The 243,793-nt window shown below is 43.0% G+C and overlaps 1 protein-coding gene across 1 annotated transcript; it reads left to right on the top strand.

The window, feature by feature from the left end:
• Positions 1 to 23,838: 23,838 nt before the first annotated feature.
• Positions 23,839 to 243,567, top strand: LOC126354749 (proton-coupled amino acid transporter-like protein pathetic). Its single transcript, XM_050004627.1, has 10 exons — positions 23,839 to 24,003; positions 134,778 to 134,861; positions 167,136 to 167,228; positions 193,203 to 193,353; positions 206,966 to 207,087; positions 209,895 to 209,979; positions 213,418 to 213,696; positions 219,476 to 219,651; positions 228,715 to 228,884; positions 241,443 to 243,567. Exons 2-10 carry the CDS (start codon positions 134,794 to 134,796, stop codon positions 241,670 to 241,672), a joined length of 1,374 nt encoding a protein of 457 aa, XP_049860584.1. The 5' UTR covers positions 23,839 to 24,003; positions 134,778 to 134,793; the 3' UTR covers positions 241,673 to 243,567.
• Positions 243,568 to 243,793: the final 226 nt, after the last annotated feature.

The raw sequence follows: 243,793 nt of genomic DNA on the forward strand, positions 1-243,793 counted from the left end.
CTCAGATGTGTTGATATTCAGAATGACCTTGGTTGGAAACTTTAATTATTAAGCAGTGCAAGCAACAAACAATTTAATGATCCTTGACTCGAATAAAATTAATGTCTACACTGAAGAGGGATTGATGACCTGGCTTGAAATGACGCAGCTGTAAACAGTTTCGACTTCAAGTCGTCGTTTTCTGATGAGAAATGCCTTTGTTGCTTCACGAACATTTTCGCGTTTTTAATGACATGAATCACAGTTTCATTAGAGAGAAACTGTTCTGTCTTTATCCCCAATGTCTTCAAAATATCTTTAGTTAAAATATAGCTTTGGAATTTCCACTAATTAACTGAGTAGTGGGAAACTAGTATCCTTAGCATAAACCGTTGTGCCAACGCACTGAGACAACTACATAAATTTCTGGCAATCGAAATAGCCTTTCATAGCACAGGAAGCAATTTTAATGTGTGTTACTGCAGGAGAACTGTTGGAAGGTAAGTCGAAAACTGGCTTAAACTTACGTAATACACTTTAATAATATTTATCGCTGGGAGTTCGTATTGACATCCCACAACTATGAAATGTCAGTTGACAGCCGACAGTGTGATCGCAGAGATGTGGATGCTGCAGCTTCTTACCTGAGACGACTGCTGTAAGATCTCTGGTACCGATGCTCCTTTGTCTCGTTGATAACTGGTCCGTCAAAATCATGGAAGTAAAAAAAGCAGGAGGCATTACGTCACAAACTTGAAGCATATATCAGCCATCTTAAATAGCCCAAAACATTAGGTTCCCCGCATTCACATTACCTCAATTGACCGCAGTGACACTTCCCTGTGACGTCACTTGGTCGTGTTACTAGAGCAATTACGAGTTCAAGAGCACAAAAACGTTCGAAACCGCCTTCCTGATACTATTTTATCCATGTAACCTCTATAATTCTCAATATTTAAAACACTTGTTGCCCGCACATGACAGAAATAATAATTAACAACTCGTAATTAATACTCGTAGTCAGTAGTCTGCTAATGTTTTATGCCACTCAAAATGGCGGCAGGTCCCGCCCACACTGGCTTCAAAACAGCGTACAGCATAAGTCTGTAGTGCCAACTCCCATTTTTACCGTAATAAACTTCCACTTTTTCTGTAAACTTAAAGGGACTAGTATGGCAAATCTGACACTGAGAACATAAACTTTCAGAATCGATAGTGGACGGTTGGTCGAATGTCAACCCTGATGTGCAGTCTTCCAATTTATTCGCACATCACTACAATTACACTATTCAAAAGCCCGGACCTCACATCGGTTCTGACACAGTGTTGGGCGTACCCAACCAGACAATACGCATCATAGTGTTCAACTCCACTCAGAGTTGCCACTCCACATGGGCCACCACTGCTCCTCATCTGTCCCTTCGTTTCATTATTGACAGATATTAATATTCCTAGCCGGCCAAAGCTTCTCAAATTAAACGAAGTTACGTACATGGAAGTAACATTACATAATCAATAAAAATATTGATTTTGCATAACACACTACATCGCGCTAGTACGCACATAGTCATTATAATCGAACATAAGCAACATTAATGATATCTTACAGAACTCAAAACTATTAGCAGTAGCAGATGTACTATAAAACAACAAATGTCAAATAGGTCTATTACGGTGTGACGAAGGGTATGATTATTATCACGAGGACTATACGTGTGTAGAAAAAGTCCATACCAATACTCGAAGAGATGGATTACGATTAAACAAGTGTAAAATTGTACACTGATGGAGGTGAAGGCGCTGCCAACATCTTTCTAATGTCAACAGCTACGGTAACGTGCTGAAGAACTGCTATACATGACTTAAGCCCAACTTAGTTTTGTAGGCCGGACATTTAGTACCCTCCTATACGTTATAATTGACGTATAATACCTCAACTGTACTTTATCTGTGTTTTTATCCCTATGTTTATTTATCTCGAACTGAACCTTTTCCCGTGTCCTGAATTATAAACAGAAATATGACCCATTATTAGTTCAGTATTTAATGACCTGATCAACTACTCAAAAGTCCTTTTAGAAAATAACTGGCTCATAATTATATAACGAAATATTTACTGCCACTATACTGGACTTTACTAGGTGGCATTGTCCAGATTATCTGTGATGATTGTAGCACGACTGCGAGCATATGTATGGTATGATATAAGAATGAATGTGTTTCTGGTCTTTTTCGTCTTACTGTTACATTTCATTTGCTGTGATGCTGTTGCGCCGTGAGTAAATCGACATTGCAGAAAGTTGTGATCACTTAAATTACATTTTGTAAAAAGTATTTTACAAATTTTTTTTGCATTGTTTTTATATATTTATCTGTATACAGTATTTTTGAGGGGATAATTTGATACGATTTATGGCGCCTTCTTGTGTAATTACATAACGGTGAAAGTCAGGGCCACAACCACTTCAGATACAAGCATAATTGCATTCTGTATTTTACACTTTGAGCGCCATGCCCTTGATATTTCGTTGACTTTAGTGTTCGAAAAAATGCTTGTACCTATTATTGCTTGCACAACATCTTAATGAGTAGTGCGTGCCCATAATATTACGGGCGTGGGATGTCTAAGTGGGATCTCAGTGGATACCCAAGGACAAGACGACAACTTAACAGTCAGGAGGAAGGTGCAGGCTGGATTTAAGGAAAGCCATTTGTTGCTTCACAATAATTGGTAGTCCTTTATTTAACAAGATAGACTTGCAATATCAATAACATACAAATTGATAGTAACTGTTTGAAACTGATTTCAGGCCGACAAACCAGAAATACAGAGCTTACAACAAAGTAGCCCTGACAGAGCGGAAGCTTAAGACAGGTTAACACAAGTTAAAAAAAGGTAGTTTAAATACTCATTTTAGCAGCTGCATTTTTTTTCACGGGACAAGATATGTCTCTTTAAAATAACAAGATCAACATTCGTAAACATAGAACTCGAGAGACCTTCAGGCACTCGTAAAATTTCAACCAGGAAAATGTGATTTGTCTACAGTTACAGGAACAGCATTACCATAAGAATCTGAGAACCGTCTATTAGACAGTAAACTTCAAACAAGGAAGGTGGCCCTTATTTAGAAAAACTTTTCAAGTTTAGGATTACGATTAAAAATAACTTGAGGGCGCTTTTGGCGCTAGCAGTTTAGGAACAGAAGGATAAACCCCTTTTTGTTAGTTTACACGTTCAGAGTTTCACAAAACTGGACGAGCTCTTTGACATTACAAACTTTTCTAATGGGAAGGTAACAATATTAAAAATTTTAAAAGTTCTACATTTGACAGTCTGAAGCCCCTTATACATTAAAAAAACTATTGTTAACAATTTACCGTTTTCCCTTCACACTACAAAATATTTATAACCAAAGACGTGTTTATAAGTATGTGTACTCAGGTTTTGACTTAAAAAAAAGGGGTAGTTTTCGGTTTTGTAGGATGCGGCATGTCACCCATAGCATAAAGGACGGACGCCGCAATGTAAAGATGTTCTCATACTCAAATATTATGTTTAAATGTTTAATTCAAAAAATTAAAAGTTCGATGTCATAGACAACTGGTACGTTTAGTTATACATAGTTCTTTTTTTTACTAAAAGTGCACCATGGGACTTCGCATAAGCGATTTTGAAAATGTGAGCAATCTGTCCCGAATCTACCCTTGTAATTTCGAACACACGGGTAGTGGTATTATCTAACGATACTTAATTTCGTAACGCCCCAGCTGTAACTTTCAATAGAAATTTTATAATTAATCCATATTTTATATACACACACCAGAAAAAGTTTTGCATTATCCCAATTCACAGAACTCCTGAAGACAGACGTTGACTGTGGATATTGTATCACAGATACAGTTCTTTTGACTTTTCATAGATGTCACTAAACCCGCACAAAGATGTAAAGAACCATGCTTGAGCAGCGCCTATTTGATGGAGGGGGTCCGACAGCCGATCAGTTTCAGTCATTCCACCAGGAAGGAGGTACACGGCTCGTGTTGTCTGTAGTTCAACCATGCCTAGACGGTCAATACCGCGGTTCGATCGCGTCCGCATTGTTACTTCGTGCCAGGAAAGGCTCTCAATAAGGGTAGTGTCGAGGCGTCTCGGAGTGAACCAAAGAGATGTTGCCCGGACATGGAGGAGATACAGAGAGACAGGATCTGTCTTTGACATGCTTCGCTCAGGCCGCCCAAGGGCTACTACTGCAGAGGATGGCCGCTACAATGCCTCCATGTTGAATAATGCTTTTCGTGCAGCCACAGGACGTCGTGTTACGACTCAAACTTTGCGCAATTGACTGCATGATGCGCATCTTCACTCCCGATGTCCATGACGAGGTCCATCTTTGGAACCACAACACTATGCAGCGCGGTACAGATGAGCCCAACAACATGCCGAATGGACCACTCAGGATTGGCATCACGTTCTCTTCACCAATGAGTGTCACATATGCCTTCAACCAGGCAATCGTCGGAGACGTGTTTGGACGCAACCCGGTCAGGCTGAATGCCTTATATACACTGTCCAGCAAGTGCAGCAAGGTGGAGATTTCCTGCTGTTTTCGGGTGGCATTATATGGGGCCGACGTACGCTGCTGGTGGTCATGGAAGGCGCCGTAACGGCTGTGCGATACATGAATGCCGTCTTCCGACCGATAGTGCAACCATATCGGCAGCATATTGGCAAGGAATTCGTCCTCATGGACTACAATTCACGCCCAAATCGTGCACATCTTGTGAATGGTTTCCTTCAGGATAATGACATCGCTCGACTAGAATGGCCAGAATGTTCTCCAGACATGAACCCTATCGAACATGCCTGGGATTTATTGAAAAGGGCTGTTAAAGGACGGCGTGACCCACCAACCACTCTGAGGGATCTACGCCGAATCTCCATTGAGGAATGGGACAATCTGGACCGACAGTGCCTTGATGAACTTGTGGATAGTATGTCATGACGAACACAGGCATGCATCAATGCAAGAGGACGTGCTGCTGGGTTGTAGAGGTACCGGTGTGTACAGCAGTCTGGACCACCACCTCTGAAGTCCTCGCTGTCTGGTGGTACAACGTGCAATGTGTGCTTTTCATGAGCAGTAAAAAGGGCGGAAATGATGTTTATGTTGATCTCTGTTCCAATTATGTTTACGGGTTCCGGAGCTCCCGGAACCAAGCTATTCCACGACAAGCTAATGGCAATAATTTATGAAACCACGACAATCGTTCGCAATATGCTAGCAATTTCAAGTGTGTGCAGCAATCACACCTTCGACGATATCAACTTTGTAGCTATGTTCAAAGCAGAAGCATTTCCTGTTCTTTTTTTTTTTTTTTTTTTTTAAAAAAAAAAAACATGATTTGATGAAAACGTGTTTAAAATTTAATTTCTATTTTCTCTTCCACTGTTGCCTTAATTAACATTTACTGAGCCGCTGTACTTATTAGAACAGAAGATCCTCTTTCTCTCTGTACACCAGGAAAAATTTAAACATGTGGGTTTCAGATTTCATTTTTAACAACATTGCCCCTTACAGTACCACATGTCAGCTATCTTACACGAGTGCCTTTCTACAGTACTGCTTATTATTTGAATAAATTAACGGCATTACTGTACTTTTAGCGTAGTTGATTCAGTTGTGAAACTATAACCACTAACCAGTCATGAACAGGACTTTAAACTTTGATTAGCTCTAACTGTTCAGCTGTATGCAATTAATTATCTTCAGACAATTTACCTAGTAACAGCGCTTTTTAGCATAACAGGCATTACCTGGGGCTAGTTAATGTAAATGCACAAACTTACGCGCCCTCGTTTTCGGTGTACTGTCGTTTATTCATAACAGAGACGACTAATTCGTTTCTTATAAGTTTGCTTGTACGTGAGGTCATATTTCATCACAATTTGGAAGTATATAACTGCGAGCATCCATGTCGCAGTGTAGAGCACCTTCTGTGGTGAAACACTTTGCGAAGTGCTGATGTCATCACAAAGCAGCATGTCGCCACTGTGCGAGGCAAAGTGCTGTCTAATCTCTAAGTGGCGGCGCTCTTTCTGTGATACACTTTGCTTATCATGCCTCGCAATCTGCGTGCGACCTTGTGCTCCCGGCGCAGCGTATCTCGGAATCCAGTGGTATTGTTGCGTGTGTTTGTGTGTGTGTGTGTGTGTATGGAAATAAAGGTGGCTAATTACAGCAACTACCTACGTCTGTGGCAGGACTGCTTCACTCTCTCGAATTCAATCTAAGCGAAAACGTGAAACGTTCCTTGTTCGGGGCTCGGAGATTCTAAAATGCCGATGGAAGACCCATTCACGACCGTGCCGAGAGTCCATGCACTGCTAGCGCCATTAGGTCCGTGAGACAAATGACGTGGAATATTGCTCCGTAGACTTTCTGGGAAAAGTCTGTTGGCGTAGTCGGGAAATTCTCTACACTGCTGAAAATATATAATGAGTCCAAAACTGAGTCGGCAAGAACGAATGATCAAATTAAAAAGGGTTGCATTTCAATTTATATGTTGAAGAATGAATGACGAAAATAAAAGAAAGGTTAGTATTATGTTGAGGGTGAAAGGATTTCAGCGTTAAGATTCGCTGATGACATTGTTATTCTTAGTGAAGATGAAGTAGAATTACAGGACGTGTTGAATGGTGTAAACAGTCTGTTGGCGTAGTCGGGAAATTCTCTACACTGCTGAAAATATATAATGAGTCCAAAACTGAGTCGGCAAGAACGAATGATCAAATTAAAAAGGGTTGCATTTCAATTTATATGTTGAAGAATGAATGACGAAAATAAAAGAAAGGTTAGTATTATGTTGAGGGTGAAAGGATTTCAGCGTTAAGATTCGCTGATGACATTGTTATTCTTAGTGAAGATGAAGTAGAATTACAGGACGTGTTGAATGGTGTAAACAGTTTGATGAGTACAGAATGCAGATGGGATGTTAATCAAAAAAGAAGAATATAATGAGGGTTATTAGAAATAGGATTAGCGATAGACTTAACGTCAAAATTGGGAAGCAGAAGAAGTTAAGGAATTCTACTGCCGTGGTAGCAGAATAACGCATTACTGACGAAACAAGGACATAAGAAGCAGTTTAGCAGAGAGAAGAGGGCATTCCTGACCTAGAGGAGTTAGTATCAGACTTCCCCTTAATTTGAGGGAGACATTTCTGAGAATGAATATTTGGAGCACAGCAGTGTATGGTAATGCATCATCGGGAAAATTGGAAAGGAATAGACTCGAAGCGTTTATGATGCCGAAAATTAAGTGGACTAAGTAGACGAGATTCTCCTCAGAATTGGCCAGGAAAGGAATATATGGAAAGCACTGACACAGAGAAGGGACAAGGTGGTAGGAGATGAATAAAGACATCAGCGAATAACTTCCACACTGCTATAGGGAGTCGTAACACCCATTAACCATGGACCTTCATTGTGTGCCTCAGCTATACAGATAGCCGTACGGTAGGTGCAACCACAACGGAGGGGTATCTGTTGAGATGCCAGACAAACGAGTGGTTCGTGAAGAGGGGCAGCAGTCTTTTCAGTAGTTGCAGGGGCAACAGTCTGGATGATTGACTGCTCTGGCCTTGTAACAATAACCAAAACGACCTGGCTGTGCTGGTACTGCAAACGGCTGAAAGCAAGGGCAAACTACAGCCGTAATTTTTCCCGAAGGCCTGCAGCTTTACTGGATAGTTAAATGATGATGGCACCCTCATGGGTAAAATATTCCGGAAGTAAAATAGTCCCCCATACGGATTTTTTTCTCAGGATAGTTTTTTTAAGTATCACAAAGTTTGCTCGTATACGATTACAAAAATTGCAGTTACAAAGTTACTGTGGTATGACTGCCATCACCATTACTTTACTGACTATCTGCAAGGTGACACTGATCCCATCTCGCGTCACACCTGATGTCATCCTAGCGTCTCCCATCCTGATTGGACGCGTCACTGCTGAAGTCCTCGATCCGAGTGGAAGTAACCACCTACCTGTACTCCTCAATATCTCCTACACCGAACCTAATCCCCGATGATACCATCTCAGTCTCCAGTCAAGAGCTATGCAAGACTACTCCCGCGACAACTGGAACGCCCACTGTGAATTCATAGATGACCAGATTGAAAGCCACCTGTTGTCCCACCAGTGACTGACGATGTCCCTCAGGCCACATCCTTTCTGCACCAGTCGTCCTCAGACGCTATATCAACCCACATTCTTACCAAGACCATACGTCGTCACCACCTTTCCTCCCCCCCCCCCCCCCCCCGCCCTTCCACAAGCCCTACGACTCCTGTCGTATGCACCACACATTTTTGCAAGTTCGCGACTGGGATACACTCACACCTCACACGCCACAGGCAAATACAGAGACATATCAGGAATTTATTAAATGCAAAAAACGCTTGGGCGTGCGCCAGACATGCACCAAACTCAATGCTATACCACTCATTAACTCTTCCAATTACTGAAAATCATTCCATCGACTCACCTGGCAATAAAACCCACACCTTACTAATCTTTTCTCCTTGATAAATAGCACTTATGTGACAACCTGACCAAAGCTAACCGTTTCGCATCACCTCTGTTTGTCATCTTCTCCATCCCTGATGACCCCACGTTTTGGTTACTCACTTTTTCCTACCATCTATGAACACACAAATACCACTGTGCCATCCCTGGCTCCTAGCTGCCGGTACTTGTACAACACACCACAAACAGATCAACAGTTACAGTGAAATAAAACAAGTGCTCCACAAAGAAACACAACGTTTACTCCGGTTACGACTGCATTTCTTTTTGACATCTCAAAGAATGACCTCTCCTTTATCATCACCCTTGCAACCCTTTACACCTCTACCTTTCCACAGGCTACTATCCTCAACAATGGAAATGGAAAACATTGAAAAGTCTCCTTTTCCCCAAACACCTCCTGCTGATGCCTGTTCCTACCACCCCATCTGCCTCACCTCAGTGTTTAGAAAGGTCTTCGAATCCATCCTCTCCCAACGCATCCATCAACACTTGAACCAACACCACCTTTATTCCGTTGACCAGTGTCGCTTCTGTCCAAATTTCTCCTCTTATGACCAGCTCCTGCACTTCACCCATCTCCTATCCTAGCAACTCCCATAAATCCGTCCCTTTCGCCTCTGTCGACTTAGAAAAAGCCTACGACTGTGTATGGCAATCTGGTTTCCTTTTCAAACTCCAGACGATGCCCTTCCAGCACTTCCAAATAACTAAGTCTGCCTTATTGCATGCTTCCCATCTAATTACCCATCTTTTGCCACTGTTAACAATACCAGTTCCCATACCTTCCAGCCAATGGTAGGAGTGTCCCAAGACTGTCCTCTCTCCTCTCCTTTACCTCCTCTACACTGCTGATATCCCCAAACTACCCCCAACTGTTGACCTCTTTCAGTATGCTGATGACATCGTTTTCCTCGCCTTCTATTATGCACTCCAGAAATCCTAACAATCCTTCCAAATCCGCCTCAATGATCAGTTTACTTTATGTTGTAACCAAAGGCTCCTCAAGATCAATCCCTACAAACAGTAGGCAATAATTATAGGACAAACTACCTGCACCTTTCGTCTCCATGACTTCCACTTTACCATTTACAACTGTCTTATCCAGTGAACTAACACAGTAAAATATCTTGGACTAACCATCAACCGGGAACCAACCTAGAAACCTTACCTACTAATCATCAAACAGATCCACTAAAACTACTAACATGTCAAATTTGGGGATCACACCTGTTCATTATACTGCACACCTACAAAACCCTGATTCGAACCATCCTCTGCTATAAAATGTGGCGTGGATCTCCACCCCATCAAAGTTTGTAAGTCCCTACAAATCCTCGAATTCGATGCACTCCGTCTCACTTTCTGCATCCATTTACCTCCCCCCAAATGGATATTATACCATTCAAAGAAATTCCCACCCCTTCTCTCTCGTAACGAACACCTCCATATCTTCTATACTATCCACACACTAAATTCCAATAACCCCATTGCCTCCCCTCTGATGTCGCTGCACCTTCACAAACACACTCTTCCGTCCCTACATCTACCACACATTCCACATCCTATTTCACCGCAACTTTAATAAACTTCCTCACCCAGATAATGAGGTCTGCCCTGGTATTTATCCTTCCTGCCAACTTTAACTCTTCCCCACCCATTCCACTCGACACCAGAGCTCCTCTCTCCTGACCCTCTCCATTCATCCCCACCCCTTTTCTCTTGCAACCACATCCGCAGGTCGTGGTCTAGTGCCTAGCGTTGCTGCCTATCAGTCATGGGAGAGTGGGTGTTTGTGGTGTCCTCATAATTTCATCATCATTCATGCAAGTGGCGAGACTGGACTGAATGAAGATTGAGAATTTGTACGGGCGCCGATAACCGCCCAGTTGAGCGCTCCAAAAATCAAACATCATCTTGCAACCACTGCTCTACCCACGCGAGACACTACTCCTCACCCTCTATTTTTCCCACCCACTATATTTCCAACCGTCCACCTCACTTCCTACCTCTGATCTCAATAGTTTTTCTATTTAACAGACCGCTATCTTTCTACCCACCAACCCTCAACTCTAGGGGACATTCTCCTCCGAAAATACCTCTCACGCCAGTGCAGGTCTTTCAGTTTTTAAGTGAAACTGCGCTGCTTCGGTGTTTTTATCAGAAGAATTTCACCTTCCTGCAATGTTTTTAAATGTATATATTTCCATTTTTTAATTGTCTGTGTTTGATTTTTACTTTGAAATAGAAAACGACCGCAAATTTTGTTTATATTTCTAATTACAAAGTTTTTTAATTCACCCTGACAGCCCACTCCCTGCAGTATGGGGCGAGGAGGATGAAATAACAATAAAGTGAGAAAAAAGACTGCCATCACTGTGGGAGAAACTCAGAAAAATGTCGTTGCACTGCTCTTTCATTGCATTCAGTGAATTCAAACATGAGGTACGTATCGGTCATCTTTTCATAAACATTGCTGTATATTACTGACAATGTACACATTAACTCCGGTATGATTGATGCAGGAGTAGGGCCGTAATGAGACAGAGTTTGTATTGCGCCCTCCAGATGGTGTCACGAGACAAAATGGAGACGAAGCAACAAAAGAGCTTTTGTGTGTTGGAATACGCGAGATGTTTACCTGTTACAACAGTGCAGTGTGCAATAAGAAGGAATGGCGGGAAAAACCGTCATGTAAGCACAGTATTGTTCTTTTGTATCGATTATTTAGGGATACTGGTTGTTTCTGAAAAGCGAAAAGTACCGATCGACCAATTGCACCAGTTGCAAATATGGGGAGGACGATGGAAAATTTGTTCGCAGTCCAAAAATATCAAAGGGCTGAACAAGCTACGAACCTGGAATAACAGGGAACTGTGCGGAAGATTTTACGACGGCGATGACTTTCACAACCATACTATCTGCAGCTAGTGCAGCAATTACAATCGAAGATTATCGAAAGCGCCTTCAATTTTGCATCACAACGCAGGAAACAATTCAGGTTTAGCATTTCGCCTCCAGCCTGACATTCAGCGACGATGAAACCTTTCATTTAACTGGAAAGATTTAACCGCCCCAATGTGACAGTGTGGGGACACTGAAAATCGTCCCGAAATTGTGGCGCATGGGCGAGATTCGCCGAAGGTTGATATTTTCTGCATTGTGCGGCAGACGAAGCTGTACACCCGGTTTCTCTTCCGTGAGAAGACTGCAGGGTGAGGAGTCAGTCAACTTTTTCTCCTTTAGTCATTTACTTTAAACATTGTCACTTTCTGTATCGTTTTTAAGTTTTTGTCGCCTTTTTCAATATTTTTGGTCTTTTAATAAGAACATGAGTTATTTATTTCTGTTTCCAATTTTCTGCGTTCATGTTGTTTCATTTAACTTTTTGTAAAGCTCCGTTAACGAATGCCGATAAAATTTAACCTGAGGAGTTCTGATCCTGGAGATAGATACTTACTTTTCGATTTTTTGAGTGCTTTTATGCTGTGTAACTATTATGTCAAATATTCCTCTATGACAACGGATTCTATTTTTGTTCAAGTTTGTAATTTTACTGTAGCAATAAACCTGCTGCTGTGATAATCTGTTCAATTTTGAAAACAAACTTTCTCACGGGAAAATGCAAATTTCGTAGTGACTGGCATGAAAAGACAGATGGTTTGAAGAGTGAAGTCTCATTATGGGTGAAAAATGTTAGAGTGAACTGATTTGCAAAGTGTGTTCCTGAGCTATTAATTTTGAAACAAAATGTTTTCAGGCATTCTTTCTACCACTCACTTTCAACAACACCTGAGTGTAACTTCTCTACGTGATAGCAATGGTAATACTATCGATGCCAGTGCTACCAAATCGGAGTCACTAAACACAGCATTACGAAATATCTTCACCAAAGAAGATCATATAAATACTCCGGAATTCTAATCATGAACAGCTGCCAACATGAGTAACTTAGAAGGTGATATCCTCGGAGTAGTGAAGCAACTTAAATAAATAAAAGCAAATCTTCTGGTCCAGGCTGTATACCAATTAGGTTCCTTTCGGAGTACCCACAGTTTTTTGCACGGGTCACACCAATATTCAAGAAAGGTAGTAGGAGAAATCCACTAAACTACAGGCCCATATCATTAACGTCGATACGCAGCGCGATTTTGGAACATATACTGTGTTCGAACATTATGAATTACCTCGAAGAAAACGGTATAATGACACACAGTCAACATGGATTTAGAAAACATCGTTCCTGTGAACCACAACTAGCTTTTTATTCACTTTAAGTGTTGAGTGCTATTGACAAGGGATTTCAGATCGATTCCGTATTTCTTGATTTCCGGAAGATACGGTACCACAGAAGCGGCTTGTAGTGTAATTGCGTGCTTATGGAATATCGTCTCATTTATGTACTGGATTTGTCATTTCCTGTCAGAGAGGTCACAGTTCGTAGTAATTGACGGAAAGTCATCGAGTAAAACAGAAGTGATTTCTGGCGTTCCTCAAGGTAGAGTTATAGTCCTTTGCTGTTCCTTATCTACGTATATAAACGATAGGGGACATAATCTGAGCAGTCGTCTTAAGTTGTCTGCAGATGATTCTGTCTTTTATCGTCAAGAAAATTAATCAGAAGGTCATAACAAATTGCAAAATGATTTATAAAAGATATCTGCATGGCGCAAAAATGGGCAGTTGACTCTAAACAATGAAAAGTGTGAGGTCATCCACGTGAGCACTAAAAGTCATCCGTTGAACTTAAGTTATACGATAAATATGTCAAATCTAATGGGTGTAAATTCAACCAAATACGTAGGAATTACAATTACGAACAACTTAAATTGGAAGGAACACATAGAAAATGTTGTGGGGAAGGCAAACCAAAGACTGCGTTTTATTGGCAGAATACTTAGGAAATGTAACAGATATGCTAAAGAGGCTGCCTACATTACGCTTGTTCGTCCTCTTTTGGAGTACTGCTGCGCGATCTGGGATCCTTACCAGATAGGATTAACAGTATACATCGGGAAAGTTCAAAGAAGGGCACCACGTTTCGTATTACCGTGAAACAGGAAAGAGAGTGTCACTGACATGATACAGAACGTGGGGTGCACACCATTAAAACAAAGGAGGTTTCGTTGCGGCGGAATATTCTCACGAAATTTCAACCACCAGTTTTCTCCCCCAAATGCGTAAATATTTTGCTGACGCCGACCTACATAGAGAAAAACTATCTCATAACAAAATAATAGAAATCAGAGCTCGCACGGAAAGATATAGGTGTACGTTTTTTCTGCGCGTTGTTGGAGATTAAAATAATAGAGAATTGTTGTGAAGGTGGTTCGATGAACCCTCTGCTAGGCACTTAAATATGATTTGCATACCATCCATGTAGACTTAGATGTAAATGCAATTAAATGTGGAGCACATCAATTACATTTAGAACCTTCGGATCAGACAGGGCATCCAAGCCTCTCTGAACTGATTTGGACAATGAATTTAGTGATTTTAAGTTACTCTATGGATTCGTCAAATGGCATTTATGAAGTTTTAAAGAAGATATTCCCTTATAATGTTCCTGAAGATCCTTCAATTTCATCTAAGAAATGAGATACCTAATAACTGATTGATTAGTACCATATTACCGGGAACGTACGTTAGAACAAGGATGTTCGTCATATTGCGCATTGACGTCCGATGAAACTGCCAATGTTACGTATAAAAATGAGTTACAAAGAACCATTTCATTTTGGTCAGAATGTAAGTCCTGCACAACAACGCGTCACCTAAGAACTTTCTTTATAGGCAAAGCAGATTGTGAAAAGTTGCATCAGAAACTGTGTGAAGCACTTTCTGAAGCCAACTTGTCCCTAAATAAATGCATTACACTGGGATCAGAGGGAACTAACGTCAATAAAAAAGTGTTTAGGTCTTTAGATAATGATGTCCAAACAACTTAGGTAGATAGCTTATAAACATTCAACTTGCAACATTCATACAATAATACAATACATAATGCCAATGCAGAGGCTTAGGAGAGTTTTAGTCGAAAACCGTACTAATTTTTGTTTAATATTTTGAGGTTCGCCGATGACATTGTAATTCTGTCAGAGACAGCAAAGGACTTGGAAGAGCAGTTGAACCGAATGGATAGTGCCTTGAAAGGAGGATATAAGATGAACATCAACAAAAGCGAAACGAGGATAATGGAATATAGTCGAATTAAGTCGGGTGATGCTGAGGAAATTAGATTAGAAAATGAGACACTCATAGTAGTAAAGGAGTTTTGCTATTTGGAGAGCAAAATAACTGATGACGGTCGAAGTAGAGAGGATATAAAATGTAGTCTGGCAATGGCAAGGAAAGCGTTTCTGAAGAAGAGAAATTTGTTAACATCGAGTATAGATTTAAGCGTCAGGAAGTCAGTTTTGAAAGTATTTGTATGGAGTGTAGCCATGTATGGAAGTGAAACATGGACGATAAATAGTTTGGACGAGAAGAGAATAGAAGCTTTCGAAATGTGGTGATACACAAGAATGCTGAAGATTAGATGGGTAGATCACATAACTAATGAGGAAGTCCTGAATAGGATTGGGGAGAAGTTTGTGGCACAACTTGACTAGAAGAAGGGATCGGTTGGTAGGACATGTTCTGAGGCATCAAGGGATCACCAATTTAGCAGTGGAGGGCAGCAGGGAGGGTAAAAATCGTAGAGGGAGACCAAGAGATGAATACGCTAAGCAGATTCAGAAGGATGTAGGTTGCGGTCGGTACTGGGAGATGAAGAAGCTTGCACAGGATCGAGTAGCATGGAGAGCTGCATCAAACCAGTCTCAGGACTGAAGACCACAACAACAACATTTATCATTGTTCTGGCGACTGTCCTGTTCGCTGGAAAGAATGTGAGTGAATTCAGTCTAAGTTTAACATTCTACATCACGAGTTTTTTGGGCATACAGCCACGAGGTGGCTTACTTTAGGACCTTGAGCCAATAGGATTCGGTGTCAGTGGGAGGGCATTCAGTAATTCTTTCTTAATCATAGAGCTCTAAAAAAGACTTCTGCTACCGTACTCTCCAAATCCTTCAATACCATTATGAATGTTTTAAAAAACGTTCAATGAAACCAGAATTTCATTTCATAATTTCATCTGCAGTACTATTCAGTAAGTTCAGACAACGTTCTCAGAGCCAAACACTTTGGGTTCACAAGTTTCGTACAGAAATAGGAAACAAGAGTTTTGGCTCGTGTTTTGGTTTTTCCTTTGAGAAAAATTAGGAGTGTTTCTAAAGTTCTTCTTCATGAACCCTTTACATAGGATAACTTTCTTCCTCTTGTACAACTGGTCGTTAGTGGGCAAGGAACAGAAGATCTCACTAATCTGGAATAATGTGAAAAATTGTGGTTCCTGAACAATGTCCCAAAACATGACATCGAGCTTGCTAACATGTCATGGAAGAAACGCGCTTTTCAAGTGCACCACTGAAACGTTTCCGGATTTTAGACCCCAAAGGAAGGATAACGAACAGAATCTGCAGTGACATATTAAACGTGCAAAAGTGATGCCGTTAGATGTCAGGCACGATTACCTATTAAACGAGTGGAATGTTCTAAAGTTTGAAAAAGATGACCTAGGTCTAGGTAACAGAGATACTGCCAGTTACTAGCAGCAGCACGTCACAAAAAGATACTCGTCCGTAGAGTTTAAGGGCCCAAATGTTACATATCTTGTTAAGGATTCTCTTACATTGTCATGTGGAAATAAGGGACATACAATGAAGATATTCCATTTCCGAGCACACATTAGCAGAAGACAAGGCAGCGATGACCGAAAGAATTTTATACAGTGTTTTGACTGTGAGGCACGCTTTGGCGCAGTACCCTCATTTTCTTTCTGTGCCAATTGACCAACAGCTCATTGAGTATAGACAGAAATCTCGTGCAAATTATACTGCTCATAAGGAAGAATGGGAACGGAAAAGAAAATCCGAATAAGAAGAAATGCAAAAGGAATAGCAAAACTAAAGCCACCTTTAAGAGGAGATTAAAAAGATAATAACGGTTAAAAAGTCGATTGGCTGTGAGACAGCTGTTCTGATAGAAAAGACGGACATCAACTATGTAAGGAGGCACGAGAAGAACTTCTCTCTCAAATGTTAATTTTAAAATTTTAAGGGCGAACAGAATGTTCATACAAATTTCGTGTTTGCACTCGGTCATCATTTAATTGATGCCACGGTATTCCGTCTGGGCACCTTCCAGCCACCTTCATGTGAGCTAGTCTTCGATGGTTCACCTGAATGCTGCTGGCAGGTGCCCAGTCGAAATATCGTGGCATGAATTAAAAGACGGGTGGCTGTAGGCACAACATTTGTTTGAACACTCACTCTCAGACTTCGGCTAAACTATAGAAAGCACTCAAAACAAAAATGATTTAAAGGGAGTTAAATTGGCCAGGGCTATGCCTGAGGGTGCACGTGTCTCGAAAGCAGAAGAAAGAGTGATAGAAAAGGAAATAGATACATTCAGAACAACCGCGAGATACGAAAATGTAGTATTTCAAGTATTACTCCATTTTTTGCAAATATTCCTGAGAAACAGTAATCTAAAAATACAGAGGGGTCCAAAAAATGTATCCATTGTTTAAAAGGTGCTGTGGAGTATCCACCAAGTTCCCCAGACCTAACTCCTCTGGATTTTAACCTGTGGAGAAGACTAAAGAACGTCGTTTATCGACAAAAGCCACGCACATTGGATGAACTTCGAGAATCCATCATACATTCATGTGCGAATATCCAACTGAACACGTTGGAGTCAGTAGTTAGTGCTGCAGTTCGGCGGCATCGTTTGTGGGTGGATGTTAATGGTGACCATTTCGAGCACTTACAGTGATATCTTTAAGTTGGACTTTAAGCTACACTTTCACCAAAAATAAGACAACTCCGTCAGTTAGTTTGCAAGTTATGGTCTTTTAAACAGTGGATACGGTTTTTTGGACCCCTCTGTATTTTGTTGATCTTTTCTCAGTATTGAAGCGAAGAATGTAATTACTAGTAAAAAATCTGATACAAAATTTGTTAGTGAATTAAGATTACTAATATCGAATTAAGAATTCCGATCTACCAGTGTACATGTATATATTAACAAAATTTGTATGAAGGAAAGCATGTGCACGACTTCATTCAGATCATGATAGAGAAACTTGTTATGGTCTTAACTGGTCTTTTTGGCAAGGGATTATCAAAAATGAAAACAATTTATTTGTGCCATATCTGTTTATTGAAATAATTTGTCAGCTTTTAACAATCTTTTGAATATATTTTATCACCTTTTACGAGTGCCTCAATGGCTCCACAATCTGAGACCATAGTATCTCTCAGCTTGTGGTTATTTCCACAACTGACTGCTAATTAGGAGAATTTCATTTTGAAACCAGACGGGGAGTCCTCTCATTGGATCATCGACGCTCGTCACGACGTAAACGAAGAAATTACACATCGCTGGATTGGGAGTAGTGACTCTGTTGCCTTGCGCCCCCAAAGTCGCCTGACCTAACGCTTTGTGCATGTATTCTGTGGCGTTATATTAAGGGCCATGTTTAACGCACTCGCCCTGACAAGAACACTGGAACAATGCAAAAAAACGCATAAGTGCTGCCCTGATGATCATTGACAGGATGATGGTATAGTTGCTATATAAGGCATGGAACAAAAGTGACTACTGTTTGAACCTGTGTCATGTGACCAGAGCAGCAATGTAGAGTGCAAGATGGTACTTGGCCAGTTTACGGCTCTATTCATGCATCAAATATATTTGTAGTTGTAATACTTTCAAAAATATACAACTTTGAAAAAGAATGAATTGTTTGTAGTAGCCCTGTACAAAACCGGGACAGAAACGAGCAGTACTGAGTGAAGGCTTAAGGGCGAAGCGGAAAGTGATTGCCACTACCGTCGTCAACAGCAAAAACAATGAATGAGTGGAACAAGTTTGTTCCCCAACAATAGACAGTGCGCACTGCACTGTTGCTCAGGTAGGTATTTTCAGTGCAGTACAGAAACGAAGAAAAATGAGTAAGAAATCAAACGAAATTCAACCAGTCAGTAACGAGCCACCAGACATCTCAGATCCCTCATACCATAAACTCAGAAATTATCGCTGAACCATCTCCGAGATACTGTTGCTGGAGTTCGAGTGCAGTCTTTATCCAAACGAGCAACAGATATCTCTGTGGGAGACACGAAGACGATTCAGACGCAATGCATTTAGCAACCTGCTTCTTTCCATAAACATTAAAAAATAACGGAGGAAAGAAGAGTAAGTAAACTAACATTCCAATATGCCAGCAACAAAAAGAACAGAAATAAGTATAGCTATGAAACTCAGAGAGACGTAGCAGAAACGAAATGTTTCGGAAAAAGATACATATTCCAAACAGAGAAACTTAAGAACGGAAGTTAAGATATCTGAGGGTTTTCGGAAGCAAGAAAGAAGCAAGCGCAGAAGAATTCTCAACGAGGAATACTGAAGAATGAAATAATGAAACTGTTTTTTGAAGAAAGTAGAGCACAGTGCTATAAATAAGAAATCATGAGACACTGTTCACCGAAGTCCAGACTCTAGAGGGGAAAAATTGAAAAGTGTACTCATTATGTCATCTAGACAACACTATTCGCAAAAATTCGTAATGCTCGTAGATTCATTCAAAGAGTGTATTGACTCTGCCAAAAAGATAATGGTTAATATTCTCAAATGATTTAGCAATTTTGGCAGACAATGTAGCGGTAGATTAAAAACATACAGAAATGCCTCAATAAACAAACGGAAAAACGGGATTACAAACTCTGTCGAAAAAGAGAGGTAATGGCGAACAACAAGGCTACATTATCAAAATTAAGCAAAAAGTGTGGAAACATCAGAAGTCCAGACAAATGTAAGTACTAGGAAAAATAATCGATCCTAACGCAGGGTTATAAAGGAGCCTTCACTCCAAGCTAACTTAAGATATACGAGGCTCACTTCACAAAAGATGTTTATAGTTACAAAATTATACTGAACAAAGATAAAAATTCGTCATTAGACGACAGTAACTAAATCAGAACGCATATGTGCATCAGAAACATTAGTTTTAGAATCAATGAAATGAACTGAAGAAATTACAAAACAGCAAGCAAAAAAAAAAAAAAAGGTTTTGAGGCAGGTATTAGGAAGTCGAACAACAGTAGAAACATTTAAATCAATAAGAAACACAGAAGTGAACAATCGTGTAGACGAAATACAAACGATGTTGTGGAAAGCAGACTAGTGTTCTATGCGTACATCCAAATGATAAGTCCTAACATACTAACCCAAACAATTTTTACGCCATTTTGAAAATTTAAGGGCCAAATCCATCATCTGTCTTAGAAAATTATGGGAAGAGCTAAAAGAAATTTGCATTAATAAGCAGGCAATTTAAGATATAGAGAGAAAATGATGAGGTAGCAAGCGTTCCATGACAAAACAGTTCCAAAAGGGCGGAAGAAAATGAACAGCAGTATTAAGAGAAAAGAAAATAAACAGATGAAGACGTACTGGAGAAAACGCAAAGCTAACTTAGTGGGTTAGCTGGCCTGTGAGAAAGAAGAAGATCATGATTGTTGTTTTAATGTAGCTGCTCAACTTATGCTTGTACTTAATTATTTTTACAATAATTTGCATTCCATAAGTTACGTAAATATTTTCTTTTAAGGTTCCGTTGGTCACATCACTACTTCATGGTTTTGCATGTTCCACACATATTTAAGTGAAAAATGGAAAAAAATCTGTATGAGGGAATAATGCTGCGCCGCTGAATGCAGTCTGAACCGCCACTACTCTGATACAGATCCACAACGTGTCCCCATGTCCTCGGAGTGTACTGCGGGTCTAAAGTGAATCGCATCGATAGGAAATCCTCTGAAACCATGTTGCGCAATATGTTTTGGGAAAGTTTAGTTCAGGCCTGTACGTAATTTCAGTGTTATTGTTGCCGTCTGACGTGATTGTATTTTATATTTTCCAATATGTGGATGGCTGAAACTGTTTTGAAACTAAATGAAGATCTTCAGTTGAACGTCTGCTTATGGGAATACAGAAAAACGAGGATAGAAATTAAAATATTTATCGATAGATTCTTGCGTTTCAGTAGCGAAAATGGGAAAAAATTCAGCCTTTGAAAAGTATGTTTCGGTGGGGACGCAAAAAATTAGAGGAAAGCAGGAGAATGGGGCTCCTCCTAAAAATGTTCATCACTGGGATATGTATGTAATCTCTATCCCAAACGTTTTTACTGCCTGACTGTCACTAAAAAGGAAGTTGTAACACTGTCTTAGAATAAATGAGGAAAGATAATATAAAAGTAACAATTTTTATTTCTCTTAGAGGTACAGAAGAATTAGGAAAAGGTAGATCATATACAAGAAACATTCAATGAGTAATAAAACACATTTTTTTTCTGAAAGCATGTTGGTTTTATTCAGGATTCCTGTACACCATACTATTACTCACTTTTTGGACTACAAAATCCTGTTTTTCAACGTAATCTTCGTTCAGTAAGATGGCCTTATACCACCTTATTTGGAGGGCTTGTATGCCGGTGTGGTACCACTCTACTGGTCGATGTGAGAGCGAACGTCATGCTGCATCAATAAACCCCCCCATCAGGTTGGTTGGTTGGTTTTTGGGGAAGGAGACCAGACAGTGAGTACATCGGTCTAATCGGATGGGGGAAGGACGGGGAAGGAAGACGGCCGTGCCCTTTTAAAGGAACCATCCCGGCATTTGCCTGGAGCGATTTAGGGAAATCACGGAAAACCTAAATCAGGATGGCCGGACGCGGGATTGAACCGTCGTCCTCCCCCATCGGGAACTTACTGCTTACCGCGGAGTGCATCCTTCATTGTGCCAACAGATGGAATTCGAAAAGTTCGAGGCTGGGGCTGTAGGATGGATGAATAAGTACAGTCCAATGATGACGGACGCGTCGCCCAACGACTCATCATGCTTTTGTTCACTGGCAGGTCTTCGTAGAAATTCTGCAAGCGCCTATGAATATCTGTGATGCTCTAGGTTTCCGCTACAAGAAACTCATTGACAGCTCTCTGCTTGGAAAGCAGCTCCATTACAGACGTCATTTTGCAGTCTACGTATGGCGCTGCCTCCTATCGGAAATTAATGAAACTGTACGTGCTGAAGCGGTAATGTCCGACAACAAATTCCGCATTCTTTCAACCGAAACTCCCCTCGTATATTTTTCCAATCATTTCACCCTGCCAAAGCACGAAACTTCAATTGTTTAAAAGTAATCTCTAAATTTATTTCTAATTTCTAACATTCGTATTTTTTTTACTGACCATTATAAAAGTACTGGGTATCATCCTTATTTTAGATTGATAATTCCACTATCATCTTTTAGTTTTAATGAGTCCAGAAGACATGGCATGGTTTACTGGTAGCACTAAATAGCTTCTGTATATACACTACTGGCCATTAAAATTGCTACACCAAGAAGAAATCCAGATGATAAACGGATATTCATTGGCCAAATATATTATGCTAGAACTGACATTTTCAAGCATTTTGGGTGAAATCAGTACCTAGAACAACCACCTCTGGCCGTAATAACTGCCTTGATAGAGTGGGCATCAAGTCAAACAGAGTTTGGATGGCGTGTACAGGTACAGCTGCCCATGCAGCTTCAACACGATACCACAGTTAATCAAGAGTAGTGACTGGTGTATTGTGACGCGCCAGTTGCTCGGCCACCACTGACCAGACGTTTTCAGTTGGTGAGAGATCTGGAAAATGTGCTGGCCAGGGCAGCAGTCCAACATTTTCTGTATCGAGAAAGGCCCTTACAGGACCTGCAATATGCGGTCGTGCATTATCCTGCTGAAATGAAGGGTTTCGCACGGATCGAATGAAGGGTAGAGCCACGGGTCCTAACACATCTGAAATGTAACGTCCTCTGTTAAAAGAGCCGTCAATGCGAACAAGAGGTGACCGAGACGTGTAATCAATGGCACCCCATACCATCACGCTGGGTGATACGTCAGTATGGCGATGACGAATACACGCTTCCAATGTGCGTTCACCGCGATGTCGCCAAACACGGATGGGACCATCATGGCGCTATAAGCAGAACCTCTATTCACCGAAAAAATGACGTTTTGCCATTCGTGCACCCAGGTTCGTGGTTGAGTACACCATCGCAGGCGCTCCTGCCTGTGATGCAGCGTCAAGGGTAACCGCAGCCATAATCTCCGAGCTGATAGTTCATGCTGCTGCAAACGTCATCGAACTGTTCGTGCAGATGGTTGTTGTCTTGCAAACGTCCCCATCTGTTGACTTAGGGATCGATACGTGGCTGCACGATCCGTTACAGCCATGCGGATAAGATGCCTGTCATCTCGACTGCTAGTGATACGAGGCCGTTGGAATCCAGCACTGCGTTTCGTATTATCCTCCTGAACCCACCGATTCCATATTCTGCTAACAGTCATTGGATCTCGACCGACGCGAGCAGCAATGACGCCATACGGTAAACCGCAATCGCGATAGGCTACAATCCGACCTTTATCAAAGTCGGAAACGCGATGGTACGTATTTCTCCTCCTTACACGAGGCATAACAACAACGTTTCACCAAGCAACGCCGGTCAACTGCTGTTTGTGTATGAGGGAAACTTCCCTCATGTCTACACATTGTAGGTGTCGGCCACCAGCGCCAACCTAGTGTGAATGCTCTGAAAAGCTGATCATTTGCATAACACAGCATCTTATTCCTGTCGATTAAATTTCGCGTCTGTAGCACGTCATCTTCGTGGTGTGGCAGTTTTAATGGCCAGTAGTGTAGCATGTTATCCGGTTGTGTAGACTTCGGTTTTTGGCTGGTTCAAATGGCTCCGAGCACTATGCGACTCAACTTCTGAGGTCATCAGTCTCCTAGAATTTAGAACTAATTAAACCTAACTAACCTAAGGACATCACACACATGCATGCCCGAGGCAGGATTCGAACCTGCGACCGTAGCGGTCGCTCGGCTCCAGACTGTAGCGCCTAGAACCGCACGGCCACTTCGGCCGGTACTTCGGTTTTTAATAAAAAGTGAAAGTGAAATTGAAAGATCAGAGTAGGCTAGTTCTTGAGCCATTTCGAGCAGAACTGTCCCTTGTAGTGTTGCTACACGTGACTTCGCTGCCCCTGAACGGAATCGGGGCAGCCCCGCAACTGGGCTGCGTGCCTCCTGGAGCCACAGGTGTCGGTGACGTCACGAGGGCAGCGGCGCGGCGCCTTGCGGAAGGCCACGGCGGGTCACGTGACTAGCAGGTGGGGGCGGCGCCGCAGACACAGGCAGCGGGCGTCGCGACGCTCGGCGCTCAGTCAGCTGGCAGCGGCGGCGGCGGCGGCACCACGGCGGCGCACCAGGTAGGACGCAAATACCCGGCCGCTGGCGCGTCGCCACACCTCCAGTGTTCCCATTACAACGCCGTCTCCCGGCATTCGCAACCCCGCGAGCCGCCAAACTTACGGCGAAGTGTGCGCCGCGCTGCACATGTTTGACTCACGCTTTAGCAAATTCCTGCTCGGCGGCTGGAATAACTTCTTACTGCTCGGGTTAACAGCTCGTATAATAGTTACTAAGCGATGTTATCTATCCTCTGTTAGGCTCCGTTGATGAAACAAAATTCTAACTCGATCAGACGGTTCCGGCCGCTGTTGTCATTACCAAATAATCAACATGTAAGATTAATAGAGATTATATGAAACGCAAACTGGTAGTAGCAAGAAATGCTGAGGAAAGAAATTTGTTAAGATTAAATTTAAGTTTCAGTTTTAGACAATATTTTGCGAGTGGATTTGTGTAAGGTGTAGCCTTGCACGGAGTTGAAATGTGGACTATATGCAGTACAGACAAGAAAGAGAACAGAAGATTATGAAATGTGGTGATACACACGAACGCTCAAGGCAACATGTGAACGTGGGATAGCAAACAAAAGGGGAACTGAATCGAATTGAGGAGGAAGAAAATTTATGGCACAAGTTAACTGAATGAAGGTCTAGGTTAATAGCACACAACCTGAAGTATCGGGAAACCGACAGTTTGGCAATGAAGAGAAGTGTGGGGAGTCGAAATTGAGAGAGAGAGAGAGAGAGAGAGAGAGAGAGAGAGAGAGAGAGAGAGAGAGAGAGGTTCGCTACTGTAAGCAGGTTCAAGTGGATGTAGGCTGCAGTTGTTATGCTGAGATGTAGAATACGGAGGACGTGGAGGACTGCATCAAACTGGTAATGGGACTAAAGACCACAACATCTCAGAAAAAGGTATGCTCGGACGATGAGTGAACGCTGTGAATTCGTAATTCTGCTTTAATTTCTATTTAAATGCGAAGATATATGTTTAAATTGTGACCGCATATCGTGTCAGCAACGTAGTTTTTTAGTCCCTAGCTGAGTGTACGCTATTTTGACACTTCAAGCAGATCCGTTTTACTGTGCATGGAAGTGTCAGAACACTGCGTACTCTGCAACAGAGGGAAACGAAGACGGGAACATACGCATTTCTCTACAGATGCAGTAGTGATTTGAATTGGAACAAATGGCGTGTCAAACTCACCAGTGTGGGGTATAATTTTATAATAAAGGTTTTATTTGGTTGAAAGTCATCAGGGTCATTAAGAAAAACATTTTAGTAATCTGAGAGAAAATTGTTGTCCGAATTTTCATAGTCAAACGTAGAGGGAAAACGGACAAATGGGATGTGAAATTGAAAAGCATGAGATCTAGTTTAGAAAAAATATGTATAAGTGTTTAAAAGTAATCAAGGTAATTAAGAAAAAGTTATTTATTGATTTGAGGGAAAATTGAAATATTTCGCAAACACCAACTGCTAACTATGTAAATGATGTGTCAACACGTTTATGTCGTCAAGGCTTTGTTATTATGCCCATAAAATGTTACATTGGCGCGATATGCGATATTTAACGGTCAAAAACGCTTCCTTACAATCGAGTACTACATTTAGAACATTTCGAGAGCAGAAGACGCTAGGAAGGCAAATGAGTTGTCAAAAAGTTCATCTCTTCAAGGCGTAGCTACTTTGCGTGAAAAAATATCAATTGGTGTGCTGTTTGATTTTTAAAATGGTTTTCTTCGAATCAAGTACTAAATTTAGGACATAACGATAACAGCAGACACTAGGAAGATAAACGAGGCATCAAAAACTCCATGTTTTCTAGGCCTTGCTATTAGACCCATAAAAAGTTACACAGAAGTGATTATTTAACAGTTAAAATGGTTTCATTCCAATCAGATACTAAATTCTGGTCATTTAGAGAGCATAAGATGCTACGAAAACAAATGCGGTGTCAATAAGCAATAAGATCGTACCTTCTGAACAAAAATAAAAAAAACTGCTGAAAAACAGCGGTGAAATTTTTTGTGACATTGTTTTTCTGAAAATAGAGAAACATTTCACACACATCTTTTGCTGCGCATGATTTAGAACATCATTCCAAATTGGTTCAAATGTTGGTCTAATTAATTGTATTTCTCACTACCAGACAAATCATGGATGACAAAACATTTGGTTGTTTATTTTTCAGACTCCTTTTTTCCTGCGTAAACATAGATTGTATTGTACATGTCGTCTCTGCTCGTGTTTGATAAGACAATATTACGAGGTAATAATATGAGCAGGAAGAAAACTGTTAAATGACACAAATTGACTAAAAGAGATAGGTTAGTAGCACACATCCTAAGCCAACAAACCATAATTTCTTTCGTAATGGTTGGAAGTAGGGAGGGATGAGGAAGGAGGGGAGGGGAGGTATGGATGATCTGAAGAGGGAAACAAAAACTTGAACAGAATAAGCTGGTTCAAATGGAAGTAGGTTTCTGTGGTTATGCGCAGATGAAATGACTTGCGCCGGATAGAGTATCGTTGACAAATCCATGCTAGCACTGATTGTTATTACAAAGGCAAATTCAACAATCGTCGATAGCCAAGTAAAAGCCAGAAACCAGTCGAAGAAAACGGAGCAGACAACATCACCTCTTCCCAGCCATCTGCTATACTTCTGCACCGGAACATAAACAACTTCAGTGACGTTAATACTGACGCCCGTAGGCTTTTACTGACTGCCAAATATCTCTTGGCAGAAGGCCAGTGGCAAGGTTTTATTTCTTTGCATTGTGAGTGCTAGCAAAATAAATGTTGTCTTTACAATTATATTCGTACTAGTGACTGTGCATGTGGAGCATTTGGAGAAAAACTGCTTTATCACAGATTCATTGCACGAACGCGATAACGTTTATAAACTGCAATCACAATCGTATGATTTTCAGGTTCCTCCTTCGAACAATCTCACGATTTCAAATCTATATGTTCACGCTGTTTGGCGGGAGAGTAGTCAAGATAGCACTTTCAATATCCATACGGGAACAGTACCGGTTAGCGTATCAGAAAAAGAAATGTCCAAATTTTTCTTCGCCATCTCTGATTTATCTCAGTATACCTCGATGGTAATTCCTTACTACGTTATATGAGAAGCAAAAAAAAGTCTTAACATTGGAAGATAAAGTTACAGACTGAAATTTCATTAAAATATTTCACCACAATTAAAAACGGCTTCCTTTAAATGATTATCGTTTCAATCGTTTATAATCTCCAGGACACACTTGCACGAATTTCCTGATAACATAACGAGATTCTCTTCCTTGAATTTTTTCGATGTTTCGTCTCAATCCTGTCAGGTAAGGATCCCATACTGCGCAGAACTGCTCTAGAAACGCGCGGAAAAGCGTAGTGTAGACAGTCTCTTTAGTAAATCTGTAGCATCTTCTTTGCCTTCTGCCAATAAAACACAGTCTTCGCTTCGCTTCAACTATAACTTTTTCAGTGTGATGTTCCAACTTAAGTCGATTCTAACTACAGTCACTGCATATTCAGCTGACTCGACAACCTCAAAAATGTTTGACATTTATTGTCAAAGGAATTTTTTTAGTACTCCTGTGGAGTACCTTTTTACAGTTCAGATAGAACTGCCACTTTTCGTAGCATTCAGATACCGTGTCTAATTTATTTTGTAATTCGTATTGATTTTCTTTTGAATTTACGGGACTGTAATTGACGGTATCATCCGCAAATAATCTAAGAAATCTGCTCACGTTATCTCTTAAATCATTTACAAAGATCAAGAACAGAAATAGGCCTATCATAGTTCCTGGGGAACACCAGATGTAACTTAGGTTTTACTGTATGCACTCCCGTCGATTAAACCGTACTGCTATCTTTCTTTCGGGAAATCATGATTGCAGTCGCTTTGCTAAGACTATATTTCGTAGGCATGCAATTTTGTTAGAATCTGCTTGCGAGTACGGTGTGAAAAGGCGTCTGTAAATCAAGGTGTGGTTATTCCATTTGAGATCCTTGGTCGATAAGACTCATTCCTTCGTGGTAATAGAGAGCCAGTTATGTTTCACGAGGACGATATTTTGTGAATCTGCGCTGATTGTGTGTCAACAGCCCGTTTTCTTATAAGAAAAAGGAAAGCAGGAACCGCTGATTATTTGCGCTGATATTGTCTCATATCTATCGAATCACATGTTCATTGAACTCATAACAAGAATTGGGACATATCATCTCATATAAAAAGCGAACTACCGTGGGAACTAATTGCGACGTTTGTTCGCTTTGTTTTATATGCAATGGTTTTAGTAGATAATAATCATTTGAATTACTTGTACGTCGAACCCGTAACAACGGAGATGCGTGGTCTCATATAGCGTGTAAAATTCCTTGAAAATCATTTCCCTGGATATACTGATACCATAATTTGGCTAATTTGGTATGTAGTGGCTTTAATAAGACAACTTAATTTCGTGGCGTTACTCACAGCTCAACTATGTAATATAACAGTACTAATTTTTAGAAGTATCTTTAGGCTGAGAAGTTTTTCGTGCATGTCTCACCTTATCCCGTTTACGTTTTAGCGATGTTTTGATGGCTATTTGTTGCGCAGTTTGTTTTACTGAGAACCATACCGTGTCGGTTTCATGTAAGGCTTTGAAAATTTACAGCGGAAGCTGTATAACAAACGTAGTAAACTTCCATTCCTACCACCGCTTAACCTTAGCCTTGGAGAACATACTGTGCCGCATTTTACTGCGTCAGACAGTGAAAGCACGGTGTGTTCAAAAGCCTATCTGTGATCATAAACTTTATACATTTTCGCCGTAAAGAAGTGAACGAGTTAATCCGATATCAGACTGTAGCCTCGATAGCGTGCACTACATCTAATCAGTGACAACGTCAGGGAACGTATTTGCAAATACTAGATGAATGATTGATTGAATTACTGTGTCTATCCCGTTTTTCAGTGTCTTAGTATCTAGTCTGGTATAGGGCTCTGCTGATTTTTTAAAAACTAATCCTCCATGAAAGATGACTAGTAGAGTTCCGTGAAAATATTGCGAAGTTGATGTAGGGACATCGCGACTGATTCATTATCTTGGAAAAACTCCGTCATTATAGGTACGAGCCGTGGGGATTCCAGTAGTGCACGGAATTCATTATCAGATTCCGTGGGACTATGTGAGGCAAGTTGACTGGTCGTGCAAAATTCTCAGACTACTGATAATGGAGTTTAAAAACGAAATTTGAAGACTAAAAGAAAATGAAAACTGGCAAAAATAACTGTAGAGTTGTATATACACTCTACGGAATTTGCTACTAGTAAGTTCTTCAACTTCTAATTCTAAATCTCGGGTTCATCACTAAAACATTTGAGTTCTGCCGGACAAAAGTGAAACCTTGTAAATATAAAGGTACCTTCACCCTTAGAAATCCGAATGCTGATCTCCTTGAGATTCACCTTCTACAAGATCATTGGGTCAGAAACAATGTAGGCTACCCCGCGTCTGATTGCAGTTGAGAGACATTCTGTGTAATGTGAGTCACGAGCGGATGTTACCCGTAAATCAATTTGATGATTGTTTTGCATTACTTTCCGTTCCTGTCATAGTGACATGATACTTGTTCCGTCTCCAAATAGAAAACGTTTGAATCACTTTCCATGTTTAGCGGCAGGTTTTCGATACATATTAAGAAGAGCTACGAATCCAGAACAGAGACCTGTGACAATTCCTACTTTACAGAAGCCCGTCATATTCGGATCTTTTGCTGTTTGTATACGCTGTAGGAAAACCATCTGCATTCAACTTCACACAGTCGAAATGAGCCATTTACATAGTTTCCCCTCTAATTCCGCGATGTTCAAACTTGTGGGAAGGTGTTGTACACAATCAAATGTTTCTAATCCGCTACATCATTGGAAAAACAAATTCTGAGTGACACTCATGTAGCTCAGGAGAGTTACAACGACTGCGTCTCGGAAAAATACACTGGAGACGTGATGGTATCTTCAGAGAAAATTTTACTCTTTTTGTAAGCTGAGTAATGTAGTTTGATTCTTGTAAAGTTGTTTATATGAAGATTATAACGCGTCCTCTAGAAACACAATGCTTCTTGTGTGAGTTATGTTGTTCACTGTAATATAAGTTATTAAGTTCTTTATAAAAGCAGTCTTATAATTCGCTACTAACGGATAAACTAAAACAAAAATTCATATACTCTTTCTGCCGGCCGCGGTGGCCGTGCGGTTCTAGGCGCTGCAGTCCAAAACCGCGGGACTGCTAAGGTCGCAGGTTCGAATCCTGCCTCAGGCATGGATGTGTGTGATGTCCTTAGGTTAGTAGGTTTCAGTAGTTCTAAGTTCTAGAGGACTGATGACCTAAGATATTAAGTTCCATAGTGCTCAGAGCCATTTGAACCATCTACTCTTACTGCTACTGATGATGTTACATGACACACGGAGGTTTTTCCAGATTTGTAAACGTAACTGATTCCCAACTTATTAGAACTGCCGTCATACAGCCAAGTCAGCGACAACCACAAATAGTTAGGTTTCGAATAATTTGACACCAGCTTCATGACTTCTCATAACTGCATGTTGTGGAAACATATCAACGAAATAACAAACGTATTTCTTATTTTCTTCTTCCTTCTTCAGGAAAGCTCACCATATTTATCCTCCCATGCTTGAACGGCAACTATATTTTGAAGCTTCTGCCTTGAGCAAAACACAGTTTCTTGTTCCCTTTTTACCCTCCGTAGCTTTATTTTGAGCGCGCCTGAATCCCACGCGGGGGACTCGGGTTCGATTTCCGGCGCCTCCAGGGACTTTTTCCTGTTGAGAGGACAGGGGCTGGGGGTACTGAGCCCCGTGAGGCCAACTGTGGAGCTATCTGAGCAGTTGTTCCAAGGTAAAGAAAGCCCACAACGACGGGCGATGTGTTGACCCTATAGCACTTCACATCGCATCCGATGACCCCACGGGCAGAAGATGACATGGCGGTCGGTCGCAGCTAGGGAAAGAACACGGAACTTAAAATATCTTTACCTGATGAGTAGAGCGAAAGAATAAGATATATTTTAGTCAAGGCAAAAAGCTTCGAAAGATATTTATTGGAACATATTTTACGTATTTCCACTTGTCCAGTACAGCGACATAGTTGTCCGGGATACCTCGCTACTGATGAAGAATGAGTTGATCAGTGAAGCAGTGAGAATAATATTTCGTGGTCACACACAGTAATCTTCCAGGTGCCTCTTAAGAAACTAGGTATCCTGATTCACAATATGTACGAATATATACAAAACCGTGATGAAAAGTAATGCTTCCGAGTTTTTTAAGTGATTGCTCCTAAGATATTTTTTTTTTAAAAAGAAACGTTATCATTATTCCACACCTTTATTGTTCATGTACGTATTTGCAGCCCTCTGCAGCTAGAAGGCTCCTAATTGGTGGTGTGTAACGTAACTATGCCGGTGCTTGAGAAACAGCGTGCTGTAGTCGAGTTTCGAATTTAAAGAGTTCGTCCACACGTGGAGCACCCTGTCCTTCAGCATGACACGAGCGCTGCGACGTCTGAAACAAACCAACGCCTTGGACGCGCTGTCATCGACTGTCCTCCCCACAGTGTCGACTTGACCCCATCCGATTTTCATGTGTTTCCAAAACTTAAAAGAAACCTTCGAGGACTTTGCTTTGATAGCGGTGAAGTGGTGGAAGCGCAGGCGAGGTTGCGGCTCCGTCGAGGAAATCAAACATTTTGCAGTGACGGTCTACACAAACCGATATCTCATTGGGAGAAATGTGTTCGTCGCCAGGGTGATTAAGTTGACATGAAGATGTAGAACGTTGATGAAGTTGTTTTGTTTAAGAGGGGTAGGACGTCAAACGGGACTGCTTGGAGCAGGAGAGACACCACAGGAATTTTCAATTTCCACTGTCTATACTTTTAAAAATAAATTCATAAAACTTTGTCACAATGACCAGAAAGGATTCAGGAGTTACCCTTATAATGGTAGAAGTTCAAAAATATAAAAAAATATCTTTTTTTACATTTGTATTTCCCTTTTGTTCACTTACCATTGGCTGCATTTTTTGCTGTAGGTACACTTTTCTTCATAAGTAATAGAGATACTTGTCCATGTACCCGTGGTCAAGGGGTAGCGTCTTTGATTCATGATCAAAACGCCTTCGGTCCCGGGTTCGATCCCCGCCACTGCCGAAGACTTCCGGCATAAGAAGTCAGCCTCATTCTGTCAACGGCCTTGTCAAAGAGGGCGGAGGAGCGGATAGAGGTACAGGGCACTCTGTTGTCCTAGAGGTGGGAAATTGCCCCTAAAGGCGGAAGAATCAGCAATGATGAACGACATGAGGATGCAGAAGGCAATGGAAACCACTGCATTAAAGACACGTAACGTGTATTCACAGGACATGTGGCCTGTAATTGAAGAAGTGTCATGTTGATCTGTCCATTGGCAAAAGATTCCGGAATAGTCCCCCATTAGGATCTCCGGGAAGAGACTGCCAAGGGGGAGGTTACCATGAGAAAAAGATTGAATAATCAACGAAAGGATAATGTCCTACGAGTCGGGGCTTGGAATGTTAGAAGCTTGAACGTGGTAGGGAAACTAGAAAATCTGAAAAGGGAAATGCAAAGGCTCAATATAGATATAGTAGGGGTCAGTGAAGTGAAGTGGAAGGAAGACAAGGATTTCTGGTCAGATTAGTATCGGGTAGTATTAACAGCAGCAGAAAATGGTATAACAGGTGCAGGATTCGTAATGAATAGGAAGGTAGGGCAGAGGGTGTGTTACTATGAACAGTTCAGTGACCGGGTTGTTCTAATCAGAATCGACAGCAGACCAACACCGACAACGATAGCTCAGGTATACATGCCGACGTCGCAAGCTGAAGATGAACAGATAGAGAAAGTGTATGCGGATATTGAAAGGGTAATGCAGTATGTAAAGGGGGACGAAAATCTAATAGTCATGGGCGACTGGAATGAAGTTGTAGGGGAAGGCGTAGAAGAAAAGGTTACAGGAGAATATGGGCTTGGGACAAGGAATGAAAGAGGAGAAACACTAATTGAGTTCTGTAACAAGTTTCAGCTAGTCATAGCGAATACCCTGTTCAAGAATCACAAGAGGAGGAGGTATACTGGGAAAAGGCCGGGAGATACGGGAAGATTTCAATTAGATTACATCATGGTCAGACAGAGATTCCGAAATCAGATACTGGATTGTAAGGCATACCCAGGAGTAGATATAGACTCAGATCACAATATAGTAGTGATGAAGAGTAGGCTGAAGTTCAAGACATTAGTCAGGAAGAATCAATACGCAAAAAAGTGGGATACGGAAGTTCTAAGGAATGACGAGATACGTTTGAAGTTCTCTAACGCAATAGATACAGCAATAAGGAATAGCGCAGTAGGCATTACAGTTGAAGAGGAATGGACATCTCTAAAAAGGGTCATCACAGAAGTTGGGAAGGAAAACATAGGTACAAAGAAGGTAGCTGCGAAGAAACCATGGGTAACAGAAGAAATACTTCAGTTGATTGATGAAAGGAGGAAGTACAAACATGTTCCGGGAAAATCAGGAATACAGAAATACAAGTCGCTGAGGAATGAAATAAATAGGAAGTGCAGGGAAGCTAAGACGAAATGGCTGCAGGAAAAATGCGAAGACATCGAAAAAGATATGATTGTCGGAAGGACAGACTCAGCATACAGGAAAGTCAAAACAACCTTTGGTGGCATTAAAAGCAACGGTTGTAACATTAAGAGTGCAACGGGGATTCCACTGTTAAATGCAGAGTAGAGAGCAGATAGGTGGAAAGAATACATTGAAAGCCTCTATGAGGGTGAAGATTTGTCTGATGTGATAGAAGAAGAAAGAGGAGTCGATTTAGAAGAGATAGGGGATCCAGTATTAGAATCGTAATTTCAAAGAGCTTTGGAGGACTTACGGTCAAATAAGGCAGAAGGGATAGATAACATTCCATCAGAATTTGTAAAATCATTGGGGGAAGTGGCAACAAAACGACTATTCACGTTGGTGTGTAGAATGTATGAGTCTGGCGACATATCATCTGACTTTCGGAAAAGCATCATCTACACAATTCCGAAGACGCCAAGAGCTGACAAGTGCGAGAATTATCGCACAGTCAGCTTAACAGCTCATGCATCGAAACTGCTTACAAGAATAATATACAGAAGAATGGAAAAGAAAATTGAGAATGCGCTAGGTGACGATCAGTTTGGCTTTAGGAAAAGTAAAGGGACGAGAGAGGCAATTCTGACGTTACGGCTAATAATGGAAGCAAGGCTCAAGAAAAATCAAGACACGTTCATAGGGTTTGTCGACCTGGAAGAAGCGTTCGACAATATAAATTCGTGCAAGTTGTTCGAGATTCTGAAAAAAGTAGGAGTAAGCTATAGGGAGAGACGGGTCATATACAATATGTACAACAACCAAGAGGGAATAATAAGAGTAGACGATCAAGAACGAAGTGCTCTTATTAAGAAGGGTGTAAGACAAGGCTGTAGCCTTTCGCCCCTACTCTTAAATCTGTACATCGAGGAAGCAATGATGGAAATAAAGGTTCAGGAGTGGAATTAAAATACAAGGTGAAAGGATGTCAATGATACGATTCGCTGATGACATTGCTATCCTGAGTGAAAGTGAAGAAGAATTAAATGATCTGCTGAACGGAATGAACAGTCTAATGAATACACAGTATGGTTTGAGAGTAAATCGGAGAAATACGAAGGTAATGAAAAGTAGTAGAAATGAGAACAGCGAGAAACTTAACATCAGGATTGACGGTCACGAAGTCAATGAAGTTAAGGAATTCTGCTACCTAGGGAGTAAAATAACCAATGACGGACGGAGGAAGGAGGACATCAAAAGCAGACTCGCTATGGCAAAAAAGGCATTTCTGGCCAATCAAATACCGGCCTTAATTTGAGGAAGAAATTTCTGAGGATGTACGTCTGGAGTACAGCATTGTATAGTAGTGCAACATGGACTGTGGGAAAACCGGAACAGAAGAGAATCGAAGCATTTGAGATGTGGTGCTATAGACGAATGTTGAAAATTAGGTGGACTGATAAGGTAAGGAATGAGGAGGTTCTACGCAGAATCGGAGAGGAAAGGAATATGTGGAAAACACTGATAAGGAGAAGGGACAGGGTGATAGGACATCTGCTAAGACATGAGGGAATGACTTCCATGGTACTAGAGGGAGCTGTAGAGGGCAAAAACTGCAGAGGAAGACAGAGATTGGAATACGTCAAGCAAATAATTGAGGACGTAGGTTGCAAGTGCTACTCTGAGATGAAGAGGTTAGCACAGGAAAGGAATTCGTGGCGGGCCGCATCAAACCAGTCAGTAGACTGATGAAAAAAAAAGGGAGATTCTTCGATGAATTTTGCACAGAATACAAACCATACGTACAGCTGTATGGAACTCTAGAATTTTCTAAATCTATTAAAAACCGAATAAAAATTGAGATAGTTAGCTATAAAAGTTTTTTGAACTTCCACTGCTATGACTGTGAATCCTGAATACTTTCTGGTCATGCTGACAAAGTTTTATGAACTTATTCGTAAAAGTATATACAGTGGAAATTAAAATGTCCAGTGACGTCTCTCCTACTCCAAGACGGCTCGCTTGATGTCCTATCCTCCTTAAAAACCTTTAAGCGTTTTCACATAAAAAAACTCGGAACATTACTTTTCAGGACGGCCTCATGTTAAGTCTATCAGTCGCAACCACAAAAAATCGTTGCTCATTTGACAAATAACGTCTGACAAGTACCAACGTAAATTGTAAATCTATTTGTCTGCCAAGTAACAATGTAAATGTTAAACCTAATTGTCCTAGGCACCTTATTCTACACTACAGACGAATCGTAAGTAGGCACTGTTATTATATATGCTATAGAAGACACAAATTATTTAATGTATTGTTAAGTTCAGTTTCAGTTGCAACATGAGTAGCAACAACTTTTATTAAAAATTAGGCCACTGTGCTATTTTTTATAATAGTCTTCACACAGAAGACATGTTAGTTGACGCTCTCCATGGTGGTCGAAGTCTTTTTATCTGTCTATGGCTACTATAGTCTAGAGTTACTTGAAATTGCTTACTGGATATAAACCTTGGTATCTGACGCCCCTGGCCATCATCAGACAAGCCGGCTGGTGTGGCCGAGCGGTTCTAGGCGCTTCAGTCTGGAACAGCGCGGCCGCTACGGTCACAGGTTCGAGTCCTGCCTCGGGCATGGATGTATGTGATGTCCTTAGGTTAGTTTGGTTTAAGTCGTTCTAAGTTCTAGGGGATTTATGACCTCAGCAGTTAAGTCCCATAGTGCTCAGAGCCATCATCAGACAGTTTAATACTAGGCAGACAGTGCATACATAATCAGAGACAGCTTCTATCTGGACAAAGATTGTTACTACCAAAAATATGTAACCATTTTACCGCTAGATATTCGGTAACACAAATTGCAGTGTTTCAGATTTATATGCCTACAAATAAAGAAATATTCTGTAATTATGCACCGAATGTTTTAAACCCTGAAGATATGAGCTTAAATTCCTAAACCCTGCTGACTCACTAACATAAAGATATTGCTACAAAAGTTATACAGATATAGCTTAAGGTCTGTCAACTATACACAAACTGATAAACTGTCATTAGGCATATTGATTGTCATATTGAAATAGACACAGAGAAGATATAAATAAATAAATTTCAAGTGTATATTCAAAGGTTGTAAGGCTAATACAGTACACCAAGTGGGTACTGACACACGCTACTGAAGGACTGGATGAAAATATGGAGAAACCGCCAGAAATGCACGCTTGATCATAAATGGACCTATAATCCAAGCCTCCAATTTGATCACCAACGAAACCTGTACAATATGCTCAATACGGTGCAACTATCAGTAAAGGGCAGAACAGTGTTTTGTGTAGTTGTGAGTTCACTATCACGGAGCTAAGTGAACTCAGACGTGAGCAAATTGCACTTGTTCGTATACTGCGTGCTTCTGTAACCAAGGGAGCCAAAGTGGTTCTTGTTTCAGGAGGCACACCATCGAAGGTTTACAGCCCATACACGCTAAGCGGAAAGATATTATCAGCTAAGTCACAACGCGGACGAAAATGTGTGTGGAGTGATCGTAGACAAACGGTCCGCTTGATAAAAAGCGACAAAGGGACAATGCAGACAATTTTAGACCTATTTCTATGGCGTCAGTGTTTGCTGAAGTTATTGAAAAGGTTGTGTATGTAATGATAATTTATCAATTTGTATCGCATATTTTGCTGTCAAATGTACAGTTCGGCTTTAGAAGTGGTTTAACAACTGAAAATGCTACATACTCTCTTCTCTTTGAGGTTCTGGATGGATTAAACAAAAGGGTTCGAACGCTAGGCATATTTTTTTATGCAACTAAGTCGCTTGATTGTGTTGATCACAAAATGTTGCTCCAGAAGTTGGACCTTTACAGAATACAGGGAGTAGCTCACAATTGATTCACCTCTTACTTTAATAAAAGACAGCCAAAGGTCTTTATTCACAATGTTGAGAATAGCTGTAATTTGGGGTCCGAGTGGGGCACAGTCAAATGGGGGTACCCCAGGGCTCAGTGCTGGGGCCACCCCTGTTTCTTAATTATATAAATGACATGCTGTCTAGTATTACAGGTAATTCTAAAATATTTCTGTTTGCTGATGACACTAGCTTCGTAGTGATGGATATTGTGTGCAACACTGACTGTGTTTCAAATAGTGCAGTTCATGACAGACATTGATGCATTGTAGAAAATAAACTAACTCTTAATTACAGTAAGACTCAGCTTTTACAGTTTCTAACATACAGTACAACAAAACCTGACATTTTAATTTCGCAGAATGGGCATATGGTTAGTGAAACTGAGTAATTCAAATTTCTAGGTGTTCAGATATATACTAAACTGTCGTAGGAAGCCCACGTTCAGGATCTTCTTCAAAGATTTAATGCTGTCATTTTCAGTATTCTAAAGGTATCTGAAGTAAGCGATAGTTCTACACGAAAATTAGTCTACTTTGGTTATTTTCTTTCGCTTATGTCATATGGAATTACATTTTGGGATGACTCTTCCCATTATGAAAGGATATTTTTGGCTCGGACACGGGCAGTTTGGGCAATAAGTGGAGTAAGTTCGTGAACCTCTTGTCGATCCCTGTTAACTAGTGTGGGTATTCTGACATTGGCCTCTCAATATATACATTCTTTACTATCGTTTCTTGTTAACAGTATCAGCTTATTCCTAAGAATTAGCAGCTACCACTCAGTTAATACTAAGCAGAAATCTAATCTGCATTTGGATCGGACGTCCTTAAATCTTGTGCAGGAAAGGTGTGCAGTATACTGTTGCGTCCATTTTCAATACGATATGACAGGAATTCAAAGATCTTAGCATTAATCCACAAGCTTTCAAATCGAAACTGAAGAATTTCCTTATGGGTCACTTCTCCTACTCTGTCGAGGAGCTCCTAGAAATATTAAGCTGATTCCTACATATTGTTGACTGCGTTTACTCAAACTTATCGCTTGACTTTTTTGGGTTCATAAACATTTTATTTTATCTGTTATTAGTTTCATGTTGTAATTTCATGTACTGACACGTTCCATGGCCCTGGAATTTTGTTCCTCAAGTCGGTCCTACGGAACTAGACGTGTAAATAAATACATAAATATTGAGTAGGATTGTGCCGAAAAATAAGAGGGTGACTGCTGGAAATGTCATCGCAGAATTGAAAGTGACCACTGCGAATCCTGTCAGCACGAAAACAATAAATACGAAGGGAGTTCCACAAGCAGGGAACTGCAGGGCGACCTGGAATTTCTAAATGGCTTATCACTTAGTGGTCATAGCAAGTAAACGTGGAGCTGAAGCCATAAATTCTGGAATATGGTGCAGTGGAAGATAGCTATTTGGTCGGATGAATCTCTCAACGAATAACCCTACTGGTGCCTTTGTATCCAATGACGATGGGCCACCAATAGTATCCACAAGAGTTTAGCCAGCAACGCCTTTTCTTCTACATCATTGCGGGAATATTAGCCTATGACGATTGCCCACCAATGGTAGCCATAAGAATTTTAACCAATACTTCCACTTCTCTAGCACGAACGCGGGAAAACTCCCCTTTATAAGACAACGCGACACTAGTCTCTGACAGTGTCCTAGCAGTAGTGGATACCGGAAGATCGTGAAGAAGATCCTAGCAGAGGGGTCGAAACGTCGATGTTTTTAGAGGAAATATGATGTGCCCAAATAGCCCAGAAGATTTTAACTTCTATGTTTGTGGTGTTTCCCTATTTTTGTCCATCTCCTGTGCGTTACACAGGGTGTTTCCGTAAGAGCGTGCAAAAGTGTACCAGGACATGGAGAATGCTCCACTGAACACTTTGAGGTAGGGAACCTGGGGTCGGAGAAGCAAGGTTTAATGAGGTATGGAAGCAAACTTGTCTTCCGCTTTGTCTAGCATTACTATTTTCTAGCTAATTTACAACTAACACAGTAAGAGTTTACACGTACTGTGCTGTTAATTTACGTGTACACTCTTTATTTCTTGCATGGAAGCTAGGAGGTGGAGCCTGATTAACAGGATGTATTTCCTTGTCGGTGGATTGGAAGAGGAGGCCCTATTCCATGGCCCACGGGGTCACCTGACCTGGATCCCCTTGATTATTTCCAACTTGTGTATGAAGCCCCAGTGCATACGGAGATTGAGCTGGTTGCCAGAATTGTAGCTGCCTGTGATGTGATTCGAAACACACCAACAATACTTGTCAGTGTTCGTCAGTATACTGTTCGCCGATGTCATGTTTGCACTGAGGTTGATGGCCGTCAGTTTCAGCACATTTTGTAGGATACAGTACAAATGGTACGTTCACTGTGTTAAAGACGTCATTTGCAATTAACTGTAAGTAATGTAAATAAAAAGGTACATGATACTGAGATTTTATTCCTTTTATCTCCTTAAGCTGGCTTCTCCAACCCGAGATTCCCTTCCTCAAATTGTTCAATGGAGCATCCTCTATGTCCTGTTAAATTTTTGCACGCTTTTACTGAAACACCCTGTATGAACCTTTATACAGACAGGAGCCGTCTTTGACGAAGCTAGGACTGGCTGTAAGTCTTACCTGATGCTGATCTAGGAAACTGGAAGTCGGTACAGAGTAAATAATGTAGAACGTTAATATTGTATATTTCAATTTTAATACGTCCATGTTCCTCCAACTGCCGAGGCAATATACCATAAATATGATGTACACATGGACTGTCGTATCACGTTTTCCACTTTCCATATAATTTAAACTGAAACCGTACAAACAGTCAATAACTACATTTCAACCAACAAATCATATCTGAGTCATAGCAGACGCGAAAAAAATTGCGAACATGACAACTCCCTATGGACAACTGGTAAATTTTTAGCCCAGCACCGTTGAGTATATCATGCGTTTGTCGAATATTTGCAAAAGTGACACCGCTGCATGACTTCCAGTTCCACTGAACTATAAAATGCGCAGAGTGAACGTGTAGAAAGACCGTATTGTTTTGAGCGACGTCAGCCGGTTTTGTTACCTCTTGACTGTCACGTGCGAACGGCACAGCAAAATTCTTCTCATTTGAAGTACTAACGGAATGCCAACATTGTGTGCCAGGTCTGAGAACCAAAATAGACCTGTGTTGCCGGCCTTCGCTTCTCTCACACCTCGAGGCCGGCAGAGAAATTTTGCAACAGGAAAACGCGAGGACGAATCATGTCCGCGGGATGATCCAAGTGGCAGTAACCACAGTGGGAGGTCTAGGAAGACGAGTTCGTGTTAAGAATGGTGTACGGTACGCTTGGAGTTTATCACCGCTGGTTTGCAGCCTGTGTGTCGAGAAAGCCAGGTAGGATATGGGAGAAAATTTCGGAAGAGGCATAAAAGCGGAACAAGCACCAGTGTTAAAGTTTACAGATGTCACAGCCATTTGGAAAGGATTTAAGGAAGAGTTGCGAGATATGTTGAAATAAATGAACAACATAGTGCGTCCAGAATATGGACAAGGACAAATAAAGGAAAGACGAAGGTGATGAAGATTAGCAGTAAGAAGAATAAACATCTTGCTATCTGATTCATTCGTCGCTTGTTGGTAGAAGAAAGCTCAACACGTTTTTTCTTTCATAACTTAAACAGCCAACATAACAAAATTCATTTCACAATGGAGACTGCCAACAAGCCTATAACTTTCAAAGATCTACACATTGACATCAGTACATAAAAACATTAATAGAAAAACTCAGAACTAAAGGCTCAGTAATAGCGTCTTGCTCAGAACACCCAGTAACACAAAAAATCCACCCTTTCACTCAATGGAGCAACGCCTTTCTTTCTGCTCCCAAGTGCAGAGACGATTTGAAACCGGAGTCAGACAATATAAAATTTATTGTGTTATTGGCTATAACCCAGTCCTAACTGACCACATCTTGCATGGGAAACAAAAATTGAAAATTATACTCATTAAATACGCTTCCTCTGATGTTCCTTCCAATGTTTGCACGTAACGGTATACAGTACCATACCGAGGACAGATTGTATGAAAAACAGTGAAATCTACAACTGTAGGATTTCTTACCATATGGGAAGCGCAACAGCCCAGTGTATTTTCAACATTAAGTATAAGATCCAATTACTAATCAACTATGGTGGTTTACAAAATTACTTGTCATGATTGTGATACATTTCATGCTGGTCACTGGAGCAGAGACATACCATCAGGGTTGGCTGAACATGGACGCAGCTAGACGTTGCAGATTTATGACTCCACATTTGCTGAGCACATACTGAGTGAGGGTCACAACTACCAGCCACTGTTGGAAGACCTGGAAATAATAATAATAATAACAATAATAATAATAATAAAAACATCGAGCCCACAGTCACAATTTAATACTGAATGACCAAGCACAGCTCAGTATTTCCTTTCTTCTAAATTTCACAGTTTTCCAGTGCTTCTCATGCAGTCTGTTGTGTGCCTCAAATTTTCCTGTATTTATTTGTTTTATTGCGATTTCCTATGTAGCCCATAAATTCTGTTGTTACTGTTATCAATTTTATGTTTTACTCTGTTCCTGTATCACCTTCCATACGTCACACATCTTCTAGCTATTCCGTACTACTTTTGTCACTTAATGATATTAATTAATTCGGATTGTAATTTAATTTAAACTAGCTGACAACCCGACATTGCCCAGGTATTCATGTTGACAATTTCCTATTAGAAATGAAAGCAAAAAAAAGAACTGTGTTTTCAGTGCGATATCCCCAACAGTTTCTGTACGCTGGGCGCTGACGTTTGACGTGTCTACAACGCAATTTTGAAAACGTCACTATGGCAACGCTTCTTCATCGCTCTACCGAGAGTTTCAGTTTTAGGATACGACCGTTTACACGACGCAGTCGTGTGCCTAGGGCCCTCGACTTGTGCGTCGATGGGGATGAAATGATGATGCTTAAGACAACACAACACCCAGTCCCTGAGCGAAGAAAATCTCCGATCCCGCCGGGAATCGAACCCGGACTCTTAGGATTGATATTCTCTCGCGCTGACCACTCAGCTACCGGGGCCGCGCAGACGACACAGTTAAAAGCGATCAACAGCTTCAGGGTTTTCTTTAAATTAACTCGACTGTTGGAGTGTCTTGTTAGTAAAAAATAAATATATCAAAGGTTCATGCATGATGTGGGACTTTTTCATGAGTGTCAGTGTTTATGATGTCATTCCTTCTGATCTGTCATACAATGATATGATATTGTAGGTACATTCAGCGGCTTATGTGGATACTGTCCGCAAAATGTATTGTGAATAGAGTTAGTAGCCAACAAACAACAAATTTAAAGGTCATACATGATGCGGCAGTTCGTCACGCATCTCAGTGTTTATGACATATCTTCTAAACTGTGATAGGTAGGTGGTTTAAGCCCACAGCGACTGTTGCATGACAGTATCGGATATGTATACCAAGTTTGGTTGAAATCGATTAAACGGATTAGTAGGAGATGTGGAAAACACAAACACACACACACACACACACACATCTTTTTATACTACGTACGGATTTTTATGAATATACTGTTTCTTCGACTTAAGTGTTAATATTTTTTCTGGTTTGTTATCTTTTATTTACTGTTTAATTTTATCATTTAAAATTGCGTAACTACTGTACTGAAAAAGGTGATATTTAAGGTGACATTTACTCTGTGCTATGTGTAACTTCTTTTTCAATACTTTTCACTAATATTATACCTTCTTTTTTAACCACTGTCAGTTAAAATCTAGTCATAGTCTTGTAAAGAAGAAAACCAGCTAACAAGATAAATTAATGCTGTAGAATATATACAAAATTATGGTTTTCATTTGTAATAACGATTTACTTAACATAGAAATTTGGAAGGACACGGTAAAGGAAAATGAGTGAGAATCATCTTAAGTAGGAAGCCAGATTACGCTGAATGGACAAAGAAAGAAGATATCACAAGCAGATCGGCACAGGTCGACAAATTATTCTTCAATGGATGTGTTCCGACTAGAGTCAAATATTGATACTGAAATGGAAATAGAAATGAGGAACGGAACATCGGAAATACAGAGAAAACGGAACTGGAAGCATTTAAAAAAATGATTATCGAAGAACTTAGAGATTGAAATGGACAGTGAAAGTTTACCACGTCTTGTAAAACTTTAATTGCAAGTTCAAACCAAATTTGAATAATATTTCCTGAACTGCATACCAAATCTTAAAATACAGAAAAATAGATAACGCAATCTGACAAATAAGATTCAAGTACTGTCGTGGTAGAATCTTGGGAAGCACAATGGGGTGTGTTGTGTAAATGATTTCTAACACAGCCAAAATATTACGTATCGAGCCTCCGTAAACGAAGACTACACATGCAATAAATGTGGCCATAAAGGATCGATTTGTGCAGGGCAAATGTACTTGCCATTTGTTACATGTATCACTTCAGTATTACTAAAGAGTGAGCTGTGATGTACCTGAAAGTCACCAAACTATAACTACAAGCTTCGTCTCAGGATTTGCGACACGATGCGTTACCTCACATGACTGTCCGCCCCAACAGCTCTGGTCAGAGTGACGGATTGCCGTCCTAAGGGGCCCGGATTCGATTCCCGGCTGTGTTGGGGTTTTTTGCTGTTTAGGGACTGGGTGTTGTGTTGTCTTCATCATCATTTCATCCCCATCCGACGCACAGGTCGCCCAATGTAGCGTCGAATGAAATAAGACCTGCACCAAGGCGGCCGGACCTTCCCCGTAAGGGGATGACTGGTGAAAAATCTTACGAAAGATAGCAGAGATGCACGCTTCAAAGCGAATAGGTGCGTTAGTCTTAAAACGAAAAACACAAGAAGACGGGGCTTGTTGGGGCCTTGAAGCCACCACGCATCAATATGAATGTACAAAGCCACGTGGCTATGTGGACAGATAAACGATATGGTCTACTGAAAGACGTATACGCAGGAAAAATCTGAGATAATCAATGTCACAATGTTCGAAACAGTGTTATGGGACTGTAGCTCCACATGGACAAGAGAGCTCACTAGTACAAAGGACGCATATGTTCACAAATCACGCAGTCGACAATAGAAATTCGAAATGAAAGCAACAAGAAGTTTTTAGTGCTCTTTACAAAAGAGAGAGAGAGAGAGAGAGAGAGAGAGAGAGAGAGAGAGAGAATAAGCCATTTCTATTCACGGATGGAAAAATTGGAACTGGACACCGCCACCCTAGTGTGCACGAGGATTCTAATACGAAGGAATAACGAAGCAAATTGTCAAATACGCAGAGCGAGAAGTTATTTTGAATAAACATTTTCTGAAAAAATAATTGAAATACGAGGATCATTAATGAAACTTTAATGAATGGCATGGCTATCGCCTACAACACCATCTTCCTCCAGACCGTCGAAACTGCACCGCGGCAGGGTCTAGAAACAAGCGTGTAACCTTCCCCCTTCAGAGCATGTTGGTGTCACCGAATTTGGCTGCCTTAGCTGCCATTGGTTAGCCCTGGTAAAAGTTCCTGAACTGGCTACATATGAGGGACATTCAACAAGTCATGCAACACTTTTTTATAGCAGGTTTGTTTTATTCAGGATTCGATTACACCATCTTACTCCCATCCTGTTTTTCAACATAAACTCCGTTCGATGCAGTGGCCTTAGGCGGCCTTGCTGGGAGGGCCTGTTTTGCCCTCATGGTACCACTCTACTTGTCGATGTCGGAGCCAATGTCTTGCTGCATCAGCAACCTCCCCATGATCCACTTTCTGACTCCGGCGGAGTGCATCGTTAATTGGGCCAAACAGATGGAAGTCGGAAGGTGCGAGATCTGGGCAGTAGGGTGGATGAGGAAGAATAGTCCAATGACGTTTTGTGAGCTGTTCTCGGGTACACAGAATTTTGTGAGGCTTTGCGATGTTATGGGGAAGGATTTCGTTTACATTATTGTGGCGACGATCACGCTGAAGTCGTTTCTTCAATTTACTGAGGGTGGCACAATACACTTCAGAGTTGATAGTTGCAACACGAGGGAATACAAACCTTCAGCGTCCCAGGAGATGGTCACCATGAGTCCAGCGGGTGAGTGTGGGACTTTAAACTTTTTCATCGGAGGAGAGGTGGTGTGGCGTCACTCCACGGATGCCGTCTTGCTTCTAGTTCGAAATGATGAAACCATCTATCATCGAGTAATGTGCAAGCAATTCCCCACGTATGGTCCTTCATAACTCTTTATGGTCTTTTGCTACTCAATGAAGAACCCGGCAGGCACACACCTTTGAATACCCCAATAGGTGGACGAGTGTGTTAGCACCAAATTCTGAGTAGGAATTAAAATCTATGGAGAAGAAATGAAAACTTTGAGGTTCGCCGATGACGTTGTAATTCTGTCAGAGACAGCAAGGGACTTGGAAGAGCAGTTGAATGGAATGGACAGTGTCTTGAAAGGAGGATATAAAATGAACATCAACAAAAGCAAAACGAGGATAATGGAATGTAGTCGAATTAAATCGGGCGATGCTGAGGGAATTAGATTAAGAAATGAGACGCCTAAAGCAGTATATGAGTTTTGCTATTTGGGGGGCAAAATAACTGATGATGGTCGAAGTAGAGAGGATATAAAATGCAGAGTGCCAACGGCAAGGAAAGCGATTCTGAAAAAGAGAAATTTGTTAACATCGAGAATAGACTTAAGTGTCAGGAAGTCGTTTATGATAGTATTTGTATGAAGTGTATCCATGTATGGAAGTGAAACGTGGACGATAAATAGTTTAGACAAGAAGAGAATAGAAGCTTTGGAAATGTGGTGCTACAGAAGAATGCTGATGATTAGATGGGTAGATCACACAACTAATGAGGAGATACTGAATAGAACTGGGGAGAAGAGAAATTTGTGGCACAACGACTAGAAGAAGGGATCGCTTGGTAGGATATATTCTGAGGCATCAAGGGATCACCAAGTTAGTATTGGAGGGCAGTGTGGAGGGTAAAAATCGTAGAGGGAGACCATGAGAAGACTAAACTAAGCAGATTCAGAAGGATGTGGGTTGCAGTAGGTACTGGGAGATGAAAAAGCTTGCACAGGATAGGGTGGCATGGAGAGCTGCATCAAACCGGTCTCTGGACTGAAGAACACAACAACAAAAACAACGTAGAACAACCGACAACTGCGTTATTGCTGTTCATGTTTAGTGTTTTTGCCTGGCCTGGTACGGTATAGAAAGGCAGATGTTAGTGATCATAGTGAAGGATACAGAGATGATATGTAGTCGTATGAGACAGCATTATCAGCACCTGACAAAGTTTGAAAAGGTCCTCGTTTTGGGTCTCTACTTCGCTAACTGGTCGACTCGTGCAAGATCTGACCCTGGACTGCGTGGGAATGTGAGGGCGGACCTACTCGTCGTCAAGGTTCTGGTAGATCACGCTGCCCTTGAGTCAGTACCAGTTTGAACTTTTCTGCAGCTGTTACACGAGTGTTCAGAACGTGTGAAATGAAACTGTCAAGAGTATTTCCAGTGTGGACCGCTGCTCTATCATATATTGTGGGACATGTGGCGAAGTCTTTAGTGTGACAAAAAGTTACAGAAGACATCTGTTCGCTAGTCATCGTGGCTCATTTCGAAGTGGGCCTCATCAGTGAAGGCACTTCTGCTTCGGTAATTGAGATTCCAGGCCACAGACGTGCCTGGAGTCTCCCCATACAGCATTGCCATACCAACCAGACTGTCGTCCGCCATACGGCCCGAGAACCAGGAGTGATGGTGTGGGATGACATTTCATTTCATAGGAGGACCACTTTGGTTGTCGTCCACGGCACCCTTCCAGCACAGCGGTACGTCAACGTTATTATATGCTCAGTTTTGTCGCCCTTCATGGAAAGCCATCTTGGGCTTACATTCCAGAAGGATAATTCCCACTCGCACACGGCGAGACCTCCAACTGCTTGTCTTCACACTTGCCAAACCCTAGTTTAGCCAACAAGGTCGCCGGGTTGTCTCTAATTGAGAATGAGATTTTGACGATTTAAAGCACCAGTTGGATAGAAATTGATACTATATCCCTCTGGAGGACATCCAAAAGCTCTATCAATCAGTGCTAAGGTAAGTAAATTCTTGCATAAGGGCTGAGTTCGACCAACGCGTTATTGACTTGCTAAATTTGCGAAACTCTTTCTCTTGAATAAATCACCTAATTCTCCTAAAACTGAAATCATTTGGTTGTATGTACGAGGTGTGATTCAGAAGTTTCAAGACTGATTCATTTCTGAGTAGGGGAGCGCGCGAACCGGTTCTGTCGGGTGGGGGAAGTAGTGGGCCGCGCGGCGGGGGGGGGGGGGGGGGGCAGTTGCCTCTGGAACCCCTGAGAGTGCGCATCGCTTGTTGCAGCGTGAGTGCGTGTCATTGACCTCGGTTAAAAAGTGGGAGAGGCGAAAATGGAGCAGTACTTGAGCAGCGTTATGCGATTAAATTTTGCGTGCGACTGAAACAAACCGCCACGGAGACGCTTGGTATGACTCAAGAGGCCTTTAGTGGAGAAGCCACGTCCCGTGCAATGGTTTTCATGTGGCACAAACGTTTCAACGACGGCCGCGGGAATGTTGAAGACGACGACCGCTCTTCGGGGGGTCTTCATCAAGCCGAATGGATCAAAATGTGAAGAGAGTGCGGGAACTTTTAAACAATGAGCGTCGAGTTGAGGGATGGAGTTCACCGCGTCTGCCCGGCGATCAAGGCCGATTGGATTCTTCACCACTACAACGCGCCCGCTCACTCACCGCGCGCCGCCGCCGAAGTTTTGGTCCAGTTCAACGTAACAACACTGCCGCAGCCACCCTACAGACCTGACTTGGATCCAAGTGACTTTTTCCTCTTCCCTCGAATCAAGACAGGCTTAAAAGGGAAGCGAATCGACCCCATCGACGCCATCCAGCAGGCTTCGACGAGAGCCATTGATAGCATGACGCCTGAGGCCTTCCAGAAGAGCTACGAACATTGGAAGACGCGCTGACAGCGCTGTTTTGACGCTGAAGGATCATATTTTCAAGAATTTTAGTCCGCTGTACTTAAATGTCCAATAAATTTCTAGTTCTGAGTTAAGTCTTGAAACTTTTGAGTCACACCCTGTATATGTACATCACATTTCTGTCCCATCCGGATAATTCCTTCATGGTGTGTCTTTTTTATTTGTCTCAGAGAGAGTTTCGAGAGTGAATTTGATTAGCTACTCTGAGCAACCGCTCAGTAAGTTTTCAGACACAAATTTGGGAAAACGGAGAACAAATACTTGGTAAGGCAAATATCTGAACAATTTCCCTTTTGCTGGTTCCATTACACAGCTCACCTCCGGCGCATATAAACTTCATCAATGAGTGGAAGACAATAGAAGATGTCATAAAATAAGTCTTAAAATTAATTATAAAACTATTAGAATTCATAACACTAGTACATAAAAAAGACAATAATTTAATTTAATTTTCCAGTCATAGAACAACTTGATGCGTTTTCTAAATCCTGTCATGTTGCTTTTAACTGTTAGGGGTTTTATTTTGTACTGCAATTTCCACATTTGTCCAGTTTTAAGGATAAAATTTCTGATGTGCGGGTTGACGTTGGACAAGAATGATGCAAATGACGAAATTGCAATAGTAAAATAAAACTAGTAACGTCCAAAAGAAACATATGAAAAGTTCATAGGTACTATGGACCTATATTACAGGAAAGTTAGTTAATGTTTATTATTTTTTTTGTATTTGGACCAGTCGAATGCAATGATTGTACATGAAGCACACGAAACAAACAGAAGAGCAAAAATGACCAGTAGTGTTCAGAAGCAAGCTTCCTATACATCTGAAATGGGAAATTTACAGTCATTTCCGATATGTGGGAGAGACACAGATTTTGTGAGGTAATTACCCTCTGGTTCATATCTGAATGTATATAAATGTGTCTTCAGAAACTTGCCCTAAGTAAAGGCCCGTGGTACCAATTATAACGAAGTCTGACTCTACTTTAAAAAAAAAAAAAAAAAAAAAAAAAAAAAAAAAAAAAAAAAAAAAACCTTAATTTGTGCAACGAAAAGGATAGTGGGATTAAAATGAATATTTTTCTGAATTTTATGATCACAACCGCTTCTAACAAGCTCATAATCTGATTTCAAAAACGGTTACATGAGGTACATTATAGGCGAGTTATGTAGCTACAATGGGGTCTGTTGACTACCACTTCCTACCTAGAAACGTGAAATCTAAAAGTGCCTAGCAGACACGTTACATTAGATATATACTACGACACGCGGACACCTCTCGCAGGATCTCCAAGCCGTCACTTATTCTCTGATCTGTAAGGCACACAAAGAGTGGGAAAAGCGTTGTGCTGACTACAGATTTAAAATGAGTGTACTGACTGCAGTAGTGGCTCACTTTTATTAGTATTCCTATTGCAGGCAGAGAAGATGTAATGATTAGTTAAAGGTAGATTCACTGTGCACATGTTGTGACGGAAGTATCAGAATTCTTAACCTTAAATTTATCAGTGGCAGTGGAGTATGAATAAATCGCAGAAGCTTCAGTTCAGTTGGTAATTATTTCGTCTGGAAGGTAATCATTGATATAACATTGCATAAAATCGCCCGTGTGAGAAACGTGCGGCGTACTGAACCGCCACAAAAGAAAGTATTTAACAACAAGAAATTCTCTGTTCATTAGAAAATGCTGGATACATTTCACTAAACGAGACTGTGGTGACTTCAACAAGTATATTATTCGGATAGACTAATGAAGACCCTATTCAGTACCATACAATGTGCCACAAAACTTGCCGTCTCACTAAATAACAGACATTAAGTTTGAACATAAACAAACGGAAGTTATAGAACTGAAAATGCTGCAAACAATTTTAAGCCATACATGTCTGAGAATGACGAATATAAAGCAAATTCAAAGCGAGTTAATGCATTGCTAATCCTCAGAAGAGCTGCTGTATGCAGATTAGTTGACACGAAATTAAAAAAGGACTAGAATATTTTGTGCGGTTACGGCGGCCCGCATACAGAAAAACACATTGCCTCAGCGGCTAGTCATCAAATACTTTGATACCTCCAGTAATTGATCGCTTGGTACTAAATTTCTTTTAGTACACATGTGATCCTACGTGGAAGAAATAACAGTTCCGAAAGTTTTTTTCTGTGACAAGCAACTTTCAGCTTCTAATACATAAACTATTTGAAAATGAGGATTGATCAGTGAGAACACGGGGGTTCATGTTGGGGTTTACTCGGAGACTCAGTAAGCAAATATGTCGACGAACGACCCACAGCGAAGGACGTAATTATGACTGTTAAGTAATGAAAAGCAGTTGGAGGTTGGTTGCACAGGTAGCCAGGATGATCGTCCAAAGAAACCACTTTGCCCGATTCCGAGAGAAAATAAAAGACCAAATAATCCAATGACAAAAAAAAAATTACAGTAAGGTTTTCCCTTCTGTATCACAATCTTACCTCACAATGTTTTGCATTGCCAGTTAAATCGAGGCTGTGTTGTACTTTATCCAGGGTGACAGGCAGCAAATGAAAACCACCAGAAAAGAAGCAGTGGGCGCACTAAGCAATTCAGGGTTCAGCGTCATGTAATTAATTCAATATACTATAATTTCAATCCAATTTTACAGATAAAATCATCTCAAAATATAAGAATGTAAACCCAATGTTCATCAATATTTTTTCCGAAAAGTATTTTTAACCAGGCAGTGCGTGATCGTCCATTTTCTCAAAAAATTCGACATTATTACGGATTTGATGTTTGAATGATAAGGAAAGCGTAAAACAAATTTTAACGAAGTATAAAGGCTTCTTAGCACAGAGTTCGAGATACGACGAGAAAATAAAGTGGAAGTGACAGAGCAGAAGAAACAAAAATAATGTATGACTCTTCAAGCTTCCCCATTCTTGTGGATCTTGAATAGGCCGTAGAGTCTAAGAGGATATGCAGGCTGTTGATGCAAACCCTTAGCGACTTGCGATGGAGTCGAGCTTTTCCTTATGAGTTCCAAGGTCTTTCTCTGGATCCTATCCGGGATCACTTTTTAATTTACTGTATGAAGGATCGTCTAGTAGTGTGTATACCTTGCTGTTATATTCTGTGCGTGAGAGAAGCACAGTAGCATATCCTTTGTCAGCAGGAAAGATGACGATGTCTTGGTCTCCTCTCAAATCTCGTAGAGCATTTCTTTCAGCTGAGGTGATGTTAAAGTTGGACTTCTTAGGCGAGCTTGACTCAAGATGCGGTCTGTGTCACACGTTCAGGTCCAAGCAAGTTCAATCTATGGAGAAGAATGAAGATACGAAGACACCCACCACATTGGTGTTTTTTCCACATTTTGGTGCCATGTCGTCAAGAATCGAAAGAGTCTCAAAAGATATGGCGTTGAGTGTGTTTTTCAGCCATCTGCGAATACTGTGAAACCTGTTGGATTCGGTTAAGGATGATCTTGGCCTGAGGAAATGTGGTGTGTACTAGATACCTTGTCAGTGTGGGGCAGCATATATAGGCCAGATAGGTCGCACTGTACAAGAACGCTGCGATGAACATCAGCGTCATACACGCCTTCGTCAACCGGAAAAGTCGGCAATTACGGAACACTGTCTGAATACAGGACATCGCAAGGTTTATGAAAAGACGGAAGTCTTATCTCCGGCATCATCTTTCTGGGATTGCGTCATTAATTAAGCAATACACATCCGTACAGGCGATAATTTCAATAGGGATGCGGGAATTCAACTGATCACATCCTGGAACCGTGCATTGGCTGCTAATAAACCACGACACGAAAATCAAGATTTTTCGATAACAGACCCGTCATAACATTGGTCTAGTACTGTCTTTAGTGAGTAACGTCTGGCTTAGCTGCTAGTAAACGCAGCGCACAGCGCATGCGCAGGAGAGCCGCTCTGCGTTTTTCGGCAGAAGGCGTGTGAGTAGGGCACCATCTGCCTACAAGTCATTGTGCATGCGTGATTTCTCGCCTGCCCATTCTTCGCGTGCGTGTTCTACAAACGTGGCGTCGACGTATGGATACCGTCACTCGAACCTAGCCGCCAGCAAGACTGAACCACCTGAAGATGTCAGACAATTGCTGCGAGGAAATATTGTGGAATTTGCACAACGTGATCCGGCGGCATACCTTTGAAAATTGTTTACAAAAATAATGATCAGTAAAAATTAAAATTGCAGAAGACCCCAAAAAATGTACTTGTGAATCAAGATGACAGAAGCAAGGAAGACATCAGAAACAGAATCAATGGAGGTGATGAAAAGTTTCCTCGGCGAATGAGTGTACACATGGACTAAGAAACAGTTAATTTGCTACTTGAAGTAACAGCAGGGGGGGGGGGGGGGGGAACTATAGTGACAGAGAGAAATTAAAATGTGCCATATGTGTTACTGAGAACATTGGGTGTGCAATACCTACGCAGGAATGAAATGATTAACAAAATGTGGTGAGCCGGCCGCGGTGGCCGTGTGGTTCTAGGCGCTACAGACCGGAACCGCGTGACCGCTACGGTCGGAGGTTCGAGTCCTGCCTCGGGCATGGTTGTTTGTTGATGTCTTTAGGTTAGTTAGGTTTAAGTAGTTCTAAGTTCTAGTGGACTGATGACCGCAGAAGTTAAGTCCCATAGTGCTCAGAGCCATTTGAACCAAAATGTGGTGAGCGATACAAGAAAGTATTCAAACTGTTTAAATAGTGATGGTTTCAGAATTAAGTTTTTGGTCCATAAGTGCCAAATAAGCAAGGGAATCTACTTAAATATTTCTCCGAATAGTTTGGATGTGCTAACTAGTGTTTTTGTAGTCGCTCCGCAAAAGCTCGGGTTTAGCCGTCACATGGTCTGCATACGTCAAATCGAAACAGCTCCTACAGGAGTATCGTGATATTACCGGATTAATTGTATTGCTGTATCACTGCCACGATATCACGATATTCAGAGGGCGTGGGTTTATCTGTATTGCTATTGTGTGCTTTAAATTATCTAAATAGTTCCGATTATTATCATCGAGTGATACGCCTCGGCACAATGCTTCGTCCATCATACAGATGCTGCTGTTGGTTCTTACGTTGTGGTACTCACGTGGACAAGGACTGAGCAAAGAGGCAGGTCTCTGCATGCAATTGGACACACGTCGCTGTTAATATTAATCGAATTTGGACCCCACAGGAAAATGTGAAATTGCTGATTTACGACATCACATTCTTTTTCTCTTGCCAACCAATACTTCTTCGTTCTTGTTGTCTGTTGCTTTCTTCATTATTCTGTCCATGTTCCTCCCCTATTATTTTGTGTTTTCTTTTGTAAATCTTTGATTCCTTCGTATCTCGTCCCTGAATTAATGTCTACGTCTATAGTCTCAGCTCCTTTCGATCATTCTCGTTTTTATATTTTTAGTCTGCCTCTTATTCATTCTTTTTAAGTTATCACAAATTGTAATCCTCTTCTCTCTCATTGTATCTATTGCTTTTTCAGTTTTTTTATGGACTCCTTTGTTGCTTCTCAACTTCCAAATCCCATTATTACACTTTTGGATCCAAAATTTTTCCAATTACTCCTCTTTCTATTTTTCTCCAAACCAATTGTTCGTCTCTTTGTATTTTGAGGCATAAAGACACACGGCTTCAATGATCACATTGTAATGCGTCAATTTTGTATTAATAAATAAGGAATTTTTATCATACTTCTTTGTTCAGTGGAATACAATTACCGTTTCTCTAGGTGCATTTATTTTAGCTGCTTTGATAAGAGCATTTGGCAGGGTTCTTTCTCTCGAGTATTTGGGTTCTGAACTTATTTTATTTCCCATACTTTGATTCCATATATTTTGGTGCATCTTTAACGTTGGAATCTTTAAACGAAATTTAATCCAGTTTTTTTCTGCGTCCTCTTGGTGAATGTTTATCAGTTTCATTGAAACTTGTACTTTATCTGCAAAGGTTGGTATATCATCAGCAAAAGGTAAGCAATGAATTTCAGTGCTGTCTCTTTCTTAGAAGTTGTACTTCACCTATTCCCTCTTTCTTTAACCTTTTTCTCCATTCTTGTACCAATTTCCCAAAACGAAATTGAATGATAATGGAGACTGTACATCTCCTTGCCTCACGCAAGTTTTAATTCCGAAAGGTTTTGATATTTCAACTAAAATTTGACTTTGGAAATTGTACCTGTTGAAGATTTCTTAAAGATTACCGTTACTACGAGATGTTTCACTGCATGACAGAATGGCGATGTACTTCCAACATGATGGATGTTCGGAGTGTATCAAGTGACGTGTGGTTGTGGCAAAGTATACAGGGTGTCCCATTTATCTTGACCACCCTAAATAACTGTCTGTCCAGACGCAAATTACAAAATATTTCAAGAAAATGTTCTTTAGCCGTCAGGGGGACATCAATCAGCATGAATGCCTTCGTTGTAGCTTTTTTTTTCAAATGTATGAACAGCGGTATGACTTTTTTAAATGGCACCCGGTATTTTTTATTCAGCAATTCATTTTTTCTCCTAAAGACCTATTCAAAAATGTATCACAGTGTACCATTCACTAAAACACAACGTTATTAATTACATAACACAACACTGACGTTGACGCTCCCAGCGCTTAATGCAGGTACTCGGGGTAATGGAACACATTCACGCGCTGACGTTGACAGAGGACAAATCTAAACGTAAGTAGAATGCACACCCGTCATTCCGTCAATCATCGTCAATTGAAAGTTGTGTGAGTAGAATGTACACCAACGAAGAGAAGGTAGAAATGCTACTCATCTATGGGGAATGTAATTTAGCAGAACAGTAATTGCAATACTGTTTTCTTATGCACGGTTTCATTTAGTACAGTAGTTTAGTCCTTTTAAATACTGTTGTGTAGGGTAGGCATACAGTAAAGGCTGTTCTTCCTACAAACTGCATCGACATAACGTTTCTTTTATTGTTGTTGTTGAAGGTAGGCGAAATACTCCACAGGCAGCGGAACTGTACAGAGAGCGATATCCTGACAAGAACCCACCTTCCCGACGGATGTTTTCTCGTCTTGTTACGATGATTCAGGAAACGGGATGTTTCAACCCACGACAACGCAGTCGTTGTAGCACTTACACAGACGAAGCTGCCGAAGTTACTGTTCTCGCTTCTGTTGCTAAGAGAAGCACACGAATGCTTGAACACGAGATTAGCATTCCCAAAACGAGCGTACATCGTATTCTTACATGTCACCGGTTCCATTCTCACCATGTACACCTACATCAAGAATTGTATGGGAATAATTTCCAGAATCATGTACAGTTCTGTCAGTGGGCATAACAGCAAATCCTCGCCAACCCGAACTTCTTCTCCAAAGTTCTATTTACCGATGAATGTTTCTTCTCAAACAAAGGACAGGTATATACAAGGAACATGCATTATTGGTCCAGCTACAACCCACGATGGCTTAGACAGGTGGAACATCAGCGTCAATGGAGAGTTAACGTCTGGTGTGGGACGCTTAGTACTACAATTATTGGCCCTTATTTCATCAATGGCAGTCTAAACGGCACATCGTATGCCAACTTCCTCAGACGATTTCTTCCTTTTCTTCTGGATGAAAGGCCGCTAAGAACATGAATGCTTATGTGGTATCAACACGATGGATGTCCAGCACATAATGTCTTGCGTGCACGCTGTGGTCTGAACCGCAGGTATACTGCCAGATGGACTTGTCGAGGGGGAACAGTTAATGCGCCTGCTAGGTCTCCTGATTTAAATGCTCTGGACTTTTTTCTTTGGGGATGCAGTCCAACAACTCGAGAGGACATGCAGGAACGTATCGTGCATTCTCGTAATTCTATTCAGCAGGCAACACTGGAAGCAGTAAATAATTCTTTCATTCAACGAGTGTACCAGTGTATCGGTGCTCAGGTTCACAACTTTGAGCACCTTTGAATGTTCTACTCCTGGGCAATGGTACAGGAGAGTCAAAGTCAATTTTGTGTTATGTTTTTACTTGGTTTTTATTTGTTTTCTGACAATTCCAGCAAGTGAACGAGTTTGTGATACCGGGGCTCAAAGTCAGTGTTGTGTAATGTAATTACGAACGTTGTGTTTCAGTGAATGGTACACTGTGATACATTTTTTGAATAGGCCTTTAGGAGAGGAAATGAATTACCGAATAAAAAATACAGGGCGCCATTTAAAAAAGTCATACCGCAGTTAATATCTTTGTAAAAAACAAAGCTACAACGTAGGCAATCATGCTGATTGATGTTAACGTGACGGCTAAAGAATATTTGCTTGAAACATTTTGTAATTTGCATCTGGACAAACAGTTATTTAGGGTGGTCGAGATAAGTGGGATACCCTGTATATGTGTGAAACTGGAAGGACAGGAAAAGAATGCTTCAGAGAACACGAATGCTACACACATTTAAGACCAAAAGTAAAACCATCAGTAGCGGAGTATCATGAATAATGTGACCATATGATGGGTTTTGAGAAAATACGTGTGTCAGCTAGAGTAAGTAATATTTAGAGACGTAAAATCAGTCAAGAAGACGAACCATCGAAGACTGAATACAATTTCAATCCAATAACGACCCCTGCCCTCCCAGTCCCCGGTCTCCGTCGATGGAGAGACGTAAACGCTCGATTGTCTCCCCTCTCCGCTTCCTTCCCTTATAAGGTACATTGAGCCTTAACACGTTCCTCCATTTTTCCTCTTTGATTTTGGCTAAACTTTATGTGTAAATGTCAATATCCTGATTGTCTGACACTTGAAATTTGGAGAATGTGTGGATCTTATATTGTAGGCGTCACTTAAGAAGAGATTTTTCGAAATGCCAACACTAAGGGGTGAAATAGGGGACGGAGTTTTTGTTGTTGGAGAAATGTCACATTCAAGGCAAGTTTAAAGCTAGACTCACTTAAATTAGTATTTGGTTCCTCGGTCAGAAATAAAAAGATAACGTTTTTCAGCATTTTTGCAAATTTAATCCTATGGGGGTGAAACAGGAAACTAAAGCTTTTTTTGAAAATGTATCCATATTAAAGAACTGCTAAAGTATTTTTATAACTGCATCTATGATCATTAGTATTTCACTTCTTGGTTACAAATAAAAAAACTGAACACTAAGGCATTGAAATAGGGGATGCAATTTTTTATGAAAATATTTTCGTAAAATATTTTCATAATATTTTACATTATATATGAATAAATATGGCTGCAAATTTGTTTGCACTGCAAACAATAACCTAAAACGAAAGTTAGCCCATTCTGTCAGATCACAAAAGGATCGTTTTACAAACTCTGGTGTTTATAAAATTACATGTTATGACTGCCCTAATGTTTCATAGGACAGACAGGGAGACCGTTTAAAGTAAGTTGAAAAGAGATCCTGCTAAGTTAATTTGGGGAGAATGTGCACAGTTCCACTTTTGTTGAACATCTGCTTCTTCTCGGACAGACACCACGGACATTAGAAGACTTACAAGTTTGGCACTGCAACAAAAATCCTTAGTCATTTTCCAAACAGCATTAAAAGTCTGACAGATAAGCCAACCAGCATTTAAAAACAAATTAAAAGAAGTTCTGAATGACAGCTATTTAGAGACAAGTTAGTAACTATAAGAAAAAAAATTATCGGGTACAGAAAGCTTACTTTAAACTGACACATTCCACATCATTACGAAATGTACTCATATCTATGAAACAAGCATTAATGTAATGTAACGTAATGTAATGCATAAACAAAGTAATGGTTGTAGGCTTGATCTGCTAGAAGAGCCGAGCGGGGTAGCCGTGCGGTCTGATTGAGCAGTATCACAGTCCGTGCGGCTCCCCCCGTCGGAGGTTCGAGACTTCCCTCGGGCCTGGGTGTATGTGTTGTCCTTAGCGTAGATTAGTTTAAGATAGCTTAAGTAGTGTGTAGGCTTAGGGAACGATGACCTCAGCAGTTTGGTCCCGTAAGACCTTACCACAAATTCCCAATTTTCTGCCAGAAGAATAAAAGATTTTTCAACATTTTACTCACAAAGATGGATCCATTTTAAATGAACAGGTGGAACTCAAAAACAGAAATTTCCAAGACAGTTTCAGACCCTCAGTTTCGCCAAAGTACCAGAGAAGTGGCTCCATACTCCATATGACTATAGGATATGTCACTTTCCTCGCCTGTTAATGCTAGCGGTACTTGTGATCTAGGGGCTTCATGTTCCACAACTTTTCAGATGTGCTATGTACATTATTTTTAACATCTTCCTTCACCCACTACTATCTCTCTCCATCCTTCCCTCTTTCCTTCCCTTTACCCCCATTCATCTCCCCATTCCCCCACTTACACGCACCCTTCTTCGCCCTGTTTCTTTTTGCTACTGTTTCTATTTGCACTATTCACAATTTTATGTAATGTGTTCTTACCACAATGAGTTTTTTGGGCGGCAACTTATTATTTGTTGCCGGTTTATTAATTTTAAATATGTATACAACTAAATATTATCTGTTGTTTAATGTGACAGTTTTAATTCCAACGTTTTAAGCAAGTTTAGGGTGATAAGGTTTCATTTACCATCCTTGCCCAAGCTACCAGTTCCCTGTCCTGCCAAAAGGTTTCCTTAGCCCGAGCAGTACGTACGTGACGTTAGTGCACTAGCTGTACATTGGTGAGGAAATATCGAATGACAACAGCCACGTTGTGCAGGCTCCAATTATCATGGTAGTGAAATTTTGTATGACGACTTTCGACTATATTTCAACGTACCTCTGCGACAACATTTAATCTAGTAAGTGAGAATAACGTCTTGTAGTCGTAACAAGATATTATTGCACCTGTGTATGTCTATATGTCTCAACATGTTTCACACTGTTAACTTCTTTAAGTTGTCAATATTTCCTTCTGAAGAAGACGTTTCTATAGACCTCCTATTTTGCAACTGATGGATGTTTACTGTTTCTATAAGAAGACGTCCCCGTCCCTCCTTCTCCACGAACTATGGACCTTCCCATTGGTGGGGAAGTTTACGTGCCTGAGCGATACAGGTAGCCGTACTGTAGGTGCAACCACAACGGAGGGGTATCTGTTGAGAGGCCTGACAAACGTTTGCTTCCTGAAGAGGGGCAGCAGCCTGGATGATTGACTGATCTGGTCTTGTAACATTAACCAAATCGGCCTTGCTGTGCTGGTACTACGAACGGATGAAAGCAAGGGGAAACTACAGCCGTAATTTTTGCGGAGGGCATCCACCTTTACTCCCCCATTCGGATCTCCGGCCGGAGACTGCTCAGGAGGACGTCGTTATCAGGAGAAACAAAACTGGCATTCTTCGGATTGTAGCGTGGAATGTTAGATCCCTTAATCGGGCAGGTAGGTTAGAAAATTTAAAAGGGAAATGAATAACTTAAAGTTAGATAAAGTGGGAATTAGTGAAGTTCGGTAGCAAGAGGAACAAGACTTCTGGTCAGGTCTATACAGGATTATAAACACAAAATCAAATAGAGGTAATGCAGGAGTAGGTTTAATAATGAATAAAAAAAAAATAAAAAAGGAGCGCGGGTAAGCTACTACGAACAGCATAGTGAACACATTATTGAAGCCAAGATAGACACTAAGCCCTACCATAGTAGAACAAGTTTATAAGCCAACTATCTCCGCAGATGACGAAGAGGTTGAAGAAATGTATGATGAGATTATTCAGATAGTGAAGTGAGACAAAAATTTAAGAGTCATTGAGGACTGAAATTCGATAGTAGGAAAAGGAAGAGAAGGAAAAGTAGTAGGTGAATATGGAATGGGGGCAAGGAATGAAATAGGAAGCCGCCTGTTAGAATTTTGCACAGAGAATAACTTAATCATAGCTAACACTTGGTTCAAGAATCAAGAAAGAAAGTTATATACACGGAAGAGGCCTGGAGACACTGGAAGGTTTCAGATAGATTGTATAATGGTAAACAGAGATCTGGGAACCTGGTTCCAAATTGTAAGACATTGTCGGGGGCAGATGTGGACCCTGACCACAATCTATTGGTTATGAACTGAAGATTAAGACTGAAGAAACGGCAAAAAGGTGGGAATCTAAGGAGATGGGAACTGGGTAAACTGAAAGAAGCAGAGGTTGTAGTGTTTCAGAATGAGAATTAGGGAACGATTGACAAGAACAGGGAAAAGGAATACAGTAGAAGCAGAATGAATAACTTCGAGAGAGGACGTAGAAATCCATGGGGCTCAGATGAGGTGATTTTGGAGGCCATGGTGCAGGTCCTCCAGGCCCAATCCATCTTTGGCCGCATCGGCGCGTTAGATGTCGTATCACCATAGGAGCCAAATGTTCCGGTGCTCCGTCATGCACGTAACACATTCGCTGGTTTTGCTCTAGCGAAACATCCTGAAGCACTCCACCAGGACGACGCAGCAGAAACCGAAGGTAACTCCGTCCACTGAGTTTCTTTGGTAACATGTACGGCCTGGCAACCATAACGAGACGTTCAACGATGAACGTTGCCCACTTGAAGATCCATGCATAGCATGCTTAGAGTCCACAGCCTAGCTGGCCTCAAACACACCATCACGAGTGAATCCTGTTGTATCTGTAAATAAAATGTTATTGTCAAGTGTGGGGCTGCCGGCAGCATGTTGCTGAATTTACTGACAGAACGTTAGCACCCCTCACTAAGACACTGAACTCGTTGGAGGTGCCACTAATACTCTCATGGAAATTGAAATAAGAACACCGTGAATTCATTGTCCCGGGAAGGGGAAACTTTTTGACACATTCCTGGGGTCAGATACATCACATGATCACACTGACAGAACCACAGGCACATAGACACAGGCAACAGAGCATGCACAATGTCGGCACTAGTACAGTGTATATCCACCTTTCGCAGCAATGCAGGCTACTATTCTCCCATGGAGACGATCGTAGAGATGCTGGATGTAGTCCTGTGGAACGGCTTGCCATGCCATTTCCACCTGGCGCCTCAGTTGGACCAGCGTTCGTGCTGGACGTGCAGACCGCGTGAGACGACGCTTCATCCAGTCCCAAACATGCTCAATGGGGGACAGATCCGGAGATCTTGCTGGCCAGGGTAACTGACTTACACCTTCTAGAGCACGTTGGGTGGCACGGGATACATGCGGACGTGCATTGTCCTGTTGGAACAGCAAGTTCCGTTGCCGGTCTAGGAATGGTAGAACGATGGGTTCGATGACGGTTTGGATGTACCGTGCACTATTCAGTGTCCCCTCGTCGATCACCAGAGGTGTACGGCCAGTGTAGGAGATCGCTCCCCACACCATGATGCCGGGTGTTGGCCCTGTGTGCCTCAGTCGTATGCAGTCCTGATTGTGGCGCTCACCTGCACGGCGCCAAACACGCATACGACCATCATTGGCACCGAGGCAGAAGCGACTCTCATCGCTGAAGACGACACGTCTCCATTCGTCCCTCCATTCACGCCTGTCGCGACACCACTGGAGGCGGGCTGCACGATGTTGGGGCGTGAGCGGAAGACGGCCTAACGGTGTGCGGGACCGTAGCCCAGCTTCATGGAGACGGTTGCGAATGGTCCTCGCCGATACCCCAGGAGCAACAGTGTCCCTAATTTGTGGGAAGTGGCGGTGCGGTCCCCTACGGCACTGCGTAGGATCCTACGGTCTTGGCGTGCATCCGTGCGTCGCTGCGGTCCGGTCCCAGGTCGACGGGCACGTGCACCTTCCGCCGACCACTGGCAATAACATCGATGTACTGTGGAGACCTCACGCCCCACGTGTTGAGCAATTCGGCGGTACGTCCACCCGGCCTCCCGCATGCCCACTATACGCCCTCGCTCAAAGTCCGTCAACTGCACATACGGTTCACGTCCACGCTGTCGCGGCATGCTACCAGTGTTAAAGACTGCGACGGAGCTCTGTATGTCACGGCAAACTGGCTGACACTGACGGCGGCGGTGCACAAATGCTGCGCAGCTTGCGCCAGTCGACGGCCAACACCCCGGTTCCAGGTGTGTCCGCTGTGCCGTGTTTGTGTTCATTGCTTGTACAGCTCTCTCGCAGTGTCCGGAGCAAGTATGGTGTGTCTGACACACCGGTGTCAATGTGTTCTTTTTTCCATTTCCAGGAGTGTACATTGCACTGCAACACTACTGTGGCTCATACCAAGAATTTGTGTGGCAGGTATGTTAGTCGAGATTCCTGGAGAGTGTTCGACTGTCTGCAGCATCCCGCCTTCAGGCACAGGCGTAATTCGTGCAGGCCCACCCGCTCCTGAAACACGTGCAAAACTCGCAGTTTCTAAGAGCATCCGTGCGCCCTTGTAAACGTTCGACTCACGGGATGCCTTCGGGCAAGGTATGCTTCCTGTTACAAGCATGCAGAATCCCGCGCATTGCTGTTAGCCCTACCAAACATGAGATGAATGTCCTCATACTCCTCGTTACTGTAATGTACCACATTGCCACCAACGTTCATAGAACACAACTGATGCTCCGCAAACACTGACGTGAGTGGCACTCTCACTGTGTTTTCTGCTGTCGTATCTGTTCTGTTTAGAATTGCACGTCTCGAAAACGTAAACAAAGACCACAACATTGACTATCATACATCACGACAGTGGTAACTTGGCATCCACATAATCGCAATTATCCCGCGAACCGTTTGTTTTAAGAGTTATGTTTATTGAACTTTTTTCCTTCTAGTACAGTTTTCTTTCAACTGTATACAAGTACGCCATTAATTACGGTATACTATAATCACTGGAAATCAACACAAGAAATAACTATCAAATTTTAGCTAAGTATTTCCACTCAATTCTCAGCTGCTAGCCTCCGATAGAACAACTAGATTTTGAGAAACCCCATCCAATCCTCATTCAAAATCACCATCTCTTAAAGAAGTAAAGGATATAAAGCAACTCTCTGAACAACGACAGGTCTTCCGGGGAATACGGAATTAAATGATAATAATCTCACACAAGAAACTTACAGAATTATGTAAAAAATTTGGGAAACTGAACAAATAGTGATTAAAGTTCAGAGGACAACCTTGACCACATCTTTGGCTTTTATTATTATTCTGCATAACATAATACACTTCCAGTTTAGGTTATAAATTTGTCGAACAATTTTGTAGTACGACGTGTATTACATTACCTTTCACTTATGTACATACACTATGTAGAGTGGAAATGTGCTTTAATTCATCCTCTCCACGAAAACCGATCCAAATAATGACAGGAGAATTTCACTGCTCCCTGTAGTATACAAAGTTCTCTTAACTAAACTTTGTGTTCTTGTCGTGTGGGAAGTCTCGTCAGAGAGGTCCACCGTATGAGCGTCGATGGGAGTGATTACACTGGTGGTTTCCTGTTGGCTTCCACTGATAATGATGAAATGATAATGAGGACACAACACGCAGTCCCGGAGCGGAGAAAATCTCCGATCCAGCCGGGAATCGAACCTGAGCCCTTTGGCGTGAGAGACCACCGCGCTGACCAGTCAGCTATTGGGGCGGACAATTCTCTGAAAAGCCCTGTTAAATGCATTAGAAAATCAGTCGGACCAATTAATAGGATAGCGTAACGCAGAGTTTCACAAAGGTCTGTCCTGCACAGAACAGATAGGGAATCTAAAGACAATGTTGCAAATGAGAAGGTGTAGGAATACTAAGGTACCTTTTGTCTACTTTAGAAAGGGTTATGATTCAATAGATAGGCAAACATTATTCCACACTTTAGAGGAATACAAGATTGACGGGAAAACAAGATCAGTTATCCAATAGACATAAACAGGTACAACCTCCAAAGTTGAATTCATGGGACAAACGCCAGAAGCATTTTATATTCATTCTGGAGTTCGCCAGAGAGATGCCCACTCTCCCGTTCTGTTTAACATGGTTCTGGAAAAAACTGTGAGGACATGGGAGAAGGAAATAGAAGGAATTCAACTCGGGATTAAAAAAGAGCAGAGAACCAATGTGAAATGTCTTGCTTTCGCGGAAGATCTTTCCATTCTAAGGAACACTAGACAAGAAGTCAAATTTGCACTGGACAAGCTTCACGAAATCTCACAGAAAACTGCCCTGCAAATCTCCTACGAGAAGACTCAATACATGAAAAGCAAGCCTGTAGATAATCTTTCCATTACAACTCACTACGAGAACGTGGCGCGGGTTGAGCACTTGAAATATCTAAGAGAGATAATCCAACCATCAGGACTGAACACCGTAGCCAATCAAAAAAGAATCTACAAATTACAGAAAGCATATAAGCTCACTTGGAATCAATACAATAAAAAATCTATTACTGTCAACTCAAAACTAAGAAATTACAACACAGTGGTCCTACCAGAAGCACTCTACGCTGCAGAAACTTCAGTGATTCATGGTCGTATCAAAATCAGAGACACTGAAAAGTGAGAAAGAAATATTCTGAGAAATATGCATGGACCAGTCTTTCGTGAAGAAATCTGGATAAAGAGGCCAACAAGAGAGATCTACAAAGAGATAGGAACAATAATGGATGAAATTTTATGGACATAACAACAACATGAACAAGAACAGTTTCACAAGACAAATCTTTTACATAGCAAACACTGGCAAGAACAAGACAAAGTGGATTACTGAAACAAAAGAAGGCATTAAGGAACTGGGAATCAGGAAACATCATAAAAAATACACTTAAATAAACACACACCATGAAAATAACAGGAAATAAATGATCAGAAGAACGAAAGAGAGAGCACAGCGAGGCTGTGAAGAGAACTTGGGAAGAACGAAGGAAGAAGAAGAAATAATGACTACACAAGTTCAATCGCTCTCTTGAAAGGGAATAATCGAAAACAATGTGTGTGTGTCTGTGTGTGTGAGTGTGTGTGTGTTTGTGTGTGTGTGTGTGTATGTGTGAGTAAAAGTATACGGGTAGGAATGAATGTGATACGAGGATAACTATTCTGGGAATATATAATGTAAACCACATTGATAGTTATCCACCTTGTAATATCAATATATAATTTGCAAGTCAGCTCCAAATAAGGTGAAGCGAACGAAAATCCACTGTCCGGTGAAATCTTTGAGGTGTGGTTCATTTAGTAAAGCAGTAGAATGTAAGTATATATGAATGTCTTCAGAGACCGTAGATAAAACCATTATAGACATAAGCGCTGAAACAAAATTAGCAAAGAAAATTTGTGGAAGTCTAACAAATGCGTGTCTAAAGTGAAATTTATGGGAGAAATGACTCAGCCATTTGAAATAAAAACTGGCTAAGGTAAGCGGAAGGCTTATCACTTTTACAGTTTAGTTCTATCTTAAAAATAAAAAGTACAAGCATCTGGAATTTGGAGCGAGAAAAATCACACACTTGAATTAATTATTCTGGGAAGGAAACTGGATGAAATTAAACTTCCTAGCTTTTGCAACAATTTTGCAATATTTTCATAAATTCTGATGGAAGCAGTTACTCAATTTAACTTTTTGGAAAGTTTAGCCGATAGAATCCTTCTCAGAATTTCAGCAGCAAAATCAAAATTCGTGACAAACACAGAAAATGCTAAAAAATGTGTAGAGGGTCAAAGAGGTAAAACAGAACGAGCTGGTAAATTAAAATGTACAGCAGAATGAACTAAAAATATTTTAAAAAATTTGAGAATTAGTAAAATGGAAACAATGTATGGTGTGACCAAAACTATCTCCAGCAAGAAATTTATCTCTACAAGTATTAAACTAGTGAACAAGACTGTACCAGAGTGATAAAACCGGACTGTTTATGCTCATGTGAATGCTGAACAAAGAACAATATACAGATGAGATATACCTGACAGACAGATTATTACAAAAATAATGGGTGAAACACAAACAACAACTGAGCGAGGTGGCGCAGTGGTTAGCACACTGGACTCCCATTCGGGAGGACGACGGTTCAATCCCGCGTCCGGCCATCCTGATTTAGGTTTTCCGTGATTTCCCTAAATCTCTCCAGGCAAATGCCGCGATGGTTCCTTTGAAAGGGCTCGGCCGACTTTGTTCCCAGTCCTTCCCTAATCCAATGAGGCCAATGACCTAGCTGTTTGGTCTCTCCCCCAAACAACCCAACCCCACAAACAACAGAAAGTTGGAAAAGGAGACGTTAGGGGAGATCTACCAAAATATAAGGAAAATAACGCTTGTAAAGCTAAAGCAAGAGTTAATCTCCCTTGGGCCCCCCATCGAAATGAATGAAAACGAGTTAACAAGACAAACATTCTACACTACTGGCCATTAAAATTGCTACACCAAAAAGAAATGCAGATGATAAAAGGGTATTCATTGCACAAATACATTATACTATAACTGACATAAGACTACATTTTCACTCAGTTTGGGTGCATAGAGCCTGTGAAATCAGTACCCAGTACAACCACCTCTGTCCGTAATAACGGCCTTGGTGCGCCTGAGCATTGCGTCAAACAGAGTCTGGATGGCGTGTACAGGTGCAGCTGCCCATGCAGCTTCTTGATCAAGAATAGTGACTGGCGTATTGTGACGAGCCAGTTGCTAGGCCACCATTGACCAGACGTTTTCAGTTGGTGAGAGATTTGGAGAATGTGCCGGCCAGGGCAGCAGTCGAGCATTTTCTGTATCCAGAAAGGCCCGTACAGGACCTGAAACATTCGGTCGTGCATTATCCTGCTGAAATGTAGGGTTTCACAGGGATCGAATGAAGGGTAGAGCCACGGCTCATAACACATCTGAAATGTAACGTCCACTGTTCAAATTGCCGTCAATGCGAACAAGAGGTGACCGGGACGTGTAACCAATGGCACTCCATACCATCATGCCGGTGATACGCCAGTATGACGATGACGAATATATGCTTCCAATGTGCGTTCACCGCGATGTCGCCAAACACGGATGCGACCATCATGATGCTGTAAACAGAACCTGGATTCATCCGAAAAAATGACAGTTTGCCACTCGTGCACCCAGGTTCGTCGTTGAGTACACCATCGCAGATGCTCCTGTCTGTGATGCAGCGTCAAGGGTAACCGCAGCCATGGTCTCCGAGCTGATAGTCCATGCAGCTGCAAACGTCGTCGAACTGTTCGTGCAGATGGTTGTTGTCTTGCAAACGTCCCCATCTGTTGACTCAGGGATCTAGACGTGGCTGCACGATCCGTTACAGCCATGCGGATAAGACGCCTGTCATCTCGACTGGTAGTGATACGAGGGCGTTGGGATCCAGCACGGCGTTCCGTATTACCCTCCTGAACCCAACGATTCCATATTCTGCTAACAGTCATTGGATCTCGACCGACGCGAGCAGCAATGACGCGATAAACCGCAATCGCGATAGGCTACAATCCGACTTTTATCAAAGTCTGAAACGTGATGGTACGCATTTCTCCTACTTACGGGGCATCACAACAACGTTTCACCAGGCAACGCCGGTCAACTGCTGTTTGTGTATGAGAAATCAGTTGGAAACGTTCCTCATGTCAGCACGTTGTAGGTGTCGCCACCGGCGCCAACCTTGTGTGAATGCTCTGAAAAGCTAATCACTCTTTTCCTCTGGCCACTGTTGCCCTTGGGTAGTGGTAATTGCGTCGAAGGTTTTTACTGAGTTTGCTCTGAATGTTATCTCCTACTGCTTCTGTATTACGTGAAGCCCGCCTTTAACTAGAAGGTTAGTATCACTTTAGCCTGTCTTAAGCTTCTCGTGACGCCTCATTACTGTTGTGCCATTATGAATTAGTGATATCACGGTACTGTTGTATTGTTTACGTGCATTTCCACTCAAACCTGCTTCTACTGCGACAAATAAAATAGACCACCTTGAATTCTTACCGCACGTATGTTGATTATCCAACAATGCTTTTGAGGCGTGAAAACCCGTTTACTATCTGGCTGACAAACACCAAAGTGGAATATAAAGGGTTTTATGCCAATGGGCCATCTCTCAGTGAAACGATGGCTACTCGGTACCTCAGTGGAACACTTCATAGCCGCGAATCTCGTTGCTGTAGAAGCTGTCAGCGTTTGACTGCTGGAGCGAAACTAGAGTTCCAAGCAACGGGAAGGCAAGCCATCTCTTAACGCCGTACACACTGTAAGAATAGTGTTTGTTCCTACAATTTTCTACATAATTTTCAATATAATGATGTTACATTTGCTTACCGTCAAACAGTGTGGACGAAAAGATCTGTGGCATTACCCCATCTGGCGTTGTTTGGCACAGTAGCTTATCTGCAATCTCATTTTCTGATTCATTATCAGGTCTACTTTTGCATTACCCCCTGTTTAATATTTTATTGATAACCGTGTACTGGCCGGACCTGAAGTCATGTTCTTCCCGCCATCACACTTTACTAATTTCGATTGTATCTACCTTCAGCCCATCAAACCGAACTAGGCAGCGCAGTGGTTAGCACACTGGACTCGTATTTGGGAAGACGACAGTTCAAACCCGCGTCCGGCCACCCTGATTTATGTTTTCCGTGATTTGCCACGACCGACTTCCTTCCCCATTCTTTCCTAATCTGATGGGACCGATGATCTTGCTGTTTGATCCCCTCCACCAAAATCAACCAACCAACCAGCCAACCGACCAACCAACCTATCCATTTCCTTTTTTAAATACCCTAACCTAACAGAACGATTAAAGGATCTAACACTCCACGCCCCGATCTGTAGAGCGCCCGTTTTGTTTCTTCTGATGACGACATTCTCCTTAGTACGCTCCACCCAGAGATCTGAACTGAGAATTATTTTGCTTCCGGAACCTTGTACGCAAGAAGATACCATCGCAGTTAAGCTCCAAAGTAGAACTGCATGCCCTCGCTAAGAAATAACAGCTTGTTATGAGCCGTTCGCAGTATCAGCAGGGCTAGGCCGTGTTGGCTGATGTTAAAGGGCCAGATCAATAAGTTGTTCAGACGGTTGCCCCTGCAACTACTGAAAAGGCTGCTGTCCCTCTTCGGGAACCATGGGTGGGTCTGGTTCTGGCCTTTCGACAGACAGCCCTCGGTTGTGGTTGTATCTAAGGTACGGCTATCTGTATCGTTGGGGTGTACCTCAGCGTCACACTGACCTTTCGAAGAGGTATGTAGCACCTAGCGACGAGTATTGTCTTGTCGAAAAGTGACACGACGATACTGTAGCCTGAGAGGTAACGCGAAGACACAAGATGTCCTCGATATACCGTTGTGCACTCAGAACCGCGTCAAGCACATATAGCCATGTCTTGAATTTATACCCGATATCTTCCGACATCATGACGACAGGAGTAAAACCGCTGAGTCTCTCCAAAACATTGGAAACATGGGACTTCTTCCCAAGTCGCCGTCTTATTCATCGGTAATGGTGTGTGTAGAATCGTGATTCATCGCTGAGCACAATGCGACGTCATACAACAGCAGTCCGTGCTTCCCGGCTACGACAATACTCCAAAAGCGGTCGTTCGTTTTGTAGTCTTGACTCCAGCCTGCTCATGGTACGGTATTTTCCTAGTACGGCTGCTGCTAGCCTGTGAGCAATGGCGCGGGATGAAAGAGAATACTGTAGGGAGACCATTACTTGTTGTCTACTGATGGATTTAGATGTGGAGTGGTTATGACGTGCCTTGTGCACAAGACGGCGATTTTTGTGTTGCTCATATGTGGTCGACTAGAATCTTGGCGATGAGTATGCCTGCCCTCACGGTCACATGGACAACATTGGGCCACTGTAGAACAGGAATGGACCAAAATTTGCATAATGTCAAAGGGAGAGGTCCCTTTCAAACTCTGTCATTTGCTGATAACGGCGTCTCACACGAGTATGAGGCATCTTCATGAACTTCACAGCGACCACTCAATATCTGGGGCTGTTCACCTCCCTGTAATACTTAAACCTAGCTGGGTAACAACAAGAAGCCCCAATAACACTAATGCGCTATGTTGGCCATTCTACTTGTCACAGAGACCTGCAGCCCTAATCGTTTACTCACCTACCGATGGTGTACGCGTATACGAAGTTACATTGCCGTACATCATGTCTTCTGGATACTTTGTACCTGTTTTGTTTCTAATTCTTTCCTTTCGTGTGTGTCTGTGCTGCATGAGAACCGGAACATTGAAAGTGGTGTGCTTACGTAAACTCTATGTGATAAAAAGAATCGTGAAACACATCTAAAAGTCTACAATAATGATGGAAGCTGAACAAATGAATTACAATTTGTGCTCCGGCTGGGAGAGGCAGGAATGCTAGCTATGACACCCCATTGCTGCACGGAGTACCCTAGCACAAATTTTAATTCATTTCTCCATCTTCCTTCACCAGTGTAGATAGAGATGAGACTCAAATGTCTCGAGGTAAATTTAACAGTAATATCTACAAATCACTACGTCTGAAAGTGTATAACTGTATTCCAAATAACTTTTACCACAAACAATTATAAAACTTAAACTATATACTAAAAAGTCTCTCCCGTGACATTCTGTGCGGTGCAGTGGAGTGACGAGTGCTACAGCGCCTGACATCACAGTTCTTGCCGTACAGTTCCAACATACAAACCTAAAGGAGTATAAATGTTACATAAAATTACAAATCGAACTTTGAAGGAATAACAATCCAAAACGTTTCTGTGAAAAATTCCTCATAAATCTATGTATGCAAACTGGCTAAATAAAATTCTGAACACTAAATAATATATACGCGAATGTAACACTGCTCTGTAAGAATAAGAATGCATGCATAAGAAATGAGACATGCACTGACCTTTACCTGAAATGACCTCGAAGAAAATTTTGAAATTCAATGCTTAACTGTGAGTGATCGTTCTGTGTGTTGACTGTGGTGTTAAATTGGCCCCAACAAATTTTCACGACTTACTTTGTGGCAACGGAAACTTTCTATTGCTCGAAATTGGTGAATATTAAAATACAGCACTGCAGCAAAACAGCTACAGAAATACTTTCCCAAGTGCAATGTAAGAAAAGACTGCTATACTTCTCGCATCACGCTTTGCTTTGAGTGAATATGTCCCGCTTAGTTCAATGGGGTGACACACAATTAGAAAAAAAAAAAGATCACAAGGAGATGCTGGAAGAAACTAAACGTAGTGAATGAGTGAAAATACAGTACCATTCAAAACAGAATTATGAACCTCATTCCTTAACAATTACAGCCATCTTCGCCAAAAATCACTTCTGATAAAAAATATTACTCTGCCATGAAATTAGTTAATGAAATGGTAAAGGAGTGGTGAATTTATAATCCTAATTCCAAGCTATGTGAGCAAATAACAGAGTCAAACTAACTCGATCGAACCAATAAAGAAAAATCGTGCTAAATATTTTCCTTTCTTACAGTAATGATAAATAATGTGCGACCAAGCAATATAGCGACAACATTACCTGAATATTTTCACACTTCTGAAATCAATCTTTACGAAATCGTATTTCTAAAAAAAATATACTGTGTGTTTACATCTCTGTGTTCTGCTAGTTATTTGCACACCTCTCAGAAGCGTGCCCAACAACCGACTCTCACTTGTTTCTCACAGAATGCTTCACTGGCAGCGACATAACTACTGACAACCAAAGATCACACTGCGTGTACTCATAACATGTGTGGCGTAACATATCGTTCACTGAAGTCTTCTGTTTGGAAAATATCCAGTGTAAAAATGTGAAGTATGACACATTGAATAAAAACAGAGCTCACATCACCTTCACTGAATACCAAGAATAAGCTAGAAACCTCAGGACTTAACCTTTTTTTTTATCAGGAACTGATTATTTAGTACTTTCAAAGGGCAGAGGAAAAGAAAGAGGGACCATCAGGGTTTATCCGTCAACGACGAGGTCATTAGAGACAGATATTTTTGTAGCATTGGGAAGGAAACCGGTTGTGCCTTTTCAAAGGAACCATCCCGGCATTCACCATAAGCAGTTTAGGGAAATCATGGGAAATTTGCGTGAGCTATCTGGGATTTGAACCTCGTCCTCTTGAATGCAAGTCTAATGCGTCACGTAGCTCTGTGAAGAAGGCAGGATGAAACAATGGGCAGGGGTGATTACAGGTAGGCTTTATATCTAACGTAAATGAAAAATTGTGTTGACTAATAGACGTAGCATACCACAGAATAATTTGTTTGTTTAGTGGGAGAGGATCACAGTGTTTGGCTTTGTGCGTAGTTTTGCTTCTCTTAGTATTAATGTTAGTTTTCTTTATGTGGCTAATCAGTTTATAAGTGTACCGCGCATGTTAACGCATAGTTGATTTGAGAGCTGCCTCACTGTTAACGCGACTTTGGCCATTGTTGTCGCAGGACATCATTTTGAGTATACAGTGCGAAGTGCGTGGTTGTACTTTAGGAGAAGTCCCTAAAGTTCTTTCATGGTGTACAGTAGATGTACGAGGGAAATTTGGAATAGGTCGCGAGAATTTTTAAAATGATTTAATCTCCAGTATCATTACAGATTCTAACTCTCATGTGAGAAACAGATTCGAGAGTGTGATTACTTCACAGATGAGTTAATGTTTTAAATATTTGACGTTAAGCATGAAATGGGTTACGAATAGAGTTAGTAGTTTTTATAAATTCACACTTCATGCTTGACGGTGAAGTGTTACCGTATTAAAAACAAATATTTAGTAACCGATTAACTATTTCCGTTCATTACTTTGTGGGGCTGGAAGCCAGAAGTAGTTAACAAAAGGTTTGAAATTACGTGTAAAATTTGTTGGAAATTTCTAAGTGCTCACATTACCGAAACGCTGGATGAGCATGTAAACGAAACTCCATACACTGGCGCTGGTAGGCGCATCGGTCGCGACCGACCGCTGTGTAATTCTCTGCCAATATCGTCATCGGATGCTGTATGGAGGCCATGTGGTCAGTTTCCCCTCTCCCCGTCGTTGTCGGGTTTCTTGACCGTGGAACCGCTGCTAACTGGTCAAGCAGCTCCTCAATTGGCATCATGAGGCTGACTGCACTCCTTTGCAGTCCTCCTACAGAGGAAAAACCAGTGGTAATGCCGAGACTCGAATCCGTAGTCTCCGCATTGCAGTCGAGTACAGTGTGAGTAATATTAAGATGGGCTTGTTTTTCATGCATCTCAATGCTTGTGACGTCGTATCTCCTGAACCATATCATGTAGAATAACGTAATTTTGCAGGTACATTCAGTGGTATGGGTGGATACTGTCTGAAAAATGTGTCGTGAACAGAGTTAGTAGTAATGAAGTAATTTAAAACTCATTTCCTGATAATGAAGTTTTACTGCGTCAGCAGCACAAGCAGTGTGCCATTAACTTGTTTGCGTTCATTATTTTGTGGAGAGTGTCAGCGATAAGAAATTTTCGAATTGATTCGACATTATGTGTAAACTTTAATGAATTCACTACTTGCTTTTGCGCTCCGTTTTAAGATAAGCTAGTCTTTTACGCATCTCCTGAACTATATCACGTACAATAACATAATTTTGCAGGTACATTTAGTGGTATAGGTGGATACTGTCTGAAAAACGTGTCGTGAACAGAGTTAGTATTAAAGAAGTAATAAATTAAAAATCGTTACCTGACGATGTTTTGCAGTATCAACAGTAAAAGCAGTATGCCATTAACTTTCTTTCTTTCATTATTTTGTGGAGAGTGTCAATGATAAGAAATTTTTGATCTGGTTTGATATTATGTGTAAATTTAATTGGTGTCACTATTTGCTGTCAATCTCAAATACTGGATGAGTACGAGGGTGGATTGATAAGGCTGGTAAATTTCCATGAAAAAAATGGAACATTTTTATTGCGCCTTCATGGTTGGTAAGCTTGATTATTACTAGGATCGTATACAGCCGGCCGCGGTGGTCTCCCGGTTCTAGGCGCGCAGTCCGAAACCGCGCGACTGCTACGGTCGCAGGTTCGAATCCTGCCTCGGCCATGGATGTGTGTGATTTCCTTAGGTTAGTTAGGTTTAACTGGTTCTAAGTTCTAGGGGACTGATGACCTAAGATGTTAAGTCCCATAGTGCTCAGAGCCATTTGAACCATTTTTTTATCGTATACAGAATTTCAACAATGTATAGCTTACAGTTCATTGTTGATGGCCGTCAGAATTAGTTAGTCTGTCGACTTAGAGTGAAAATCGAGAAGAACGAGTTTTGTGATGTTATTAAACATTTTCATCTGAAGTACTGGACTGAAGAACAAATCAAAACAGAACTGTATGAAGTTCACGCGGACTCTCTACAATCGCTGAATACTATTCACTTCTGGGCTAATGAATGTCAATGTGGTCAGACAAGCACCGAAGACGATGCGCGCTCAGTTGAGATCACCACAACGGGAACCATTGACAAAAACTATTATACGGTAATGCAAGAGCGCCAAATAAAGACCTGTGAGATTACTGAACCTGCAGGCATCTCAAATGAGCGAGTGCATAATATCCTGCACAGACAATTTGCTATGAAGAAACTGCGTGCGAGGTGGGTGCGGCAGTTACAGCCGACACAAAAGCACACCCCGCAAAACATTTCAACATCATGTCTGGCGATGTTTAATCACCGTCTGCAAGGCATCTTGCACCGCTGTGTGACTGTTGATGAAACCTGAATCCATCGTTACGCACCAGAGTGAAAACGGCAGTCAATCCAATGGACAAAGGCTGGCGAAAGTGGACAGAAGAAGGCAAAGACGATCGTTTCACTTGCTAAGATGACAATCACTGTATTTTGACATTCGCAAGGAATAATCCCCATGGTTTCCTTGTAAAAAGGCGGAACCGTAACTGGACGCTATTACGCTTCATTGTTGGATCGTTTGAAACGTACGTTGGCTGAAAAGACACCAAGGCTGGCCCGAAAATAAGTGCTCTTTCACCAGGATGATGCACCATTCCACACATCTGCGATAATAATGGCGAAAGTGCGTGAGCTGAGCTTTTAACTGGTTTCTGAACCGCCTTATTCACCAGACTAAGCCTCAAATGATTTATTTCGGTTCCTTAACTTCAAGTTTTGGTTTACTTGGAAGAAACATTCATCAAATAAGGAAGTGGTGGTTGATGTCAAGGAATATGTTTGCAAAGTTTGACAGAACATTTTTTTCTGATGGGATGAAAAGGTTGGAGGATAGCTCGACTAGTGTGTATCCCGCGAACGAGATTATGTCGACAAGTAAGGTGAGTTGTTTACGAAACAAATATTTTTTCTTGCTTTTTTACCAGAATTCTAGTCTGGGTAATTTGCAGTTACGCTGCCTCAAGATATAGACGCAGTTTCTAACATTAGTATTTTACATATTGTGTTCACCCTTTAACGTAAGATTATACCTCTTCCCGTGCATATATTGACACAAGTCTTCATTCGGCCAATAATACTTTAAAAACGAAAAAACAAACACCGTCAGAACAGGCCTTGAATATCCCACGGTATGACCGGCCGCCATGTCATCCTCAGCCCTTAGGCGTCCCCGGATGTTGATACGGAGGGGCATGTAGTCAGCACACCCCTCTCCCGGCCGTTCTCAGCTTTCGTGACGGGAGCCGCTACTTCTCAGTCAAGCAGCTCCTCAATTGGTCTCATAAAGAGCTGAGTGCACACCGCTTGCCTGCAGCACTCGGGAATACAGATAGTGACCCATCCAAGCGCTAGCCAAGCCAGACAGCGCTTAACTTCGGTGATCTGACGGGGACCAGTGTTACCGCTGCGGCAAGGTCGTTGGCTCACTTTTGCCTTGGAAAAAGGCAGAACCGAAGCTGGACCCTATTACGCTTCATTGTTGGATCGTTTAAAACGTGCCTTGGCTGAAAAGACACCAAAGCTGGCACTATGAAATATTGGTCCAAATGACTCTGAGCACTATGGGACTTAACTTCTGAGGTCATCAGTCCCCTAGAACTTAGAACTACTTAAAGCTAACTAACCTACAGACATCACACACATCCATGCCCGAGGCAGGATTTGAACCTGCGACCGTAGCGGTCGCGCGATTCCATACTGTAGCGCGTAGAACCGCTCAGCCACTCCAGCCGGCGCAGTATGAAATACATACACTATGAAGTACATTTTTGTTGCCCGTGGAGGTCGTTCGATACGCAACCTGCAACTTGGAAAGGTGCTCGTTTAGGCTTTTAGTAATACTGATGGACCGAGCATCTGTGAAATTATTTGAAATTTCTCGTCGATGGGTCCACACTAACAGTGGCCAGACAGTGCTTTTGCTTTGTATTTTATATTTTCATCTTTCGCCCCCTGACTCCTGAAAATAGTACAAGCTGTTGTATTACTTCACCCAACCTCATGAGCCTGGCAGAGAAGTGGATGGAGCGCCAATGAGGATTGTTTGTGAACGGTTTTGATAAAATTGCCTATGTAACGTATTTCGACTGCGAGTTTTGGAAACAGCAAATCGAAGTTACGCTAAATTAACTATGCTAGGTCTATTAACCTGATATCTCGATTAATGAACTATTCTGACAGCAAAATAGAATTGTGTTATATATGTCGGATTATGAAGAGATAGGTGTTAAATGACTATTTAAAAATAAACTCAAGCAGTAGTGAAACTGAATGTTAAAACTTCTCATTTGAAGAATTACCCTCCTTAATAATACATAATTTAAAACAAAAGATCTAACTGTGATCGCATTTGTCATAGAACGTGGTCATTGTTAGTAAGAAATGCCATCTAGGAAAGTGAGTCGTGGCCACTAGTCAACCAGTCTGATGCCTAAAGTTTAGCGAACTTTAATAGTAAAAAAACGAGTAGGGAACTCACAAGCTTCTCCCCACAATAATTTTTGCCACTGTTCCATATAAGGCTTCTCAAACCCAGTGACCTTTCAAGGTTCTTCGTACACCTAAAACTGGCGATAACGGCTTCTTATTGCTGTTACTACAGTTCAGTCCTTACATACTCCCATAAGTATTGTACACACTAATTTAAACAATAGGATCCTTATTTCACCATGTACCATAGTGAACGTTTAACGGCTTCTATTAGTTTTTTATATTTTTTGTTGTCTTTTTATTCAATTCAAATGAGTTGAGATTTTGATCTAATTTTTTTATGCTGTTAGAACTGTGCAGTTATTTTTATTTATGCAGTCTCCTAATGAGATTTTGTGAGTTAATCTACATGAAATATAAAATGGCGTAATTGTAATATATCCTCACTTTATCACAGTATTTAACAAGCTACTTAATGAAACAGTTACTACGGTTTAAAGGGTGTTTATTAGCAATTAGCTACTCAGTAGTGAGGCAACCGAATTTCGAAGCCACTATGGCAGGATGAGCAATTGTTCGTTCAACTTTTGTGGCAATGCGGTACACACAGATTAAGATCAGTGCCAGTACTTATAATTTAACAATCCATCTGAAAGTTTTACATTTTCGAAAATGCAATACAAACTTTATGCTGAAAAGTTAAAGCGATTTTCTCTGAACCTTGAGAAACACTCCATCTACTAATAGTGTAGATTGAAAGCTTTTATAATATATTTCGGGACTGATTGCTTTTATTTTATTCGATTCGAGAAAGACGTCAGAACAGTGCTTGGCTGACGACCCTTAATATTTTACTCAGTCAAGAAGAAGATGCAATGCACACTAAATTCATAGCTGTGTATCAGCAGTGGGCGTTTTGTATATCTCTGTACTATAAATGAGACAAATGCTTAATAAAATTTGTTGATATGCAATACGATACAAAGCATAACTTACACAACTGGGTGCTTTGCTGTCCATTAAAAAAGTTGAACTCACTACATGATGTATTATCAAATTCTACAAAAAACAGTAATCGTCATCTTGTTGTAAAAATAAACGGAAACAAATAACGTCTCTTGCCTTTTGTGGAAGGTGATTGTGAGATTTACGGTCAATCTTTTGTTGGTGTCAATACATGCTGTGTCATAATGTACAGCTGGCGTAACGTTCGAACGTGCTTCTCTTTTGCCGACATTATTACTCCAGAAGCAATATTTGACGCTGTCATCAACAGAATGCAACGCCACTTTTTACGTTCTTCTTGAATCGCTCGTAGCACTGAACAGTTTCTACGACCACACTCCACAACGTGCTCTTACGCACTGACGTGTATGTGTGCTCTCCGATATGCAGCACTCCGTTTCCTGAAAGGGGGTTCCCCGACTTGCTGTGTCCAGATACGTCCAAAGATATCCTTATCGCGGCAGTCTTATCTCTCTGACGGGGACGTAAATGTAAACATTAGCAGAGAATCAGGAAAGCTTGTGCGATTTTCCAACGAATTGCGATCGTCACGACAATTAGATTCTATAAGCATTTTCATTAAGCTTCCGCTGCACTCCTCTGTCAACTTACCGATAGCTATATACACAGGCGAGACCTGGAGTATGTCACTAAAATTAGCTCAGTGTTTTCCACCGTGTTTCAGATGATGAAGTGCTGAGAAGAACTGGTCTCAACAGCATGCACAAAATCATTGCTGAAAGAAGTCTGAAGCTTGCGGGCTATGTTCTTCGCATGAAAAACGGAACCATCCCCAAGTCAGCACTGTCGTGGAAAAAAACGGATGGATATATAAGTATAAGAAGACCTTGAAAGACATACATTGATCAGCCAGAACGATCTACTATCGATATAAATCCGTCCAGGCGATAGCAGCGTCACCTGGCGAGGAATGACTGCTAGTCAGACACACGCACAGTCCGTGTAGCATCAGTGACAGCGCTTTCCGTGTGTAGAATGGGGAAGGTCTATCTGAGTTTGACCGAGGGCAGATTTTGATGTCCCGGAAGCTCGGCACTAACATTTCGGGAACTGCGTGACTTGTCGGTTGCTCGAGTAGGGCTGTGATGAGAACCTTCAACACGGGGCGAAACCAAGATGAAATCACGTCGACACGTCATGAGAGTGGACGACCAGCCGTCATTACAGATGTTGGATATCGTAGTCTGGGCTGACCGGAAACGGGGCAGGCGGCGACTATGGCGGACTTAAATGCTGAGCAGAGTACAAGTGTGTCTGAACACACAGTACACTGTACACTCCTAAAGATGGCAGTCCATAGCCGACGTCCCATACATGTGCCGATGTTAACACCACGACATTGGCAGCTACGACTGAACTGGGCACGTCAACATCGCCACTGGACGTTGGTGCAATGGCAGAGCGTTGCATGGTCTGATGAACCCCGCAATAACCAAATGGTTCAAATGGCTCTGAGCAGTATGGGACTTTTCTTCTGAGGTCATCAGTCCCCTAGAACTACTTAAACCTAACTAACCTAAGGACATCACACACATCCATGCCCGAGGCAGGATTCGAACCTGCTACCGCAGCGGTCGCGCGATTCCAGAGTGTAGCGCCTAGAACCGTTCGGCCACTCCGGCCGGCTCGCTACAATCTATAGCTTGCCAATGGGAGGGCGCGAATCCGTCGTCTTGCAGGGGAACAGCAGTATTGCGGCGTGGAGACAAGTTGGCGGTGGCTTTCATCACACTCTGGGCGTCCATAATTCCAGTGGAACTTGTGCATGGCAGCAGACGGCGATGGAATGTCGTACACTTTTTGCAGACCACGTACACTGCTTCATGACGATCATGTTTCCCGACGGTAGCGGCATTTTTCAGCAAGATAATGCGCCATGTCACAAGGCCAGGACTGTAATGGAGTGGTTCAGGGGACACCGTGGCGAGTTCCAATTGATGTGCTGGCCCCGCACCTCGCCAGATCTGAACCCGAACGAACCCATCCGGCTATGTGATTGAACGCGGCGTCAGAGCTCGTCGCCATCCCTCCCCGGAATTTACAGGAATTAATGCGGCCTTGCCGTAGTGGTAACTCCGGTTCCCGTCAGATCACCGAAGTGTCGGTGTGCACTCAGCCCTTGTGAGGCAAACTGAGGAGCTACTTGATTGAGAAGTAGTGGCTCCGGTCTCGTAAACTGGCATACAGACGGGAGACCGGTGTGCTGACGACATTCCCTTCCATATCCGCATCCAGTGACGCTTGTGGTCTGAGGATGATACGGCGGCCGATCGGTACGTTTCGGTCTTCATGACCTGTTTTGTTTAGTTCAGGTGACATGTGTGTGCAGATGTGGTGCCAACTCCCTCCAGCGACCTACGAAGGCCTCATTGCTTTCATACCACGACTCGTCGCTGCTGTTATCCTTGCCAAACGTGGACGTACCGGCTATTACGTAGGTTGTCATATAGCTCTGGCTGATCAATGTATTGCCTGTTGGTTTCTGCCTTGGGTTCGTCGGCTGACATTTATTTAATAATTTTCCTGACGTTGTTTCGCCAGTAGGAGTGGCTAGGACTGTTAAAGCTGTGGTGCACTGGAGTCGAGCTCACGGCTGCAGTCTGTATATACCTGGCGCACCAATGCGCGTGGGCTTTTCCGTGATCGTTACCACTGTGGTTCTCCCCTTTCTACCAGCAGCGGTCGTTCACTGTAGCACGAAAATCCAGGACCTGTTGAGCTTGAGGCCCTTCTCTTTCTTGCTGAAGCTACTGTCATGTTTGTGGATTTCTGTGGGTTCAATGAAGAAGCGGGCGTGGTAGCTCTTCTCCACAGCGACAATTTGCGCGTTGCTGAACTTTATTACGGGTTCGATCTCACACATTCCGTGTTCGGCCACGGCCAATTTCTCCACCTGTCCCTATCTGCGATGCCGCTTATATTTGGTGGCCGTGATGTTTAGTGATACTCCACTCATTTCCACATGTACAGGGTATGCGGTGTAATTCGACATTGCGGTGGGCTCCTTTTTTCCGTTGCCGATCTGGGAGACTCTTTGATCTTCTTGGTCAGTTTGTAAATAGTCTTTATGTCGTATTTGTGCAAGATACGGCCGCCTGGGGATATAGGACAGAAAGGTCGTACCCTCACTTCAGCTTCTGACGTGCCACTTCGCCGAGACAGAAGTAGACACATCTTATGTTAACGAGTGCCCACCAACCCCTCAACAACTTTGAAACTGGACGAAGCTGACAATCTGCAAGCTGATCGACTTCGGCGGACGAAACTTGTCCGGAGGAGCTGTGTGAGTCTAATTACTACACATTTCTACTGATACATCCTGCGCAGAAAAATAATAATGCAATAAAGTTACAATAATCGATAAATACCGGAAACGGCATTTTACAAATAAAAAGGCATTGGATAAAGCCAATGTAGAGTAGTGTCGGATATGTGTAAGTTTGGAGTGTAGTTACGCCACAACCTGTTCCACGTGCTGGCGGAGGGCACGACGCTATCTTACTGGATAACGACAACCGGATACGTGCGAGCAGGACACGCGCTGTGAGTGTTCCGTACAACCTTAATTATGTATGCACGTACATAGTTCATCTGTAAGTTTTGATGAGCGAGTATTATAATATGTAACATAAATTGACTTATCTTTTCTGCATTGACTTAGATGTTGAAATGTTTTTACAAAACCAAGTGACCGTAGGCCATAGTAATTGACATAAATACAGCTTGATACTTTTACCTGTTCCTGAGAAAAGGGTGTCTTAACAGACGGAGAACAAATGACTCTACAACGGTTTCGTTCTTACTGACTAAGGTAAAGAAACCTAAAAACGGGGCAGAGCGGCCCGGCGTTCCGCAGCGTAGCACTTGCTGCTCGGTATTCCACGCTTCTGAAATCACCTGAAGTGAGACAGTCCCGCGAAAAGGCGTGAATTTCTGGAGACGTCGCTGCCGGCTCGTGTGTCACGCGATCTCACGCGGGTGACTGGGCGCGTTCTTGGACGTGTCTCGATATCACGCTGGTGTCAATCATCCTGGAATTTGCTTGACTTACAGAGACCAAGAAGACAGGACTCTCGACAAACTTACAGAGATATTCTTAGTGTCCCGTTCCGTATGGCACTCACGTGTGACATCATGTCTGGGAAAGTTCTAAAGTGCTATTTACGACCTGGACACCATAAACAAATGGCCGAGTCGCGTCGTGAAATTGCAAAGGGCGTAGATGATTTGTAGAATTGAGCTTGAAAATAATGTTCGGTGTTTCGAAATCTGTCATGATATAGAAACTGTGAACAAAATAGCTGTTACAATGAAAACAACTGTCGCATAGTCAAGATTTTGCACCTACCGACCCAGCACACGACCCTCAACGAAATCTTAGAAAAACAGCGAATATATTAAAAATGTCAAAGAGCAAATTAAAAAATGTTTGTATAAATACTGACAACCGTGATCAGTTACTTATGAAATATTTGTTTATTTCCATACGAGCCTTCCCGGCGAAGAATGTAGAATGGTCCATACAACAGATACACCGATTGTGCAGCAGACGCCAGATTCTAGCTATTTTTTGTGACACTCGGTGATTATATGAAACAGTGATTAATTCTGTGGCAGACAGGCAATGAAAATGGATGCTTCTAGACAGATATTAAGAGCAATACCGCCTAGACTGCCGCAAGAGCCAACTTGGAGAACCCACGCTACAAACACGAATATGTTACTTCTGTGTGCCTCATCTGAAGATGAATCTAAAAAGGGTCGAAGACTAATTAATGGCAATAAATAACTGCTGTATCTTGTAACTGTCTGGTCGCAGTTATCCCTATAATATAGTCTACACATTCATTGTTTCTGCAAAAAAATTATCTTCAAATACGTTTCGTCAATGTTTGACAATGTTTTCCTGCAGTTAAAACCTGTGTCGCATGAGTAGTGTAGTTCTGTGTTCTGAGCAAAGGGTTGGGTACGGTACTGCCCACGGGGATATTAACGTATGCTAGGAATGCAGACATGTTACAAAAAAATACTTATGTAACTTTATTTTTTCGAGGCGATAGTTACAATTTTATGGAAACCCTCATAAAGTAATTTGTGTACAATAGTTATTATTCTTTCTCAGAATTTTAGACACCTCCTATGTGCATAGAACATAAATGGTGGGCTAAAAGTCATATCTTCCATAGAAAAAAGGACTGTTGGATATCATTAAAGCTTGACACCGTAGTCCTGAAAGACTTCGTAATAGTTCAGAAAGTGATTTTGAAAATGTGAAAGAAAAGCAAATAAGTAAATTCTTGATGATTGTGCGCTTTGTTAGTTGCGTGTAAAAACACTGAAGTAATATCCAAGGTCACCAGTCCATTTTACTACATAACACAGCTACAGCAGCGGAGTTCAAATAATTCCGTTTTGTAAGAAACAGTATGAAGATCTAAACTTTATTTAAGACAGATGTAAGCTGATGAGCTGAAAAATTATGACCAACACTGAATATAGTCTGGTGGCGTCTCGGTGAATTTGGGACTAATTTAAGCGACTTTGAAGAAGTGTGGATTGTTACGACCCGGCGTTTGGTAACAAGCACTTGGAAACGATGAAGGTGGTCGGCGGATACTCTCTTCAGCAGCTGTGGAAAGTGGATGAAGGACAGTGAAACGACGACTAGGCGACAAAGGTGTTGGATGTGGTACTCGTAATTTGTTGTGAGTTCCTATGGGACCAAACTGCTGAGGTCATCGGTCCCTAGGCTTACACACTACCTATCTAACGTATACTAACTTAGAATAAGAACAACACACACACCCAAGCCCGAGAGAGAACTCGAACCTCCGACGGGGGCAGCTGCGCAAATCGTGGCAAGGCGCCTAAGACCACGCGGCTACACCGAGCGAGGTTTGGCAGCCCTGTAAGGCAGGTCAGATGGAGAACTGTGGCAGACGTGACAACAGAGTATTGCGTTACTGCAGGGGCAAGCGCTTTGAAGCACACCGATCAGCACGCGTTGTTGATCATGAGGGTCCGCAGCACAGGACCCCTACGTGTTCCCCTGTTGACCCAACGACAATGGGCCAAAGATCATTGAGATTACCGTGGATCGACGGAACTTGCTTGGATTAATCACATCTCTTTTTACACCAGGTCGATGGTCGTGTCTGGATACGCCGTTATCCAGGAGAAAGTCTAGTTGAAACGTGCACCACGCCACGGAAGCGTGGTAGAGGAGCTGTTATGCTATAAGTGATGTTCACGTGGCTCTCCACGGACTCTGCGGGAGTAATAGAATGTGCCATGATAGCTGTAGGTTACGTGAACACTAATGAAGACCACCGGCATCTCTTCATGGTTGATATCTTCGCCGACAGTGGTGGCATCTTTCAGCTGGGTAAGTGTCCTGTTACATGGCTAGAATCGTGCTATAGTGGGTTGAGGAGCATGATCGTGAGTTCACGTCGATGTCTTGGCAACAAAATTTGCTTGATGTGAAACCAATGGACCCAACTGAAGAAATTTGGGACACTACTGGGTGCCAGGTCTGCGTTCAGTACCACTAGGTCATAATTTACGAGAACTGCGTGACGTGTGCGTAGACATCTGCTGCCACTTACCTAAGGAAAACTTATCAAGGATTTGTCGAATCTATGTGACGCAGAAGCTGTGCTGCAATGCGTTCCGCATGTGGACCAACACACTGTTAACAAGGTGGTCGTAACCTTCACTTCAAACTTCGGGAATGATAACTTCCTCCTAATGTTTCATCTCCAACTGTGGGAGACATCTTCAGAGCTAAAGCGGTGAACTGCAACCAGAACACGTGGTAGTGCCGAATATGTAGGCCGTGTAGTGGGCACCACAGTCCATCACATGGCGTTGGTAACGAGATTATCTCTGGTAATGGCAACATTCTCAACTGATAGGTATCGGCCGTCATTCTTACGGTGCATCATTGGTAACAAAATTTTATCTAATTTAACACATTCCTCTTTTCTGTTAAAATTATTGCTGTGTTTATGAATTTCGGTAGCTTCTCTGTACATGCGCGCATAATAATGCTACGTCTTCGTTATGGCGCTCGCCTCACCGAAATTTATTTCATGTTCACCATCTTGATAAACATGATTAGCTACGGTCGAAATATACATATGTCCAGGCGGCAATTCCTCTCGTGTTCAACCAGACGGATGTTAACACTTATTTTCGTGGTATCACTATAAACCAGTCCACAACTACAAGGACATTCATATACACCTGGTGCAGCCAAAGAATGTCGTATACGTTTCGCCGACCTTCTTATGTCTTCCTGTTGGATATGACAATACTTTCCACACCATACTTGCTCAACACCTTCGCAATGTGATCTGTAATCTTACTAATGAACAAAAGTAGAACTTTTCCATTGGGCGGCCGTTGTTTCTTGTTGATGCTGAGTCTCTCAATAGGGCGATGTGCTGGAGTGTTCCATCTACCCCCTTGTAAGAATAATAATTTTTCTTGACTTAAGACCGTAGATGCTCAACCTCACCTTCTAAAGAAGTCTGTTCCCAAATTTTGTACGCCGTGTCTACCAAACTTAATCACAGCTCTTTTTTTGTTGTCTGAGGTGGTGGTTAGACTATTTATGAAGGTAACGGTCAGTATGAGTGGGTTTTCTATACACCCTATGCCTCAACGGCCTGTCCTCTCACTTGATAACAGACACATTCAGAAAATTCACATGGTATCATTCTCCAAAGGTTTAAATAAGCAAATTGGCCTCAGCCAGATTAAGAGGACCGCCTGTAACGGTATCACCACCTTAAACGGCAATAGATGCTAACGGGCTACCTGTGATAGGAATTTTTAAGTAATTGTGACCGCGAGATAACCTAATGGAAACAGAACAATCAAGCTGGGATTCGTTTCCGAAACACTCTATCAGAGTATAATTATCAGTAAACAGGTGGGTCAGGAACAGGCGTTCTCCAAGAACAAAAGCAATTTGTAACATTACACATTACAATCGGTCGCCAGCCTGTGTCAAGCAAAATGATAAAGCAGAAGGCAGTGCTAAGGCTAACCTAACCTTACTTGACACACATACTAACCTCTTTCCTTATATCTGTTCACACTATAACACAGTAATCTAACCTTGCAAATAAATGTGCTAATAACTAGTAAGTCAGATAAACAAGCCGGCCGCGGTGGTCTCGCGGTTCTAGGCGAGCAGTCCGGAACCGTGCGACTGCTACGGTTGCAGGTTCGAATCCTGCTTCGGGCATGGATGTGTCTGATGTCCTTAGGTTAGTTAGGTTTAAGTAGTTCTAAGTTCTAGTGGACAAATGACCACAGCAGTTGAGTCCCATAGTACTCAGAGCCATTTGAACCAGTTGAACCATTCAGATAAACAAATGGCCAATGTGATAATGAACAGCAACATATGCCTCTCAACAACACGTAACTTAAATGAACGAAGTGTAACAGTTTATAAAATCAATTACGGACGCATAAGAAACTAGTAGCAATCCTGAACGGGGAAAAGCTTGAAATGATTCTGAATTTAAAGTAGAGGGTCTGTTAATGATCACAATCTATACTTCCATTGCTTAGTACAAGGGTCCCTATGCCTGTGCATTAACCAATTTGGATTAGAATAGATAACTCAGTAATCTTTCTTAAGCTCGTATTGAAGCAACTAAACAAAAATCTAACTACATTGCAAATCTAATTACATTGGCTCTGAAGGAGCCTTTACATTGCTTCATTAACTAGTTAACTTAGTACATGAGGACCCTTAAACTTACATTGTTTGAAGAACCATGCTCTTTAACAAAACTACACCAGTTTGAATGAGAAATGGTAAGTATTCTTATAATTAATTATGTAAAGCACGACAAAATATAACTTTTTAAATATAAAATGTGCTTTCATAAGCAGTCTTTTGACCTACTCAAAAGTATAATTGGCTGTGCAAATGACAACACGACATTAAATTCAAGTTCAGCTACTTTCTCACAATAAATTAGCACACTCGGAATTAAATTCACTAGAACTTGCTTCTTGTCCAGGTTTGTGATTTGGTATAATCACGGGTATAAGATAGAGTTTTTAACAAAACCACAATTATTGTCATAAAGTCGACCAAATTTCACAAATACCTGGTCCATTTACTGAGTGCCAAATATTAGGCTGATGGTCCTGGTGGTATAATTTGCAGTGGTTATTAACCTGGCGGAGATACAGTCACAGCAGTACTGTTGGCCTCGCCTTCTTAGCGTCGGAATTATACTTTTATAGGGCCAAAAACCAAGCCATGATAATGGAATCACCAGATCCAGCATCCGAGGTACTTAAATATTGCCCTTAAGCTTTTCTGGCCAGGAATATGAGCCACAATGATGCGCTACTGCTAGCGAGGTGTTAACCACAGTACTGCTCAGCCCAGACTCCTCACCCTTCACAAAGGACGAGTTGCCACTTGCACACCAAACACACCTTTCCACTCCGCCAGGTTACTTCCGTAGCTCTGGGGCTTCCCCACATCTTTTACATTCAACTCTATGTTCCCTAACTATCATTTCAGTAGCTATTTAAATTCACAAGCATAATTTAAACAAAATCGTTCAAATGTTCACATAACGAATATGTACACAAATCAAAGAATTTCGTGACAGACACAACATTATACACAAGCAAAATCACAAATTGACTTAGAAATATCGATACAGATACAAAATAGGTTAAAAATAGGTGTTACACGCACACGGCTACCCCGTCAATCTGTTCAAAAATCATTAGTGTAATCAACATTAGTTGTGGTGAAATAGTGTATGAATAATATCACGATATCTGCTCGATAAATATGCGCTATGCATAACCTCCTTCACCGGTAAATAACGACACGACACCAAAACTAACAAGTGTATCATATGGACCCACATAAATTTCTTTTAATTTGTCAATGAAATGAGATGGATTTTTAATATGACTATGAGTTCTACCAACATAAGGTTGCAGCTGTGAGGCAAGATGTCCACCTAACTCGTGGATGGGAGACCTATAGAACTCACAATAGAACTCAAAGGAACCTGTGGTTTGTGCACCTTGTGTACTCTATAGAGCCTAGGGTAGAGTGTGAGAGGGGGGGGGGGGGAAGCTTCCGTTTTGCAGAGTAGCTTGTTATGATCAGAGAAGAATGAAGGCGCTTCAACAATCGACTGCTGGTTTTTAAAATCTTCGTAGCCGGATCCTTCTGAAGTTTTTTATGATTGATGGAATCCAAAATATTGTTCTTTACGTGATAAATCGGCCATAGCAGAACGTATTCACCTGGGGGGTGATCTTGAAATAAAACTCAGTGAGTGGATCCTTATATCGAAAACATCGCACTGCCATTCGCGCATGTATAGAGAGGCTATTAAGATCTATAAAACACCGTTACGTATTTAACATAAAAGAGGGAGATGTTAAAGTACAGAAAATTTGGATGTCAACGTTGCACCGTGGGAACGAAAATCGGTAACCTTCAATCCACAATGTTGGCATTATCATATACAATCCCGTAGCCGATATCATGTGATGGACTGTGGTGCCCTCTACAATGTCTATGCATTCAGCGCTCCTTCCAGTTCTGGTTGCAGTTCGTCGCTTTACCTCTGATCATGTACTATCAGCCCTGATGTTTCAATTGAAGTCAGTACCGGCCGCGAAAGCACACACTATTTGGACATGTTTGTCGGAATGTTTCAAAAATGGTTCAAATGGCTCTGAGCACTATGGGACTTAACATCTGAGGTCATAAGTCCCCTAGACTTAGAACTACTTAAACCTAACTATCCTAAGGACATCACACACATCCATGCCGGTGGCAGGATTCGAATCTGCGACCGTAGCAGCCGCGTGTTTCCGGACTTGAAGCGCCTAGAACCGCTCGGCCACAACGGCCGGCTCGGAATGTTTCGTCTCGTTAGTGTAAGTAGGTGTCGATGCAACATTAAACGGATTAAGAGATGAAGTAAAGTCCTTATTTACACAGCTTTGTAAGGCGTCGTCTGCAGAAAGCAAGAGAGTACACTACTACTGTGGTTATGTAAGCCAACAGTTAAGGTGTTTTAGAGGTGTGTATGAAGCTGAGAGATTAAGGCTGATATCAGAGAGATATTCTGCCTGAATCTCCTTCCAACAGCGTTGGAGCAAATTTCGGTATCTAGGTGTCGCTTGACGAGAAGATAATCGTTTTCAGCGCCTGTAGTGGAGCAATGTGTTTGTTATTCTAGCTGGCAACATCTCATGTCGTCCTGGCTTATACATTTAATTATTTTACAATGCTGTCGTGTGTAAAAGCATTTAATTCGACTGAAAAAGAGCACAAACCGGTTACGTGTACAAAACAACATAATTACGAAGTGGAACGTTTGATCTTACAGAGTATTTCACCATTCCTGTTAAAGGAACCGTTGCTTTAAACGCCTCGGCTATCCGGACACGATTAACGCCCGACCCAACTTCTCAACCAGTCACCATGTATCAATCAATATACGAGGGTCGTTCCGGAAGCAATACCTCCTATATTTATTCATGGAAACTACAGGAGATACATAAATCACAACAGCACAGCTAAACAGATCAATATTCCAGCTGCCGGCCGGTGTGGCCGAGTGGTTCTAGGCGTATCAGTCTGGAACCGCGAGACCGCTACAGTCGCAGCCTCGGGCATGGATGTGTGTGATGTCCTTAGGTTAGTTAGGTTTAAGTAGTTCTAAGTTCTTGGGCACTGATGACCTCAGCTGTTTAGTCCCATAGTGCTCAGAGCCAATATTCCAGCTATATACAGTCAGTTTTCCACATAGTCAACACCATTCGTTATGCACTTTTGCCAACGATCAACCAGAGCCTGCATGCCGCGCTTGTAAAAATAGGAACTAGTTGAGGCTAACCACTTCCTCACAGCTTTAAGACCAGCATCCGAGAACTGAAAATGTTAGCCACGTAGTGCGTCTTTCGGAAGCTCAAACAGACGGAAATCTAAAAGCGCTAAATCGGGACTGTACGGTGGATGTGGTAAGACAGCCCAGCCGAGTTTTCCAATGAGTTACGTGGTCGCAAAACTGGTTTGGGGCCTGGCGTTAACATGTTGCAGATGAGAGTTGGTCTTCCTTTTTGGCATTATCCTGCAAATTCGGGCTTTCAGCTTAGTCAGTATCTTCCTGTAGCGTGCTGAATTGAAGTTTGTTCAGGCTCCAGAACATCCAAAAGAAGTGTCTTGAATTTCTTCTTTGACAGGGATTTCGAATGCCGCCATTCCGTGGAATGTATTTTGGATTCCGGCTGGTGACACCACGTCTCATCTCCGGTGACGATGCCATTCAGAAAATTGTCACCTTCGGCTTCATATTGGACTAGAAGGTCCCGATAAATTTCCAGTCGATGAGATTTTTGTATCCGCAGGAACCATCTCGTACGGACTTTGCGATAACCGAGATGTTCCCACATTGTTTTCAAGGAATTACAGCCGACATTCAACTTTTCACACACTTCTCTGGTCGTCATCCGCTGATCAGCACAGATGAGTTAATCAAGACGCTCTTAATTGCAAGGCCTGACAGCTATGCGGGGTCGACCGGGCCCGTCCCATTGCTCACGTCCATCATATCGTCTCCATATACCTTCAGCAAGCCTCGATGGATTGAAATCGCCGCAGTTTTTCAGCAGTGGGAAATTCGATCACACATCGCTGTTGTTGATAATTCTTCCGGGTTATATGGCCGTGGTCCATGGAATACTTCTATTCCTAACGTTTCGTCCAATACTACGTTGGACATCCTCAGAGGTATGGCTGGTCCTGCTGACTCCTGGCGACTGACGAGTCGGGCGTCGGAGAGCGGCCTAAATACCGAGGAAAGTGGGCGTGGTCTAGCCTAAACATAGTAGCAGAGAGAAAACTAGTCAAAGATAAAATGTAACTATCGATAATAGTCCGTCATAGATAAAAATCACTTATCGATTCTGTAACGCCACTGTCCATATCTCTCTTAATTTCAAGGCCTCTGCTTTTATATTAAAATTATCTTCATGTTTATAAATTTTATATAAGAACTCCAATCATCACCCACAACAAAAAAGAGGTGTAATCAAAAGTTTAGTGGACAGGGCAAAACGGATTTGTACGGCGGAACATCTGGATACGGAACTGAATCATCTGAAACAGGCCTTCGAAAAGAATGGGTACTCAAACAAAGAAATTAATAGAGTTTTAAGACCTAATTACAGCAGGCCAAAGGACAAGGATGGTACACAACAATGGAAGAACACGGTGTCTTTACCTTTCATTAGTAAGGTTACAGATCGAAACGGTAAAATTTTGCTGAAACATAAAGTGAAACCGGTATTCAAACCTACCAGAAAAATAGGACAAGTACTTCGTTCTGTTAAAGGTAGAAGACCACCATTATCATCTAGCGGTGTGTATAAAATTCCGTATACCTGTGGCAAGATATGTATTGGTACTATGAAAAGAAGTGTGAATACGAGGGTAAAGGAGCATAAAAGTCTTTGCCGACTGGGTAAGCTAGATAAATCGGCCGTTGCAGAACATGCACTTCAATCCGATGACCATGTAGTTAAGTTTTCTGGTCCTGACAGCAAAAGTCACCACAAAAAAAGGAGGCATTACTTTCGGCATGACCCCCATATATCAGTGAGGACGCCTATAGGTACACATATCACTATATCTTCCGAGCCCTTGCGGGTCTACGAGCAATAGGACTAATGGAAGAGGCCGCTACATGCGCGTGAAAGGTTGAAAAACCGTGTCGGCTGTGTGGCGTATCTGGATGGCTGAGATCGTTAAGTCAACACCTCTAGAGAAGAGTAGCATTCTGGTTCGAGTTCCTGTGCGGCACAAATTTTCAGCTTTCACCACATAATTTTTCAGTGCCCATCAGGCGACTGAAATCCTGTTTCCCGCAATGTTGTACTTTCTAATCTTCCGGTTTATGGTGCGGTACGAAATGATGCAGCTGTACAACAGGTACATCGACAACTGTTCTCCGGTGGCCACAGTCCACCACAAATCATTTTCGTCTGACCACAACAATAGCTGCTGAAAACGACAAGTTCGCATTTAGGGGGACTGGCTGTGGTGCTCCACGTACACACATCAGGGTTTGTGGACTGTGTGTATGAAAGCATGCATTGCGGAATCTCCTTGTGCAACGAACGACAGGGTCGGCAGGTGGAGAAGCTCCTTTTAGAGCATACAGGTCAGAGCTCGCTGTCTGCTCTGTGTGTGCACGGCGAAGCGGAAGTTTTGAAAGGGATCCAATCTTTAGACTTATTTTCAATGAAAACTGAAGACTTATGGACACGGGTTTCTTGTCAGAATCTTGCCTAATAGGAATCGTGGAACAGCCTGTATAAAAACGCAACAAACATCGAAATCCGACACTTCTAAGAGCAGCAACTCATCTACTGCAGGATAAACGTGGTGGTATGAAAATGTCAGCGCTAGATTTTGAAAGCAGGGGTTGGATATGGAGTAGCGTCCAGGTGTAGGTTTTCGCAACCAGCATACACTATCTCATAAAAAATACACGGGCACCACGTTTATAATGCGGAACTAAGCAGTAGATGTTACAGTATAGGAGGATGCGGGGAGTATTCTGCTGCCAGGAGAAAGACTGTAGCAGCAGAATGCGTTGGAGAGGAGGGCTCAGTGACTTCCAACGTGGACTCGTCATTGGATGTCACCCGAAGAGCATATCCATTATGGAAATTTCAACACTTATAAAGCTGTCCAACTCGACTGTTGGTGATGTAAGTGTGAGGTGGAAACGCTAAGAAAAGACCAGGCAGTCCTCGTGTACTGTTGGACAGGCTGTGGAGGACTGCCGAGGGTGGTCGTCGGTGGAAGGAATCACTCCTGAGTTCCAAACTGATACCAGCAGTCTAGCAAGCACGGAGGTTGTGCGTGAGAGTTGAACTGATTGAGTACTATGATGGAGAAGGTCCTCGTAAACCACAAATTCCTGTGGACAACGCTAGACGCCGCTTGAGGAGGGGGGGGAGGGGTAAAGAGCGACGCCAGTGGACAGTGGTGACCAGAAACGAGTGATTTAACGTAACATAACACGCTGTACCCAGTGGCAATGTGATGAGGTTACGTGGCATCATGTGTAAGTGCCAACAAAGAAGTACGAAGGAGGTGGTGTCAAGGTGCGGCGGTGTTGTTCACGGTTAGAGTGTCGTCCACGTATTGAGCTTAAGAAAATAGTAACCGCGGAAGCACACGAACATACATTACAGCACTGTATATTGCTTACAGCAGAGGTTAAGTTCGAAGACAATGACTGTTTGTATCAGCATGACAGTGCAAGCTATCATAAAGCAACCTGTGTAAGAAAATGCACACATCAAAAAAAAGTTTGGCATCACCTCGGTTCCGAGAGTTTCGGAACCTGTACAGAGAATTGCAATAGAAATCAACATAAACATCATTTCCGCCCTTTTTATTGCTCATGAAAACCACACATTGCATGTTGTACCACCATACATGCATTGATGCCTGCCTGTATTCGTCGTGGCATACTATCCACAAGTTCATCACGGCACTGTTTGTCCAGACTGTTCCTCTCCTCAACGGCGATTCCGCGTAGATCCATCAGGGTGGTTGGTGCGTCACATCGTCAATAAGCAGCTCTTTTCAATCTATCCCAGGCATGTTCGATATCGTTCATGTCTGGAGAACATGTTGGTTGCTGACCACTACAGTCGAGCGATGTCGTTATCCTGAAGGAAGTCATTCACAATTCGTGTGCGATGGGAACGTGAATTGTCGTCCATGAAGTCGAATGCGTCGCCAGTATGCTGCCGATATGGTTGCACTATCGGTCGGAGGATGGCATACAAGTGTCCTAATTTCTTTGGCTTTTCAGTGCAGAATATCTTTCTTAATTAAATACTTTTCCAAATGAATTTGAGTTGGTTCTTTCAACGCCAAGTCACGAAAAGTATGAATTCGACACTAGAATTTCGAGAGTTTCAAACCGTGTAGAGTGACTGGTGTCGATGCAGTGATCTATCAAAGCTGATTTATTGGGTTGTAAGAGCTGGGTGAACCTTCCGTGTTACACGCATCTTTCCTGGATTGTACGATTCGTCTGCTGGATATACCAAAGTGCGCACTCATGGAGGATCTTGTAAACTCCAGCCTTGCGAATAACCTTTAATTCAAAATGCATGTTGCTAATGTTAAATAAAGTACGTAAAAAAGTACAGTCAAATGTAATAGCGAAATAATGCTACTGTCGCATTCACTGAAATATAAAATTGAAGATATTCTATATTAAGCACCGTTAAATAAGGCTCACAAATATTGAGAAATTTTAGTCAATGTATTTAAGGTAAACATACAATATACAGGATATTTGTTTTAACTTGAGACAACTAAATATCTCCAAAACGACGCATCGTGAGAAAAAAATGGTTTGAAGTGAAAAGTTAATTTAGTAAAGGGGTCATCTGTCTATGCTATAACTAGTCACCTCGAGGGTATGCAGAAGCGCTGTCGCGTGGTTTACCCCCACCCCACGTGTTGGTCTCACAAAATGCACTCTCGGGTCACCAGTCAAAGTGCTTCGTGATACTACTTGAATCTTCCGGTAGGAACGACAGGTGCTCTTCATACGTAGAGATACGTTGACTAATTTACATAAAGGAAAAAGCCCCCATGAACCATGGACCTTGCCGTCGGTGGGGAGGCTTGCGTGCCTCAGCGACACAGATAGCCGTACCGTAGGTGCAACCACAACAGAGGGGTATCTGTTGAGAGGCCAGACAAACGTGTGGTTCCTGAAGAGGGGCAGAAGCCTTTTCAGTAGTTGCAGGGGCAACAGTCTGGATGATTGACTGATCTGGCCTTGTAACAAAAACCAAAACGGCCTTGCTGTGGTGGTACTGCGAAAGGCTCAAAGCAAGGGGAAACTACGGCCGTAATTTTTTTCCGAGGACATGCAGCTTTGCTGTATGATTAAATGATGATGGCGTCCTTTCGGATAAAATATTCCGGAGGTAAAATAGTCCCCCATTCGGATCTCCGGGAGGGGACTACTCAAGAGGATGTAGTTATCAAGAGAAAGAAAACTGGTGTTCTATGGATCGGAGCGTGGAATGTCAGATCCCTTAATCGGGCAGGTAGCTTAGAAAATTTAAAAAGGGAAATGGATAGGTTAAAGTTAGATATAGTGGGAATTAGTGAAGTTCGGTGGCAGGAGGAACAAGACTTTTGGTCAGGTGACTACAGGGTTATAAACACAAAATCAAATAGGAGTAATGCAGGAGTGGGTTTAATAATGAATAGGAAAATAGGAATTCGGGTAAGCTACTACAAACGGCATAGTGAACGCATTATTGTGGCCAAGATAGATACAAAGCCCACACCTACTACAAAAGTACAAGTTTATATGCCAACTAGCTCTGCAGATGACGAAGAAATTGAAGAAATGTATGATCAAATAAAAGAAATTATTCAGATAGTGAAGGGTGACGAAAATTTAATAGTCATGGGTGACTGGAATTCAGTAGTAGGAAAAGGGAGAGAAGGAACCGTAAGAGGTGAATATGGACTGGGGCAAAGAAATGAAAGAGGAAGCCGCCTGGTAGAATTTTGCACAGAGCACAACTTAATCATAGCTAACACTTGGTTCAAGAACCATAAAAGAAGGCTGTATACATGGAAGAAGCCTGGAGATACTGACAGGTTTCAGATAGATTATATAATGGTAAGACACAGATTTAGGAACCAGGTTTTAAATTGTAAGTAATTTCCAGGCGCAGATGAGGACTCTGACCACAATCTATTGGTTATGAACTGTAGATTAAAACTGAAGAAACTGCAAAAAGGTGGGAATTTAAGGAGATGGGACCTGGATAAACTAAAAGAACCAGAGGTTGTACAGAGTTTCAGGGAGAGCATAAGGGAGGAATTGACAGGAATGGGGGAAAGAAATACGGTAGAAGAAGAATGGGTAGCTGTGAGGGATGAAGTAGTGAAGGCAGCAGAGGATCGAGTAGGTAAAAAGACGAAGGCCAGTACAAATCATTGGGTAACAGAAGAAATATTGAATATAATTGATGAGAGGAGAAAATATAAAAATGCACTAAATGAAGCAGGCAAAATGGAATATAGGCGTCTCAAAAATGAGATAGACAGGAAGTGCAAAATGGCTAAGCAAGGAAGGCTAGAGGACAAATGTAAGGATGTAGAGGCTTATCTCACCAGGGGTAAGATAGATACTGCCTACAGGAAAATTAAAGAGACCTTTGGAGAAAAGAGTACCACTTGTATTAATATCAAGGGCTCAGATGGAAACCCAGTTCTAAACAAAGAAGGGAAGGCAGAAAGGTGGAAGGAGTATATAGAGGGTCTATGCAAGGGCGATGTACTTGAGGACAATATTATGGAAATGGAAGAGGATGTAGATAAAGATGAAATGGGAGATACGATACTGCGTGAAGAGTTTGACAGAGCACTGAAAGACCTGAGTCGAAACAAGGCCCCCGGAGTAGACAACATTCCATAGGAACTACTGACGGCCTTGGGAGAGCCAGTCCTGTCAAAACTCTACCATCTGGTGAGCAAGATGTATAAGACAGGCGATATACCCTCAGACTTCAAGAAGAATATAATAGTACCAATCCCAAAGAAAGCAGGTGTTGACAAATGTGAAAATACCGAACTATCAGTTTAATAAGTCACAGCTGCAAAATACTAACGCGAATTATTTACAGACGAACGGAAAAACTAGTAGAAGCCGACTTCGGGGAAGATCAGTTTGGATTCCGTAGAAATGTTGGAACACGTGAGGCAATACTGTCCCTACGACTTATCTTAGAAGCTAGATTAAGGAAGGGCAAACCTACATTTCTAGCATTTGTAAACTTAGAGAAAGCTTTTGACAGTGTTGATTGGAATATTCTCTTTCAAATTCTGAAGGCAGCAGGAGTAAAATACAGGGAGCGAAAGGCTATTTACAATTTGTGCAGAAACCAGATGGCAGTTATACGAGTCGAGGGACATGAAAGGGAAGCAGTGGTTGGGAAGGGAGTTAGACAGGGTTGTAATCTCTCCCCGATGTTATTCAATCCGTATATTGAGCAAGCAGTGAAGGAAACAAAAGAGAAATTCGGAGTAGGTATTAAAATCCATGGAGAAGAAATAAAAGATGTTGAGGTTCGCCGATGACATCGTAATTCTGTCAGAGACAGCAAAGGACTTGGAAGAACAGTTGAACGGAATGGATAGTGTCTTGAAAGGAGGATATAAGATGAACATCAACAAAAGGAAAACGAGGATAACGGAATATAGTCGAATTAAGTCGGGTGATGCTGAGGGAATTAGATTAGGAAATGAGACATTTAAAGTAGTAAAGGAGTTTTGCTACTTGGGGAGCAAAATAACTGATGATGGTCGAAGTAGAGAGGATATAAAATGTAGACTGGCAATAGCAAGGAAATCGTTTCTGAAGAAGAGAAATTTGTTAACATCGAGTATATATTTAAGTGTCAGGAAGTCATTTCTGAAAGTATTTGTATGGAAATGAAACATGGACGATAACTAGTTTGGACAAGAAGAGAATAGAAGCTTTGGAAATGTGGTGCTACAGAAGAATGCTGAAGATTAGATGGGTAGATCACATAACTATTGAGGAAGTATTGAATAGGATTGGGGAGAAGTGACGTTTGTGGCACAACTTGACCAGAAGAAGGGATCGGTTGGTAGGACATATTCTGAGGCATCAAGGGATCACCAGTTTAGTATTGGAGGGCAGCGTGGAGGGTAAAAATCGTAGAGGGAGGCCAAGAGATGAATAAACTAAGCACATTCAGAAGTATGTAAGTTGCAGTAGGTACTGGGAGATGAAGAAGCTTGCACAAGATAGAGTAGCATGGAGAGCGGCATCAAACCAGTCTCAGGACTAAAGACCACAACAACAACAACAGGACATACCCGTCTATGGCTGAATGCAAACACACAATCTCATTTTCACTTCTTTTTTTACGAATCTGAGATATAGAAACTTATGTTATATCCGCTCTAAGTTGGTGTTCTTCGAGGTACGGCTTGATGGGTAAATGAGTGTCAAACTACAATTCTTAAGGGTCAGCTTCTAATACATGTTACGCTAAGACTATTTTGTTTACAGCTTCCGGGATTCCATCTGTGGAAACGGAACGCGTACGTCGAAAGCACCTAGTGTGATCGATACGATATTCTTGTAACACTGGAAGTCTATGTCACTTCACAGGTGGTGATTGGGGGGGGGGGGGGGGGGCGGTGGGAATGGGCGTATCATTTCTAAGAAACCAACGGATAGTCAACTGGCACGGGATCCAACCAAGTCTTCAGATTGATGGCAGCTACGCTTCAATATTTTTTGACGCTGCGACTTTTCTTGTATTTATCGCCAAATTTGTACGAAACTAGTGTTTGGTTAGTCTTGGAAGGCATATTGCGATCTAATGTCCCATCGACAGCTCGGGAAATTGGCCACGTCCTTTCGGAGGAATTATCCCGGCATTTGCTTGGAGCAGTTTAGGGAAATTATGAAAGACCTGAGTGTCTGAATTGTCGTACGCATACCTGAGCCGTCGTCCTCACCAGTGAGAGTCGAGCATGGAAACAACTGCACCGTCTCGCTCGGCGGAGAAAGTCACCAGATCGTACTCTAAGCGTTACTATATACCCACTGTCTCCAAATATGTGAACTGATCAGCGTAAATTGTCACTACGAGTATTACGCAATGCAGCAGCAAAGAAACACATTTCATTTAGAATGCGTAAATTTAGTTACTCTTCTATGAAAATGTCTGTAGCGGCAATAATCACGTTCCTTGCGAACTGCTTCGACGTGTACGTGATATCTCATGTGGCCTTGGGGTATTTCAAAGTTAAAACAAAGAATTTTGTCGACAAATCACTGACAGCTATGAATGTGTGAAGTATGTCTTTATCTTAAGAGAATTTGACTTGTAATATTATCGCTCGTCACAAATTTCACGTCAGTGTTATCTGTTGTGAATGCTTTTCATTGTACAATGAACACTCAAAAAAGTTTTCATTATCGCCTCGAAGAAATCAAGCTGCGACCATGAAACCTCATGACGGCGTCAATCCTCTACATATCCATCATTTAATGGTTATAAAGAACCCGCCTCGATGGCAAATAGAAACCGGATGTTGACCTAGGTTTCGGTGCGGATAACGACGCCTTCTTCGGAACACACTAAAACTACAAACTGCATAAAGAGGCATGGTCCAACATTAATACAGAACGCCCAAAAAGGGCAAAAGACTCGTATAAAAAGTAAAATAAACGGTACGCATGTACCATGTCAATAGCTGTACTTAGCTCAAAAGTCAGAAGCGTGCTTCCTCATCCCAGCCAACGTTCGGTGGGCCGCGGGCTCTCATCATTCATTGCGACACATTTCTCCCGACGATGCGGATTGGCTGATACCTTGGATGTAGAACAAGCTGTAGAAGTCTCTATTTTGGCTGTTAAGCAATCGTTTCACCTCCAAAATCACCTCGTCGTTGCTGCGGATATCCCTCCCACGAAAAGGTTTCTTCACCAGAGAAAAGAGGAAGAAGTCAGCGAGTGCCATGTCAGGAGAATATAGAGATGAAATGAAATGTGATCGCTCACAGAAGCAACTTGTGTAACAGTCTCCTCGTACGCATTGTTTTAGATTTGGCTCAAATTTTCCTACAACATTCCTTCGTAATCTCTGTTGGTCCATCGTGGCCAGGGGACATCGGATGGTTAAGTAATTGACAATGTCAATAAAATTCACCAACAGCCATGTGCTTTAAGATTTTATTTTATTTTGTTGTGAAGGCTACCAATTTCAACATATCATTATGCCATCTTCAGTCCCTATACGCATTTATACAAACAAAAGAACGTGTCGTATAGCGCCTTAAGTCAATGGATATCGTGAATTCAATCAAGCAATTGTATAACCATTGAATTCACGATATCCAGTGATTTAAGGCGCTATAAGACATATGAGGCCTGAAGATTGCATAATGAAATGCTTAAAATGATAGCCTTCACAATAAAATAAAATAATATATTAAAGTCCACGGCTCATGGTGAATTTTATTGACGCTGACAAAAAGCGTGACGCCCTGGGACGTTAAACCCACTCCTGATGAAGAAACATTTCTAGCCTAATACTTGAGCATCTGAAAAGGATCGTGCGATGGATGTTGCACTTGGGCGCGCGACAGAATTTTCTACAAAAATATTATGTCTGTACTGAATGTGGAGGTCACTATTTTGAAGACCTTCTGTGATGTAGAACATCGTTGGGTAAGCAATACGTTATCTTTGCTGAACTCAAGGTGACTCAAGGTGCGTGTACATTGTTTGTCCTCGTTATTCTTGAAATTCCAAAGCTTTCACTGGTTGATGATAACTTCCAAAACGATAATTTCCTATTCTTTTTTTTATTTTTATTTTTTTTTTGGTCATCAGTCTACTGACTGGTTTGATGTGGCCCGCCACGAATTCCTCTCCTGTGCTAGCCCCTTCATCTCAGAGTTTCACTTACAACCTACGTCCTCAATTATTTGCTTGACGTATTCCAATCTCTGTCTTTCTCTACAGTTTTTGCCCTCTACAACTCCCTCTAGTACCATGGAAGTCATTCCCTCATGTCTTAGCAGATGTCCGATCATCCTGTCCCTTCTCCTTATCAGTGTTTTCCACATATTCCTTTCCTCTCCGATTCTGCGTAGAACCTCCTCATTCCTTACCTTATCAGTCCACCTAATTTTCAACATTCGTCTATAGCACCACATCTCAAATACTTCGATTCTCTTCTGTTCCGGTTTTCCCACAGTCCATGTTTCACTACCAAACAATGCTGTACTACAGACGTACATCCTCAGAAATTTCTTCCTCAAATTAATGCCGGTATTTGATATTAGTAGACTTCTCTTGGCCAGAAATGCCTTTTTTGCCATAGCGAGTCTGCTTTTGATGTCCTCCTTGCTCTGTCCGTCATTGGTTATTTTACTGCCTAGGTAGCAGTATTCCTTAACTTCATTGACTTCGTGACCTATTCATAAGTGACTGTATTTCGACTACTATTTCAGCTCCTTCAAGTATTTGCGCAACGTTTGAATCACCTTTGCAGCGGTACCTAACGGTTACAGCTACAGTAGTTGCTCTTCCAAACAGCACCTCATAGGACTAAACCAGTTGCGTCTTTACCTGTGGTCACTCGAACTTTAGTTAGTTGGACTATGAACAACTCTGTTTAAGAAGAATAGCTCGATGTAGTCACAGGGTCGAGCTGGGCACATCTGCGTTCATGACCGGCATTTAACTTGCTGCAAATAATAATCTGTAGCTGTGATCTTGCAGTTAAAACGTTATGAAAAAAAAGGCTCTGAGCATTATGGGACTTAACATCTGAGGTCATCAGTCCCCTAGACTTAGAACTACTTAAACCTAAGTAACCTAAGGACATCACACACATCCATGCACGAAGCAGGATTCTAACCTGCGACAGTAGCAGCTGCATGGTTCCGGACTGAAGCGCCTAGAACCGCTCGGTCACAACTGCCGACGAGCGGCTGCTCATAAGCCACACATCACGCCGGTAAATGCCAAACGACGCCTCGCTTGGTGTAAGGAGCTTAAACAATGGACAATTGGAAAGTGGAAAAACGTTGTGTGGAGTGATGTTTTGGAACGCCGACTTCATGCAAGGGCTCACTGACCGACATCGATACCTCTCCTCAGGGCTGCACTCCGTGTAGAATGGGCTGCTATTCACCAAGAAACCTTCCAGCACCTGTCTGAACCTGTGCCTGCGAGAGTGGAAGCTGTCATCAAGGCTAAGGGTGGGCCAACACCATATTGAATTCTAACATTACCGATGGAGGGCGCCAGGAACTTGTAAGTCATTTTCAGTCAGGTTTCCGGATACTTTTGATCACATAGTGTACGTAGCTTTTAGAGATGATAGCTAACTGAAGGAGTGTCGGCATGTTCAAATCGAGTGAAGCATTTAAAGGTTGTTAATTGAGGGCTTCATTGTGAGAATGTTTATTCGCTGTTAAATACTATTTTCTGTAGGTTAAAAGACTTTGAAAATACTGTTGTGTCATTTGATGCGCTTTATTTTTCTGAGACTGCGAATGTACTCAGTTTTGATTTAATACTGGACTAAGTTATTACGGATTCTCAACGAGCTGTATGAAGTCATCTTTCTGCTCGTCTGACTCTCCGTCATTTTTGGTGCCTCTCCTACACAAAGGACACGCGAGCCAAAGCTGTCCAGACCCCCAGCTTTGGGATTTACCCACATCCGCCCACGGCTGGCCGGTACCGGACACAACGCATCCAGCTAGTTCTCAGCTGCACAAGCAAATTCGCCTTCCCTCATACCAGTATTGCGAGGCCAATTAGAACGCCTAGCTACGCGTAGCGCTACACCCTATATACAGGACTTTGGAAATGGAGAGAGGGTAGAGCCTTTTGACGTACTTGTACCTGTATCGAAACAAAAGATATGTCAGTTGCCCTATGTATGAATGATTTGACAAAAAGGAAGCTCATAGTTAAAGTGGAGGGGGTATATTAGAAATTCGAAGGAAGGACTGGTGTGTCATATACAGTCACTAGCGAAACAAAAAAAGACGTATTTTGAGTTATTGAGCTGTTGGAAGTGGAGACGGGGCACATGTGTAGGCCCAACAGAAGTTGTGACAGAAGACACAACAGTTAACGGGAAGGAGTAAGTGGTGGAACATATGGTGAGAAAGTATGGATATCAACGTATTGGTAGGCACCGAGGTAAGACTGAATCGGCAACAATACATTAGATCAAATGAAACAACAAGTTTACTGTTACTAGTCATTGGTTATTTATCTCCACAAAGCGTTTCAAAGGTTTAAGCCTCCACCAGGTGGATTTACATTTGTTATTATGACTTGTGTGTGTGTGTGTGTGTGTGTGTGTGTGTGTGTGTGTGTTGTGTTACGATTTTTTGGAGGAACTTATGGCAGTCTCCAATAGTCATAGTAACCTTTCATTGTGGTAGCACATCACATGTATACTATCATATTTTGTAAACAAATGTGACAGTATATATGGGATGTGTTACGACATTTAAAGGAACGTGTGACCACTGGATATAATAACATAGGTCCCTCAGAAAAAAAAAAATCGCAACAAATCACACACACACACACACACACACACACACACAGCGTTTGGGGCCCCACTCCAAATTATCTTTCAGGGTTTTCTCCCTTAGCCTTCATAGCTCCCGAGACCAGCCACAAGGGAGTGACATGTAAGATAATTAGATGAGGAAAGGAATGGTAACTGAGAAAAGGTAGGGTAAGGAATATTTAGGATATAAGAAAGGTCATAATAACAAATGCAAATCCACCTGATGATGGAGGTTTAAGCTTTTGAAACTCGTCTCGCCAGTAAACAGTGACTAGTAACAGTAAACTTGTTATTTAATCTGATGTCGGTAACAGTCACGGTAAAACCTAACCTAAAATGTTATCATTTAAAATGCATTAGATGGCATTTTGTAGGGGAAAGTGGCTAATTGGTGGCGCAGGAACGATGCGAAGTCTGTGAGTAGTGACTCTGGGGCGGAAATGAACGGCATACGACCTCAAAACTAGACACTCTGACATGCTATGTGTAGTCATTTTTACTTATCACCTCGAAAACGCCGGCCGCGATGGTCTCGCGGTTAAGGCGCTCAGTCCGGAACCGCGCGACTGCTACGGTCGCAGGTTCGAATCCTGCCTCGGGCATGGATGTGTGTGATGTCCTTAGGTTAGTTAGTTTTAAGTAGTTCTAAGTTCTAGGGGACTGATAACCACAGATGTTAAGTCCCATAGTGCTCAGAGCCATTTGAACCATTTTTGAACCTCGAAAACAGTCAGGCAGCGACCATGAGACTTGGTGATGCTTGTTTGCATTCCGGCTGTTTAGGAAGCATTCTGCTTCAAAAATCATCATGTCGTTCTGGAAATGCCTGCCACGCAATGGTTTCTTCACCCGAGGGCAGAGGAAGAAGTTACAAAGTGTCATGTCAGGAGATTAGGTGGTGAGGTGAAACTTGACAGCCCAAAGAAGAGATGACTGCATACTGCTCAGAAGGTGCTGGGGCAATGTCGTGGAGCAGAAATACTGTACCTCCAGGGACGGCCTCCGGCGGCGCGCCGCCTTGACATCTTCCCACAACACCGTCAAGTGATTTCGGTGATACTCTTCTGGAACGGTTTGCCCTTTACGATGGTAAACTGTTTGCACCACACCACGGCAGTCCCATAAAACATTGCATGTTTGTACGATGACGCTTATTGATGGTTATGTCTTCGCCATTTTCGGCGGTGACAAGTACACTTTGTCCACCGTTTGTTGTCCCCCCCTTTTTTTGCAGTGAGACACAAAACAATTAGCTGATTAGGCAGCTACAGATGTCGTCTGGATTGTCGTGATACAGTTGCCACATTTTCCGCTTCTGCTCCTGTTAGGAGCGCTTTTCGAATGTGTGTGAGCAGGCCCGGAACCTTGCAGGCGCCGTGCTCTGATATGTTAAAAATGTCGAGGAAGACTGTGAAACGTGATCCGTGACTGATTTTGTCGTTTTGCACAATCACCTCGATTGTGGACATGTCGGTCTGCAAGTGCAAGGACCATCAATTCCTTTGCAAATTTTGGCTTTGTGAAAAGAGATGGTCTCCCACTTCGCTCTTCGCCATTCAGGCTTGTTTAATGGAACTGGAAGCGTTGCCGCAACTAAGGTATACATTCCGATTATGATCGTTTTTGGACCTGTTATAGTGTAGACCAAAATAACACTTATGTTTTATACGTGCCCATATGGTCGTCAAGGAGATGAAACACAACACTGAAGAAAATTGAGTTTATTATTTCTGAATGAAAACATTGAAACGCTGACAGATACACAAAAAAGCTTGAAATAAAATCTATGATTTTTAAAGTACTTTAGAACGCTGCACCTAAATCTGTCGAAGAATTCATTTTTATCGAACTCTCCTTCCCCACAATCCGTTTTTCATGCCGACCTTTGACCACTAGCAAAATGTTTAGCATCGTTAATATCTTGTTCCTTCAGAATTTTTTGACACTAACAATTCTGCACTTGTTCATTATTGTTCAGAGTCACAATAGTGTTACAATAATAATGTACAAACAATTTCAGATATAACATGATTTAATCTGAAAAGGTTCTAAACTTGAAAAAAAAAAAAACACTAAATGTAAAAAGAAAACATAAAACTAAACAGAAGATATTTTATATTTCATGAAATTTAAAAAAAATTATATATACAGAGGAATATCTGTAGAATATACATTTCGAATATACGCCGAAGAGCCAAAGAAACTGGTACACCTGTTTAATATCGTGTAGGGCGACCGGAAACACGACGTTGCGTCGACTCGACTAACGTCTGAAGCAGTGCTCGAGGGAAATGACGCCATGATTCTTGCAGGGCTCTCCATACAGCCGTAAGAGCACGAGGGGGTGGAGATCTTTTCTGAACACCACGTTGCAAGGTATCCCAGATATGCTACGTAATGTTCGTGTCTATGGAGTATGGTGGCCAGCGGAACTCAGAAGAGCTGGAACCACTTCGTAGCATTTCTGGACGTGTAGGGTGTCGTATTGCCCTGCTGGAATTGCCCGAGTCCGTCGGAATGCACAATGGGCATGAATGGATGCAGATGTCGCCTGTCAGAGCCGTATCTAGACGTATCACGAGTCTCGTATCAATCCAACTGCACACGCCCCGCATCATTACAGAGCCTCTACCAATTCCCTGCTGACATGGATTCATAAGGTAGTCTCCATGCCCGTACACGTCCAGTCACTCGTTGCAATGAGAGACGAGACTCATCGGACCAAGCAACGTGTTTCCAGTCATCAACAGACCAATGTCGATGTTGACGGGCCCAGGCGAGGCGTAAAGCTTTGTGTCGTGCAGTCATCAAAGATACCCAAGTGGGCCTTCGGCTCCGAAAGCCCGTATCAATGATGTTTCGTTGAATGCTTCGCACGCTGGTACGTGTTGATGGCCCAGCATTGAAATCTGCACCAGTCTGCGGAGCCGACCGGAGTGGTCGTGCGGTTCTAGGCGCTACAGTCTGGAGCCGAGCGACCGCTACGGTCGCAGGTTCGAATCCTGCCCCGGGCGTGGATGTGTGTGATGTCCTTACGTTAGTTAGGTATAATTAGTTCTAAGTTGTAGGCGACTGATGACCTCTGAAGTTAAGTCGCATAGTGCTCAGAGCCATTTGAACCAGTCTGCGGAAGGGTTGCACTTCCGTCACGTTGAACGATTCTCTTTAGTCGTCGACGGAACTGGAAGTTCTTGCAGGTTCTTTGATATTTTACCGGGGTCCTGATATTCACGGTATACTCGTGAAATTGTCGTACGGGAAAATCCCCATTTCATCGTTACCTCCGAGATGCTGTGTCCCATCGCTCGTTCGCTGACTATTAACACCATGTTCAAAACTCAGAATCCTGATATCCTGTCATTGTAGCAGCAGTAACCGAGCTAAAATTTGCTCCAGACACTTGTCGTCTTATGTAGGCGTGGCCGACCGCAGCGCCGTGTTGTGCCTATTTACATATCTCTGTATTTGAATACGCATGCCTATACCAGTTTCTTTGGCACTTCAGTGTATTTATCTGAGAAAGACTTATGAAACAAGTAATTGAAGCGGACACGTGTCGATGACGCCTACAGCAATATAGAGGTATTTCTAGCATATTTCTGACAAATGCATACATCTTTGGAATACCATTTCATTTCATACGACTGAATTCCGTGTTAAAAATGCTTCATTGCGCCATTAGTCAAATTTCGTAATGAAAACTAAATATTGGAGTGTGGGGGCTTTCGAAAAAATGACTTTTTTGACAAATTTGGGTGCACCGTTGTAGCGTACCTTGTAAGGCTTAGATGTTTTGTTTCAAGATTTTTTGTATCTGTTACTGTATCAACGGTATTCATTCACAAATATTACACATTTTTTCAGTGGGTTGTTTCATCCCCTTAATGGCCGTATGAGCACGTAAAAAAATGTGTGTCTCTTATTTTGCTCTACACTGCAACATACTCAACGCCGATCAAAATCGAAGTCCATCCATTACGAAAGTTTATTTTTCATTAGAATTACATGGTAAATCCCTCGTATTTATACGGAAGTGCAAACTGCATCAATTATGAATAATATATGAAAAAGATATTTTCTGTTAACTTATTAATCATTATCAATGATAAGATCTGCTACAGCTGTAAAATTTTTCTTTCCTAAAGGGAAAGTACAGCCAGGTTTTCGGACCTGTGTCTCATCTTCAAGTGCACATAAAATTTGAATCCTTGAAAGTCGAATAACAGAACTTAAATTAGTCAAAACAGTGCACCCTGGCATAAAACAGGAGACCTAATGTAACCTCTGTTATTTTACTTTTATGGACTCATTTTTATATGGATCTGAAGATGAGACACAAGACTCGAAGTCGGGTTGTGTATCCCTTTTAGCAAATAAAATATTTTACAACTGTAGCGGTGAAAGTTAATCGTGTTTATCGAATAGCTATAAAGTTCGCATGTCCTATTTTCATATAACTGTAACAGCTGGTTTGTTATCGTTTCGTCAAGGCCACTTCTGACGTCCGAAGGACGTATAAATGTCAAGACGTGTGCTTACTCTCGATAGCTTACAATTTCGACCAGGCATCACGTGCCAGCAGGGTGCCGACGCGTGAATTGCATCTTCAAGTGGACGCGTCCGGCCCAGATAACAGCATTTACCGTCTATTGCCGCTATTCGCTGCGAAACTACGGCGCTATAATCGCACTCGAGATAACGACACCTGCCGGTGGATCACTGCCCGAGAGAAGGAGTGGGGGAGAATTCGAGTGGGTGCGTGCATGGCCCAAATAAAGTGGTCAGCCCGAAAATAGGAGGGATCTGGTTCAAGCCTTCGACGCTACCAGCCTCCATACTATCGTAGAGCACATTAACTGTCTGTGAAGCCGTATTAGTATGACTATTTCCTGGACGAGACGTTTGTAAGCTGTTGTTCATGAAATGCTGTAAATTCGTGAAAGTCACCATTATCACCTGCCACCTGTTATTCGATGTTTACTTCTCGATGAAATCCTACTCTGCACTTCCATTCACCACAGCCTTTAGTTAGACGCCTCCATATTTCTTCTACATGTGTTGTCACGTCATCTACCAGCATCTATCCGCCATCCATCAGGTCCGCCACACTACCTTTCCTTATCATTTGGGATCTACCAAAGAACTTTCTTCCTCCATCTATCCATCGTTATGTGAGAAACCATCAGTTTCTGAATGGCTCTCTCACCACAGACTATCTTCTGGTGTCTTAATAACAGCTACGAGCGTCACTGTTACGGCAAAAATATCGATCATGTGAAACAGAACTGGCTCTTTATTCACCTACATTTACACCTACACTCCGCAAGCCACCCAACGGTGTGTGGCGGAGGGCACTTTACGTGCCACTGTCATTACCTCTCTTTCCTGTTCCAGTCTCGTATAGTTCGCGAGAAGAACGACTGTCTGAAAGCCTCCGTGCGCGCTCGAATCTCTCTGATTTTACATTCGTGATCTCCTAGGGAGGTATATGTAGGGGGAAGCAATATATTCGATACCTTATCCAGAAACGCACCTTCTTGAAACCTGGACAGCAAGCTACATCGCGATGCAGAGCGCCTCTCTTGCAGAGTCTGCCACTTGAGTTTGTTAAATATCTCCGTAACGCTATCACGCTTGCCAAATAACCATGTCACGAAACGCGCCGCTCTTCTTTGGATCTTCTCTACCTGGTACGGATCCCACAATGATGAGCAATACTCATGTATAAGTCGAACGAATGTTTTGTAAGCCACCTCCTTTGTTGATGGACTACATTTTCTGAGGACACTCCCAATGAATCTCAACCTGGCACCCGCCTTACCAACAATTAATTTTATATGATCACTCCACTTCAAATCGTTCCGTACGCATACTCCCAGATATTTTACAGAAGTAACTGCTACCAGTGTTTGTTCCGCTAACATATAATCGTACAATAAAGGATCCTTCTTTCTATGTATTCGCAATACATTACATTTGTCTATGTTAAAGGTCACTTGCCACTCCCTGCACCAAGTGCCTATCGGCTGCAGATCTTCCTGCATTTCGCTGCAATTTTCTAATGCTGCAACTTCTCTGTATGCTACAGCAATACACGACGTAATCAGTGCTACTGACACGGCATCTCAAATTGATTCCATATTTCTAGATTAACGGAAAGCTTTTGACGCCGTTCGCACAAACGGCCTCTAATCGAATTGCTTGCCTATGGAATATCGTGTCAGTTGTGTAGATGGATTCGTGGTTTCCTGCTAGAATGGAAATATTTCATAGTGACTGAAGTGACCGACTGAAACATACTTGAACTTACCCAAGAAACTGTTATAGGCCCTTTGCTACTTCTGATCGGTATAAACAACTTCGGAGACAATGTGAGTAGCCCTGTTAGACTGTTTGCAGCTGATGTCGTCGTTTATCGTCTAGTAAAGTCATCAGTAGATAAGTACAATTTGGAAAATGACTTAGACGAGATATTCGTATGGTACAAAAAGTGACAATCGACACTAAACAATAAGAAGTATGAGGTCCTCCTCATGGATCCCAAAAAGAATCCATTAAATTTCGGCTACACAGTAAATCAAACAAACGAAAAATCTGTCAGAGGATTACAGTTTGTAAACAGCGTACATTGGAAACACCACCTAGAGAACGTTGTGGGGATAGCGAGCCAAAGATGGCGTTTTTTGTCAGAAACTTAGAAGATGCAACAAATCTGCTAAAGAGACTGCCTGCACTATGCTCGTCCGTCCTCTGGTAGAGTGCTGCTGTGTGTAATGGGATCCTTACCAGAAAGGTCTGAGGGAGAATATCGAAAAAGTTCACAGAAGGGCAGCTCGTTTCGTATTTTCACGAAACAGAGGAGACAGGGTCATGGAGATATTACGCAAGCTGGTGTGGCATTCAGTAAAAGCGAAGGTGTTTTTCGTTGCGGTGTGAACATTTAACGAAATTTCAGTCGCCAACATTCTCCTCAGTATGCGATAGTATTGTGCCTTTGTATTCGAGAGTCGAACGGTCGAGAAGATAAGACAGATTGGGGCTCGTACGGAGGCATATAGGCAGTCATTTTTCCCTCGTTCTGTTTGGGAGTGGAACAGGGAGAGAAGATGATAGTTGTGGTATGAGGTACCCTCCGCCACGCACCGTATGGCGGTATGGTGGATTGCGGAGTATGTATGTAGATGTAGAAGTTGTTTGAAAGTCATTCTGTGAAGCCTCTGGAAATTTGTGGTAAGGTCTTTTGGGACCAAACTGCTGAGGTCATCGGTCGCTAGCCTACACATACTTAATCTAACTTAAACTTACTTTCGCTTTGGACACACTCATGCCCGAGGGAGGACTCGAACCTCCGACGGGGGGGGGGGGGGGGGGGGGGGGGGCGACCCGCACGGACCGCGACAAGACGCCCTAGACCGCGCGGCTTATGCGTCTGACAAGCATGTAAGTGTGAAGTGCGGAGTAGTGATGTAAATGTAGATGAATCTGTGACCATGCAGAAAAAAGGACAAAAGAACTTTGATGATCTGGATGATGATTGCTAAAGGTCTCTATTTGACTGGTGAACACAATATTAGCCTAGTCATGTCGCTTTATTAAACTATAAGCTTTGCATACAAAAACGAGGGAGTGAGTCTGTACTACAACTGAAGAGTGTAAATGTTCTAAGCCCTAGATCCCACATTTGTCAACATTATCAAAATACAATGTATGACTATGTACATAACTTATTTGTATTAAAAAATTGATAAGCTTCTCATACCACAGAATTATGCTACTCATCTCTCCACTGCAAAGTATGATGAGACAATTTAGATAATAAACAACTTATTAAGAACGTTCTAGGTGACATACAAGGGAAATGATTGTTTCTAAGTTCCAATAAGGAAGGTTTTTTTTTTTCAAGTTACTGAGACGCTATGTTTTGTTTGTGTTCAGTGCAGAAATACAGTGGTAAAATTTTAACTGGTGGAACTATAGACAGCAAAAACCACTTGTATTTCTCCAATTTTTGCGAGAGAATAACAATACGAAATTCAAGAAAAAACCTCTATCATTACAAGGTGGAAACGCTGCGACAAATATATCTGAAAAGGAGGCGCGGAAGTCGCGTTTTGGAGAGGGGGTGGGTGTCTTGGTGTTCTGGTGTTCGTTTGCTATCACAGCTAGGAGTATGGGATAAAAAGTTTTTGTTTGAACCCGAATCAGTGGCTATTCGTATAGCCATTCGAACACCCGTCTAACTGCAGCTACGTTACCGTAAGGCAAGCAAGATTTGAACGACGAACCGGATCTGCCGCCCAGGCAAATTGTGGGACTACACTGATTCCTTTCGCAAATGGTTTTGATTGGGTTGAATTTAATGTTCAGCTAATGGCACATTTGTATGTGCACTGTTCGGATTTTACCTGTATAAAAATGTAAGAAAACTCGTTTGTGTGAGTTTTCTACAAGCGTCATTTTTGTGTTTCGAACTTCAAATTTTGTAAGAACATAGACAAATATACTTCATTAATGAAAGCTTTATCCGTTACCTCGACACAAGCAACGAGGTTTGAAAGACATTAAGAAAACGTACCCCGGTTCAGTCGTCGCCAGAGTCAACGAAAATCTACATCGGCTGCCGAGCTATGGCGATATAGTCTCAAAATTATGGTAGAGTAAAAGTTGCAAACCAGAATGAAAATGCTCCTATCACACCACAAAAAAGGCTAGTACGTCTTGGGCAGAGTTAGGGATGTAAAAGAAGGGAACTAACATTTCGTCTTATCTGGAAACTTCAATGACATTTAAATCAAAACATCTTAACATATTCGCGCATTTTTACGAGTTAGCCCTACTTCCCCTGCGCAGTGACCTTCTGTTAACTGTAAGGTGTTGGCACACCTTCATCTTGTAAGTTATAGACTGAAGTCCCTGATCGTGTCCCCAAAAGATTCGGCAGCCATAGTAAACAATATATGTCATTTGGCAGAAGAGCATACACGTAATAGCTTAAAAAAAATAATCTGTGGGTATGAAATTTCTGGGGGTGGATTTGTTCTCGTCGGGACGTTAACACCATTTTTTTATTTATGAGTGAATAGGGGAGGGGGCTATTGCTTTTCCCCCAAGAGGACCAATCCTACCCCAACCCACCTTCTGTTACATGTTAACGTAGTAAGAACATGATGATGATGATGACGATCATCATCATCATCATTTAAGACAGATTATGCCTTTCAGCGTTCAGTCTGTAGCATAGCTCCCTTATCAAATTCCTCCATGATCCCCTATTCAGTGCTAACATTGGTGCCTCTTCTGGTATTAAACCTGTTACTTGAAAATCATTCTTAACCGAATCCAGGTACCTTCTCCTTGGTCTGCCCCGACTCCTCCTACCCTCTACTGCTGAACCCATGAGTCTCTTGGGTAACCTTGCTTCTCCCATGCGTGTAACATGACCCCACCATCTAAGCCTGTTCGCCCTGACTGCTACATCTATAGAGTTCATTCCCAGTTTTTATTTGATTTCCTCATTGTGGATACCCTCCTGCCATTGTTCCCATCTACTAGTACCTGCAATCATCCTAGCTACTTTCATATCCGTAACCTCAGCCTAGTTGATAAGGTAACCTGAATCCACCCAGCTTTCGCTCCCATACAACAAAGTTGGTCGAAAGACTGAGCGGTGCACAGATAACTTAGTCTTGGTACTGACTTCCTTCTTGCAGAAGAGAGTGGGTCGCAGATGAGCGCTCACTGCATTAGCTTTGCTACACCTCGCTTCCAGTTCTTTCACTATGTTGCCATCCTGTGAGAATATGCATCCTAAGTACTTGAAACCGTCCACCTGTTCTAACCTTGTTCCTCCTATTTGGCACTCAATCCGTTTATATTTCTTTCCCACTGACATTACTATCGTTTTGGAGATGCTAATCTTCATACCATAGTCCTTACATTTCTGATCTAGCGCTGAAATATTACTTTGCAAAATTTCAACCGAATCTGCCATCACAACTAAGTCATCCGCATATGCAAGACTGTTTATTTTGTGTTCACATATCTTGATCTCACCCAGCCAGTCTTTTGTTTTCAACATATGATCCATAAATAATATGAACAACAGTGGAGACAGGTTGCAGGCTTATCTTACCCCTGAAACTACTCTGAACTATGAACTCAAGTTACCGTCAACTCTAACTGCTGCCTGACTATCCATGTAAAGACCTTTAATTGCTTGCAAAAGTTTGCCTCCTATTCCATAATCTCGTAGAAGAGACAATAACTTCCTCCTAGGAACCCGGTCATATGCCTTTTCTAGATCTATAAAGCATAGATACAATTCCCTGTTCCACTCATAACACTTCTCCATTATTTGCCGTAAGCTAAAGATCTGGTCCTGACAACCTCTAAGAGGCCTAAAACCACACTGATTTTCATCCAATTGGTCCTCAACTAATACTCGCACTTTCTTTCAACAATATCTGAGGAGATTTTACCCACAATTCTGATTAAAGAGATACCTCTGTAGTTGTTACAATCTTTTCTGTTTCCATGTTTAAAGATTGGTGTGATTACTGCTTTTGTGCAGTCTGATGGAACCTGTCGCGACTCCCACGCCATTTCAATTGTCCTGTGTAGCCATTTAAGACCTGACATTCAACTGTATGTGATGAGTTCCGACTTACTTGCATCCACCCCAGCTGCTTTATTGCACTGCAATCGACTGACCATTTTCTGCACTTCCTCAAATGTGATCCTATTTCCATCATCATTCCTATCCCATTCTACCTCGAAATCTGAAACATTGCTGATCGTATTTTCACCTAGATTCAGCAACTCTTCAAAATATTCCCTCCATCTGCCCAAGGCATCCACAGGATTCACCAGCAGTTTTCCTGACCAGTCCAAAATACTTGTCATTTCCTTCTTACCTCCCTTTCGAAGACTGCTAATCACATTCCAGAATGGTTTTCCTGCAGCTTGACCCATAGTCTCCAACCTGTTTCCAAAGTCTTCCCAAGATTTCTTCTTGGATGCTGCAATTATCTGTTTGGCTTTGTTTCTTTCATCAACATAACTTTCTCTGTCTACCTGAGTTCTAGTATGTAGCCATTTTTGATACGCCTTCTTTTTCGTTTTACAGGCTGCCTTGGCTGTGTCATTCCACCAAGCTCTTTGCTTCATCCTACTTTTACACACTACTGTTCCAAGACATTCTTTAGCCACTTCTAGTACTGTGTCCCTGTACCTTGGCCATTCCTTTTCCAATGACTGTAATTGACTGCATTCAACTAACTGGTGCCTTTCTGAGATCGCTGTTATTTACTTGTGCCTGATTTCCTTATCCTGAAGTTTCTCCACTCTTATCCTCCTACATGTAGACCTGACCTCCTGCACTTTCGGCCTCACAATCCCAATTTCACTGCAGATTGAATAATGATCAGTGTCATCAAAGAATCCGCTGAATACACGTGTGTCTCTCACAGCGTTCCTGAATTTCTGATCTGTTATTGTATAGTCAATGACAGGTCTGGTTCCCCTGCCTTCCCAAGTATACCGGTGAATGTTCTTATGTTTAAAAAAGGAGTTTGTGATTACTAAGCCCATACTGGCACAGAAATCCAAGAGTTGCTTCCCGTTCCTGTTGGCCTCCATATCCTCTCCAAATTTACCCATAACCTTTTCATACCCTTCTGTTCGATTTCCAATCCTGAGCAGAACACTGTCCTTGTCCTTTACTCTAACAACTACATCACTGAGTGTCTCATAGAAACTATCCATCTTATCTTGATCTGTCCCTTCACAATGCGAATATACTGACACAGTCCTAATTTTCTTGCTAGACACTGTCAAATCTGTCCACATCAGTCGTTCGTTTACATACCTTACTGCAAATACGCTGGGTTCCATTTCTTTCCTGATGTAAAGCCCTACACCCCATTGTGCTATTCCTGCTTTGACTCCTGACAGGTAGACCTTGTATTCTCCCACTTCCTCTTCTTTCTCACCCCTTACCCGAATGTCACTAACAGCTAAAACGTCCAGCCCCATCTTACTTGCAGCCTCTGCCAGCTCTACCTTCTTCCCAGAGTAGCCCCCATTGATATTAATAGCTCCCCATCTCGTTACCATTTAATTGCCAAGTCGTATCTTAGGAGTCCCTAGTTTGTCAGTTAGAGGTGGGACTCCGTCACCTCCAAAGGTCCGAGGCATTTTGCTCTGTTTGTTGCCAGCATTATATTTAGAGTACCAGGGAAGCAGGTTAACAAAGAGACAAAAATTTATGACGTTCTAGAAAGTGTGATGCGTCTACAATAGGAAGTACCCGAGAGTTGGGGTGCGTCTATAATAGGAAGTACCACAGAGAGATGATGAATGCGTCCTAAACTTCAATGACATGTTGCACTATATTGCATGACAAATATCATGTTGGGTGACATGATGGTATCTACATCTACATCTACATGACTACTCTGCTATTCACATTTAAGTGCTTGGCAGAGGGTTCATCGAACCACAATCATACTATCTCTCTACTATTCCACTCCCGAACAGCGAGCGGGAAAAACGAACACCTAAACCTTTCTGTTCGAGCTCTGATTTCTCTTATTTTATTTTGATGATCATTCCTACCTATGTAGGTTGGGCTCAACAAAATAATTTCGCATTCGGAAGAGAAAGTTGGTGACTGAAATTTCGTAAATAGATCTCGCCGCGACGAAAAACGTCTATGCTGTAATGACTTCCATCCCAGCTCGTGTATCACATCTGCCACACTCTCTCCCCTATTACGTGATAATACAAAACGACCTGCTCTTTTTTGCACCCTTTCGATGTCCTCCGTCAATCACACCTGGTAAGGATCCCACACTGCGCAGCAATATTCTAACACAGGACGAACGAGTGTAGTGTAAGCTGCATCTTAAGTGGACTTGTTGCATCTTCTAAGTGTCCTGCCAATGAAGCGCAACCTTTGGCTCGCCTTCCCCACAATATTATCTATGTGGTCTTTCCAAATGAAGTTGTTCGTAATTTTGATACCCAGGTGCTTAGTTGAATTGACAGCCTTGAGAATTGTACTATTTATCGAGTAATCGAATTCCAACGGATTTCTTTTGGAACTCATGTGGATCATCTCACACTTTTCGTTATTTAGCGTCAACTGCCACCTGCCACACCATACAGCAATCTTTTCTAAATCGCTTTGCAACTGATACTGGTCTTCGGATGACCTTACTAGACGGTAAATTACAGCATCATCTGCGAACAATCTAAGAGAACTGCTCAGATTGTCACCCAGGTCATTTATATAGATCAGGAACAGCAGAGGTCCCAGGATGCTTCCCTGGGGAACACCTGATATCACTTCAGTTTTACTCGATGATTTGCCGTCTATTACTACGAACTGCGATCTTCCTGACAGGAAATCACGAATCCAGTCGCACAACTGAGACGATACCCCATAGGCCCGCAGCTTGATTAGAAGTCGCTTGTGAGGAACGGTGTCAAAAGCTTTCCGGAAAACTAGAAATACGGAATCAACTTGAGATCTCCTATGGATAGCGCCCATTACTTCGTGCGAATAAAGAGCTAGCTGCGTTGCACAAGAGCGATGTTTTCTGAAGCCATGCTGATTACGTGTCAATAGATCGTTCCCTTCGAGGTGGTTCATAATGTTTGAATACAGCATATGCTCAAAAACCCTACTGCAAACCGACGTCAATGATATAGGTCTGTAGTTAAATGGATTATTCCTACTACCCTTCTTGAACACTGGCGCGACCTGCGCAGTTTTCCAATCTGTAGGTACAGATCTATCGGTGAGCGAGCGGTTGTATATGAGTGCTAAGTAGGGAGCTATAGTATCAGCGTAACCTGAAAGGAACCTAATCGGTATACAATCTGGACCTGAAGACTTGCCCGTATCAAGCGATTTGAGTTGCTTCGCAACCCCTAAGGTATCTACTTCTAAGAAACTCATGCTAGCAGATGTTCGTGTTTCAAATTCTGGAATATTCCATTCGTCTTCCCTGGTGAAGGAATTTCGGAAAACTGCGTTCAATAACTCCGCTTTAGCGGCACAGTCGTCGATAACAGTACCATCGGCACTGCGCAGCGAAGGTATTGACTGCGTCTTGCCGCTTGTGTATGTGTCATGTTGTAGGACATGAACCATTTACCTTACTACTTTACTTGATACAACGTGTAGTTTGTAATACTAAAAAGTAAAAAAGCGTGAATATGTCAAGATGTTTTGATTTAAATGTCTTTGAAGCCAAGCACTGAGCGCAGTTCGTGCAACAATTAAAACGGAAAGATTATGGCCAGTGACCTCAATTTTGCATCACAATGGAGAAACAACTTGAGGGTGAACATTCCGCCTCCAAGGTGATATTCAGCGACGGAGCAACATTCCATTTATCTGGGAAGATTGAATCCCCACATTAGGAGAGAATGGGGCACCGAAAATGCTTATGACAGTGTGGCGCATGAGAGAGATTCGTCGAAGGTTAATGTCCTGTGTGCAACGTAACAGACGAATCTGTGTGAGCCGCTTTTTTTCCTGTAAGAATACTTCAAAATGGCTCAAATGCCTCTGAGCACTATGGGACTTAACATCTTAGGTCATCAGTCCCCTAGAACTTAGAACTACTTAAACCTAACTAACCTAAGGACATCACATACAACCATGCCCGAGGCAGGATTCGATCCTGCGACCGTAGCAGTCCCGCGGTTCCGCACTGCAGCGCCTAGAACCGCACGGCCACCCCGTCCGGCTGTAACAAGACTGTGACGGTTACCTCTTACTTTGATATGTCGCAGTTGTGGTTGTTTCCACGACTGACGGCTGATTCAGAGAATTTCATCTTCCAACACGACAAGGCACCGCATCATTGTAGCATCGATGTACGTCGCTACATAAACGACGAAGTTAACGCATCGCCGTATTGGGCGTAGTGGCAGAGGTGGCTTGACCACCACCACCACCACCACCACCCTCTCCCTAGGCAGCGTGACCTCGCGTCTTGTGATTTTTTTCCTTTGTGTATACAATAAGGACCGTGTTTACACACACCCACAGCCAAGAACTCTGGAACGTCTCAGGGAACGCATCAATGCTGCTGTGTGACCATTGACAGGATGTTGCTACATAGGATATGGAACGAAATGAGGGCACTGATAAAACATTTGTAGAGCGTGACGTGCAAACTTGGTGAGTCCACGGTTCTATTCGTGCACCAGTCATATTTGTAAAGGAATACTTTAAAAAATAAAGAGCTTTGAAAATGAATTAATCATTTTTAGCAGCTCTGTATTTATTGCTACTACCTTCGCAATATCAAATGGTGTTTTCCGGCAAAAATTCCCAAGAGTGCTCTCTAAATCTATTGCCAATTTAGGGTTACCATTATTGAGTCTGTCTGCTAAGAAGTCGTAGGATCAGTATTGCTTTTCAGCTTCCAGTCGGCTTCTGCAAGAAGTTTCATTCTTCTGTAAAAAAATTTTTGTCAGTATTTGCCGAAGAGTATTCTTCGGAACTGTAATTATTACATTCTTAAAGTCTGACTGTGTTTTGCCTATCATGACTTGCTCACCACATAGGATAGTTTTGTCGAAGTTCATTTTCCTGAAGATCTTAATTAGGAAGGACTGTTGTCTGCTATAGGTACATTGTTTCAATTTCTCTCTTCCAGTGAATTCCAAAATACTCCTCACAGTATCACATTTTCCATCTCAACATCATTACTTCCACTTCCCTTTCCATAGCACTGCGATCAAGTTTCTTTCCTTAATGTAGACTTTCTATATGTGCCTTCCACATTGGCTTTCGTTTCTTTGATTACTATCGATTTTCTATCTGACCTCATGAAACTCTTCAAATGTTTCATTGCTTTCTCTATCAACTCCCTCTGTCTTTCTTCTTAACATTTTTTAGTAGACTACATTTCCTTTTTCTTGCTTCAATTGCTACTTTTTTTGTATATTTTCCTTTCGTTTGTTAAATTCAATACCTCGTGTGTTATTTGAGGATTTCTTCTTGGCTGTGTCTTTTTGCCCAATGGTTCTTCTGCTGCCTTCACTGTTTCATCTCTCAAAATTTTCTGTTCGTCTTCTACTGTATTTCTTTCTCTTGTTTTAGTCAACTCCCTTTGACCCCGTCAGCAACATCTGGGTCTTTCAACGTGCTGAGGTCCCGTCTCCTTATTTCATACCTTTATGGAAAATCTTCAGATTTAATGCTTAGTTATTCAGTTGATAGCCAATGAATTATAGCCTATATCAGCTCCTCTAAAGGTTTTTAAATATGAAATTGGGTTTCTAGATACCCGTCCTACCATTATGTAATCTATTTGAAACTTAACGGTTTCTCAGTGTCACTTGTATGTATCAAAGTTTCGTTCACGATTTTTGAATCATGTGTTAGCAGTAATTAATTTCGCTGTGTGCGAAATTGTATAGGACGGTTTGTCCTTTCATATTTCCCTCTAATCCGTGTTCTCATACAATTATTACTTATCGTCCTGTTCCTACTACTTTTATCCCAGCATGCAGTCTTATAATCTCTTCATCATCGGGATAGTTAAGAGGTATGCTACGATGGCGGATGTCTGCTTTGTGTCCATTTTGGCTACGGTAAAATGTTCACTATGCCGTTCAAAGCAGTTTCCCCGACTTACTGTTTTCTTATTCATTATTAAACCTAGTCTTGTGTAACCGATATTTGATACTGTACCGATAGTCCACTACTCATCTGACTAGAAATTCTATTCTTGCTGCTAGGCGTTCGATATTCACAGTCAGAACAGCAAAATATGATATAACCGGAGACGTCGCTGACAAAGAAAACGCCTTCTTTGTGTGCGGCATACGGCTGCGTCATTCTTCGTAGTACTCTTCCCCACAAATGCAAGGCTATGCAAATATCCTGAACTTACAAACGATACACGTGGCTGTATGTGTTCACCAGCACAGAAGAAAGGTTGTGTAATGCCCAGGCGTTGCGTTACACTGTATGTGGAAAACAATGTAAGGTAACATGACGCAACAGAGACTGATCAACAGTATTTACGTTTCCATTCACTGAACGTACTACTACAATACAAATTTAATTTTATCGTTATGTTTTCTTTGTCAGCAGTCAAACATTTGAAAGCATATTTCGATTAATAAGTTCTGAGACTGTTAAATTATAGCTTATTGTATTGTTTAGAGGTGTTTCTCTCTGTGTTGTTGTATCTGTTGTAACTACCGTAGCTACATCCAGTCAAAAAATAGAGCGACATGGCACAGTTACACACACGGGACTCGCGTTCGGGAGATTGTTGTTGTTGTTTTTGTTGTTGCGGTATTGAGTCAGAAGACTGATGTGATACATTTCCCGATGCTAGACTATCCAGTACTCTTCTCTTCATCTCTGCATTACTACTGGAACCTACATCAACTTGAGCCTGCCTACTGTACTAGTCAAGCTTTGGTCTTCGTCTATTCTTACCCACCACACTTCCCTGCAAATACCAAACAGCCAATTCGTTGGTGTCTCAGGATGTGTCCTGAAACCGATGCGTCCTTTTAGACCAGTTATGCTGTAAAGCTCTCTTCTCCTGAAGTCGATGCACCATCACCTCATTAGCTGTTCCGTCTACCCATCTAATCTTCAGAATTATTCTGTAGCACCACATTGTGAAAGCTTCTTTTCTTATTTTGCCTGAGGCGTTCTTCGTTATCGTTCATTTCCAGATGGGTTCACACAATGGACTAGATTTCCTCAGAGTTGTATTTATACTTGAGATTAAAAACTATATCTTCTCAGAAACTCATTTCTTGCTGTTTCCAATCCGCATTTTAAAGCCATTTTACTTTGTCATCAGTTGTTTTGTTTTTAGTGTCTCAATTCCTACACCAAATGTCTTAGCATCACATTACGCAAGTGAACTACACTTCAGCATTAGCATTTTATTTTGGTTGTTGTTCATCTTATACTCTCTTCTCAAGACAGTATGTATTCCATTTAACTAATCATTCCAATTCTGATACATTTCTGACACAACTAATTCTTCTCACTGAACATTAATTTCTTTCCCAACTATCTGATTTGTTTCCCTCACTGCTTGCACTGTGAACAAACTGAATAATATAGCGGCAAATGAAATCTTCCTTAAATTGAGCTCCAGAGCCTCGACAGAGTGCGTTAAATATTTCTTTGTATACCATCAAACGCTGCTATTAAATAAAACTTTATTATTCAGTGACTGGTAAGTGGTTTCGACAGAGTCTAGGACAGACTAAAGTTTCATTCAGTAGCTGTTATATAATAAAGCCTTTCGTACAACATGAAGCATAGCCTACAACCGTAATTCACTACCTTTTAAATTGATGTCACCTTTTCATGTCCTTCGACTCTGATGAATCAGTGCCGGCCGCGGTGGTCTCGCGGTTCTAGGCGCGCAGTCCGGAACCGTACGACTGCTACGGTCGCAGGTTCGAATCCTGCCTCGGGCATGGATGTGTGTGATGTCCTTAGGTTAGTTAGGTTTAAGTAGTTCTAGGTGACTAATTACCACAGCAGTTGATTCCCATAGTGCTGAGAGCCATTTGAACCATTTTTTTGATGAATGAGTCCTGAGCTCAGATTTTGTCGACGAAAATTTATATTGGTGGTCAATACATTTCTCTGGAACAAGCTAAGATCAAAATAGTAAAAATAAAAAATTGGTGTCACTCAACAAAATTTTATAAAGTGGTCAACGTGAATACTATTTATATTAGAAAACAACTGAAATATTTTTTTCAGTACTCAGAACATCCAATACTAAACACCTAGAAATTACGGAGACAAGGCCGTTGGAATTTGAAAGTTAAGGTCGCTGAAAAAGATAGTTCCAGTACTACCACGAAAAAAATAAAAATCGCTGAATTGTTGTGATGAAACAAACAATGAGTTATTCAATAACTTAGAGTATATTAGCATATTACAGCATGTTATAAACACATTCTAGTCCAACATTACCAAAAACATTTACCAATTATCTTTATTTCTCAAAGATATGGCAACAGTGCGATAAACGGATTTCTTTAAGCAGATGCTGCCACTTACTGGGAACATGTAGAAACAGAAACAAGCGATGTACTGCAAGGTCATGGTGCGAAATATATGCCAGGCATAGGAAGTTTAGTTTATATCTTGTGCACGAAAAACATAAAATTCGCACGTAGCATGAATTTCTTGGACAGTTATTCAAATCCCTGTCTAGCGATCCAGATTCAGTTTTTCCGGGCTTTTCCTAAATCGTTGAAGCCAAATGATTTCGTTGAAACCGCTCAATTAATTTCTTCCCCCATTCTTCGCCAATCTGAGCTCGTACGGCGTGTCTCTGACCACCCCATCGTCGACGAGATGTCAAACGCATATCTTCTATCCTTTTTTCAGTCAGATCCCGTTTCTAACACAGAGCATCCAACACTGCGCTAGTCGCATTGAAGAGTTTGCTTAAAGGGCCAATGACTCTCGCAGTCCGTTAATCATGTCAGTACTCAAATGGTATAGGCCAGTGGACTCTTTGCACGTTATCGCTTACTGGGTACAGGCGTAAGCATCGATTTCACAGCTACAGAGGTCGGAGTTTCCGACATTCAACTATATGGCAGCGCAATATGACGATAGTTCTAGATGTTACCAGTAAAACCTGTCATAAAGTCTACTTCCGCTGGGCGTTATGATCTAGTATGTCTGTCCACCCTATACTTTCGCTACTTTCTGGCACGACAACAAGGCGAGAAAATTGACCAGGAGTGACTGGTGTTAGGCACCAGGTCTCTGGCAACGGCCTTGCCGCAGTGGATACACCGGTTCCCGTGAGATCACCGAAATTAAGCGCTGTCGGGCGTGTTCGGCACTTGGATGGGTGACCATCCGAACCGCAATGCGCTGTTGCCATTTTTCGGGGTGCACTCAGCCTCGTGATGCCAATTGAGGAGCTACTCGACCGAATAGTAGCGGCTTCGGTCAAGAATACCTTCATAACGACCGGGAGAGCGGTGTGCTGACCCCACGCCCCTCCTATCCGCATCGTCCACTGAGGATGACACGGCAGTCGGATGGTCCCGGTAGTCCACTCGTGGCCAGAAGATGGAGTGTGTTACCAGCTGTCTCCACCGCTGTGAGTACATCTACGTCACTCCTCCACAAGTCACCTTGCAGTTTGTGGTGGAGGGTAATTTACCTACCACTCTCAATTACGCTCTTGCTGTTCCGGTCGCGAATGGTTCGCAGGAAGAGCGACTGTTGGTAACCTTCCATGTGGGCTCGAATGTAACTAATTTTATCTTCATGGCCTTTTTGCGAGATTTATGTAAGATGAATCAATACATTTTTCTCTCTTCTAGGAACGTAAGCTCTCGGAATTCTGACAGTAAACCGGACCGCGACACTCCGCCTCTTTTGCAGCGTCTGCCACCGGAGATGGTTGACCATCTCCCTGACGTTTTCGAGCTTACGAAACAGACCTGCAATGAAACACACTGCTCTTCTGTGGACTATCTCATTTCCTCTAACACTCCTATCTGGGATGGATCCCAGACTGACGAGTCGAACGAGTGTTTTGTAAGCTACCTCCATTGTGGGTGGACTACACTTCCTAAGGACTCTTCCAATGAATTTCAGTCTGACAACCGCACTACCCGCGATAAATCCCGTGTGGTCGTTCTGCTTCAAATCGCTCCGTGAGCATACTGCCAGATATTTAATCTAGTGACTGTTCCGCAATCGTGTGATCATACAATAATAGGTTTTTCCCCAATGTTATCGTTCAATTGTCAATCCGTGCACCAAGCGTCGACCCTCCGCAGGTTTTCTTGCATTTCCTTACAATTTTGTAGCCTTGTGGCTTTTCTGTATGCATCAGAAACATCAGCGAAATGCCACATGCAACGTCAGCCGCTACGACTGTTGTTGTTGTTGTGGTCTTCAGTTCTGAGACTGGTTTGATGCAGCTCTCCATGCTACTCTATCCTGTGCAAGCTTCTTCATCTCCCAGTACTTACTGCAACCTACATTCTTCTGAATCTGCTTAGTGTATTCATCTCTTGGTCTCCCTCTACGATTTTTACCCTCCACGCTGCCCTCCAATGCTAAATTTATGATCCCTTGAAGCCTCAGGACATGTCCACCCAACCGATACCTTCTTCTAGTCAAGTTGTGCCACAAGCTCCTCATCTCCCCAATCCTATTCAATACCTCCTCATTAGTTACGTTATCTACCCACTTCATCTTCAACATTCTTCTGTAGCACCACATTGCGAAAGCTTCTATTCTCTTCTTGTCCAAACTATTTATCGTCCATGTTTCACTTCCATACATGGCTACGCTCCATACAAATACTCTCAGAAACGACTTCCTGACACTTAAATCTATACACGATGTTAACAAATTTCTCTTCTTCAGAAACGCTTTCCTTGCTATTGCCAGTCTACATTATATAACCTCTCTACTTCGACCATCATGAGTTATTTTGCTCCTCAAATAGCAAAACTCCTTTACTACTTTAAGTGTCTCATTTCCTAATCTAATTCCCTCAGCATCACCCGACTTAATTCGACTACATTTCATTATCCTCATTTTGTTTTTGTTGATGTTCAACTTATATCCTCCTTTCAAGACACTGTCCATTCCGCTCAACTGCTCCAAGTCATTTGTTGTCTCTGACAGAATTACAATGTGTTCGGCGAACCACAAAATTTTTATTTCTTTTGTTTCCTTCACTGCTTGCTCAATATACAGAATGAATAACATCAGGGAGAGGCTACAACCCTGTCTCACTCCCTTCCCAACCACTGCTTCCCTTTCATGCCCCTCAACTCTTATAATTGCCATCTAGTTTCTGTACAAATTGTAAATAGCCTTTCGCTCCCTGTATTTTACCCCTGTCACCTTTAGAATTTGAAAGAGAGTATTCCAGTCAACATTGTCAAAAGCTGTCTCTAAGTCTACAAATGCTAGAAACGTAGGTTTGCCTTTCCTTAATCTTTCTTCTAAGATAAGTCGTAAGGTCAGTATTGCCTCACGTGTTCCAACATTTCTACGGAATCCATACTGATCTTCCTCCACGTCGGCTTCTACCAGTTTTTCCATTCGTCTGTAAATAATTCGCGTTGGTATTTTGCAGCTGTGGCTTATTGAACTGATAGTTCGGTAATTTTCACATCAGTCAACACCTGCTTTCTTTGGGATTGGAATTATTATATTTTTCTTGAAATCTGAGGGTATTTCGCCTGTCTCGTACATCTTGCTCACCAAATGGTAGAGTTGTGTCAAGACTGGCTCTCCCAAGGCCGTCAGTTGTTCTAATGGAATGTTGTCTACTCCTGGGGCCTTGTTTCGACTCAGGTCTTTCAATGTTCTGTCAAACTCTTCACACAGTATCGTATCTCCCATTTCATCTTCATCTATATCTTCTTCCATTTCCATAAGATTGTCCTCAAGTACATCGCTCTTGTATAGACCCTCTGTATACTCCTTCCACCTTTCTGCTTTCCCCTTTTTGCGTAGAACTGGGTTTCCATCTGAGCTCTTGATATTCATACAAGTGGCCCTCTTTTCTCCAAAGGTCTTTTTAATTTTCCTGTAGGCGGTATCTATCTTACCCCTCGTGAGTTAACCCTCTACATCCTTACATTTGCCCTCTTGCCATGCCTGCGTAGCAATTCTGTACTTCCTGTCGATCTCATTTTTGAGTAGTTTGTATTCCTTTTTGCCTGCTTCATTTTATGCATTTTTCTATTTTCTCCTTTCATCGATTAAATTCAATATTTCTTCTGTTACCCAACGATTTCTACTAGACCTCGTGTTTTTACCTACTTGCTCCTCTGCTGCCTTCACTGCTTCATGCCTCAGAGCTAGCCATTCTTCTTCTACTGTATTTTTTCCCCCCATTCCGGGCAATTGTTCCCTTATGCTGTCCCTGAAACTCTGTACAACCTCTGGTTTAGTCAGTTTATCCAGGTCCCATCTCCTAAAATTCCCACTTTTTGCAATTTCTTCAGTTTTAATCTACAGTTGATAACCAATAGATTGTGGTCAGAGTCCACATCTGCCCCTGGAAATGTCCTACAATTTAAAACCTGGTTCCTAAATCTCTGTCTTATCACTATGTAATCTATTTGATACCTTTTAGTATCTCGAGGATTCTTCCATGTATACAACCTTCTTTTATTATTCTTGAATCAAGTGTCAGCTATGCTTAAGTTATAGTCTGTGCAAAATTCTACCAGACGGCTTCCTCTTTCATTTCTTAGCCCCAATCCATATTCACCCACTATGTTTCCTTCTCTCGCATTTCCTACTGTCGAATTCCAGTCACCCATAGCTATTAAATTTTCATCTCCCTTCACTACCTGAATAATTTCTTTTATCTCATCATACATTTCATCATTTTCTTCGTCATCTGCAGAGCTAGTTGGCTTATAAACTTGTACTACTGTAGTGGGCATGGGCTTCGTGTCTATCTTGGCCACTATAATACGTTCACTGTGTTGTTTGAAGTAGCTTACCCGCATTCCCATTTTTTATTCATTATTAAACCTACTCCTGCATTACCCCTATTTGATTTTGTATTTATAACCCTGTAGTCACCTGACCAGAAGTCTTGTTCCTCCTGCCACCAAACTTCAATAATTCCCAGTATAACTAACTTTAACCTATCCATTTCCCTTTTTAAATTTTCTAACCTACCTGTCCGATTAAGAGATCTGACATTCCATGCTCCGATCCGTAGAACGCCAGTTTTCTTCCTCCTGATAACGACGTCCTCTTGAGTAGTCCCCACCCGGAGATCCGAATGGGGGACTATTTTACCTCCGGAATATTTTACCCACGAGGACGCCATCACCATTTAACCATAAGTAAAGCTGCATGCCCTCGGGAAAAATTACGACTGTAGTTTCCGCCTTGCTTTCAGCCGTCCGCAGTGCCACAACAGCAGGGCCGTTTTGGTTAGTGTTAAAGGCCAGATCAGTCAATCATCCAGACTGTTGCCCCTGCAACTACTGAAAAGGCTGCTGCCCCTCTTCAGGAACCACACGTTTGTCTGGCCTCTGGACAGATACCCCTCCGTTATGGTTGCACCTACGGTACGGCCATCTGTATCGTTGAGGCACGCAAGCCTCCCCACCAACGGCAAGGTCCATGGTTCATGGGGGGAGGTCCGCTACCACTAGTCCGCTACCACTGTGTCATTCATTTATATTGTGGTTGTTACTGCTCCTATAACACTCCCTTGGGGTACTTTCGAAATTAGTTTTACGTCTCAAGAGAACAACATGTCGTGTTCTCTTCCCTAGAAACTCTTCAGTCCAGTGACAAAGCTGGTCTGATATCCCGTACGCTTGTGGTTTGTTCATTATGCGGCAGAGCGGAATTGTATCCGATGCATTACGGAAGTAAAAATAACGAGATAACTACCCGTTCGGCGGTATCTGCGCCTTTCTGGGTCTGGTGGGCGAACATGGTTACCTGGTTTCACTCGTCTGTTGCTTTTCGGGACGCATGTTGCTTCCTACAGAGGATATTTCTGTCTCCAGAACTGTCATAATACGCCAGCATAAAACTTGTTCAAAAATTCTATAACAGACCGATGTCATAGATATAGACCTATAATTTTACACGTCTTTTCGACAGCCTTTCTTGAGAACGGAAATGACCTGCGCTGTTATCCAATTGCTACGAATGCTTCGTTCCTCCAGCGGCCTTCGGTGCACTGCTGCTGGAAGAAGACCTGGTGCTTTCGCATACTGCGTCTAGCTCAGTATTTGGTATCCCCTCGGATCCAGTGCCCTTTCCTGTGCAGAGCAATTTCAGTTGCGTCCACCGAAAAGAGACGGACTTTTACAAGTTCCAAAAGAGTCACACGTACGCTTTGGAGCTAGTCAGGCAACACTAACTGATGGGCCATACTGCTGTAGAAGAACCAAAAGCGATGGCAGAGCCAAAAAGGGACGATTACTTTCGTTATACACAAGTACAGCTAATGGAAAGTAATCGACAACGGCATGACTTTTTTTTTTTTTAGAAAAATAGACGTGTAACTACAACAAGGATGATCCACGCCACTGTTCTGCTGTCAGCAACTACAGAGCGGCGAAGCATCGCGAAAAGGAGTCGCCGAGGCAGAACTCGGTGGAATTTCTTACCGGCGATTCCGGAGGTCACGCAACGGCGACCGCTACTCTCTCTCTTCTCTCCGGAGAAATTCGGCTGCTGATCTTCCGTTTCGATGAGAGGCCAGCTTGCGCACTCTGTTCTAAAACGAAAGGGTTAATGCGGCCGTCGTAACCATCCCACAAGTTTCAGAGATATTATGTGGAGCGTCCCATGCAAACAACCATTGTAGCTACATCATAAATGTAGTTGGAATTTGAACGCTATGTCTCTCCATTTACGTCAGTGTCTGTAAAAACTGTTGCATCAAGAATGATGTCTGAGAGTGACATGAACTTCACACTGATGATTGGGCAGCGCGCGATTAACCCAGCTGTCTAAGGCGTTGCAATCATGGGCTGTGCGGCTGGTCCTGGCGGAGGTTCGAGTCCTCCTTCGGGCATCAGCGTGTGTGTTTGCCCTTAGGATAATTTAGGTTAAGTAGTGTGTAAGCGTAGGGACTGATGACCTTAGCAGTTAAGTCCCATAAGATTTCACACACATTTTTTATGAACTGATGATTGGGCGAAACATCAACACGGACATTGGGTCAGTTTCCCGACAAAGTAATACTAAATTGCGGAATATGAGCGTGATGCCTAACTAGCTCATGGGCTCTCTCACTTTACAGGCTTGTTACAACGAAAACATGAGTATTGCCTCTGTTCATCCACCTTAAGTTACGCTGCTGAATGGCTCTTCTTCCTTTCACAATCACTGCTGTTCAGCCGCTTTGGAATACAATCTCAAAAACGATAGGCTAGCATAGCGTTTTCACTGATGTTTTGTTGTTGTGGTCTTCAGTCCTGAGACTGGTTTGATGCAGTTCTCCATGCTACTCTATCCTGTGCAAGCTTCTTCATCTCCCAGTACCTACTGCAACCTACATACTTCTGAATCTGCAAAGTGTATTCATCTCTTGGTCTCCCTCTACGATTTTTACCCTCCACGCTGCCCTCCAATACTAAATTGGTGATCACTTTATGCCTCAGAACATGTCCTACCAACCGATCCCTTCTTCTGGTCAAGTTGTGCCACAAACTTCTCTTCTCCCCAATCATATTCAATACTTCCTCATTGGTTATGTGATCTACCCATCTAATCTTCAGCATTCTTCTGTAGCACCACATTTCGAAAGCTTCTATTCTATCAGTTTATCCAGGTCCCATCTCCTTAAATTCCCACCTTTTTGCAGTTTCTTCAGTTTTAATCTACAGGTCATAACCAATAGATTGTGGTCAGAGTCCACATCTGCCCCTGGAAATGTCTTACAATTTAAAACCTGGTTCCTAAATCTCTGTCTTACCATTATATAATCTATCTGATACCTTTAAGTATCTCCAGGGTTCTTCCATGTATACAACCATCTATCATGATTCTTAAACGAAGTGTTAGCTATGATTAAGTTGTGCTCTGTGCAAAATTCTACCAGACGTCTTCCTCTTTCATTTCTTAGCCCCAATCCATATTCACCTACTATGTTTCCTTCTCTCCCTTTTCCTACACTCGAATTCCAGTCACCCATGACTATTAAATTTTCGTCTCCCTTCACTATCTGAATAATTTCTTTTATTTCATCATACATTTCTTCAATTTCTTCATCATCTGCAGAGCTAGTTGGCATATAAACTTGTACCACTGTAGTAGGTGTGGGCTTCGTATGTTTCGTGGCCACAATAATGCGTTCACTATGCCGTTCGTAGTAGCTTACCCGCGTTCCTATTTTCCTATTCGTTATTAAACCTACTCCTGCATTACCCCTATTTGATTTTGTGTTTATAACCCTGTATTCACCTGACCAGAAGTCTTGTTCCTCCTGCCACCGAACTTCACTAATTCCCACTATATCTAACTTTAACGTATCCATTTCCCTTTTTAAATTTTCTAACCTACCTGCCCGATTAAGGGATCTGACATTCCACGCTCTGATCCGTAGAACGCCAGTTTTCTTTCTCCTGATAACGACGTTTTCACTATCTCTTCAAAAATAAAGAAGTAAATGAATAAATAAGTAAACAAAAAATCAAGCTATGCCCATGGTACTTGGTAATTGTGTTCAAACTTCTCTTCAGATTCACCCTTCAATGCACCACGATTTTTTTAATCGTAGAAGATTTTGTGTATATCTTGGTAACGTTTATGGAGGAAGACAGACATACAAAAACTGAAATATTGAGTACTGCTGTTCCACAATAATATTTATTTAATATTGTGCTATAAACCAACACTCGATTTTTTGGCCAGCGTCTGACATATCTGACGATGGTGTAGAAAGCTGAAAGCTGGTTTCCAATAAAATGTAAAATACATATTATTGTAGAACATAAATACTGTGAACAGGGCATATAGTCTTCCGCTGAATACAAAAATTTATTTCTAGTGAACTTTGCCACATACAGCTGTGCAGTTTGTTGTAAATGGTAGCTTAAGTGAAAGTATTTTTGCGTACATTTCGACACGTGCTCTGTTTGTTGCGCACAGAACATGCAGGCGATATTAAACCCATAAAAAATGGTCAAGAGGGGTTATGTCCGGTGGACTTGGTGGCCATGATGTTTGGACCGTCTCTACTGGTCCATCTACCCGGAAAGGCTTCGTCTAATAACTGGCGAACAAATAACCCCCAACGTGGACAGGCGCAATCTTCCTGAAACACTACCGACGGTTAAAGTTCTGGCAAGTGAGGTGCAACATGAAGTCTAAGTATACTTATGAAACGTCCCCTTAGAAAAATTATACAAGACTGTGCTTAAACTGCGAAACAGTATTTTTTAGCGCAACGCAATCTGACTTTTAATAATCGCTACAAAAGAATGGCCCTGACTAACATTAACCTATACCCTTCACAAATCACTTACCTCACAAAAATCTTCGTTACTCGAACTACTGCAATACAGCGAGCGCCACTAGTGCCAGCTAACTAAAAGATTCAAATTACGGCAGTCACTAACTACTGATAGGCACAGTTAGCAAATGAAAGATTTTAATAGAGAACAAACAATGTATTTACCTTAATAGTCATAATATGTATATCAGTTCATGACATCAATTCTTACAAATTTCAAAACTCCGCCACCTCTCTCCCCACGTCCACCACTGCTGGCGGCTCACCTCCAACTGCGCAACGCAACGCGCTGTTAACATCCAGCTGCCCAACACTACAATGGCGAGTATTACAACAATGCTACCAGCCACTGACTGCACACAGCACAGACAGTGATTTTTCATACAGAGCGCTATGTGGCGTTACCAATAAAAAAACCTAAACAGCCTACTTACATTCTGTTCCTGTAACTACAGGCTCACAGAAAATGATGGGTTCAGTGAATTGTATTGCACATTAAGTTGCAGCACGCATTCACTTTCGGCTGTCCCTTATCTTCTGTACCACGACATGTATATATTACGACCACAAGATCTAGAAATTATGCTAGTTTAGTTTCCGACATGTGTAGAAAGCCCTTAATCGGAAAAACAAATTTTATTAAGAGAGTCATTGCCTCCATCGATTCATTCCCACATGTACCTAGCAAACTCAGGACGTCTGGCAGTATCATGTATGCGAAGCTTACAGTAGTTACACTTCGTAAGTATGAAGATACAGGCGTTTGTGTAAAATCTGCACCACAGTGCCCTGAGGCACCCCTGCATGTCTGAAAAACGACGCGTCTGTTTCCACGGACTACTCTGGAATTCTGTCCGCACGGTATCAACTGTGTCGTCACTCATTCCAGGTGTACCGCTTCTTACTTTGCCACCAACACTGCCAGTGTATCTAAACTTTTCATACCATTATTTGTTACTGTTACTGATTAGTAAATAGGTGACCGTGTTTCATGGATCCACAAAACACACTGCGCTTTCTCCTGGATCGACGCCAATGCGGCAGCAGCACTCCTAAACTACGCCACTTGCAACAAGATGGGAGACAGAAAAGAAATCAGATGATGTGAGAGAACATGTAGAGTGGCATGCATAAAATTTTCGTGAATTTACCTACCATTTACAAAAAAAAGCATATACATGAGAAAACGTATAAAAATTTATGAGCTAAGTTACCATTTGTACTGGAGCGCACACACTATCTCACTTAAAGTATCAGGACACTCCCAAAAACATACGTTTTTCATATGAGGTGCATTGTGGTGCCACCTACTGCTAGGTACTCCATATCAGCGACCTCAGTAGTCATTAGACATGGTGAGATAGCAGAATGGGGCGCTCCGCGGAACTAACGGACTTCGAACGTTGTCAGGTGATTGGGTGTCACGTGTGTCATACGTCTGCACACTAATTTCCATCCCAAGTTTCCGAAGCGATTGTGAACTGGAAACCTGAAGGGATACGTGCAGCACAAAAGCGTATAGGCCGACCTCGTCTGTTGACTGACAGAGACCGCTGACAGTTGAAGACCGTCGTAATGTGTGATAGGCAGACATCTATCCAGACCGTCACGCACGAATTCCAGACTGCGTCAGGATCCACTGCAAGTACTACGACAGTTAGGAGGGATGTGAGAAAACTTGGAATTCATGGTCGGGCGGCTGTTCACAAGCCACACATGACGCCGGTAAATGCCAAACGACTCCTCGCTTGATGTAACGAGCGTAAACATTTGACGACTGAACGGTGGAAAAACGTTGTTGGGAGTGACGAATCACGGTACAGAATGTGGCGATCGGATCGGAAGGTGTGGGTTTGGCGAATTACCGTTGAACATCCTCTGCCAGTGTGTGCAGTGCCAACAGTAAAATTCGGAGGCGGTGGTGTTACGGTACGATCGTGTATTTCATGGAGGGAGCTTGCACCCCTTATTGTTTTGCGTGGCACTATCACAGCACAGGCCTACATTGATGGTTTAAGCACCGTCTTGCTCCCCACTGTTGAGGAGCAATTTGGGGGTCGTGATTCCATATTTCAACACGATCGAGCACCTGTTCATAATGCACGGCCTGTTGCTGAGTGGTTAAACGACAATAACATCCCTGTCATGGACTGGCCGGCACAGAGTCCTTACCTGACTCCTATATAACACCTTTGACATGTTTTGAAACGCCGACTTCGTGCCAGGGCTCACCGACCGACATCGATACCTCTCCTCAGTGCAGCACTTCGTGAAGAATGGGGTGCCATTCCCCAAGAACCCTTCCAGCACTTGACTAAACGTATGCGTGCGAGAGTGGAAGCTGTCATCAAGGCTAAGGGTGGTCCAACACCATATTGAATTCCAGCATTACCGATGGAGGGCGCCACGAACTTGTAGATCATTTTCAGCCAGGTGCCTGGATACGTTTGATCACATGTCGTAATTACTAATTGCAAAAGCGAAATTACAAAGATCTGCCTAACCATTATTCAAAAGGTGCTTGATGACTCTTGGAGCGTCACACTATATATAAGCTGACAAAAACAGATTACTTTCATTTATTTGCTCCTGGACTAGTGTCAGGCGCACCTTATGTACGAGTTTCTCAGCACATGCCAGACACATTTGCCAATAACAATCATACAATTATACTGCAGTTTTCATCACCATATTAATTTTGATTTTTATGTAATATGTAAATAGTAATAATAGCCAAAGATATTAATTAAATATCTCAACAGCTGATCTGACAAATTTTGTTGAAGCAATGTTATGTCGTATATTACCTCTGGCAGTTAATACGGTAAACACAGTGTCGTCTCAGATAATATTCAATTTCAGTATTTTTAATGCTTATAGAGGCAACCTGTAACGCGTTTACTCATGCATCGTACCCTTCACAGGATATTCGATAGGTGTACCACGCCAGAGGCGACCTTTTATCATACTTACGTTGTTGCATTCAGGAACAGGTTAAGGAACGGTAAGTGCTGGTGGTAGGCGCCCCTTATCATGTACTGAGCCGTTTCTAGCAGGACGTAGATAAAGAATCAGCTGCAGATAGTCAACCCGCGCCTCCAGAGCTCGCTACACTTGCCTGTTCCTGTTTCCCTGCCCTGCTCGCTTGCTTCTAGTTGTTTAATAACACATTCGTTGTTTTTTTGGTGTTCCAGGTGTGGTACTACAGAGATGGGAGCGGACCACGAAAAAGGCGCGGACAGCGGGCCGCCAATCCCCATGGAGAACTTCTCCTCGACGTGAGTACAGCTCTGCGCTCAACGGGCGATAACAAAACTGACGACTCGTTAAGTGCCATCACAAAACGCCAGGCATAGCGAGACAGCGATGCGCTATTAAATATCTATAGTACCTATATCGAATTTCAGTGTTGGCCTAGGGTTTCGTCGGCGACACGACGGACAACCTGTACAAATTATACAAAGTGGCCGCAGCAACCGGCAAAAGTTCTCCGATAGCAGCAGGCTGTGCTCGTTTGAAGTATAATCGGGCTAAACTGGACTACTACCTAACCACCGTGTCGGTGAACGACATTGAAGACAGGCAATTAAATGATCAAAATCCGCAAAAAATTCATCTTCAAATTATAAGTAAAGTGTAGAAGCAGTACTACGCACTATTAATAATAAATGCCTTTCCCTTGTACACACACACACACACACACACACACACACACACGCATTGTTAAAAACAATAGCAATAGCTACCGCAGATTTCAGACAACAGACTTCAAAAGACACGAGAACAAAAGAGAAGTTGACTCACATTCGCGTAACACACTGAAACGGCAAAGAAACTGGTATTGCCATGCGTATTCAAATACAGAGATAATATAAACAGGTAGAATACGACGCTGCGGTCGGTAACGCAAATATAAGACAACAAATGTCTGGCGCGGTCGTCAGATCTGTTACTGCTGCTACAATGGGAGGTTATCAAGATTTAATTGAATTTGAACTTGGTGTTATAGTTGGCGCACGAGCGATGGGGCACAGCATATCCGAGGTAGCGATGAAGTGGGGATTTTCCTGTACGACCATTTAATGAGTGTACTGTGAATATCAGGAGTCCAGTAAAACCATTAAATCTCTGACATCGCTGCGGTCAGAAAAAGATCCTGCAACAACGAGACCATCGACGACTCAAGAGAATCGTTCAACGGGACAGAAGTACAACCCTTCTCCAAATTGCTGCAGATTTCAATGCTGGGACACCAAGTGTCAGCGAACATAACATTCAACGAAACATCAGCGATATGGGCTTTCGGAGCCAAAGGCCCTCTCGTGTACCCTTGGTGCCTGTACGACACAAAGCTTTACGCCTCGCCAGCGCCCATTAACACCGGTTGGTCTGTTGATGACTGGAAACATGTTGCTTGATCGGACGAGTCTCGTTTCAAATTGCATCGAGTGGATGGACGTGTACGGGTATGAAGACAACCTCATGAATCAATGGACCGTGCATGTCAGCACGGGACTGTTCAAGCTGGTGGAGGCTCTGCAGTGGTGTGGGGCGTGTGGAGTGATATGGGATCCCTGATACGTATAGGTACGGCTGTGACAGGTGACACTTACGTAAGCATATTGTCAGACCACCTGCATCCATTCATGTCCATTGTTCTTTCCAATGGACTTGGGCAATTCCAACAGGACAATGCGACACACCACACGTCCAGAATTGCTACAGAGTGGCTCCAGGGACACTCTTCTGAGCTGAAACACTTCCACTGGCCACCAAACTCTCCAGACATGAACATCGTTGAGCCTTTCTGGGATCCCTTGCAACTTGATATTCAGAACAGATCTCCATCCCGTCGTAGTCTGCAAGATTCGTGGTCTCAATTTCCTGCAGCACTAATTCAGACATTAGTCGAGTTGATGTCACGGCTTGTTGCGGCACTTCTGTGTGCTTACTGGGGCTCTACACAATATTAGGCAGGTGTATCAGTTTCTTTGACTATTCAGTGTAGTTTCCCATGTCATTCAAGTACGCAGTCACATAACGTTTAAAAATAAACAGACTCGTAAGTGAAATGAGCCACGTTTCACTTATTGTGAGATTCAGTAGTAGAATCAGAGGCGTCCGAACAGGTTAAAATACCAGTTATGAATCTACAATTCCTTGTTAGAGTGTCAAGCACCTAGCAGTAAATGCAGTGATTGAATTAAATATTGCAGTTGCAGTTGGCGAGTTAGAAAATGGCTGTTTATTCTCCTAGATCTCAAAAATTACTACGGACAATTAGGTACGGAATCATGAAAAAGAAAAAAAAATCGTACGTGACAATCTTTTACTTGATTCAGTTTACGAAGAAGAATTTTAAAAATAGCAACATTCTTTTGAGTACATAATCGCAGTAAGCCATGCCTAAGGTTTTCGGAATCTAAGCTGACTACTACATTATCGCCTCGGAATTACGTAGTGAGTCGTCCAGGCACTTCATCTGATCATCTGTGTAGTAGTAATTAGGAATCCCTCTTTCCTTCATGCCCTCATCACGGATGGGGGGCAGAGCACTAAAAGCACCTCAGTCACGGTCGTTTACGATGTGTTATGGAACTGCTCCGTCGAGAGAACAGTGGTACCACACAGACTCTTAAATATAGCCCCCGCGGCTTGTCTGTTTAGATATACTCCCACGAATAATCGCAGAATAGCCGAACAGACCGGTCTCCAAAATCTGCCTTACAACCAGGTAGTGCGAACCGTTGTCGCTTATCCTAAACAGATAGTTTGGCCGATAACAGTCACCGTCACTGCCTGCCCATGTAAAAACAAATGCGCATTACAACGAAATTTCTTCTTGAACTGTTTCATCACTTATTCGCATTGGTGTACCCAACGTAACTACTCCCCTATATATGCATTGTCCTGACAATTCAACCTCATCATCATCGACTTGCAAGTTACCGAAGTGGTGTCAAGCAGAAAGACTTGTACTGGGTGACTGAAAAACCCCAGATCGGGTCTCCCAGCCATGTCATACCATCAGCTGATTTCAATAATAGGATCTAAAGTCAAGACTCTCCATATGGTATAAGATTTTAATAAAAATATTTGGAATAGCTTTCTCGTTGTGGGACAATATACTAGCTTTGAGTGATGCACCTTCGTGGTGTTAATAAAGTACGAAAAGGACTACTTAATTTTATAAATCGTACCAAAGGATTACAATTTACTCTTAAATTAGTTTAAATAAAAACTGTAAGTATGGTTTGTCCGTGCGCGCCACTATATCTTCATAACCCGAGCCGCAGTTCCATGCGGCTTATATTGTATGATAGTCCTCCATCTCGAATCCATGAAGAAGATTTCGGTTTGCAGCTTATGGCGAAATGGATAAAAACAAACGTTCTTCTTTGCTGACTCTTGTTGGCCCCGAGCGACACCAACGGATAACGACTAAACGGATAGCGAATAAACGGATATATGATTAACGAATTGAGAAGCTAAAAAAAAAAAAAAAATGGTTCAAATGGCTCTGAGCACTATGGGACTTAACATCTGAGGTCATCAGTCCCCTAGAACTTAGAACTACTTAAACCTAACTAACCTAATGACATCACACACATCTATGCCCGAGGCAGGATTCGAACCTGCTACCGTTGCGGTCTCGCGGTTCCAGACTGTAGCACCTAGAACCGCTCGGCCACCCTGGCCGGCTGAGTTTATTTAGGAAAAATAAAGTAATACTTATCACAATTAATAATCGTTCATTACTTAAATAATGACGTTCTGAACGAAGGCTTAATTTAAATGAAACCTCCGAAAATTCATCTACAATAAATAATTAAAGTTACTGTAGCATAAGTTGCAAGCCAAAGTTCCAGAACTGAGAACTAATTAAACTTTCAATCCAGGCTACTATCAAAATTAACCATAGAGAAGGTATTGAAGTTCTATCACCAACGCGAAATATTCAAAATTCACATGTTGAAAATATTTTAGCAAATGTCGTAAGTCCGCAACACAGACGGTTCACCTGACATGAAATCTTCAAAATGCCCAAGTTAATAATATTGCATAGTATTCACTACTGACACACTTGAAAAATCGCCAGTCCACCAGTAAATACTTAGAAATGTACTTATTCATTCGCTCGTAAACCTTTTGCCACACACACATACTGACTGTTCCAGATTTCAACCCTGACTAATGTACGAATGCAAAAATCCAAAAGTGAAAGTGACCACCACTATTTAAATGCTCTCATTGACGTGAGTCAAATATCAGCCTTTGCGACATCTGAAACATACTTAAAAAAAAAATTAGTTTTAAATACAAGTATGACATATGAATTTGCATGTAAATTTAACTACTTTATTCACAAATAATCGTTCTGTCTATGTAAACGTTACTTTGAAATGTTATGTTACTAATAAATATAATAAAAGCTTAGTACACTCATATGTCTCTAATAATGTTTACTTAATAATGCTGCCGTTACTTTTAATCTTTCACATCTTATTTATAATTCAAGCTTTTATGCGCAGAATATACATTCCGGCCTGTAACTCAAAATAAGTTATATTTATAAAGAACCTACTACAAGAGTCCGATAGTGATCACTAAGACCTGCCCGGTGACGCTTATTTTGTAAAAATAGCTTAATGCACTTTTTTTCATTTATTGAGTTTCGATTCCGCCCGCAGGGGGCGGGCTGGCAGCAACTTAGTACGCCGCTCTACAGACTACAGAATTTTAAAACAGAAGAAAAAGAGAATAAACAATAAAAGAAGACGATAAAAACGGTGATGGTGGAGGGTTGGTCAAGCTAATAAAATACACAGGAAGGAGACAGGGAAAATAGGAGACAGACAATTTAAAAAAAAACATGGCGACAGTCCGGTTTCTGTTCGCAAGAGACATAAAAACCACACCCAGCGACAGTATGATTTCCGTTCGTAACACTTCGGAAAAGACACACAACACTTGAATAAACCCTCACTTAAAACACTGCACTAAATAGTTGACAGACACACCACAGCCAAGGGCAGATGATGGGGACCTGGACAGATGAGGGTAAAAAAAGGGGGGAAGGAGAGGAAAAACGAAGTAGAGGTGGTTGGAGCTGACGGAGGGAGAGGACGCATGGGTGGGGGGGGGGGGGGGCAGGGCAGACGTGAGATGTAATGGGAAAGGCAGAGGAGGGGAATGCAAAACGGGGAGAGAAGAGAGGCAGAGACAGGGTAGGTGGGGAAGAAAACATGATGGAAGGGGGGGTGGAGGGAGCCTGGGAAAGGGACAGAGGTAGGGAGGGGGAGGTGGGGATCAGAGTTAATAGGAGGGATAAATAGACTACACAAAGGAAGCGGCTACTCGGGTAGCAGAGTATTTGTGGCGTGCACATGGTTTTTTTTTTTAAGTTAGGCAGTAGTGCAAGGTGTCCTGATGAACACTCACCAGTCGACGTGCAGGCAAGGAAATCAGGTCGCACTCACTGTAAAGACACTCCAGCTATGAAGATATTAGCAGTAAATTTTCAGAGTGTCCGGAATAAAGTTCCTGAATTTACTGCCCTCCAGGAAGCGTGTGGCTCGCAAATTATTCTCGGAAGTGAGACCTGGTTGAACCCTGACATAGGAAGTTCTGAAATATTTAGTGAGAGTTGGAACGTGTATTGGAAGGGCAGATTAGACACCGTAGGAGGTGGTGTCCTCATTGCAGTTGACAAAAATATTGTGTCTACTGACGTCGAAGTAGAGTGTGATTGTGAAGTTATCTGGAAACGTTTAACAGGGGTAGGAGAAATAAAGTTAATTGTTGGGTGTTATTACCGGCTACCAGGTTCCACCATGACAGTTCTAGACTCATGCAAAGGGAGTCTACATTCTGTATCGCAGAAGTACCCGGATCACGCTATATTAGTCGGTGGCGACTTCAACCTATCTAGTATAGACTGGGATGTCTATGGATTCGTTACAAATGGTACAGACTAACCGTCGTGTGAATTACTTTTGAACACATTATCCGGAAACTGTCTTGAGCAGCTAAATCGACAGCCAACGCGTAATGGAAATATTTTAGATCTGGTAGCCACGAACAGACCAGACCTCATCGACGGTGTCGGTGTTGAGACAGGGATTAGTGATCATGATGTTGTCATTAAGACTATGGTTACGAAAGTTAAAAAGTCGGTCAAGAAGACTAAGAGAGCATTCTTACTAGAAAAAGCAAATAAGCAGTTGTTAGCATCCCACTTAGTAAATGAAACGACTTCATTTACTTCTGGTACGATGGACGTGGAAGAATTATGGGCAAATTTTAAACACATTGTAAATCACGCATCGGAGAAGTGTGTGGCGAAAAAGTGGGTTATGGATGGAAAAGACCCACCGTGGCTTAAAAGCGCAGTTCGGAGAATACTCAGGAAGCAAAGGCAGTGGCACTCGTGGTACAATAAAGATCGGGAGAATGAGGACAGGCAAAAGTTAGTAGAGATTCGTGCTGCTGTAAAAAGAGCAGTGCGCGAAGCATTCAACCACTACCACCGTCATACCTTAGCAAAAGATCTTGCTGAAAACCCAAGGAAATTCTGGTCTTACGTAAAATCGGTAAGCTGGTCGAAGGCTTCCAACCAGTCACTCACTGATCAGTCTGGCCTGGCAACGGAAGACAGCAAAACGAAAGCTGAAAATTTAAATTTAGCATTTGAGAAATCTTTCACGCAGGAGGATCGTACAAACATACCGCCGTTTGAGTTTCGTACGGATTCCCGTATGAAGGACATAGTGATAGACATTCCTGGGGTTGTGAAGCAACTGAATTGGTTGAAAATAAATAAATCGCCGGGTCCTGATGGGATTCCAATTCGGTTTTACAGAGAGTACTCAGCTGCATTGGCTCCTTACTTAGCTTGCAGTTATCGTGAATTTCTTGCCCAACGTAAAGTACCGAGCGACTGGGAAAAGGGGCAGGTGTCGCCTGTATATAACAAGGGTAGAAGGACAGATCCTCAAAATTACAGACCAATATCCTTAACATCGGTTTGTTGCAGGATTCTCGAACATATTCTCAGTTCGAATATAATGAATTTCCTTGAGACAGAGAAGTTGCCGTCCTTGGATCAGCACGTCTTTAGAAAGCATCGCTCCTGCGAAACGCAACTCGCCCTTTTTGCACAAGATATCTAGAGAACCATGGATGAAGAGTATCTGACAGATGCCATATTCCTTGACTTCCGAAAAGCGTTTGACTCGGTGGCCCACTGCAGACTCCTAACTAAGGTACGAGCGTATGGGATTGGTTCCCAAATATGTGAGTGGCTCGAAGACATCTTAAGCCAGTACGTTGTCCTCGATAGTGAGTGTTCATCGGAGGTGAGGGTATCACCTGGAGTGCCCCAGGGAAGTGTAGTAGGTCCGCTGTTGTTTTCTACCTACAAAAATGATCTTTTGGATAGGGTGGACAGCAATGTGCACCTGTTTGCTGATGAGGCTGTGGTGTACGGGAAGGTGTCGTCGTTGAGTTACTGTGGGAGGATACAAGATGACTTGGACAGGATCTATGAGTGGTGTAAAGAATGGTAGCTAACTCTAAATATAGATAAATGTAAATTAATGCAGATGAATAGGAAAAAGAATCCTGTAATGTTTGAATACTCCATTAGTAGTGTAGCGCTTGACACAGTCACATCGATTAAATATTTGGGCGTAACATTGCAGAGCGATATGAAGTGGGACAGGCATGTAATGGCAGTTGTGGGGAAGGCGGATAGTCGTCTTCGGTTCATTGGTAGAATTTTGGGAAGATGTGGTTCATCTGTAAAGGAGACCGCTTATACAACACTAATACGACCTATTCTTGAGTACTGCTCGAGCGTTTGGGATCCCTATCAGGTCGGATTGACGGAGGACATAGCAGCAATTCAGAGCGGGCTGCTAGATTTGTTACTGGTAGGTTTGATCATCACGGGAATGATACGGAAATGCTTCAGGAACTCGGGTGGGTGTCCTAGAGGAAAGGAGGCGGTCTTTTCGCGAATCGCTACTGAGGAACTTTAGAGAACCAGCATTTGAGGCTGACTGCAGTACAATTTTACTGCCGCCAAATTAAATTTCGCGGAAAGACCACAAAGACAGAGATCAGGGCCCGTACAGAGGCAAATAGGCAGTCATGTTTTCCTCATTCTGTTTGGTAGTGGAACAGGGAGATAAGATGCTAGTTGTAGTAAGAGATACCCTCCGCCACGCACTGGAAGGTGGATTGCGGAGTATATATGTAGGTGTGGATGTAGATGTAGGGAGAGAGGACATCATCTGGGAGGCAGAGTCGACGGAAGCAACCTGGGGAATGGTGTAGAGTTGGAGGGTAAGGGGGACACAACGGTGAAGGCGCAGCAGGGGTTGAGGGTTGGAGAGGAGAGCAGCAACAAGGGGACTTAAGGCGCTATCGAGATATTGATTTTTAAAGTTCATTATGCACATAAAACATCTGACACGAACTAGATTTAAAAGTACACTGCGTATCCAGGGCACGTTACAAATATACACCCGTCTTAATTTTGTCTTTGTAGCCACGTTACCAGCTTTTGTCACCCTAGTTGGGTTCAGTTGTTATTAGATTTAGTGTTATTTGTAATTTTGTTCTCGGCGCTCAATCCAGGAATGGCGGTTACCTCTTCGTGTCTTCACGTCAATTGCCGGGTTTTTCCTAGACCATGGCCAGAGCCGTCGTTTACCTGACCTGCGGTCTGAAATTCTCATACTCAGAGTATCTGCCAGTCACTGAGCTTCAGAGGGTACCACCATCTATTGATGACACGGCAAAGCTCTTGCGGCTATTGAGCCCTGCTGCCTCGGTCGGCCCGTCTCCTCAACTGTCAAACACTCGCCAGTTCGCCTGCAAACGTCACTAAAGAAAGTGCTTGTGCGGCCGCGTTTGTCTGTCTTTTAAAATTTCTCGTCACCGTTATCGGGATGTACTGTCTCTGACTGCACGGGTTGCGTTCGAAGATACGGGTGTTAAAAGGAGACATCCCTGTCACGGACCTACGAGTAGTTGGTGTAGCAACTTGAAATACCGGGTGGTTATAATTAAACTTTCCGATTTTAGCACATTATAACACGGAAACTAATTACAGTACGAGTACCAAACTTGGCAGCATTAATGTTCAGAGTATGGATTGCACGATTTCCACACGCCACAATGCAGTGATCGATCATCGTGATTCAAAGTCTCGCACGCCTGTCCAGTCACAGTGCACGTGTCAACATGAGCTTGACAAAAGGGGCAGGGCATTACTGGTGAAGATCTACTTCCGAAACAACAACAGTGCTGCAGCTGCACTTCGAGAATATCGCCGGCTGAAAGGATTACGAAAGGGTCCTCTTTCTCCACCTACTGTGCGGAGCCTGATGAAGAAGTTCGAATCAACTGGAGAACTGGGCGTTGCCCCGGGGAAAGGTCGATTACCAGTTGCACCATAGGAGGTTGATGAAATCGATTTTGCTGTGGCAGACAACGCTGCGCGCATTTCTCGATCGTCAGGCAGTGCTTGTTCCATGTCATCCATGTCAGAACAGTTGAACATAGTGTGGTTCACTGTACGGAAGGTGCTTCGAACCATTCTCAAATGGTATCGGTACAAGATCCATATCGTACAGCAGCTTGTACCACATGACGCACAACGACGTCTCGACTTCGCTCTCCACCTTCTCGCAAGAACTGAAGTTGACGAGGGCTGGCCCTGGACCATCCTGCGGACAGACAAGGATCATTCTTCTCTGATGGGTGAGATGAACACACAGGATTGCCGAGTGTGGGGATCTTCATCTCCAGTCCTCTGTGTGGTGAGACTTCACGCCTACATTCATCATAGGCCTATTCTTTTTTGAGCACGTTGGCACCCAATGACCAATGACGTGCAGTGTGAGTCGCCAGCGTTATTGCGATGTGCTACGCCAGCGTGTCATACCCGCCTTGCAGGGGAGAGACGCATTGAACACAACAGTTTTCATGCAAGATGGGGCCCAACCGTACATCGCTCGTGAAGTTGACCTGCTTTCCAGAAACACATTTGCAAACGACGAAATTATCAGCCGATCGTTTCCGAATTCTCACTCCCTGTGATTTTTGGTTGTGGGTCTACATGAATTCCTGGGTTTACCAGGGGAAGATTCACACTTGTGCTGATCTGAAGCGCAACGTATCAAGGAGGTAGCCAGCATACCTACGGACATGCGTCGTGCTGCTGTGCAGAATACAATCCTGCACGTTTACACTCTTCTGGGCACTGACGGGTGCCATATTGAGCCCCTTTTGTAGTAGTAATGGTATCTGTATGTAATGATATGAGGTACCGTGGCAGAAAATTAAAAGTGATTCAACTCAATTTATTCCGCATTATTTTTCTTCCACATGTCCTTGACATTAATGCTACCAAGTTTAGTACTCGTACGGTAATTAGTTTCCGTGTTACAACGTGTTAAATAGGGAAAGTGTATAACTACCCGGGAGAGTGTAGCCACAATGCTCCTGAATGTACTAGAATGTGCCATAATGTTCTATAATGTTGGATAACGATCTGTAATTCTCCAGACATTTTCTAGACTCTTCCAGGATGTTCGAGAACGTTCTCAAATGTTCCATTACCCTGTACTGCTGGAGATATGTTCGTGTTCAGAAGGATATGTGTTGACGATGGCGGGATACATTCGTTAGTCTGATTCTCAAATAAATTTAAGTCACAGTGAATTTTTTGAGGTCGTGGACAATGTATTAAATGGAATTTTGCGTGTTAAATAGTATTATTACTTTACAGGAGACTAAAACGGGAATCAGGAGATCTTATCTATGGCGGATTGAAAAGAAGGAGACAGAGAGAACAGCGAAAAACTGAAACAGATGAGGAGTGAGAAACAAATGTACCTGCACAGCGGGAATAGATTATGAAATGATATAATCGTGTGGCATTGTTGGCCGGGGGGCCCCACCCATCCGGGGAATTTCGGTCGCCAGTTTCCAAGCCTTATTTCAGTCGACGCCCCATTGGACGACTTGCGCGTTGATGATGATGGTGATGATGATGGGTGGTGGTGGTGATGACTATGCGGGCGACTCAACACCGAGTCCACAAGCAGAGAAAACTTGAACCCGGCCGGGAATCGAATCCGGGTCACAGCATGGCAGGCAAACACGTTGCCACCTAGTTAAGCAGGCTGATATTAGACTGAGAGACAGCTTAACGTGTAGCTGACTGGATGAAATTATAGAAGAGGAGCATCCAGACACAGAGAAGATGCTGGAGAAGCTGCATTACGAAATACACTCCTGGAATTGGAAAAAAGAACACATTGACACCGGTGTGTCAGACCCACCATACTTGCTCCGGACACTGCGAGAGGGCTGTACAAGCAATGATCACACGCACGGCACAGCGGACACACCAGGAAACGCGGTGTTGGCCGTCGAATGGCGCTAGCTGCGCAGCATTTGTGCACCGCCGCCGTCAGTGTCAGCCAGTTTGCCATGGCATACGGAGCTCCATCGCAGTCTTTAACACTGGTAGCATGCCGCGATAGCGTGGACGTGAACCGTATGTGCAGTTGACGGACTTTGAGCGAGGGCGTATAGTGGGCATGCGGGAGGCCGGGTGGACGTACCGCCGAATTGCTCAACACGTGGGGCGTGAGGTCTCCACAGTACATCTATGTTGTCGCCAGTGGCCGGCGGAAGGTGCACGTGCCCGTCGACCTGGGACCGGACCGCAGCGACGCACGGATGCACGCCAAGACCGTAGGATCCTACGCAGTGCCGTAGGGGACCGCACCGCCACTTTCCAGCAAATTAGGGACACTGTTGCTCCTGGGGTATCGGCGAGGACCATTCGCAACAGTCTCCATGAAGCTGGGCTACGGTCCCGCACACCGTTAGGCCGTCTTCCGCTCACGCCACAACATCGTGCAGCCCGCCTCCAGTGGTGTCGCGACAGGCGTGAATGGAGGGACGAATGGAGACGTGTCGTCTTCAGCGATGAGAGTCGCTTCTGCCTTGGTGCCAATGATGGTCGTATGCGTGTTTGGCGCCGTGCAGGTGAGCGCCACAATTAGGACTGCATACGACCGAGGCACACAGGGCCAACACCCGGCATCATGGTGTGGGGAGCGATCTCCTACACTGGCCGTACACCTCTGGTGATCGTCGAGGGGACACAGAATAGTGCACGGTACATCCAAACCGTCATCAAACCCATCGTTCTTCCATTCCTAGACCGGCAAGGGAACTTGCTGTTCCAACAGGACAATGCTCTTCCGCATGTATCCCGTGCCACCCAACGTGCTCTAGAAGGTGTAAGTCAACTACCCTGGCCAGCAAGATCTCCGGATCTGTCCCCCATTGAGCATGTTTGGGACTGGATGAAGCGTCGTCTCTCGCGGTCTGCACGTCCAGCACGAACGCTGGTCCAACTGAGGCGCCAGGTGGAAATGGCATGGCAAGCCGTTCCACAGGACTACATCCAGCATCTCTACGATCGTCTCCATGGTGGATATACACTGTACTAGTGCCGACCAATTGTGCATGCTCTGTTGCCTGTGTCTATGTGGCTGTGGTTATGTCAGTGTGATATATCTGACCCCAGGAATGTGTCAATAAAGTTTCCCCTTCCTGGGACAATGAATTCACGGTGTTCTTATTTCAATTTCCAGGAGTGTAGACCAGGCAGAGTTACAACGAGTGAAAGACAACGGTCACAAATGCATGAACAGAATGTTAACGTGCGGAAAGTGCGAAGCAGAAGCAGAGATCACAGTCTGGTAGGGAAGCACTGCGTTATGATACCAGTGAGGAGCCCAACACAAACAAACAGTCACTGGCGAAATGGGTCAATTGTGCCCCTTCTCCGGCGCATAGAAATTCAATAGAGAAATACCAGGGATGAGCCGCATGAATGGAAAAATTCGAGTAGCACCATTGGAAGTGATCCCAAGAGGATATTTTATTACATGACAGGAGAAACTACCGATTAAAAACATTTTGTGTAATATATGTGGCCGAGAGGTTCTAGGCGCTACAGCTTGACGGTGTTTCGTTGAACCCTCTGCCAGGCACTTTATTGTGAATAGCAGAGTAATCATGTAGATGTAGATGTAGAGTTAGATGTAGATGATGGAAACCAAGAGCGTTAAGGCGTCAGCAGACAGCTGGCATATACAGCTTTCTGTCCATTTCTGTATCTAGCATGAATGAATTCTCGACGATGGCATAACGGAAGGCTCTCTATTGGTCAATGTAAGTTGCTTCGTCTTTTTGGGGAGTAGGAAATCATTCTTGATATCTTCCTACTTCCATCCACGTTTCCTTAATTACCTGGGTGTTGTGTGATGTCCTTAGGTTAGTTAGGTTTAAGTAGTTCTACGTTCTAGGGGACTGATGACCTCAGAAGTAAAGTCCCATAGTGCTCAGAGCCATTTGAACCATTTGTAATATATGAGAACGTACAATTCTTCTTTTCATATTACAGCATTTGGTGCTACTTCCGAGAGAAGTAAAGAATACTAATTCAGTTCTGTGATTTGGCTAAATTCAGTTCTGTGCTTTAGTTAAGGAACAGCTCTATCATAGTGTGAGATTATTATTACCATTACCAAACGGATTTTATAAATTTTTGCAAGTGTGTTTCATTGACGAAGGTATTCGATCTACGTTGAGCAAATTTCAGCGGATTAAGACGCGAAATCATTGTAGAACAGCAGAGAATTTTACATAAGTACAATCAGTTGGTTCACGTATCCGAAACAGTATTTGATCAAATGATATTCGATGTGGATAAAGTAATTCGGGCACAGAACACAAACGCTGATTCAGTGCACGTCACGTCCGGGAAATGAATGTTCATTTGTACATTTTTCGAGAATGTTACTCAGTGATCTGGAAAGCAATTGAAAATAAAGACCAAACATTGGGTTTCTTTTAAGCTAGCACATAAATAATATTTTCGACAAAACATCCATTTGCATAGCCAAATAAGAATCAGGAATGTGTCTAGTACTCTAACTACGCCCAATTTCGATATATAAATAATTTTAAAATGAAGTTGCTCTCCACAGAACATGTTAGCACCTCTCAAGGAAATACGGACTGAGTGAAAAAGTGAAGCACCCAGAAGCGGAGGAGGTAACGATGCGAAATTTCACTGCTTAAGAGGCATGTGATGTTATTTCAGTGATAACAGTGTCGAGTCATATTTACAAAGACACTGGCAGTATGGATCCACTTAGAAGTATCACATTGTACCCTCTGGCCTCGTTGTATGCACTGATTCTATTCGGAAGCGTGTTTATAAACTCGTTATATCCACATCTGAGGCAAAGTGGAGAACAGCTGTTGTAATTCTTTGTTGATATCCTGGATAACTGGCAATGAGACGGAGTTGACGTCCTAGCTTGGCCCACACATGTTCAGTCGGGGACTGATCTGCGGATTTTGCTGGGCACATCAGTACTTCGACATCACCGTGACAGTTCATAGAGCGACGCACCGTGTGTGACGAGCATTGTCCTGCTGAAAAATGGCACCACAGTGCTGTAGCATGAGAAGTAACACATGAGGATGCAGAGTTCATGAGTCGTACCGTTTTCCTGTCAGAGTTCCCTCAATAACTGCCACCCGTGACCTCAGGTCGTACCTGACGTCTCCCCTCGCCATGATAACAGGAGTAACATTGTTGCGCTTTTCCACACAACTGGAAGAATGAGATCTCTTCCCATTTCGCCACAGCACTCACCGATTACAGTCGTCCGGGGTATTACAGAATCGCGATCCATCGCTGAGCGCGATGCGACACCTTCCACCAGCAGACCATGCTTCCAGGACACGGCTAGACTCCAGAAGCCGACATTTATTTATTGATGTTAACGGTAGCCTACACATATGACGGCAGGTCACGTTTGCCAGGCATTCACCGAACACAAATCATTCTATATACAGGGTGTTACAAAAAAGTGCGGCCAAAGTTTCAGGAAACATTCCTCACACACAAATAAAGAAAAGTTGTTATGTGGACAGGTGCCCGGAAACGTTTAATTTCCATGTTAGAGCTCATTTTAATTTCGTCAGTATGTACTGTACTTCCTCGATTCACCGCCATGATTTCATACGGGATACTCTACCTGTGCTGCTAGAACATGTGCCTTTACAAGTACGACACAACATGTGGTTCATGCACTATGGAGCTCCTGCACATTTCAGTCGAAGTGTTCGTACGCTTCTCAACAACAGATTCGGTGACCGATGGATTGGAAGAGGCGGACCAATTCCATGGCCTTCACGCTCTCCTGACCTCAACCCTCTTGACTTTCATTTATGGAGGCATTTGAAAGCTCTTGTCTACGCAACCCCGGTACCAAATGTAGAGACTCCTCGTGCTCGTATTGTGGACGGTTCTGATACAATACGCCATTCTCCAGGGCTGCAGCAACGCATCAGGGATTCCATGAGACGGAGGGTGGATCCATGTATCCTCACTAACGGAGGACATTTTGAACATTTCCTGTAACAAAGTGTTTGAAGTCACGCTGGTACGTTCTGTTGATGTGTGTTTCCATTCCATGATTAATGTGATTTGAAGAGAAGTAATAAAATGAGCTCTAACATGGAAAGTAAACGTTTCCGGACACATGTCCACATAACATATTTTCTTTCTTTGTGTGTGAGGAATGTTTCCTGAAAGTTTGGCCGTACCTTTTTGTAACACCCTGTATATGAAGATGGTATCTGTTCTTCCGGATATGTCCGAAAGAACAGATGACATCGATGACCATGCAGCTCGTTACAATAAAATTATAGTGAAATGAATACCCTTAGCTGTATACAGGCGTTGATATAAGTTTACGGGGACAGTTGAAAATGTGTGCCCCGACCGGGACTCGAACCTGGGATGTACCGCTTACATGGAAGACGCTCTATCCATTTTTTTATATCTCATTTTGTTCGTTTTTGTTCGTTGAATCTGATCGGGGCGGACGTCGTAAGACACTCTTTTAAGTTCTTTGTTGATATATTCACTCAGTTTTTTTAATTACATATGGCAGCTAACCCTCTGACCGAACAACCATTTGAGCTACTGAGGACACAGACGATAGCGCCACTGCAGGGGCTTATCTCTGGCACGCCTGCCGTCAGTGCCACATTTGCAACTTATTGTTCCGCACTATATTCATAGCGCCCCTGCCCATTATACTCATTACTCGCGGCTTTACAGCCCGTAAGAGTTCGGGCACTGTCTGTGCATCTGCACAGAAGAAGATAGTCAAATGGCCTGTGCGTTAATTTTACATATATATGAAGATGGTTTCTGTTCTTTCGGACATGTCCGAATGAACAGATACCAACTTCATATATGTATATATAATTAAGGCTCATCGGCCATTTGACCATCTTCTGTGTGGATGGACAAACAGTGCCTGAAATCTTACGGGAATTGGCAGTAAAGCCGCGAGTAATGAGTATAATGGGCAGGGGCGCTATGAATATAGTGCGGAACAATAAGTTGCAAATGTGGCACTGACGGCAGGCGTGCCAGAGATAAGTCCCTGCAGTGGCGCTATCGTCTGTGTCCTCGGTGGCTGAAATGGATAGAGCGTCTGCCATGTAAGCAGGGAATCCCAGGTTCGAGTCCCGTTCGGGGCACACATTTTCAACTGTCCCCGTTGACTTATATCAACGCCAGTATACAGCTACGGGTATTCATTTCATTGTAATTACAATTCATTCTATCGGATTTCCACCGGGTGTAGCGCGACTCGTCATACCAAATAACTCGTTCCCAGTCGTCCACTGCCCAATGGCATCACTCTTTACACTCAAGCGTCGCTGACCATTGTCTACAGAAGTATGTGGCTGTTGAGGAACTGTTCGGCCACTGTATCCCATTCTTTTTAACTCCCTACGACAGTCATTGTGCTAGCTTTATCGAAGGTAGCACTTTGGAACTCATATATATTTCCTCCCATTAATTTCACGTGATTTTTTTTTTTACATCCACCCTCAACAATGCTCTACGGACCACGTCCGTCAGTATAGGAGGTTTAGGTGCTGTTGTTTCTTCACGTTTCCACTTCACAACCACATCACCAGCAATCAACTTGGACAGCTTTAGTAGAGCTGAAATGTCCCTGTTTGTTAGTAAGGCCACACCTAATGACCAGACCACCTTCGAAGTCACTGAACTCCCCTGACCAAGCCATTACGCTGTTGCTGCCTCTCTATCGACAACACAACACTCTCTGCAGTCTTTCATACAGACGGGCCCGCCTCTCGTCACATCTAGTGGCCTGTTCCGCATTGCATAGTGTCGTCTTCTGATCAGATAGCGTACAGGATGGAAACGAAGCAATATTAACAAGCACAGATTGGTGTTGAAGAATGATTCAAATGGTTCAAATGACTCTGAGCACTATGGGACTTAACATCTGTGGTCATCAATCCCCTAGAACTTAGAACTACTTAAACCTAACTAACCTAAGGACAATCACACACATTCATGCCCGAGGCAGGAGTCGAACCTGCGACCGTAGCAGTCGCGCGGTACCGGACTGAGCGCCTGGACCACTAGACCACCGCGACCGGCCTGTTGAAGAATGACTTGAGGTGCAAATTGCGGTTACGAACCCAGGTGTCCATTGACGTTACAGGCTCTTCGAGTTAGACGGATAAACGCCTGTTGGTAGGCAACCAGTTCGGTACCATTCGGCGTCTGATGTGTCCACGACTCTCACATCAGAGCCTGCTAAGGGTAATGACAACAGAGCCTTCAGCGTTACAACTTCAGTTGTCTGTACTAGGAGTGGCCTAGCGGTCTCCGTAACTTCGATGCTCTAGCATCATAGGATAACGCTGCCTATACTCAGTTTGTTCGTCAACATATCGAGAAAATAACGTTGAGAAATGTCATAAGACTCAAACAACACTAATGGCCGTTACAATTGCTAGACCAAGAAGAAATTCAGATGATAAACGGTCATTTATTGGACGAATATATCATACTAGAACTGACATGTGAATAGATTTTCACGCGATTTGGGTGCCTAGATCCTCAGAAATCAGTACCTCTGGCCGGAATAACGGCCTTGATACGCCTGGGCATTGAGTCAAACAGGGCTTGGATGACGTGTACAGGTACAGCTGCCCATGCAACTTCAACGCGATGCCACAGTTCATCAAGAGTAGTAACTGTCGTTTTGTGACGAGCCAGTTGCTCGGCCACCATTGACCAGACGTATTCAATTGGTGAGAGATCTGGAGAATGTGCTGGCCAACGCAGCAGTCGAACATTTTCAGTATCCATAAAGGCCCGTACACGACCTGCAACAAGCGGTCGTGCATTATCCTGCTGAAATGTAGCGTTAAGCAGGGATTGAATGAAGGGTAGAGCCACGGGTCATAACACATCTGAAATGTAACGTCCAGTGTTGAAAGAGCCGTCAATGTGAACAAGAGGTGACCGAGACGTGTTACCAATGGCACCCCATACCACCACGCTGGGTGATACGCCAGTATGGCGATGACGAATACACGCTTCCACTGATGCAGCATCAAGGGTAACCTCAGCCATGGTCTCCGAGGTGATAGTCCATGCTGCTCCAAACGTCGTCGAACTGATCGTGCTGATGGTTGTTGTCTTGCAAACGTTCCCCTCTGTTGATTCAGGGATCTAGACGTGGCTGCGCGATCCGTTACAACCATGCGGATAAGATGCCTGTCATCTCGACTGCTAGTGATACGAGGCCGTTGGAATTCAGCACGGCATTCCGTATTAACCTCCTGAACCCACCGATTCCATATTCTGCTAACAGTCATTAGATCTCGACCAACGGGAGCAGCAATGTCGCGATACGATGAACCACAATCGCGATAGGGTACAATCCGATCCTTATCCGAGTCGGAAACATGATGGTACGCATTTCTCCTCCTTACACGAGGCATCACAATAACGTTTCACCAGGCACCCCGGTCGACTGCTGTTTGTATATGCGAAATCGGTTGGAAACGTTAGGGGACTGATGACCATAGATGTTAAGTCCCAAAGTGCTGACAGCCATTTTTGGTTGGAAACTTTCCTCATGTCAGCACGTTGTAAGTGTTGCCACCGGCGCCAACCTTGTGTGAATGCTCTGAAAAGCTAATCATTTGCATATCGCAGCATCTTATTCCTCTCGGTTAAATTTCGCGTCTGTAGCACGTCATCTTCGCGGTATAGCAATTTATAGGCCAGTAGTGTATTTAGCAAGTTACGTGATTGAAAGCAGGAGTAACTACGTATTCCATATCGGAAAAGGAAATGCGGCGTACGAATGCCGAGATTTGTGAGCCATTTAGTGTGACCGGACGCTGTACTGCATGGGAACATGAGGGCAGGTGTACTCGTCGCCAAGGTTCCATTCGACTGCGTCTGACCATCACGAGCGAGGTTGGCCAATTCGTGCACCAAGCACTTCGCAACAGCTTCACATCACGTGTGCCACCCAGGAACGATTTATCGGCTCCCTGCAACATTCTTTTTTATGCTGCACCATTGGTCAGAGACTGCAGCAGCCGGATGTAGTCCAGTGTCCTGGACTGGCAAAGTTACATGTTCAGGCACATTGATTTGCCAATGTGCTGATGCCCATTGGTGCTCGAACCACATCTATATTCCAGAATGAAACTTTCATTCTGCAGCGGAGTGTGCGCTGATATGAAACTGCCTGGCAGATTAAAACTGTGTGCCAGACCGAGACTCGAACTAGCGACCTTTGCCTTTCGCGGAAAGTGTTCCACCAACTGAGCTACCCAATAACGACTGACGACCCCCCTCAGAGCTTTACTTCCACCAGTTCTCGGTCCTGCTCACAGTTTTAATGGTTCAAATGGCTCTAAGCACTATCGGACTTAACATCTGAGGTCATCAGTCCCATAGACGTAGTACTACTTAAACCTAACTAAGGACATCACACACATCCATGCCCGAGGCAGGATTCCAACCTGCGACCGTAGCAGGCGTGCGGATCCGGAGTGAAGCGCCTAGAATCGCTAGGTCAACAGTTTTAATCTGCCAGGATGTTTCACATCTATCAGTTGTAGAGGTATGAAACCGTGAAACCGTTATTTACCTATAGATGGTGCTAGCCGTCAGTGTAGAGTCCGTGAGACCGCGCCTGCAGTGCCATCAGCTTCCTGTAACAACTGACGACGACTGTCAACACATAGTAACCCAAGTTCCATACATCGGTATCTGCTGTAAAACCGTAAACATGTCGAGTTTGGTGCCTACGAACTAAGATTCCGGACACCATTGGTTTTCTGTTATCATTTGAGGAAAAACAGCTGCAGAATCACATCGAATGCTTGTCGAAGGTTTCGGCGAGCATGCTCTTGGGAAAACACAGTGTTTCGAGTGGTTCAAAAAATTCGAGAGTAGTGATTTTCACGTGAGAAACGACAAGTGTGGGAAACCACCGAAAAAGTTCAAAGACAACGAATTGTAGGTCTTACTAGATGAACATGATACTCAAACTCAACAGGAACTCGCGGAACAATTGAATGTGACGCAGAAAGCCATTTCTCATCTGTTTTAAACTATGGGAAAGTGCGGAAAGTGGGGAAATGGGCTCCACATGAACTGAATGAAAGATAGCAAGTAAATCGAAAGACCACTTGTGAAATGCTGCCCGCCAGATGCAGAAGAAAGTTCTCCATCGAATAGTGACAGATGAAGAAAAATGGATATATTTTGAGGACCTTAATCGTTGTAAATCATGGGTGAATCCGGGCAAACCATCGACATGCACTGCAAGACCAAATAGCTTAAGAAAGAAGACAATTCTCTGTGTTTTGTGCAATCAGAAGGGTGTCATCTATTACAAGCTGCTAAAACCTGGTGAAACCGTTAACACTGATCACTACCAACAGCAAATGATCGATTTAAATCGAGCTTTAAGTGAAAAACGACTGGAATATCGAAAAAGGCAACACAAAGTCATATTGATCTTTGATTACGCTCCATCACACACAGCAAAACGGGTCAGGGAATTCTCCAGATTTGGCTCCATTCGATTATCATCTGTTTGCATCACTGGGATACGTGCTCGCTGAACAACACTTGAGTTAGTGTGAAAATGAACGAAAGTGACTCGCTGACTGGTTGGCTTCAAAGAAGAACTGTTTTTTTGGAGTGGCATACTTAGAATGCAGGACAGGTTGGAGAAACGTATAAATAGCAATGAAGATTATTTTGAATAAAGTATTGTTTATCACTTTCAAAATACAGACGTGTAATTATTGCAACTAAATTCCGGTTTCATAGTTCTACCCCTGGTGTATTATTTGCTGACTTGGCACGTCCTCCAGGGAGGTAGATACGACTTCAATAAAAACCTCTTGATATGGAGTCACATTTAGTCAGTGGTCGTACTTGTGGATGTATTAATCTCTCACCAGTGATTTCTGCCACGTCTGAAACAACACAACTGAGTGCAGACTATCTTATTCACAGATTGATGGCCACCTAGCGAACTGTGTGACACAGAGCCATTAAAATGCCTTGCTGACCCTGTTGACGAATCGCCAGTGCAACGACTGTGCTCGCATCCACATCAAACATGTTTCAGCCTCTCCTATGAACAAGTGTTAAGACCTCAGAAAATACACGATTCGTTACCAACTGTTGTTGGAATTGTTTTTGTTTTTTGGTTTCAATCAATCTACAAATATTCGAAATTTTTTTTTTGTGTTCGGTTCTAGGTTTTCAGAGAATAACAGCACACGAAGGGAGACGTAATTCCTTGTATGTTCAACTACCTCCACTCTACTGTGGTATCAACCAAGATATTCAAGTAACTATTCTTTTTTAGTGGAATGATATAGATTTTTTTAAAACACACTCGAAACCACTTGCAAAGACGAGTAAATTTGATAGCCTGCCATGGCCTTTAAATAAAAACGCTAAATGTTCGTTTAAAATAAATTTTACCCTGATTTGCAGCCGATTTCCAGAAATGATTCGTTGGTTTCCCGTATCTACAACTCTAGGGGATTGAGTTCTGGGGAATGTGGGGTCCTTACAGACCAATACTAGGTCCTGGACTGTCAGAGTCAGAAGTTCGGACACGTTACTGGGCAAAGGTCTGGTGCTCATTGGTGCTTGAACCACACGCAAACTGATTCGGAAATTTTAATGAAACGGTACAGCTTCCACAAGTGGAAGGGGAATTTCATTGGAAAGTCTATCAGAGAAAGTTTCAATCAGGAACATTGTTGCTTTAATGAATAGATGTGTGACTAGTCTCTTCTTATAGATGAAACTCGATTAAGACGATTTGTTTGACGTCTGTACGATTTGAAACCAAACACCCTGAAGAAAGTTTGAAATCATAAAAACAAATGAAGCAATTCGTGTTGAAGAGATTCAGCTGATGACGTCATGCGTACATCTGCAAACCGCAACAAGTTGAATGGCCTTATGGCTTTAAGTTTCACGATAGACAGCAGAGGAATGCGCTTACATTTCTTATTGAAGCAAAACACTTAAAAAGGGTGCGGTACCATGAGCAAATCTGGTATTGGCACACACATAAAGCCAGTTGGTTTAAGTTCAAACAATGGATGCTCTTGGGATGCAATGAGAAGACTACTGCAAATTCCGGTAGAAACATATTCTGATATTCCACCCAAATACATGAAATAGAATGTTGAAACCGTAGATCAGCATGATCCATCCGAAAACGTGCACCAGGGTTCCCCAGAACACGTAAGCTGACCCCAGAGAGGCTTGCTGTAGCGACAGCGTTTTCTCAAACTGAAGTGTTGGCGGCGAGCGCTCTGACTGGCTGCTACAGATCGAAGTCCCTCGAAGGGAAACCTCGAAGGGTAACTCCGTGAGGCATCCAGTGCGCCGCTACACAGGGAATGCCGCATACAGCCGGGCAGTACAGGCTGTTAGAAGCAAATTGCTTTGAAAGAGAACAGAAGGCTATCTAGTGGCGAATAGCCGACGCGTTTGACAGTGATGTAACGCTTGCTAATGTTGACGATGAAGCCTTTCGCAGAAATATCCGAGAAATATGCTAAACTCGAAAGGCGAGGCGGCTGGAATCGGCTGATGCAAACAAACACAAACGGGATGATTGGTCAGAAGCCGCAGCACATGGACACTGGTGTTGTTGCGTCCTTGGAAGTAGGTCCTACTTATGTATTACATGTATTATTACTAAGTTACATTAAGCGAAACTTTAAGATATTCAAATGTATTAGCAGCCATCAACGTTTTTCTTAATCACGCTTTAGCTATGTAGTTTTTATTTCAAAAATCGTGTATAGTCACACCTCTGCACTATTGTTGTAAGTAGGCTGTTTAGTTTTTTTTTATTGGTAACGCCAAGTAGCGCTATGTATGAAAATCACTGGCTGTGCTGTGTGCAGTCAGTGGCTGGTTGGCATTGTTGTAATACTCGCCATTGTAGTGTTGGACAGCTGGATGTTAACAGCGCGTTGCGTTGCGCAGTTGGAGGTGAGCCGCCAGCAGTGGTGGATGTGGGGAGAGAGATGGCGGAGTTTTGAAATTTAAAAGACTGGATGTCACGAACTGCTATATATATTATGACTTTTGACGATATTAAGGTAAATACATTATTTGTTCTCTACTAAAATCTTTCATTTGCTAACTATGCCTATCAGTAGTTAGTGCCTTCTGTAGTTTGAATCTTTTATTTAGCTGACAGTAGTGGTGCTCGATGTATTGCAGTAGTTCGAGTAACCAAGATTTTTGTGAGGTAAGTGATATGTGAAACTTATAGGTTAATGTTAGTCAGAGCCATTCTTTTGTAGGGATTTTTGAAAGTAAGATTGCGTTGCGCTAAAAATATTGTGTGTCACTTTAAACACAATCATGTATAATTTTTCTAAGGGGACGTTTCATATTGTATTCTGATTGTCGCGCTGTTAAATACGCAGTGTCAGAATGGCTGAGGCCACTTACCCGTAGTGGAACATGCGAGTGGAACACGGTTAAAAAGTGCCGAGAATTACGTTGTTCTTAATGTGTGTCATACGTTTACATAGATAATCGACATTGAAGTTTTCTGAACAACTGTATAAGATATACACTACTGGCCATTAAAATTGCTGCACCCAGAAGAAATGCAGATGATAAACGGGTATTCATTGGACAAATATATTTTACTAGAACGGACATGTGATCACATTTTCAAGCAATCTGGGTGCATAGAGCCTGAGAAATCAGTACCCAGAACAACCACCTCTGGCCATAATAATGGCCTTATAGGCCTTCGCATTGAGTCAGAGCTTGGATGGCATGTACAGGTACAGCTGCCCATGCAGCTTCAACACGATACCACAGTTCATCAAGAGTAGTGACTGTCGTATTGTCACGACTCATTTGCTCGGCCACCATTGACAGACGTTTTCAGTTGGTGACAGATCTGGAGAATGTGCTGGCCAGGGCAGCAGTCGAACATTTTATGTATCCAGAAAGGCCCGTACAGGATCTGCAACATGCGGTCGTGCATTATCCTGCTGAAATGTGGGGTATTGCAGGGATCGAATGAAGGGTATAGCCAGGGGCCGTAACACATCTGAAATGTAACGTCCACTGTTCAAAATACTGTCAATGCGAACAACAGGTTACCGAGACGTGTAACCAATGGCACCTCATACAATCACACCTGGTGATACCCCAGTATGGCGATGACGAATACGCGCTTCCAATGTGCGTTCACCGCGATGTCGCCAAACACGGATGCGACCATCATGATGCTGTAAACAGAATCTGGATTGATCCGCAAAAATGACGTTTTGCCGATCGTGCACCCAGGTTCGCCGTTGAGCACACCACCGCAGGCGCTCCTGTCTGTGATGCACCGTCAAGGGTAACCGCAGCCATGGTCTCCGAGCTGACTGTCCATGCTGCTGCAGACGTAATCGAGCTGTTCGTGCAGATGGTTGTTGACTTGCAAAAGTCCCCATCTGTTGACTCAGGGATCGAGATGTGGATGCACGATGCTTTACAGCCATGCGGATAAGATGCCTGTCATCTCGACTGCTAGTGATACGAGGACTTTGGGATCCAGCACGGCGTTCTGTATTACCCTCCTGAACCCACTGATGCTATATTCTGCTAACAGTCATTGGATGTCGACCAACGCGAGCAGCAATGTCGCGATACGATAAACCGCAATCACGATAGGCTACAATCCGACCTTCATCAAAGTCGGAAACGTGATGGTACGCATTTCGCCTCCTTACACGAGGTATCACAACGAAGTTTCACCAGGCAACGCCGGTCAACTGCTGTTTGTGTATGAGAAATCGGTTGGTAATTTTCCTCATATCAGCAAGTTGTAAGTGTCGCCTCTGGCGCCAACCTTGTGTGAATGCTCTGAAAAGCTAATCATTTGCATATCACAGCATCTTCTTCCTGTCGGTTAAATTTCGCTTCTGTAGCACGGCATCTCCGTGGTGTAGCAATTGTATTGGCCAGTAGTGTAGTTGCAATAACTTTGCATCTTTGTATATAGTGGAATCGGTAGCGTAATAACTTGATAGCTCAGTGCACTAAATGTGTCGCTGGTTCAAAAGTTGCCCCACTCAATTTTTTTCCTCGTTGTCCTCAAATTACCTAAATCTCGTTGTTGTATAATTCATTATCATTTTTGTGAATACTGCACGTGTTCTTGTTTTTAATTACATATTGTACGCCAACTTCCTTTTTTCATTTCAAATATAAATTCTCAGTTGTCGATATTTTATGATCGTTAGTAAAGTTTACTTAAATTAAGAAAAATAACAGTTTCACTTTTTAAGTCAAAAACGGAAAACTAAATACTCTTTATTTTGACTATGTCCATTGTTTTATACCACAGAAGCAGGTGTCGTAGAAACAATCATTTTCACAGCATCGAGCCCATCATACAAATGCTGCATTTTTACATTTGCTACTGTACGACTACAAAATGAATCCAACAGAACTGATGTGGAGCCAAGTTAAGGGATTTGGCCTGAGAAATAACAAGAATGTTAAGCTGCCAGAAGTACTGGAACTAACTCACGCAGTTTTTTCACATGTCACTGCTGAGCGTTGGCGGAATATAGAACGCAACTAAATGACATTCGGAGCTATATCGTTTCTTTGCTCTTCTCTTTTTACGCCTCAACTGCAAATGCTCGCGTCACTACAGGGTACTTGGACCGCTGGCTGGGTACTGCTGTCCCAAGCTTAATGTGCCGGTAAAGCTGTTGCCCCGCATTGTCGCTCAGTCTATGTATGTAACAGAGCATAAAACGTATCCTTATGACCGCACTTAACTATACTGGTCACAACTTGGCTTCCGCTGCAAGTGAAACGAAATCCAATGAGATTCAAGCAAACGCGGAAGAATACATGGCGTAATGTTTACATCAGGTTTATTCTTACGATGAACAGAGTGTATAACAAGGCATATGGCATCTACAGGGCTTGGCCAGAAACTAAAGTGGGTGCTCCAGATGGTCAAGCGTTTAGGAAAATAGCATTTCGGTCGCTGGTCGGGCAAGGCATCAGCCATTTGTGTTACAGGAAGCTCCAGGCCCTCGCTGGAAAGAGGCAAGAACCGTAATCCAAGATTCGAGTCTGTATGCGGAAACTTTTTTTCTTTTCAATTTTTATGTTATTTTCACAGCAAATAAACCGAAATGTAAACAAATTTAGCCATTCGTATACAGCGCAGTACGCTATAATCCTTTCTGGAGAATTATTGCCAGCAGTCTACATATACCTACCAGAGAGCACTGGCTCTTTTGTACCGAGGATTCAAGAAACGGTTGGTGAGTACGCAGTCAAAATATCTTCAAAATATTAGAAACTCTCAATAGTCTTATATAAACAATTTTTTTACTGATGTAATGAACAGCAGAACTAACGTCTTCTGTTAATTGATTCCTTGGAAAGACAAAATAAAATAAAACAAAAATAAAAAATAAAATAAAATCCACAGTCATACGACGAGATTTTTCAAGACGAACACGGGCTGGCATCATCCGGTATTGAAATGATTTCCTCCAAATGAACTCTGCTACTTGAAACCCTGCGATGTCTATTATTTATCGTCAGGAAGAGAATTTCGTTAAACAGTTTCAATTCGCCCTTATCTCAACGAAAGAGAGAAAGAAATCACATCCAACTCTGCATCAAAATGCGTTTCATTGTACGTCACCAGTTATTCTTGGAAATACTTGGCACTGAGCGAGGTGGCGCAGTCGTTAGCGTACTGGACTCTCATTCGGGAGGACGACGGTTCAAACCCGCGTCCTGCCATCCTGATTTAGGTTTTCCGTAATTTCCTTAAATCTCTTCTCACAAATGCCGGGATGGTTCCTCTGAAAGGGTACGGCCGCCTCCCTACCCTTATCCGATGGGACCGATGACCTCTCTGTTTGGTTCCCTCTCACGAATCAACCAATTAAGCAACACTTATTGAAATGATGCGTCACACGTGTTATGAGAGCGAACATTTTACAGATGTGAACGAATTAAGTGTAAAATTTCGGTGTTTGTGATGTGCGAAAGATGCCGAGAAAATTACTGCTTTCCCTGTTTTTACTATGAATATCACCCTAGCATCATCAACTGTAAATTAGTTGAGTCCACCACATACAGTGAGCTGCACCATTAATGTGCAGAAGTTAATCAGCTGTTTACAGTCATTGATACGAAGAAACGTTGTATACAAAATTGCTCAGTTTTCCGTTCATTCATGCACCCATTCCTTTGGACAAGTTTCTTGGGATATACTTGTTTTCTATACACAGCACAGCTCCAATAATCTCTTATAGTTTGTGTTTCTGTTGGGATTCATCCCGGATTTTCATCTAGATTTTCAGAAAATGCAGACAAATGAGTTCTTTTAAAGTTCCAACAAGGTCTGGTAAATGATCTTATAACAGGTAAGCTTGTACCTATTTTGAGAATCACTGGACTTTGCTGACCGTGTTAGAAACAATCCAAGACTTTCCTTGTTACTGATAAGGGCAAGTAATTGCTGTCGGAGGGTACAAAACATAAATCACGGTTGTGATGTGTTTCCTAGACACGTAATTCTACGTGTGCTGTGTTCTCCATATCAGTCAACCCGCATGTTCAAATTTTCATGATTTGTATTCCATAGGCCATAACGGTTGTTGAAGTTCCCGAAATACACTGTAGAGTGTTACTCGCGTCCACAGCATACCTTAAGAAGTACGTGTCCTCTGAGTGGTTCTAAACCAATAGCCACAATACTGCTGCCAGAAAATTGCAGCGATCTTCTGGCATTGATCATATTACCACTCACGAAGTTGATTTGAGTGAGTAGAGCAATGGCCCTTTTAAGGACCATCTATACAGGAAATTTGGTACTAGTGCTACAATGGGTCAACTGAACAATGAAGGCGTTAGTAAATCCAAAAGCAAAATTCTACACAAGATCCTAAAGGAAAATGAAATTTATTTGGTAAACATCCAGCTAACTCACGTACAAACTGAAGAGCAGGTAATTTCAAGAGGTAAAATACCTGAATATGATTTATTTGGTACTACCTATCACAAGGTTTACTGTGTAACTACTTGCACCCAGACATATATAGAAAACGCCAGTGCTGTTGGTATCAGCACCACGAATAATATGCATTAAATCATAGTCATAACTAGTGAAATAACTGTTGTGAATTTCTATAAGCCACTGGGCATCATCTGACCTGCACAGGTGCTGAAAACTCCTACCTACCTTACAGTGTACGAGGGTTATTCGGAAAGTAAGGAAAGACCGGTCGCAAAATGGAAAATACAGTGAAAATCTGACGAAGAGTTGCATAGATGTGTTGGGCACTGTGTCTAGTAAGCCTGTCGATCGCATCATGTCGCTCTTTTCATTTCTGAGCTCACAGTAAGAACATAAAGATGGCTAGAAATTAGCGTCTCCCACCAAGTATGTGGGCCTGGCGAAAGTTTTCGCCTGAAGCTATGCAATCCACATAACATAACTGTCATGCGGTCCTGCACGACAATTCTCGGCCGCACTCTACAGGGGCAATGAAGATGCTCCTGCAGCGTTTTCGATGCGAAGTGTTTGATCACGCACAATACGGCCCGTAATTGGCTACCCCTGAGGTTCATCTCTGCTCAAATGAACCACTGGCTATGAAGACCAAATTTTGACATAGACGACCTGCTGCAGTCCAGAGTAGAAAATTGTCGAAAAGCACTGGCGGCTGTTTTCTATAAGGAAGGAATTGAAAAGTTGGTACAACGCTACGGCAGATATCTAAGTTTGTGACGAGAAGTAGCTGGTAGGTGTAGCTAACCCATGCAAATAAAACAATTTTGATTTTCACTGTGGTTTCCATTTCGCGACCTGTCGTTCCTTACTTTCTGAATAGCCCTCATATTTAGGAGTGTTCAATATGGACTATGGATTTCTCTTCAATGAAGCAAGTACAAAGTCTGTCGTATGTAATTCTGGATCGTCTAAAATATTTTATAAAAGTTTCTTTTCCTACAGTTAATAGAACAATATTCTCATGTGCTGTAGAATGATCACTGACTCTTGTCAACACAAGCAGGCAATATACAGGGTGAACTTCAATAAAACCCTTAAACTGCAGCGACGGATTTCTGACAGGAAATGGCGGAGAAAAGATCCTAGGAACATGTGTCTTGACAACCACCGTTGCCATGGTAGACGACTTGACGAATGAAAGTTCCTCTGACAACGTACCGTGTGTTCCTCATGTGTTGCAAGCAGCACGGCTCTATCAGATTAAGTACCCTCACATCACACAACATTTCAAGCCATTTTTGGCAGATTGTGTGATCACAGGTCCTCTCAGGCAGACGAACGTTCAGAGAGGCGGGGACTGTGCATGCACCAGATTTGGAAATTTGGAAGACCGGGTTCTACAGGATATTAAGACGAATACTAGTACAAGCTTCATCAAAGTGGCCCGTCAACCTGGTGTAAGCCAAAGTATGCTTATGTGTTTCCTGCATGGCAACCGCTACTATCCCTGTCAACTGCTATTCCATGGAGGCCACTTTGAACCTCTACTGCAACGTGGACGCTATGCATTTTAGCCCTTTGGTGAGGCTGAATTTGATTATGATCTGCGAGCGTATCCATTGCTGATAGGCACAAATGCGAGGACAGAAGACTTTGTCACACTCTAAAATTTGCGCATCACTGAACTACAAATTACTTATTTACTTTCTTTGTCGAGCTAGTGTGTTCGTTACTCTATCATGCTGAAGAGGCTGGACGGATTTGGTTGAACTTTAGAACTAACAGATAGTCTACGTTTTATTTCGGAAAAAAAATCACTGTCCCCATGGACTGGTTAGTGTGAGTGTTATTCCCATTGGATGGGTAACGTGACTAAAATGTCATCCGTGAAAGTTAACCAACAAATGAAGTCATTGTTGTGTACATAGTTCCGCGTAGTCAGCGCGTACACAATTTTACCACTAGAGCGCGCCCCACTAAGCACAACAGCTCAGGTGCAGCGCTCGTCCGTCTCCGCACTACGAGATGGCGCCGCCTTAGAGACGGACAAAATTCTGCTTCCGCCGATCCTCGTATTAACATGTAACGCAGCCAATGAGATTGCTGCTAACGTAGAACCTTTTCTCCTTGCGGATCACACTCGCGCAGTGATACCTGAACGTGCGAGGTATTATAACGACTGTACAGACCTCCGATTAGTCAGTCTGCATTTGTCTGCACCAGTTTGTACGAGTCTGTATTAGTCTGTACCAGTCTATATTCAAGTTTCAGTCTGCGCCTACTAAGATTACCATATTACTGTATGTAGCCATGAAGATAAATGAATAGACACTTTGTCAAGTATCAGAAATATGTAAGAATAAGATTAACGTACCAAGACCAAAGGAACTCCATATTGTCAATTGCAAACAGCATCCACAATCAAGTTACGTAATGTCTATGCTTTTTATTATTTTAATAAAGGTGTGTGAAAATTAATCAAGTTCTGTTTAAAGTTGGCCACCGTCAATCTGCTACTAAGTGTGCAAGTGGCATTTCTATCGTCTGACCTAATGGCAGAGGATAAACACGCCACGATAAGACCACGAGACATATTGCCGACTCGCCTACTTCGCTAGAGCGACAAGTCAAATAATCTGAAGGTCTTACAGTACGAACACCATAGTCATTAAGTTTAGTAGACAGGTTAGTTTTTTTCCGTAAGTAAACGAGTGGGCTGTGAGCGACATGTATTCCGTCAGCTTCTCACATCCTCTCAAAATTAGCATTTCTTTATAAATAATTGTTTAAACCCGGGCAGCAGCTAGTTTATATAGTCAAAACAATAAAAAATATTACGTATTACTGTAGGAAGTCAAGAGCGGGCAGTTACGTAAAGTGGATAACAACAATGATTAACCTTGCATGTTAGCAAAACAAAAGTTGGTTTTATTTAATAGATAATTTCAAGCCACATAATCACGAAAGAAGAGTTCGCTAACAGTTATAATGTTCGGCGAAATGAACTTAGGTTTGAGAAACGGCGTGTCGTTATTCCATTATGGCGGCCCACACATACATTCCAGTAGCTGTGATCGTTATTAAATAATGCCGCTGCAGCTTTTCTCTCGAAAGCGATATTATGACGACGCGGTTAAAAATGCTTGCCGCCGCCTTGTTGGTTGAAGCGTTGGCGTACGAGATGTAGAAGAACTGTAATCCGCACTGAACGATGCAATGTTTATTAACGTCATTGCATGTAATAACCAACTGATCACTGTTGGAATATTGGAGTTTTTTGTACATAGTACACAGTTCGGAGTAGGTGCTCAATATTGAAAACAGTTCACTCAGTGTACCTGTTACTGCTTCGGTATTAGTTCACGATATGTTAGTTCACGGCAAGAGGCACAGACACACACTGGAACTTTAACCTGACAGTCCGCTTGTGCTTTGTAAACTGTCCTGTTAACAAAGGTGTCTCTGCACTATTATTATGTTGCAGCCTTTGTAATAGGATCTGTTGTGTACAAAATTAATCTAGGACGCGTAATTTTAAATACACGTTGTCCATTATTTTCACAGTCTACACTACATGGAAAAGCAGTTTACGTTTCCGTATTTACAAATTTACCATCCATACCCGTCCACCGGCCAACAGGTAACCACGCGTCAGTACTGTCCTCCTATTGTTACATCAGAACTTGCTACTTATCGATATACATACGGGTTCTCACTCTCGCACAATATGGTCACAATTAAATATTGTTATAGATTTTCAATTCAGATATAGTCTATATAAATGATTTTAAAATTAATAAAAATCTTAAATAAAACAATAAATACAGCAAAATAAAGACCATTCAGTCTCTGACACAGCATAAACAAAGTGTGATGTATTATTCCATTGTAGACAAATATTAGTATACAAATTATGTACAGATCTATTGTGTTACCTTTACAGACAGATACCACGGTACGTACTAAGTGTGTTACGCTATACGCATGTTATGTGTGTGAATGTTGCAGGGCCCAGTTGACGGAGGACACCGTTTCCAAGCAGCATGAGAGCGCTCCGGAATACGACCCCTTCTCTGAAAGGAGCATACAGCACCCCAACTCGTGAGTACCAACTCCTTCAAAGAGACAACTTGCATCTGTACATTCATCCTCAACGCTACACGGGACATTACTGTCCTTCGTGACAAAAAATAAAAACACCTACAGCCGTCCTTATTATTTTACTTTATTTTATCGCTACCAGTTTCGACGCTTCATTGCGTCATCTTCAGGTTGTTCTGATGCGGTACAGGTTGATACGATGCCCATGCATAAGCCATCAGTTGCCAGCATTACTGGATTCGCAGATAATCTGTCAGCACTCCAGTAGGATGGTAGCGACAAAATAAAATAAAATCATAAGGATGGCTGTACGTGTTTTTATTTTTTGTGACGATAGTTAACGGCCGTCGTCCCAGAGACGTCCTGCTAAAAGGATGGGCATACAAAAGATTACTGTCCTTCCCTTACCTTAACCTGACAAAGTCTGTCGTAATTTTTCCTGTAGCACAGACGTGGCCACAATGCTGCGCTTGCCTCAATCTAGTGTGGCTCTTGTGGACTTTGTAATACGCACTGTATACGTGCACACTTCATTTCACCTCGACGAAGTTATACCAGCAGCAGTAACGAGTAACGTGATTGTTGTTCCCCATCCAGAAACATTGTGATTATTTTTGCTGCCATAATAGTTACTTTTGTGACCAGTTGAGACTACTTTTATCTGGTCATTGCTGTGGGTTCTTTGATGGCCCTGGGAGAAGGTTAATTAACCTAGAACACATAAATATTAGTTCATTTTATTACATATAAATAACTGATTTACTTAACATTGATACATTTGATCGAAGCAGACGATATGAATTAAAATTTGTTTACTATTAAAAACAGTCTTGATCACGTTTTATTTATCAAGGTGACCGGTTTCGACCACTACTGTGGCAATCTTCAGACCATTGAGTAGGAACCTCTTTCTGTTGGAGAATAAGAGTAGTGATTCTCCAACAGAAAGAGGTTCCTACTAAATGGTCTGAAGACGACCACAGTAGTGGTCAAAACCGGTCACCTTGATAAATAAATCGTGATCAAGACTGTTTTTAATAGTAAATATTTGTAAGACATTGATCACTGCCTTTCCCATAATGTATTCAAAAGTAAATAATTAAAATTTGTGTTGCGGCCAGGACTTAAATGTGTCAAGTAAACATTTAATTATAAGACCTATTAGATCACCAATGCTGGGGTGCTTGCCAATATCGGTGAGAGTATGTAAGGGAAAAAGGATGTTTGTCTTGGGGAGGGCACTCAGCTTAGATAAATCGTGCACCACTGCCGACCGTCGTGCGGCGGTGGTGTAACTTTTAGCGTTTTTGCCTAACAAGCAGTACAAGTTTTAGTTCATCTCGTCTGCTTCGATCATTATCGTAAATAATAAAAAAAGAGACTTAAAGGAAACATTTAATAATAAGATCTATTTGATACCCTTGTTTTTCCCAAAAATACCTTCCGAACAGGCCGTGAAGGCCCAATGGTACCGACCGACCACCGTATTTTTCTCAGACCACAAGCGTCCCTGTATGCGGATATGGAGGGTCAGCACACCTCTCACCCAGCCGTATCTCAGTTTACGAGGCCGGAGCCACTACTTCCGAATCAAGTAGCTCCTGAGATTGCCTCACAAGGTCTGCGTGCACCCCGCTTGCCAACAGCGGTCGGCAGACTGGATGGTCACCCATCCAAGTGCCAGCCTAGATTAAGGAGTACTGGACAATTTTCAACTGTCATTGACTATGAAAGCAGCACTTGATAAACAAACTGTTCTCTTGAGTACAATTTTGATCAGAAACAACTCGCTTGTCCTATACTATGATGTTGACTGCTGCAGCTGTGGTGATGAATTGGAGCAGAACTTTTACATGTTCGGGTCTATACCAGTATCTGAAGCGAGAGTTCTACTGTGCTGAGAGGGGAAACGTGATCTTCAGGAGCGCCCCCATACATCCTTGTGGATCGTAGCGACACCTAGCTGATGTCTTTGGTATCGATTCGCGTTGCCGACTCTGATGTGGCACCACGATCTCTCGAAGAAACCACAGTTACAATCATGTCTATGAAGTGTAAACGTGAAGAATAGAATCTTTAATAAAGAGGCGCAAGAGGAATTTGAATTCGCAGAGAGAAAGGGCAAATGAAAATGCATTCTGTGTCAAGTGACACTGTCACGTTTCAAGATTAATAAACTGGAAAGCCATCATGACACTACCCACAGTGGTTTCAGTGAAGGCTGTTGGTTCGCAGATATTACAAACTAAGTCGACGTCAAAGAACTTCGAGATCAGCGTAGAATTATTACCATGTTATAAATTAAACAGATCTGACTTTCAATAATGCAAAGGCAAAGAAAACTTTCAGGGGGTGGGGGTGGGGGGTGGGGGAGGGAACGTTTCTAAAGAAGAATTAGACCTCGAAATTCAGAAACTGAGAGAAATGGGACCAAATACCCGCTGCTAGACATATAAGGAAGATGATAACTTTTTTTATCAGCGGGCATCTTTTAAGAAAATTTGCAGAAAAAAACATTATTGAGTGTTCAGCAACGAGTCTGGCTTTGAACAAGTCTACTGATATCCAAGATCGGATTAAACATATTTAGGCATAAAAACGAATAGTTGTTTTCATAGGTGGACCCGAATTTCCAATATTTGATCTGAAAATACGTCTGCTATCAGATCTACATAACCGTAACATCTACATTTATACTCCGCAAGCCTCCCAGTGGTGTGTGGCGGAGGGCACTTTACGTGCCACTGTCATTGCCTCCCTTTCCTATTCCAGTCGCGTATGGTTCGCGGGAAGAACGACTGCCGGAAAGCCTGCGTGTGCGCTCGAATCTCTCTAATTTTACGTTCGTGATGTCCTCGGGAGGTATAAGTAAGGGGAAGCAATGTATTCGATACTTCATCCAGAATCGCACTCTCTCGAAACCTGGACAGCAAGCTACACCGGGATGCAAAGCGCCTCTCTTGCAGAGTCTACCACTTGAGTTTGCTAAACATCCCCGTAACGCTATCACGCTTACCAAATAACCCTGTGTCGAAACGCGCCGCTCTTCTTTGGATCTTCTCTATCTTCTCTGTCAACCCGACCTATTACGGATCCCACACTGATGAGCAATACTCAAGTATAGGTGGAACGAGTGTTTTGTAAGCCACCTCCTTTGTTGATGGACTACATTTTCTAAGGACTCTCCCAATGAATCTCAACCTAGCACCCGCCTTACCAACAATTAATTTTATATGGTTCAAATGGCTCTGAGCACTATGGGACTTAACATCTGTGTTCATCAGTCCCCTAGAACTAGGAACTACTTAAACCTAACTAACCTAAGGACATCCAAGCCCGAGGCAAGATTCGAACCTGCGACCGTAGTGGTCACGCGGTTCCAGACTGAAGCGCCTAGAACCGCACGGCCACACTGGCCGGCAATTAATTTTATATGATCATTCCACTTCAAATCGTTCCGTACACATACTCTCAGATATTTTACAGAAGTAGCTGCTACCAGAGTTTGTTCCGCTATCATATAATCATACAATAAAGGAACCTTCTTTATATGTATTCGCAATACATTGCATTTGTCTATGTTAAAGGTCAGTTGGCACTCCCTGCACCAAGTGGCTATCCGCTGCAGATCTTCCTGCATTTCGCTACAATTTTCTAATGCTGCAACTTCTCTGTATACTACATCATCATCTGCGTAAAGCCGCATGGAACTTCCGATACTATCTACTATGTCATTTATATATATATATTGTGAAAAGCAATGATCCCATAACACTCCCTTGTGGCACGCCAGAGGTTACTTTAACGTCTGTAGACGTCTCTCTATTGAAAACAACATGCTGCGTTCTGTTTGCTAAGAACTCTTCAATCCAGCCACACAGCTGGTCTGATATTCCGTACGCTCTTAATTTGTTTATCAGGCGACAGTGCGGAACTGTACTGAACGTCTTCCGGAAGTCAAAGAAAATGACATCTACCTGGGAACCTGTATCTAATATTTTCTGGGTCTCATGAACAAATAAAGAGAGTTGGGTCTCACACGATCGCTGTTTCAGGAATCCATGTTGATTCCTACAGAGTAGATTCTGGGTTGACATGATATGCGAGCAAAAAACATGTTCTAAAATTCTACAACAGATCGAGGCCAGAGATATAGGCCTACAGTTTAGCGCATCTGCTCGACAACCCTTCTCGAAAACTGGTACTACATGTGCTCTTTTCCAATTATTTGGAACCTTACGTTCCTCTAGAGCAAGGTTCTCCAAACTACAGCCCGCGGGCCGAAACCGGCCCGCAAGGGTCAGCAAACCGGCCCGCGTTAGATGGCCGGGTATCCCCGGTATACGGCCCGCCAAATATTTGAGGTGGTTCCTATACTGCCAATAATTGAGTTTGGAGGCCTATCGTGACCAATACACCACGACATTGTCGGGCACAATCACGCAACAGAACTATCAGAAATATGCTCTGGCTCTGCTACTCGCTACAAGACTACGTAACTCAACTTATTGTTGCGCCGCTTGAAATAACTATGCGTTGACATTCTCTACCTCTTCGTCTTGCAGTAATAGTGTTGCTAACAATGATTTTGAGATTTGGTTAACTTTGCAGGACGCTAACGAGAAGAATGTGCAGTGACATACTCTTTTGTCAGTGAAATTCACCAGAATAAAATAAGCCACAATTGCGGTCAAGTACGTCCACCAATCAAAGTTATGTAATTAAATAAAAATCTTGGTTCTTTTCAGTGTTAGCTATTCCCACAAGCTTAGATTTTTGCGATTTCATCTTTCCTTTAGCCTTACATTACGGTGATCATGGAGTGCTAGGGTACTTTAATCCCACTAGGTAGATCTTGGCTCTTATGACTTCGTGGAGGAGTCAATGTGGCCCGCGGACTAAAAAGTTTGGATATCTTTGCTCTAGAGACTTGCGGCACACGGCTGTCAGAAGCGGGGGCGATTGCATTTCCATCTCTGGGTGCGCCCCGAGGCTCTGCAGTGTATGGTGTCAGAAATGTCAGGTGGCAGCATTGTGTGTCGCGAGCTTGTTCTGGCGGTGCAGTCACGGTCTCTGTAACGAGTTGCAGACGCTAAGAGACTGCCGCTGAGTGGGTGGTATCCCGCTAACCGGCGCGGCCTCGGCCGGCCCGTGTTGGGGCGGGTCGCCATTCGCCACTGCCGCCATGTGACGTCAGGTGACGTCACGCGGCCCCTGACAAGGACCGACTTCCGGCGTCCCTGCTAGAGGCCGCGGCGCAACGCCCACCGGCCGGCTTCCGCTCTGCGCAACACTGCCTCGTATTCTCTGTCGGTTTGTACGCTCCAGCTGTGGGCTACGCTGATGTGACTACGCGCCAAGTCAGGCGTAAGGACTGTTTTGTGAGACCCGAGTGAAAGGGAGCCGGTTCAAGTCTCCTGTCCGACCACCCGCATACAGGGTGTTACAAAAAGGTACGGCCATACTTTCAGGAAACAGTCCTCACACACAAATAAAGAAAAGATGTTATGTGGATATGTGTCGGGAAACGCTTAATTTCCATGTTAGAGCTCACATTACTTTCGTCAGTATGTACTGTACTTCCTAGATTCACCGCCAGTTGGCCCAATTGAAGGAAGGTAATGTTGACTTCGATGCTTGTGTTGACATGCGACTCATTGCTCTACAGTACTAGCATCGAGCACATCAGTATGTAGCATCAACAAGTTAGTGTTCATCACGAACGTGGTTTTGCACTCAGTGCAATGTTTACAAATGCGGAGTTGGCAGATGCCAATTTGATGTATGGATTATCACGGGGCAATAGCCGTAGCGCGGTACGTTTGTATCGAGACAGATTTCCAGAACGAAGGTGTCCGACAGGAAGACGTTCGCAGCAATTGATCGGCGTCTTAGGGAGCACGGAACATTCCAGCCTAAGACTCGCGATGGGCGAAGACCTAGAACGACGAGGACATTTGTAATGGACGAGGCAATTCTTCGTCCAGTTGACGATAACCTTAGCGTCAGAGAAGTTGCTGTTGTACAAGATAACGTTGACCACGTCACTGTATGGAGAGTGCTACGGGAGAACTAGTTGTTGCCGTACCATGTACAGCGTGTGCAGGCGCTATCAGCAGCTGATTGGCGTCCACGGGTACACTTCTGCGAATGGTTCATCCAACAAATGTGTTAATCCTCATTTCAGTGCAAATGTTGTCTTTACGGATGAGGCTTCATTCCAACGTGATCAAATTGTAAATTTTCACAGTCAACTTGTGTGGTCTGACGAGAATCCGCTCGCAATTGTGCAATCACCTCATCAACACTGATTTTCTGTGAACGTTTGGGCAGGCATTGTTGGTGATGTCTTGATTGGGCCCCATGTTCTTTTACCTACGATCAATGGAGCACGTTATCATGATTTCATACGGGATACTCTACCTGTGCTGCTGGAACATGTGCCTTTACAAGTACGCCACAACATGTGGTTCATGCACGATGGAGCTCCTGCACATTTCTGTCTAAGTGTTCGTACGCTTCTCAACAACATATTCGGTGACCGATGGATTGGTAGAGGCGGACCAATTCCGTGGCCTCCATGCTCTCCTGACCTCAACCCTTTTGACTTTCATTTATGGGGCATTTGAAAGCTCTTGTCTACGCAACCCCGGTACCAAATGTAGAGACTCTTCGTGCTCGTATTGTGGACGCCTGTGATACAATACGCCATTCTCCAGGGCTGCATCAGCACATCAGGGATTCCATGCGACGGAGGGTGGATGCATGTATCCTCGCTAACGGAGGACATTTTGAACATTTACTGTACGCTGGTACGTTCTGTGGCTGTGTATTTCCATTCCATGATTAATGTGATTTGAAGAGAAGTAATAAAATGAGGTTTCTGGACACATGTCCTCATAACATATTTTGTTTCCTTGTGTGTGAGGGATGTTTCCTGAAAGTTTGGCCGTACCTTTTTGTAACACCCTGTATAGGTGCTCCACGATTTCCGTAAATCGCTTTATGTACATGATACAATGGTGCCTCTGAAAGCCCACAGCCAATTTCCTTCCCTATTCCGAGCTTGTGCTCCGTCTCTAATGACTTCATCCTCGACGTTACGTCAAACACTAAACATTACAGTGTTTTCTTAGATATGCGAAGAGCGTTCCGTTGTAACGTAGTTACAAGAAATTGTGACATTCCTACAACCAATATGCCAATGTTCGTCTCTGAAAATGGACTCGATAAGCAAACTGAGCTATCAGTAAACGGAATCTAACCTGCATAACACTGCGTGCGTGTTGAACGAGTGTCAGTTTCAGTATCATTTAAGCCCTCAACAGATCGTTACACAAAAAACTTAAAACTAGCATTTGGATAAGCTATCTGACTGCCGTTTTCGGATAAGAATATACAACTGATACAGAATCTGACTTGGGCAACGGAAAATACTGTATCAGAGTACATGACACGTTGTGGTGTGTCAGTGTGCCTGTTTTGGTCCCAAGTTTAGCACTCACCTCTTCAGATCACTGCCTTTTTCCATGTGGTTACAACAATTCGCAGCAGCATGCAGCGGCAGCGGCTAAACCTTATTGTTACTAAGAATGAATTTAATGAAAAGGAGTTTGCTTGGGTCCTGTTAACTACGAAATAACTTCTGAGACGGGGTGTCATATACACACACACAGAAAAAAAAAGTTTTGCATCACCCCGGTTCCCAGAACTCCTAAAGATAGACATTGATTTTCGATATCGTATCACAAACACAGTCCCTTTGACTGTTCAGAGATGTGACTAAACCCGCCCTGCCGGCCGGGTTGGCCGAGCGGTTCTAGGCGCTAGAGTCTGGAACCGCGGGACCGTGCCGGTAGCAGGTTCGAATCCTGCCTCGGGCATGGATGTGTGTGACTTCTATAGGTTATTTAGGTTTAAGTAGTTCTAAGTTCTAGGGGACTGATGACCTCAGCACTTAAGTCCCGTAGTGCTCAGAGCAATTTGAACCATTTTTTTAAGCCCGCCCAAAGATGTAAACAACTGTGCATGAGGAGCGCCTATTAGAAGGAGGGGGTCCGACAGGCGGTCAGTTCCAGTCATTCCACCAGGAAGGAGGTACACGGCTCGTGCTGTCTGTAGTTCAACCATGCCTAAACGGTCAATACCGCGGTTCGATCGCGTCCGCATTGTTACTTTGTGCCAGGAAAGGCTGTCAACAAGGGAAATGTCCAGGTGTCTCGGAGTGAACCATAGCGATGTTGTTCAGACATGGAGGAGATACAGAGAGACAGGAACTGTCGATGACATGCCTCGCTCAGGCCGCCCAAGGGCTACTAATGCAGTGACTGACCGCTACCTGCGGATTATGGCTCGGAGGAACCCTGACAGCAACGCCACCATGTTGAATAATGCTTTTCGTGCAGCCACAGGACGTCGTGTTACAGCTCAGACTGTGCGCAATAGCCTGCGAGATGGAAAATTCACTCCCGCCGTCTATGGCGAGGTCCATCTTTGCAACCACGACGCCATACACAGCGGTACAGATGGGCCCAACGACATGCTGGATGGACCGTTCAGGACTGGCATCAAATTCTGTTCACCAATGAGTGTCGCATATGCCTTCAACCAGACAATCGTCGGAGACGTGTTTGGAGGCAATCCGATCAGGCTGAACGCCTTAGACACACCGTCCAGCGGGTGTAGCAAGGTGGAGGTTCCCTGCTGCTTTGGGGTGGCATTTCTTGGTGCCGACGTATGCCGCTCGTGGTCATGGAAGGAGCCGTAACGGCTGTACGGTACGTGAATGCCATCCTCCGACCGATAGTGCAACCGTATCGACAGCATACTGGCGAGCCATTCGTGTTATTGGACGACAGTTCGCGCCCCCTTCGTTCACTTCTTGTGAATGACTTCCTTCAGGATAACGACATTGCTCGACTAGAGTGAGCAGCATGTTCTCCAGACGTGAAACCAATCGAACATGCCTGGGAAAGGCTGTTTATGGACGACGTGACTCACCAACCACTCTGAGGGATCTACTCCGAATCGCCATTGAGGAGTGGAGCAACCTGGACGAACAGTGCCTTGATGAACTTGTGAATAGTATGCCACGACGAATACAGGCATGCATCAGTGCAAGAGGAGCTGCTACTGGGTATTAGAGGTACCTGTGTACAGCAGTCTGGACCACCACCCCTGAAGGCCTCGCTGTATTGTTGTGCAACAAACAATGTGTGGTTTTCATGAGCAGTTAAATGGCAGGAAATGATGTTTATGTTGATCTCTATTCCAATTTCTTGTACAGTTTCCGGAACTCTGGGAACCGAGGTGATGCAAAACATTTTTTGATATGTGTATAATACTTAGCGGTGAAGACGACACTTTGGAAGCTGTCGCCCTCACGCATATGTGCAGGCGCATATGGCTGCTTGTTTGTGTGGTATAGATTTTAGCATTGTCTTCCTGTGCGTGATGGAACAATCTTTTGTACTGTGTTTTTGTACTGTGCAACTATTTCAAGAGATATTTTAATTCCAGTGACAATCCAAGGTTGTATTCAGCAGGGAGCACAAGCGCTCACTTCCTGTCTTGGTATATTTCATTTATATTATATTCTTCCTTTAAAAAATTAACATTTGTTATAATATACAACTGGTATATCCTACGTAATAAAAATTTTACCAATAAATGACCGTGGGTGCGGCAGTACCATACCAAAGAAACAGTAAGCCGTATGCGCTTGCACATATGTGTGAGGACGGCAGCTACCAAGGTGTGCTGTTGACCGCTAAGTCTTATATTTCTCAGTTTGATTGTGTCGTTGAGGAGAAATAGTAGACACGTAGGCTTTCATATCAATGAGCGTATATGTTGCTCACAGTAGACACGTAGGCTTTCATATCGAAGAGTGTATTTGTTACTCACAGTTTGACTTTCTTGTACGAAGCAGTTCGTTCCTTTCGGCACCATGTTACTAACTAGTTACTGTTAGTAAAAAGGTGTGTCTATTGTCATATATGTACTTGTAGTACGGACGTAGTATATGTGTAAATATTCTCTGTAGGAGATATACTTTGTAATTTTAGGTGTGTGGTTTGAAGATGGGAGAGTCAGGCGAAACAGGTAACCAATGCAGCACTAAATTATATATTCATGCAAGTGAGACAGACAAAATGAAATTAATCAAATTTTCCTCAGTAGAATAGACTAGTGGACCTATCTTCCGAAGCAGCATGCCTCCAATTAGCAAGTTTAAAAAGCCGTGGTTGCAAACTACTCACACTAAGTATTTACAGACGAAAAACTGACAGAGGCCGACATTGGGAAAGATCAAATTAGGTTCCGGAGAAATATAGGAACACGCCAGACAATACTGGTTTTATGATCTATCCTAGAAGATAGGTTGGAAAAAGGCAAACGTACGCTTATTGAATCCGTAGATTTAGAGAAAACTTTTGACAATGGTGACTGGAAAAATCTGAATTTAGCAGGAATAAAATACGGGGAGCGAATGCTTATCTACAACTTGTAAAGAAACAGGACGACAGAGAGGCTTGAAACAGAAGAAGTGGTTGAGAGCGGAGTGAGACAGGGTTGTATTTTGTACTTGATGTTATTCAGTCCGTACATTGAGTAAGCAGTAATGGAAACGAAAGAAAAATTTAGAAAAGGAATTAAAGTTCAGGGAGGAGAAATGAAAGCTTTGAGGTCTGCCGATGACGTTGTAATTGTGGAGAGGCAGCAAAGGACTTGGAAGAACAGCTGTTAGAAATGGACAGTGTCTTGAAAGGAGGATGTAAGATGAATATCAACACAATAGAAACAAGGTTAACGGAATGTAGTGGAATGAAATCGGATGATGATGAGGGAATTAGATTAGGAAACGAGAAATTGAATGCAATAGATGAGTTTTACTATTTGAGCAACAAAATAACCAATGATGGCCAAAGTAGAGAAGATATAGAATGTTTCAGTACCCTTATTGTCCATTTCTTCATTCTACCTCTCATGGCATATTTGCTAATGACCCTGTCCATAAGATCCACACCGCCCATATGAGAGTTATACGTCTTTACAGCAGAAGGACGAGGAATCTCTATGTACTGACCTTGCTGCTTTCTCCACCTTCGAAAAGTTTCCACAGAATTTACCCCACAGTAGGTAGAAGCCAAATGAATGGCACGATTATCGTGCCATTTTATGATTGCACTTGCATCATCATCTCTCACCATTGGGTCGAAACTTATTTTTCCCTCAGTTTGAGAAGTCCATCTTTTTACAAGCCAATGCTTTTTGGTAACCTTTAGGTCATCTTTGTTCCACACCCTCGAACTGCGCTTTTACAAAAAACGGCACACATTGTGTAGGAACATCATTTGAACATATGTATCATATATTCTACAAGGGGTTGCTAGACCATATGAAGACATCTTTCAATGTGACACGTAAACAGCAAGCATGTGTTCATCAATCTCCAGCAGCATGAGGAACATGCACCTTCTACAACAACTATTATGAGCCAATCAGAGTGGCAGTTACTTGGATTTTAAATGAACATTTTTTTCATGGCATGACCAGAGACAAATAACCACTCTCACACCTTCCTATTCTAGCGGCTACACCTGGCTTCACATATTATCTTTCCAGAAGGATTTCTGAGTCGCGTTCTGTACTGAGATGAGACATAAGAAATTTTGGATTTCCTACGTGCTCAAGTGGACAGCTTTCAGCCTCGAACATGTTTATGACCCTTTTCTGGTCCTTTTAAGTAAGCTTCCACTTTGTGCGAGCCAGCTACAACGAGCTCTCAGAGTTGCAGAAAATAACAGGTCCCCCTCACGTAATAAAAGGAAGAAAGAGGAGAATCAGTTATCAGAGCAGCCAGTGGCAGTACTGAATATTGTCTGCAGTTATGATGCAGTTAAGTATCAATTACATTGACTATTGGTATGTGTATATTACATTATAAAATATGTGACGTGACACTTTGAGGATAAACTGCCACATAACATTCTGATTATCCTTGAATGGAATATTCAGGCAAGGGGAGAGGGTGGATGCTACTCGTCTGTTTCTTCAGTCGTATCCAATGTGGGCCTTTATGAGTCACAATGTGCCTCTTGTAATATGTCCAAATATAGCCAGTAGACCACTTCTGTGACACTTGCACGTGCTCTAATTAAACCAATACAGGATTGTGCAGTTCTTATATGAATATCACTGAAATCAATGTAACTTGTTTCCAGACTGAAGAAAATGTTCAAGATTGGTCTAACTACTGTTTTGGAAGTTACCTGTTTCGCAGGTGAACGGAAGTTTCTTAATATTCTCTCAGTAAACCTGGCGTCTATCTTTGTCAATAAGAAATCGACTGGTCGAGAAGGTCAAGTAACCTGTACTCTCCATTGCCTGACATTAATCCCTTATATTTTTTAAGTCTCACCCAGTATTGGTTCTTGCAAGTTAGTTCCTGATTTGTTTGCTGTCTGAATGTTTGGTGTCGGACGTTGTAGTTCATTATAGCACTGGAGGGAAGACTTACGTCAAGGTAGATGCATCACACAATTAAAGTCTGTAACTGTACTTCTATTGAAACAGGCACTATGCGCTCTCCAAGTAATCCTAAATTACATTCCGCATTAAGAACAATAATGGAAAGATCTACTGAAGTTATACACAATTTATTGTGCTCTAGGTTCAAAGACAAATGTCTCTGCATTCTCTAATTTGTAATCACACCACAGCTCCGCTCGCACAATTTCGTGCTAGTTAGCTATTGCTCTTAGGTTCGATACGGTTGCTTTAATATTTCGAATGTCCGTTCAACGTAACTGAAATTAATCTGATTCCTCACTGGTTACATTTCGATGTGATCGCGTGAACCCGCGACCTGCCATGGAGATTCTTTCAGGCCAGACTGACTCATTGATGCGCGCAAAAATGGAGAGGCACCAAAACCACACCTCTCCCGTTACGTGGCTCAACCTCGTGCCATCTGTTCAATTTGACCTGACAGCGATAGGTACGGGTAGATTCGATACCTTACGTACACGATAGATATCGGTACCCTTACCGTTTTTAGACTATGAGGACATTTAAAGGAACTGCTTTTTTCACAAACATCGACAACACGCACATGTTACATGAATATGTATCCCATGCATTCGGCCAAATGAGAGAGTCGCCTGTTTTGTTCGAACGAGTTGGTGGTTATTTGCACAGAAGATCCGGAGAGTGTTTAAGAATGAGTGGTAAGCACATTTAGCACCTGTCGTAGTGCCAGCAGACAGATGGCTATGATTTGTGTCTAGGCAAATTTCCTCCTTGTCGTGACCAGTACCATCTTCTGTATATACGGAGTGTATGCCTATTACAGGCACAGACTAAAGTGACGAGTAGAGGGGGGTGAAACAAGCAAATAGTCCTAATAAACATAGCTCGGGAAACCAGTGGTTTCCCCCATATGACACATAACAAGTGGACACATAACAATGTTGCAAAAAAAAAAAAAAACGATTAAGAAATGAAATTTCTTTTGTACAACTGGTTCCGGATTATTCTGATATACACAACTGCAATAACTGAAGATGGATAAAATGCTACACTACTGGCCATTAAAATTGCTACACCACAGTGTGCTCCCTACCGCCGTTGGATAAGCAGCTGCAGCAGCAAGTCGTATACCCCCAGCTTACTTATTTGTTACATAGTTTAATTCTTAATTTCTTTGCGTGTTTTTGGTACTTGCATTGTTTAATTCATAAATTTCGGGCGTATTTTAGTATCTGAGAGTTGTGGCATCGCGCCTTAGTACCAGAATAGTGTAAATTAGCGTAGTCGTCTGTCTTCTGTTTTTGTTTTGAACGGCCAGTGTCGGTTGGTCATAGCCAGTGTGTTCCCTACCGCCGTCGGATAAGCAGCTGCAGCCACTAGTCGTATACCCCTAGCTTACTTATTTGTTACATAGTTTAATTCTTAATTTCTTTGCGTGTTTTTGGTACTTGCACTGTTTAATTCATAAATTTCGGGCGTATTTTAGTATTTGAGAGTTGTAGCATCGCGCTTTAGTGTTTACTTCGTAGATTCTTACTTAAATTGCGTGTGAGATTCGTATAGGAGGTGTAATCTCGATTTTAGTTACTGTAATCGTAAATTCAGGCAGATTGTAGCGCAGTCGTTAGGCATTTGTACAGGTTAGTTAATACATTCTTTGCGTGTTTCGCTTGCGTTATCTAGGCACAGACTCGTGTTTCAGTAAATGTTGTTCAACATCGATTAGAATGGACAGCGACTGCGATTGCTGTGTTCGGATGAGGGCTAACATGGCATCCCTTTGCTCACAGCTGCAAGCGGCGCTGACTTCGGTCGCGCAGCTGGAGGCTGTTGCCAATGGGCACCACTGTGGGGAGCCGGTCTTGGGTATCACGGGGATGTCAACCTCGTCCCGTTTGTCCCCAGACCGGTATGGGGCTGAGCCCTCGCCTGTGGTTGATTGAGAGGTCGTCCCAAGGCGTGGCAGGCAGCGAAAGACGTCCCCGGAGGCTGATCAGAAAGCCTCCCCGGTGCGTCTGACAAACAGGTTTCAGGCACTGTCTCTGGCTGAGCCAGATGCAGCTGCCTGCCCTGTTTCAGAGGATCATTCTCAGGCTTCAAGGTCCGGGCAATCGCAGAGGGTGGGCTTATTGGTAATTGGGAGCCCCAATGTTAGGCGCGTAATGGGGCCCCTGAGTGATATGGCGGCTAAGGAGGGGAAGAAATCCAGTGTGAACTCTGTGTGCATTCCGGGAGGAGTTATTCCTGATGTGGAAAGGGTCCTTCCGGATGCCATGAAGAGCACAGGGTGCAGCCAGCTGCAGGTGGTGGCACATGTCGGCACTAATGACGTGTGTCGCTTTCGATCTGAAGAAATTCTCTCCGCATTCCAGCGGCTATCTGATTTGGTGAAGGCTGCCGGTCTTGCTTACGAGATGAAGGCAGAGTTCACCATCTGCAGCATCGTCGACAGAAACGACTGCGGACCTTTGGTGCAGAGCCGGGTGGAGCGTCTGAATCAGAGGCTCAGACGGATTTGCGACCGTGTTGGCTGCAGATTCCTTGACTTGTGGCATAGGGTGGTGGGGTTTCGGGTTCCGCTGAGTAGGTCAGGAGTTCACTACATTCAGCTGGCGGCTACACAGGTAGCGGAGGCGGTGTGGCGTGGACTGGGCGTTTTTCTTGGGTTAGAAGGCCTCGGGAAAGTACGGGGTGGGCTGCACTCTCAAAGGGTGCATGGTAAATACAGGACGTGCTTGGATCAAGGAACAGTCGGAATTGTGGTTGTAAATTGTTGTAGTTGTGCTGGGAATGTCCCTGAGCTTCAAGCGCTAAGAGAAAGCACAGAAAGCTGGCTAAAGCCTGAAGTAAGTTCTGCAGAAATTTTTACGAGGTCTCAGACGGTGTTCAGGAAAGATAGATTAGGCAAAATTGGTGTTGGAGTGTTTGTGTCTGTCAGAAGTGGTTTATCTTGTAGTGAAGTAGAAGTAGATACTCCGTGCTAATTGGCATGGGTGGAGGTTAGACTTAACAGCCGAACTAAGTTAATAATTGACTCCTCCTACCGACCCCCAGACTCCGATGATATAGTTGCGAACAGTTCAGAGAAAATTTGAGTCTCGTAACAAATAAATACCCCACTCATACGGTTGTAGTTGGTAGGGACTTCAACCTTCCCTCGATATGTTGGAAAAAATACTTGTTCATAACCTGTGGTAGGCAGAAAACATCTTCCGAGATTGTCCTAAATGCTTGCTCCGAAAATTATTTCGAGCAGTTAGTCCACGAACCCACGCGAATTGTAAATGGTTGCGAAGACATACTTGATATCTTAGCCACAAACAATCCAGAGCTGATAGAGAGCATCATGACTGATACAGAGATTAGTGATCTCAAGGTCGTTGTAGCTAGGCTCAATACCGTTTCTTCCAAATCTACTAGAAACAAACGCAAAATAATATTATTTAAAAAAGCGGATAAAGTGTCACTAGAAGCCTTCCTAAGAGACAATCTCCATTCCTTCCGAACTGACTATACAAATGTAGACGAGATGTGGCTCAAATTAAAAGATATAGTAACAACAGCAATTGAGATATTCATACCTCATAAATTGGTAAGAGATGAAACGGATTCCCCGTGGTACACAGAACAGATCCGAACGCTGTTGCAGAGGCAACGGAAAAAGGATGCGAAGTTCAGAACAACGCGAAACGTCGAAGATTGGCTAAAATTTACAGACGCGCGAAATTTGGCACGGACTTCAATGCGAGATGCCCTTAATAGGTTCCACAACGAATCATTGTCTCGAAATTTGGTAGAAAATCGGTAAAAAGCCTGGTCGTAGGTAAGTACACAAGCGGCAAGAAGCAGTCAATACCTTTGCTACGCAGTGTCGATGGTACTGTTACCGACGACTGTGCCGCTAAAGCGGAGTTATTGAACGCAGTTTTCCGAAATTCCTTCACCAAGGAACACGAATGGAATATTCCAGAATTTGAAACACGAACAGCAGCTAGCATGAGTTTCTTAGAAGTAGATACCTTAGGGGTTGCGAAGCAACTCAAATCGCTTGATACGGGCAAGTCTTCAGATCCAGACTGTATACCGATTAGATTCCTTTCAGATTACGCTGATACAATAGCTCCCTACTTAGCACTCATATACAACCGCTCGCTCACCGATAGATCTGTACCTACAGATTGGAAAATTGCGCAGGTCGAACCAGTGTTTAAGAAGGGTAGTAGGAGTAATCCATCTAACTACAGACCTATATCATTGACGTCAGTTTGCAGTAGGGTTTTGGAGCATATACTGTATTCAAACATTATGAATCACCTCGAAGGGAACGATCTATTGATACGTAATCAGCATGGTTTCAGAAAACATCGCTCTTGTGCAACGCAGCTAGCTCTTTATTCGCACGAAGTAATGGCCGCTATCGACAGGGAATCTCAAGTTGATTCCGTATTTCTAGATTTCCGGAAAGCTTTTGACACCGTTCCTCACAAGCGACTTCTAATCAGTATTCGTGATTTCCTCTCGGGAAGGTCGCAGTTCGTAGTAATAGACGGCAAATAATCGAGTAAAACTGAAGTGATATCAGGTGTTCCCCAGGGAAGCGTCCTGGGACCTCTGCTGTTCCTGATCTATATAAATGACCTGGGTGACAATCTGAGCAGTTCTCTTAGGTTGTTCGCAGATGATGCTGTAATTTACCGTCTAGTAAGGTCATCCGAAGACCAGTATCAGTTGCAAAGCGATTTAGAAAAGATTGCTGTATGGTGTGGCAGGTGGCAGTTGACGCTAAATAACTAAAAGTGTGAGGTGATCCACATGAGTTCCAAAAGAAATCTGTTTGAATTCGATTACTTGATAAATAGTACAATTCTCAAGGCTGTCAATTCAACTAATTACCTGGGTGTTAAAATTACGAACAATTTCAGTTGGAAAGACCACATAGACAATATTGTGGGGAAGGCAAGCCATAGGTTGCGTTTCATTGGCAGGACACTTAGAAGATGCAACAAGTCCACTAAAGAGACAGCTTACACTACACTCGTTCGTCCTCTGTTAGAATATTGCTGCGCGGTGTGGGATCCTTACCAGGTGGGAATGAGAGTGTGGCAGATATGATACGCGAATTGGGATGGAAATCATTGCAGCAAAGACGTTTTTCGTCACGGAGAGATCTTTTTAAGAAATTTCTGTCACCAACTTTTCCGCGCGCTGTTAGGGAGTGGAATGGTAGAGAGATAGTATGATTGTGGTTCGATGAACCCTCTGCCAAGCACTTAAATGTGAATTGCAGAGTAGTCATGTAGATGTAGATGACGTGCTACAGACGCGAAATATAACCGACAGGAAGAAGATGCTGTGATATGCAAATGATTAGCTTTTCAGAGCATTCACACAAGGTTGGCGCCGGTGGCGACACCTAAAACATCCTGACATGAGGAAAGTTTACAACCGATTACTCATACACAAACAGCAGTTAGCCGGCGTTGCTGATGAAACGTTGTTGTGATGTCTCGTGTAAGGAGGAGAAATACGTACCATCACCTTTCCGACTTTTTAACCTATCGCGATTGCGGTTTATCGTACCGCGACATTGCTGCTCGCGTTGGTTGAGATCCAATGACTGTTAGCAGAAAATGAAATCAGTGGGTTTAGGGCGGTAATACGGAACGCCGTGCAGGATCCCAACGGCCTCGTATCACTAACAGTCGAGATGACAGGCATCATATCCGCATGGCTGTAACGGATCGTGCATCCACGTCTCGATCCATGAGTCAAAAGATGGGGACGTTTACAAGACGACAACCATCTGCGCGAACAGTTCGACGACGTTTGCAGCATCAGGGACTATCACCTAGGAGACCATGGCTGCAGTTACCCTTGACGCTGCATCACAGGCAGGAGCACCTGTGATTGTGAACTCAGTGACGAACCCGGTTGCACGAATGGCCAAACGTCATTTTTTCGGAAGAATCCAGGTTCTGTTTACAGCATCATGATGGTCGCATACGTGTATTGCGACATAGCGGTGAACTCACATTGGAAGCGTGTATTCGTCATCGCCATACTGGCGTATCACCCGGCGTGATGGTATGGGCTGCCATTGGTTACACGTCTCGGTCACCTCATTTTCACATCGACGACACTTTGAACAGTTGACGTTACCTTTCAAATGTGTTACGACCCGTGGCTCAACCCCTCGTTCGATCTCTGCGAAACCCTAAATTTCAGCAGAATGATGCACGACCGCATGTTGCAGGTCCTGTACGGGCCTTTCTGGATACAGAAAATGTTCGACTGTTGCCCTGGCCAGCACATTCTCCAGATCTCTCACCAACTGAAAACGTCTTGTCAATAGTGGCAGAGCAACTGGCTCGTCACATTAGGCCAGTCACTATTCTTGATGAACTGTGGTATCGTGTTGAAGCTGCATGGGCTGCTGTGCCTATACACGCTATCCAAGCTCGGTTTGACTCAATGCTCAGGCGTATCAAGGCCGTTATTACAGCCAGAGTTGATTGTTCTGGGTACTGATTTCTCAGGATCTATGCACCCAAAGTGAGTAAAAATGTAATCACATGTCAGTTCTAGTGTAATATATTTGTCCAATGAATACCCGTTTATCATCTGCATTTCTTTTTGGTGTAGCATTTTTAATGGCCAGTAGTGTATATATATATTCTATCGCAGTGAAAATAAAAAAAATGGCACGAGAATGTATTAACAGTAGGCCATATATTTATTAAGGCAGTCGTTGCATACAGGTATCTCCCTCGGTGTATTGTAAAACTTGAGCCAAGTACGTACGTCATTGTGCAGCAAGTGATTTTACCTATCTATACAAGGCACAGAAACAACTGCGATAAAAGATTTTCATCAGTGTCGTGGCATAAGTTGAATGGTGAATAAATGGATTCAAAACGCCAGCTATTCAGCGGCGAACGTATGAGAATCAATGAGCATAGAGAACTACTTGTAAGAAGTTTTTGGACTTGACAATCATTTACAACACCACAGGAATTTTTGAAAGGTAGCATCATTCTTTTCATCCACGATATCAATTTTGTAGCGACGTTTGAGACCGAAATTTCGATGATTTCCCATGATGAAAATATTTATTAAGTTATTTGGATCAGAGTTGCTTATAATTCGCGAAGATCAACGCTGTTTCATGAGCAATTCAACCGTGCACCCAGGTCCAAATGGCTCTGAGCACTATGGGACTTAACTGCTGAGGTCATCAGTCCCCTAGAACTAAGAACTACTTAAACCTAACTAACCTAAGGACATCACATACATCCATGCCCGACGAAGGATTCGACCCTGCGACCGTAGCGATCGCACGGCTCCAGGCTATAGCGCCTGGAACCGCTCCACCACTACGGCCGTCGTGCACCCTGGTTCGTCGTTGAGTGCACCATCGCATGCGCTCCTGTCTGTGATGCAGCGTCAAGGGTCTCCGAGATGATAGTCCATGCTGCTGCAAACGTGGTCGAACTGTTCGTGCAGATGATTGTTGACTTGCAAACGTCCCCATCTGTTGACTCAGGAATCGAGACGTGGCTGCACAATCCGTTAGAGCAATACAGATAAGATGCCGGTCATCTCGACTGCTAGTGATACGAGGCCGTTGGGATCCAGCACGGCGTTCCGTATTACCCTCCTGAACCCACCGATTCCATATTCTGCTAACAGTCATTGGATCTCAACCAACGCGAGCAGCAATGTCGCGATACGATAAACCGCAATCGCGATAGGCTACAATCCGACCTATATCAAAGTCGGAAACGTGATGGTACGCATTTCTCCTCCTTACACGAGGCATCACAACAACGTTTCACCAGGCAACGTTGATCAACTGCTGTTTGTATATGAAAATCGGTTGTAAACTTTCCTCATGTCAGCACGTTGTAGGTGTCGCCACCGGCGCCAACCTTGTGTGAATGCTCTGAAAAGCTAATCATTTGAATATCACAGCATCGTCTACCTGTCGGTTAAATTTCGCGTCTGTAGCACGTCATCTTCGTGGTATAGCAATTGTAATGGCCAGTAGTGTAGAAGCTCAAACGAGATAGAACATCCTCAACGTTTTTAGAAAAACAGCGATTCCATGGGGACCAGAAATGTGTTCCTGAGACACTTGCAGCCACCTCCCTCCCAGTCTCTACATGGACTCTCATTCGAGTGGAAGACGGATGAAATCCCCTTCGGACTATCCAACTTCGGGTTTTCTGCGACTTCCCTAAATCGTTCCAGGCAAATGCCTTGATGCTTCCTTTGAAAAGGGCACGATCAGTTTCGTTTCCGATCTTTTCCTTATCCAAGCTTGTGCTCCGTCCCTAACGACCTCGTTGTCGGCAAGACGTTGAACTCTAACATTGCTCCTACATTCTATAGCCTTCAACGATGTAAGAAAAATAAAGGCATCATAGCAGTACAATCCCTGTGATTCACATGTTATGCCTCAGAACGCCAGCGGCTAAAAACCCAGAAATAAATAATATAATAATAGTAACCATGTCGTATTGTGCACCGCCCTGAGGAAAGGCTTTGAATTGGACGCCGTTTCGGAAAACCCTCAGTACTGTTATGTAGTGTAGAATTATAGATTACAACACTTATCGTGCAGCAATGAGCTATAGTACAGTTGCTCAGTCGCATGCAGGGAGCGTTTTGGATTCTGGTTGCTTACGTACCTGCGTCCCACAGGACTGAAAGCTAGTAAGCGGACGTTTTTCTTGCCTTAACATGTAGTTACTCTTCCTCTGCGTTACTTTCCCTGTCTCAGTTCCTTCGTAAAATATTATAACGCTGCAACATACTAACACATCGTATGTTTCATGTATTATTGTGTGTTTTCTATGAACACTGCTTCACAGTTGCTAAGGAGCAACTGGCATTTGCTAAGGAACAAATGGCAGTTGCTAAGGACCCACCAACAATTGCTACGAAACGCTCGACCAGTGATAGTAAAAGGAAATGTAGAGGACGGGACGTGTAAACTGCAGAAAAGAGTATGCACGAACACTATGTATGCATTCGACAGTTCATTCTGTACGGTTTTTTACGGTTGTTGCTGAACTGATTAGTACAACATTCCTTGTGGTACGGCAACATGCCTGAAAGACATCATTTGAGCTCCGACGTTCGTGGAAGAGCAGTTGGAGAGCTAGAAGCCTGTCAAAATTCGACTCCTGTGGTCACAGTAATGGGTGCGCCAAAAAGTGTCATCTGACGAGTGAAAAGGGCCGCTGAAAGCTGACATGCTATGTGAAAGCATGAAGGTGGTTGGATCGATAGGTAGCCCTAATGGTGAAAAGGAACGAAAGTATCACCCTTAGACAGATCGCTGCAGCCGCTCCCGGTACACGTGCCTTCGCCATAAACATTTCTTGGTTATTAAAACCGTCTTGTTTGTGTGTTCGGTAACTTGTACACTACGTACCATTAAAATTGCTACACCAAGAAGAAATGCAGATGATAAACGTGTATTCATTGGAAAAATATATTATAGTAGAACTGACATGTGATTACATTTTCACGCAAATTGGGTGCATAGATCCTGAGAAATCAGTACCCCGAACAACCACCTCTGGCTGTGATAACGCCCTTGATATGCCTGAGGATTGAGTCAAACAAGGCTTGGATGGAGTGTACAGGTACAGCTGCCCATGCAGCTTCAACACCATATCACAGTTCATCAAGAGTAGTGACTAGAATATATTGACGAGCCAGTTGCTCGGCCACCATTGACCAGACGTTTTCAATTGGTGAGAGATCTGGAGAATGTGCTGGTCAGGGCAGCAGTCGAACATTTTCTATATCCAGAAAGGCCCGTACAGGACCTGCAACATGAGGTCGTGCATTATCCTGCTGAAATGTAGGGTTTTGTAGGGATCGAATGAAGGGTATAGCCACGGGGAGTAACACATCTGAAATGTAACATCCACTGTTCAAAATACTGTCAATGCGAACTACAGGTGACCGAGACGTGTAACCAATGGCTCCCCATACAATGACGCCTGGTGTTACGCCAGTATGGCGATGACGAATACACGCTTCCAATGTGCGTTCACCGCGATGTCGCAATACACGGATGCGACCATCATGATGCTGTAAACAGAATCTGGATTCATTCGCAAAAATGACGTTTTGCCGTTCGTGCACCCAGGTTCGTCGTTGAACACACCACCGCAGGCGCTCCTGTCTGTGATGCAGCGTCAAGGGTAACCGCAGCCGTGGTCTCGGAGCTGACTGTCCATGCTGCTGCAGACGTAGTCGAGCTGTTCGTGCAGATGGTTGTTGTCTTGCAAAAGTCCCGATCTGTTGACTCAGGGATCGAGATGTGGATTCACGATCCCTTAAAGGCATGCGGATAAGATGCCTGTCATCTCGACTGCTAGTGATACGAGGCCGTTGGGATCCAGCACGGCGTTCCGTATTGCCCTCCTGAACCCACCGATTCCATATTCTGATAACAGTCATTGGAACTCGACCAACGCGAGCAGCAATCAAAGTCGGAAACGTGATGGTACGCATTTCTTCTCCTTACACGAGGTATCACAACAACGTTTCACCAGGTAACGCCGGTCAACTGCTGTTTGTGTATGAGAAATCGGTTGGAAACTTACGTTGTAGGTGTCGCCACCGGCGCCAACCTTGTGTGAATGCTCTGAAAAACTAATCATTTGCATATCACAGCATCTTCTTCCTGTCGGTTAAATTTCGCGTCTGTAGCACTTCATTTTCGTAGTGTAGCAATTTTAATGGCCAGTAGTGTAAATATATCCCAGTTAACCATGCAGTTTACGAGAAAGTTACATGGTTTTATGGGAGCATGTTGGCTGTGGTCACCAACAGTGGTCCAGAGTGATACTCTCTGACGAACCTCGTGGAAGGTGATTCCGGACACTTTGTAGTGTGGAGAATGAGTGGAACACACAGCACAGAATATTCCTGAACTTCGTCGGTATGACCAGGGCGTTATGATGTGGGAAAGCATATGCTCAATGGCTAGTCAACTATGTATATCTTTTCACGAGGTACCGTTGCAGAATAGCGTTATAGCAGAGAGATTATTCTGGATCACATCTGTCTCCTTAGGAGAGCTGTAGGTCGTGACTTTCTGTTTATGGACGACAGTTCCCGCCCACGCACGACAGCTGAGGTGTCGAACACACTGAAAAAGTGAAGATATTGAACTATGGAATGCCCTGCGTACTTCCCACACCTAAACCCTATAGAGCATGCCTGGGATACTCCTGGCAGACTTTTTCTCTACTAATACCCGCTTCCTGAACGGCGCAACAACTGCAAACCGCCTTGAGAGAGGAATGGGACGATATTCCCCAAGGACTCCTCAGCTCTTTAGTGGCTAGCTTGACTAACAGATTCATACGTTAGTCAGCGAGGAGAGCTTACTGAGAGTACAAGCAGTGACAAGCAGTGTAGCCGCGCGGGATTAGCAGTGCGGTCTGAGGCGCTGCAGGCATGGACTGTGCGGCTGGTCCTGGAGGAGTTTCGAATCCTCCCTCGGGCATGGGTGTGTGTGTTTGTCCTTAGGATAATTTAGGTTAAGTAATGTGTAAGCTTAGGGACTGATGATCTTAGCAGTTATGTCCCATAAGATTTCACACACATTTAAACATTTGAACATCTGAAGCAGTGTAATTTTATGTGTTTCCTATAGGCTGGTTTAGTGCCTAGATAACAAACTAAAATCAGACTGCAACTAACGAATTGGAAATGAAGTACGAGAATCGTTCTAAAAGAAATGCACACTATTTTTGTGAAAATACGGATTTCATTCTGCATGTGTGAAAGTTTTACAGTGTGTAGATACATCCTTCCCGCTTGTTTTCAAACGTTGTTAAAACCTGTTCCGTGAGTGGCGCCATCACAGAATGTCTTCAAGATGGCTGTTACACTTGGCGTTCGTCAGAAGCAACATGCCGTCATAGAATTCCCGTGCTGTGAAAACGAGACAGTGGGAAACATCCACAAGAGGTTGAAAAAGGTGTATGGAGATGCTGCTGTCAATCGCAGTACAGTTAGTCGGTGGGCAACCAGGTTACGTGATGAAAGCGGGCCCGGCAATATTGAGGATTGCCCTCGGAGCAGCTGGCCTCGTAATGCACACACTCCAGACAATGTGCAGAGAGTTAACGAATTGGTGACTGCTGACAGACGCATCACAGTGAACGAATTGGCACGCTACGCTGGGATAGGGAAAGGAAGTGTTTGCAGAATACTGAAAGTGTTGGCGTTAAAAAAGGTTTGTGCCGGGTGGGTTTCCAGGATGTTGACAGGGGCTCACAAAGAAACAAGAAAAACGGTATGAAGCGAACTTTTGGATCAGTACGAGAATGGTGGTGATGAATTTCTTGGAAGAATTGTGATAGATGATGAAACATGGCCCCATCATTTTTCACCAGAGATGAAGAGGCAATCGATGGAGTGCCATCATGCAAATTCATCCATGAAAAAAAATTACAAAACCACACTTTCTGCTGGAAAAGTAATGGCTACGATGTTCTTCGATTCCGAAGGACTCTTACCTGTGGACATCATGCCAAGTGGAACCACCATAAATTCTGATGCATATGTGGCGACACTGAAGAAACTACAAGCTCGACTGAGTCGTGTTCGACCACATCGGCAAAAGCAGGATGTTTTGCTGTTGCAAGACAATGCACGGCCACATGTCAGTCAAAACACCATGGAAGCGATCACAGAACTCGGATGGACAACACTGAAACACCCGCCTTACAGTCCTGACCTGGCCCCATGTTTCTCTTTGGGAAACTGAAAGTCTCTCTTTGTGGAACAAGGATTGAAGATTATGACTCCCTTGTGCACGCAGCCAAACAGTGAGTGGATCCAACAGGTTGAACCAGAATTTTACCGTGCGGGTGTACAGGAGCTGGTTCATAGATCGCGTAAGATAGTTCGAGGGATGGAAATTGTGTGGAGAAATGAAAATATTGTTCCTAAAGGATGTATCTACACCCTGAAAAACTTTCAAACATGTAGAATAAATGATGGATTTAATAAAAATAGTGTGCATTTCTTTTGGAGTGACCCTCGTAAAATCATCAAGCCAACGTCATGTGGGTTTTAACTGCATATCTGAAATCGTGCCTCTCGAATTTAGAAATTCTTCTCACAGCTAGTATGAGTATATAGCCGATACATTGCTATCTATAGGATTTGTAAAATGAAGAAAATATGCTGTCTGTTTGTTGTTGTTATTTGTAGCGGAGTCGTTATTTCCATTTCTCTTTACAGAGTTTCATGTTCTCCAACGCGCTCGGTAGGCATCATGAGATACGCTGAGACATTGTCTCGTTGAGTCGACGTCGATACGAATAGAAATTAGAGAAATACGCTAGTCTTGTGCGGACGGATCAGTTTTTGTTGATTGCTGCGACCGTTGTCTGCCCACAGGGACCTGGGGGCGCTGATGCACCTGCTCAAGTGCAGCCTGGGTTCGGGGATCCTGGCGATGCCGATGGCCTTCAGGAACGCGGGCACCGCCGTCGGCTTCGTCGGCACGGTGCTCATCGGCATGCTCTGCGGCCATTGCGTCTACATGCTGGTCAGTAGCGACTCCACCGCCGGCACTCGGCAAAACCGATGCTCTGTCGCTGCAAAGAATGCAAGTCGTCTGAGGGCTGACATCTCACAGCTAGATGGTGACCCCGCGTTTATGACGGCTAGCCTCTTACATTGTTTCTCATAACACTAAAAGGCGTTTATGACTCCACGTAGCTGTCAAGCACTTTTTAAGATCTCGTTACGCTACAGCCTATGCAGCTCGTCTGGGATATGACTAAAGTCGTTGCATCTCGGCGTGTATTGCCCAACGGAGGCAAGTACATCCTTGGTCTAGAGAGACAGGTCCCCTAGGAAATGTAAAAGATTAGTATAACGATTTCACTGTTCTTCTGGCGGTACGTCCAATAAAATGTAACTCGAAAAGGAAGTTTGAACGTTATTCAAACATAACTGCGTAGGCTTCCGCGGACATAGTCAGTTAGCAAAAAGTTTCAAAATGTAAAAACTGTACTGTAGAAACCAACGTTTCGGCCGCGGCTACAGCTGATGTGCTTTAACTTCGTGGAGTGGGTTACACACTGAAGCGCCAAGGACTCTAGTATAGGCCGGCGTTATCAAATACAGAGATACGCAAACAGGCAGAATACGGCGCTGCGATCGGGAACGCCTACGTAAGACAAGTGTTTGGCGCAGTTGATAGATCGGTTACTGCTACTACAATAGCAGGTTATCGAGATTTAAGTGAGATTGAACGTGGCGTTATAGTCGGCGCACGAGCGAAGGGACACAGCATCTCCGAGGCAGCGATGAACTGGAGATTTTCCCGTACGACCGTATCACGAGTGTACAGCAAATATATGAAAACCGGCAAAACATGAAATTTCCATCAGTGCGGCAGGAAAAAGACCTTGCAAGAACGCGACCAACGACGACAGAACAGAATAGTTCAACGTGACAGAAGTGCGACCCTTCCGCAAATTTCTGCAGATATCAATGCTGGGCCATCAACAAAGGTCAGTGTGCGAACCATTCAACTAAACATAATCGATATAGGCTTTCGGAGCCGAACGCCCACTCGTGTATCTTTGATGACTGCACGACACAAAGCTTTACGCTTCGCCTGGGCCCGTCAACATAGACATTGGTCTGTTGATGACCGGAAACATGTTGCCTGGTCAGACGTCTCGTTTCAAATTGTATCGAGCGTACGGACGTGTACGGGTATGGAGGCAACCTCATGAATCCATGGTCTCTGCATGTCAGCAGGGTACTGTTCAAGCTGTTGGAGGCTCTGTAACGGTGTGGGGCTTGTGCAGTTAGAGTGATATGGGACCCCTGATACGTCTAGATACGACTCTGACAGGTGACACGTACGTAAGCATTCTGTCTGATCACCTGCATCCATTCGTGTTCATTGTGCATTCCGACGTACTTTTGCAATTCCAGCAGGAAAATGCGACACTACACAGGTCCAGGTCTCCATCCCCTCTCCCACCCCTCCTGTACTCTTTCGGATTTATGGACAGCCCTGCAGGATTCATGCGGTCGCAGGTTAGAATCCTGCCCCGGGCAAGGATATGTGTCATGTCCTTAGGTTGGTTAGGTTTAAGTAGTTCTAAGACTAGGGGACTGATGACCTCGGTGCTAAGTCCCGTAGTGCTTAGAGCCATTTGAGCCATTTGAATCTTCCTAAGCGTACATTTTTCCGTAAACATCGTATACCCTATCAAGTATGATTTTCCTTTTGTACGAGAGATATTGTTTCACTGAAATCCATTCTCCATACTTCACGTTTTTGGTTCTACTGACATGCATGGCAGCACTGACTTTCGTCGTTCTAGAGGCGTCTTTAATATTGGTAACGCATTTGCTCTTTCCGATGCTCATCGATTCGCATATTTTTCTCTGCCATTAAATGCAGTGCTTGAAGTTACATAGTAGCTTCTTGCGTATCGTTTGTCACCGGGGTCAGGTCTTTTGCAAAACCTAGGCGATGGATCGTTAGGTTTTCTGTTCTGACCCACATCCCTAATCCTGTGTTCGCTGATAGAGATCTCATCCATTCTCCGACGATTTTCTCCAGGAAACAGTTGAATAATTATCGTGAAATACCATGCTCTTGCCTTATTTTATTATCTTGGCATTAGCCTGGGCGATAGCAATCTACATACGAGGCCTATTCGAAAAGTAAGGTCCGATCGGTCGCAAAATGGAAACCACTGTGAAAATCAAATTTTTTTTACTTTCAACATTAAGCTAAACCTTCCAAATACCTGTCTACTTAGTCGCTGCTCAGACGTAGACATTTGTCGTTGCACTGCACCAAGTTTCCAGTATACTCGTCATTGAAGGCAGCCGCCTCTCCTTTTCGCCAATGCTCTACGCTATTCCACAGCTCGTTGTCTGTGCCAAAGCGTTGCCTTCATAGCCAGCGGTTCATGTGAGCAGAGTTAAAACTCAGGGGGAGTCAATTACGACCTGTATTGTGGGTTTACGTGCTCACTGTTCACACAGGAGTGGAAACGGCGACGTAACGCGATCGACGAGCATACTAGAGACACTGCCCAACACGTCTGTGCAAAGTGTCACCGGCTTTTCACTGATTTCTATTTCGCGTCCAATCGGACCTTACTTTCCGAATAGCCCTCGTAACAATAGAAACAGTTAGGGTCACTCGATTTTATGTCTACCCATCAGTGGATGCAAAAACCACCATGTGATGACGTTCCTGATATTGGCTCTGACAACCGTAGTAGATACGGACACAACTGCCTGGGATTTGAAGTCCAAACATATACTAGAAAAAGTGCAACACTTATACGAATTTTGCCACAGTGTCACCCTTACGGCCGGCCGCTGGTGGCCGAGCGGTTCTAGGCGTTTGTATCTGGAACCCCGCGACCGCTGCGGTCCCAGGTTCGAATTCTGCCTCGGGGATGGATGTGTGTGATATCCTTAGGTTAGTTAGGTTTAAGTAGTTCGAAGTTCTAGGGGACTGATGACCTCAGATGTTAAGTCCCATAGTGCTCAGAGCCATTTGAACCATTTTCAACCTTACGTATGTATTTCCCATTTTACCCACTGGCTTCACACTTTTAATAGCTGTCCCCGCACCTAGCATTGTTGCATGAATGTGTTATTTTGACCCCACCACCTGTTGCTTTGAATATAGTCTAAGTATGCGCCACAAACACGTCTGAGTCGTATGAGATTACCGTTTCCATTTACCGGCCGCCAGAATGGTGGAACATGGAGGACCGCGCGAGAAGACCACGGCTCTCCTGCCCCGCCCGCCGACGTCACTGAAGCGTCATCCGGGTTACGCCCTCCTTCTGCGTTTCTCTGTCACGCGACTCATTCTGAGCACCCCATAACTCCTTCCAGAAAGTCACTTTACAGGGCCATCTGTCTTGGCGACTGCAGTAGACCCTGTTTACTCACAACGCCATCATGTTTTTACTACTAACACTCGTGACCTCTTACAGCTCTTACTTGCTTTCGCCATGTTTTCACTACAGTAAAAATCGTTTGTGATTCCACTTTGAGGTGAAGCACTTTTTTATGCCTCGTTACGCCATCGTATTTTTACTACTTAAACTCACAAATAAGTAAAAGAGACGTAGCCGCACTGCTGTCGAGGTAAAGGAAGTAATTGGGTGGTGTCACATCACTGGTATGCATGAAGATCTCGAACTGGTTGTAAGAGTGACAGCCGAGCGCAGCGAGGGCAGTCATGATATTAGTACATTTAATCGTTGCTATTTGTCGGTACTCGACGTATCTGACGCACATTTAATAGATAGTTGAGTCAATAAGTGTTCTACGTGCCACCACATCGATAGTTTACCTGGTATCAGGGCAGTATGTTACCACCAAACACAAACTGCCGTGTCAAATTATGTACCGATGACAGAAATAGCCGTCGCCTGCAGGCGATACACGGACTACAGTGCAACAAAGCTGTCGCAAATTCAGTTCTTGAGAGCAACAAACGCTGAGCAGCCATACAACGCACAAGCATCTCCTCACTATGGGGTACAGAAGTTACATCTTACAAGTGTCTCTCTGATCGTCACACATCTCATGACAAAGAGATTATCAAATGGATAGTAAAATCGTGGAGAAAGTACACCTGGACTGATTAGTCACGACATAACGCAGCATCCCATCTGATGTGACTAAATTCGTGGGATAGCGATATATATTTAGGGTGTCCCATTTATCTTGACCACCCCAAAATAGCTGTCTGGTCCAGATGCAAATTACAAAATGTTTCAAGCAAATGTTCTTTAGCCACCAGGGGGACATCAAGCTTTTTTTTTTTTTTTACAAAGATATGTACAGTGGTATCACTTTTTTAAATGGCACCCTGTATTTTTTATTCGGTAATTCATTTCCTCTCCTAAAGACCTATTCAAAAATGTAACACAGTGTACCATTCACTGAAACACAACGTTGTTAATTACATAACACAACACTTAATTTGAGCCCGGTATCACAAGCTCGTCCACTTGCTGGAGTTGTCAGAAAACAAATGAAAACCAAGTAAAAACGTAACACAAAACTGAATTTGACTCTCCTGTACCATTGCCCAGGAGTAGAACATTCACAGATTCTCAAAGTGGTGACCCTCGACACCGATACACTGGTGCACTCGTTGAATGAAAGAATTGTTTACTGCTTCCAGTGCTGCCTGCTGAAGAGAATTACAAGCGAGCACGATACGTTCCTGCATGTCCTCTGGAGTTGTTGGAATATCGCGATAGACAACGTCTTTAATGCATCCCCAAACTAAAAAGTTCTGAGTATTTAAATCAGGAGACCTAGCAGACCAAGTAACTGTTCCTCCACAACCAATCCATCTGGTAGGATACCTTCTGTCCAGAACACGACGTGCACGCAAGGCATTAAGTGCTGGACATCCATCCTGTTGATACCACGTAAGTATTCTGGCTCTTAGCGGCGCCGGCCTAGGTGGCCGAGCGGTTCTACGCGCTACAGTCTGGAACCGCGCGACCGCTACGGTCGCAGGTTCGAATCCTGCCTCAGGCATGGATGTATGTGATGTCCTTAGGTTAGTGAGGTTTAAGTAGTTCTAAGTTCTAGGGGACTGATGACCTCAGAGGTTAGGTCCCATAGTCCTCAGAGCCATTTGAAGCATTTCTTAGCCGCACTTCATCCAGAAGAGGAGGAAGAATTCGTCTGAGGAAGTTGGCATACGCTGTGCCATTTAGACTACCATTGATAAAAAAAGGGCCAATAATTATAGTACCAAGCATCAGACACCAGACGTTAACTCTCCACTGACATTGAAGTTCCACCTGTCTAAGCTATTGTGGATTGTCGCTGGACCAATAATGCATGTTCCTTGTGTTTACCTGTCCTTTGTTTGAGAAGGAACATTCAACGGTAAATAGAACATTGGAGAAGAAGTTCGGGTTGGCGAGGATTCGCTGCTGTGCCCACTGAGAGAATTGCACGCGATTCTGGAAATCATTCTCATGCAATTCTTGATGTAGGTGTACGTGGTAAGGATGGAACCGGTGACGTGTGAGAATACGATGTACACTGGTTTTAGGAATGCCAATCTCGTGTTTAAGCTGTCGTGGCTCACATGTGGATTCATAGCAACGAAAGAGAGAACAGTAACTTCGGCAGCTTCGCCTGTGCGAGTGCTACGACGATTGCGTTGTCGTGAGTTGAAACTTCCCTTTTTCCTGAAGCGTCCCACCAAGACGAAAAAACATCCGTCGGGAAGGTTGGTTCTTGTCAGGATATCTCTCTCTCCACAGTTCAACTGCCTGCGTAGCATTTCGCCGACCTTCAACAACAACAACAACAACAACAACAATAAAAGAAACGTTATGTCGATGCAGTTTGTAGGAAGGACAGCCTTTACTGTATGCCTACTCTACACTACAGTATTTAAAAGGACTAAAGTACTGTACTAAATGTACGCGTACATAAGAAAACAGTATTGCGATTACTGTTCTGCTAACTTAAATTTCGCATAGATGAGTAGCATTTCTACCTTCTCTTCTTTAGTGTACATTCTACTCTTACAACTGACGATGGTTGACGGAATGACGAGTGTGCATTCTACTGATGTTTACATTTGTCAACGTCAGCACGTGGATGTGTTTCAGTAGTACCTGCATTAAGCGCTGGGAGCGTCAACGTCTGTGTTGTGTTATGTCATTAATAACGTTGTGTTTCAGTGAATGGTACACTGTGATATATTTTTCAATAGGTCTGTAGGAGAGGAAATAAATTACCGAATAAAAAATACAGGGTGTCATTTAAAGAGGTCATATCGCTGTTCACATCTTCGTAAGAAACAAACCTACAACGAAGGTAATCATGCTGATTGACGTCCCCCCTGACGGCTGGAGAAGAGTTGCTTGAAAAATTTTGTAATTTGCATTTGGACAAATAGTTATTTATGGTGGTCAAGACAAATGGGACACCCTATATGGGGGTAGCATCGCGTACACAAGCTACAAAAGGTCAGTGCATTGGCGGAGCTGTCATTTGTACTCAATTGATTCCTGTGAAAAAATTCCCGACATGATTATGGCCGCACGACGAGAATCAGCAGACTTTGGACGTGGAATAGTAGTTGGAGCTAAGAGCATGGCACATTCCATTTCGGAAATCGTTAGGGAATTCAGTATTCCGAGATCCACAGTGTCAAGAGCGTGCAAGGATACAAAATTTCAGGCATTGCCTGTCACCACGTACAATGCAGTGGCCGACGGCCTTCACTTAGCGACCGACAGCTAAGTAGATTTGAGTAGATTTGTCACAGCTAAAAGGAAGACTGCGTGAAATAGCCGCAGAAATCAATGTGAGACGTACGGCGGACATAGTTGTTAGGACAACGATGCGAAATTTCGAGCTAACTGGCTATGGCGGCAGACGACCGACGCGAGAGCCTTTGCTAACAGCACGACGCCGCCTGCAGCGCCTCTCCTGGGCTCGTGATGTATCGTGTGGAGCCCGATTTTAGTGGGTAAGAGTTGATGGCAGCGGTCGAGCGTGGCAAAGACCTCACGAAGCCATGGACCCAAATTGTCAACAAGACACTGTGCAAACTGTGGTGGCTTTATAATTGTGTGGACGAGCTGAACCGATCATTGACTGGAAATGGTTGTGTTCGACTATGTAGAGACCATTTGCAGCCATCTGAGATGAAATTTTTATGGATGATATTGTACCTTGTCACCTTGCCACTGTTGTTCGCGATTGGTTTGAAGGACACTCTGGAGAATTCGAGTGAATGATCTGTCCCCCTAGGTTGCCCGACATGAATCCCATCGAACATTCATGAGATATAAGCGACAGGTCAATTCGTGCATAAAATGCAGCATCGGCAACATTTTCGCAATTACGGGCGGTTATAAAGACAGCATAGCTTAATATTTCTGCAGGTGACTTTCAGCGAGTTGTTGAGTCCACGCTATATCGAGTTGATACATACGCCAGGCAAAATGAGGTCCGACACGTCACTAGGAACTAGCACATGTCTTTTGTCGCCTCGGTGTATATCCAGTATTTAAGAATGAAAGCACTTAGAGTCTTCTAACAAGCTTTTCACATTTTTTTCAAACCCTTTAAAATCCCCCCAAAAACAATGAAAGGATAAAAGAAAATATGGAAACACTAAAATCAAAACATTAATAAGCGTAATACGGCGTAGCAAAACAGTTGGCATGTTGGCATTCAAACCACCTTCCAATCGTCTCGGAATGGATAAATATTGGCCTTTTATGGTTTTAGAGCTCCTCCCTCCCCCCCCCTCCCCTCCCCCCCCCCCCCCCCCCCCGCCATGAACCATGGAACATGCCGTTGGTGGGGAGACTAGCGTGCCTCAGCGATACAGATAGCCGTAATGTAGGTTCAACCACAACGGAGGGGTATCTGTTGAGAGGCCAGACAAACGCGTGGTTCCTGAAGAGGGGCAGCAGCCTTTTCAGTATTTGCAGGGGCAACAGTCAGGATGATTGACTGATCTGGCCTTGTAACACTGACCAAAACGGCCTTGCTGTGCTGGTACTGCGAGCGGCCGAAAGCAAGGGGGAACTACAGCCGCAATTTTTCCTGAGGGCACGCAGCTTTCCTGTATGGTTAAATGGTGATGGCGTCCTCTTGGGTAAAATATTCCGGAGGTAAAATAGTCCCCCATTTAGATCTCTGGGAAGGGACTACTCAAGAGGACGTCGTTATCAGGAGAAAGAAAACTGGAGTTCTACGGATCGGAGCTTGGAATATTAGATCCCTTAACCGGGCAGATAGATTAGAAAATTTAAAAAGGACAATGGATAGGTTAAAGTTAGATATCGTGGGAATTAGCGAAGTTCGGTGGCAGGAGGAACAACTGGTCAGGTGAATACAGGGTTATAAATACAAAATCAGATAGAGGTAATGCAGGAGTAGATTTAATAATGAATAAAAAATAGGAGTGCGGGTAAGTTACTACAAACAGCATAGTGAAAGCATTATTGTGGCCAAGATAGACACGAAGCCCACGCCTACTACAGTAGTACAAGTTTATATGCCAAGTAGCTCAGCAGATGACGAAGAGATTGATGAAATGTATGATGAGATAAAAGAAATTATTCAGATAGTGAAGGAAAACGAAAATTTAATAGTCATGGGTGACCGGAATTCGATAATAGGAAAAGGAAGAGAAGGAAACGTAGAAGGCGAGTATGGAATGGGGGGTAAGAAATGAAAGAGGAAGCCACCTGGTAGAATTTTGCACAGATAATAACTTAATCATAGCTAACACTCGGTTCAAGAATCATAAAAGAAGGTTGAATACATGGAAGAGGCCTGGAGATACTGGAAGGTTTCAGATATATTATATAATGGTAAGACAGAAGTTAGGAACCAGGTTTTACACTGTAAGACTTTTCCAGGGGCATATGTGGACTCTGACCACAATCTATTGGTTATGAATTGTACATTAAAACTGAAGAAATTGCAAAAAGGTGGGAATTCCAGGAGATAGGACATGGATAAACTGACAGAACCAGAAGTTGTAGAGAGTTTCAGGGAGAGTATTAGGGAATGATTGAGAGGAATGGGGGAAAGAAATACAGTAGAAGAAAAATGGGTAGCTTTGAGAGATGAAATAGTGAAGCCAGCAGAGGATCAAGTAGGTAAAAAGACGAGGGCTAGTAGAAATCCTTGGGTAACAAAGATATATTGAATTTAATTGATGAAAGAAGAAAATATAAAAATGCAGTAAATGAAGCAGGCAAAAAGGCATACAAACGTCTCAAAAATGAGATCGGGAGGAAGTGCCAAATGGCTAAGGAGGGATGGCTAGAGGACAAATGTAAGGATGTAGAGGCATATCTCATTAGTGGTAAGATAGATACTGCCTACAGGAAAATTAAAGAGACCTTTGGAGAAAAGACAATCACTTGTATGAATATCGAGAGCTCAGATGGAAACCCAGTTCTAAGCAAAGATGAAAAAGCAGAAAGGTGGAAGGAGTATATAGAGGGTCTATACAAGGGCGATGTTCTTGAGGACAATATTATAGAAATGGAAGAGGATATAGATGAATATGAAATAGGAGATAGAATACTGCGTGAAAAGTTTGACAGAGCACTGGAAGAACTAAGTCAAAACAAGGCTCCGGGAGTAGACAACATTCCATTAGTACTACTGACAGCATTGGGAGAGCCAGGCCTAACAAAACTCTATTATCTGGTGAGCAAGATTAATGAGACAGTGGAAATACCCTCAGACTTCAAGAAGAATATAGTAACTCCAATCCCAAAGAAAGCATGTGTTGACAGATGTGAAAATTACCGAACTATCAGTTTAATAAGCCAGGGCTAAGATATATTAACACGAATTCTTTACAGTTGAATGGGAAAACTGGTAGATGCGGACCTCGGGGAGGATCAGTTTGGATTCCGTAGAAATGATGGAATACGTGCCGCAATACTGACCCTACGACTTATCTTAGAAAATATATTAAGGACAGGCAGGCCTACGTTTCTAGATTCTGTAGACCTAGAGAAAGCTTTTGACAATGTTGACTCGAAAACTCTCTTTCAAATTCTGAAGCTGGAAAGCATAAAATACAGGGAGCGTAAGGCTATTTACAATTTGTACAGAAACCAAATGGCAGTCATAAGAGTCGAAGTGTGAAAGGGAAGCGGTGGTTGGGAAGGGAGTGAGACAGGGTTGTAGCCTATCTCCGATGTTCTTAAATCTTTGTATTGATCAAGCAGTGGAGGAAACAAAAGAAAAATTCAGAGTAGGGATTAAAATCCATGGAGAAGAAATAAAAAACTTTGAGGTTTGCCGATGACACTGTAATTCTGTCAGAGACAACAAAGGACTAGGAAGAGCAGTTGAACGGAATGAACAGTGTCTTGAAAGGAGGATATAAGATGAACATTAACAAAAGCAAAACGAGGAAAATGGAATGTAGCCGAATTAATTCTGTTGATGCTGAGGGAATTAGATTAGGAAATGAGACACTTAAAGTAGTAGATGAGTTTTGCTATTTGGGGAGCAAAATAACTGATGATGGTCAAAGTAGAGAGGATATAAAATGTAAGCTTGAAATGGCAAGGAAAGCGTTTCTCACGAAGAGAAATTTGTTAACATCGAGTATAGATTTAAGTGTCAGGAAGTAGTTTCTGAAAGTATTTATATGGAGTGCAGCCATGTATGGAAGTGAAACATGGACGATAAATAGTTCGGACAAGGAGAGAATAGATGCTTTCGAAATGTGGTGCTACAGAAGAATGCTGAAGATCAGGTGGGTAGATCACATAACTAATGAGGAAGTATTTAACAGGATTAGGGAGAGGAGAAGTGTGTGGCACAACTTGACCAGAAGAAGGGATCGGTTGGTAGGACATGTTCTGAGGCATCAAGGGATCACCAATTTAGTACTGGAGGGCACCGTGGAGAGTAAAAATCGTAGAGGGAGACCAAGAGATCAATACACTAAGCAGATTCAAAAGGATGTAGCTAGCAGTAGGTATTGGGAGATGAAGAAGCTTGCACAGGATAGAGTGGCATGGAGAGCTCCATCAAACCAGTCTCTGGACTGAAGACCACAAGAACAACAGCAACATGGTTTTAGAGGGTATCTTACACCATTATTCCTGCAAAACGGTGGCATATTCAGTTGTCTATGGTGGAGGTAGATAGCGGTCAAGCAACCTTCTTTCCAAGCTAGACCACAAAATCGTTTCCGTACAGCGATGACGTCGGCGAATGACAAATGAACAATTGTTGTGACATTTCATAATGTTTACGTTCACAACTATTGAGATAACTTCGTTATTCAAAGAGTTTGCAAGTAACACAGAAACAACTGAGTTTGATTTTGTGAGTTTGAAATACGTATAATAACTGAGAGCTCTACGATACAATTGGAGCGTTGTTTGGACTTAATAAAAGTAATTCAGAGGTGACCCAGAAGCTTTCAGTGGTTGTTCAGCGATATATTCTGAGTATTTTGGTACTGTAACTCGTTCAATCTGAGTATGCCTGGTTAGGTGTAAGAGGGATCCTGAAGGCCCTAATCTTGCCAGGTAAAATAAATGCATAAATAGATAAATAAGGGATTCACGGTTTTGGGCAGCTCTTCACAGAGCAATAATGTAATTATGATTTACTAGGGTTGTTACCACACCACCCCTTTTCCTCTAAAAATACCTACACAACAGTGAAGAAGCATGTAATAAGCTATAACCAAAACGTACACCACACAATATAGAGAAATGCAACCATCCTCGGAAGAAAAGCGTATGCTTTTATCACGGTATACTCAGTCTTTCGTGTCAGTGTGTAGTACAACACGTAACAGATCCATAACTGTTCCCTTACAGGCACTGTTTATAATTTCGACCGCAAAGATAACGACAGAGCATACAGCGGCTCACCATCGACTGTCTTATACGCTCAAGAATGACAGGAATTTGACGTTCCACTTCATTGGCAGCGATAATCCTAGTAACCAGGTCCGTGCGAGCATCGACCAATCTTATACATCAGCCTCTCCACATGTCTCCAAAAGACGAAGTACATTGATATCATGTCTCGTGACTGAGCTGGACATGAGACAGGAGTACTGTCTAATTTACTGCTGTCCAGTGTGTAGTCCAATGTCCAATCTGGTCCTTAACATCGAATGCAAAGTGTGCCGGAGCCCTACTGTGTTGCAATCACGTACGCCGACGAACTCTCAGCGGCACATCTTCTAGGAAGTGTGAGAGGTCATATTGGGGGAACATTTTGTACACGACTGAGTTCAGGGTACCAGGAAGCAGATTCTTTATCTTTATTTGTATGGCTAGGGCCGCCCGTAGGGCAGACCGTTCGCCGGGTGCCCGTGTTCAATTAGACCCCACTTCGGTGACCTGCAGTCGATGAGGATGATAGGAGGATGATGAGGACAGCACAACACTCAGTGCCTGGGCGGAGAAAATACCCCGACACAGCTGGGAATCGAACTCGGGCCCAGAGGATTGACAATCCGTCACGCTGACCAGTCAGGTACCTGGGGCGGACAGGAAGCAGGTAATGTCTGATCATAAAATTGTTGACTGCAAATATCTGTTGATAAGATCGACATTGCTGTACGAACCAAACTGAAAACGTCACTCGAAATGGTAAGTACGATAGCTGTGGCGATTGCGCATGCTGTGGGTGATAGCAATTGTTGTACTCGTGCCGTATCTGATGACAGCACTGCCGACGGAAAATTAAAGCTCCATCTTCCTTCCTTCCTTCTTTTGTTCATGCACGACTCTCAAAGCATTTGATTGGTTTGTGTCCAGAACTCGTGCAACGCCCCGACTACGAGAGTTAGGATTGTCACCGATCGCATGTAACACATCCTGTTCCGTATCTGGTGCTCGAGCATACCTCACAAATCCAATAGGTTCCATTCTAACACGGAAGGATCGGGTTTGCAATTGGCCTCAATGTAGAGATGCAAAAGTGCTGTGATGTGTCTGCCGTCGGTGCGGGAAGATGTGAAGCAAAGCTTCGCTATTCTATCCTTCCATGGATTCAGTGAAGTCACACACGGGATGCATATCGGCCGACTCTTCGCCAGCAAACCTATCCGTAGTACTGCTGTGTGTCAATGTTAGCGCACAACTATGCCGGAAGACAACAAACTAGACAGCAGCGGACAGTTCTGAATGCAAGCTTCAAGGAACAAGTTCAAACGAGTGCTACTGCTGTCAACAGCGGGAACCGTGAGAGAATATAAACACTCGTACGGCGCATACCCTCGGCATTTGCACTGACGTCCACCGTTTTCAGTTTAGTGCACATAGTAAGCTAATTTCAGTAAAACCCAGAAGAAATGCAATAACTCTATGAAGATCCGCGACAGACCGTGAGTCTCTTACACCAAAATACTCTGACGTTATCGCAGAAAAACCTCTGAAAGTTTGTCGATGGAGTTCTGATTCATCCTGTAAAGACTTTGATTTTGGATGGAGTGCATTTCACAAGGACGATGTTCTGGAATGTTTTTCAAGTTTCAAAATACAAGTGAATGAACGTTTCTCTGTATAGTTTCTAAGATTACAGTTTAAACGTTTTAGATTGAGCTAGTAATCTCACACACTAAAACCAGTGTGGCTGTGTTGTTGCAGGTGCGGTCGTCCCACATCGTGTGCCGAAGGGCTCGTGTCCCCGTGCTGGGCTTCGCGGAGACGGCAGAGTACGCCTTCCTGTATGGGCCGGGTCGCCTGAAGGTGTGGGCGCCTTTCTCCAAGTGAGTCTCCATGTCTCCAATGTTTGTGATAGTCTCAGATCGCAGGCCGGTCTGTGTGGCCTAGCGGTTCTAGGCGCTTCAGTCTGAAACCGCACGACCGCTACGGTCGCAGGCTCGAATCCTGCCTCGGGCATGGATGCGTGCGATGTCCTTAGGTTAGTTAGGTTTAAGTAGTTTTAAGTTCTAGGAGACTGGTGACCTCAGAAGTAAAGTCCCATAGTTCTCAGAGCCATTTGAGCCACTAACAGATCGCACGAGCCGCAGCCAAGAGTAAGTGAGGGTGTTTGTTTTAACTTGAGGCAACAAAATATCTCGAAAACGACGCATCGTACGAAGTAAATGTTTTATCTGAAAAGACAATACTGGCAAAGGAGACATTAGTCTGTGCTACGATTGGTCACCTCGTAACCACCTTTCCTGGCAGGCGGGATCAACATTATATTTCCAACTGGGGACCCACCGCACATTTCTATTGCAATTTGAATTCTACACCAAAAAATACGTACGGTTTCCTGAAACCATTACTTCCCATTGGTGGTAGATGGCGCTGTAATCCACAAATATAAAGTGTGCCTGTTTTTGTAATTAAGAATCGAAGGAATTGATTCTACATTTCATTTACGATGTAAATATTAACCTTTGTGTTCTAATGGTTATATTCAGGTTCAAACGTTACTTGAGTGTTGCGAATCTGATTGTAGAGTACAAATACACTGAAACGCCAAAGAAACTGGCATAGGCATGCGTATTCAAATATAGAGTTGTGTAAACTGGCAGAATACAGCGCTGCGGTCGGCAACGCCTGTACAAGTCATTATCAGATCGATTACTACTGATACAGTGGCAGGTTATCACGACTTAACTGAGTCTGAACGTGATGTCATGGTCGGCGCATGAGCGATGAGACACAACATCTTCCAGGTAGCGACGAAGTCGGGATTTTCCCATACTACCATTTCACTAGTGTATCGTGAATATCAGTAATCCGATAAAACATCAAATCTCCGGCATCGCTGCGGCCAGAAAAAGATCCTGCAAGAACGAGTTCAACGACGACTGAAGCGAATCGTTCAACGCGACAGAAGTGCAATGCTTCCTCAAATTGCTGCAGATTTTAGTGGTGGGCCATCAACAAGTGTTAGCGTGCCAACCAATCAACGAAACATCATCGATATAGGCTTTTGGAATTGAAGGCTCACTCGTGTACCCTTGAGGACTGCACGACAGCAAGCTTTATGCGTCGCCTGGGCCCGTCGACACTAAAATTGGACCGTTGATGGCTGGAAACAAGTGGCGTGGTGGGACGAGTCTCGCTTCAGATTGCACCGAGCGAGAGGCAATGTACGGGTACGCAGACTACCTCATGAATCCATGGACCATGAATGTCATCAGGAGACTGGTGCAAGCCGGTGGACGCTCTGTAATGGTGTGGAGCGTGTGCAGTTGTAGTGATACGAGCCCTTGAAACGTCTAGATACGACTCTGACAGGTGACACGTAAGAAGCATCCTGTCTGATCACCTGCATCTATTCATGTCCATTGCGCATTTCCATGGACTTGGGCAATTCCAACAGGACAACAGACAACCCACACGTCCAAAATTGCTACAGAGCGGCTCCAGGAACACTATTCTAAGTTTAAACACTTGCGCGGGCCACCGAACTGCCCAGACATGAACATTATTGAGCATATCTGGGATGCCTTGCTACGTGCTGTTCGGAAGAGATCTCCACCCCCTCGTACTCTTTCCGATATATGGGCATCGCTACAGGATTCATAGTGTCATTACCCTGCAGCACTACTTCAGATATTAGTCGAGTCCATAACACGTCGTATTGCGGCACTTCTGCATGCTCACGGGGGCCCTACACGATGTTAGGTAGGTAACAGTTTGTTTGGTTCTTTAATGTACTCATATTACACCGACGTCATTGGTTGTGGATCACGCTAAAGGTGGTTTCTGACGACACACTGGAACGGCTAACCATAGTGTACTGCACAATCAAATTTGCAACAGTAAAGTAAATTTAGAACAGAAATATCAACCGTCAGAACGCAAAGGTTTACAATTAGTTCGTAAATGAAATGAAGAATCGAATACTTCGGTCGTTTGTACTTGCAGAAACAGGCACACTTTGTATCTGTCGATTACATCATCATCTACTACGAATGACAAATAGTGGTTTGAGTAAACCGTACGTATTTCTTCGCGTAGAATCAGAATATGCAATAAAATTCAATAAGAAGTTTCCATTCTGTCTGAAGAGGTTGTGGTTAAAAACAATACTAGCTACTGCGACATTTATGTGTCATAAGACATTTGAGACATTATTACTGCTTTATGGCAGCCTGAGTCGAACATAGACTGCAATTTTAAATCTTATCTCGCGCAGATTGGCAGTTCTGTTGGTAGGGAGCCACTATACGTATTAACACTACTGAACTAGATTTGCCAGAAGAAGGCAGTACGGTTTAGTTTTAAAAGTAAAAATTTCTCCGTCGAAAAAAAGTAATTCACACATGACGTTAACTTACATTTTTGTGAAAAGTTTATTTCTGGCCTTGAAATCATCCTGTCATGAATATTTACCCTTTTATTTAATATACTGATGTGAATATATAAATTAATTGATAATTAATTAAAGTGAAGGCCTAATGACAGTAAGAATGTGAAAAAGGAAACTTTAGTGTTTATGAAACGACATATACTGGCATGCGTGGAGTGCGCTGACTGGGACGCCGGCGCATCGCCACACGAATGACGGAGGAAATTCTCTCCCCTGGCCACTAATCCCTTCTCGTTGCAGGACGTTCGTCAACTTGGCGCTGGTTATCACCTACTACAGCGCCTGCTGCGTCTACGTCATCTTCGTTTCTACCAGTATTAAGCAGGTCAGTTCCTACGGCTCCCGCTTAGTGGCAGCGAGTCATGAAATTCACTCCTTCTGCAGCAGTGACAGTCTGTGATCAATAGTTCACACCACCCATTCCTGTTCTAAATCTTCATCTACATGTATAATTGAAATCCATTGTGCGTTGTACGGTGGAGGGTACATCGTCAACCTATAATCATCTCCTTTCCTCCCCCTTGCCTCCTCCTTTCTTATTTCATTGGTGAATGGTAAGTAAGAAGGAAGTCCTTCGGTGTACCTCTATTTAAAGCAAAATTTTATACATTTAGGGTCGCGGTGCACAACGCCTTCCTTTAGTGAATTCTGCTGCTGTCTCACACTGACTCAGTATAACATTCATGCCGGCTGCGGTGGCCGAGCGGTACTAGGCGCTTCAGTCCGGAACCACGCGACTGCTACGGTCGCAGGTTCGAATCCTGCCTCGGGCATGGACGTGTGTGATGTCTTTACTTTAGTTACGTTTAAGTAGTTCTAAGTTCTAGGGGACTGATGATCTCAGATGTTAAGTCCCATCGTGCTCAGAGCCATTTGAACCATTTTATGACATTGGTGAATCGTGCAGTTCTTTATTAGCCACATGTTCCGCCTTTTAAGTAAAACACAGTTTTCCGTTGTTATCCAAACACGTTTCGGCACCTCTGTGCCATCATCAGTGTGGTTTGTTTATCGAAAAACTGTGAAAAGTGAAGATATTTTAGATTGTAGCTGATCTAACAAAATGAGACCTAAAGACTGGTTTTGTTCCTTTAATTTGTTAAAGAATGTGCCTTTACGGAGTATAGTGTATTCACTTAAGAACTTGTCTGCCTTCTGCTGTTACCTTTTGTATGTACGGGTTTTCTTCTATTGTTCGCTAGTGATGTAGGCTGCTCCTGCATTTCAATCTTTTTAAACATTTTGCTGTTGTAGTTGGATGGTGGCTGTGGACTAATAGGTGGACAGAAAATGTGCTATGGATGCTGTTACTGTTTAGGGCTCTCAGGTACTACGAGTATCTTTTTTGAAAACTCCTGTATGCTCGTCCTATGTATATTGATTGGAAAGTGTTGCATGTCAGTTCATATATTTCTGATCTGTTGAATTTATCTGTGGGTCTCCTATGTTCTGAGTTTTTTCTGTTTTGTGTTGTCTGTCCTGTATCCTATTTGAAATCTGTCTTTATTCAATATGCTGCCTGTTCTGCTGACAGTTTTTTTATTAGGTGAGTATGTGTGATTTTTTATGTGTGTGTTGTTGCAGTCTTGTGTCTTGCATGTGGCCATTGTTTGTGTATTGTGTTGTGTAAGTTTTTGTAAGTATGGTGCGTTTGTTCCCTTTCCGTTTACAAATTTGTTGATTTAATTTCTCTATCATACAAGTCTTGTAACGATTTTCGACTGCTATTTAGGTGTTCTGATCAATCTGTGAAGCATGTATCTGAAGCTTGCTTGCTTGTGTGCCAATGGGTGGTTCGACATATTGTGAATGGTGGGGCCGTGGCTCTCGGTTTTATGAATGTTGTGAAGTCATGGGTGATCTTTGTTTTTCGGATGGTGAAATTCAGAAAATTTAGCGTTTTGTCCATTTCCGTTTCTACATTAAAGGGAATTTTTGGGTATAAGTTGTTTATTTCATTGTGTAGCTGTTCTCTCTCTCTCTCTCTCTCTCTCTCTCTCTCTCTCTCTCTCTCTCTCTCTGTGTGTGTGTGTATTCATCAAGCATGCATATTCAATCCTTCACGTTCGAAAAAAATATTTTTTGGAGTATAAACTAATTTCATGCTGTTTTGGTGTTGAGTATGGTTGCCATTTCATTAATGTGTGTGCCTGCTATGTTTCCTTCTTGTTTTAGTCTTTGTATGATAATGTTGATTGTTTCATTTATTGGAGTGCAACTGTTCAGTTCTATTTTGAATGTATTTTATCTCTTTAATTTATCCATTTGGGTAACTGTGCCATACCAAAACACAATACTCAACAACTGATCTTTAGAAAACCACGTGTCCCGTTTGTAAGCTACATCTTCCTTCCAAACAACTTAAATCAGCTGACTCACACTCCCTGATGTCGAAAGTAATCGTAGATCTTACAGTCAAACGATGTCGGATGTATTTTTTTATTACTGTTTAATGACAAAAACAATGTGAAGATATATAGTATTTATGAAATAGCATGTGTTGGCCCGCAGTGCACTTATTTATATTTGTCTCTCCGTATTTCGTATCATATCCTGCCAGAGGTTCGAGTCCTCACTCGAACATCACTCAACATTTGACGCAGTTTACTACCCTTATATCCCCTACCAGGCCTGGTAACAACATTAAAGACGAACAACACAAATGCACTTGTTGGTCATTCTACCGGTTACAGAGAATTACAATTCTAATCACGTATGTACCGCCGGCCGATGTGGCCGAGCGGTTCTAGGCGCTTCAGTCTGGAACCGCGCGACCGCTACGGTCGCAGGTTCGGATCCTGCCTCGGGCATGGGTGTGTGTGTTGTCCTTAGCATAAGTTAGTTTAAGTAGTGTGTCAGTCTAGGGACCGATGAACTCAGCAGTTTGGTCCCTTAGTAATTCACACACACATTTCGTGTCACTTTCTAGAGCTGGACCCTCTCTGTCAACAACACCATCGTCTGCGAACTGACAGCCAGCGTTGCAGACGTCAAACATCAGTTCATCTGTACACTGCCTAACAAAAAAAAGTGAAGTATCCAGAAGAGACGGTCAGATGTAAGTGTAACTTCAAGCACATACACACCAACGGCTGGTACGTGAGTGTTTCAAATGGCTCTGAGCACTATGGGACTTAACATCTGAGGTCATCAGTCCCCTAGAACTTAGAACTACTTAAACCTAACTAACCTAAGGACATCACACACGTCCATGCCCGAGGCAGTATTCGAACCTGCGACCGTAGCGGAGGCGCGGCTCCAGTCTGAAGCGCCTCGAACCGCTCGGCCACATTGGCCGGCGGTACGTAAGTGATTAGAATTCCAATTCTCTGTGACAGGTAGAATGGCCAACAAGTGCATTTGTGTTGTTTGTCTTTAATGTTGTTACCATTTCTGATAGTGTATATAAGGGTAGTAAACTGCGTCAGATATTGAGTGATAAATGTGGAGATGCCACGCACTGCTGTAAGAGCGTTATCAGCACCTCAACAGTTTGGAAGGGACCTCATTGTGGCTCTCCTGTCATATCGTACATTAACCGGAGTTGTGGGACATCGAGGATGTGACAGTGGCCCGACTTTGGACTGCACGTGTGTGTAAGGGCAAACATCCTCGTCTTGAAGGTTCCAGTCGACCACGTCTACCACAAGGGAGGGTCGCTGCGCCGTTGTTCCCGTATTCTTAACCAGATGGCAGTAGCTGCGCGCCGTGCTGCTGCTGCCGCTGGTGGCTAACTGCACTGACGCTCCGTCCCTCCACACAGGTGTGCGACGTGCTATTCCCGTGGGCTATCCTGGACGTGCGCGTCTACATTGCCATGATGCTGCTGCCGCTGGTGCCCAGCTGCCTGGTGCGCAACCTCAAGTTCCTGGTGCCCTTCTCGACGGCCGCCAACCTGTTCATCGTGGTTGGCTTCGGCTGCACGCTCTACTACATGTTCCGCGACATGAAGGATCCCGGGCGGCTGCCGCTGAACGAAGACATCGCCCGTTTCCCACTCTTCTTCAGTACCGTCGTCTTCGCCATGGAAGGAATAGGAGTGGTAAGTCCACATCTACACGTGCAGTGGCGCGTGGCGCAGCGTATGCCTTATACCAAATTCATCTCCCTCCTGACCACCTGACCAGCCTATTTCTAATGGTGCGTAGGAAGAAAATGCCTCAGTTGCCCCCTTTTTACCATTTCCCTCCCGACCACCTGACCAAGCTACACTCCTGGAAATTGAACTAAGAACACCGTGAATTCATTGTCCCAGGAAGGGGAAACTTTATTGACACATTCCTGGGGGTCAGATACATCACATGATCACACTGACAGAACCACAGGAACATAGACACAGGCAACAGAGTATGCACAATGTCGGCACTAGTACAGTGTATATCCACCTTTCGCAGCAATGCAGGCTGCTATTCTCCCATGGAGACGATCGTAGAGCTGCTGGATGTAGTCCTGTGGAACGACTTGCCATGCCATTTCCACCTGGCGCCTCAGTTGGACCAGCGTTCGTGCTGGAAGTGCAGACCGCGTGAGCGACGCTTCATCCAGTGCCAAACATGCTCAATGGGGGACAGATCCGGAGATCTTGCTGGCCAGGGTAGTTGACTTACACCTTCTAGAGCACGTTGGGTGGCACGGGATACATGCGGACGTGCATTGTCTTGTTGGAACAGCAAGTTCCCTTGCCGGTCTAGGAATGGTAGAACGATGGGTTCGATGACGGTTTGGATGTACCGTGTACTATTCAGTGTCCCCTCGACGATCACCAGAGGTGTACGGCAAGTGTAGGAGATCGCTCCCCACACCATGATGCCGGGTGTTGGCCTGGTGTGCCTCGGTCGTATGCAGTCCTGAATGTGGCGCTCACCTGCACGGCGCCAAACACGCATACGACCATCATTGGCACCAAGGCAGAAGCGACTTTCATCGCTGAAGACGACACGTCACCATTCGTCCCTCCATTCACGCCTGTCGCGACACCACTGGAGGCGGGCTGCACGATGTTGGGGCGTGAGCGGAAGACGGCCTAACGGTGTGCGGGACCGTAGCCCAGCTTCATGGAGACGGTTGCGAATGGTCCTCGCCGATACCCCAGGAGCAACAGTGTCCCTAATTTGCTGGGAAGTGGCGGTGCGGTCCCCTACGGCACTGCGTAGGATCCTACGATCTTGGCGTGCATCCGTGCGTCGCTGCGGTCCGGTCCCAGGTCGACGGGCACGTGCACCTTCCGCCGACCACTGGCGACAACATCGATGTACTGTGGAGACCTCACGCCCCACGTGCTGAGCAATTCGGCGGTACGTCCACCCGCCCTCCCGCATGCCCACTATACGCCCTCGCTCAAAGTCCGTCAACTGCACATACGGTTCACGTCCACGCTGTCGCGGCATGCTACCAGTGTTAAAGACTGCGATGGAGCTCCGTATGCCACGGCAAACTGGCTGACACTGGCGGGGGTGCACAAATGCTGCGCAGCTATCGCCATTCGACGGCCAACACCGCGGTTACTGGTGTGTCCGCTGTGCCGCTGTGCAGCCCTCTCGCAGTGTCCGGAGCAAGTATGGTGGGTCTGACACACCGGTGTCAATGTGTTCTTTTTTGCATTTCCAGGAGTGTATTTCTGATGATGCGTAGGAAAAAAATTTGTCGCTACTTCCCTGATATGCCTCAGTTGCCCCCTATTTACCATTGCGTTCGTTACTGTGACGTCCCTTCCCTCCTTCTTCCCTCGCCGGGACGTCGGTATGACGTCGAACAGCACCGTAACTGTCGTAAGAACACAACTCCTTGCGTGGTTTCGAAATTTTCTGTTATCTGCCCGCAACAGTCTTCTTAGCTTGTGCGAACTGGTAAACTGCAGTTGTTTATTTTTATTTTTATGCCCGGTTAGTTCCTTGATGAAATAAAATCTCGATTCTTGATTTCATCATTACGGTCGTTTTTCACATCATACATGCGAGGATGAAATTTTGCTGTGTACTATTCCGTTGCCAGGCCGTTGCTACGTCAAGTTATTAACAACGGTCCGACGTAACTCCAGAGATAACTTATGTTGCAGTAAATGTTTATTTAATACGCTGTAAACTAATCACTTTTCACTGTCCATTATTCATGTACTCACTTAGTCACTTAAAATGTTTAAAGAGTCAATCAACTTGCATTGATACACATTGTATTGTCCGTTCAATGAGTTAGGTGACACGTAAGATTTATCTTTTGACTCAAATTTTATTGTTCTTTCTGTAATCAATTGTTTGTGCCTCAACACACTCACACACGCACACCGATATGTCATTCACGATTAACTTCTGTTCAGTTCAGTAATCGTGACGCTGACGACAACTTTTGACTAATCGGCGCACCTGTCTTTTTTCGTGACTTCGTTTTATTGTGTCCTACTCAAGACTACGAATTGTTTTTCTGTCGTTGATGCATTGCTCTCAAGGTTTGTAACTGTTCATCACTACGAAGGTCAAGTCGGATAAACTAATACCACTCAACTGAAGTCTAAGACTCGTCTTAGTATACCGTCGCGTTGAGAACGGTAAAGATTCTTTTTCATCAGTCGAGTGACTGAGCAATACTTCAGCCTGTGCCTCACGAGTTAACAAACTTCCAAAACTGAAACAATCTAATAGCGTTTGCGTCCAGAGAGCTACCGCAAAGGTAGTATCTCTTTTTCCAACAAACAGCTCAGTTCATACATACTATACCAGGAACAAAAATGATCTGCACGAGGACTTAAAAGCACTTACTTTAGTTCAAAAAGGGGTCCACTACTCAGGAACACTCATCTTCAATAATTTTCCAGCAAATATAAAAAAATTTAGTTACAAATAAAGATCAGTTTAAAGCGAGCCTGAAAGACTTACTAGTGGCCAACTCCTTCTACTCCATTGACGAATTTTTTAATAGAAACAAATGATGTATTGTATATACTCATACTATTATTTTTGTTACTTCAGCTTAAAAAAATTGACATGTTCCACATCCACGAGGATGTCCTCAGCATGAATCTATGGAACGAAAAACTAATCTAATCTAATCTAATCTCTACTCTAGATCGACTCAAGAGCAACTAACTGACTGAACATTTCCATATCCGAGTTGCATTGTAGTCGCATTGAATTTCCTTTTCGATGCGGCTACAACTCTCTTCCATGGCAAATGTTATCTTTGACTGAAGTACTTTCTTGGATTTAACCTTCGTTCGTATGGTTTTGAATTTATTCTGTAGATGTTTGATAAAGAATCTATGGTAATCCTTTCCTGTTATGTCCCCTTTTTGTATGCTATTCTCAGTATTTGAATGATATAGGTGTTAATCAAAATATTACCGGTGTAGATTTTATCGTCAATAGTTGCCATCACTGTAAAGATGACTCACTTCCCTATTTTAAGTTTCCACAAAGTTTGTTAATTGGGGTTTTCTGTCTTTCGGGCGTTACATTACCTAATATGCTGGAGCAAGTAGTTCGTGTCTTGACTCTTTCCGAAAGTGGACCCTCCTAAATTTGTGAGTATATCTCTCCATGGCCCCTCCTCTTGTGCTGCCTTTTCTTGAAATTCATTCAATGTTTTTATCACTCTCAAGCTGGCTAAATGAATCCGTGCTGCAGGTTGCACATCTTCTTTAGATAGTCTCTGTATACTCCATTATCATAACTTGGTAAGAGCTTAAGACTAACACTGGGGAATTTATCGACTGGTGCTTTTCCAAGTACTCTTTCTTATGAGGTGGTGGCTGAGTAGGTAACTGACAGACTAGACATCCAGATGTCTAGGTTTCAATCACCAGTCATCTACAGGATTTTATCAGCCCTGTATAGCTCATTATAGCTTCAGCAGTCATTTGTTAATGCGAAAAATGTCGAATAGGTCCGCAGTTCAGAGAGTACATTTTAAACGCTGGAAGAGGACAGTAGGATCGTGCCTAGAGAAGCTCTGCGGTGTTTATATTGTGGTTCAGGAGAGCTTTACTTGTTTTATGATGCTTCCAGTAAATCTGAGTCTGCCCTCTGTCTTCTACATAGCTAAATTTAAGCGGTAGTGTCGTATCAGTCTGGACAGTTTCTCCTGGGTACCTGACGATAACAACTGCTTCCAGTGACCTACCACCAACTACGTAGTCGAATAATATGCGGCAGTAGCATCTATTTACGCGTTTAATATTATTTATGTCGCTAAAGACACTTCCACTCTATCATTCACTGTTGTTTTAATGTTCTATCAACAAAAAAGGTCGTTGCAACGCTACCTTCAATTGCAGCTAGACCTCAGAAGAGGAAAGTTCCATTATTCGCTGTAAGTGATTTCGTGTAGAAGGCAATTAAAACCGTGCCAGGAAGAGGACTTCATACCTACTCGTCGCAAACGTACACGATAATCTTTCCTGTAGATACCTAGTTATCCAGCTACGAATAGGTTCACGATGTACTTGCTCATTTACGAAACGAGTCGCTCATGAGTATTCAGTATCTGAAAGAGCAATGGCGTTCACACCATTCACGAATTTACTTGACTTTACCACACATTTGGACAACGTATGCACCAATAGAATCACTTTTTTACCTAGCTAGTGAGTTCATGGTAGTGACAGTTAAAGAGCACAAGTTTAAAAATGAGCTGAAGCTCCACAGACTAAAATTAAAATAAAATGTCGTGTGCCTGTTTATTTCAGTTATATGTTTAAACATAGATTAAGGTTTTCTGTTGTTGTTGTTGCAGGCTTCGGCCTAAAGTCTGGTCTGGTGCAGCCTCTGGGGTACTCTATTCAGTGTAAGCCTCCTCTTCTCTGCATAACTGTTGCAATTTCAACGTGCTTACTGTATTCGGAGCTTGGCCTCCCAAAAAAAAAATCCGTTTGCATCAATTGATTTAATTCGGTTGTGCTTCATTATCTTTCTTTTATTTTTATTGATGTTCATTTTGTAAATACTTATGAAGCTACTTTACATTCCGTTGAACTGCTCTTCTAAGTCTTTTGTCACCTGTGGATGCACTATAATCTCGTCAACAAAATTTTCGTTATTTTTCCCTCAACTTTAACTCTATTTTCAAATTCGTCTGTGTTTTTTTATATTTGTTTTATGCACTTGCAGACAGGCTACAACAATGTCACACACTTTTCTCAACTTACTAATTGTCTCTCATGTCACTTTTTATTATTAGATCTGTAATTTGGGCGCCGTGCAAACTGTAGATAAGCTGATGCTTCGTGTATTCCATCTGTCCATCTATGATAACTTCAGTATTTCAAAGAGTGTATCACAGTGAAGATTGACGTAGTATTATTCTTAATCTAGAAGAGTTATAAATCTTGTTTTGGCTTCTGCCAGATTTTAAGAACAAGTAAATATATTTGGAAAAACGCCACATGTTGCAACAAATTCTGCAAAAAATGTATAATTTTTGGAAACAAAAACGAAGATAGAAAATTACTACATTATGACCTATGTGTATTCATTTTAGAAGTTTTTTTTTATTGTCAAATTTTTGCTTGATGGTGAGGTCATAGTTCGAAATGTGTTGTATTACTAACAATTTAATGGAGTTAACAAAGTATCGTGAGTGATGGGGTTCTCCGAAGGACCCATTTATAAAGTTTAACAAACAGCCGCGGTCAAATAACAGGGAATATAACTTTAGAAAATTAATATGTGTGAACTTCGTTTGCCTGATGGTGACAGCTTCTCCCAAATATTCAAACGAAACTTCACCGTCACTAAGGTTGAGTTATTGTATTGTGAGAGTCAGGGCTTGCTGCTGTTCTCGGCCCTTCAGCTCACGACGAAGAGACTGACAGCGCTCTGGTGGGGTTGCAGGTGATGCCGGTGGAGAACACGATGAAACACCCACAGCACTTCCTGGGCTGCCGAGGCGTCCTCACCATCGCCATGACCATCGTCATCTTGCTGTACGCCTTCATCGGCTTCTTCGGCTACCTCGCCTACGGTGAATTTACCTTAGGCAGCGTCACCCTCAACCTCCCCCAAGAGCCGTTAGTATATCTTCGCCTCATGCAGACGTATTATTTAGCTGTATTGTTTAGTCTGAACTGGTGTGCTGCTAAGTTGGGATGCTGCTAAGTTGGGTTGCCATAGATACCTGTTATACGCCCTTTGCCTTTCTTAATATATGTATATTATGTATTACTAAAATGACACGTGTTACAAAACCTCAATAATCGAGTGTAATACAAATGACGTAGTTTATAGGGCAATAGATAACATTAAGAGGGGGACGTTGATGAAAAACCCGCACTATTTAAAAATTAACCAAATCCACAGTTTTGGAGATATGGCAATGACATTTTGTACCACGATTTACATGAAAGTAACACATTTACATATAATATCCTTTGATTATATACATTCAACTTTTTAAAATGAAATCTGAAGTTTTATTTTCAAAAAATAATGTGTGTTCCTTTTTCTCAGAAAGTATTCAAGAGATTTCTACGAACATTTCTCTGCTTCATCTCTTTATATGTTGTAAGCTTCTCTCAAGAGGTTTTTGGAATATGTCAAATAGGAGAATTTTCATAATTTTTTATTATAATTGCACAAGTAAAATTTTAAATTCGTGCAAAATCCAAGCACTTTGCCCCATATCTGAGCTTGCAATCAGCATTTCAAAATTTGCTCTCGAGACAACGTTTACTAGATTTACAGAAATATGTGTACAAAATTTCATAATTATAGCATTCATAGAATCTGAGAAAAAGGTACATAAACTTTAAAAATCGAACTTTTCAGGAAACGCAATTTAAAGTTCAACCTAACTATTTCCTTATGTCACTTCTTCAGAAGGAACCACATTTGTACTCTGGGCCATGTTTCCCTTCAAGGCTTCTCTTCTGGTTTCTTGTTTTCTCTCTACTTTCCTTTACCAGGTCTTCAACTGACTTTTCAGCTGCAGAGATGCGCTGTAGATCTATTTTTCTCAATATGTCTTGATTAAAATTTTCTATCTTGAAGCCCACTCTTTCTAATACCTTCATTCTCCCGACGTTTCCATCATTAAATACAATAACTGCATCATAAGTTGCAATTCTGACAGCTGTAGCAGATGCAAATATGTTTTTAGGGCATCGTTTGCATATGAATAAATTTAGAGACTCATTTGGATTTTGGGTTTTGCGATGAACACACTTTTTGAGAAGCGCAGGATATGCCAGAAACCTGTAAGTGGGATTGACAGCCTTCTAGATGTATCCCGCGCACGTTTGGTTGAAAGTAACACACAGAATCGTTGTTCACTGAGCTGGTATTGAAGTGCTGCTTCAAAACGTGGGCGTGGCAGGGAGGCCGCGTCACACTTTCAAGTAATTTTCAGGCACCTCGGATGCGATTTCAACGTTGAAACTTTGGAGACCTATTGTCCGTGATATGTACTAACAAATAAAAAAATAAATCGGAAGTTGACATTTTTGGTCAATTTCATCAAAGTGCCCCCTTAACACATGACTTACAGAAAAAATGAATGACGCTCAATTGCAATAAAACAAAGCGTATGTAGTTTCTGACAAGGGGCTCATGTAGAAACGAAATTTTATTGCCTCTATATGATTAAATAGTAAGTAAATTTGGAGAGTACTTAGAACTAAAGATAGATGAAAAGCCCTCTTGGTAATACTACATTTATAATCTTGTGCGGAAACTCAAAACTGCTATATTCTCTATTAGAATATCTTCCACCGACTGTGGTAGCTTGTTTAGTTTATGCGGGGTGAATCACTTAAGACTTAGAAAGTGCTATTGATGTGCGGTTTGCACTGTATGGATTGATAGTCAGGGACTCGTATTGATAGCCAATCAACAGATTATAATAATACTTAGAAAGTGTATTTCTTGTGCAAACATACTTTTTTGAAGGGCACTACGTCTATTGACATTAATAGACTAAAAGTAGGGTAAATTTAAGTATCAGAGGTGTTTGTTGCAGGATTTTAGTGACAGGCGTGTATGAGAAACCGTATTTGGAAAGGTTCCCACACCGACATCTACATCTACATCTACATCCGTACTCCGCAAGCCACCTGACGGTGTGTGGCGGAGGGTACCCTGAGTACCTCTATCGGTTCTCCCTTCTATTCCAGTCTCGTATTGTACGTGGAAAGAAGGATTGTCGGTATGCTTCTGTGTGGGCTCTAATCTCTCTGATTTTATCCTCATGGTCTCTTCGCGAGATATACGTAGGAGGGAGCAATATACTGCTTGACTCTTCGGTGAAGGTATGTTCTCGAAACTTCAACAAAAGCCCGTACCGAGCTACTGAGCGTCTCTCCTGCAGAGTCTTCCACTGGAGTTTATCTATCATCTCCGTAACGCTTTCGCAATTACTAAATGATCCTGTAACGAAGCGCGCTGCTCTCCGTTGGATCTTCTCTATCTCTTCTATCAACCCTACCTGGTGCGGATCCCACACTGCTGAGCAGTATTCAAGCATTGGGCGAACAAGCGTACTGTAACCTACTTCCTTTGTTGTCGGATTGCATTTCCTTAGGATTCTTCCAATGAATCTCAGTCTGGCATCTGCTTTACCGACGATCAACTTTATATGATCATTCCATTTTAAATCACTCCTAATGCGTACTCCCAGATAATTTATGGAATTAACTGCTTCCAGTTGCTGACCTGCTATTTTGTAGCTAAATGATAAGGGACCTATCTTTCTATGTATTCGCATCACATTACACTTCGCTACATTGAGATTCAATTGCCATTCCGTGCACCATGCGTCAATTCGCTGCAGATCCTCCTGCATTTCAGTACAATTTTCCATTGTTGCAACCTCTCGATACACCACAGCATCATCTGCAAAAAGCCTCAGTGAACTTCCGATGTCATCCACCAGGTCATTTATGTATATTGTGAATAGCAACGGTCCTATGACACTCCCCTGCGGCACACCTGAAATCACTCTTACTTCGGAAGACTTCTCTCCATTGAGAATGACATGCTGCTTTCTGTTATCTAGGAACTCCTCAATCCAATCACACAATTGATCTGATAGTCCGTATGCACAGTTGTACAATACCTGGGATAACCCATACTAAACAACAACAAATGTGTACATTAATTATGTGGATTCTGATCAGTAACGTGACAACTGAGCATTACAGATTGTGTTCAGAATGACCATCGGCAGCGAAAATACATGCTTTCAATCTGATACGCAAAGACTACTGCTCATAGGCTAACAATTCAGCGGAGATGTCTGAGCAGGCCTCAATACGTAATACGTCGTCGCACATAATCGAGTGTAGTTACTATGTCCTTACAGATTGCGTCTTTCTGTTTTCTCCATAGGAAAAGTCTACAGGCCTCAAATCCGGGGTACGGGCCGGCCAAAGTACAGCACGTCTATGTCGAATCCAACGATTTGTAAATAATTCGTGAAAACATGCTGTAGTACTCCGTCCACTATGGGCAGCCGTCATTCTTCTAGTCTGCAGAGGAACGTCTTTTAGCGTCCGTGGAATATGGTCTGTTAAGTGGCTGCGATACTCGATCGCTTTCAGTGTTCCGTCTATGAAAGACGGTCCTACGAGTTGAGGGTTCCCTATCCCACACTATTCGTTTACACTCCACGGATGCTGATGTTCTCCTGACGAAGCCAACGGGAATTGTCAACGGATCAGTAGTCATGTTTCGGTGGTTTACCTGGCCATAATTGGTAAACCTGGCTTCATCAATAAACAAGACACATGATACATCTGGAGTATTCTGTGTTAATACCCATGTACAGAAGTTAATATGATTCTCACAATCGTTTCCATGTTGCTCTTGATGCAGAGACGTGTGTTGGGGATGGAACCTATGTCGATGGAAAATGCGCAGGACACTGGTCTGACTCATGCCACTCCCTCGTGCAATTGCGCGGGAGCTAATACGCGGATCAGCTGCAACAGCAGCAAGAACACTAATTTCGCACTCTTCCGTCATAGCTCGTTCCATTCTGTCTACTTGTTACACTACTACTTTCACGTAACTGGTTGAAGAGATTGTTAAATACTCGCAGAGATAGTTGACGTTTATTGGCATATCTTGCCGCATGCACTGTACAATAACGAACTGCGTTCTTGATACACCATGAGCATGTCGGCTTTTTGCATTGGTAAATCCCATCGTCTATTCACGACCTACTGCTTGCTCAGCTACACACTAACTGACTAGCAAATCGCAGTGCAACTAAAGAACGTACACGCACACAGCAAACATGACAGCATCGTACCTAGCAACTGCTCGGGTTGAATGGCACAAACGATTATTGGTGTGGAAACTTTTTAGAATATGGTCTCTCATAAACGACTCGCAACGAACTCTAATTTACTCTACTTTTAGTTCGTTAATGTCAATAGGCATTGTATCATTTAAAAAGTATATTTACACAAAAAATACGCTTTCTACGTATTAGTACACTCTATTCATTGGCTTACAATACGAGGTCCTGACTACCAATTTATTCTGTGAAAACCACACTTTCCATTTCTGCAATATTTGCGGTGCGTGTTTTATTTTCACTCTATTATATACCGTAACATCATATTGTTGGGACAACTCTGTTTATTAACCAAAGGCGGAATCTTGTTTGGTTTCTATACTTTCACTCTGCTATGTCCCATGGCACCATAGTTGGAGTAACTATGTACACTGACAAACAATATTCTTACTCCAAAACAGTAAAGTCAAAACGGCCTGTGTTGTCAGTTCAAAGAATTTGGTGAAGTGCCCTTGTTCAATGATTTCGGTATTCCGTGAATACATACTCTCTCGCGACGTTTGTGGTTAAAAATGTTATACAGTCAAAAAGGTCCTGTCACATTCACTCAGTGCACACTAGATAGAAAAACAATTCGCATTTTGACAACATTTCATTTACGTCTCTATGGAAAGACCTGCACTATTCTGTGGCTTTTATTTTCTGTAAGCTTCCGACAGAACTGAAAAGGTTGAGTAATGAATCCCAGATTTGAAAATCTGAGTTGATAAGCTTTCTTGTTGCCACGCCTATTGTTGTGTACATTAGCTCCTCACAGTAACTCAGAGGCCTACTGTGTCACATGCTACTTTTTTTTGTTTTCTTCCGACCTTCCTGTGAATTATTCAGTTGGGTGGCCAAGAGTCATGCTGGGTCCCCAGTCCATCTTGGTGTAGCTCAAAGCAGCTGTTGACGTTTATTTTCCACTGTGTTTGCGAATTAAATTAATTTCTTTAAAAAAAAATTCGCCTCTGCAAAGCACTACGTATTTTTTTTCTGTTCATTACCTAAACTTGTTTCGAGAGCTATGCAGCACCATTAGTGAGTCTTGTTTCATTTCTGTAGAAAATATTATACGAATTTCGTGATTGGTTTCCTATTTTAGGTCTAAGAATTTTAACATGTCCAGTTTTTCGACTAGTCACCTTCAGTTTCATAAATTCTACTCTGTAGGAATCAGCATGGGTTTCGAAAAAGACGATCGTGTGAAACCCTCCTCGCGCTATTCGTTCACGAGACTCAGAGGGCCATAGACACGGGTTCCCAGGGAGATGCCGTTTTCTTGACTTCCGCAAGGCGTTCGATACAGTTCCCCACAGTCGTTTAATGAACAAAGTAAGAGCATATAGACGATCAGACCAATTGTGTGATTCTATTGAAGAGTTCCTAGATAACAGAAAGCAGCATGTCATTCTCAATGGAGAGAAGTCTTCCGAAGTAAGAGTGATTTCAGGTGTGCAGCAGGGGAATGTCATAGGACCTTTGCTGTTCACAATACACAAAATGACCTTGTGGATGGCATCGAAAGTTCACTGAGGCTTTTTGCGAATGATGCTGTGGTGTATCGAGAGGTTGCAACAATGGAAAATTGTACTGAAATGCAGGAGGATCTGCAGCGAATTGACGCATGGTGCACGGAATGGCAATTGAATCTCAATGTAGACAAGTGTAATGTGCTGCGAATACATAGAAAGATAGATCCCTTATCATTTAGCTACAAAATAGCAGGTCAGCAACTGGAAGTAGTTAATTCCATAAATTATCTGGGAGTACGCTTTAGGAGTGATTTAAAATGGAATCATCATATAAAGTTGATCGTCGGTAAAGCAGATGGGCAGATGCCAGACTGAGATTCATTTGAAGAAACCTAATGAAATGCAATCCGAAAACAAAGGAAGTAGGTTACAGTACGCTTGTTCGCCCACTGCTTGAATACTGCTCAGCAGTGTGGGATCCGTACCAGATAGGGTTGATAGAAGAGATAGAGAAGATCCAAAGAAGAGCAGCGCGCTTCGTTACAGGATCATTTAGTAATCGCGAAAGCGTTACGGAGATGATAGATAAACTCCAGTGGAAGACTCTGCAGGAGAGACGCTCAGTAGCTCGGTACGGGCTTTTGTTGAAGTTTCGAGAACATACCTTCACCGAGGAGTCAAGTAGTATATTGCTCCCTCCTACGTATATCTCGCGAAGAGACCATGAGGATAAAATCAGAGAGATTAGAGCCCACACAGAGACATACCGACAATCCTTCTTACCACGAACAGTACGAGACTGGATGGAAGGGATAACCGATAGAAGTACTCAAGGTATCCTCCGCCACACACCGTCAGGTGGCTTGCGGAGTATGGATGTACACTCCTGGAAATTGAAATAAGAACACCGTGAATTCATTGTCCCAGGAAGGGGAAACTTTATTGACACATTCCTGGGGTCAGATACATCACATGATCATACTGACAGATCCCCAGGCACATAGACACAGGCAACAGAGCATGCACAATGTCGGCACTAGTACAGTGTATATCCACCTTTCGCAGCAATGCAGGCTGCTATTCTCCCATGGAGACGATCGTAGAGATGCTGGATGTAGTCCTGTGGAACGGCTTGCCATGCCATTTCCACCTGGCGCCTCAGTTGGACCAGCGTTCGTGCTGAACGTGCATACGGCGTGAGACGACGCTTCCTCCAGTCCCAAACATGCTCAATGGGGGACAGATCCGGAGATCTTGCTGGCCAGGGTAGTTGGCTTACACCTTCTAGAGCACGTTGGGTGGCACGGGATACATGCGGACGTGCATTGTCCTGTTGGAACAGCAAGTTCCCTTGCCGGTCTAGGAATGGTAGAACGATGGGTTCGATGACGGTTTGGATGTACCGCGCACTATTCAGTGTCCCCTCGACGATCACCAGAGGTGTACGGCCAGTGTAGGAGATCGCTCTCCACACCATGATGCCGGGTGTTGGCCCTGTGTGCCTCGGTCGTATGCAGTCCTGATTGTGGTGCTCACCTGCACGGCGCCAAACACGCATACGACCATCATTGGCACCAAGGCATAAGCGACTCTCATCGCTGAACACACTCTCCATTCGTCCCTCCATTCACGCCTGTCGCGACACCACTGGAGGCGGGCTGCACGATGTTGGGGCGTGAGCGGAGGACGGCCTAACGGTGTTCGGGACCGTAGCCCAGCTTCATGGAGACGGTTGCGAATGGTCCTCGCCGATACCCCAGGAGCAACAGTGTCCCTAATTTGCTGGGAAGTGGCGGTGCGGTCCCCTACGGCATTGCGTAGGATCCTACGGTCTTGGCGTGCATCTGTGCGTCGCTGCGGTCCGGTCCCAGGTCGACGGGCACGTGCACCTTCTGCCGACCACTGGCGACAACATCGATGTACTGTGGAGACCTCACGCGGTACGTCCACCCGGCCTCCCGCATGCCCACTATACGCCCTCGCTCAAAGTCCGTCAACTGCACATACGGTTCACGTCCACGCTGTCGCGGCATGCTATCAGTGTTAAAGACTGCGATGGAGCTCCGTATGCCACGGCAAACTGGTTGACACTGACGGCGGCGGTGCACAAATGCTGCGCAGCTAGCGCCATTCGACGGCCAACACCGCGGTTCCTGGTGTGTCCGCTGTGCCGTGCATGTGATCATTGCTTGTACAGCCCTCTCGCAGTGTCCGGAGCAAGTATGGTGAGTCTGACACACCGGTGTCAATATGTTCTTTCTTTCCATTTCCAGGAGTGTAGATGTAGATTCTGAAAATGCTATCACACGTTTTTCCTTAATCTTTTTCTAAATGTAGTTTCAGCTTAGCAGATGTCATAGTTTTTTGACATAAAATATAAAACCAACCACGAATGTGATACGTAAGTGTCGAAACGTGTTGGAGTAAAGAATAGAAAAGAGAAATACATTATGTTTTCGGAAGACTTAGTTTAAAAACGCAAATACTTTCATTGTCTCGTAGAGTCCATGTTACGACGAGCATAGCTGTAATCATGGTAGCATGGGGTGACAAATGCTACTATTTACTTGCCTCTAATACAGTTCTTTCCATCTTCCTTCTCTGTGGCGGACATGAGGTCACGCATTTACCGCAACAGCCAGGAGAACGTAACCAGTAGATTCCAATAGCATTGAAACTTCCTCGCAGATTAAAACTGTGTGCCGGACCGAGACTCGAACTCGGGACCTTTGCCTTTAGCGGGCCAGTGCTCTGCCAACTGAGCTACCCAAGCACGACTCACGCCCGGTACTCACAGCTTTACTTCTGCCAGTATCCGTCTCCTACCTTCCAATATTAACAGAAGCTCTTCTTCGAAACTTGCAGAACTAGCACTCCTGAAAGAGGTTCAAATGGTTCAAATGGCTCTGAGGACTATGGGACTTAACATCTGCGGTCATCAGTCCCCTAGAACTTAGAACTACTTAAACCTAACTAACCTAAGGACATCACACACATTAATGCCCGAGGCAGGATTCGAACCTGCGACCGTAGCGGTCACGCGGTTCCGGACTGAAGCGCCTAGAACCGTACGGCCACACCGGCCGGCTCCTGAAAGAGGGACGGGGCGTGAGTCGCGCTTGGATAGCTCAGTTGGTTGAGCACTTGCCCGCGAAGGGCAAAGGTTCCGTGTTCGAGTCTCGATCCGGCACACAGTTTTAATCTGCCAGGAAGTTTGAAATCAGCGCGCACTCCGCTGCAGAGTGAAAATCTCATTCCAATAGCATTGTGTGACGATCCCGACGACGCTGCTGGCGCGTTCTGAAACGAGTGGCGTGTTGCAGACTGGGCCAGGCGGTGAAGATCCTGATCGGGCTGGCCATCATGTTCACGTACCCGCTGCAGTTCCACGTGGCCACGGAGATCGTGCTGAAGATGGTGGGCGACCGCGTGTCGCAGAAGCGCTGGAACCGCTTCGAGTACACTCTCCGCGTCTGTGTCGTCCTGCTCACAGGTGAGTGTGGGTACCTGCTGGCAGGTCCGCAAGGTGGCGTCCTGACAGCTGGGCTCTGCTTCGGCAGCTGAGCACTCACAGTTCCTCTGTCCGCCCACCGATTGGAGTGCGTAATCCATAAACAAAGCTTAGTTCATTGAGAATAGAAGACTGAACAGAACAAAGAAGTCCAGGTACAATCCAGGGTTGAAATCCAATAGCCAGAACCCTTTAATCGATAGCAGATCATGCAACAGACTGTACTAACATAATCATGGCTGACAGGCTGGCCCTGTAGTATCACACACATGTTGTAACGTGCCGGGCTGAATCCTTGTATTAGTGTGCAGTGTTCCTGGCCTACCTTGCTTTGCTTATTCAATACTGCCTTCTCGTTAGCTGCGTCCGTCTCACCTAAATCACACTGCAATTAAGAAGCCAGGATCCTAGATTATGTTTTCCAAAATCAAAAGTCAAGACCGTATTCATTGTTGAACACATGACAAGCACAGTGCGATTTATTTGTTATGACTCACACATGCAATGTTCATGTGACCAGGCCTCTTAAACTTAATAATCATCACTTTAGGCAGGTCAAAAACTTTCAGTCTTTAACAATGTTCACAACACGCGTTAAATGTTCAAAGCCGAATACAATTACACATTTTTGGTACCGACCGGAAAAGTTAAACTTCTGTTTCAAGTATTATCACATCACATTCCGGCACCGACTTGCCGCACTTTTGCTCCATGAGAATCTAGCCGAGAACTAACCGAGAACTGCACCAGCTCGGACCTTATATAGACGAGTGCTTGAATATTTGACTATTTCTGTCAATATATTGCAGTTTATAGTTTCCCAGGGTTAAAATGATCCTTTCTAATTGATTTTGAAGTTAACTATTGGGTTTTATTACTTAAATAACACGAGTGAGCTGTATCAATTTAAATACGCAGAACTAACATACGCATCCGCAGTGGGAATTCCCGACTTATAACCATGGCAGCTCTCTTGAACAATAATTTTTAACTATTCAAATTTACTTAATTCTTTATTAACGCACTTACAAAGTTGAAACTGGAGTCATTTTACGTAGAAAAATATAGGCAGCAAAAGTACCATAACAGATCTCGGAATTATTCAGTAGTTTGGTCACAATTGGCACTGAAAGTCATACAGGCTACAGATTTCAAGTCTTAATATCTATTTAACTAATAGACTTTAGGTTAATTTAAACACTTTCTTGGAATCAGTGAAATTTAGGCTTTCTTTTGGATGCAGTCTTATAGCTGAATTTGATCTATTAGTTCACTCAAATTTTTCTTAATATGTATTGCACAATATACGTAATTGTTCATAACTTTTAACAGGATGAATTTCCAATAAAACTAATTAGCTCATTACTTTCAGAATAGACATTAGAATGTACTGAAATAAGAGATTTTATTTAAACTATTTCTGAATTCTGTGCTATGAGGCTGAAGACCATAGAATCTGTAGTCGGAATCTGAGTAATGAAATGAAAAAAAAATTAAAATTAATTGCTTAACTAAGTTACTGAAGGAGTGTAAAACCAAAACACGATAGCAGTGGGCAACCCTGCTTCGTTACAGTGTCCCAGGTAGTGTCAAATGCAGCGCCGCTAAGGCGATGTCGAAACCGGCCGTTGGTGGGGATATTAAAATTGTGGTGAATATTACAAGCAGGCCGGTGTGACCGAGCGGTTCTAGGCTCTTCAGTCTGGAACCGCGTGACCGCTACGGTCGCAGGTTCGAATCCTGCCTCGGGCATGGATGTGTGTGATGTCCTTAGGTTTGTTAGGATTAAGTAGTTCTATGGTCTAGGGGAGTGATGACCTCAGGTGTTAAGTCCCACAGTGCTCAGAGCCATTTGAACCATTTTGAATATTACAGTGCCACGTAAACAGTTTAATATCAGTAGATGGTAAAGTAAGTATAGACACCAACTTCTAGCAAAATTTTCTTTATCAACGCAAATTTTATCGTAAGCAAGCTGATGATTCACGTATCATCTTCAAGGGGACTGGTAGAAAAATATTTTCATTCTGCTTTGCATAATTCTCTTTCTGCTTCTTTCGTATTAACATTAACGTCAACTAAAAAGGCAAAACAATTACGGAAAAAGATAGTTTATTAACAGAAGAGAAACCCATCTGATGAAAAATACTCCTTATTAGCGGTAAGATTAAACCGGAAAAACAATAATAATTTATTATAACACCTACTGTGGGAGATTAAATAAACACATCAGAGAACTGAGCAGAATATTAATTAACGCAACCAACGTCAATGGGTTTTGAGACTCCCTACTTGTTGAGTTAAACTGTAACAGAATACATGAGCACACCTCACTGTCCTTCCTCTCAGTTCAACATCTACCAGGAAGAGACAAATTGCATCTACCTCTTCTGTTTTAATTTATTTTAAAACAACTGAAAATGAGACGGCGTAAGAGATAAAATTCCTCAATTCAGCTCCTAACTGACGATAAAGTGTTCCTGACAAGAAAAATGAAGAAGCAAACTTGATATAAAATTGCGAAAGTAAACGAAAACTATTTTGTCGCTGCCAACGGAGGTGTCACATATCCCATTCGACCATGAGGGCTATCCCTGTCAGTCCAAAAAGTTTCGAGACTGGGTAACAGAAACTTTAGAAAAAAAGTTAAGACAGTGGTTTTAATTTTTAGAAATTTTACACAGTCTCTACCCACTTGAGTACAACGAACAGAACGCTCAGACAACAATATGAAACCATCTGTAAAAATACGTCTTTTTAATGTTGTTCAGGCAAACCTACGTTTCTAGCATTTGTACAGTTAGAGAAAGCTTTTGACAGTGTTGACTGGAATACTCTCTTTTAAATTCTAAAGGTGGCAGGCGTAAAACACAGAAAGCGAAAGGCTATTTACAATTTGTACAGAAATCAGATGGCAGTTATAAGAGTCGATGGGGATGAAAGGGAAGCAGTGAGACAGGGTTGTAGCCTCTCCCCGATGTTATTCAATCTGTATATCGAGCAAGCAGTAAACAAAAGAAAAATTCGGAGTAGGAATTAAAATCCATGGAGAAAAATCAAAAACTTTGAGGTTCGCCGATGACATTATAATTCTGTTGGAGACAGCAAAGGACTTGGAAGAGCAGTTGAATGGAATGGATAGTGTCTTGAAAGAATGATATAAGATAAACACCAACAAATGCGAAACGAGGATAATGGAATGTACTCGAATTAAGTCGGGTGATGCTGAGGGAATTAGATTAGGAAATGAGACACTCAAAGTAGTAAAGGAGTTTTGCTATTTGGGGAGCAAAATAACTGATGATGATCGAAGTAGAGAGGATATAAAATGTAGACTGCCAATGGCAAGGAAAGCGTTTCTGAAGAAGAGAAATTTGTTAACATCGAGTATAGATTTATGTGCCAGGTAGTCGTTTCTGAAAGTATTTGTATGGAATGTAGCCATGTATGGAAGTGAAACATGGACGATAAATAGTTTGGACAAGAAGAGAATAGAAGCTTTTGAAATGTGGTGCTACAGAAGAATGCTGAAGATTAGGTGGGTAGATCACATAACTAATGAGGAGGTATTGAATAGGACTGGGGAGAAGAGACGTTTGTGGCACAACTTGACAGAAGAAGGGATCGGTTTGTAGGTCATGTTCTGAGGCATCAAGGGATCACAAATTTAGCATTGGCGGGCAGCGTGGAGGGTAAGAATCGTAGAGAGAGACCAAGAAATGAATACACTAAGCAGATTCAGAAGGATGTAGGTTGCAGTAGATACTGGGAGATGAAGAAGCTCGCACAGGATAGAGTAGCATGGAGAGCTGCATCAAACCAGTCTCAGGATTGAAGACCACCACAACAACAAAAATGTCGTTCAGCTCGCGCTTCACATTGGCTCGAATGTGGTAGGTTTGCATTGATAACACCAAGTCTTGGCACCGGGATGATATTTTTTTTTTCCAGAAATCTCCGGCAGGCGTTCAGGCGTCGTTGGTTTTGTTCGGGAGCAAAATGAGGGCGATAAACATTGCACACGCTTTCGTCTCGTTCAGAGCATTCTGGAGAGCGTACTCAGTACTTAATTTAGAGATGTTGCGACCAGCTGAAGTCGCTTATAGGGTCGGAACTTTTTGCATGGTCGGTGTATGTCATCTGTTAATCTTAGAAGTCGGCCCCATTAGCGCAAATTTCTCATATATATCAAAGGATCATCAGATTTGGCACATATATATTTCGGAAACGAACAAAAATATACAATGAATTTTGTTTTTTGGTGAACGGGAATCTCAAAAAGTATTTTATTCATACCTTTTCATAAGTGCTCATTATGTCCCCTTTGAGATCCACGGTATATGTCAATGCAGTATTCAAATTGTTCACACACTGCGAGAGCATGTCTTGAGTTACAGTTTCCACAGCTGCTGTTATGTGATATCTCTGTTCATTCATAGTTGTTGGTAAGTGAAGGACGTAAATAGAGTGTTCTACATCTACATCTACCTGGATACCCTGAAAATCACATTCAAGTGCCTCGCAAAGGGTTCATCGAACCACCTTCACAATTCTCTATTATTCCAATCTCGTATAGCGCGCGGAAAAAAAACGAAGAGCTATATCTTTCCGTACCAGCTCTATTTCACTTATTTTATCATGGTGATTGTTTCTTCCTATGTAGGTCGGCGCCCAACAAAATACTTTCGCATTCGGAGGAGAATGTTGGTGATTGGAATTTCGTGAGAACATTCCGCCGCAACAAACAACGCCTTGTTTTAATGATGTCCATCCCAAATCCTGTATCATTTCAGTTATACTTTCTCCCCTATTTCGCGATATGCAGAACGTGCTGCCATTCTTTGAACATTTTCGATGTACTCTGTCAATTCTATTTGGTAAGGATCGCACACGGCGCAGTAGTATTCTAAAAGAGGACGGACAAGCGTAGTGTAGGCAGTCTTCTTAGTAGACCTACTACGTTTTCTAAGTGTCCTACAAATAAAACGCAGTCTTTTGGTTAGCCTTCCCCACAACATTTTCTATGTGTTCCTTCCAATTTAAGTTGTTCGCAATTGTAATTCCTAGGTATTTAGTTGAATTGACGGCTTTTCGATTAAACTGATTTATCAGGTAACCCAAGTTTAACGACTTCCTTTTACAAGTCATGTGGATGACCTCATACTTTTCGTTATTTAGGATCAATTGCAAATTTTCGCACTTACAGATATATGTTATAAATCGTTTTGCACTTTGTTTTGTTCTTCTGATGAATTTATTAGTCAATAAACGGCAGCGCACTTACAGATATATGTTATAAATCGTTTTGCACTTTGTTTTGATCTCCTGATGAATTTATTAGTCAATAAACGGCAGCGCCATGTGCAAACAACCTAATACGATTCCTCAGATTGTCTTCCAAATCGTTTATATAAGTAAGGGACAGCAGAGGGCCTATAACACTACCTTGGGGAGCGCCAAAAATCACTTTTGTTTTACTCGATGACTTTCCGTCAGTTATTACGAACTGTGACCTCTCTGACAGGAAATCACGAATCAAGTGTCGTAACTGAGACGATATTTTACAAGCACGCAATTTCGCTACTGCTTCTATGGTACAGTGTCAAAACCCTTCTGGAAATCCAGAAGTACGAAATTAATTCTTTTGTAACCCCCCACAAGAAGTAATCACATACAGTTAGGTCCGGTGACCTTGGAGGCCAGAAATGTTAGGATGAATCATTTGGTCCAGTGTGACCTGTCCACCGTTCAGTAATCCTTTGATTTAAAAATTCCCGCACTTCCAGAGGCCAGAGTGTCGGTGCCCCATTCTGTTAGTAAACGAAGTCATTTGAATCAGTCTCCAACTGTGGGAAAAGGAAGTTCTCAAGCCTATCGAGATATGTTCTTCCTGTAACAACGTTCACGGCAAAAAAAAAAAAATGGACCATACGCCTTTTCCTGTGAAAATGGACAAAACGCATTTCATTTTAGAGAGCCCCCCTCATGTTGTTCAACTTCCTGTGGTTGTTCTGTACCCCATATTCTCACATTATGTCATTTCAACTTTCCATTTAAATGGAATGTCGCCTCGTCACTATACTCTAAGCGTAGAAGAAAACTATCACCCTCCATCTTACGAAGATCGAAATTACAGAACTCCACACGTTGTTGTTTGTCACGTTCACGAAGACCTTGCAGTATCTGAATTTTGTAAGGTTTCATGTGTAAACGTTCTCCGACAAAGGGGAACATTCTCAAACACTGCGTCGGCAGTACACGTCAGACGGACATCGAGGGCATGTTGAGCTGTCGAGTTGCACGGCGAACGGATTTCCGCGGACTTTTTGTGAAACTATGGAGGATGTGTTCGACGTCTGTGTCAGTCATTCGGGGACGGCCCGGTGATTTGCCTTTACAGAAGCAATCTGTCTCTCTGAATTGTTCATGTCACCATTTAATGCTCTGTGCTGTAGGAGAATCCACACCACATCTAGTACGACAGTCACGCTTAACAGTTATTCCTGACCCGCACTGCGCAAAACGTAGAATATTAAACACTTTCTGTTGTCCCGAAACAGTTTTAGTAGAACTGAAGTGGACGCACAGTATTTTTACAGAGTCCAATTTTTTTATCCAATCCAGTCTACCTACCATCACGAAAGATGTTGATGAAATAATGAGGACAACACAAACACCCAGACCCCGGGCAGAGAAAAATCCCCAACTCGGCCGGGAATCGAACCCGGTACCCCATCATCCAGAGGCAGCAATGCTAGCCACTAGACCATGAGCTGCGGACGTAATACACGACGGTTTGTTCTGTCCAATAGTACGTTGCTCACTTACATCTCTAATAACATAAGAATTACGACTTTTATGAACCGGATGATTCTTTTTGGTACACGTTGTATCAAAAGGAATCATTATATATATAGATTAACAATGATACAGCCGAAAGTATACGGTGAGAGAGACAATAGGGAACGTAAGAGCCACCATTGACTGCAGTATGAAATATGGTCCTAGTTAGTAGAAATGTAATTGTAAAGTAAGCTTTCCTCTTAACTTCCCTTCTAACGGGGCTTAAGTGTCTACAGAATTGAAGTCAGGTGAGGTTGAAGACCAAGGAAGAGACCCTGCTCCCACTTTGGACCATATTCGCACATTAACTGTCGTCTTTCAACATCAGCAAAATGCCGGTGCTCCATTACGTTGTTGCACGTTCTCCCACAAAGGGGAACATTCTCAAACAGTCGTGGAAGATAACTCCTTCCATCTAGCCCCATTAGACGATCGCTCAATGCACCTAAACGCAATCAATGAGAAACCCTGGTGATGAGGAGAGTCGTGAAAATTAGTCCAAAAATGTGGCTCATAAAAATATCATACTGCGTCAAGTCAGCTTCATCCGTAAATAAAACATTACTTGGAAGCCAATGTTTGACTGTAGCCTATGTCTTTGTATCCACTGACAGCATCTACAGCGCAATCAATTCCTTGCCAATTATATGTTAACGTAACTTTGTACATTGGTGGCAACTAAAACATTGAAATACACTCCTGGAAATTGAAATAAGAACACCGTGAATTCATTGTCCCAGGAAGGGGAAACTTTATTGACACATTCCTGGGGTCAGATACATCACATGATCACACTGACAGAACCACAGGCACATAGACACAGGCAACAGAGCATGCACAATGTCGGCACTAGTACAGTGTATATCCACCTTTCGCAGCAATGCAGGCTGCTATTCTCCCATGGAGACGATCGTAGAGATGCTGGATGTAGTCCTGTGGAACGGCTTGCCATGCCATTACCACCTGGCGCCTCAGTTGGACCAGCGTTCGTGCTGGACGTGCAGACCGCTTGAGACGACGCTTCATCCAGTCCCAAACATGCTCAATGGGGGACAGATCCGGAGATCTTGCTGGCCAGGGTAGTTGACTTACACCTTCTAGAGCACGTTGGGTGGCACGGGATACATGCGGAAGAGCATTGTCCTGTTGGAACAGCAAGTTCCCTTGCCGGTCTAGGAATGGTAGAACGATGGGTTCGATGACGGTTTGGATGTACTGCGCACTATTCAGTGTCCCCTCGACGATCACTAGAGGAGTACGGCCAGTGTAGGAGATCGCTCCCCATACCATGATGCCGGGTGTTGGCCCTGTGTGCCTCGGTCGTATGCAGTCCTGATTGTGGCGCTCACCTGCACGGCGCCAAACACGCATACGACCATCATTGGCACCAAGGCAGAAGCGACTCTCATCGCTGAAGACGACACGTCTCCATTCGTCCTTCCATTCACGCCAGTCGCGACACCACTGGAGGCGGGCTGCACGATGTTGGGGCGTGAGCGGAAGACGGCCTAACGGTGGGCGGGACCGTAGCCCAGCTTCATGGAGACGGTAGCGAATGGTCCTCGCCGATACCCCAGGAGCAACAGTGTCCCTAATTTGCTGGGAAGTGGCGGTGCGGTCCCCTACGGCACTGCGTAGGATCCTACGGTCTTGGCGTGCATCTGTGCGTCGCTGCGGTCCGGTACCAGGTCGACGGGCACGTGCACCTTCCGCCGACCACTGGCGAAAACATCGATGTACTGTGGAGACCTCACGCCCCACGTGTTGAGCAAATCGGCAGTACGTCCACCCGGCCTCCCGCATGCCCACTATACGCCCTCGCTCAAAGTCCGTCAACTGCATATACGGTTCACGTCCACGCTGTCGCGGCATGCTACCAGTGTTAAAGACTGCGATGGAGCTCCGTATGCCACGGAAAACTGGCTGACACTGACGGCGGCGGTGCACAAATGCTGCGCAGCTAGCGCCATTCGACGGCCAACACCTCGGTTCCTGGTGTGTCCGCTGTGCCGTGCGTGTGATCATTGCTTGTACAGCCCTCTCGCAGTGTCCGGAGCAAGTATGGTGGGTCTGACACACCGGTGTCAATGTGTTCTTTTTTCCATTTCCAGGAGTGTATTTAATATGTGTTAACAAATATTTTTTTCAGTTTCACCATTTTGGTGACAGGGAACTAGCAACTTTATTAAATCTCTTAAAGCGTTTTTTAACGATTGTGCAAACCTATCAGGAGTTCAGCACCAGTTCCAGGCGCAGTGACAATTCCCGGAACAACCTTGCCCGATAACATCGCTGCGAAGAGTAAATAGAAGCATAAGCGTCTGCACAAGTTTCTTTTTCAGGTCAGGTGGATAGCCCTTTATATACTTTGGAGCTGTGCGCTCAGCCCAATGTAACTGTCCAGCTATTATTGCACTCTTTGCTTACGAATACAGGCTGATATTTGTCCCGTTTAGAATTATATACGGGGAGAAAAGTATTTAAACCGATAAACTCTGGGAGGGTGTAGGAGACTTCAAAACAAATATTTTTCCCTAATGTCATTTTTTTCCTGTGAGGATTATTTAAACCAGTGGAAGTCATATTACGCTCTTCAGTTGTTAGAGGCCGTATTACGATATTCAGTTGTTAGAGGGCGTATTACGCTCTTCAGTTGTAGGCAACTGCTGTCCACCAGTGTAGTAGTGCATTGTCTTTGTTTACTAATGGAGCGATGCACCTGGAGTGAGTACACTGATATGGTTGGTGCGTACTACATCCTAATCGGCGTACCCCGCATGAGACGACCATTGCTGCTGTGTACTAACGTCTGCATGAGACCGGGTTATTGAGCAGATTACCTAGACAGGGACGCCGTCGCACGGTAAGAACGCTGCAATCTGAGGAAGCTGCAGCATGTGGAGCGGGATCCTTCAATCAGCACTCGCGCAATTGCACGTTAACATGGGGACAAATCAAACAAATTCAAGAACAGTCCTTCGATAGCAATTGTTACGTCTATTTCAATTACAGCGTGTCCACAACCTGGAACCAGTTGATTATCCGCCCAGAGCGCAGTCTACGCAGTGGTACTTGGAACAGTGTGAGATGCATCCTACATTTCCATCCTCTGTGTTTTTTACCGATGAAGCAACGTTCGGGTGTCATGGAGTCTTCAACAAGCACAATTCGCTTCTTTGGAGTGAGGATTACCCACATATCACAGTTACTAGCGCTCATCAAGAGCGGTTCTTCGTGAATGTGTGTGTCGGTGTTGTTGGGGACTGTTAAATTGGGCCGTATCTGCTACCTAGGCCATTAAATGGAAGGCACTATTACAATTTTCTCGCCAGAGCATTGCCAGAATTGCTGGAAGGCGTCCCGCTCCCTACAAGACAACGCATGTGGTTCCAACATGATGGGGCGCCGGCACGTTTAAGTCGATTCCTGGACCGACGGTTCCCAGAAACATGTATTGGCAGAGCTGGTCCTGTACCATGGCCTGCTCGATCCCCAGATATTTCCCCTCTGGACTTTATTGTGTGGGGAGAGATGCGCGACCTTGTTTACACAACACTTGTTGCATCAGAAGAGAATCTGGTTGCCTGGATAGTAGCAGCAGCAGCAGGAACAATTCAGGATACTTCAAAAATGGCTCTGAGCACTATGGGACTTAACATCTATGGTCATCAGTCCCCTAGAACTTAGAACTACTTAAACCTAACGAAACTAAGGACATCACACATCACTCAGTCATCACGAGGCAGAGAAAATCCCTGACCCCGATGGAAATCGAACCCGGGAACCCGGGCGCGGGAAGCGAGAACTCTACCGCACAACCATGAGCTGCGGACAATTCAGGATACTCCTTGGGTTTTTGCCCGTGTGAGACAGAACATGATCCGACGGTGTAACCTCTGTTTACGTGTCAATGGAGGCATTTTTGAAAACCTACTGTAATTGAAATTGGGTTGTATTAATGTGTTGTATCTTGGTCATTAAAAATGGAAAAGTGTTTGTTGGTTAATTAATTTGCCACTAGAGAAATCTTCCTATACCTGTTTAATTACTACTCATAGGAAAAAATGACATTAGGGAAAAATATTTGTTTTGATATATCCAACAGCCTCCCACAGTTTGTCGGTTTAAATACTTTTCACCCTGTATAGTAGGGATTACAGATAGCCGTACCGTAGGTGCAACCACAGCGGAGGGGTATCTGTTGAGAGGCCAGACAAAGGTGTGGTTCCTGAAGAGGGGCAGCAGCCTTTTCAGTAGTTGCAGGGCAACAGTCTGGATGATTGACTGATCTGGCCTTCTAACACTAACCAAAACGGCCTTGCTGTGCTGGTACTGCGAAAGGCTGGAAGCAAGGGGAAACTACAGCTGTAATTTTTCCCGAGGGCACGCAGCTTTACTGTTCTGTTAAATGATGATGGCGTCCTCTTGGGTAAAATATTCCGGAGGTAAAGTAGTCCCCCATTCGGATCTCCGGGCGGGGACTACTCAAGAGGATGTCGTTATCAGGAGAGTGTAGCCATGTATGGAAGTGAAACATGGACGATAAATTGTTTGGACAAGAAAAGAATAGAAACTTTCGAAATGTAGTGGTACAGAAGAATGCTGAAGATTAGATGTGCAGATCAGATAACTGATGAGGAAGTACTGAATAGGATTGGGGAGAAGAGAACTTTGTGGCATAACTTGACTAGAAGAAGGGATCGGTTTGTAGGACATGTTCTGAGGCACCAAGGGATCACCAATTTAGTATTGAAGGGCAGCGTGGAGGGTAAAAATCGTAGAGGAAGAGCAGGAGATGAATACACTAAGCAGATTCAGAAGGATGTAGGTTGCAGTAGGTACTAAGAGATGAAGCAGCTTGCACAGGATAGAGTAGCATGGAGAGGTGCATCAAACCAGTCTCAGGACTGAAGACCACAACAACAACAGTAGGGATTCCTGATATTTCGGGATAATGAGCCTAGAATACCAACCCAAACCTTTAACGTTTTGAGTCGAATAAGTTTTAATCTTACATCATGTACCCGTTTTGATATGAACTCGGGGAGGGGGGCGGAACCTTGAAATCGGTACTAATAGTTTCTGAGAAACAAGAAATTCATTAAATATGTCTTAGTTTATGGAAGAACTCACCAGTGCTGTTGCTGTTGCAGTCTTCATTCCGAAGGCTGGTTTGATGCAGCTCTCCATACTACTCTATCCTGTGCGAGCCTCTTCATAACCGAAAAACTAGTGCAACCTGCATCCTTCTGAATCTACATCTCTCGGTCTCCCTCTACGATTTTTACCCCCCACACTCTCCTCCAATACTAAATTGGTGATCCCTTGAGGTCTCAGAATGTGTCGTATCAACCATACCCTTCTTTTGCCAGAGGGGAGTACACTGTATTCTGGTGCGACTGTTTGAACTGTGTCTTTCATTTGGTCTGAATTTGTTATCACTTATTCCTACAATGATGAACTGACTTTTACCTCACTTGTCACATCTTTCACTTACTATTTTTTACGTTACAGAAAGAAACACTTTATTCGAAACAAACTGTTTTTGAAGTCATACGAAAACCAGTTCAAAAATCGTTAGTCTTTTTCAGCAAGGAAGAGGAGGTGTAAAATACATGCAAACACATGTGTGGAGTAGTTGTGGAGAAGAGGGAGGACTGCGTGTGTGACAGATGTTGGTCTGCTTACTGCTTGCAGTGGGCGTGGCGGCTGCTGTACCGGAGCTGGGGCCCGTGGTGTCGCTGGTGGGGGCCGTGTGCTTCTCCACGCTGGGCCTGCTGTGTCCAGCGGCCATCGAGATGGCCACCTGCTGGCCCAACCGCTGGCTGCTCGCTAAGGACTCGCTCATCATCGTCCTCTCGCTCGCCGCCCTCGTCTCCGGGTCCTACACCAGCATCCTCGAGATCATCGAGGCGTTCGGTTCGTAGCACCCACCACTCTGCTCCACCGTGTCGGTGGGCTGTGGCGAGGGCTGCCCACTGATTGAAACGGCGATCCAGGGACCTCCTGGTCTTCTCGTAGCCACTGTGTGGCCACTGCCAAACGTCCCTCGTGCACACAGCGAGACGAGCAATTCAGCCGTCGTCATGTTATCTGCAGTTCCTTATAAGACCACTGTATTCCTAACCATTTGCTTCTTTGTCATAGAAATATGTAAAAGAGAGCCCTGGAAAATTAATGACGTCTCTAGGAAATCCACTCATGTATGTAGACACCATGTGGCCAGTGGAATGATGAGAGAAGCCTTAATGCGGAACCATTACGAAGCTTGGTGTCGTGATCTTGCAAAATTAATAGACCTTCCCTTGTACTGCTTTTGGCTGTACTGTGTAAAGTGATACAACCTAGAGACAGCTGTGTGACAACCTTGTGCCTTGTTCCACCCCAACAGCATATATAATCTTTTGTACAATTCGAGGTATGCTGTATGTAGAAATTTCCCATATATTCGTAATGTGGCATGAGCTTAGATTTTTTTCCTTATAGCTTAGCACAAAAATAAAAACACGCACATGACAGAGTGGAAAACACACTGGTGAAGTATAAGTAAATAGAAATAGACACATTGTCAGAGAGAGAGAGAGAGAGAGAGAGAGAGAGAGAGAGAGAGAGAGAGAGAGGGAGAGAGGAAGAGACAGATATGTAGACAGAAACAGGTGAAATGAGAAGAGGCCAAACAGAAACGAGATTCATTTCCGAAAGCACATCTTGTGTCTTTAACAATTTGCAGTTTCAAACGAACTCTTTCTATATCGGAACCCTGCAAAATGAAAACGCAGTTTCAGTTTCTTGCCCATGTGCGTACTATACGATTTTTTTTGGGATACTGTTTGCTTTTTTAGTTTTACATCGATAACGAATCAGAAGAAAGAAAATATTGTAAGAGAAGAGATCATGTAGGAATCAGTTTATTATAAATATCTTTGTACAGCAGTGCAATAAATATTTCCACTGGTGGCTAAAACATTCTGAGAAGCAAGATTTTCCCAATAGGTAGGCAATAAACTGCTCCTGACCATGTGTAGAAGTATTCCACAAATTGTGTTCCGACCATTACGACGTATTTTCTTTGAAAGTAGTTTCTCTCTGCTGGGATTGTCTTGGTATAAGGTTTCAACTTTTTTCTTGAAATAATTATAAACTGAACAACACATCACACTCTTCATAGAAATAAAATATCCATGAATATGGCTTTAAAACTCAGATATTATTATTATTATATTTTTAGTTATTTTTAAAGCTTTTGCTTGAAATATTTCGTGAAGATTGTTATGTATTTATTATTAGCCATTCTTTACCAGAACTACTCCTATAGATTTATGTCCCAAAGATGTTACCAAATATTATTTATTTCATTTTTTTGAGATATTAATATCTTGTCTTATGAAAAAGACACAATTGTAATATTTATTGTGATAAAGAAATATTGTAATGTTAGAATGTATAATAAAATCCGTTTATAGTTTTAGTGTCCAATTTTTGTTTTTGTGTCGTACTGTATCTTGCTGATAGAACAGCCTGCAATTCGTTTCTGTGTTGCATATTTCTTTCAAAAATCTTCCTACGTTCTGGGCTACATTGCGTTATAAACAACATATTCTGAATGACATAACAAATTTCCTTTCACAACTATATGATTTAGATTAGATTCAGTTTTAGTTCTATAGACCCAAAAATGAGATGATTCTCGTGGGTGTGGAAGAAGTCAGAAAGTATAACATAAAAAAACATAAAACATTTGAATATAATACTTCTCTGGTCATTTGTCAGGAGATTGTCAAAATATGTGAATACATTAAAATAAACTGGAACTGAAAATATATACCGAATTAGTACACTGTCAGAATAAAACATAGTTATGCACTTTTTTGTTAATCTGTCATACACAAAATACCTAACTTGTTTGTTGACCAAGTGTTTGACTTAAGCTGGTTTAACAGTCCCTGTTATCTGTAGAGTAGAAGGAGTTGCCTATCAAACAGTCTTTCAGACTCTATGTAAACTGTACTGTATCTGGAACTAAGTTAATGAATGACGAGTTTACACCA

The sequence above is a fragment of the Schistocerca gregaria genome, chromosome 3 (genome assembly GCF_023897955.1).
Source record: "Schistocerca gregaria isolate iqSchGreg1 chromosome 3, iqSchGreg1.2, whole genome shotgun sequence".
Lineage (NCBI taxonomy): Eukaryota > Metazoa > Arthropoda > Insecta > Orthoptera > Acrididae > Schistocerca > Schistocerca gregaria.

Excerpts from the sequence above, each read along its gene's own strand:
- LOC126354749 (XM_050004627.1), top strand. The coding sequence starts at position 134,794 with ATGGGAGCGGACCACGAAAAAGGCGCGGACAGCGGGCCGCCAATCCCC. Across the intron at positions 207,088-209,894 it reads GTGTGGGCGCCTTTCTCCAA|GACGTTCGTCAACTTGGCGC; the intron begins GTGAGTCTCCAT and ends TTCTCGTTGCAG. Across the intron at positions 219,652-228,714 it reads CTCAACCTCCCCCAAGAGCC|ACTGGGCCAGGCGGTGAAGA; the intron begins GTTAGTATATCT and ends GGCGTGTTGCAG.